This window comes from Homo sapiens, chromosome 3 (genome assembly GCF_000001405.40).
Source record: "Homo sapiens chromosome 3, GRCh38.p14 Primary Assembly".
Classification (NCBI taxonomy): Eukaryota; Metazoa; Chordata; class Mammalia; order Primates; family Hominidae; genus Homo; species Homo sapiens.
In genome coordinates, this window is record NC_000003.12 from 129,070,493 (window position 1) to 129,348,037 (window position 277,545).

Sequence of the window (277,545 nt, forward strand, 5' to 3'; positions counted from 1 at the left end):
CAGAAAGCCAATAAGACAACAAGTATCGCCTGGGAAGAAGGCTTTAATTGTGTGCTGTAGTCAGAGATGGGAGATCAGTCTCAAATCCATCTCCCTGACGGACTAAAACTAGGGGTAATATAACAGAGAAGAAACGTAACCATGTGTGGGAAAACAGGAATTAGGGAGGTCAACAGGAAGCAGGTGGTCAGTTAGGCACTCATGATGGGTGAGAGGTCTAGCCTCTCATTGTGCAGATGATGTGGTGAGTTTCAACTCCTTGACACTATCTGGGAGGCCTGATAGTTGCTTTCCTAAGAGAGGAACTCAAATAAGACAAATGTAACTTTCTCAAGTTTTAAGACTGGGAGGATCAATTTCTATGTTTATTCAAAGAAACCATGAACATCAGTTCTGTGGGGCAGTTGGGCCGGCTTCAGAGCTACCTCTTGGTGTGGGCAGTGAACACCCTTCTCACCTCACCTTCCTCCTCTCCATTTTACAGATGGGGAAACTGAGGCACAGAAAGGTAAATAGCAGAGGTGAGATTTGGAGCCAAGCAGTCTGGCCCCGATGCCACTCTTGTAAGTCCTCTTCTCATGGTTGCTCACAGGCACTCAACTTAGGAACTGCTGGTCAACCCAAAAAAATCTGTATTAAGCATGGAAACAAAATTCACAGAAAGGATGCCTGATGGCCGCGTGGCGTTCTCAGATGAATACAGCTGCTTTGAGGCCAAGTGCTCTGCCTCTGCCCCCTACCTTCCTCCTTATTCACCCACCTGGGGTCTTTGATTCTTAAACTTTAGGGATTCTTGGAAACAAGCTAGGATGACAAATAGGCTATGGATTTGACCTTCTTAGTGATTAAGACACCACCGCGTGGCGCCCGCTGGAGTGGACCAGAATGTGTCCTCCACCAGACACGGCTTCTCAAAAGCTATAGGCGCAGCGATTCTGGGCGCTCTGCCTGTGAGTTAGCCCTGCTCAACAAGGAGCAGTAAAAACCAAGCAAACAAACGGGAGGCAGCAGCTGGTGGGGGTTTATTTTTTGACAATACCCTCACCCCCCAACACAGACACTGACCTTTGGGAAGGGATCTTGGGGCAGACCCCTGCTGGCCTACTGCCCCTCGTCTGGGGTCTCAGGCAGGTGCAGGCTGAGCAGACTTGGGCTCTAGAAACCAACCTTTCTGGAATTTTACGCTAGACCAGGGGTGTCCAATCTTTTAGCTTCCCTGCGCCACATTGGAAGAAGAATTGTCTTGGGCCACACATAAAATACACCAACACTAATTAGTAGGGGATTTTGAAAATGTTACTTAATATTAGATCGATGCACAAAAATCTATTGCATTTTTAGACAATTAGAAATTATAATTTTAGCTGGGTGTGGTGGCTCATGCCTGTAATCCCACCACTTTGGGGAGCCAAAGAGGGAGGATCGCTTGAGCCCTGGAGTTTAAGGCCAGCCTGGGCAACATAGCAAGACCCCATCTCTACAAAAAATAAAAATAAGAAAATTAGCTGGGTATGGTGGCACACACTTGTAGTGCCAGTTACTTGAGAAGCTGAGATGGAAGGATCACTTGAGCCCAAAAGGTGGAGGCTGCAGTGAGCTATGATCACAGCACTGCACTCCAGCCTGAGTGATAGAATGATTGTCTCTAAAAAAGAAAAAAAGAAAGAAAGAAATTGTAATTTAAAAATAGGATACAATAAAAGGCAGGTATACAATTGACTTTCAAGTTGGAAAAAATAAAATTTAATTTATATCTCACACCATAAACAGAAAAAAAAAATACACTAGCACTAATGATGGCTGATGAGCTAAAAAAAAATTGCAAAAATCCTCATAATGTTTTAAGAACGTTTACAAATTTGTGTTGGGCAGCATTCAAAGCCATCCTGGGGCACATGTTGGACAAGCTTGCCCTAGACCGAAGGAAAAGAGAAGACCGATACAACGGTGGCAAAATAGAAAATCCCTGTGGATTTCCCATGTTATAATAACAGGGAAGGAAAATGATCATAAAATGTATGTATTTATTTATTTTTATTTTTTTTTTTTGAGTCGGAGTCTCGCTCTGTCGCTCAGGCTGGAGTGCAGTGGTTTGATCTCGGCTCACTGCAAGCTCCGCCTCCTGGGTTCACGCCATTCTTCTGCCTCAGCCTCCCGAGTAGCTGGGATTATAGGCATGTGCCACAACGCCCGTCTAATTTTTTGTATATTTAGTAGAGACGCGGTTTCACCATGTTAGCCAGGATGGTCTCGATCTCCTGACCTCGTGATCCACCTGCCTCGGCCTCCCAAAGTGCTGGGATTACAGGCGTGAGCCACCGCGCCCAACCTACAAAATGTATTTAGTTAAAATCTCCTGTCGTCTCCTAGGCAGGGGGCAAAGCCCTGCTTTCTTTCCTGGAGTCCCATGGACACTGGGTCAGCACTGCCTGGACCCCTACCCAGCTGTGCAGGTGCTGTTTTACCCCTGCAAGGCTCTCGGTCAGGACCGAGCCTCCTCCTTCAGCTCTTGCCCAACTTCGTTGCACCAAGACAGAAGTTTATGAGCATGCCCAGAAGAGGAACCAATATGGCCTGGGGGCCCTAGAGTGGTCACATTCCAAGACAGAAAGTGGGTGGTGGCCACCAAGGCTGGAGGAGAGGGCACACGGGGAGTTTGGTGGGGACAGAGTTTCAGTTTGGGAAGACGGAAGCATTCTGAGATGGATGGTGTTCATGGTGGCACAGCAGTGTGAATGTGCTTAAGGTCCCTGCACTCTCCACTTTACGGATTTTATGGATGCTTAAAATTAGGAAAATTAGGAGTCTTTTGTAGTTTAAAAGTGTGATGATTGGCTTTTCTTGCTCTTGTGTGAGTGAGGTGTGCTTCTCTCAAAATACTATGTTCTCTCATAAATACTATGCCATGTATGGTTTGTTTTGGGGGTTTATTCTTGAGACAGGGTTTCGCTTTGCCGCCCAGGCCGATCTTGGCTCACTGCAGCCTCTGCGTCCTGGGTTCAAGCGATTCTTCTGCCCCCTGAGTAGCTGGGATTACAGGCATGCGCCACCTTGCCCAGCTAATTTTTGGATTTTTTTAGTAGAGATGGGGTTTTGCCATATTGACGAGGCTGGTCTTGAACTCCTGACCTCAAGTGATCCACCCGCCTTTGTCTCCCAAAGTGCTGGGATTACAGGCTTGAGCCACCATGCCCAGCCCATGCCATGTATGTTTTACCACAATACATAGTAATAATTTTGTTTTAAGTAATACAGCAATCTCTGTAAGCTCCTTTAGCCAAAGACAGTCACTATTAACACACAGTTAGTCTAAGCATCCCAGCTTTTCTCTTTTCTACCTCTGGAAAAGATACATTCCTAGAAAGTAAACACACCAGCGTGAAGTCACGGAGGGAACAATGGGGCTCGCCATTGCGGTATTTCCTTCTGGTGTCCTTCTCCGAACAGTTGTATATAGTTGAGATCATAACCACACAAATTATCTAGCCCAACTTTTTCCCTTCTTTAAAAAATGGAAATAGCTTTATTGATTTTCCTGGCTATATATAACTAATTCATGATCATAACCAAAAATTTTTCTCTAAAACTGCAAAAAAATTAGGAGCCTTTTGTAGTTTATAAGTGTGATGATTGGCTTTTCTCATTCTTGTGTGAGTGAGAACTTCTTTTCTCAAACCTTGTTATGATGTCAGCACATTACCTACCAGACATGAAAAATAATAATAAAAGGCCTAGGCCATGCGCGGTGGCTCACTCATGTAATCCCAACACTTTGGGAGGCTGAGACAGGCAGATCACGAGGTCAGGAGATCGAGACCATCCTGGCTAACATGGTGAAACCCTGTCTCTACTAAAAATAAACAAAATTAGCCTGGCGTGGTGGCGGGCGCCTGTAGTCCTAGCTACTCGGGAGGCTGAGGCAGGAGAATGGCGTGAACCCGGGAGGCGGAGTTTGCAGTGAGCCGAGGTGGCGCCACTGCACTCCAGCCTGGGTGACAGAGAGAGACTCCGTCTCAAAAAAAAAAAAAAAAAAAATAATAATAATAATAAAAGGCCTGAAATTGAAATCCAGCCCCCTCCAGAGACAGATTTCTTCCTAACTTTGACTGAATATCCTTCCAGGCTTTCTCCCCAAAATGTGTGTGTATATATACATATGTGGGTGGGTACGTGTGTATATACACACCCATATATTTAAATATATATTTACGATTATTTTATTTATGAGAGTAATTGAGAACATATTTTCATGGTTCATCTGTTTCTACTTAGTCAATTTTTTTTTTTGAGACTGAGTCTCACTCTGTCTCCCAGGCTGAGAGGCAGTGGTGCGATCTCAGCTCACTGCAACCTCGACCTTCTGGGCTCAAGCTAACCTCCCATCTCAGCCTCCCTGAGAAGCTGGGACTACAGGAGCACGCTACCATACCTGGCTAATATATTTTTGTAGAGACAGGATTTTGCCATGTTGGCCAGGCTGGTCTCGGACTCCTGAGCTCAAGTGATCCACCCACCTTGGCTTCCCAAAGTGCTGTGATTACAAGCGTGAGCCACCATGCCTGGCCTACTTAGTCATTTTTAATTTTATTGTATTCATTCATTTTATTTTTATTAATTCATCTTTTATTGAGGAACATTTAAGTTTGGGTGTGAAATTGCAATGATAAACAGCTATTCAGCTTATTTCACTTACTGGCATTTTCCAATCAATAGTAGAATTCCAATCACTACTTCAATCAAATCCTTCATGAAGATCATTTCTATGTCACTCCTTTTCTGGGATATCTAGGTTGTTTCCAAGTCCCCCCTGCCCCCACAAATGGCATTATGTCTTAGTTTGTTTGTGTCTCTATAAAGGAATACCTGAGACTGGGTAATTTATAAAGAAAAGAGGTTTATTTGGCTCACAGTTCTGCAGGCTGTTCAGGAAGCCTGGCGCCAGCATCTGCTCCTAGTGAGACCTCAGGGAAGCTTTCACTCATGTTGGAGGTGAAGGGGAGCTGGTGGGTCACACGGTGAGAGAGGGAGCAGGAAAGAGGGGAGGGAGTTGCCAGGCAGCTCTTTTTGAAAATCAGGTCTCTTGGGAACTAACATAGTGAGCATTCACTCATTATCTCATTAGTGTGAGGACTGCACCAAGCCATGAGGGGTGCGCTCCCATGACCCACCTTCCACCAGGCCTCACCTTCAACATTGGGGATCACATTTTAACATGAGATTTGGAGGGGTCAAATAGCAAACCAGGCCAGGTGCAGTGGCTCACGCCTGTAATCCCAACACTTTGGGAGGCCGAGGTGGGCGGATCACCTGAGGTCAGAAGTTTGAGACCAGCCTAGCCTGGCCAACATGGTGAAACTCTCTATCTCTCCTAAAAATACAAAAATTAGCCAGGCATGGTGGTGGGCACCTGTAATCCCAGCTACTTGGGAGGTTGAGGCAGGAGAATCGCTTGAACTTGGGAGGCAGAGGTTGCAGTGAGCTAAGATCACACCATTCATTGCACTCCAGCCTGGATGACAAGACTGAAATTCCGTCAGAAAAAAAAAAAAAAGGAAACCATAGCACATTGTATTTGAATTCTTTGTACATAAAAATTTTTCCACATCTAGATGTGTTTTCTTGGGACAGAATCCCCAAAGTTGATTTGGGAAAAAGTAAAGTTTGGCCAAGTGCAGTGGCTCACACCTGTAATCCCAACACTTTGGGATGCCAAGGTGGGTGGATTGCTTGAGGCCAGGAGTTGGAAACCAGCCCGGCCAACATGGCATAACCCTGTCTCTACTAAAAATACAAAAACCAGCTGGGCGTGGTGGCACACACCTGAAATCCCAGCTACTCGAGAGGCTGAGGCACGAGGCGGAGGGAGGTTGCAGTGAATCAAGATTGCACCATTGCACTCCAGCCTGAATGACAGAGTGAGACCCTGTCTCAAAATAAATAAATAAATAAATAAATAAAATAAAGTAAGTTCATTTGGAGAGTCAAAGTTCAGATGCATTTTCTTTGTTTTTTGTTTGTTTGTTTTTCTGAGACAGAGTTTTGCTCTGTTGCCCAGGCTGGAGTGCAGTGGAGCAATCTCAGTTCACTGCAACCTCTGCCTCCCAAGTTCAAGCGATTCTCTTGCCTCAGCCTCCTCAGTAGCTGGGACTACAGGTATGCGCCACCACACCCAGCTAATTTTTGTATTTTTGGTAGAGATGGGGTTTCACCATGTTGGCCACGCTGGTCTCGAACTCCTGGGCTCAAGTGATCCACCCATGTTTGCCTCCCAAGGTGCTGGGATTACAGGCATGACCCAACATGCTCGGCCCCAGATGCATTTTCTTTTCTTTTTTTTTTTGAGATGGAGTCTTGCTCTGTTGCCCACGCTGAAGTGCAGTGAGTGATCTCAGCTCATTGCAACTTCCGCCTCCCGGGTTCAAGTGATTCTCCTGCCTCAGCCTCCCGAGTAGCTGGGATTACAGGCACTTGCCACCATGCCCGACTGATTTTTGTACTTTTGGTAGAGACAGGGTTTCACCAGGTTGGCCAGGCTGGTCTCGAACTCCTGACGTCGGGTGATCCACCTGCTTTGGTCTCCCAAAGTGCTGGATTACAGGTGTGAGCCACCTCACCTGGCCCCCAGATGCATTTTCAATAGCAAGAATTTTCCCTCTTCCTTCTCATTCCTCTCCCCACCCCACTTAAAATAAAGTTGGCCCTAAAGTGCTGGATGAAGAAAGGAAAAAAGTCAGCAGGGCAGAAATCATCATTACAAATACTCTGGAGTGCAAAGAATTGACCCTGTGTCTGAATGTCCCCTGGAAAATAAACATTGGCATCCGTGTATTAGTCAGCGTTCTCCAGAGAAATGACCAATAGGAAGCGTGTACAGAGAGAGTTGAAGGAATTCGTTCACATGATGATGAAGGTTGGCAAGTCGAAAACCTGCGTGCTGGACCAGCAGTCTGGAGAGCCAGGGACACAGAATCACAGGTCAAGTCCAAAGGCTGTTGCTGCAGATCCCCTCTTGCTCAGGGGAGGTCAGTCTTTTTGTTCTTTTCAGGCCTTCAACTGACTGGATGAGGCCCACCCGATTACAGAGGGCAATCTGCTTTTCTCAAAGTCCACTGTTGAAATGCTAATCTCATCCAAAACACCCTCACAGAAACACCCAGAATAATATTTGACCACATATCTCAATACTAGGGCCCAGCAAAGTTGGCACACAAAATAACCATCACAGTCTGTAATGTTTGTTTGCTTAATCATATACTTGGCATGGCCGGGTGCAGTGGCTCTCTCATGTAATCCCAGCTCTTTGGGAGGCTTGAGGGTCAGGAGTTCGAGACCAGCCTGGCCAAGAGGGTGAAACTCCATCTCTACTAAAAATACAAAAATTAGCTTGGTGTGGTGGTGCACGCCTGTGGTCCCAGCTACTTGGGAGGCTGAGACAGGAGAATCGTTTGAACCCAGGAGGCAGAGCTTGCTGTGAGCTGAGATCGCGCCACTGCACTCCAGCCTTGGTGAAAGAGCAAGACTTTGTCTAAAAAAAAAAAAAAAAAACATCATATACTTGGCAGTACTAATTACAGTGGAAACACCTCTTTGGTTTCCTTTTTTTTTTTTTTTTTTGAGACAAGTTCCTACTCTGTTGCCCAGGCTGGAGTGCAGTGCCACAATCATGGCTCACTGCAGCCTCTACCTCTCCTACTCAAGCAATCCTCCCACCTCAGCCTCCCGAGTAGCTGGAACCAGAGGCACGTGCCACCATGCCCAGCTAATTTTTTTTTTTTTTGGTAGAGATGGGATCTCACAGTGTTGCCCTGACTGGTCTTGAACTCCTGGGCTCAAGCAACCCTCCTTCCTCAGCCTCCCCAAGTGCTGGGATTACAGGCATGAGCCACCGCACTCAGCCATATATATAATTTCTAATCTTCAGAAAACCCTGCAAGATAGGAAGAATTATCCTCAATTTTTCAAATGAGAAAACTTATGGTCAGAGGAAGAAAGGCTCCAAAGGCAACACAGCTGCATTTGAGGGAGATGGAACTGAAAGGCATCTTTAGTTAACCCAAAGCACCAGGCCTTTTCCAGCCACCCCTTCAAGCTGGGCAGGGATCACTCAATGTGGCAAGGATTGCTTGCTTGGCCTCTGAATTGTACTCCCCTTCTTCCACAGGAATGGAATTTTAGCCAGGCACAGGGCCGTGCAGAATAGAGACATTTCCCAGATGCCCTCAGTGAGCTGCGCCCACGTGACCAAGTCCTAGCCAAGGCGATGCAGGCAGGTGCTTCGGGCCATGCCCTTAAGGAAAGGGGTGACTGGTCCTCCCTTTCCCCTTCCCGTGGGGTGGGAAGCAAAGACTGGAGCCAGGCAGCACCTCAGGGCGTCAGTGCAACCGCACAGATATCCTATCCTATTCTGTTTTTGTTCAGACTTTTATAGGGATATAGATAGAATTTTATGCTGCTATTTGGGGTCTTTGTATCCCTGCTAATTAGAAAACAACTTTGAGGCCTAGTGCAGTGACTCATGCCTGTAATCCCAGCACTTTGAGAGGCCAAGGCCGGTGGATCACTTGAGGTCAGGAGTTCAAGACCAGCCTGGGCAACAACACAAAACCTCATCTCTACAAAAAAATCCAAAAATTAGCTGGGCATGGTGGTGCACACTTGTAGTCCCACCTACTCAGGAGGCTGAGGCAGGAGAATCGCTTGAACCCGGGAGGCGAAGGTTGCTGAGAGCCAAGATTGCACCACTGCACTCCAGCCTGAGCAAGAGAGTGAGATCCTGTCTCAAAAAAAGAAAAGAAAAAGAAAAGAGAAGAGAAAAGAGAGAAGGGAAAGGAAGGGAGGGGAGGGCAGGGGAGGGGAGGGGACAGGAGGGGAGGGGATGGGAGGCAACTTTGAGGCTTTCTGTTTACAAAGATTCCATAATAAAAAGGGAAGGCAGGCTCTGCGGTTCACCCAGCCTGCTGGGTTTGTACCTACCTGTCAGTCAATACAACCAAGGCCAGAGCCTGGAATACACTCTTCACCTGATGTCCTCCACTTCGGAAAAGCTCCATGGACTCCCATCATAACCTGAAGAATCATTCCTTCCATTGAGTTTAGAAAGTTGAATTGGCCAGGTGCGGTGGCTCATGCCTGTAATCCCAGCACTTTGGGAGGCTGAGGCGGGAGGATCTCTTGAGGCCAGGAGTTTGAGAGCGGCCTGGGTGACACAGTGAGACTCCATCTCTAAAAGAAGTTTTTTAAATTTGGTTTGTTAAAAAACAATGATAGCAAAATATTGTTGAGAACAGAAAGAAGGTTTGAATAAACAAAAAATGTACCCATTCATGATAGCAAGATTCAAGTCTCCCAGATGAACTCTAAATTCAGTTCATCCTATGAATATCTTGGCAAATTTCTTTCTGAGGAACTTAACAAAGGAAGAGATGAGGCTGACACCACCTGAAAGGCCTCATGAGCGATTTCAGCAGAAGGCTGGGTATAGCCAGAAGAGCATCTTCCAGAGTGTAAAAATCAAGGATTAAAATATAGAGACAAATCTCTAAATTTAACATTTTATGTGGGAAGCGATTTGGGTCTTACACACAGACCAAGTAAGTGGTCTTCAATATGTCTGAAGAACAAAGAGGAGGTTGGAGGTGTTATAAAAAGGAGAAATGGTACATACTGTTTTTCAGAAAGTTCATTGGCACCAGTAAAATCTGGGGACGCTGGCCAGCTCTGACTGGTGAGTGACAGCCAGTGAAACTCATCTTAGAGTTGCAACGGGTGGTATCAGTACCTATCAGATAAGACTGGCTTTGGCTGAGTGTGGTGGCTCACGCCTGTAATCCCAGCACTTTGGGAGGCCAAGGCGGATGGATCACCTGAGGTCAGGAGTTCAAGACCAGCCTGACTAACATGGTGAAACCCCATCTCTACTAAATACAAAAAATTAGGCGGGCGTGGTGGCTCATGCCTGTAATCTCCCAGCTACTTAGGTGGCTGAGGCAGGAGAATTGCTTGAACCCAGGAGACGGAGGTTGCAGTGAGCTGAGGTCGCGCCGTTGCGCTCCAGCCTGGGCAACAAGAGCAAAAACTCCATCTCAAAAAAACAAAACAAAACAAAAAACTGGTTTCAGGTTGGAGCAGACAGCCTCAGCAGCCAGGCTGCAGAGAATGACATTCCTGGAGCTGTGTTATGTGCCACCCTCCTGCCCCCCACCTCTGGACTCTGTTTTATTTGGGTGTGACAAGAGTGACCCAATTCATATGGTCAACTGTCACAAGAGACAACCATCACAGACAACTTGTGCTGTGGGGACGCCTCTGGAGCCTGCCCCAGGCTTCCAGCTACACTTGGCATATTGACCACATGGGGGAGAGGGGGTCTCCTCTCCCTACCCACACCCCACCAGAATTCCTTGGCAGTTATTTTTATTTTTTAAATTTAATTCAATTTAATTTCTATTTATTTATTTATTTATTTTTGAGACACAGTCTCATTCTGTCACCCAGGCTAGAGTGCAGTGGCACGATCTGGGCTCACTGCAACCTCTGATTCCCAGGTTCAAGCGATTCTCCTGCCTTAGTCCCCCGAGTAGCTAGGATTACAGCTGTGCACCACCATGCCTGGCTAATTTCTGTATTTCTAGTAGAGTCAGGGTTTCACCGTGTTGGCCAGGCTGGTCTCGAACTCCTGACTTCAGGTGACCTGCCCACCTTGGCCTTCCAAAGTGCTGGGATTACAGGCATGAGCCATCGCATCTGGCCTATTTTTAAAAAGGGATAAATCCACAAGGACAAAGGGAATGAGGGGAGGTGACTGTGGGGAAGAGAGGCCAACATGCTTCTGTGGAGCGGAGAGTGGATGGAGGCAGTGGCCACTTCCACAGATCACAGTGTGGCTGGCAGGGGGAAACCTGAGGAGAAGCAGCCACTGTGCCCCCAGGATCCCCAGGGGTCAGCACTCAGATGCTGCGGATCGCCACAGATCACGAGAGAGGCCTGAAAATCAGGGCTTGCCTGGAAGTCTAGCTCCCAGCATTTGTAACCCTCAGGCCCCTCCCTGATTTCTGCATCTAGGGACCACCGCTTCACCCCGTCCAAATGGAAATTTGAGGGGCAGGGGTTCATTTTTTAAGAAATTGAAAAGAGAACCCCAGCCTTGGGAAAGCAGGCAGAGTGGAGGGCAAAAATTTGGTACAGGGCCAAAAATAGACGGGAACGTCCACAGTTCCTGCCGCAGGACCCTGGCTTCCTTCCTGACTGGCTACCCGGCGCACGCAATGGGGTTTCTCCCATCCCCACCACCCCCAGGAAGGAGATTAGAAGATCCTGTGCTAGAGAAATGGAAATGCTTCAGGGAAAAGATCTCTTCTCTCTGGCTACAGACATTAGGGGACCCCTCCCCAGTGGAAGAGCAGCTGGGCCCAAAATCACCCAACAGGGAGAAGTCCACCCATTGATAAGCCCTATCTGGGCACTCAGGCTTCCAGGAATCCCCAGACCTGAGGAACAGCCCTCACATGGAAGACAATGTTTAAAACAACAGGAGAAAGGAACGCCAGGCAAAGAACAGGAGAGAACTTAGAAGTTTGTTTTAAGAACAACACAACCCTCAAGGGCTCCTTGGAGTAATGACTGACTCCAGGTCTGCAGCGGAGAATGTATGACATGTGCCAGGAAGCAGAGGGGTGTGCGGGACTCGAGGGTCTCATCCAGGGACTCGGTGCCATCTGGAAAGGACTCAGCGGCCAGAGTCCAGCGGGCTCACTGGCATCACACAGGTAACAGCTTCAGTGGACATGTAGAAAGCCACGATGACCCACACCCCGCCCAGGAAGGAGGAAGGTGGGAGGAGGAGAAGAAAAGAGAGGAGGAAGAGGAAGAGGAGAGAAAGAAGAAAGGGAAGAAAGTTTCTGCCTGTTGGGGTTTAAATCCTCCTTACCTTAACCACATTAAGGGTCCTTTAACCACCTTAAGGGTCCCTTAACCGTCTCATATCCAGACTCTAGTTTTTTTTTTTTGTTTGTTTTTTGAAATGGAGTCTTACTCTGTTGCCCAGGCTGGAGTGCAGTGGCACGATTTAGGCTCACTGCAAAATCTGCCTCCTGGATTCAAGCAATTCTCCTGCCTCAGCCTCCCAAGTAGCGGGGATTATAGCCACCCGCCACCACACCAGCTAATTTTGTATTTTTAGTAGAGACGGGGTTTCACCATGTTGGTCAGACTGGTCTCGAACTCCTGACCTCAGGTGATCCACCTGCCTCGGCCTCCCAAAGTGCTGGGATTACAGGCATGAGCCACCACGCCAGGCCCAGACTCTAGTTTTTACATCAGTCATAACATTTCAAATTTCTATATTTTGGTGTTCTGAGTCGTTCAGTGAATACTGCATCATAAGCATTTTTAAATGTTATATTGTTTTCATGACTCTTTCAGAGTTTCTTTCAGAGCTAACATAATATATACTTCTTACAGAAAACTGTAAAGTTTAGACCAGGCCCAGTGGCTCATGGCTGGAACCCAGCACTGTGGGAGACTGAGGTGAAAGGATCACTCGAGCCCTGGAGTTCAAGACCAGCCTGGGCAACATAGCAAGACCCCATCTCTACAGAAAATATAAAAATTAGCCAGGTGTGGTGGCGCACACCTGTGGCCCCAGCTACTCGGGAGGCTGAGGTGGGAGGATGGCTTGATCCCGGGAGGCGGAGGTGGCAGTGAGCTGAGATGGTGCCACTGCACTCCAGTTTGGGTGACAGAGCTAGACCCTGTTTCAAAAAAAAAAAAATTTCCTTCAGGGAGATCCCTATAAGGGGTGTTATTTTCAGAAATGTTCATTTAGAATTATGTCCATGTTGTTGAATCTAATCCTGATTATGTGGTAGCTGTCGCTGCAGCCACCGTCTCACCCTCAAATACCCAATGTCCACTCTCAGGATTTCCAGGGTTAAGGCCCAGTCCCTGGAGCCCAGATGCACAGGGTTCTAATCTTACCTCTGCCACTGACTAGATGTGCAATTTGAGGCAAAGCACCTAAACTGTCTTATGAATTCTTGTACAATGCTGAGAACAATACAAGTTTACAGAAACCTCGCAATAAATACCAGCCCCCATCACCTTGGGTGGCTGTAGCCGCCGATCTGATAGAAGTTTGAAGATTCTAGACGTGGAAATTGAGCAGCCTTCAGCCGTACATCTACTCACACCTGACAATGCACCATATTTGGCATCTATATGTGAATTTATGTCTTTTCTGCCCAGAGAGTCTACAGCGTCAAGTTGGTCAAGGATCAAGAAGAGATCAAGGACCATATTAGGCCTTAGACAAGGTAACATGAAGAAAATCAACAACAACAACAAAAACATGATTAGGGATGACAAGCTTGCATGTTTCCAGGCAGAGTAGCGCTTCGATGATGAAAGTGCCCTGGGGAGAGTGTCTGGGTGTCAGGGTGATGCAGGGGTCCTGCTGACTCCATTCATGGCTGACTCCATTCATGGCGCTGTCTCTGGCTATGGGATGGAGTCTGAGCCTTGCTGAGGAGCAAGCCATGAGCCTTTTTTTTTTTTTTGAGACGGAGTCTCGCTCTGTCACCAAGGCTAAAGTGCAGTGGTACGATCTCGGCTCACTGCAAGCTCCGTCCCCCGGATTTATGCCATTCTCTTGCCTCAGCCTCCCAAGTAGCTGGGACTACAGGTGCCCGTCACCAGGCCTGGCTAATTTTTTTGTATTTTTTTTTTTAGTAGAGACGGGGTTTCACCATGTTAGCCAGGATGGTCTCGATCTCCTGACCTCGTGATCTGCCCGCCTCAGCCTTCCAAAGTGCTGGGATTACAGGCGTGAGCCACTGCGCCCAGCCGCTGTGAGCCCGTTGACCTTGAAGTCTGCAGATGAAGTTGGCACTTGTAGAAAGGAAGGAAAAGACACTTGACCAAGACATAAATGGATAACATCCTTCAGGCCAATGGAAGAAACCAAAAATTCTAGGATGTCAGGGCCTGACCCTGGGCCATGCTTGTGCAGTGAGCAGGCTGTGTTGACCAGAGTTCCTCGGTCATGTGCACACAATGAGGATCCCCCTGGGGATCTTCTTAAAATTCAGATTCTGACTCAGGAGGTCTGGGGTAGAGGCTGAGGTTCTGCATTTTTGTATAGGCTCCTAGGTGATACCCACGCTGCTGGCCCACGGACCACAAGTGGAGCAAGGCAGGAGCAGACAGGCCCTACTCACCCGGCTCCAGGGAGCTCCCTCGGGGCCACCTGGCCACACTCTTCCCTCTCCCGGCCTCCTCTGCCATGTGCTGGCTTCTCAATGGGCCACACCTCTCCTGCTTGCCACCAACCAGCACAGACTGTGGAGCTTCCTGGCAGAGTGAAGGGCCAGAATACAGCAGACCCAACTGTTGTGCTAAGAAACAAATCTTTTTTTTTTTTTTTTTTTTTGAGAGAGTCTCACTCTGTCGCCCGGGCTGGAGTGCAGTGGCGCCATCTTGGCTCACTGCAAGCTCCGCCTCCCGGGTTCACGCCATTCTCCTGCCTCAGCCTCCCGAGTAGCTGGGACTACAGGCGCCTGCCACCACGCCCAGCTAATTTTTTGTGTTTTTAGTAGAGACGGGGTTTCACCGTGTTAGCCAGGATGGTCTCAATCTCCTGACCTTGTGATCCGCCCACCTCGGCCTCCCAAAGTGCTGGGATTACAGGGGTGAGCCACCTCACCCAGCCGAAACAAATCTTTTAAAATCTGATATGAAAGGGAAACCTCCTTGCCCAAGTGTGGCAAGGACAGGACCAGATCCCAGGAGCCTAGGTGGGGATGAGCCCGACCCACCACGGCCTCCGTAGCCAGAGCTGTAGACAGGGTTGCTTGCAGTGGGCCGCACCGTGGCCCGCTGAAAGCACACAGTGGACACGAGCTGAGTCCACAGCTTTCTCTGAGCTGGGACTTAGCCCTCCAGTGGGGAACCATGGTCAGCGGCTGCAACCCCTGGGCAAGATGGGGCCTGGCCTCCTGCCCTCTGCAGGGTCATAGGAGTGTCTGGGAGCTCAGGGTCAGGGCCAGATGGCTGTTCCTGGGGCCTGGGGCTCCAGCTCAGGATGTTTGGGAACAGGAACTCTTGGCTTGGAGAAGCCCATTACACCACAGGAGGCCTGAGATGGTCGGTCTGCGGGGAGCAGCTCAGACTGGGGGTGGCAGAGCAGCGTGTGGCTGTGTGTGGCCAGGTCAGGGGAGAGTGGCCAATGCTGGGCCCTCTCTAAGGAGCCCGAGGGCCACAAGGACCGTGGAAGAGGTCTTGAGTGAGGGAGTCGGGACCTTGTGGCTAGGGGTCTTGCTTGAGGATGCTCTCTGCAGCCACAAGGAGATGCCCAGGCAGGACCAGGTCAGGAAGAGGCTGGGGCAGAGGCCCAGGCAGGAGGTGGGTGGGCTGGGTGGGGATGGGAGTAGCCAGGGTGAAGGTGAGGACAGGGAAGGGGCCCCCCTGCCTCCTGGCTTCCCTGAGGGCGGGGCTGGCCAATCCCAGCGGCAAATGTGTGCAGGGAGGAGTGGGGTCCAGGTTGGAGCTTTGGGAGCCCTTGGAGGCAGCAAGGCAGACTCACCTCTGGGACCCAGCACCCAGCTTGGGCGTGCAGGTGGGGGCTCAGAAGTGAACATCGTGGGGCTTTGAGCAAGACTCTCTGGGATCCAGTCTCAGCTTCCATACTTTGAAGTCAAGGAGTGGACCTGTGCTGTCTGTTTGCTCTGGGGTCTGGGCAGTCCTGTTGTTTGGGTAGAGGCCTCAGAGGGCCCTAGGGACAGACTGACCCAGGTCTGAGCCTCTTGGGAGCGTGCGGATGGCCGGGCTCAGACAGGCCTGGTTATGGGTTTGACTTACAAGGGGCACACGCGCACTCTGGTGCTTCCTGGCATTCAGAAGAGAAGAGGGAGTTCAGACATCAGGCCTTCCTTCTCCCTGGGAAGGATGGCAGGTGCCTGGAGCCAGGCCTGTCTTGAGAGCCAGGGCTCTGGGTCTTCCTCCTCCAGTGCCCTGTTCCAGGCCTTCAGTGCATAAAGCACTCCCCTCCTGGGGTCTCTTCAGGGCTCCCCGGGATGCAAATGGGACAGGGAATAGGATCCCAGGTTTGAGGAAACCAAGGCCCAGAGAGGAGAAGTGACCTGCCCAGAACCACAGGACAGTCAGGGCACACCTAGGTTTCAACGGCAGGCTGCTATGAGCCCCATCATGTCAGTTTGTCTCAGGCTTGGCAAGGTGGTGCAGCACTGCTAGGCCCCCCTCTTCTTCCTCAGGGTGACCAACCAGCAGCCCTGCTGTTTAAGAGTCCCTTTCGGCAGAAAACCCCTTATTTGAGTGACCAGGAATAGACCCCTGATTATATTGGTGGGCAGGCTATGGATTTCATGGGCTTCCCAGTGCCAGAGACCTGATTCAGGCACTTCTCTAAGCTGAGCATCTACTGTGTGCCTGGTAACATCTCTGTGCTGGTCACATCACAGAAGCAAGAGCCCCTCATGGTGTTCTTAAGTCCTAACTCGGAATAACAACAGGTCAGAGCCCCCCAAAGCCCAGGCACAGGCCCTGAGCCCCTGGACACTGGCGTTTGTGTCTGAGAGGGGGTGAGAACACTTCTCTGTAGGAAATGTCTTCAGCCCAGGATCCAGGGGTGGGGGGAACCTCGACCATGGGGTGGGTTGTTCCTGCCACTGTGGGATCAATGTGGCTACAAGACCCGGGCAAGGGATTCCTCATCCAGGCCTGTGTGCTCAGGAGAGTGACGCTTCCCTCATGGGGAGGTCGGGGTGAGGGTGCCCCTGCCAATCACCAAAGAGCCCTCTCCAACACAAACCCAATGGGAGGAACCTGGGGTGTCCCAGAGAAGGGACCCAGCCCAAGCTTCCTCTGCCCCTCAGGCACCAACTGCTTCTTGCTCAGGGGGGTCCCCCAAGGGTTTAGGGACAGAGGGAAGGTCTCACAGTGCTCTGGGTGGCAGACTGGCAGGGGGCAGCTTGTCTACCACCCCGGGCCTGGAGACTAGTTGAGGCACGTGGCCACCTGGGCCGCCTCTGGGCTCAAAGATCAGAGAACCAGTCCTGGGCGCAGTGGCTTGTTATAGAAATCTGTTTAATGGTTTAGGAATGTGTACACTCTGGCTCTGCCAAGTTTCCATAAAGGCAACTTTTCCATGTTTTAAAAAATAGATTTGGTATAAAGATTTATATATTCATAAATAGGTGGCATGAAAAATTACCAAATGCAAATGGAATACTTGCGCTGACTGAAGCCCTGTTCACCCCAAGTCCAGGCCCTGCAGGGGTCCGAGGGTCTCTGCTGGAGGAGGCCCCAACTCCGGCAGCCTCTTAGGGAAGAGAAACTGAATTAAATGTGTATTAGGAACCCCTCCAGCTCCTTAAGCCAGCGTCGCACTGGCCCCACCGAGGCCTCAGCCCACCTCCCTCTGCTTCCCCCCGCCACCTCCACCATTGCCCCCTCCCCTGCACTCTGGCCCCTGACCCCACCTGTTCCCACTCTTTGGCAATTTATCAACAAAGGAAGAGATGACACTGTTCTCCTTCCGCCCCAGAGCCCGGGCTGCCGGGAGAGCTTAGCCTGCCAAGGGGAGGAAACAAGCCGGCTTTGTTTTGTCTCACACACTTCCCCGTCTTCTCTCCCAGCCCAGTTTTAAGGGCCGGAAGGGCAGTGGGGCCCCCTCCTGGTGGGATACAGCAGGGCAGGAGCCCCTGCAACCCCAGGTACAGGTCTTGAGTCCCTGGACACCGGCTTTTGTGCCTGAGAGGGGGTGGGAACGCTTCTCTGTAGGAAATGGCTTCAGTCCAGGATCCAGGGGTAGGGGAACCTCGACCATGGGGTGGGTTGCTCCTGCCAGGGGGTACTAGGGGCAAGGCCCCAGGGTGGAGCCAGTTCTGGGAGCTGTGTCCAGCTAGGCATCTGTGACCCCAAATGGCATGAATAAAAGGGCAGGTTGCTAAGAGCCAGGGGAGGGCATGGGGCAGGGAGACCAGGTTGGCCCAGACAGGACAGAGGTGCTCCAGGGACAGGGTGCTGGAGTGAAGCCAGGTGGAGCGGTGGAGCTGTGGAGCCTTTGAAACATCCTGAGGGCCCAGGCCTGCCACAGGGTGACCTGGGCAGAGGAGAAGCCCAGAGGACAGCAAGGTGCCCAAATGAGGTCAGGGCTTCTGGGGTGGAGGGACGGGGGGCACAGTGGCGGCGGGGGAAGGAACGTTGAGTCCCAGGTGAGCCTGCCTTTCCAGGCCAAGCCCTTGGAGTGAGGGTGCTCCTGCCTGGGGGGCGAGAAGTGGAAGTGGCTCACAGTCCAAGGTGACAAATGAACCCATCACCGGTCAGCTACCATCCCTGTGAAGGAGCCAGGGTGGAAGGCCCTGTCCATGTCCTCCCTCCCTCCCTAAGCCCTGAGGAAGGTAACAGCCCCACCTGTGAGGCCCCAGCCTGGAAGCAGAGTAGGAGAGCCGGGCTTCTTAGAGGTGGGCAGTGGGTGGTGGTGGGCAGTACTGGTAAGTATGCTTGGGTGGCTGGGACTTGCCCTGGAACTGGGGCTGAAATTCAAACGGGGAGGCCCAGGCCTTTGTTCCCAAGACCCTGTGAATGCTCCCTGTTCCCCCAAAAACAGAGGGGCTCTGCAAGGACAGGCTTCATGGGATTTCTCTTTCAGAGTGGGCCTGCAGTGAAAGACCAGCTCAGCCCCTTCTGACCATGTGACCCCAGAAACTTCAGCCCCAGCAGAAAGGTTGTGAGGCTGGAGGAAGGCACTGCCCACGGCACATCCAGTCCCAGCGGGGTCTGGGGGCACCCCTCAGTGCCAGGCACTGTCTGCCCTGCAAGGGGAGCCCAGGCACTGCAGTGGAGGCGCAGGGGCAGAGCCCAGACCCCACTCAGCTCCACTCTCACCCCTGCCACAAGCAAAGCTGCTGAGAAAGGGAGCCAGGCAGCCTCGCCTCTGGCGCCCCCCAATCTGATGCACCCAGACTCCCCTCAATGCAGGTGCTAGCCCCTCAGCTCCTGGCAGCCTTCCTCCCCTGCAGAACCAGGCTCAGCCATTCCACAGGTAGCCTCCCTGCCCAAAAGGAAGCCTGGCAGGTGAGATGCTGGCTCCACCACCAGCATCAAGCCCTGCTTGTCTCAGTCTCAGCAGAGGAAACCCTGTCCAGGCCCCAACCCTGCCTCTTGGGTCACCGTGGCACTGCTGTAAGGCCTGCTCTTGCCCTATGGCCAGGCCTGCCTGGAAAGTGCTTAGTGCAGAGGGCAGGGAGGCATGGGGGAGGCCTCTCACTGGCCCAGGGACTGCACTGAGCCATGCCTGGCCTGCCCCTGGGAGCTAGACCACAAACCGACGCAGCCCTGCTCGTGGGTCCAAGAGCTGCTTACTTCTGGGGGCACCCATGCTGAGGGGGCTGCGAGGCAGAGCTGGGCTGACACAGACGGACTGGGATTGGCTAAGGAAGATCACCTGGCCCCTCCAGCCCTAGCCCTGGCTCTTTTGTCACTGTGATACCTCTGAGCCACATGCCCAGAGGACAATGCTGCTTCCCACATCCCCCTACCCCACTTTTGCCTTCTAACCTTGGTGCCCAGCTCAGGGTGAGGCAGTTAAGGGTCCAGGGAATAAAATGGGCCAGGCCAAGGACCGCCAGGGCCTCTCCTTTTTTGTCTGGGAGACTCGATTCCATAGACTGGGACCCACGCTCGGCTGGCAGGATTCCTGCTTGTGGGGTAAGGCTGGGTGCCTTGCGGTGCCCTCTCATCCCTGAGCCTCAAGGATGCAAGCTTCTACTTGGACCTTAAATGTCCACTTTCTCATCTCATTCCCCCACCTGCCAGACTTCTGAGTGCTGGCACTGAAGGATTAGCTAATTTTGCAACCTGAGTGGCAAAACACTGGGCCCTGAGCCAGCAGACAGTCCCCACCTAGCTGTGGGCCGTGACCCCACCTAGCTGTGGGCCGTGACCCCATGCTGTGCTGATGAAAATGAGAAGCTACACAGAAAGTCAGAAAACTCAGAGGTCCTGATAAGGCAGTGAGCCAGACCCCAGGGAGATGTCTGTGAGTGCTGCGGGGGCAGTGAAGGCAGGAAGCAGGTTCCCCGCCTGGAAGGGGCTGGGGCTTCCCTGGAGCTGCGCTCAGGCACCAAGTCTGTGGGTCTCATGGCTCTAGCTCTGCTGCTCTGTGCAGAGCCCCAGGATGACCGGGAAGAACCCAGGGCACTGGACACATCCCTGGAAAGCAGCAACCTGCTGCCACAGGTAAAGCAAACCCATGAGAGGAAACGGTCAGAGCCAGCAGGCATGGGACAGGGAGGACTGCTGGCCCCTCCTACTGTGGCCCACACCGGCGGGTTCAGGCCAGTCTTGGAATGTGAAGATGGTGGAGGGCCAGCTGCTGGCTGGCAGGGTGGCCCGCCAGGGTATCCTGCTTCCCCTTCCTCAAGGAGAGCCTCCATCCCGCAGCCAGGCCACAGGATGCAGAGCTCCAGAGCTTCACCCGGCTGCTGTAGTTGCCGGTACCCAGGAGGGCTGGCTCTGGAGGGCTGGGCTTGGCAGGCTGGGGAGAGCAAGGAGGTGGGGAACCCCCAGTCTGCCGGCCCGGCCCCTGGTCAGCACCCGCAGCCCCAGCCTTCTCCGATGTCCTTGCTGTTCAGCTGGATGTGGTCGGGGCTCTTCTCGCTGAACAAGGGGCCCCCGTGCCGCATGATGAGCTCCGTGGCCACCCTCAGGAAGGCCTCCTCCACGTTGCTCGAGTCCTTGGCAGACGTCTCAATGGCACACAGGATGTCATAGTGCTCAGCCAGGCTCTGTGCCTCAGCCAAGGAGACCTCCCGAAGCTCGCTGAGGTCTGACTTGTTCCCTGCGGAGGAAAGCCGGGGCAGCATGAGGCCATGGGGGCTGGGCAAGCCCAGTCCCACCTGGGAGGGTCACGCTGACAGCCCCATGCCACTCCCTTCCACCACTATAAATGGACACCCCTGGCATGGTCATCTGTCTTTCTTTAAAAAACCTTTTTTAGGCCGGGTGCAGTGGCTCACGCCTGTAATCCCAACACTTTGGGAAGCTAAGGCAGGAAGACTGCTTGAGCCCAGGAATTCAAGACCAGCCTGGGCAACACAGTGAGACCCCGTCTCAATTTACCCAGATCCTCCTAGATGGTATGAGATGACTTCATTACATTCCAAACAATCTGTTAAATTGCTCCTTGACCCAATTTCTAGAATAATTTTTTAAAAGTCTCTACATGGTTGACTTTTGTAATGTGGTTATAAGGAAGACAAAAAAAAAAAGAGTCTGGGCCAAGCGCAGTGGCTCATGCTTGTAATCCCAGCATTTGGGAAGGCCGAGGTGGGTGGATCACCTGAGGTTGGAAGTTCAAGACCAGCCTGGCCAACATGATGAAACCCCGTCTCTACTTAAAAAAAATACAAAAAATTAGCTAGGCGTGGTGGCGGGGGCCTGTAATCCCAGCTACTCGGGTGCCTGAGGCAGGAGTGGCAAGCGGAGGTTGCAGTGAGCCGAGATTGTGCCACTGTACTCCAGCCTGGGCAACAAGAGCGAAACTCCGTCATAAAAAAAAAAAAAAAAAAAAAGTCTGTAAAGATCTAAAATTTCCTTGGTAACCTTAATTGATGTAGCAACCAGTTTCAAAGTGTGAAACTTATTTGGATCCTGATCTCAACAAACTGGAAAAAATAAAACACATATGAATTTTATGGGCAATTATAAATCTGAATACAGACTGGCTATTTTATATTATTAAGGAAATGTCAGTATTTTTAGATGAGAAAATAATATTGCTGTTTTTAAGTGTTTAAATATTTTGTAGGTTCATGCTGGAATACTGCCAGGTGAAATGGTTTGATGTGAATTTGTCTCAATAATCCGAGGGAGGGGAGGTGACATGGTACAGATGAGAGGAGGTTGGACTTCAGTTGCTAATTGCTGAAGCAGGGTAATGGGTACCTGGGGGCTCATTATTATACTATTCTAAGCCAGATATAGTGGCTCACACCTGTAATTCCAACTACTTGGAGGTTGAGGCAGGAGGATTGCTTGAGGCCAGGAGTTCAAGATCAGCCTGGGCAACATAGCAGGACTGCATCTCTAAAAATATATGTATGTATATAAGTATGCATAAATAAATAGATAAAATACTATTTTCATAGCTGTATAAAATGTTCTATAGGCCGGGCGCGGTGGCTCACGCCTGTAATCCCAGCACTTTGGGAGGCTGAGGCGGGTGGATCACGAGGTCAGGAAATCGAGACCATCCTGGCTAACATGGTGAAACCCCGTCTCTACTAAAAATACAAAAAATTAGCCAGGCATGGTGGCGGGCGCCTGTGGTCCCAGCTACTCGGGAGGCTGAGGCAGGAGAATGGTGTGAACCCAGGAGGCAGAGCTTGCCATGAGCCGAGATCGCGCCACTGCACTCCAGTCTGGGCGACAGGGTGAGACTCTGTCTCAAAAAAAAAAAAAAGTTCTATAATAGAATGTTTTTTAATTAATTATTTTTTGGAAGACAGAGTCTTACTCTGTCGCATAGGCTGGAGGACAGTGGCACGATCTCGGCTCACTACAATCTCCGCCTCCCAGGTTCAAGCGATTCTCCTACCTTGGCCTCCGCAGTAGCTGGGATTACAGGTGTGTGCCACCATGCCTGGCTAATTTTTGTATTTTTAGTAGAGATGGGGTTTCACCATGTTGCCCAGGCTGGTCTTGAACTCCTGAACTCAGGCAATCCACCCACCTCAGCCTCTCAGTGTTAGGATTACAGGTGTGAGCCACCATGCCAGGCTGGAATGTTTTTCAGAAATGTCCTGGATAAATGGGAATTGGTGGCTGGGTGTGGTGGCTCACACCTGTAATCCCAGCACTTTTAGAGGTCGAGACGGGTGGATCACGAGGTCAGGAGATCGAGACCATCCTGGCCAACATGGTGAAACCCAGTCTCTACTAAAAATACAAAAGTTAGCCAGGTGTGGTGGTGCGTGCCTGTAGTCCCAGCTACTCAGGAGGCTGAGGCAGGAGAATTGCTTGAACCCGGGAGGCGGAGGTTGCAGTAAGCCAAGATCGTGCCACTGCACTCCAGCCTGGCGACAGAGCGAGACTCCGTCCCCCACCCCCAGCAAGAAAAGGTGGGGAAATGGTTAGGCTACGTGAGGAAAGCTCTGTTCATGCCAAGCACTCCATGTCCTAGTCTGAACAGGCTGTGGAAGGCAGGCCACATGGAACCAGGCACCACCCTCTTCCTGGCTGGAGTCAGGTCCAGGCCCTGTCTGTACATTTGAGTCAGAAGAATCAACCTGTTGGCCCAGCTACTCGGGAGGCTGAAGCAGGAGAATCGCTTGAACCAGGGAGACAGAGGTTGCAGTGGTTTTGCAGATCTTGCAGAACCAAGATCACGCCACGGCACTCCAGCCTGGGTGACTGAGTAAGACTCTGTCTCAAAAAAAAGAATCAACCTGTTGGGGTGAGGACCCCAGGGATAACATAAGAGCTAAAGAGCTTCTCCAGTCCAGGTCTGGGAAGGTTATATAGAAGGAAAACAAAGGTAAACAGCATCCTTCCACAGCAGCAGTTCTCAAAGTGGGATCCTTGGACCAGCAAGGTGGGTGTCACTTGGGAATTTGTTAGAAACGCACATTCATGGGCCCCACCCAGCCCGCCTGGATCAGATGCTCTGGAGGTTGAGGCCCTGCAGCTGCACTTGAAGAAGACTTCTGTGGGATTCTGAGGCACGGAAGCCATCAAGTGTCCCTGCTCTGTGTGCGGCACAACAGAGAAAGCCACAGACTTGAGGTCAGCAGAAGCAAACTCAAAGCCTACATGTGTATGCTCACAGGCCATGTGGACCCGGATAAATCACTGCACTTTTCTGAGCCTAGCCCCAGCCCCTGTCAAATGAGGAGAAGCCGGGGTACAAGAGCTAAATCTTGACACATGTGAAGAACAGCAGAGCAAACTTCAGCTCTCTTTCTTCTTTCCTCTAATTCCAATTTTGAATATAACTTTCTTTTTTTTTTTTTTTTTTTTTTTTTTTTGAGACGAATCTTGCTCTGTCACCCAGGTTGGAGTGCAGTGGCGTGATCTCAGCTCACTGCAAGCTCCGCCTCCCAGGTTCATGCCATTCTCCTGCCTCAGCCTCCCCAGCAGCTGGGACTACAGGCGCCTGCCACCACAACCGGCTAATTTTTTTTTATTTTTTTAGTAGAGACGAGGTTTCACTGTGTTAGCCAGGATGATCTCGATCTCCTGACCTTGTGATCCGCCCGCCTCAGCCTCCCAAAGTGCTGGGACTACAGGCGTGAGCCACCGTGCCCGGCCTTGAATGTAACTTTCTAAGTGATTAGCAGGATCAGGATTTGCAAAACCATGGCTCAAACTCTGGCTGGGACTCCCTCTGAACTCAGGGTTACACTGTGTTTAAAAAGCAGAGGGAGGCATGGACAGGCAGAGTGATGGGATTTGTGGTCCCGAGGAATCCCCAACTCACCGATCAGCAGCTGCACAATGTTGGAGCCCGCATACTTCCTCACATCCTCAATCCAGTGAGGCACCGACAGGAAGGAGCTCCTCTTGGTGATGTCGTAGGCAAGGATGGCCCCATTGGCACTGCGGTAGTAGCTCTGGGTGATGGTGCGGAACCGCTCCTGGCCGGCCGTGTCCCAGATCTGCAGCTAAAGAAATAAGGTTCCTCAGTGAACCCAGTGGCACAGGCTGAACATGGGGACAGGCAGAGTGACCCCACAGACCCACACCCAGAGCTGTGGTTCCACTGGGCTAGGAGGCCTTCTGAGTCCTTAGAAAGCAACTCAATGGCTCAACCTTGTTGGAAAAATGGGGAAGCAAAGGGAAGGTGAGCAGCCCCTGTCCTGGCCCTCTAGGGTCCCCAGGGAAAGATGGAGGAAGGGGTACACTCTGAGCTGACCCAGGTCCTCCGCGTGCCCCTCCGTGTGCCCCTCTCCCCTCAGGACTGGGCCCACTGCTGCGAAAACAGAACCACCAGTGCTCAAGCGGCCGGCGGCTGGAAAGCTGGCTCCAGGTGCACTGCACGGCCAGCAGTAGGCACGGCCAGGTACCCTCCCCTACAAGAGCATCACGTACCCAGCTGTGTGTGAGGCTCCTCCAGCATTAGGGTTCCCTCAGGACTCTACAGCTTGGTGATGAGGACTGTGGGAAGGGTGACTGGTGGTGGCAATGGGCAGAGTCCTCCCATGGGGCCTTTAAGTACAAGGCAGTTTCCACCAGCTGACCCAGCTTGGCCAAAGCAAGGAGCTTTGGCCACCCATGTCTTCATTTAACACCTACTCTGCCCCATCTCCCACCAGATGTGGGCTGTGGAGAAGAGGTGCCCATGGGTGGGAGGAGCTTCCCTAGTGTCTTTTAGAAGCAGAGTCTGGCAGGATGGATACCAGGCCAGGTAGGGGCAGAGGTCTGTGCGGGGCCAGGAGGCTGCCCACTCTGGGCAGAGATCACCAGCCAAGGGGCATATGCCAGGGATCTTGGTGACCAAACACCTTGGGGATCGGGTGTGCCTTCTCTGCCCCACCAATCACAGGTTCTCATGGCTCTCTGAAGACTGACACCCAGCTTGTGGCGTGTGCCAAGCTGCAGGTCCATCAGCCCCCTTTGCAGGCACAAACACTCGGGGTGTCTCTTTACCTAGTTCTCAAGGTATGTGAGAAAGGTCTTTCTCTCAAGGTCTGTCTGGGGTGGGGAAAAGCCACAGAGGCCCAGACAGTTCCTGAAGGCAGGGCCTCTGCCCCTGGCACTGTGGAGGTGACCACCATTGCCCCAGCCCCAACACAGAAGTCTGAGAGTGAAAGCTCTGGGCCACAATGTGCCAAATAAGACTCCTCTTTCCTGAGTTGTCCCATTTACTCCTCAGTGAGTGGCTCTAAGAAAACCAGGCCTATGTTCCATAGTTCATGCGTCTTGCAGCTCATGCATGGCAGCATGGGGTGAAGTGCAAGGTTTATGTGTGTACCACACAAGCCTGGGATCCAGATAACCTCTGGTGTGGAGATAACTCGTCTCCACACATAACACGAAAGACACCGGCCAAACAACAGCAAAAACACAACACAGAAGAAACAACACAGAGGCAAAGTACTCAAACAATCGTCAATGTTTCAGAAATAGGGAAAGATTCATGGAACAAGGAAAGAATAGTATCTTTTTTGGTGAGGCGCATTCAGAAAGAAAAAAGAGCTCAATTAAAAATATGATTAACATACATGAAAAATGCAACATCAGGGTTGGAAGATAAAGTTGAAGAAATCCCTCCAAAGTAGAGAAAAAATACAAAGAAATGGAAAAGAGAGAAAATAAAATTGAAAGCCAGGTGCGGTGGCTCAAGCCTGTAATTCCAGTACTTTGGGAGGCCAAGGCAGAAGGATCACCTGAGATCAAGAGTTCGAGACCAGGCTGGCCAACATGGTGAAACCCCATCTCTACTAAAAATACAAAAATTAACCAGGTGTGGTGGTGCACGCCTGTAATCCCAGCTACTGGGAAGGCTGAGGCAGGAGAATCGCTTGAACCTGGGAGGCAGAGGTTCCAGTGAGCCGAGATCACGCCACTGCACTCCAGCCTGGACGACAGAGTGAGTGAGACTGTCTCAAAAAAAAAGAAAAGAAAAGAAAAGAAAATTAAGAAGCAGCCTAGGAGAGCAGGATAATCAGAGTTTCAGAAAAAGAGAACAATACAATCAAGGAGAGGAAATCAAGTATTTCAAGAAAAGTATCCAGAATTGACTGAGGGGCCCACCAGGCACACACACAATGGAGCAGAGCAGACCACACTGCATCCATGGGCAGAAGTTCCAGAACAACAGGCAAGAAGAAAGAACACAAAAGACCCATGTGGCATTAGACAGCCAACAAAACAATGCCTTAAAATGAGGAGAAAAATTATTTCCAACCTAGAATTCTCTACCCAACCAACCAGTAGTCAAGTGTGAGGGTTTAATAAAGGCACTCCCAGACATACAGTCCTCGAAAAATTCACCTTCCTGCTACCCTTCCTCAGGGAGTGACTGAAAGTTCCTCTACCTAAAGAAATCAACAAAAAATAAGAAAATGTGGGATCCAGAAAACAGAGAGTTCAACTGAAAAGGGAGGCAAAGGGAGATGCCAGGATGATGGAAAGAGAGATAAATCCCAGGATAATACCTGAGCAGCAGCCTAGACATCAGCCAACTTGGAGCCGGTCAGAGGGCTCCTGGAGCAGCTTCCAGCCATGGCAGCATCGCTGGTGGCAGAGTAGCCCTCCCTCCACACACACCACAGGACTGGAGAAAATATATGAGGCTGTCGTTTTTGGAATGTAGATAACAAGCGGCCTGAGACCATAACCCCTAAAAAAGGAAAAACTCATGAAAGGCACCTCATGATCATTGTGACACTCTACCTGGGAGTTTCCTGACCATGGGGCTAGAATCCAAGCAGAGCACAGTGGTCCCACTGAGCTAAGGAGGCAGAGATCAGGGTCTGGAGCAGATGATGTGATGAAATGAGAAGACATAAGTAGGGGGAGCCCAAAAGTCTATGTGAGGTGTCCCAGTGAGCTCTTGACCAGAGAGTGCCCCTTCCAGAGTTGAGAACAGACCAGAGATAGAGGTTCAGGAGTGCTAGGGGATGCTGAAGTTCCAAGCCAGACACAGTGAACAGGCCTCATTAGTGTCTCATTAGCGACCCGTATATGAGCTATCAGAACGTCACTATGGGTGAGGACCATGCCTAAAGAATAGGCCTCCATAGACCTGCCCTCACCAACATAAGCCTTGGGTTTGGAGGTTGAGTTCTGCCACATTAGCGAGGCTCAGAAACACCTTAGTCTTTCCACATATCCACCCTAACAAAACATAAAAAACAAGCCTAAACGAATAACTTCAAGGTGATCAGCCAGTAACTGAATTGACTACTAGGACAAGAATCAACACTCTTCTAAAGAAGGTAACAGAATCCAGAGTCTCGTTAAGTTATCAACCACAATTTCCATATACTATTGAAAATTGCTAAACGTGCAAAGAAACAGGAAAATATGAACCACAGATAAGGGAAAAAGCAATCTATTGACACTGATGCCAAAATGGCCCAGATATTGTATTTAGTAGGGAGACTTTAAAGCAGCGATTTTAAATATGTTCAGAAAATTACAAGGAAAGTATGTTCAAAGAGTTAAAGAAAAACATCGCCATAATGAGTGGACGAATAGGGGATTTAAGGAAATAAATGAAAAATTATTTCTTAAAACATAAATGTTTTATTAAACTATTTATTATTATTAAAATTACGGGCTGGGTGCAGTGTTTCATGCCCATAATCCCAGCACTTTGGGAGGCCAAGGCAGGTGGATCACTTGAGGTCAGGAGTTGAAGACCAGCCTGGCCAACATGGTAAAACCCCATCTCTACCAAAAATACAAAAATTAGCCAGGCATCGTGGTATGCTCCTGTAATCCCAACTACTCGGGAGGCTGAGGCATGAGAATCCCTTGAACCTCAGAGGCAGAGGTTGCAGTGAGCCCAGATCACGCTACTGCACTCCAGCCTGGACAACAGAGCAAAACTGTCTCAAAAAATATATATATGTTAAACTTAATTTTTTTTTTTTTGAGACGGAGTCTCACTCTGTCACCCAGGCTGGAGTGCAGTGGCGCGGTCTCGGCTCACTGCAACCTCCGCCTCCCGGGTTCATGCCATTCTCCTGCCTCAGTCTCCCAAGCAGCTGGGACTATAGGCGTCCACCACCATGCCCAGCTAATTTGTTGTATTTTTAATAGAGACAGGGTTTCACTGTGTTAGCCAGGATGGTCTTGATCTCCTGACCTTGTGATCTGCCCACCTCAGCCTCCCAAAGTGCTGGGATTACAGGCGTGAGCCACCGCGCCTGGCCTTAATTTTTTTTTTGAGACGGAGTTTCGCTCTGTTGTCCAGGCTGGAGTGCAATGGCACGATCTTCGCTCACCGCAACCTCCGCCTCCTGAGTTCAAGTGATTCTCCTGCCTCAGTCTCCTGAGTAGCTGGAATTATGGGCACGTGCCATCACACCCGGCTAATTTTGTATTTTTGGTAGAGACAGGGTTTCTCCATGTTGGTCAGTCTGGTCTCGAACTCCCGACCTCAGGTGATCCACTCGCCTCGGCCTCCCAAAGTGCTGGGATTACAGGCGTGAGCCACTGCGCCCAGCCTAAACTTAATTTTTAAATTAGTGGAAATTCTAGAACTAAAAATTATAGTAAGTGGAAAATTCACTGGATGAACTTAATAGCAGATTATAGATGGCAGAAAAAAAAAATCAGTGAACCTGAAGAAAAATCAATAAAGAGTTAATATGAGGAAGGGGAAAAAAGATTGAAGAAAATGAATAAAATCGGAAGGATATGTGAGATAATACCAAACTGTCTCATACTCACATAATTGCAGTTCCAGGAAAAGATAGTGATAATGGGGGAAGAATACTCAAAGAACTAATGACTGAAAAATCTCCAAATCTGATGAAACATACCTGGCTTAAAGATCCAAGAAGCTCAGCAAACCCCAAGCAGAAAAAATACAAAATACACAAAAGCAGATCACAGTCAAAATGACAGAAAACAAGAATAAAGGGGAAATATGAAAAGCAGTCTGATAAAAGACATATTCCATACATGGGAACAACAATACAAATGACAACCACTTCTCAGAATAATGGAAGCCAGAAGACAATGCTGAGAAGTGCTAAAAAGAAAAAAACAAGTGCGGAAAGAAAAAACTCTCAATGCTGAAGTACTTGTCAAACAAAATTTTCCCTCATAAGACAGGGTGAAATCAAGACGTTTGCAGATAAATGGAAGTAGAGAGAAGCTCCTTGGAAAAAAGCTGCCCTGCAAGAAATGCCAGATGGTACCACTGCACTAAAGCCTGAGCAACAGACTGAGACCCTATTTCAAAAGAAGAGGTGGAAGTGGCTGCTCTAGGGCAGGGGGTTGGCAATATCCTAAGACCTTCTGCTACCAATCCTTGTAGAACCAAATGACTCCTCAAACCACACACAAGTTAAGTTTGCTTAAAATAAAAACTAAATGAAAAACCAACAAAATAACTACTGATTAAGGTATGTAGGCCAACCAGCTGGTGAACTGTGGGCAGTAATGGAGAAGATATTTTGGGAAAGTAGACCCTTCCCATGGCTGGTAGTATTCCCATCCTATTCCCCCAAATTAGAGGAAGGGAAGGATACAGGGTAGCGGTGGTACGCTGGGGCCAACAAGCCTGAGCTCATGACCTGATGCTCTGTCACCAGCTTTGTGTCTCTAGGCTAAAACTTCATTCTGTTTTTCTTTTTTTTTGAGACGAGTCTCGCTCTGTCGCCCAGGCTGGAGTGCAGTAGCGTGATCTCTGCTCACCGCAACCTCTGTCTCCCAGGTTGAAGCGATTCTCCTGCCTCAGCCTCCCGAGTAGCTGGGATTACAGGCGTGTGCCACCACACCCAGCTAATTTTGTATTTTTAGTAGAAACAGGGTTTCGCCATGTTGGCCTGGCTGGTCTCGAACTTCTGACCTCAGGTGATCCACCCGCCATGGCCTCCCAAAGTGCTGGGATTGCAGGTGTGAGCCACTGCGCCCGGCCATTCTGTTTTTCATCCGTACAAAAAGGTGCTGTCAGAGTCAAATGACCAAACCCATGTGCCCAAGTGCTAGCATGGAGAAGGTGCTGATAAATGCATCCGTTTAACAATATTTACTGAGCTATTATAATTTTGTGGCAAATGTTTTTAATATACACAAAGGAACTTAAATGCAAAAGAGAATACATATAGTACCAAAAGAAAAACATACTAGGCTGTGTACATGAGTCGTTCATTTTTCATTCAACATGCGCTGAGCTCCTGCCTTGTCCCAGCCTCTGCTCTGGTAACTGGGGATATAGCAGGGAACGGAGCAAAACCAGCTCCATCCTAGTAAGAGGAGACAGAATGTGCCACAGATCCTTTTAGAAGGTGATCATGAGCACGCTACAGAATGTGAAAGCCAGGCAGACAGCACAGGGGGTGGATGCCAGCCTATTTGATGATCTGAGCAAGTGTCTGAGCTGAGGCCTGAGTGATGAAGAGCCAACCACATGGACGGTGTTCAGGCAGGGGAACAGGACAAAGGCTCAGAGGCAGGAGAATGCTTACCGTGTTAGAGACATGGAAAGGGCAGTGTGGCCAGATGGCCGTGAAGAAGGAAACTGGGAGGAGACACGTTCAGAGACATGGGCCAGAGCCAGAGCATATAGGATCTTGCAGGCCAAAGTTAAGAGTGTGGATTTCATTTTTCTTGCAACGTAAAGCCACTGGAGATTGTCTCAGGCAGGGAAATATGAGCCAGTCTCCTCTTTTCTCCCACTCACATATCTTATCAGCGCACCCTGCACTCCAGCCACTGCTGCAGCAACCAGCTTTGCACACACACAAAGGCCTGCCCACACCGTGCCCCTCACTCCCTGCCTGGGAGCATCTCTGAGTCTGGCCAGGGAGGCCTGCCGGAAAGCACTGTGTGCTCATGCCTCCATGACCCAGAAGAGAGAGGCCTCCGCACCCTAGGGATCACCTGTGACCAACGGGGAACAGGGATAAAGCTCTTCTCTCCCACCTCTCAGAGGGACCACTGTGAGACACATTCCTCATGCACCTTGTAAAGTCCTCAGGGTCAAGACCACTGCCCATGGCAGCTAAATGAAAGATGCAGCTCTATCTAAGCCTTGCCTCCTTCTCCAGGTCAGTCTCCAAAACAAAAGCTAAGCATGTGAGCCCTTCTCTCTGGCTCTGTTTTCCACGGGAAGCCTGGGCTAAGACAAGATGTGCTCTGGTTTGTTTTTAAAATATCACAGCCAGGCATGGTGGCTCACACCTGTAATCCCAGCACTTTGGAAGGCCGAGGCGGGCAGATCACGAGGTCAGGAGATCGAGACCGTCCTGGCTAACATGGTGAAACCCCGTCTCTACTAAAAATACAAAAAATTAGCTGGGCGTGGTGGCGGTCGCCTGTAGTCCCAGCTACTCAGGAGGCTGAGGCAGGAGAATGGTGTGAACCCAGGAGGCAGAGCTTGCAGTGAGCCGAGATAGTGCCACTGCACTCCAGGCCTGGGTGACAGAGCGAGACTCCATCTCAAAAAAAAAAAAATCACTCAGGTCACTGGGTGGAGCAGTCTTGTCATGGGATCACAGAGAGGAATTAGTGTAACAGGCAGCTTGATCACTTCACCCATGCCTACTATATTCCAAAAGAGGAGGCGGAAGCCAAGCCAGGAGAGCCCCTTCCCCAGACCAGACCCCTCCCCACCCCAACCAAGCCAGCTGGCATTAGGCAGCACCCAAGGGAGGCTGGATGAGAGCTGAATGCCTCTGATCTGTCACTTTAACTACGTTACTTTTGAAACAGGCAGGTGACAAGACACAGCAACCAGAAACCATCTTACCATCTATTGGAGAGGCCAGGCCTAGGCTCAGTGTCTCAGAAGGCAAGTAGACCCACCCTGTGGACTCCTGGGGGTCCCGGCCATCTCACTCGTCCTTGCCACTGCCTGCAGGCAGAGACCAGGAGCCGACATTATAGAGAAAAGAGGGAGGCTCTGAGGGGCGCTGGGACTCGGCCAAGGCATCCCAACGCAGAGTCCTGGACTCCAGGCTGGCTGTCTCTCTGCCTTGGGAGAGGCTGGGACCAGCAGGGACACTTGGGCTCCAAGTCCCCACTGCATCTGCCCTAGCTGTGCCCTCCTCCTACCCACTTATCCCCACCTCCCTACCGCCACTCCAGCCTCTTACCAGGGTCTACACAAACGGCCTCAGGCCTGTCTCCACACCTCCAATTCACCCAGTCCATTTTCTGCACACAGAACAATGCAGCTTCTGAAACAGTGCTAGGATCTTGTAACTCCTCTGCCGTCAACCCTTAGGTGGCAACCCCAGGATCTGCCTCTAGCTGCCTGCTGGCCATTCCTGGAGTACTCCAAGGCCTCTGCACCGAGGCCCTTGTCCTTGGTGTTCCCTGCCTGAAAAGCTCTCCCAGACGCCCATGTGACTGGCCTCCTCATTCATTCCCATCTATGCTTTTTTTTTTTTTTAGATGAAGTCTCACTCTGTCACTCAGGCTGGAGTGCAGTGGCACGATCTCTGCTCGCTGCAACCTCCGCCTCCCAGCTTAAAGCAATTCTCCTGCCTCAGCCTCCCAAGTAGCTGGGATTACAGGTGTGTGCCACCACGCCCGGCTAATTCTTTTATTTTTAGTAGAGACAGGGTTTCACCATGTTTGTCAGGCTGGTCTCGAACTCCTGACCTCAGGTGATCTGCCCGCTTTGGCCTCCCAAAGTGCTGGGATTACAGGCACGAGCCACCGCACCTGGCCAAGAGGCCTTTCTTAAAAGAGCAGTCCCATCCTGTCCCAACCCCAATTTATTTTTCTTTAGTGCACGTCACTGCCTGACATGCACACACACACACATGCACACACACTTTTTAAAGGTTTACTTTCTCTGCCTCATGAGTTCCACAAGGGCACGGGCTGCATCAGGCTAGTTTTCTGCAATCTGCATAGCACCTAGCACAGTGCCTGGCATGTAGAAGGTGCCCGACAGAAACATAATCTGGAGGAGAGTACTGAGGACCATTTTGCCCCGTGAACCTTTTACACTGTCAGCTGAGCGAGCTGTACATTGTTATGGCTAAGGTGTTTTTCACTGCCCAGGGGACATAAACAACCTTAAACTGCTGAAAACATCTGCCAAGTTGAGAGCGGAAACCGCACTTTCTCTATCCCCCACCCCCAAGCTCTCCTCCTGCACACTCACCTGACCAGCCACTAACCTGACCAGCCAACAGGGACTGTAAACTGTGAATGAGCTCCAAGCCCTCTCACCTAGCATATCACCAGCTATTTGAACTTTTCCCAGCAGGCTTGTCTTATAATTGACTTTCGGGGAAAGGTGAAGTCCAGAAGCATCTACTGGACCCAGAGGGTATGGGTAAGGCCTAATTAGGGAGGAAAAGGGCTCCCAGAGTGTGTATGCTCAGAAAAGCAGCACTCCCCCTCCTCTCCCACTCAGCAAGGGTTGGCAGGTAAGTTTCATATGGGGTGGGGATTTCAAGGCTGCAAGGGTTTCAGTCCTGGGCTTCAGGCCCTTCTTTCACCTTGGTGACAGAAGGGCTCAGTCCTGCCCATCGCTGCCTCAGTCGGGAAGCACATGTTGGGTGAGGGATAAGGCTTCTTTCCTCTTCTAATCTCTAAACATAACTCCCAGCTTATACTACGCTCTGAGTCTCCACACTCATGACAAGGCAGTGCTGTTCTCGCCGTTATCTTTTCTGGGATAAACTGCATTCATCTTAACCTTTTGGTGCACTCCTACCTACCCTTCAGGACCCCAGTTCAAAAGTCTCTCATTTTCCCTGACACCATGGGCCTGTGGTCCAACCCTGAGCAGAATTAACTCTTCTTTCCTTCATGTTCCCATAGCTCTTTACTCTTGCCCCTACAACAACACACATCACAGAATGGGTTATCCATCTAAGTCAAAATGTCCCGCACTATTGGGCTTTGGGGCCAGACAAGTGACATAAAAGGCAGTAAGGAGACAGGACTTGTGGGACCCGCTGGCTATCAGAAAAGGATATGCTATCTAAAACAAGTTCAATAGTAACAAACCAGCCAACCACCCTTCTGCCGGCCAAACAAAACAGGCTTTAGGCCAGGGTGGGAGGCTGAGGTGGGCAGATTACCTCAGGCCAGCAGTTCAAGACCAGCCTGGCCAACGTGACGAAACCTTGTCTCTACTAAAAATACAAAAATTAGCTGGGCATGGTGGTACATGTCTGTCAGCCTGGTTACTCAGGAGGCTGAAGCACGAGAACTGCTTGAACCTGGGAGATGGAGGTTGCAGTGAGCCGAGATCGTGCCACTGCACTCCAGCCTGGGCAACAGAGTGAAACTTCATCTCAAAAAACAAACAACAACAACAAAACAAAACAAAACAAAAAAAACAGGGCCAGGCGCAGTGGCTCATGCCTGTAATCCCAGCACTTTGGGAGGCCAAGGCAGGCAAATCACCTAAGGTCAAGATTCGAGACCAGCCTGGCCAACATAGTGAAACGCTGTTTCTACTAAAAATACAAAAATTAGCCGTGCATGGTGGTGGATGCCTATAATCCCATCTACTCAGGAGGCTGAGGCAGGAGAATCACTTGAACCTGGGAGGTGGAGGTTGCAGTGAGCCGAGACCATGCCATTGCACTCTAGCCTGGGCAACAAGAGTGAAACTCCATCTCAAAAAAAAAAAAAAAAGTTAACATTAAAAAACAAACAAAAAGCGGGCTTTGTAGTGGAAATTGACCTCGGGCTACCACTTGGCTCCTGGTTCCTATGTCCCTCTCTTGCCATCAGGAATGGGTTCCCTGAGGAGAAAGACCCTGTCTTATTCCTCTTGGCACCATCAATACTTGCACAGTGCCTGCACAGAGAAGGGCCTCAACACATCAGCAGTCCACTGTGGGCAGGTCCCAGTAGTCAGGCCCGTGCAGCAGGGCTGAAAGCTGCTTTCCAGGGATTCCTAGTTCACGTTCCCACTGAGTGAGTTCAGATGTGCCCCAGTGGGAAATCAATCCTGCTTACTAGGTTAAAAGCACCACTGAAGTTCGGCTCTGGGACCTGTGTCCAGCATCTGTCCCTCCCAATGGAAACAGAGGAAGGTTTTACTTGACAAGACTTTCTCCTGAGTAACGAAGCAGGCAGTGGAAAGTTCCTTGCTTCTTCATATTAGAGAGGGACCTTGGAAAAGTTAGTTCTCAGGACAAACTCTGAAAACTGGTCAGACTGACCCAAATACAAGTTCCTGAGCTATTTTTCATTGTGTCTTGGGATGTGGTAAGTCAAACCAGGAGGTGGAGTTTGTGGGCCATGCGAGCTCCTGACTGCCGCTGTCCCTCCTCCCACCATGCTGTGGTCCTCCAGGGAAAGGTTTGGCCCTGGGCTCACAAGCAGGCCACAGGCCAGGGAGTGAAGCACTGTGAAGCACCATGGTAAGACAGCAAAACCTCTAGCATATTAACCAGCTAAGGACACAGCCTGCCACCATCTGGCCAGACAGGTGGAGAGAGACCAAAGCAAGGACAAGAAAGGTAAGACCAGGCTGGACCAGCGACACAGGCTGGCGGCAGGCAGAGCAGACTGCAATGCATGCAGTCTGGTGTCGGGGGCACAAATTCTCCTCTGCAATAGGGGAGTAGAGGACCAGGACAGACTCTCATGCCCAAAATTCCTCCCACCTCTTAAAAATGAGTGCCTGAAGGCCCAGCATGAGAAATGGCTTTCTTTGTCCCTTGTTACAATGCAGCTCTCCTTGGGAGGCTTGGTGGCGATGCAGAGTGAAGAAAAATCCAGGATGTGCGTTCCTGTTCCTGTACTCCACCAGCACGTGATGAGGGATGGCCCTGTCAGCTTCTCGCAGTTCAAGTTTCCTCCCCAGTCACCCAGGAAGCACAGTAACCCACGACGTTTTGCAGGCCTGGTGAAAGCAAGGGGCCAGAGGCCATGAAAGCCAGGAAGGCAGAGTTCTGTGGGCACCTGGCACTGTCTGTCAGTGCTCCCTGTGTGTCAGGCCACTTCATCCCGTGACAACCCTAGAAGGTGGGTCTCATTACTCCTTATGTCTGAGGGGTCACAGGAATGAAGCATCAGCAGAGGTCTGTCTGACTCCGAAGCCTGGTGTCCTTTACCATGGACGCGGCTCCTCCGCAAGCACATAGAAACTGCTTCCAAGAAATCTCACTGCCACTGGCACCTCCTGCAGGAATCAAACCCGTTCCTGAACAGCTTGGATGAGAAAAAGGTGCACTGTGGGAAACGACCCTGGCCTCTGGCCAACAAGTCCTGCCTCATCTGCTTGCCAAGTGCCACCTCTTCCGGGTATTCCTCTTCCTCGCAGGAAGCTAAGGGCATCCACGACCAGCCTGCTGCCACCCAAACACCTTGCTTGCTTGCAGGCTCCTTTCAGCACCAGGGAAACATTTGGGGTAATGAGGAAACCAAGGCAGCGTGCAGGAGCTCGCGGTGGGCACCGCTCAGCTGGGGGGCCCATCAGGAAGGGTTTTCAGCAAACATTGACAGCATCCTCAGAGTCAGGGCTGCAAGTGCCAGTGTCCCTGGTAGACAGCCTCTTGGAGCCCTCACAGCCTCCACAAGAATTCCCGTAAACCCCACACCTCTTTTCCCCAAATTCCTCCGCTGCAAGGGCCCAGGCACAAGGGATTCAGATGTCCTATGGCCCACACTGAACAACCCCAACCCTCAAACCATCCCTCCAGTTCCCTGCTACTTTGGTCATCAACGATGGCCCAGACTGGCCTCACGAGTCCCTCACCCTCACCCTCCAAGCCACTCGGTCACCTCTTCAACTCTCTAGAGCAAACCCTCCTCCCCGGGCTCCCAGGCACAGCTGGCTGTTTCGCTGCCTATGGCCCCCAGGCCCACAGCCTGCCAGTGCCACCAGGCTGGCCCTCGTATTTGCCATGCTCTCATCTGCCCCCATTCTCCAGCTGCATGCAGCTTAGACAAACATCACACTCCTCCCTCCCAGGGCCACAGCTCTGCACAGAGGCAGCCATGGCGTTCAAAGCCCTGCCCATCTCACTTCCCTAGGAATCTCTCATGAATCTTCCAGGGCCTCCCTCCCCTTCACGCCTCTGTGGCCCTGAGGAGTGTGGATTAAAGCCCCCCACCAAGCTCCACAGAACTCAGCACACCTCCCTAGGACAGCCACGGCAGCCACATGGCCCTGCCTTCCAGGAACAGCCCTGACTGTCCATGTTTGGCTGGCTGTTGCCACAATGTGTGGAGGTGAAAGATGAGTACTTGTCAGGCCATGCAGTCCAACTCTTGGTTCAGAAGCCTCAGTTACCACAGCCACAGCATTAATAGCATTGCATGCTAATTACCTGTCTACATATATTTTCTCCACCAGAGGTGAGTCCCCAGAGACTGCCTCTTACTTACCTTTCTCTCTCTGGTACCTAGAACAGTGCCTGGGAGAGAGCAGGTACCTAAGGAATCAATGAACAAATAAACCATGCACAAGTTGCCATGCTATGTAATTTACATACAGGGTGTCAGATGGGTAATTCTCAGCCAACAACCATAACTAAGCTCGACAGAGTACCACCTTCCAGGTTCCAAGGGTTCTTCCCTTTTAGCCCTATTTCAACTGGTCTGGTGCTCCAAATGGAAGGCCGTGGCTCTTAAGCGATCAAGAAATAAGTCCAAAGAACAAAGAGAAATCTTTAGAAATCAACAGAAATGGAGAAAGCTGGTAAACACCACCCTAACCAGGTGATCAAACAGGCCCCATTACTAGTATGGAACGTGGCACCGGGGGCTGCCTCCTGTGCTGCAGGATGAAGCCCACAACATCCCCTAGGACGCATTCTTGCCAGAATGGTTTAACTTTAGGCTCATCGAGTCCCCACATTTCTAGCTTACAGGAAATACAAGGAATAAAGAAACAAGTGAAAAGACAACATAAGGAAACCATGAGAAAAAACTACAAGGTGACTCCTACAAAAAAAAAAAAAAATCATGGCTTGTACTGATCTGTAAATTAATTTAAAAAATCAGTGTCATTTGGCTGGGTGCGGTGGCTCACACCTGTAATCCCAACACTTTGGGAGGCCAAGGCGGGCGGATCACGAGGTCAGGAGATCGAGACCATCCTGGCTAACATGGTGAAACCCCATCTCTACTAAAAATACAAAAAATTAGCCGGGCGTGGTGGCGGGTGCCTGTACTTCCAGCTACTCGGGAGGCTGAGGCAGGAGAATGGCGTGAACCTGGCAGGCGGAGCTTGCAGTGAGCCGAGGTTGCGCCACTACACTCCAGCCTGGGCGACAGAGCGAGACTCCGTCTCAAAAAAAAAAAAAAAATCAATGTCATTTAAAAAAAAAGGAGGTGTTGCCGGATGTAGTAGCTCATGCCTGTAATCCCAACACTTTGGGAGGCTGAGGCAGGTGGACCACCTGAAGTCAGGAGTTCAAGACCAGCCTGGCCAACAGAGTGAAACCCCGTCTCTACTAAAAATACAAAAAAAAATTAGCCAGGCATGGTGGCGGGCGCCTGTAATCCCAGCTCCTTGGGAGGCTGAGGCAAGGAAAAGTGCTTGAACCTGGGAGGTGGAGGTTGCAGTGAGCCGAGATCGCACCACTGCACTCCAGCCCAGGCGACAGTGAGAGACTCCATCTAAAATAATAATAATAATAATAATAATATTAAAAGTTAGAATTAAGTCTAAGTAACTTGGTACATAATGTAAAAAAAATTTTGGAATGGGCAATGAGGAGAAAGTAAAAGTGTGCTTGGTTTTGTCTTTTCCTTTTTTTTTGTGAGACAGGCTCTCACTCTGTCACTTAGGCTGGAGTGCAGTGGTGCGATCCTGGCTCACTGCAGCCTCGACCTCCTGGGCTCAAGTGATCCTCCCACCTCAGTCTCCTGAGTAGCTGGGACTACAGACAAGCAACACCATACCTGGCTAATTTTTTTATTTTTTGCAGAGACAGGTTCTCCCCATGTTGCCCAGGCTAATCTCAAATTCCTGGGCTGTAGCAATCCGCCCGCTTCTGCCTCCCAAAGTGTTGGGATTATGGTGGTTCTTGTCTTCTTTAGGTGAAAAAAACAGATCCTGGTAGATAAATTTAAACATGAATTTAAAACTTAATAAAATCAATAGAAACAGCACTATATTTCCAACTTACTAGAAGGCAACGTGGAAGAGAACTGATCAATTCAACAAAAGCAAGCCAAGAGGTAGCTGGATAAATGGGGAAAGAGTATGCTTCCTTCTTGCCTGCCTTCATTCATTCAATAACCAAAAGGTAAAGTACACTGTGCCAAGTGCTTTGATACCTAAGACAAAGTCCATGCCCAGCAGCGCTGAGTGCCTGAGGGTGGAAGGAAGCAAACAGTAACAAACAAGTGAAGTATGACTTGGGGCAATGCAAAGTACTAGGACAAAAAAACAAAACAAGGCAAGTAAGGGCATAATGTTGAAAACATTCTGTGGCTGGGCGCGGTGGCTCACGCCTGTAATCCCAGCACTTTGGGAGGCTGAGGCGGGCGGATCACGAGGTCAGAAGATCAAGACGATCCTGACTAACATGGTGAAACCCCGTCTCTATTAAAAATGCCAGGGGTTGGTGGGGATTGAGAAGTGAGAGTGGCTGCTTATGGTGATGAGGTTTCTTTTGCGGTGATGAAAATATCCTAAAATCAACTGTGGTGATGACTGCACAACTCTTTGAGTATATTAAAAAACAAAAAACAAAAAACAAAAAAAACACTGAATCACGCACTTTAAGTGGGGGAATTTTTATCATATGTGGATTATATCTCCATAAAGATTTTTTTTTTTTTTAAGGAACTTGGGAGAGTGCTACTTTAGACAGGATAGTAAGGTAAGATAATTCAGGGAAAGCAAAATATCAATCTGTTGATGTATGCACTTGTACCACAAATGCACAGCAAACTGGCCCCAAGCCTATCTGGTCACACCTCACCTTCCACCCATCACCATGCGCCTTCCCAAGGGTAGGGGACTCCTCGAATTCCTAGGTGGTCTCCTTTTTTCACTTCACATGCATTTCTCCCTCCGTGTGTTCTGTTAAAATGTGGAGGGTGCCCTCCAGCCCTTTCCTGAACTCTTCTAGTAGAGCTTCTAGTAGAGCTTCAAGAGTCCATGGCTGGGCGCAGTGGCTCATGCCTGTAATCCCAACACTTTGGGAGGCCGAGGTGGGCAGATCGCTTAAGGTCAGGAGTTTGAGACCAGCCTGGCCAACATGGTGAAACCTCATCTCTACTAAAAATATAAAAATTAGCCGGGCGTAGTGGTGTGCACCTGTGGTCCCAGCTACTCAGGAGGCTGAGGCAGAAGAATCACTTGAACCTGGGAGGCCGAAGTTGCAATGAGCTGAGATGGCACCACTGCACTCCGCCTGGGTGATAGAGACTCTGTCTCAAAAAAAAAAAAAAAAAAAAAAGAGACCTGTGCTGCCAGCCATGGGATCCAGCAGCACCCTCCCATCAGATGTTGATCCTGCTCCTCACTCTCCCACTCATGCAGCCAACACATGTTGAGGGCTTATTCTGGGAAAGAAACCCAAAGAAAACTGTAGCGTCAGAGTTTACACTGAAGTATTGGCCTTGAGATTTCAATAATAAAACTGATTTTTTTCTAAGAGATTTTTCTACATATTTCATAGAATTTTCATGTATTTCATAAAATTGATTCTGTTCTATATAAACATGAGAGTCCTATTCTTATTGGGAATATTGAAAAAAATATATAAACATGACAGATATTAACAATTCCTAACTAGCAAACTGAAGTTTACTCTGACACTAAGATCCATTTTTTTGGTCACGAAATCACCCACTATTTATGGACCTACACACAGTTAAAAGCCAAGAGTAAAGCCAGGCACGGCAGCTCACACCTGTAATCCTAGCACTCCTGGGAGGCTGAGGCAGGTGGATTTCTTGAGTCCAGGAGTTCAAGATCAGCCTGGGCAACAATGTGAAACCCCATCTATCTCTACTAAAAATACAAAAAATTAGCCGGGCGTGGTGGCGCATGCCCTGTAGTTCCAGCTACTCAGGAGGCTGAGGTGGGAGAATCACCTGAGCCCAAGGGGCAGAGGTTGCAGTAAGCTGAGATCATGCCACTGCACTCCATTCTGGGCAACCAGAGTGAGACCTTGAGACCCTGTTTAAAAAAAAAAAAAAAGTCAAGAATAAAAAACCCCCAAAATCAAAGTTTTTAATTGGAAATGGTAAACAGAATTTTTTAATTTTAAAAATATCCAATTTTTATACTCCATGGCCATAAAAATGGTGGGCATGGAGGTTATCTGGCTTGAAATGACAAGGGCCTTTTTTCAAAGAATAACAGAGCCTAGAGAGGCTTCTGAGATCACCCAGTCTCACTTCATCACGCAACAGTGAGGAAACTGATGCAAGGAGGGGAAATGACTCCCAGCCCTCATGCTGTTAGCTGAAGGCCAGGCTTTTAGGTCTCTCAAATCAAAATGCACCTTGCCCCCTTTAAGAGACGTCACCTCAGAAGGCAGTACACTTACTCCAACAGCTGCCAGTGCCCAGCACATACAGGAATTGCCTAACATGAACCAGAATTATTTTATAGCCAGACCTCATTTTGGACAGAAGAACTGCTAACATTATGGTAGGCAGGCTGGTTTTTGTTGCTTTTTTTTTTTTGAGACAGGGTCTCACTCTGTCACCCAGGCTGGAGTGCAGTGGTATGGTCATAGTTACCTGCAGACTTGATCTCTGGGACTTAAGCAATCCTCCCGCCTCAGCCTCCTCAGTAGCTGGGACTACAGACATGCATCACCACACCTGGCTAATTATTAATTTTTTTGTAGAGATGAGGTCTTCCTATGTTGTCCAGGCTTCTTTTGACTGTTTTTATTTATCAAACCCACCCCTGGAATACCCACCAAAGCAGGTGCAGGTTCTAGAGAAGTTTCTGAACACAGCATCACAGCGGATGAAACCTTCGGGAAATGCATATACAATTACTCAAAGAGATGACTCTGAAAGGGATAGCACTCATATACACGTTTGAGTTTTAGGTTATTTTTATTATTATTATTATTATTTTTTTTTTTTCGAGATGGAGTCTTGCTCTGTCGCCCAGGCTGGAGTGCAGTGGCACGATCTTGGCTCACTGCAACCTCCGCCTCCCAGGTTCAAGTGGTTCTCCTGCCTCAGCCTCCCGAGTAGCTAGGATTACAGGCATGCGCCACCATGCCCATCTAATTTTTGTATTCTTAGTAGAGATGGGGTTTCACCATGTTGGCCAGGCTGGTCTTGAACTCTTGACCACATGATCGGCCCGCCTCGGCCTCCCAAAGTGCTGGGATTACAGGCATGAGCCACTACACTCGGCCCTAGGCTATTTTTGAACACCAGTCACATTACTCTCTAGCCACACTCTGTTTTTGGGATTTCAGAGTGGTCATTCACGAGCACAGGTGAAAACCTCTAACAAGTAGTGCTCACACACCGCTTCTGGGATTAAGTTTGCCTTCTTCCAATCCAGAAAAGGGAGATTTGCGAGGCAAACTGGTGCAAGTAGAGGAGAGCTGATTTTAATGGTATCTGGATAGGAGCTATTAATGGCAAACGGTCCTTATTCATGAACCCAAAGCAGGTTAGAAAAATCTGATATGTGGCCAGGCGCAGTGGCTCACGCCTGTAATCCCAGCACTTTGGGAGGCTGAGGCAGGCAGATCACGAGGTCAAGGGATCGAGACCATCCTGGCTAACATGGTGACACCCCGTCTCTACTAAAAATACAAAAATTAGCTAGGCGTGGTGGTGTGTGCCTGTAGTCCCAGCTACTTGGGAGGCTGAGGCAGGAGAACTGCTTGAACCAGGGAGGTGGAGGTTGCAGTGAGCCGGGATCACGCCTCGCGCCACTGCACTCCACCTGGTGACAGAGCGAGACTCCGTCTCGAAAGAAAAAAAAAAGAAAGATCTGGTATGTAACAGCATTTGGTTAGCTTCTGCTGCCACATCAACAATAAAACAGCATTTCACAGGCCAGTCTAGAAAGTGGGATTTTTCTGTCATTCACACTGGCCATTCCGAACACTACCCCCAGTTCATCTGAATTAATAAACATTTATTTAATAAGTACTGGGCATTAAAATGTTGACATGACACTGCTAATCAATGTGTAAAATGCAAGCAATACAAGATGGCCTAGATTTTAAATCAGTCCCAACTTTTTTCATTTGTGGGTTTGTGTGTGTTTGCGGTAGTAGGAGAGGGCACAAGACAGCAATGAGGAGAAAAGTACCAGACTAGGAGCTGAAAAGCTTGGCTCTGGTTCAGACTTTGCCACAAATGGGCCTTCATTTCCTCTTCTGTAAGATGGGGATAGTCTCCCACAGGGTGGCTATGAGGATCAAATGCAACAACTCATGAGAAAAGCGATGGAAACTTATAAAACGCATGCACATTTGAGGGAGAGTTGCTCCTCTTATTACTGAACTCTGAGAATTCCTCATACCCAAAGCACCCAGGAAAACCGCCTAGCATGAGGTCTCAGCAAAGGCCAATCACAGCCCGAGCACTACACAAAGGCCAGTGCAAGGTAAAGAAACCTACAAGGGCTAAACAACGAACAAGAGGAAAGCAAGGAAAGCAGACATGTGGATATCCTGAGTCACAGCATGGAGACAAAAGGTGGTAAAGGCCTTGTGTGCCTCTACTTCCCACAATCCCTGATCAGTTTGGGGTCACTGTATAGCTCTATTTCTAGTACGAGCATAGCCACAGGGGCCAGTCTCTTGCCTTTATTGTCTTCACTTTACTGATAGGACAACAGGTCAATGAAGTGACTTGTTTACGGTCAGCTGGGCAACTAGGCTGAGAAACCAAGCTTCCTGACCCCCACCCCCCGCAATCCACTCTCTCTCATCAGGTGGTTACACACCAACATCAGTTCCCATCTGTGGATGATCCACTATGGGCCAGGTCCTTAAGGGTAGGGGTTTTGCAGGTAAGACAGATTTGAAGAGGTAAAGTCACATGCCTATGGTACAGTATCCCCCACTTATCCATGGTTTCACTTTCCAAGGTTTCAGCTACCTGCCATCAACTTTGCTCTAAATGTATTAAGTAGGGCCAGGCGTGGTGGCTCATGCCTGTAATTCCAGCACTTTGGGAGGCCGAGGTGGGTAGATCACCTGAGGTCGGGAGTTCGAAACCAGCCTGGCCAACATGGTGAAACGTTGTCTCTACTAAAAAAAAAACAAAAAACAAAAAACAAAATCAGCCAGGCACAGCGGTGCATGCCTGTAATCCCAGCTACTAAGGAGGCTGAGGCAGGAGAATCACTTGAGCCCAGGAGGCGGAGGTTGCAGTGAGCAGAGGTCATGCCATTGCACTCCAGCCTGGGCAACAAGAGCGAAACCCCGTCTCAAAAAATAAAATAAAAAATAAAAATATTAAGTAGGCCAGGCGCGGTGGCTCACACCTGTAATCACAGCACTTTGGGAGACCCAGGTGGGTGGATCACTTGAGGTCAGGAGTTTGAGACCAGCCTGGCCAACATGGTGAAACCCCATCTCTACCAAAAAATACAAAAATTAGCTGGGTGTGGTAGTGGGCACCTGTAATCCCAGCTACTTGGGAGGCTGAGGCAGGAGAATCGCTTGAACCTGGGAGGTGGAGGTTCCAGTGAGCCGAGATCACACCACTCCACTCCCTCCTGGACGACAGAGTGAGATTCTGTCTCAAAAAAACAAATAAAAATATTAAATGGTAGATTCTAGAAATAATGCATAAGTCGATTGCACATCATTCTGAGTAGCATGATGAAATCTCACGCCATCCTGCTCCGTCCCACCTGGGATGTGAATCATACCTTTGTCCAGCATGTACTGTATCACAGTGCTTGTGTTCAAAGAATCCTTATTTTACTTAATAATGGCCCCAAAGCGCAGGAATAGCGATGCTGGCATATTGTTATAACTGTTCTATTTTGTTATTAATTATTGTTGTTAATTTCGTACTGTGCCTAATTCATAAATTAAACTTTATCATGGGCATGTATGTATAAGACAAAACATAGTCTATATAGCGTTCAGTACCATCTGAAGTTTCAGGCATCCACTGGGGGTCTTAGAACATATCCATTGAGGATAAGATTTAACCTGGTGCTGTGCAGTTCTAAAGCTGGCCCTCTTTCCACTATCTCTCCACCAGACATGCTGTCTCAGGATTCTAAGAAACCTCGAGAGGCAAGGTTTATTTTGCAATTAGGATGGCTGTCCCTGGTATCAAGAACAGATTTCTTCAGAAAATCAGCACGACCTAGAACTTCTTTCTTATCTAACAGTCCTTTTGCTATTTCTAATGAAAACTGAAAAAGTCAAACAAACTTTATCCAAATAGGAAAAGAACAGATGAGCAGAACTAGACTCTTGATTGGAAGGACTGTGAATGCAAACTTTAACCAGAAACCATTTCCTCTTATCCCGCCCTGCCCCCTCTTTTTGAAGTGCCAGGAGCAGCTACAAAAACAAATTTGACTCCTAGGGCAAGGGGAAGCTTGAGAGTCAAGGCCAAAGGTCCTGAAATCTGGAGGTCCAGGCCCAAGGGCACAGACTTTACCTCTATGAAGGAGAGATCTGGCAGCATCCCTAGCGAGCAGACAGTGAGCCTGAGAGAGAGCTGAATAGAGGGGTACAGTTCCATAAGGCTGACCTCTGCGCTGGACTTGAGGCCGGTGTGCCTAGTGATCTGCAAAAACGAGTTTACATAACAGGCCTTTGTGTTGTCCCAGATAAGAGTGAGTAGAGGAGCTTCAGAATGTTTTAAGGATTTAGAGCCAGCTGAGATTTCCTGAGGACACTGAGGTGGGGAGGAGGGAGGGGTGGGGGAGGGGCAAATTCAGACCTAATCTGTCTCATCTAGGGAGGAAAACAGTAACTGCAGCAATAAAAAAATATATATTTATAAATCCTTGTTTTTAAATAAGAAATGAGTAACACTGATGGCTTCTTCTTAGAGGACACTGGGTGGCTTACGGGACAAACACGGAAGGGAGACTTTTCACTATATATACCCTTTGAAGTTTTTAAAATTTTGAAATTTGAACCATGTGAATGGTTTATCTATTCAAAAGTAAGTCATGGAAACTTTATTTTAAGCATGTTCAAAGTTTTCTGACAACCCTAAGAAAGAGGCAGAGCAAAGACCATTAGTCCCATTTCACAGATGAGGAAGCCTGAGGCTCCAAGGAGAAAAAAAATGAATTGCCCAAGTCTGTGGCAGGGTTGAAGCAAGACTCAGAACTTCAGACTCCTAGTCCAGTGCTCTCTGTCAGAGACTCCACAGTATGCAAGATAAGCAGCACTCAGATTCACTTTATAAGTCCAGTTCTCATAGCTACAGTCAAATGCATCCACAAGAACACTGGAAATGATCACCATATACAAAGCCTTACTGACTCGTACAGCAGTGTCTCTGAGCCGTTTGGGTATATCTACACGTTTTGGTTAATAATAAACCAAACACCCTAAAACTCTTTAACTGTCAACCCCAATCTTTCTAAAATGCCCCATTCCACATTCTTCTCTCAGTGAATGCAATGGCCACAACTGCATTTTTATTAGATCCATTCACTTTCAGAATCTCACGGTCATCTTTATGAACTCAGAGCAAATCAGAAGGGTGGTCAAGTAAAAATGAAGACTGGGCTTAGGAGCCAGCCAAACCCTTGGTTTTGCCACAGAGTTGTAAGTGACCTTGGCCTCAGCTTTCTCTCTATAAAGGAACCAATTAACAGGCACATATTGGACACCATGTGTTTGACACTGGCCCACTGGATCCCTGTGTCTTCAAGGAGCTTACCTTCTATAGGGGCAGACAGAAAAAAACAGTTAATTTGAAGCTGTGGTAAGTGTTATGACCAGATACAATAGAGTTACAGAATAGAGGACCTGGGAGATCAGGCAAGGCCTCTCTGAAGATGTGGCATTTGCGTTGGGACCTGAATGATGAAGTAGCAGTTACGTGGGGATCTAGAGGCAGAGTATGATGGGCACGGGAAGAGATGCAAAGGTCCTGAGGCAGGGGTAAGCCCACCATGTTGAAGGGCTAGTGAAGCTGGAGAGCAGGCAGTGAAGGGTAGAGATGGGCCTCTGTCTGCCTCTCCAACTTTGTCTCCTTCCAGAGGTCCATCTCTTTGGGGAAGGTGTTTGGAGGTTATTCTGGTTGTAATGGGAAGTGGCTACAGAAATAAAGTAATTTGATTAAATCTGTGATTCTCAAATGTTTCGGTTTTTTTAGCAGGAGAATTCTTTAGTCAAATAACAAGAATTTCAACCTACAACTAGATAAAGGTATTGCTCTGACTGGTTGGGAAGCTAGTTAAAGCCCTTCTGACCCTCTCTCTGACCTCTTGGCTTTTCTCCTTACCTTTCAGTACCTCCAAGCTCACAGGAGCTAGAAAACCACCAGGTGATCCATCTCTAAGCTTCCTGAAGCTCTAATAAAACCCAGCATCATTGTAAAGAATCACAGGGAAAGCTTTAGGATATAAGACTGGATGCTTGCTGGACAAGCATCTCGGGCTTCCCAAGACAGGCCCTGAGAAGGTTTATTTTATTTTATTCTAAATAGATACCACGTCTCACTATGCTGGCCAGGCTCATCTCGAACTCTTGACATCCAGCAATCTTCCTGCCTCGGCCTCCCAAAGTGCTGGGATTGCAGGCATGAGCCACTGCACCCGGCCCCTGGAAAGGTTTTACACTGAATCCCTGATGTGCACTTGCTTTCCACAGAAAAAACAACAATAAGCTCTGGTTCATCAAGGCTTTCAGTTAAAATCACACTGCTGAAACTACAGAGACAAAAAACAGATCGGGGGTTGCCACAGGATGAGGTGAAAGGAACTGACTACAGAAGAACAAAAGAACTTTCTGGGTTGGTGGAAAAATTCTCCATCTTGATAGTGATGTGGCTGCTTGTCTGTGTAAGTTTGAGAAGTTCATAGACCTGTAACACCTCAAGTGGTGAAGGTTTACCGTGTGTAAATTAGACCTCAAAAAACTTGACTTAAAATCACATTGCCAAAAGACTACTCAGAGGCACTTTACAGATGGAGGAGGGAAAATGGCTTGCTCCTGCTGCGGCAGCGGACCCCAGGAAGCCTGACTCGAAGGACAGTGTTCCCTCAAGTTCACGGCTGCCCAGCTTTAATTTGGAGCCTCTGCAGTGAGTTAGACTTCAGGTTTTCCTGCCGGCAAAATGAGGTGGTAAACAATTGCCAGAGGCTTCCCCACCACAGACAACGGGATTCTGAAAAGCTGTCCACTATGGGGGAGAAATCTGCTTTGGAGTCAGAAAAACTGGGAAAAATATTCCCACCTCTATCACTTCTTAGCTGTGTGCCCAGGCTCCATCCTGTGTGAGCGGGGGTAAGAATTCCCTCCAGTCAGCAGAGAATGCACCTGTAACCCAGCTGATTCCCAACAGCCTCTCAAGAAGGTCAGCGGCTATAACTTGGAGAGGTGTTTACCACAGCTACACAGCTCTTCTGCTCCCTGGGCCCCGGGCTGCTTCCTAGGAAGGACAATCTGGAGGCAACCATAAGGAAAGAAAATAACGAACTGCCTGGCCCTGCATTGCATAACCCGTGCGCAGTAAACCAGGAGCTCTGCTGGGACACAGTCTGTTATCTCAACAGGTAAACAGGAACCCTGCCCCCTCCCTGACCACCGTCAGCACTGGGCCACCACAGACACTCCAGACACAGACCGATAGCACATGAGGAGGACACCACTGCTCTTTAGCCTGTATTTTCACACTCCCATTTCCCTGCAGCTGCTGGCATCATCACTGGGCACACTCAATAACGGACACTCCACCCACTCCAGCCCTTCCCTGGCTACCTGCTCCAAAAGGGTGGTCCCGAGTGACTCAAAGCTGCCTTCTGCACCTTGCTCTTTTCCATCCACGGAGACCAAAACACAGACCCCAGAAGACGATTAAAATATAATAATAATAAAACCCCTCAGGCAGGAGTTTCTGCTTCCCCGTCACATCTACTGAGAGGCACTGTGGACACATAAAGACTGTTGACTTACTTTTTTCTCCACCTTGGGGCAGGAGGGAGGCAACACCCAGAAATTATCCCAATTTTATAGAAACAAAGACAAAGAGCTACATATCCTAGCCAAAGGCAACAAGGAGCAGGCCTAGAGCCACCCGGAGAGGCAGAGCCCAGCAGCAGCAAGGCTCCAGTGACTCCCATCTCCCTGGCAGAGATCGTCCCAGCCCTGTGCCCTGAGGGTGTCCTGAAGATCATGGGGGCTCGAAACCATGAAAGCAAGCAAAGATTTCTGTACAGTGCGGTTCAGAAAAGTTACTGAGTGCCTTCAGCCCAGGATCTCCTGGTTGATTAGGGAGTACTAACACCTAGGTTAAGAAACTCTGATTTCATTCATCACAAATATTTATCAAACCACTGCCAGGACATTGTGGCAACCACATCCTGCTGTTTTTATTCGGAGCCATTGCCAAAGCTTGGTTCTCTCCCCCACCTTCCGGTATCTGTGAAGTTTTCAGTTTCTATCAAACTCCAGCTGGGGGAGGGAACCGGGGCTGGCCCTAGTCGAGTAAAGTTCCACCACCAGGTCCACAAAGAGACTGCAGGGAGGCGTGGCCAGGCCGGAAATTCTGACAAAAAGTTTTGGCCCTCTGGTCCTAAAAGCAACTACTTCCTGATCGCTCCTAGTCCTGGGGTGGGGATGCAGTTCTCTGGCTGAGTGCCCCGCCGGTGGGCTGAGCTGGGGGCTGCCATCGCGGTGGATGGAGGTGGGGGGTCTGATCTCCGCACTCCAAGGCGCTCCGCTAGTACCTGGAACAGGGGAGTCTAACCCCCTGCCTTCCAATGGCTAAAGTTATTTTGGAGCACAGTCCCCTCCTAGGGTGTGAGCTCCGGAGGGCAGGGCCGCCTCCTCCACACTCCCTCGCCCCCCCCCCCCCCAGCAACCCACGGCCGGCGCTTTGAGGACTTGAACCCGGCCCAGACCCCGGGGCCCAGGCCTGCTCCGACCCGAGGAAGGAAAAAGGGGAAGCCAAAGGAAACTTCAGATGGACGCGGGGTGCGCTCGCCGCGGCCAGGGGCTCCGCTGCCCCCGCCCCACCCTCCGAGGGAGCGCCTTCCAGGGGCCCTGGCCGGCCTCCCACCTTGACCCGCTTGCCCTGGATCTCCAGCGTCTTCATGGTGAAGTCGACGCCGATGGTGCTTCCCTGGCGCTCCGAGAAGGCGCCGGTCTTGAAGCGCTGCACCACGCACGTCTTGCCCACGCTTGCGTCGCCCACCAGCACCAGCTTGAACAGGAAATCGTACTGCTCGTCCGGGTCCCCCGGGCCTGGGCCCGGCCCTGCCATGGCCTAGAAGAAGCCGAAGGGCCGGCGCTCTGGACGCTGGGACCGGCCTGAGCTCACGCAAGCCGCGGGCCGAGCTCCGCCCGCTCCAGCCCACGGGCCGCCTGGCTACGTGGAGCCGCCGCAACACCTGAACCCCCAGCACTGCCGACCGCCTGCCTCGGCCTCGGCCCCGCCCCACCCCGGCTGGCTCCCGCCCCGGCCCGGCTCGGCCCCGCCCGGACCCGGTGCCCCGCGGGTTCGGCTCCCCCCCGGACCCGCCAAGCCGGGCCCTCCGCAAAGCTCCGGCCGGTCCTCAGCTCCGTGCCACACCAGTCTGGCCTGTAGGCCCGCCCCAGCCCGCCCCCGCCCGCCCCCGGCTCCGCCCTCAGGCTGGCACCCACTCCGCCCCCAGCCCAACCCTCGGGCCCACCTCAGCCCGACCCGGGTTCCGCCTACGTCCCCGCCCCCGACTCCGCCCTCAGCTCCGACCTCGACTCCGCCCCCAGGCCCACCTCAGCGCGCCCCGACTCCGACCCGACTCTGCCCTCAGCCCGACCTCGACTCCGCCCACAGGACCACCTCAGCCCGCCCCGACTCCGCCCTCAGCCCGAACTCGACTCCGTCCCCAGCTCCGACCTCGACTCTGCCTTCAGGCCCACCTCAGCCCTCCCCGACTCCGCCTTCAGCCCGACCTCGACTCCGCCCTCAGGCCCACCTCAGCACACCGCCCCGACTCCGCCCACAGGCCCACCTCAGCCCGCCCCGACTCCGCCCTCAGGCTCACCTCAGCTCTGACTCCGCCCCACCCGACTCCGCCCTCAGCCCCGACCCCAGCCCGACCCCGCCCTCAGCACCTCGGCCCCTCCTCCATCAACACCCCGGCGCGCCCACACCGCGGATCCGTCTGGCCCCCAAACCGCTGCCCACCCCGACCCTTCATCAGCTGGGACCCCCAGGTGCTGTCCCGCGCCTCCTGCTCGCCCCCCACCCAGGCCTGGTCCGCCTGCCCGGGATCCCCTACCTGCTGCCTCCCAGACCGCCGGTCAGGGACAGGCGGAGACCATGGCTGGAGCTCCGGGCCTGCAGGCCTAGACTAAGAATGACCCCCTCCGGAATGGATCACGGAGGAAGGGGACGACCACAGCAGTGTCACCTGAGTGCCCACTCTGACAGGCGGGCAGTGCAGTCTCCGAGAGTGGTGGGGGTCGCTCTTCCCAGGGGCGGAAGGGAAGGGAGGGAGCAGGCTGCAGAAGGCCAGAATCCAGGCTGGCTACAAAACTGCGGAGGAGCCCAAAATCCTTGTGAGGAGAGGACCCAGGGCCCCATTTGATGGGAAGCTAGGCCAGAAGGAGGAGCTGGGAGCTCTTGTCTCCAAAAGGCAGCCTAGCAGTGGTTGAAGCAGCTGCTAAACGGCTGGATGACCCAGCTCAGAGCAGCTACAGGCCCATTTGGGAAACTGACCCAGCCAAAAAGCACCAGTCTAGGAAGAGGAACAGAAAAACTTGAAGGGATTTCTGAGGAAGGGCAGACCAACTCCTGAGTTGGCCCAGTGAACCAGGGCGCCTCAGAGAAAGGAGACCCAAACATCTGTAAGAAGCTTATACTAGATCCAACAGGACTGGGCTTCCCAGCTCCGAAGATGGGAAGGAATTGACAGCACCCCTTACCCCTCTAGACAGCTTCCTTGTGGCACTCCAATTCCAGGTATTCAACATATTTAATGAATGGCTACTACAGGCGGGCATTGTCCTGGGGCCTTGTAATGCACCTGTGGACAAAGCAGACAAAAATCCAGGAGAAAAGGGGAAAGTCTTCAAGCTGAAGGAGACTTCGCAGAGAGCAAGTCCCCCAGTGCCACTGTGAGGACCCCAGCCAACCTTTCAGGTCAAGATAGAAAGGGACTGAATGAGCAGTCTGCAAAGGCAGACCCCGTGGAGAAGGCAGAAGAGTTGTTTCTTCTGAAAGTTTGAACTCCACTCCCATGGGAAATACCCAACAGAATCAGACAGGAAACCCCAAAGTGCCACTGAAAAGCAATTGAGAGCCCCACTTTGGTACACCTGATGGGAGCGGAGAGTTAGAGAGGCAGGAAATAACCTCCACTCCAGGGTAGAAGTAGACAGGAGATGGGATGGAAGGTTTCTGCATGCTGGGACTAGCTCAGGTCAAAGTCCAGAACTCCAGAAAACAAGGCCTGCCCCCAGCTCAGAGCAGCTACCACAGCACAAAATGGTGTGGAATCCAGGAGCCAGGATGAAGCGTAGGGGTAGACGGTGGTTGGATAGCTAACTGGCCTTTCCACTGCTCTAGCCTGGAACTGGTTGGGCTGGGGCAGGGGACATGTTGGTCTGAGTATAGATTTTGTCAGAAAACCCAGGCACCACTCCCTTGCCTTTGCGGGGTGATTCTAAAATTGGACTGTGGTAAGGGTTGCACAACTCCTCAAGTTTATTAAAATCATTAAAATGTAAACTTACAACCTGTGGGTTTTATGGTATGTAAATTATACCTCAATAAAGCTGTCTAATATCTGCATTTCCTCTTTTGGTGGTAAATTCCTGAGTAGCACAGTGGCATTTTATTTGAAATGGAATCATGCTAATTTGAAATGCAGCAATTAAAAAATATTTATGTTTCATTTAATACACCAAATTTGAAAAAATGTATATTGCACTTTTTTTTTTTTTGAGACGGAGTCTCGCTCTGTCACCCAGGCTGGAGTACAGTGGCGCGATCTCGGCTCACTGCAAGCTCCGCCTCCCGGATTCACGCCATTCTCCCGCCTCAGCCTCCCGAGTAGCTGGGACTACAGGCGCCCGCCACCATGCCCAGCTAATTTTTTGTATTTTTAGTAGAGACGGGGTTTCACCGTGTTAGCCAGGATGGTCTCGATCTCCTGACCTCATGATCCACCCACCTCGGCCTCCCAAAGTGCTGAGATTACAGTCGTGAACCACCGCACCCGGCCTATATTGCAAAATTTTTAAAATAGGTCAAGAATTTAGTTGCCGGGCACGGTGGCTCACGCCTGTAATCCCAGCACTTTGGGAGGCTAAGATGGGCGGATCACGAGGTCAGGAGATCGTGACCACCCTGGCTAACATGGTGAAACTCCGTCTCTACTAAAAATACAAAAAATTAGCCGGGTGTGTTGGCCGGCGCCTGTAGTCCCAGCTACTCAGAGGCTGAGGCAGGAGAATGGCGTGAACCCAGGAGGTGGAGCTTGCAGTGAGCCAACATGATGCCACTGCACTCCAGCCTGGGCGACAGAGCGAGACTCTGTCTCAAAAAAAAAAAAAAAAAAGAAAGAAAGAAAAAAAAATTGGTCAAGAATTTAACTTTTTTTTTGAGACAGAGTTTCACTCTTGTTGCCCAGGATGGAGTGCAATGGCCTGATCTTGGCTCACTGCAACCTCAAGCAATTCTCCTGCCTCAGCCTCCCCAGTAACTGGGATTACAGGCGTGTGCCACCACACCCAACTAATTTTCGTATTTTTAGTAGAGACAGTGTTTTGCTGTGTTGGCCAGGCTGGTCTTGAACTCCTGACCTCAGGTGACCCGCCCACCTCGGCCTCCCAAAGTGCTGGGATTACAGGCATGAGCCACCATGCCCGGCCAAGAAACATATTTATTTTATTTTATTTTTGAGACACAGTCTCACTCTGTTGCCCAGGCTGGAGTGCAGTGGCGCGATCTCTGCACACTGCAACCTCCGCCTCCCGGGTTCACACCATTCTCCTGCCTCAGCCTCCTGAGTAGCTGGGACTACAGGCTCCAGCCACCATGCCTGGCTAATTTTTTATATTTTTAGTAGAGACGGGGTTTCACTGTGTTAGCCAGGATGGTCTCAATCTCCTGACTTTGTGATCCACCCACCTCAGCCTCCCAAACTGCTGGGATTACAGGCATGAGCCACCGCGCCCGGCCAAGAATTTAACATTCTTAAAGCTAGTGGTGGGTGAGCTGAATGCATTTTAACTGTTTGTGTCATTGCCATGCAGTGGCACCATCTCAGATGATAAAGAGGGTATCCCATACTGGCAATGTTCCCTGGATCAGACCTCCTCCAAGTGGCTAAAGGGACATTCGTACCTGGTTTTCTCCTTCCTTCTTTCTCCTTTCATCTTTTTCTTTCTACACTTGCCATTATTAAAATATAAACCTACAACACTATCAGACAAGTTTTCTTCTTTTTTTGGGGGGGTAGGGGTGTGGGGGAGACAGCGTCTTCCTCTGTTGCCCAGGCTGGAGTGCAGCGGTACAATCACGGCTCACTGCCACCTCAAATCTCCAGGGCTCAAGCCATACTCCCAACTCAGCCTCTTGTACTCGGCCACAGGCCTGGGACCACAGACGTGCGTTACTACATCCAGCTAATTTTTTTATTTTTTGTAGAGGTCTTATTATGTTGCCCAGGCTGGTCTTGAACTCCTGGGCTCAAGCAAATGATACTCCTGCCATGGCCTCCCAAAGTGCTGGGATTACAGGTGTGCGTCACCACGCTCGGCCCCAAATTTTCTTTATGTGGTGATGCCAAGGCTAGTGCTGAAAATGTGCCCCCAAGTGAAAAAACACCATGAAGGCCAGATGCCAACCACAATACCCTGTGTCTTTCATACAGAGGGGTGCTTGCTACAAAATATTACAAAATTAAAAGTAGGATTGTGAGATTCCGTGTTGTAATGGTGAGCACTCTGGACTCTGAAAATTAAAAGTAGGAATAAAGCACAATCGGCTACAGCAGTCATAAACTTCAGTGCTCTGGCTGGTGCTGACTGCTGGCTGGAAAGGCTCCTCCATAAACAGCCCTCTGCACTCACCTGGTGACCAGAGAAAACGCAGGCACCCACTCTCTCCTCCCAGAATCCCAAAATATCATAAACACGGGCAAATGAGCACCTCCACTCTCGCTGCTTCTGTTGATGGCACTGGTCTCACACTTGAGGATCTGACTCAAAATATAGGGGTCAGCACCCGAACTCACACCTCTACTGCTAGCCCCCGACCAGACCCAGCCATCCCCTAGAGGATCAGATTGGCTTCCTCCCTGGTCTGTTTCTAGTGCCCCCAGCACAACCCCTACCCTCACCCCATCTGCTGCTAGAAGGGACCTTACAAAGGCATCCCCTGCTCAAGCAAGTTCAGTGCGAAGTCCCAGACCCTCAGGAACACGCACACATTTAAGGTTCCTCTTCTCCCAACATCATCTCCCCTCAGCCCCTCATCTGACTTTCCAGCCCCTCAAACACACCAGTTTTTTACAGACTTCTACCCTGGCCCAGCTAGAGAACTGTAAACAACTCTGCCCTCTCCACGGCTCATTTTGTGGGAAAGAGAACCCAGGCTCAGGAACTGCATGACCTGCTAAAAGCCCCACGAGTTGCGGCAGAGAAGCAGGATTCAGAGTGCCAGGCCAGCCCTCCACGGACACTGCCTTCTGCATCCTTTCTGGTGGAGCAGGTGGGCAGCAAGTGAGATGCCAGAAGGAGCTGGGTGCCGCTGCCCGTCCCCCTGGATCCCTCTGCTTGCTAGTCAGCTGGGTGCTGGGCCAGGCCTGATGTCCATCCAGGCGGGTTCCTGCTTTCAGTGCTGCACAGTGAGCAGGGTGAGGAGCCCCAGCTAGGGTCCAGATCCTGCCAGTGTTTCAGGGAATGGGGTGTGCATGCGCAGCACTGCAGAGCAAGTGCAGGGCAAGAGGAGAAAGGTTTTCATTTCTTCCTTGTTTATAAACTGCCCAAGGGCAGATGGGGTCAGCCAGTTGGGGATGCAGCGGGAGGAGGTCCAGGAGGCCTGGGTGGGGATGCTGTGACCAGTCTTAAAGCAAAACAGGAGGGAGGTGGTGTGTTTTAGACGCTGGAGGACAGGCAGTGTGAGGGAAGAAGGAAGTTGATGGAAACATGACTATGAAAAAGTAGCTTTTCGGGAAACCACAGGCAGAGCCAAAGCTAAAATAAACCATTCAGTAGATTTTATTAACCAAACAAAGCCTCCTGAGATTGGTTCTGTCACCTCGGAGCCACAAGCTGGGAAAAGATAACCACACCCACCCAGCCAGCTTCCCCCACCCCCAGCTGTTTCCAGGCCTGGGACTGGAGCCCTGCTGAGACCTTGTCCCACATCTAGGACCCTCTAGGGCCTTTGGGCACAGACAAGTAGCAAGGGCCTCTGCCAGGAACACCTAGAGGATGTCCAGCTGGGTGCTTCTCCACTCTCAGTCTGTTTGCTCAAATGTGGAATTCTAATCCCTGGCCAGTTTGCATCCCGGGGATCCCTGAAGAGATCCCAGGAGGGGAGTGCTTTGTGCACTGAAGGCGTGGAACAGGGCACTGGAGGAGGAAGACCCAGAGCCCTGGCTCTCAAGACAGGCCTGGCTCCAAGCACCTGCCATCCTTCCCAGGGAGAAGGAAGGCCTGATGTCTGGATTCCCCATTCTCTTCTGAATGCCAGGAAGCACCAGAGTGCGCGTGTGCCCCTTGGAAGACAAACCCACAACCAGGCCTGTCTGAGGCCGGCCATCCGCACGCTCCCAAGAGGCTCAGACCTGGGTCAGTCTGTCCCTAGGGCCCTCTGAGGCCTCTGCCCAAACCACAGGACTGCCCAGACCCCAGAGCAAACTGAGACAGCACAGGTCCACTCCTTGACTTCAAAGTATGGAAGGTGAGGCTGGGCCCAGAGGGTCTTGCTCAAAGCCCCCACGATATTCACTCCTGAGTCCCCACCTGCAGGCCCAAGCTGGGTGCTGGGTCCCAGAGGCGAGTCTGCCTTGCTGCCTCCAAGGGCTCCCAAAGCTTCAACCTGGACACCTCTCCTCCCTGCACACATTTGCCTCCGGGCTTGACTGAGGGCTGGGATTGGCCAGCCCAGCCCTCAGGGAAGCCAGGAGGCAGGGGGGCCCCTTCCCCATCCTCACCTACACCCTGGCTACTCCCATCCCCACCAAGCCCACCCACCTCCTGCCAGGGCCTCTGCCCCAGCCTCCTCCTGACCTGGTCCTGCCTGGGCCTCTCCTTGTGGCCGCACGGAGCGTCCTCAAGCAAGTCCCTTAGCCACTAGCTCCCGACTCCCTCACTCAGACCTTTTCCACAGTCCTTGTGGCCCTCGGGCTCCTTAGAGAGGGCCCAGCACTGGCCACTCTCCCGACTTGGCCACACACAGCCACACACGGCTCTGCCACCCCCAGTCTGAGCTGCTCCCCGCAGACCAACCATCCCAGGCCTCCCGCTGTGTGATGGGCTTCTCCAAGCCAAGAGTTCCTCCTATTCCCAAACAGCCTGAGCTGGAGCCCCAGGCCCCAGGAACAGCCATCTGGCCCTGACCCTGAGTTCCCAGACACTCCCATGACCCTGCAGAGGGCAGGAAGCCAGGCACCATCTTGCCCAGGGGCTACAGCCGCTGACCATGGTTCCCCACTGGAGAGCTAAGCCCCAGTTCAGAGGAAGCTCTGGACTCAGCTCGTGTCCACTGTGTGCTTTCAGCAGGCCACGGTGCAGCCCACTGCAAGGAGCCCTGTCTACAGCTGTGGCCACGGACGCCATGGTGGGTCGGCTCACTCCCACCTAGACTCCTGGGATCTGGTCCTGTCTTTGCCACACTTGGGGCTGGGGCTTCAGGGACTCCCCTGCAGGAAGGCAGTGCCCCTTAGTGACTGGTCACATCCTAATGCCACTGTCACCTCAGAGCCGTTGGCCCAGGGAACAAGCTGAAGACATGGAGGTTTCCCTTTCTTATAAAAATCTTTAATAAAAATAGGTTTCTGCAGAACAGGTTATAAAACAGGAATAGCAAACTCAAATTCCTGCCACCCAGGCAGGAGCGAGTGGAGCAGGTGGAGGGGGGCTAACGGAGAGCCCAGAGCAGCAACCAACACAGAGGGACCTGGTCATTGACTTGTGGGTTGCGTGCATCTTTTTTTTTTTTTTTTTTTGGGACAGAGTCTCACTCTGTCGCCAGGCTGGAGTGCAATGGCACGATCTTGGCTCACTTCAACCTCCACCTCTCGGGTTCAAGTGATTCTCCTGCCTCAGCCTCCCAAGCAGCTGGGACTACAGGTGCATGCCAGTACGCCCAGCTAATTTTTTTGTATTTTTAGTAGACATGGGGTTTCACCATGTTGGCCAGGATGGTCTCCATCTCTTGACCTCGTGACCCGCCCGCCTCGGCCTCCCAAAGTGCTGGGGTTACAGGCGTGAGCCACTGCGCCTGGCCACATCATCTCATTTTTCAAGAGATGTGTCTTTTAGAAAATTTGCATTTTTTAAAATTATACTTTGGTCTGCAAAAAATTGCATTTTTAAATGTTTGCCACTAATTGATTCTTCTCCCCTCAAAATGGCAGTGCAAGTCAAAATAAGACACAGGCAGCCAGTTCGCAACCTGTTGTATACACTCCACAATAAAAATAAATGGATCCACACAGTAGCAAAATATGTGTACAAAACCTACCAGGAAGACCAGGGACAGACCCCTACCCTCCGGTCAACATGAGACAAGGAGAGGGAAGGAAGGCTGAGAATGGGGCAGGAGCCCTTGCAGCACCAGCCTGTGTCTGCAGCCCTGGGTCCTGAGGTACCACTGGGGGATGGAAGAACTCCAAGGAGAGCCCCAGCTGGGTCCTAATACCCCAGGAGCCTTCTGGCTTCTTCACTTTGGGCCTGCAGGGTCTCGCTTGCATACTTCTGGAGGAGTTCCATTTTCTTCCTTCGCACCAGTGCCTCCTCAATCTGTGGAAATTAAGAGTGCAGGGCTCACTCCTCAGCAAAGCCCCTCAACCCCTGCCAGACCCAGCCAGGAGGAAGTCCCCGTGGGAGAAGTCCATCAAGGAGTCTGATTTAAATACGCAGAATAGTCTCCAAGAGTCCTAACTCCCTCCCATTGGAAACATTTGAACGATAGAATGGCCTAGAGCAGAGGGTCCTGCCCTTTTTGGACCCCACACCCTGAACACAATGACAGGTGTCATGTGGTCAGGACCCTGAGCTGCCCTGATGGGTAGGAAGGACAACGAAAACCCACTACAGTGCTCTGTGAAGTCTGCTTTAGAGAAGCCCCCGGCGCCCAGGCAGCTCTTAGCTGTGGTCCTACCTCTTGCTGCGAGGGAACAGGGACGTGAGCAATGAACTTCTGCTGGCTGTCGTCCCCTCCTTTCTCCTGGCTGCCTTCCTCGTCCGACTACAAACAGAACAAACGAAAGTCCATCAGTAGGCGCCCAGCTAGATAAATGCTGGCAACTCTATAAAACACACTACTCTGCAACTATTTAAAAGAAAAAAAAACTAAGAAAGTTCTATACTTATAGAAAGACACTTGACCCACAAGATTAAGTAAAAAAAGCCATAGAACACGCTGTATATTATGCTACCTTTTGTCTAAGGAGGAAATAAGAATAGAAATTACTGACGGCAGTGAGACCAAGGTAGATGAGGGACAGGGTGAGGAAAGAGAATCTTTGTGGAATATCTTTATATTCTTTTTCACTTTTGAACCTTGTGAATGTATCACTATTTTAAAAAATTTAAATGTAAAAGAATGTACCATGCATAGAAAAATAATCAGCTCAGAGGTTGCCTATGAGTCAATACAAATTTCTAATAACAAAGAAAACACCACGGACTTGGAAAGAGAGAAGGGGTCTTGTGGCGAGTCAGGAGTCCACTGTTTGCTGGGCTCTGCCAGACACCGTGCACGACCCATTCCCTGACTGGCTCCCAGTGGGGATGGCTTCAAAAGCCTCTTGAGGAACCTCTCATCCACTGCTGGCACTTGGAGAAACTGGTTGTATCTAACACTAAACACATACCTACCCTGATCTGGTGGTTCCACTCCTCAGCATGTACTCAAGAGAAACACTGCACGGGAACAAGAAAATTCCCAGCAACCCTATCTGCCAAAACCCCAATCTGGACACAACACAAATACCCACAAACATTAGACACAAAAGAGTACACACGACTCACATATGTAAAGTTCAGACACAAGTGAAATATATGGGTCACAAGAGGTCAGGAGGGTGACCCCTGAGGCAGTAGTGAGCTTCTGGCGCTGTGGTCCTGTTCTGTTTCTTCACTGGTATTTGCTATGTGTGTGTGTGTTCACCCTGTGAAAATCCAGTGACCTACACATTTAGCAGGTGTGTACTTTTCTGTATATGGAACAACACTCAGCAGTGAAAAGGAATGAACTATTGAACTCAACAACCAGAGGGATGGCAAGGGCATCATGTTAAGTGTCAAGGCCATCGTGAAAGGTGACTCACAGCATGATCCCATTTATAAAACATTCTGAAATGACAAAATCAGAGATGGAGAACAGGTTAGGGTTCAGCTAGGAGAAGAGATGGTGAGGACAGGGAGGTGTGAACTGTGAAGGGGTGGCACCAGGGATCTTTGTAGTAAGGGGACAGTTCCCAGGCTGGAGTGCAGTGGTGCAATCACAGCTCACTGTAATCTGAACCCCCTGAGCTCAAGCAATTCTCACACCTCAGCCTCCTGAGTAGCTGGGACTATAGGCATGTCCAACCACACCTAGCTAATTGTTTTTATTTTTGGTAGAAACAGGGCCTCATTGTGTTGCCAGACTGGTCTTGAACTCCTGAGTTCAAGCAATCCTCCCACCTCAGCCTCCCAAAGTATTAGGATTACAGGTGTGACCACCACCCCCGGCCAGTTCTGTATCTGGATTGTCATGATGGCCACATGGATCTCCACACATGGAGACAAATGACACAGAACTCCACACACTCAATATGCCAATGTCAACCTCCCAGTTTTACTACTGTGCTAGAACTACATGAGATACAACCACTGGGGGGAACTGGGTGAAGCATACACAAGATCTCTCTGTACTCTTTGCAACTTCCTGTATCTCTATAATTATTTGAAAAGAAAAAAAAATTCTGCTGTGGGTTTCCACTGCTCTTCCCCACAACGCCAGCTCCCCATCAGCCTCCACTCACACCCAGCACCCACTCTCTGCACTCCAGCACACTGGGCTGTCCTTTGTCTCTCACACTCATCACAGGATCTCTCAGCACATGATGCGCCCCTGCTGGGAGCCCTCTCTCATCTCCTCCTTCCTTGGTTAAGTTCGCTGGATCATCCTAATCTCAGCTGAGGGTTTAGCTTCCCAGCAGAGTGTCTGCAGGCTGTCCCTGCACCAGGCTCTATTGAGGGACTGTTGCTCACTGTCTCTCTTACTGGACTGCCTCCCCCTGGACTATGAGCTACACTCCAAGCCTCTGTACCACCATGCCCCTGCACCTGGAATGCGGCTGGCTCACAGGAGCCATGAATTAAACACCTGCTGAGAGAGCAAATGAATATTTGTACCTAGAGGAAATCCTCCTAAGGCATGCTGCCATCCTGCTTCAGACCTGCACTGAACCCCAGTGCTGGCCCAGCTGGACATGAGCAGGAACGTCAGGCCTGTTATATCCCATGTGACATTAAGTCACTAAACCTGAGCCTGCTTCTTCACCAGTGATGTCTCAGCAAGCTCCTCATGTGGAACCTGAGCCATCATCCATGTGTGGGTGATCCCCTCCCTTCTCTCAGTCCAGCAAATCAGATCCACCTAGACCTGTGCAGGCAGCAAGGACTCCAAATATAGGGCCCCGCAGAAGAGCTCTGCCTGGGAGGCAGAGATTTCAAATGTTGAATTTTCCTTGTTTCAGAATACCTCCTTTAATGCAGTGAAGTTTTGGTAATGTTTCATAGAAAAAATAAAAGGTGTAGCACAGACAGATATGTCAAGATTACTTACATGGTGGCTATAATAAAAAGTAATAACTAAGATATATAATGAGTATTTCCTATAAATCAGAAAATATGCAAAAGATCAGAAAATATGCAAAAGGTCTGAAAATATGCAAAGATTCCCCAACCATGACCCTCTAAGAAAGTTTCTTCTCTGCTCTGCGTTTCTTTCCATGTGTAAGACAGGGGTGTTAGGGCTGGGAGCAATGGTTCACACCTGTCATCCCAGCACTTTGGGAGGCCAAGGCAGGTGGATCACAAGGTCAGGAGTTCGAGACCAGCCTGGCCAATATGGTGAAACCCCGTCTCTACTAAAAATACAAAAATTAGCCATGCGTGGTGGCACTCGCCTGTAGTCCCAGCTACTTGGGAGGTTGAGGCAGAAGAATTGCTTGAACCCGGAAGGCAGAGGTTGCAGTGAGCCAAGATTGTGCCACTGCACTCCAGCCTGGGCAACAGAGCCAGATTCCGTTTCAAAAAAAATAAAAAAGATGGGGGTGTTAGACTACAGAAGAGCAACTGCCACTGACACGTGAACAGAAGTGATGAGGTCATGGGCTAAAGCTCATGGCTTCCTCTGTGTTTATCAGTCTAATTCTAGTGTATGCAGAAGGGCCTGTCTTTAAGAAGGAAAGAAGGAAGCCCTGGTGTAAAGCACGGCCGGCAGGGCACTCTCATGGCTGCTGCCTCCTGAAACCCTCCTGTAATCTCGCAAGTGTTTTCACAGCCATCCTGCAGGTGAGCAAGCTGGGCTGTGAACCCTGACTCTGTATTTGGGAGCCAAGTTTCCTCCCTGCCACACTTCATGGCTTGGAACAGATGGCAGTGAGTGCCAGAGGGGGCCAACCCCAATACCTCCTCCTCGGTGACTGCATAGATGTTGATCTCTTCCTCCTCTTCCTCCTCCTCTTCCTTTTCTCCTCTTGCCAGCCGAGCCTCTCTCTCTGCTTTCCACTTTTCCACTAACTCGGCTCTGACTGAACACAAGAGAGGGTAGGTGCTATTTATTTGTCTCTAAATGAGCTTTCAACACTATGCAGGGAAAGGCCAACACTATGCAGGGAAAGTCTAGACATCCCCTCTAGAAAGGGACACCCTTCATTCTGCCCCCGTGGGTGGAAATGGATGTGAAGCATGGTAGTCCTACAACAGCTCTGGCCTTCAGTCACTACAAAGCAGCTTTTTAGGGAACATTCCCAAATCCTCCCCACTTCCACAACCTGAGTGGATTCCCAACATGTCCACATGAAAAGAGAGAAGGCAGGGGCAGAGCATGCTAGAAAGCAGCTCCAGCTCCAGACCACTTGCTTCCAAAGTCCTGGCCTGATGTGTCACATGGGCACTGGTATTAGCACGAATCCACATGGTGACCTCCTAGCAGACAGGGACCGGTCAGACGTGGCTCTCATGGCTTCCCCAACCTGTTACCTCTGGCCCACACAGCTTTGACTGCCTCACAGGGGTCAGGGAATTAGCAGACCATCACGCCTGAAGATCATTAGCAACAAAGAAAACTCCCTTCTGGCATAAAGCACTATTGAAAATCCTGTTTTCAAAGGACACAACAGAAAACAGATGCCATCTATTATGAAATAAAATGCCCAGAGACCTACGTTTCTTTTCATATTCCTGTTCCAAAGGCACAATAACACCATCATCTTCATCTAGGTAACCATAGTACTCAAAATCGATTGCCTTCATGAGCTCAGCACGTGTCTTTCTGGGAGGAGGAAGAGCTATAAGAAACAGAAATGGAGCTGAGTTTCCAAGTCATAATCACACTCCAGCGAAGCTGTCTCCTGATGCAACGCTATACACACACGTGGCACGTATGTTCATGAAAATACCAGGTGGGCGCAGTGGCTCATGCTTGTAATCCTAGCGCTTTGGGAGGCCCAGACAGGTGGCTCACAAGGTCAGGAGTTCGAGACCAGCCTGACCAACATGGTGAAACCTCGTCTCTACTAAAAATACAAAAATTAGCCGGGCGTGGTGGTGCGCACCTGTAATCCCAGCTACTCAGGCTGTGGCAGGAGAATCGCTTGAACCTAGGAGGCAGAGTTTGCAGTGAGCCGAGATCACGCCACTGCACTCCAGCCTGGGCGACAAAACAAGACTCCATCACACAGAAAAAGAAAATACCATGGATAGACACTTTTCTATACTATTCATGGAATTATTTAAGTGGTAGAGCCCTTTTTAAAATCAGTACTTGGACCCATTTGTCCGTTTAAAAGCAATCTACCTAAGTAAAAAACAAAACCAGGCCGGGTGCGGTGACTCATGCCTGTAATCCCAGCACTTTGGGAGGCCGAGGCGGGAGAATCACGAGGTCAGCAGTTCAAGACCAGCGTGGCCAATATGGTGAAACCCCATCTCTACTAAAAATACAAAAATTAGCCAGGCATGGTGGTGGGGGCCCCTGTAATCCCAGCTACTCCTGAGGCTGAGGCAGGAGAATCGCTTGAACCCAGGGGACAGAGGTTGCAGTGAGCGAAGACTGCACCACTGCACTGCAGCCTGGGCGACAGAGCGAGACTCCATCTCAAAAAAAAAAAAACAAAAACCAAACACGAGATAGCAAAAAGCTTCATGTACAGAAATATGCATCACAGTATTATTTATATAATAGAGAAAACTTGGGAATAACCTATGATTGTAAATTGCAGAATATGTATGGGATGGGATATCCTGCAGCCCCTGTAATGCTATTTCACAAAGTATTTTAATAACACAGGAACTGTCATAATGTTTAATGAAAAAGCATGACAGGAAACATAAGTAAATAAAAAAGACAAAAGAAGCTAGAAACAAACAAAAAAGATACATGAGAAAGCCCTAAAGAAGATATTTTCAGACTAGGACTACAATCCAGAATATTTAAGTAATTCTTTTTTTTTTTTGAGATGGAATTTCGCTCTTGTCCAGGCTGGAGTGCAATGGCATGATCTTGGCTCACTGCAACCTCTGCATCCCGGGTTCAAGCGATTCTCCTGCCTCAGCCTCCCGAGTAGCTGGGATTACAAGCACCCGCCACCACACCCAGCTAATTTTTGTATTTTTAGTAGAGATGGGGTTTCACCATGTTGGCCAGGCAAGTCTCGAACTCCTGACCTCAGGTGATCCACCCGCTTAGGCTTCCCAAAGTGCTAAGATTATAGGTGTGAGCCACTGCACCCGGCTAAGTAATTATTAAAAATGAAAAACAAAATGACAACCAACCAGATTGGTGAAAGAATAAAAGCTGGCCAGGTGCAGTGACTCATGCCTGTAATCCCAGCATGTTTTTTTCTTTTTTTTGTGGGACGGAGTCTCGCTCTTGTTGCTCAGGCTGGAGTGCAATGGCGCAATCTCAGCTCACCACAACCTCCGCCTCCTGGGTTCAAGCAATTCTCCTGCCTCAGCCTCCTGAGTAGCTGGAATTACAGGCACGCACCACCACGCCCGGCTAATTTTGTATTTTCTTCTTCTTCTTTTTTTTTTTTTTTAAAGACAGAGCCTCGCTCTGTCACCCAGGCTGGAGTGCAATGGCGTGATCTCAGCTCACTGCAAGCTCCGCCTCCTGGGTTCACGCCATTCTCCTGCCTTAGTCTCCCGAGTAGCTGGGATTATAGGCACCTGCCACCATGCCCAGCTAATTTTGTATTTTCTTCTTCTTTTTTTTTTTATTTTTTATTTTTTAATTTTATTTTTTTAGACAGAGCCTCACTCTGTTGCCCAGGCTGGAGTGCAATGGCGCGATCTCAGTTCACTGCAAGCTCCGCCTCCTGGGTTCACGCCATTCTCCTGCCTCAGCCTCCCAAGTAGCTGGGATTACAGGTGCCCGCCACCATGCCCAGCTAATTTTTTGTATTTTTTTTTAGCAGAGACGGGGTTTCACCATGTTAGCCAGGATGGTCTTGATCTCCTGACCTTGTGATCCGCCCGCCTCAGCCTCCCAAAGTGCTGGGATTACAGGCATGAGCCACCGCACCTGGCCTAAAAAAATAAAAAAATTTTTAAGGCCGGAAAGGAACATACCAAACAGATAATAATGGTTATCAGTTACCTCTAGGAGGGGCACTGGGATGAGTGTAGAGGTAAGAGGACTTTAACTCTATCTGTGCTATTTGAATTATAACCAGTAAAATTCACTTATGCATTTTCTTTCTAAAACAAAAATCTTTTCAATAGATGACAAAAAAGGAAAAATAAATTTAAAAACCCAAAACTCTATCACTGGAATAAGCAAAAATATATTTAGAAAAATGTAAATGCAAAAAACCTAACATATAGAGCATAATCACAATATAGGAGCCACCCCAACACAACCCTTTAGAAACTGGAAGGAACAGCCAGGCGAGGTGGCTCACTCCTGTAATCCTAGCGCTTTGGGAGGCCGAGGTGGGCAGATCATGACATCAAGCGTTTGAGACCGGCCGGGAGCAGTGGGATGTTATCCCAGCACTTTGGGAGGCCGAGGCGGGCGGATCACGAGGTCAGGAGATAGAGACCATCCTGGCTAACACGGTGAAACCCCGTCTCTACTAAAAAAATACAAAAACTTTGCCGGGCGTGGTGGCGGTCACCTATAGTCCCAGCTACTCGGGAGGCTGAGGCAGGAGAATGGCGTAAACCCGGGAGGCAGAGCTTACAGCAGTGTGCCGAGATCGCATCACTGCACTCCAGCCTGGGCAACACAGCAAGACTCCATGTCAAAAAAAAAAAAAAAAAAAAAACTCGAGACCACCCTGGCCAACATAGGGAAACCCTGTCTCCACTAAAAATACAAATTAGTACTGGGCACAGTGGCTCACGCCTGTAATCCCAGCATTTTGGGAGACCAAGGCGGGCGGATCACAAGGTCAGGAGATTGAGACCATCCTGGTTAACATGGTGAAACCCCGTCTCTACTAAAAAAACACAAAAACTTTGCCGGGCATGGTGGCGGGCGCCTATAGTACCAGCTACTCAGGAGCCTGAGGCAGGAGAATGGCGTGAACCTGGGAGGCAGAGCTTGCAGCAGTAAGCCGAGATTGCGTCACTGTACTCCAGCCTGGGCAACAGAGCAAAACTCCATCTCAAAAAAAAAAGAGCTCGAGACCACCCTGGCACCAACACAGTGAAACCCTGTCTCTACTAAAAATACAAATTAGTACTGGTCACGGTGGCTCACGCCTGTAATCCCAGCACTTTGGGAAGCTGAGGCAGGTGGATCACGAGGTCAGGAGATCGAGACCATCCTGGCTAACACGGTGAAACCCCGTCTCTACTAAAAATACAAAAAAAAAATAAAATTAGCTGGGCATGGTGGCAGATGCCTGTAGTCCCAGCTACTCAGGAGGCTGAGGCAGGAGAATGGTGTGAACCCAGGAGGTGGAGCTTGCAGTGAGCCAAGATTGGGCCACTGTACTCCAGCCTTGGTGACAGAGCGAGACTCCATCTCAAAAACAAAAAAAAGATACAAATTAGCTGGGCATGGTGGCATGCGCCTGTAGTCCCAGCTACTTGGGAGGCTGAGGCAGGAGAATTACTTGAACCCGGGAGGCAGAGGTTGCAGTGAGCCGAGATTGCACAACTACACTCCAGCCTGCGCAACAGAGCAAGACTCCATCTCAAAAAAAAAAAAAGAAAGAAAGAAAGAAAGAAACTGGAGGGAACAATGCCCTAATGTATTAACAATCATCACATATGAGGTGTGAAAATGTGAGTGGTTTTTTTCTGATTTTCTGTATTTTATAACTTTTTTTTGTTTGAGATGGAGTCCTGCTCTGCTGCCCAGGCTGGAGCGCAGTGGGACGATCTCGGCTCACTGCAACCTCTGCCTCCCAGGTTCAAGTGATTCTCCTGCCTCAGCCTCCTGAGTAGCTGGGATTACAGGTGCCTGCCATATGCCCAGCTAATTTTTTTTGTATTTTTAGTAGAGACAGGGTTTCACCATGTTGGCCAGGCTGGTCTCGAACTCCTGACCTTGTGATTCTCCCGCCTCAGGCTCCCAAAGTGCTGGGATTACAGGCATGAGCCACTGCGCCTGGCTATAACTCCTCTGTAGTAAAAAATATATTCCTTCATAATTAATGGCACAATATTTAAACTCTGAATTATTTTTAAGGGATGGTAGTGGCCTATGCAAAACTAGCTGTGGAATAATGAATTTTAAAATAAGCAGCATTTAATAAAAATAGAACTATATTTTTTTTAAAATAGAAAAGCCAACTAGAAGGAGATATAACAAAATGCTAATAATGGTGAAAATACTGGCATCATTCTTCTCTGCCTCTCATACTTTTTCCTATGAAGTGTTGACTACCTTTCTAAAACACAAAATCAAAACCGACTAAAACTCCAGACTAACAGTTTCAAATTATATTCAGGAGGTTTGGCTGAAAGAAGGAGGAAAGGTGGGTGTGCCCTATTTGGATTCACACAAAAGTAGCTCCACTTTTCTCCTTTTTTTTTTTTGAGATGGAGTTTCGCTCTTGCTGTCCAGGCTGGAGTGCAATGGCACGATCTCGGCTCACCGCAACCTCCACCCCTCAGATTCAAGCAATTCTCCTGTCTCAGTCTCCTGAGTAGCTGGGAGTACAGGCATGCACCACCATGCCCAGCTAATTTTGTATGTTTAGTGGAGACGGGGTTTCTCCATGTTGGTCAAGCTGGTCTCTAACTCCCTACCTCAGGTGATCCGCCCACCTCAGCCTCCCAAAGTGCTGGGATTACAGGCATGAGCCACAGTGCTGGGCCTCACTTTTCTCCATTTTTACATTTAGGGTTTGGCCCAAGATTGTATTTGTTCTTTGGTTATCATTTGTTCAACTAATAAGTAACTGAAACATGACCTGATTCAATGAACTTCAGAGCCTGCCCCAATCGTTCTGGGAAACTTCAAATAGGGAAACTCCTTGTCCAGACTGACAGATTAGCACCTGCCAAAGGCAGAATCCTGCACCAGCCAATCCTGGGCACACTTTCCAGCCCCAATTGTATGGCATGGGCCTATGATTCTATCCCAGTTCTTAAGAATTCTCAGTTAAAATCTGGGAACAATAATTCCTACACTATAAGGCTGTTATGCAACTAAGAAAAAAAAGTAAGAGCAGTTAGCATATAGCATATCTACTCTTATGATTATTACCAATGAAAGGCTAAAACTGTCACAAACTTACTTACGTTCTTTTTCAAACAGCTCTCTAACACCAGGCAAATCTTTTGCTGCTCCAAAGTACTTGTAACCTCGGTTTCCTGGGACTTCTTTTCCTTCATGATCCAGCATTTTAGGGCCAACTTTCTTATTGGGAAGAAAAAAAGAGAAAATGGATCTGTTAGTTAGTTAGTTAGTTATTATTTATTTATTTATTTGAGGCGGAGTCTCGCTCTGTTGCCCATTTATTTATTTGAGGTGGAGTCTCGCTCTGTTGCCCAGGCTGGAGTGCAGTAGCACAATCTCACTGCAACCTCCACCTCCTGGGTTCAAGTGATTCTCCTGCCTCAGCCTCCTGAGTAGCTGGGATTACAGGTGCGTGCCACCACGCCTGGCTAATTTTTGTATTTTTAGTAGAGACGGGGTTTCACCATGTTGGTCAGGATGGTCTTGAACTCCTGACCTCATGATCCACCCACCTCGGCCTCCCAAAGTGCTGGGATTACAGGCGTGAGCCACTGCGCCTGGCAGATCTGATCTTTAAACCCACTATTTCCATGTTTGCAAATATATTTTAAGATAATAGCTGGATGCAGTGGCTCACACCTGTAATCCTAGCACTTTGGGAGGCCAAGGTAGGCGATCACTTCAGCTTAGGAGTTCAAGACCAGCCTGGGCAACATGGCAAAACCCTGTCTCTACTAAATATACAAAAATTAGCTGGGTGTGGTGAGACATGCCTGTAATCCCAGCTACTCAGGAGACTGGGGCAGGAAGAATTGCTTGAACCTGGGAGGTGGAGATTGCAGCGAGCCAAGATCGTGCCACTGTACTCCAGCCAGGGCTGGAGTAAATTAAATAAATAAATAAATAAATAAATAAATAAATAAATAAAAAACACTTATGGGCTGGGCACGGTGGCTCACACCTGTAATCCCAGCACTCTGGGACACCAAGGTGGGAAGATCACTTGAGGCCAGGAGTTCACGACCAGCATGGGCAACATGGCAAAACCCTGTCTCTACAAAAAAATGCAAAAATCAGCCAGGCATGGTGACACACACCTATCGTGCCACTGCATTCCAGCCTGGGTGACAGAGCAAGACCCTGTCTCAAAAAAAATAAATAAAACTAGGCCGGGCGCAGTGGCTCACGCCTGTAATCTCAGCACTTTGGGAGGCCGAGGTGGGCGGATCACGAGGTCAGGAGACCGAGACCATCCTGGCTAACATGGTGAAACCCCGTCTCTACTATAAATACAAAAAATTAGCTAGGCATGGTGGTGGGCGCCTGTAGTCCCAGCTACTCAGGAGGCTAAGGCAGGAGAACGGCATGAACCTGGGAGGCGGAGCTTGCAGTGAGCTGATATCACACCACTGCACTCCAGCCTGGGTGACAGAGCAAGACTCCGTCTCAAAAAAATAAAATAAAATAATTAAAAAATAAATAAATAAATAAAGATAAAAAACACGATGCTAAGTGACAAAACCTTTAAAAAGATTACAAACAACCTATATGACAATTAGTGGAAAACAAATGAAATATATCCAGAAGATACAACTATATCTATTAAAACTGATGATTTGCTGGGTGCGGTGGCTCACATCTGTAATCCCAGCACTTTGTGAGACCAAGGCGGGAAGATCACCTGAGGTCAGGAGTTCAAGACCAGCCTGGCCAACATGGTAAAATCCCATCTCTACTAAAAATACAAAAATTAGCAGGGTACGGTGGTGCACATCTGTAATTCCAGCTACTTGGGAGGCTGGAGCACAAGAATCACTTGAACCTGGGAGGCGGAGGTTAGGGTGAGCTGAGATCGCACGCCACTGCACTCCAGCCTGGACGACAGAGCGAGACTCTGTCTCGAAAAAAAAAAAAAAAAAGACGATTTGACAACTACATGTAGTATGTGACCCCAGATCAGGTCCTGTACTGCAGGGGAAATGCTACCAAGGACATTATTGGGAAAACTGATGAAATGCCACATGGATTCAATTATTGTAGCCAAGTTAAATTTCTTAAACTTGATAGCTCTACCATGGTTACATAAGAGAATATTCTTCTTAGGAAATACACATATATTAAAGGGTAAAGAAGCATGATGTATTGTAACCTACCTTTCAAGTGGTTCACAAAAAATAAATCTCAAGGTACACAAAGAAAATAAAGCAAATACAAGCAAAATGTTAAATACTGGTAAATCTGTATAAAGGGTATATAAAAGTTCTCTGTATATTTTTGCAATGCTCTTTGAGTTAAAAAACATTTTTTTAAATCATACAATTTGGCTGAGCACAGCGGCTCATGCCTGTAATCCCAGTACTTTGGGAGGCTGAGGCAGGATGACTGATTGACTCCAGGAGCTCAAGACCAGCCTGGGCAACATAATGGGACACCATTTCTACAAAAAATTTAAAAATTAGCTGGGCATGGCCAGGCACGGTAGCTCACACCTATAATCCCAGCACTTTGGGGAGCCAAGGCAGGTGGATCACCTGAGGTAGGGAGTTCGAGACCAGCCTGGCCAACATGGTGAAACCCTGTCTCTACTAAAAATACAAAAATTAGCTGGGCGTGGTGGTGGGCACCTGTAATCCCAGCTACTCTGGAGGCTGAGGCATGAGAATCGCTTGAACCCAGGAGGGGGAGGTTGCAGTGAGTCGAAATCACACTCCTGCACTCCAGCCTGGGTGACAGAGCGAGACTCCGTCGCAAAAACAAAAATTAGCTGAGCATGGTGGCACACACCTGTCATCTCAGCTGCTCAGGAGGCTGAGGTAAAAGGATTACTTGCACCTGGAGTCAAGGCTGCAGTGAGCCATGATCGTGCCACTGCACTCCAGCCTGGGGTGACAGAGTAAAATCTTGTCACAAAAACTAAGAGGCTGGGTGCAGTGGCTCACATCTGTAATTCCAGCAGTTTGGGAGACCAAGGCGGACAGATCACCAGAGGTCAGGAGTTCGAGACCAGCCTGGCCAACATGGTCAAACCCCAACTCTACTAAAATATAAAAATTAGCCAGGTGTGGTGGCGCACACCTATAATCTCAGCTGCTCTGGAGGCTGGGGCACAAGAATTGCTTGAACCCAGGAGGCAGAGGTTGCAGTGAGCCAAGATCGCACCACTGCACTCCAGCCTGGGTGATGAAGCGAGACTCTGTCTCAAAAAAAAAAAAAAAACTAAACTAGAATAAAATAAAACAATATACATATCTATCATATGATTATTTATTGACACGAAACTGTATTCCTTGTACAGTTTAGAGAATAAAGCACATAGAATATTAATGAATTTCTATAATGTATATACTAATATGTATTTTTTATATCTTATAATTTTTATATTTATATTTTTTCTCTGCACAAAAATATGTACTGTTTATATAATGAAAGCTACCATTTTGAAAAGAAAAACAAAATCCAGAACCAAAATTGTACATACAGTGAGTATGGTTTCAATTATGACATTCATACAAAAACAACGGAAGGAGAAAAAAGATAAAGAGCATATTCAAGTGGCTGCACTTATGTAATGGGATTGTGACTGAGTGTTGTTCTGCTTCTTTGTACTTTTCTGAACTTAGTGGTAATATATTACTTTTATATGTAGAAAATAAAAATAAAATTATTAAGCATTAAAAATCTCTGGAAAAAATATATAAAAATATTAATAGTGTTGAATTTGGGTGGTGGAACTTAACATTTCACATACGAATTTTTTCATACCTGAGACCACTTTTCTAGGTGGATTAATGAGCTGCTTTTAAGCTGCCTCACAGGAAAAATAAAATCTCCACCACACAACTGCTGAAGAGATCAGGCAAGGGCTCACTCTGGCAGGACATATACTAAAATCGGAATGATACAGAGAAGATTGGCATATAAAAATAAAAAACAGCAAAAATAAAATAAATGAAAAGAAAAAAAGAAGTTAGGCAAGACACCCAAGAGAAGTCTCCTAGTGCAGTGCCCAGACACAAAAGGTGCTTCAGAAATGGGAGTGCCTTTCCTCTTCTGCAGTGGGAAGGCTGAATACTCCATTTGTATGTACTAGGGTAAGAATTATGGTTATGTGTTAGACTTTCACAAGGTGAAAAGATCAACACGTAGAAAAACTGCATGTGTTTCTTATATAACACATTATAGTCCATTGATTACATACTGTTTCCAGTGATCTGAGGTAGGTCTCATCACAAAAGTGTGAACGAATTAGGCTCTGGGGCAGGAGTTTTCAAAACCAAGACCCATTAGTGCATCATGAAATCAGTTAAGCAGGTCACAAACATCAAATTTTTAAAAACCAAAATAGAACAGAATAAAAAATATACCATACTTATTGTTTTTTTCAGCACCTTTGTGTGCTGGCTTGTGATTGTGTGTGTGTGTGTCTGTGTGTGTTTTACAATGAGCCATGTTCTTAAAAGTTTGAAAGCTATGGTTCTAGAGTATTGCATTTATAGAAGTCCAAAAAAAGGACAGAATGTAGTGTCTCTATGGCTCTCAGATAACAAAGCCAACAAATAGCTGTCTCCAGTTCCTAAGGCACTTAAAGAATGTGAGGAACCATGCTCATTTTATCTTTTTTTTGAGACAGCATCTTGCTCTGGCACCCAGGCTGAGGTGCAATGGCATGATGACAGCTCACTGCAGCCTCCACCTCCCAGGCTCAAGCCATCCTCCCACCTCATCCTTCTGAGCAGCTGGGACTATAAGCATGTGCTACTATGCCTAGCTGATTTTTAAATATTTTGTAGATTCAGGGTCCCACAACACTGCCCAGGCTGGTCTCAAACTTCTGTGCTCAAGGGCTTATCCTGTCTCAGCCTCCCAAAGTGCTAGGATTACAGGTGTGTGCCACTGCACCCAGTGAAGGACCATAGTCATTTTTTTTTTTTTTTTTGAAGACAGAATCTTACTCTGTCGCCCAGGCTGGAGTGCAGTGGCGATCTTGGCTCACTGCAACCTCCATCTTCCAGGTTCAAGTGATTCTCCTGCCTCAGCCTCCCAAGTAGCTGGGATTACAGGCGTGCACCACCACACACAGCTAATTTTTGTATTTTTAGAAAAGATGGGCTTTTGCCATACTGGCCAGGCTTGACTTGAACTCCTGACCTCAAGTGATCTGCCCGCCTCGGCCTCCCAAAGTGCTGGGATTATAGGAGTGAGCTACCATGCCCGGGCTCATGGTCATTTTAAACACGAGGCCGAGAGATGAAGCAGCTTCCACAAGGCCTTCTGGCTGGTACATACAGATGCCCCGTCTGCTGTGATGCATGTGCTGTGAGGTCTTCCAGCATCATCCTACCCATCCTGTTCATAGCTTTCCTGTATCAAGCGACTACTATGGCAAGAATGAGCTGGGAACTGCTGTGGGTGGAAAACTAGACAAGACCCGCCACTGGGGCTGCCATGTACTCACTCCATAATCAGGACCTCCCAGCTCCTTTATCCGGACCTCCCAGTGTCCTTTCTCCCTTAGCAGCTTGTTAATTTCATCATTCAGGTCACGAATTCGAAATTCACCTAAACCAGCTAGAAAACAAAAAGGTTAACAATATCATTCCATAAAAATGAATGTCAACACCTCTAACACGTACACTTAGTATCATATCCTTAAAATGAATGTCAACACCTACAAAGGTATACTACATAAAAACACTCATCTAAATTGATAAGAAAAACCACCCAAATAAATGAAAGGACAAGAATTATAAACAGAGTTCCCACTAGCGTAAGAAAAAAAAAATCCTTGAAAATAACTTCATTCTCATTAGCAACCAAAAAAATATAAACAACCCTGAAACAACCCAGCAGTTCCATTTATAAAACTACTGAAATAACAAGCTCTTAAGAGAGATGGGGAAACAGCAACTAAGGCCAGCAAAGACACAATGAGGCTGGGATACGCACCCAGGGATGGCAGCATTCTATGATGGTTTAGCGTTTTCAGGAAAGCAATGTATTGCTATATGGGAAAAATTTTTGGCAAGGACTATAGGGCTAAGAATTATGCCTAAGGGATTAATTGAAAGGGATGTACACAACAAATTTCACTGTGGTGCAGCTGGGGCATCACACCACAGAGAAGGTAGGAAAATGGTTAATGAACCCTAATATGTTGAAATGAAACATCATATAACTTTTGAAAGGGACAATTTGCACACAGTGGAGACACAGCAAGGCCTTCATGAGGTAATGCTGGATGACAACAGCAAGTCCAGAAGGGCTCTTACACCTGGGTTACAGCTAAGACTGATGCTCTAGAAGATGGGCATGAGAGGACTTCTAGGGGTGATGGATACTGCATGTGGAGGTGGTGGCTTTCACGGGTATAAAAATCTGCTGCAACTCATCCAACTCTACATTAAAAACGGGGGAATTTTATTACATGTAATTCTTGCCTGGATAGTCTATTTTTTTAAAAAAGTCAAACAGGCCAGGTGCAGTGGCTCACGCCTGTAATCCCAGCACTCTGGGAAGCAGAAGTGGGTGGACTGCTTGAGCTCAGGAGTTCAAGACTAGCCTGGGCAACATAGTGAAATCCCATCTCCACCAAAAATATGAAAAATTAACTGGGTGTGGTGGCACATGCCTGTGGTTCCAGCTACTTGGGAGACTTAGGTGGGAGAATCGCTTGAGCCCAGGAAGTGGAGACTGCAGTGAGCTGTAATAGCACCACTGCACTCCAGCCTGGGTGACAGAGTGAGACCGCCATTCAAAAAAAAAAAAAAGTCAAGTAAGAATATATTGTAACTGGGTGCGGTGGCTCACACCTGTAATCCCAGCCTTTCGGGAGGCAGAGGAGGGCAGATCACTTGAGGTCAGGAGTTCGAGACCAGCCTTGGCCAACATGGGGGAGTCCTTGTCTCTACTAAAAATACAAAAATCAGCCAGGAGTGATGGTGCACGCTTGTAATCCCAGCTACTCAGGAAGCTGAGGTAGCAGAATAGCTTGAGCCTGGGAGGCAGAGGTTGCACTGAGCCAAGATCACGCCAGGGCACTCCAGCCTGGGTGACAGGGCAAGACTGTCTCACAAAAAATAAAAAAATAAAAAAAATACATTTTAGAACCTCCCACTCCCACGTTCTGTTCTATTAAGAAAGAAAAAAGACCTGCCACCACCATGGTGAGACTTTCCAGTGCTAAAGACACAGAGAACTCAAGGCAGCCCAATCCTCTGAGGGCCTCAACCAAAGCAAAGGGAGAGGATTCCAGAAGCCTCTCCCAAAGCAAAGCCAAGGCATCTTGGAGAAAACAAGAATCACAAGTTTTATTTTTTTTATTGACTTTCCAAAATCTACATATAAAAACAATACTTTTTGGTACACAATTATGTGAGTTTTCACAAATGCATATAATCATGTAATCATCACCATAATTAAGACACAGAAAAGTTCCATCGCCCCAAAACATTCCCTTATGCATCACTATAGTCAACCCCTCCCCCTACCCAACTTTTGGCCACCAGTAAACACAATTTATTCTGTTCCTATAATTTTGCTTTTCCAGAACATCATATAAATGGATCAAAAATTATGCAGTATTTTGAGTTTTGTTTCTTTCACTCAGCATTAGGCTGAGTTGAAATGTTTTATTTATTTTTTTTATTTTTATTTATTCATCGATATGTTTTAATTTTATTTACTTTAATTATTATTATTATTTACAGAGATGAGGCCTTACTATGTTGCCCAAGCTGGTCTCCAACTCCTGGACTCAAAGCGATCCTCCCACCTTGGTCTCCCAAAGTGCTGGGGATTACAGGCATAAGCCACGGTGCCTAGCCTATATGTTTGTTTTTACTACTGAGTATTATTTTATTTTATAGACACACCTCAGTTTGTTTATCCATTCACCAGAAGGACCTTTGGGTTGCTTCCAGTTTTGGGGCTACTATAAACATTATGTATGAGTTTTTGTGTAACAGAAAAGTATTACATTTCTCTTGGAGAAATACCTAGGAGTGGAATTGATGGATCATAGGTTAAGTGTATGTTTAACTTTATAAGAAACCACCAAACCCCATTCTAAAGTAACTGTTCCATTTTGCCTCCTCACTAGCAGTGCATGAGAGTTCATTACTTCACATATTCACCAGCACTTGGCATGGTCACTATTTGTGTAAGTCATTCTATTAAGTGTGTAGTATCCCACTGTTGTTTTAATCTGCATTTCCTTTATGACTATTATGTTAAACACATGAAAAGATGCTCATTTGCATCTACATTTTATTTTATGTTTTGAGACAGTCTCACTCTGTTGCCCAGGCTGGAGTGCAGTGGTACAATCTCAGCTCACTGCGACCTCTGCCTCTCAGGTTCAAGCTATCCTCATGCCTCAGCCTCCCAAGTAGTTGGGATTACAGGCGTGAGCCACCACACCCAGCTAATTTTTGTATTTATTTTTAGTAGAGATGGGATTTTGCCATGTTGGCCAGGCTGGTCTCAAACTCCTGGCCTCAAGTGATCCACCCATCTCGGCCTCCCAAACTGCTAGGATTACAGGCGTGAGCCACCATGCCCACCCTACATATTTTCTTTGGTAAAGTATCTGTTCAAAATTTTGCCCACTTCTTAAAACAAATTATATTTTCTAATCGATGAATTTTTAAGAGTTATTTGTCATCCCCTTCTCCATTGAATTGTTTTCATAACTTTGTCAAAAGTCAACTGACCAAACCAGACATAGTGGCTTATGCCTGTAATCCCAATACTTTGGGAGACACAGACAGGAAGACTGCTCAAGTCCAGCCTGGGCAACATAACAAGAGCCCATCTTTACCAAAAACTTAAAAATTAGCCAGGCAGGGCTGGGCACAGTGGCTCACACCTGTAATCCCAGCACTTTGGGAGGCCGAGGCAGGCAGATCACTTGAGGTTGGGAGTTCGAGACCAGTTTGACAAACAAGGATAAACCCTATCTCTACTAAAAATACAATTAGCTGGGTATGGTGACACATGCATGTAATCCCAGCTACTTGGGAGGCTGAGGCAGGAGAATCACTTGTACCCGGGAGGTGGAGGTGTGGTGAGCTGAGATCACGCCACCACACTCCAGCCTGGCGACAAGAACAAAACTCTATCTCAAAAAAAAAAAAAAAAAAAAAAAAAAAATTAGCCAGGCATGCTGGGCACAGCAGCTCACGCCTGTAGTCCCAGCACTTTGGGAGGCCAAGGTGTGTGGATCAGGAGGTCAAGAGATGGAGACCATCCTGGCTAACACAGTGAAACCCCGTCTCTACTAAAAAAAAAAAAAAAAAAAAAAAAAAATATATATATATATATATATATATATACACAAAAAAAATCAGCTATGCATGGTGGCACACACTTGTAGTCCCAGCTACTTGGGAGGCTGAGGCAGGCGAATCGCTTAAACCCTGGAGGCAGTGAGCCAAGATCGTACCACTGCACTCCAGCCTGGGCGAAAGAGCAAGACTCCAACTCAAAAAAAAAAAAAAAAAAAAGAAAGAAAGAAAAAAATTAGCCAGGCATGGTGGCATGCGTCTGCAGTCTCAGCTACATGAGAGTTTGAGGCAAAAGGATCACTTGAGCCCAAGAGGTGGACGCTGCAGTGAGCTATGACTGCACCACTGTACTCCAGGCTGGGTGACAGAGAAAGGCTCTATCTCAAAAAAAAAAAAAAAAAAGAAAAAGTCAACTGACCATTTATGTGTGGCTCTATTTCTGGACTTCTAATTCTGTTTCTTTGGTCTATGTGCCCTGTCCTTTCACCAATACCACATTATCTGGAAGCTGGAGCTTTCTATTACATCTTGAAATCAGGTGGAATGAATGCTCCAATTTTGTTCCTTTTCAAAATTGTTTTGGCTATTCTAGTTCCTTTGCCTTTCCAATTAAATTTCAGACATAGAATGTCAATGTAAACAAAAAATCCTGTTAGAATTTTGATTGTGATATATTGGAAGAGAGAAAGAATTAACATCTGTACTGTGTTAAGTCTTCCCATACAACAGCACAGTGTATCTCCCCATTCATTCGGGTCTTCTTTGGTTTCTTTAGTCATCGCATCCTAGTTTTCAGCATACAGATCCTGACTGTATTTTGTTAGATTTATACCTAAGTATGGCCAGGCGCGGTGGCTCATGCCTGTAATCCCAGCACTTTGGGAGGCCAAGGCGGGTGGATCACGAGGTCAGGAGATCGAGACCATCCTGGCTAACATGGTGAAACCTCGTCTCTACTAAAAATACAAAAAAAATTAGCCAGACGTGGTGGTGGGCGCCTGTAGTCCCAGCTACTCGGGAGGCTGAGGCAGGAGAATGGCATGAACCTGGGGGGCGGAGCTTGCAGTGAGCTGCACTCCAGCCTGGACGCCAGAGCAAGACTCCATCTCAAAAAAATAAATAAATAAAATTAAAATTAAAAAGATTTATACCTAAGTTATTTCTTGTGTTTTGGTGCTTTTGTAAATAGCACTTTAAAAAAATGTTGTATTTCCAGCTGTTCAATGTTAGTATATAAAAATATAATTTTGAAGCTGAGCATGGTGGCTCACACCTGTAATCCCAGTACTTTGGGAGGCTGAAGCAGGCAGATATCACTTGAGCCCAGAAGTTCCAGACCAGCCTAGCCAACATGGTGAAACTCTGTCTCTACTAAAAATACAAAAATCAGCCAGGTGTGGTGGTGGATGCCTGTAGTCCCAGCTACTCGAGAGGCTGAGGCAGAATAGCTTGAACCTGGGAGGCAGAGGTTGCAGTGAGCCGAGACTGGGCCACTGCACTCCAGCGTGGGTGACAGAGGAAGACTCTGTCTCAAAAAAAAATATATATATATATAAATATATAAAATATATAAATATATAAAAATATATATAAATATATAAAAATATATATATGAATATATATGGGGTGTGTGTGTATATATATAATTCTGTATATTGAACTTCTTTTCTGTGATCTTGATAAATTCACTTATCCATTTTAGAAGTCTTTCTGTAGGTTCCTTGGGATTTTCTACATAGAAAATTATGTAGGATTTTAGGTGGGCATGGTGGCTCATGCCTGTAATCCCAGTACTTTGGGAGGCAGAGGCGGGTGGATCACCTGAGGTTGGGAGTTCGAGACCAGGCTGGCCAACATGGCGAAACTCTGTCTCTAGTAAAAATACAAAAATTGGCCGGGCATGGTGGCACATGCCTGTAGTCCCAGCTACTCAGGAGGCTGAGGCAGGAGAATCGCTTGAACCCAGGGGACAGAGGTTGCAGTGAGCCGAGACTGCACCACTGTACTTCAGCCTGGGTGACAGAGCGAGACTCCATCTCAAAAAAAAGAAAATTATATAGGATTTTCTATGTTACAATAAAGACAGTTTTACTTATTATTTTCTAATCTTTATGCCTTTTATTTCCTTTTTTTACTTTACCGCACTGGCTAGGATTTCCAGCATCACGCTGAATATAGTGGTGAGAGTGGATGTCTTTGCCTCGTTCCTGATCTTAAGAGGAAAGCATTCAATCCTTCACCATTAAATAGTTTATTGGCTATGGGTTTCTTATAAGTACTTTATCAGGGCCGGGTGTGGTGGCTCATGCCTGTAATCCCAGCTCTTAGGGAGGCCAAGGTGGGTGGATCACCTGAGGTTGGGAATTCGAGACCAGCCTTGCCAACATGGTAAAACCCTGTCTCTACTGAAAATACAAAAATTAGCTAGGCGTGGTGGCTGGCACCTGTAATCCCAGCTACTCGGGAGGCTGAGGCAGGAGAATCACTTGAACCTGAGAGGCGGAGGTTGCATTGAGCTGAAATTGCACCACTGCACTCCAGCATGGGTGACAAGAGCAAAACTCCGTCTCAGAAAAAAAAAAGAAGTGCTTTATCAGGGTAAAAAGTTCCCTTTTATTCCCAGTTTGCTGAGTTCTTATCATGAATAAACGTCTAATTTTGTCAAATACTTTTTCTGCATCTACTTAGATCATACAGTTTTTCTTCTTTGGAATGACACAGTGAATTAACTTATTTTTGAATGCTGAATCTACTATGTTTTTCCAGAATAAATCCTCCTTAGTTGTGATGTATTATCCTTTTTATACATTGCTAGGTTTTGTTTTTTTTTTTGAGACGGAGTCTCGCTCTGTCGCCCAGGCTGGAGTGCAGTGGTGCAATCTCGGCTCACTGCAAGCTCCGCCTCCCGGGTTCCAGCGATTCGCCTGCCTCAGCCTCCCAGGAAGCTGGGACTACAGGCACCTGCCACCACGCCCGGCTAATTTTTTTGTATTTTTAGTAGAGACGGGGTTTCACCGTGTGTTAGCCAGGATGGTTTCGATCTCCTGATCTCACGATCCACCCACCTTGGCCTCCCAAAGTGCTGGAATTACAGGCGTGAGCCACCGCGCCCGGCCATACATTGCTAGGTTTGATATGCTAATGTTTCATTAAAGATTTTTGTCTATATTCATAGGAAATATTGTCAGTAGTTATTTCTCATAATATCTTTTTCTGATTTTAGCATCAGGGTAATGCTGATACTAAAATTCACAAAATGAGTTACAAAGTGTTCCCTCTTCTTCCATTTTCTTGAGGAAACTATGTGGAGTTGGTATTATTTCTTCCTTAAATATTTAGTAGAACTGACCAGTGAAGCCATCTGGGTCTGGAATTTTCTTTTAGAAAGGTATTTAGAAATGAATTCAATTTCTTTCCATCTTTTTTTTTTTTTTTTTTGAGATGGACTGTCGCTCTGTCACCCAGGCTGGAGTGCAGTGGCCCAATCTTGGCTCACTGCAACCTCTGCCTCCTGGGTTAAAGTGATTCTCCTGCCTCAGCCTCCCAAGTAGCTAGGATTACACGCATGCGTCACCATGCCTGGCTAATTTTTGTATTTTTCATAGAGACAGGGTTTCACCATGTTGGCCAGCCTGGTCTTGAACTCCTAACCTCAGGTGATCCACCCACCTCCACTTCCCAAAGTGCTGCAGTTACAGGCGTGAGCCACGGTGCACAGCCCCAATTTCTTTAACAGATATAGGACTACTCAGGTTTACCATTTCTTTTTGAACTGTGTCTCTAAACAGTAGAATTATTGACACTGTAGTTTATTTAGGATAATTATTTGTAGGAGGCTTAGCACATCCCTGGCCTCTACCCACTATGTGCCAGTAGCACCCTTCCAGTTGTAACAATCAAAAATTTCTTCAGGGCTGGGCGCAGTGGCTCAAGCCTGTAATCCCAGCACTACGGGAGGGTGAGGTGGGCAGGTCATGAGGTCAGGAGATCGAGACCATCCTGGCTAACATGGTGAAACCCCGTCTCTACTAAAAATACAAAAAAAAATTAGCTGGGCATGGTGGTGGGCGCCTGTAGGCCCAGCTACTCAGGAGGCTGAGGCAGGAGATTCGCTTGAACCCGGGAGGCAGAGGCTGCGGTGAGCCAAGATCATGCCACTGCACTCCAGTGTGGGCAACAGAGCAAGACTCTGTCTCAAAACAAAACAAAACAAAACAAAATGAACTATTTCTCGGCCAGGCACTGTGGCTTACACCTGTAATCCTAGCACTTTGGAAGGCCGAGGAGGGTGGATCCCCTGAGGTCAGGAATTGAAGACCAGCCTGTTCAACATGGTGAAACCCTGTCTCTACTAAAAAATTACAAAAATTTGGCTGGGCGCCATGGCTCACGCCTGTAATCCCAGCACTTTGGGAGGCCGAGGCGGGCGGATCACGAGGTCAGGAGATCGAGACCATCCTGGCTAACACGGTGAAACCCCATCTCTACTAAAAATACAAAAGATCAGCCAGGCGAGGGGGTGGGCGCCTGTAGTCCCAGCTACGCGGGAGGCTGAGGCAGGAGAATGGCGTGAACCCCGGGGGGCGGAGCCTGCAGTGAGCTGAGATGGCGCCACTGCACTCCAGCCTGGGTGACAGAGCGAGACTCTGTCTCAAAAAAAAAAAAAAAAAAAAAAATTAGCCAGGTATGATGGAGGGTGCCTGTAATCCCAGCTACTCGGGAGGCTGAGGCAGGAGAAATTGCTTGAACCCAGGGAGGTGAACCCAGGGAGAAATTGCTTGAACCCAGTGCAGTGAGCCGAGAACTCGCCACTGCACTCTAGCCTGGGTGACAGAGCAAGACTCCATCTCAAAAAAAAAAAAAAAAAAAAAAAAGGACCACTTCTCTTAAGTGAGCTTTGGCAGTTTGTGTCTTGTAAGGAATTGACCTATTTCATCTAAGTTGTCAAATTTATGGGCATAACATTGTCTGTAATATTTCCTTATTATCCTTTTAATGTATATAGATTCTATAGTAATATTCCCAATTTGGTTCCTAATATTCTTAATTTGTGTATATTTTTTCTTGGTCAGTCTGACTAGAAGTTTATCAATTTTATTGATCTTTTTTTTTTTTTTGAGACAGAGTCTCGCTCTGTCTCCCAGGCTGGAGTGCAGTGGCGCGATCTCAGCTCACTGCAAGCTCCACCTCTTGGGTTCATGCCATTCTCCTGCCTCAGCCTCCCAAGTAGCTGGGATTACAGGCGCCTGCCACCACATCCAGCTAATTTTTTGTATTTTTAGTAAAGACGGGGTTTCACCGTGTTAGCCAGGATGGTCTCGATCTCCTGACCTCGTCATCCGCCCGCCTCGGCCTCCCAAAGTGCTGGGATTACAGGCGTGAGCCACCACGCCCAGCAATTTTATTGATCTTTTCAAAGAACCAGCTGTTGGTCTGTTTTCTCTATTCATCTTGTTTTCAATGCTATTGATTTCTTATCTTTACTATTTCCTTCCTTCTGCTTGCTTTGGGTTTAATTTGCTCTTCTTTTCTAATTTCACAGGGTAGAAGCTTAGATCACTGATTTGAAAACTTTCATAATTTTCTATTATTTCAGTGCTATATATGTATTTTTTGTTTGTTTGTTTGTTTGTTTGTTTTGAGATGGAGTCCTGGAGTGCAGTGGCACGATCTTGGCTCACTACAACCTCCGCCTCCCGGGTTCAAGCGATTCTCCTGCTTCAGCCTCCTGAGTAGCTGGGATTACAGGCACATGACACCACACCCAGCTAATATTTGTATTTTTAGTAGAGACAGGGTTTCACCATGTTGGCCAGGATAGTCTCTTATCTCCTAACCTCGTGATCCACCCGCCTCGGCCTCCCAAAGTGCTGGGATTACAGGTGTGAGCCACCGCACCAGGCCAGTGCTATACATTTTTATCTAAGCACTATATCCCATAAATTTTTTCATCCCCTAAATTTTGACATTACGTTTTCACTCTAATTAAATTCAAAATATCTTCTAATTTCTTTGCTGTTTCCTCTCAGACACATGAATTATTTACAAATATGTTGTTTAATTTCCAAATATTTAGGAATTTTTCAGATATGAATCTGTTGTTATAATCAGAGAAAATACTCTGTGTAATTTCAATTTTTTTTTTTTTTGAGATGGAGTTTCACTCTTGTTGCTGAAGCTGGAATGCAATAGTGTGATCTTGGCTCACTGTAACCTCCGCCCGTTAGGTTCAAGCGATTCTCCTGCCTCAGCCTCCCAAGTAGCTGGGATTACAAGCATGCGCTACCACGTCCAGCCAATTTTGTATTTTCAGTAGAGGTGGGGTTTCTCCATGTTGGTCAGGCTGGTCTCAAACCCCAGACCTTAGGTGATCCTCCCTCCTCGGCCTCCCAAAGTGCTGGGATTACAGGCGTGAGCTACTGCGCCCGGCCTCAAATATTTTAAATTTGCTAACATTTGTTCTGCAGCCCAGAATATGTTTTATTTTGGTGAATGTTCCACGTGCTCTTAAAAAAGACCATGTATTAGGCCGGGCATAGTGGCTCATACCTATAATCCCAGCACTTTGGGAGGCTGAGGCGGGCGAATTGCAAGGTCAGGAGATCAAGACCATCCTGGCTAACATGGTGAAACCCTGTCTCTACTGAAAGTACAAAAAAATTAGCCGGGCGTGGTTGTGGGCACCTGTAGTCCCAGCTATTCGGGAGGCTGAGGCAGGAGAATGGCGTGAACCCAGGAGGCTGAGCTTGCAGTGAGCCGAGATCGCACCACTGCACTCCAGCCTGGGTGACAGAGTGAGACTCTGTCTCAAAAAAAAAAAAAAAAAATGACGTATTCTTTATTGTTAGGTACAGTGTTGTGAGACAGAGTATTCTACAACTTTCAACTACATCAAACTGACTGATCGTATTGATTGGCTCTTCTATGTCCTTACTGATTTACTATCTACTTGCTCTATTGATTATTTTGAAAGGAGTATTGAAGTCCTCAAGTCTAATTGTGGATTTGAGAATCAAGCACTTTAAAGGAACAAGTTTGCTTACCATTCTGAATCTGAGCCACTTTTTTAGAGATCTCTCCAATGATCTATTAAAAAAAAGTAATACATTTTAATAATTTTTGAATATGTTAGAAAGCACAGAAAAACTATAATTCAAAATTAGTATTTAAAAATACTTAGACTTTTGGTCTAACAGTCATTTAGATAATAAGAAGAAATGAGAGACTTGTTACTTCTACTGAAATCAGATTTACCCAGAACATACCTGTCGTCTCCACTTCTCAGCTTTAGGCAGTTCAGTACATTCTGAGGCCAGAAAGGGTCTTCGTTCCTAAGGAGAAAAAAATAACACATTTCCATTATACTATTTACAAGTTTCAAACAACATTCAGAACTGATTCAGGCCTTAAGCCTAAATCATCTAATGGCCTAAAAACATTTGAAGTTTTCATTCCAGATGATCCTCATCAAGCCTTAAACCTCATTCTACAATCTCTCCTTAGGAAAAACATTGATTGCATTGTATTTAATATTGGAAAGAACTTAACTGTCCTGCAATAGAGAGACAGCCAAACTAGGTTATAGCTATTTCATGGCATATTTATAGTACCTTAAGAAACAATGTCTATCAGTGTTTAAAACAAACATACATAAATATGGGTGTATTCATATACATGTGCGTATATAAAATTAAAAAAAAAATCCAAAGAATGGTATATATTATCTCTAATTTGGGTGAGTCTCTAAGAAATGAAATAATTTACCGGTTTCAGCTTACAGCTGTTCTCCACATCATACTCCAGTCCCTATTCAATATTAGAGCTGGAGTAATAAAGGACCCAGTCATCAGGCTGGGCACGGCGGTTCATCTCTGTAATTCCCACTTTGGGAGGTCAAGGCAGGCAGATTGCCTGAGGCCTGGAGTTTGAGACCAGTCTGGCCAACATGGTGAAACCCCATCTCTACTAAAAATACAAAAAAATTAGCTGGGTGTGGTGATATGTGCCTGTAATTCCAGCTACTCAGGAGGCTGAGGCAGGGGAATTGCTTGAACCAGGGAGTTGGAGGTTACAGTGAGCCAAGATCACGCCACTGCACTCCAGCCTGAGCGACAGAGCGTCCATCTCAAAAAAAAAAAAAAAAAAAAAAGGGCCGGGCCCAGTCATCATAATACAGAAGAAACTGAAAAACAAGCAGCCAGATCCATCACCCTGCCTCAGCTATGGGGAGGTATTGGAATTCAAGTGTACAGACTCTCAAGAGCGTCAGCAGGTACAGATAAGAAATAGGAAATTCTGAAGTTTGAAGTCTGTTGACCTGGAGTGCAGCAGCGCGCTCTCGGTGCACTGCAACCTCCGTCTCCAGGGCTCAAGTGATTCTTCTGCCTCAGCCTCAAGTAGCTGGGATTACAGGTGCCTGCCACCATGCCCAGCTAATTTTTGTATTTTTAGTAGAGATGGGGTTTCACCATGTTAGCCAGGCTGGCCTCAAACTCCTGTCCTCAAGTGATCCACCCCCCTCAGCCTCTCAAAGTGCTGGGATTACAGGCGTGAGTCACTGCACCCTACTTTTTTTTTTTTTTTTGACAGGTTCTCACTGTGTCACCCAGGCTGGAGTGCAGTGGCATGATCATGGCTCCCTGCAGTGTAAGACTCCTGCATTCAAGTGATTCTCCTGCCTCAGCCTCCCCAGTAGCTGGGACTACAGGCAGGCGCCACCATGCCTGGCTAGGCTAATCTTTGTATTTTTTGTAAAGAAGGGATTTTGCCATGTTGCCCAGACTGGTCTCAAACTCCTAGACTCAAGTGATCCACCCACCTCAGCCTCCCCAAGTATTGGGATTACAGGCATGAGCCACTGCACCCAGCCTGCATTTATTCTTGATACTTTACAATTCATGAGGAAGATTTACACCAACCTTCACTTTTCCCTCTTCCAGCTGAGCCTGGCGAAATCTTGCTAAGGCCGTCCTACCAGCGATATAAAAGATAAAAGACTCCATTAGATCCTGCTCATACAGACTTCTCATTACCCATGTTCCTGTATGGGGTAGATCTGCTTATGACCATATTTAATGTCATTCATATACAAATATTGTAATTAAGAAACCACAGAATAGTTAGGGATTTCCATGTTCTCAGGAGTAGGAATTATGAGGCAATTTGTATTCCTGAACACCCAAGAATCTATTTTACTTACACTACACATAAGGACTGTGGGAAACTCTACTTATCAGACCACTGTGATAAGCAATACATCCAGGTGTTAAAAGACTAACATCATGGTGTGTTCCCTGGCTGTCACTCTCACAACCCCTGCACCAACCACAGGTGAACAAATGTTCATCCAGTGTTTAAGTTCTGGAAACTGTGAGAAAACACATAAATGGAGAAAACAAATGGGCAAAAACAGGAATGTTTTTGCATATGTAAGAACATAACATATGTAAAGAAAGAAACAGCTTCTCAAAAGGCTCAGATACCAAAAAGAGGAAATACACAAAGAGTTACATGGTGGTTTTTAAGTTACAAAAAATTTACAGCCAAAAACAAGTTGATACTTACATGGCCTTTTCTGCATTTCGGGCCTGGAAAGAGAGAAAAGAGAAGAAAAATGTCCATGTTTAAAATATATTTTTTTCTTGCCCTTTACTTTTTAGTGAAAAGTTTTACAAGAATACAATCACAAGCAAACCACTTGAAGTACTATATGAACAACAATAAACAAAAATCAAAAGATGTCCAAATCCTGTGACCAAGGCTGCTCCTCCCTCTACTTAAAATCTTTACTCCTCCACTGACCCTAACACCTTGTATCTGGCTAACTTGCATTATTCTTCCTTCAAATTTTACTTGTGTCATGACCACCCAGAACATTATTCTGTGACCCCTTCTTCCCAGTTAGGCTGGTGTCCTCTATCAAGGATTATACTTACCATGGCATTTAACACCCAGCATCACAATTGCCTGTTCCCTGCCAGTGGTATTTGGGGAAAATAAGTCTGAAGACTGCCTTTCGTAAAGTTTTATGTAAGTTCTGTCACACTAAATGTCAACTCAATTATCCCTGAAACACAGTGTCCAACAGAGAACGAGTTTTCTGGGTTGTAGTCTAGGTAGAAAGAGTCCTGGCTAAGTCAGGGACTTACATTCCCAGTTCTTCCACTTACCATCTGTGAGAAGTAGTCTCTCTATCACTCAGTTTCCCCATCTTTACAATAGAGATCATACCTCATCTTACAGAGCTGTCACGATATCTTCATGAGACAAATACACCAGGCATGCAATTTATAGACACTCAGCAAAATCGAGTTCAATTTAAATCTCTTTTGAGATTCTCCCCTTCAACTGACACAGAAACAAACTTGGCAAATGCTTGGTAGATAGGCAAACACCGCAGTAATTTGGGATATACCTTCTCACAGAAACGGCTACTACTTTTTTTTTTTTTCTTTGAGACGGAGTCTCGCTCTGTCGCCCAGGCTGGAGTGCAGTGGCGCGATCTCGGCTCACTGCAAACTCCGCCTCCCGGGTTCACGCCATTCTCCTGCCTCAGCCTCCCGCGAAACGGCTACTTCTATTCCACTGGTTTCTCTCTTTTTCTTGGGAGCTTGTGCTCATCAATCTACAATGGCTTCCAATATATCTCTTATAACCTAACCATGACGCCCAGTGTTTCTTATAGGGGCTTCACTTAATGAAAATAATACAGTAGCCAATATTACGTAGTGCCGGTACCAATCATCTTTGTACCGGCACTACGTGTATTCTTAAATTTACACGTCGTAAATGCTTCTTGAAGAAATGAAGAAACCAACAAATGACGCCAGACCACAGAGAGCACACCCTCATAGAACACTTTCTGTCTATGCCATTCATTTATTCAATAGTTATTGAACATCTGCAACGACTCTGTGTCAGACATTAAGGAAGCAATAAGGAAAAGACCCTACCCTCGTGATGTCTGTATATTATGGAGCAGACTGAGAACGGACATAAATGAAATAATCCCAGAAACATATAGTCACAACTGCTCTTAATCTTCTCTGTGGTATTTAGGGACAAACAGCCGGCCCACACTATGCACCGTAACTCGGAGCGGGACCTAGTGCTTCTCTGTGTCTTAATTTCCCTCAGGTTAACCTAAAGAGCTTCATCGGGATTAAGACACTGTCCAGGACAGTAACGCGGCTCCCGAGTTTCCAGTTTTCCAATTTGTGACAGCTAATGGAGGCAGGAAGAGAATCCCCTCGTTACACCAAGGAACTTGAAGCCCTCAGCACTGCACGTCTGAGCCTCTACCGAATGAGCGCCCCAGGTGGACTGGGCGCCCCCCCGCCCGCCCGCCCATCCACTCGCTCCCTCACCCGCCCACCCTACTCACCATGGTGTCGCTAAGGGCGCCGTCCTGGAGCCCCGCGGCCCCTGTCCAAGAAACTCCACAGGCCCAGAAGACGCCGACGCTCACAGGAACTGAAGATTCCAACTACCCACAGACACTGATGTTTTGCCGGAAACGTAAAAGACAGGGACCGGAACTGAATGGGAGTACCGGAAGTGCCCAGACGAAGCGGACGCTCACAGAAACTGAAGATTCTAACTGCCCACAGACACTGTTTTGTCGGAAACGTAAAAGAAAGGGACAGGAAGTGAATGAGAGTACTGGAAGTGCCCGGACGAAGCCGACGCTCGCAGGAACTGAGGATTCTAACTGCCCACAGAGCCTGATGTTTTGTCGGAAACGTAAAAGAAAGGGACCGGAAGTGAAAGGGAGGACCGGAAGTGAAAGGGAGATCCGGCCGGGGATTGGGAGAGAAAATTCTGGCGCTCCGTCAGGCGGTCTTCCGGTAGCGCCGGCACGCGGCGTCATCACACGCAGACGTGTGATGGGGCTTTCGCAGAGGGACTGGCGGTTTTCGGACTCAGCCCAGGCGGCGGGTCTTAGTTCTGGAAACAGGAGTACTAAATGTCTTGTGTTCACTATTGGTACTGCGGGAGCAGGCGGCGCTGGGCGCGGTTATGTGGAAGGCTGAGTGATTGCCGCTACTCTAATCCCACCGGCTTCCTTGGTTCCTCTGTGAGAGCAAATATCCCCTTTTGGAAATTACTCGACCTCATCTCTGCGACGAGGGATCTACGGCCCCGACAGCTCCCCTAGTGGGAGCTGGAGTGTGCGTCCTGCAGGAGTTGGAGCTGGCCGGGCTTCGTAAACTCCTTCACTTTTCCTTGTCACCTCTTAGGGCCATTTCTAGTTTTTCTGAGCTGGTCTGTTGGAATCGCGGGGCCTTTCAGAGCTGGACGATGCTTGAGGTCATCCTCTTTTAAAATAAAAATTTAAGTTCCAGGCAAAAAGTGCCACTTAGGGGAGGAGGGTGGTTGGAGAAGTGCGGTCACTGTCCTGAGCACATCGCTGGGACCAGAAGATCGTTAGACAAAGACCAGGAAGACAGGAGAGGTCCCTGGTAGGAGACGTTCTGATGGTTACTCCCGCATGGTGTCAGCAATGAGGGGAACTGTGGTGGGGAATTCAGGTGAGGGCCCGCAGCAAATTCGGTTACAGCCGCTTTCCCCTTTCAAGCATGGTGCCTCAGCTGCAGGGACTCCCTCCACCACGGGACCTAACTAGTGATGGGCACCCTAGCAGCAGCCAGGAGGCACAAGCCAAAGAGAGAAGCAGCTGACATGTGGTTGAGGATCAGACAGGACAGGAAAAGTACTTAGAATAGTCAGCACAATCTCATACCTGAAATGTGACAAGTTTTAAGTGGGCATATGACCACCCACTACAGACCCCATCCTCCCACCTGTCTGGTTTATGATTATGGCCAATAAGAATCGAGTCAAAGGAATGTGTGTCACTTAGATGAAGCCATGACAAAAATATAATCCCTTGCCCTTTTCCTTTCTCTGCTGAGAGGTGTCCATGGGATCAGCCAACCTGAATTCAGAAATGGAAGTATTGTGAAGATGCCAGAGTTCCCCCCCTCCCAGCTCTGGAAAACTGAGCTCTGCAAAATGAGAAAAATAAAAACATGTCTTGTTAAGGCCTCTGCATTTGGGGGTCTTTTGTTCAAGCAGCTTCACTTTTACCTTAAATAGCTGATCTGAAACAAGCAGGGTCATTCCTCACTCAAATGAGGCCTTCTCAACATGTCCATACCACCTTTATCCATTACGTCCCTGACTCTAGGATGCAGAGATCACATATTAGCAGGATTCAAGAGGTGTTAGCTATGTTGTCCTAGCATCTGCTCCCCCTACCCACTTATCTCAGTTCCATTTGGGGAGCCCTCTGGTTGTGGGGAAGGCAACTGCATCCCCAGCTTTAAGTATGGATCAAGCACTAGATTAAGCTAATCCATCCATCCAGTCTCCCTAGGCATAGTGACTGGTGGGTTTAAGACCCAAGCTGACCTAGTCAGAATGAGTCTTGAGATCTGCTTGCAATGCTGGAGAAAATAGATCCTGCTGGATGTCAGACAAAAGGCAATACCAACTGTCAGCCACTTTAGAGCTCAGGAGACAAGATTTAGTGTTTGGTGACATCATTGGGTGGATGAGAATAAGGCCTTGCCTCCGGCCCACTTAAATCTTTAGTTATGTGAAGATTTATGTAAAATTGTTTAGGGTTGCAACCAGTAAGAATCAGACCTATCTTGCCAGTCTGCTAAATGGCCTTCCTTTCTCTGCTCACACTGATCTTGCCTTTCTTCATGATGCTCCTTTTGCCTGCAGCACCCCGTCCTTTATCCCCCCTGCCACTTGACTAATCTGACTGGTTGATGCCTACTTACCCTTTGAGACAGTTTAAACATCCGGGATTCCAATCCCAACTATGATCTGTCATTGGATCACATCACTAATCCTAAAGCAGCAGTTGTAAACTGGCCAGCAGGCTGGATTTGGCCAACAAAGCTGCTGTGATTTACATCGGATTACAAAAATTAGAAAATCTCACATACAGATGCTAAAGTGAGACAACATTGAGCCTACATTCCTGAACAGCAACCACACAGGTGAAAAAAATCTGATTTTATTAGTTCATGTATTTTAAGTTGGATACAATAACACATCAAATTGGGTGAAAAAAACTAATATTAAAAAGGTATTTTCTGGCTTCAGGCAGCACTTTTGCCTAACATTCACATATATGTCCCCTAGCATCCATGTAAGTGCCTCAAATGTTGTCCTCCACTAAACATGGATTCACTGGAGAGCAGGTATTGCAGGCAGAAAAACAGCCCCCCAAAATGTCCACATCCTAATCTCTGAAACCGTTGGTACGTTACCTTACATGGCAAAAGGGATTTAGCAGGTGCAGTTAAGAAGCTTGAGATAGGGCCGGGTGCGGTGGCTCATGCCTGTAATCCCAGCACTTTGGGAAGCCAAGGTGGGTGGATCACCTGAGGTCAGGAGTTCAAGACCAGCCTGGCCAACACGGTGAAACCCTGCCTCCACTGAAAATACAAAAATCAGCTGGGCGTGGTGGTGCACACCTGTTAATCCCAGCTACTTGGGAGGCTAAGGTGGGAGAATCACTTGAACGCGGGAGGCGGAGGTTGCAGTGAGCCAAGATAGCACCACTACACTCCACCCTGGGCAACTGAGTGAGATTCCATCTCAAAAAAAAAAAAAAAAAAAAAAAAAAAAAAAAAAAATTAGCCAGGCTTGGTGGTGGGCACCTGTAATCCCAGCTACTAGGGGGGTTGAGGCAGGAGGATTGCATGAACCTGGGAGGCAGAGGTTGCAGTGAACAGAGATTGTGCCACTGCACTCCAGCCTGAGAAACAGGGCAAGACTCTGTCAAAAAAAAAAAAAAAAAAAAAAAAATGGAGGGAGGGAGGGAGGGACGGACGGACGGAAGGAAAAAAGAAAAGAATGAGCACACATTAATTCCTGGGAGTCTTGCATTTTAAATGATTTAGAATTCTTCCATTAATTGTTCCTTATAACTGAAGTCTTCCAGGGTATCTATCATCCATGGCTCTCAAACCGTAAAAACCACTTAGTACAAGATTAATGGGGAACTTCAAGATGAATGGACAAAACTGAAATCACCGAACCAACTGATTATGATCACCAAAACTAAAACCTGAGATTTTGCACCTCTTGATGATGCAACAGTAAGCACACTGCATCTCCTATGATATATTCTTGTCTAAAAGAAAGAAAAAGAGGTCAGGTGCAGTGGCTCACGCCTGTAATCCCAGCACTCTGGGAGGCCGAAGCAGGCGGATCATTTGAAGTCCGGGGTTCGAGACCAGCCTGGCCAACATGGGGAAACCCTACCTCTACTAAAAATACAAAAGTTAGCCAGGTATATTGCTTGAACCTGCGAGGTGGAGGTTGCAGTGAGCCAAGATCACGCTCCCACAGCACTCCAGCCTTGGCGACAGAGCAAGACTCCAACACAAAGGAAAAAAAAAAAACCAGGCTGCCATGGTGGCAAGGCACCTATAATCCCAGCTACTTGGGAGGCTGAGGCAGGAGAATCACCTGGGAATCAGAGGTAATGAGCCGAGATAGCGCCACTGCACTCCAACCTGGGCAACAGGGCAAGACTCTGTCTCAAAAAAGAAAGAAAAAAAAAAAAACAGAACCTATGTATATAGGTTTATATATATGTAAAATCAACCTTCTGAATCTACCATTTTACAAAAACCACGGGGGTTAAAAATCATGTGAAACAATATCACAATGATACCAATCAGCCAAATATAGGTCATAGAATCAACCTCAGGTTTTCTTCAGTAAAGACAGGAAACTATTAGAGACTTAAGACACTTAAGAGACATTATGAAACACATGTATAGAGAGCATTTGGATCTTGATTCAAAAAAACAAATTAGAAAAAATATTTTCATCAAGTGAAGAAAAAAAAATTTTTTTGAGACGGAGTCTTGCTCTGTGGCCCAGGCTGGAGTGCAGTGGCAGGACCTCGGCTCACTGCAAGCTCCACCTCCCGGGTTCATGCGATTCTCCTGCCTCAGCCTCCCCAGTAGCTGGGACTACAGGTGCCCGCCACCACACCCGGCTAATTTTAAGTGAATAAAATTAAACACAGAGTTATGCATGCCACTAAAGAATTACTAGGCTGGACACAGTGGCTCTTGCGTGTAATTCCTGTGCTTTAGGAGGCCAAGGCAGGAGGATCACTTCAGGCCAGTAGTTTGAGAGCAGCCCAGGCAACGTAGCAAGACCTCATTTTTTTGGAGGCAGTCTCGCGCTATCCCCCAAGCTAGAGTGCAGTGACACCATCTTGGCTCACTGCAACCTCCACCTCCCGGGTTCAAGTGATTCTTCTGCCTCAGCCTCCTGAGTAGCTGGGATTACAGGCAACTGCCACCATACCCCACTAATTTTTGTATTTTTGGTAGAGATGGGGTTTCGCCATGTTGGCCAGGCTGGTGTTGAACTCCTGACCTCAGGTGATCCGTCCGCCTCAGCCTCCCAGTGCTGGGATTACAAGCGTGAGCCACGGTGCCTGGCTGCAAGACCTCATCTCTACAAAAAATTAAAAAATTAGCCGGGCTTGGTGGCACACGCCCGTAGTCCCAGCTACTATGGAGGCTGAAAGTGGGAGGATCCCTTGAGCCCAGGAGTTGAAGGCTACAGGGAGCTATGGTTGAGCCACTGCACTCCAGCCTGGGTGCCCATAGCAAGACTCTGTCCAAAAAAAAAAGGCAAAAACTTTAAGCTGAACCTAATAATTTAGCCTCCAGACCAGGAAATACAGAGATATAGAAAAACAAGTTAAACGGTACCGTAAGAAAACCAGTAAATAGAGGACATTCAAAAAAACTGTTGTAGCCTCCTAACAGTTAAGTTAGGAGAGTAAGACAAACTAAAGAAACCGATTAACCTGGCCGGGCACAGTGGCTCACGCCTGTAATCCCAGCACTTTGGGGGGCTGAGGTGGGCGGATCACTTGAGGTCAGGAGTTAGAGACCAACCTGGCCAACAGTGTGAAACCCTGTCTCTACTAAAAAAAATTAGCTGGGCTTGGTGGCAGGCACCTGTAATCTCAGCTACTCAGGAGGCTGAGGCACGAGAATTGCTTGAACCCAGGAGGCGGACGTTGCAGTGGGCCAAGATCATGCCACTGAGCTCCAGAGCAAGACTCCTTCTCAAAGTAAGAAAAAGAAACAAATTAACCTAATGCAACTCATAAATGCTGACTGGATCCTGGTTTGGAAAACGTAGCTACATAACACTTCTTAGACACAATTATGCTATTTGAATATAGTATTAGATATCAGATACTAGGGAATGTTTAGATACATTAAGTATGATAATGGTACTGTGGTAATGAGAACATCTTATAAGATGCATGATAAAGTGATGTCACGTCTATAACTTACTTTCAAACTATTGTTAACTCTAGATCGAGAACACATGGGGGGTTCATTGTACTGTTTTTTTTTTTTTTTGAGACGGAGTCTGTCTGTTCCCCAGAATGGAGCGCAATGGCGCCAATCTTGGCTCACTGCAACCTCTGCCTCCTGGTTCGAGGTATTCTCCTGCCTCAGCCTCCTGAGTAGCTGAGAATCAAGGCGTGTGACACCACACCTGGCTAATTTTTGCATTTTCAGTAGAGACAAGGGTTTCCCCATGTCAGCCAGGCTGGTCTCGAACTCCTGACCTCATGATCCACCCGTCTTGGCTTCCCAAAGTGCTGGGATCACAGGAATAAGCCACCACGCCCAGTGTGACTCCTTTTAGTTAGCCGGATTTCTCTGTAAAATACACATTTTCATGTTGCATTTGCTTTCCAGTCATCAAGGTCAATGCAAATAAATTTTATCTTATAAAGGAACACTTTGTAGTCTCCTGTGAATAGGTCCTTAATTATGTTGTTTCAAAAGGTCTCACAAAGCAACTAAAGTACTACAAATTCAGCACAAGGAATGGGTGCATGAAGCAAAGGAGTTCTAAATTTTAACCAACCCACTTTACTTTTTCCCTTCCCAACACACAAAGCTGTGATTAACGCAGGAGAAAGTATTATTAATGAGAACTAAGCTGACCTGAAGAGCCATAACAACATATCCCATTTGCTATGTTTTAGGTTTTCCTACATGAGGCCCAGAATTTGGGGGGAAATAACTCCATGTGCACACCAGCCCCCAAACCTCATTTAACAGTGATGCCTTCAAAAATAAATCTTTCCCCCAACCTAACAGTGATGCCTTCGAAAAAAAGTCTTTCCTTATGCTGTTTCATACATATGGTAGAAAATAAAATTGTCAAGATATTTATTGTGTTAACATGTGAGACATACAATTTGCTCAGTAAAAATAGCACATGAAAAAATATTATAAGCTTATATTCATAAAGAAATGGGTATGTTATTACCTCTTTTTCTTGCTTGCTCAGGACTATTAATTTGACAAGGTTGGAATGTGCACAGCACAGCTGAGACACCACCATTTTAACACTGAATCACTATACCATGAACTGACAGAACCCTGCATGAAGGATGAAAAACTCATACCCAAAGTCAAGAATCACACAGCAGCATGGAGGGGGAAAATGAACTATATGATGCTAACCGCATTTAATTTCGAAGTGGGGGGAAACAGGGCATGGGGAGTGAATAATGGTTGAAGTTCCAGGCTCTAACTGTACATCCTTAAGTAAATTAAGTTTAACTCATCTATTAAAAAGTGAGTTAAAACAGATGAGTTTTAAGGTCCATCTCAACTCTAAATGAGACACTAGCAAAAACAAGGAATCCACCACTTCAGATCCTTATGAAACCCAGGAAAAGGTGGGGCACAGTGGCTCACCTGAGGGCAACAGTTGGAGACCAGCCTGACCAACACAGTGAAACCCCATCTCTACTAAAAATAACAAAAATTAGCTGGGTGTGGTGGCGGACACCTGTAATCCCAGCTATTTGGGAGGCTGAGGCAGGAGAATTACTTGAACGGGGTGTGGGGGTGGGGGGTGGAGGTTGCAGTGAGCTGAGATTGCACCATTGCACTCTAGCCTGGGCAACAGAGCGAGACTGTCTCAAAAAAAAAAAAAAAAAAAAAAAAGGCCCAGGAAAAACACAAAAATAGCAATGGTATTAAAACTGTTCAGAATCGGCCAGACACGGTGGCTCGCACCTGTAACACTAGCACTTTGGGGGGCGGGGCAGGTGGATCACCTGAGGTCAGGAGTTGGAGACCAGCCCGACCAACATGATGAAACCCAGTCTCTACTAAAAATACAAAAAATAGGCCGGGCGCGGTGGCTCACGCCTGTGATCCCAGCACTTTGGGAGGCCAAGGCGGGCGGATCACGAGGTCAGGAGATTGAGACCATCCTGGCTAACACCGTGAAACCCCGTCTTTACTAAAAATACAAAAAAAAAAAATTAGCTGGGCGCGGTGGCGGGTACCTGTAGCCCCAGCTACTCAGGAGGCTGAGGCAGGAGAATGGCACGAACCCAGGAGGCGGAGCTTGCAGTGAGCCGAGATCGCACCACTACACTCCAGCCTGGGCAACAGAGCGACACTCTGTCTCAAAAAAAAATAAAAAAATAAAATAAAAATAAAAATACAAAAAATTAGCGGGGGGTGGTGGCGGGTGCCTGTAATCCCAGCTACTCAGGAGGCTGAGGCAGGAGAATTGCTTGAACCCGGGAGGTGGAGGTTGCAGTGAGCCAAGCCTGCACTCCAGCCTGGGCGACAAGAGTGAGACTCCGTCTCCAAAACAAAACAAAACCACCACCACCAAAAAACCTGTTCAGACTGAACACAGAACTCAAGGGCATTATTATAACAGATTACAAAGTGAATTTTCTATAGCTTTGCAAAAGTATCTAAATCCCATACATCCTTTTAACAGCAATTTTCATTATTGAAGACATGACTTAAGTACAAAAAGAAAAGTCCAAACTGTCAGCTTTCAGTCCTCCACATTCCCCTCTTTAATATGGTATTTTGCACTATATACATTAATGAAAATTTGAAACAAACAAAAAGAACTTTAGTCAAACTCCCCTTCCTCCTCCAGCTTTATTGGAATAGTTTAAAATTACATTTCTATTTTCTAGGACTTCAGTTGCTCTTTCCATCTGACTTTTAAAAACTGATTACAGCAAATGAAACACAGTTGTCTAAGTGATATAGTATACAAAAATAACATCTTGATTTCTGTGAAAATGCATTTCTCTGCAATTCCTGAATAGCTCCAAATTATGCTAACTCTGAGCATTGATGTTTACTCTGGGTTTTAGATTTAGTCTTTGAAAATAATGTGTTCTAAACCTTTGCCATCACCATCTATGTGTCCAACATCAACACTGTGATGAAGTTGTTCCTGTTTAGGCTTTTATTCCGATTTCTCTCGAACAGCCATTAACACGCATGTTTATCTTTTTGTTTACTCCCACTCAACTGTATGTTCTATGTAGGGCCTGATACAGATGTTACTTGATGTTATTTAATAGCTACTGAGGTCAGACAATCCAAGACCATCATTATACTAAAATTAAAGTTATTTATGGAAGTTCATAGACACTTCCAGAATTGGTTTTACCTCCTACATGGGAACATGTTCAAGGAACCCAGGACGGGCTTACTGGTCTGACTCAACTCTTCCCATTCATCAATCCCTATTCACCAGTGGCACGGAAAGGGGGTTCTTTAACAAAGCATTATACATAACACCTCTACCAAACTAAACATAAACTTTTTTTGTAGTTAAATGCAGAAAGTCGGTTTTTTTCCACCCCTTTCCTCCTTTTACACGGCAAGTAAAGCTCACTGGCCTGGGAGTTGCCTCTATCTGCCAACCTTTGGCCAGTGAAGAGGATTCAGAGAAAATAATACAACCATCAATCAGAAAAAGGAGGGGCGACAAAGGAAAATAATTAGGCTGTAGCCTCAATTGTGCATTCCCGTGCAAGGTGCCCTGACTCGCCACAGCGGTAACAGTTGACTTCACTTGTCTTGCTGCAGTTGATGGCTACATGACCAGTTTCACCACACCTAAAAAAGAAATTAAAAGTTTTCACAATGGGCCTCAGAAAAAAACTGTCTACCAAAGCAACAGTCACCATGCAGAACAAAACGCCTGATCTTTGTTTTCATGCAATTAACCCCTAAGGTTTCACAGATATGTACACAACAACATTTATCAAATTATACACTTACATGTCACAAACAGGCAAAGATTTCTGGTTACATGATAAAAGATTTATGTATATTACAGAGCTTTCTATGAAGTCTCTGGAAGTTTCAAATTATAACACTCTTACTTTTATATATTAAAAAAGTCCAGTTGTGAAAACTGCCCAGGTACCATAAGCCACAGGATATCAGGGCAGAATACAGAATTATATACAGATAGACTGCCAGTTACATATGCTGAAAATTGGTCTTATCTGGTCACAGCTAAGTTTCACTGAATTTACTAAGGCCCTTCCATTTATAGCTAATTCATCTCTGGAAGAATCTCTGCAATGAGTTTTCTTCTAACAACATTCTGACACCTTACCTATAGCACTTCACTTTGGTGCAGTCTTTTTGAATGTGTCCGAATTCTCCACAAGAATAGCATTTCTGCTCATCTGCATGGTCGCAGTCACGAGCCAGATGGCCTGGTTTGCCACAGTTGTAGCAGCATTGCTCTCGCTCTCTCTTGGGCTCCTTGCAGTCCTTGGCAATGTGGCCACCTCTACCGCAGTTATAGCAGGCTTCAACAATAAGGAAAAGAAACAGGCCAAGACTATAAAACCTTTACAAAGTGTTACGTTTTAAATTATACAATACAAAACCTCAAAGGTGGAAATGCTATACACAGTTGCATGTGCTCACCTCTCCAAGCTCTAGAGGGGTATGAAAAGGAAGTGTTAAATACTTACCATCCTCCTGAAGATCACAATCCTTGGCAAGATGACCAGACTCACCACAGCGATAACAAATGTCTGGAAGAGACGAGGAAACAAACTGGAAACCTGTTTTGAGCAAAAACAAAGAATTCGGCTAGTCAGACCAGTCTTGATACTAACAAATACTGAAGTACTTCAAATTTTTCTATTCGACAAAATACCTCTATCCGAGGTAAAACCACCTCTGCCACGGCTTCTCATTCCACGACCACGGCCTCCACCAGTAGGACATTCCCGGGCCCAGTGGCCAGATCGTCCACACTTGAAGCACTCATTGCTGCTCATGGCTGCAGTCAGATCTTTGAAATATTAAAAGTAACAGCATTAAACCACTGAAAGTTCTTTTAACTTTTATTCTCTATTAAATGTATTTTTGGAAAATTATTCTGGGGAAAAAAGCTAGCTAATATATTGGTTAAAAAAATAGCTGGGCATGGTGGCTCACGCCAGTAATCCCATCACTTTGGGAGGCCGAGGTGGGTGGATCATGAGATCGAGACCATCTTGGCTAACATGGTGAAACCCCGTCTCTACGAAAAATACAAAAAATTAGCCCGGTGAAGTGGCAGGCGCCTGTAATCCCAGCTACTTGGGAGGCTGAGGCAGGAGAATGGTGTGAACCCAGGAGGCGGAGCTTACAGTGAGCTGAGATGGTGCCACTGTACTCCAGCCTGGGCAACATTGAGACTCTGTCTCAAAAAAATAAAATAATCACACAACTACATGATTGGGTATTATAGACTTATTATAATATACACCTTGATAAAAGTGATGGAATTTACAGGGTTAGGGTCAATGAAAATCCATTAAGAGAAATAATTGGTAGTGGCTGGGCACGGTGGCTCATGCCTGTAATCCTAGCACTTTGGGAGGCTGAAGCGGGTGGACCATCTGAGGTCAGGAGTTTGAGACCAGTCTGGCCAACATGGCGAAACCCCGTCTCTACTAAAAATACAAAAAACAGCCGGGCATGGCGGCATGCGCCTGTAATCCCAGCTACTCAGGAGGCTGAGGCAGAAGAATCGCTTGAACCCGGGGGGTGGAGGTTGCAGTGAGCCGAGATCATACCACTGCACTCCAGCCTAGGGGACAAAGTGAGACAGACAGGCAGGCAGGCAGGCAGGCAGGCAGGCAGACAGGCAGACAGGCAGCCAGGCAGGCAGGCAGGCAGGCAGGCAGGCAGGCAGACAGACAGACAGACAGACAGACAGACAGACAGACAGACACACACACACACACACACACACACACACACACACACTGGCAGTAATACTCATTCACTCATTCCAAGTCCAACTTAATGGACACATTTGCATGGTTATAAGGCCTATATAAGCTTTATTTTGGGCAAATAGAAGTCATTTATTTACTCACATCAAAAAATTGGAATAACCCAAACCAATGAAGCTGTAAAATGGATTCTCGGAGTGAGGAGTCAGTGAAGGAAAATACTCTCTTAACCTTAGCACCTGACGTAGTACCTAGTTATACTGCAGCACTTGCCTGGTGACTGAGATATTCCTTAGAACAGATATGTTAAAACAAATGCAAGATACAAATCTTATCTCTAGATGGTACAAGTACAGTAGGCCCTCTATATCCATGGGTTCTGCATCCATGGCTTCAACCAACCTTGGAATAAAAATATTCAGTGGAAAAGTTGCATCTGTATTGAACATGCAGACTTTTCTTGCCATTATTCCCTAAACAATACAATGTTAACAACTACTTATTCAGCATTTACATTGTGTTAGGTATTATAAGTAATCTAAAGATGATTTTAAAGTATATGGGAAGATGTGCAAAGGTTGTAATGCAAGTACTACACTATTTTATATTGGGAACTTGAGCATAGGAGGATTTTGGTATTTGAGGGAGTTTGTGGAACCACTTCACAGATACCAAGAGATGACTGTATAATAAAAATAGTAGGAAAACGACCATGAGTTACACCAAAGCGCTAATAATAGCACCTACAGCACTGGCAACATTTGTGTTTTGTTTTCTTTTATTCTCCCCTTTCCAAATGTTTCTGTAATGTAATTTTACATTTTAAACAATGCTACTTAGAATTTCATAATAAACTCCTTTAATTGGTTATCATTTTAAAATAAAAATAAAACTCCCACTAAAGCAAATGGATTTTGTACTTATGTAACAATCTAAAAATAAATTGAGGCTATTCTTAAAATAGAATGAAATGGAATAGAACATAATGAAAACAATGCAACTACATTTTCACACTTCCATATCTAAATATTTTTACCCTTAATTCCACTGTCAAACAATGGCACACAAAGTCGTATTTTAAATATCCTCTCAAACCTAAGCACAGGCACCATCATCTAGAAAAACATATTTCCAACTGAGTAAAACTTGAGTGGATAATCGAATTAGCTAACCTAACCACAGTGCCAAAGACCCAAAACGCAGTCCGAAAAATGGCAAGGTTCTCCACTTTCAGTAACTGTTTAATCATTAACTTGTGGACAAATTTAGTGACTTAAAATTACACTGAAGTTGAGTTTCAAAAAGTTCCCATTGTCAAATATACAAAAGAAAATAACACAATACTCACTTACCCCAACTCTGTGTAATCTGATTTAGGATAAATTCTTAGAGAAATCTTTCTACTAACTCTTGCCACTTGCCTATGAACATATTACCAAAAAAATTATATGGCTATGAGTTACTGGTGCTTTCAGATATACAAAACATTTCTAGTCAGAACAAACAGCCAGTGAAGGATATTAAAAACAGATTTTTACAGAATTTGAAATAGTATCTGCTTTGTAATCATTCTTTTAACTGTACTAGTATTAGCATCCTAAATTATGTGAAGTATTTGCTGGTTTCCACCACAGAAGAGTCAGAATTAAAAAAAAAAAAAAAAAAAAAAAAACGAATGGCGGGCAGGGCACGGTGGCTCACACCTGTAATCCCAGCACTTTGGGAGGCCGACGAGGATGGTTCACCTGAGGTTGGGAGTTCGAGACCAGCCTCACCAAGAAGGAGAAACCCCGTCTCTACTAAAAATGCAAAATTAGCCAGGCTTGGTGGCTCATGCCTATAATCCCAGCTACTCAGGAGGCGGAGGCAGGATAATCTCTTGAACCCGGGAGGTGGAGGTTGTTGCAAGCCAAGCAATTGCACTCCAACGTGGGTTACAAGAGTGAAACTCCATCTCAAAAAAAAAAAAAAAAAGGCATATAAAATGGTCAAAGAAAAAAGGCTGCTTATGGCACCACTTCCTCCCCATCTTCATTTTGTATCTTCTCCAATTTAGTCAGATCAGCTTGAGCTCATTTAACTATTGATCTCAAGGAATTATTTGCACATAAATGATTACTTTTACAGTGTAATCCAGACAATTTGCAAGGCCTGAATATCTTATAATTTAATATTTAAACAAGATACATCTCTTTTAGAAAATACAAAACAAGGATGGGCACAGTGGCTCACACCTGTAATCCCAGCACTTTGGGACGCCAAGGCAGGAGGATCACCTGAGGTCAGGAGTTGGACATCAGCCTGACCAACACAGTGAAACTCCATCTCTACTAAAAACACAAAATTAGGGCAGGCGTGGTGGCTCACGCCTGTAATCTCAGCACTTTGGGAGGCAGGCGGATCATGAGGTCAGGAAATCAAGACCATCCTGGCCAACATGGTGAAACCCCAAATCTACTAAAATAAAAAAATTACCCAGGCGTGGTGGTAACGCGCCTGTAGTCCTAGCTACTCGAGAGGCTGAGGCAGGAGAATCGCTTGAACCCGGGAGGTGGAGGTTGCAGTGAGCTGAGACTGGGCCACCACACTCCAACCTGGGTGACAGAGCAAGACTCCGTCTTCAAAGAAAGAAAGAAAGAAAAAAAACTATTCTGTAAAACAGATATGCATCTCAGTGGCAAAGGCAGAACTTTACACACTAGAATATAACAGAAGTTTTAGATGTTTTGCTTTTTTTTTTTTTTTTTTGAGACAGTCTCGCTCTGTCACCAGGCTGGAGTGCGGTGGCGCCATCTTGGCTCACTGCAACCTTCACCTCCTGGGTTCAAGCGATTCCCCTGCCTCAGCCTCCCACATAGCTGGGACTACAGGCGTGCACCACCACGCCCAGGTAATTTTTTGTATTTTAGTAGAGACGGGGTTTCACCATGTTGGCCAGGATGGTCTCGATCTCCTGACCTAGTGATCCACCCGCCTTGGCCTCCCAAAGTGTTAGGATTACAGGCGTGAGCCACTGCGCCCAGCCTGTTTTGCCATTTTTAGTCACACATAATTTTGTTTACTAGAGTAAATTAATGCTAATAAAGAAAACACTAAGTCTTAAAAGGGAAGAAAAACATTAATAGCCTCCAAATGTCATCAACATGACACGTGATTTTAAAAGAGGTCTTTGAGTGGCCTTAGGTACTATGTATGCAATCTGCCCTCTCCTCCCTTTGGCTAACCCTATCGCAGTGAATCAGGTGGTCTACAGTTTCACTGGTAACTGGTCCCTTGTGATAGACTTGTCTCTTTAATAACATTATTAAACTAACCACTTTCCACAATGTTTTAGACTCACACTACTTATATTAGGCAGCAGGTCCCCATCCTAGCACTCATCTCATATGAACATTATTTAGTTTAAAGGTCTTTACAGAATTCCATGATATTCCTTAGGAAAACTAAGGTAAGGTAAGACAGCTGAGAATCATGGCTCCATGAGTCTGTCTCATTGCCTGTGACTGCTCCTGGCTGGAATTTCACTGCACTGTCCTGGTCTCCCCTGCTCCTTTTCCACCTGTCACAACTTTTTCCAACCTTCACGGGCCAACTCAAATGCCAACTCTATAAAAGAATCTGACTACATCTCCCAGCCTGGAACTACCCTCCCTATTAAGTCCCAAGACACTTTGTTAATATCTGTCTAATGGCAGTACCATATTGCCTTGTATCATATTCCTTGAAGGTAGAGACCAAGTAATTCACCTTTGAATCATCGAACACCCCATATAGTTATCCTTTTAGTAGCCATTATGTAACTCAGTATTTTAATTCTAGGGGGACAGGTGTCTTTAGCAATTTGGTGAAACTAACTGACCCAATCCAATCTAATCAAGTACTAACAACAAAGCACCTAAATTATTGCTATCAGTCACAAGAGTTACTGCACCATTAATTTAAAGTAATGATGTATTCTCAATTTTGTACTCACTAAGGACTGACTACAGTCACTCTCTGAAACTCTCAGCTTTCTGAAATCATAGGTGAGATTCTGCCCAGATGAATTTAGGATCCACAACTTTCAGCTTCTGACAGGGATTAGGGCCAACCACTCAAAGGACATTCCCAATGTAATTTTTTTTTAAATCCACTAACAGAAGTATCTTCTACTTGTCAATGTTATTTTGAGGATTCCAATCTATAATAAAGCAAATACTAGAAAATATCAAAGGAAGAAAGCTGCTGAATCATAAAACCATGAAAATTAGATTTCAGATTATCTAACACAATCCCCACGTGTGGCTGAGAAATTTACACCCAAGACAACTAAAAAAGCCAGCAACCAGGCCAGAACCTCTAATTTGTCATCCAGGTTCTGTTAGTCCAAGAATTCATAATCAATTGGATTTCAGTACTATTTTATGCAAGCTACAAACATACATGCTAACTTCAATAAAAACCAAAATACTGTTTTTCACTTTTGTCAGGCAGCAGGAAAACACTTAAGTTTCTTCCTTTTGCTAAAAACCACTAATATAAGGCACCACTTACTGAAGGTTCCTTGGGTTTGTGTTTTCTCTGGAAAAAATTTTTCGTGAAACCTGATGTACGTATACTGCACTGATGTAGCCTGCCTGACACTGTAAGAGATTTTGGAACCATACTCAACCTGGGTTAATCACTTAACCCAGTTTAACTACTTGCTGTGTTACCTCAAAGACATCTGACTACCCATCTGTGTCTTATTTGTAAAAGGGAAATAATAAAACTGATGTGTGTGGTAAGAATTGTTACCTTGTGCTTAATAGATATTCAATTTAAAAACCAAAGTTTTGGTCTTCTGAGTACATATTCCTTCCACTTTCGCCAATTACCTTGGATTGCTTACAGAGAGTAGACAGAACTCAGTCCAATGTCTATTACATAGCAGGTTTAGAGTGAGGCTAACTGCTTATACTTGTTTCCCACCTTACAGTCTATTTCCTGAATGGAATGGAGAAGAGATTAAGAGGAGAAACACCGGTGATTTCCAAATCAGTTCACATTTTCAACCACCAGACATCAAGATATTTGTCCTAAGTTTCCATTTTTGTGTATCAAATGTTTATGACACAAACCACTTTAAAGGGTGGTAGGAGCACAGGGCATGTCAGGCAAGAGAAGAAATGACTAAGATAGTCAAGATAAGGTCTGGGCCGGGCGGGGTGGCCCACACCTCTAATCCCAGCATTTTGGGAGGCCGAGGCAGATGCATCACCTGAGGTCAGGAGTTCGAGACCAGCTAGCCAACATGGTGAAACCCTGTCTCTACTAAAAATACAAAAATTAGCTGGACATGGTGGTGCATGCCTGTAATCCCAGCTACTCAGGAGGCTGACGCACAAGAATTGCTTGAACCCAGGAGGCAGAGGTTGCAGTGAGCCAAGATCGCACCACTGCACTCCAGCCTGGGCAACAGAGCAAGACTCTGTCTCAAAAAAAAAAAAAAAAAAAAATAAGGTCTGACAAGACTTAAGATTTACTGTGAGGAGCCATGTATGCTAAACTAAGAGGTGTAACTATTTTACACATTTTGAACTTATCTTGGAATTAAAGAAACCACAAATGGTTAGTATACTAATTTGTCTTCCTTAATGTCAGTACTTGTACCATACTATTGATACTAAAAACAAATATAGTAAACTACTAAAATCTAACAGTATGTGGTCAAGACTAACAACTAGGGTTCTAATAAATAGAATGTTCATAACTCTGTCCTAGAAAATACATTTAAAATAAAGTAGCAACAGGCAAGTTGGAGATAAAAATGACACTAGCAAAGTAGGGTATGATTCTGGCTATCTTTATTATTTTATATGGTTTTCTAACACAGCTGTACACATTCACATTTGTATATATGCTTACTTTTCGCAAGCTCAGGGTTATCCCTGACTCATTCATGTTGTTCACTTAACTGCATTTAGACCATACTGGAGCTTTTGCCCTCTGAATGTATGTAAGTATGCACATTATTATGCTCCGTTAAGTCAGTTTACTGTCCCAACATGGTACTGAAACACTTCAGATTTTTTTTTTTTTTGAGACGGAGTCTTGCTTCGCCCAGGCTGGAGTGCAGTGGCACGATCTCGGCTCACTGCAAGCTCCACCTCCCAGGTTCACCCCATTCTCCTGCCTCAACCTCTCGAGTAGCTGGGACTACAGGTGCCCACCACGACGCCTGGCTACTTTTTTTTTGTATTTTTAGTAGAGACGGGGGTTTCACCGTGTTAGCCAGGATGGCCCAGATTCTTTTAATAAAAACGAACTATGGGGGCCGGGTGTGCTGGCTCACACCTGTAATCCCAGCACTTTGGGAGGCAGAGGTGGGTGGATCACCAAAGGTCGGGAGCTCAGGACCAGCCTGACCAACATGGAGAAATCCCGTCTCTACTAAAAACACAAAATTGGCCGGGTGTGGTGGCCCGTGCCTGTAGTTCCAAATACTCAGGAGGCTGAGGCAGGAGAATCGCTTGAACCCGGGAGGCAGAGGTTGCGGTGAGCCGAGATCATGCCATCGCACTCCAGCCTGGGCAACAAGAGCGAAACTCCACCTCAAAGGAAAAAAAGAAGAAAAAAAAAGCAATGAAAGGAAGCAATATACTTTCTGTATTACCTGCATTCCAGCCAGAATAATGGAAAACAGAGTACTTACTCGGGAGCAATTCTGTATTTTTATCCTGGTTCCTGAACTTACTGCTTGACCTTGGTTAATTACATCCATTTCCGCCTGCCCTGATTACTTCTTGAAGAGTTTTAACAGCTGGATATCTATGAGTCAGTCATTAGTAAACATATCTATAATCTTACAACCTCACGAGTTATGTATTCTTGCTCCATTTTAATGACAAACTAAACATCTGACACTGGCCAGGGGCAGTGGCTCATGCCTGTAATCCCAGCACTTTGGGAGGCTGAGGAGGGAAGATCACTTGAGGTCGGCAGCCTGGCCAACATAGTGACACCCCATCTCTACTAAATATACAAAAATTAACTGGGCGTGGTGGTGCATGAGGCAAGAGAATCGCTTGAACCCAGGAGGTGGAGGCTGCAGTGAGCCGAGATCATGCCATTTGCACTCCAGTGTGGGTGACAAAGCGAGACTCCGTCTCCAAAAAAAACTAAAAAAACAAAAATTAGCCGGGCGTGGTGGCACACGCCTATAGTCCCAGCTACTCAGGAGGCTGAGGCAGGAGAATGGCTTAAACCCAGGAGGCAGAGGTTGCAGTGAGCTGAGATCCTGCCATTGCACTCCCGCCTGGGCGACAGAGCAAGACTTTGTCTCCAAAAAAAAAAGAAAAGGAAAAAAAAAGTTAAGTGGTAAAGTACACAAAAATGCTATCGTAATATATGACAAAAATGCTATTGTGTAATATTTTTAAGGTAGGGAATTATACCAATTCAATCTCTACTTCAAAATATTACATAAAGGTATTACTACTATATATCTAGTAACTAAGAAAAAAAAAAGCCACGCACATTTGAATTGTAATGCTGTAAGTATTCATTCTGTATTTCTCTTTAGATAAAAATCAAAGTAAAACTAATACTGATAGCTTTTTAAAAGATCTACAGTCATAATAATTTTGAATTCATTCACACAGCTTTCTTGAATCTTAAAAAATATTTTCTTTAACTTCATGGCAGAACTTAGGAGTCTCACCAAACACACAAACACTGGCAACTTGCTTCACTAGTTAACACCTCATTTGTATTTATGGAGCCATTCCAGGTGATCACTGTAGCACTCTCATATTCCTAATTAACAAAATCCTTCTAATTACAACTTAAAATTTGGTGGCCTCAAGTTCTCACTTTATTATCTCAGTAGTTTTAAACATGAAAATGCTGCATAGCTTACTGCAATCACTCAATGGCATTCCCTTGCTGCTGCAGCATCTGACACTGCCAGAACAGGAGTTCTATTAAGTGAGACAGTAAGGAAAGAGCGTTCTCCACATAGCAGGCCAGGATGCCTTGGCATCATTCTTCTGGCTCTCTACTTACTGTCAGGAGGCTAGGAAGAGAAAAAGGAACCAATCTTTTTTTTTTTTTTTAATTTTTCATCCCTGCAAGGAAAAAAAAGCAGAATCTCTCTGTGGTCAAATCTTCAGCCAATAGACAAATCATTCCAATTAGTCCAATGGTGGTTTCACTGCTTTTAGGCACCAGTTTGGTACTATCCCATATACGTGCCACATATTTTTATTGAACTTTAAAAGACAAGTAGAATTGTTGGCAAGGCACGGTGGCTCAGGCCTGTAATCCCAGCACTTTGGGAGGCCGAGGCGGGTGAATTACCTGAGGTCAGGAGATCAAGACCAGCCTGGCCAACATGGTGAAACCCCGTCTCTACAAAAAATACAAAAATTAGCCGGGCGTGGTGGCACACGCCTGTAATCCCAGCTACTTGGGAGGCTGAGGCAGGAGAATTGCTTGAGCCCGGGAGATGGAGGCTGCTGTGAGCCGAGACTGTGCCACTGCATTCCAGCCTGGCCGACAGAGAAAGACTCTGTCTCAAAAAAAAAAAAAAAAAAAAAAAAAAAGACAAGTAGAATTGTCATAAATCATGTAACAAAACACATTTATACTTTAAAAAAGACATCTCCCTGCCTGTTCCAGATGTTCAAATGCCAGTTTAAGAAAAACCTGGCCAGGCGCGGTGGCTCCTGCCTGTAATCCTAGCACTTTGAGAGGCCGAGGGAGTCGGATCACAAGGTCAGGAGTTCGAGACCAGCCTGGCCAACATGGTGAAACCCCGTCTGTACTAAAATACAAAAACTAGCTGGGTGTGGCGGCGGGCGCCTGTAATCCCAGCTACTTCGGAGGCTGAGGCAGGAGAATCGCTTAATCCGGGAGGCGGAGGTCGCAGTGAGCCGAGATCGCGCCACTGCACTCCAGCTTGGGCGACAGAGTGAGACTCCGTCTCAGAAAAAAAAAAAGAAAAACCCCTGGTCTTCCACTGATTTGGTTCAAAATATTTTACAGACTGCACCATCTGAAATACATTACCTCTCCTGTTACCAATATGAAAAAAAAGAGGACCTTTGGTTCCTCAGAAAAACACAAACTGTTATTTTTTTAAAGAAAAACTTATCAAGAGATGAAATCGGAAAAACTTAAGTCTTTAATTCTGCCCTTGGGAATGTAATAAATTATTCCTTTTATATTCCAATACACAAAGAACTCTTGTAGACAAGAATCAGGCTCAACAAACTAAAAACAGCATGTACCTAGGATCCTGGCAGTTTACAGGTGTTTGATTATCCTTAACCAGAGTAACTCATTAGAAGCATTTAAAACTATTTAGGAGGGGGGAGGGGGAAGCCCAGGAGATAAGTACTATATCTCTTATCTTTTTGAAACCCTCAAAGCTCTACACTCCAGTTATACTGCTTGAACAAACAAATAACATAAAATTGCTAATTTAAATTCGAATGGAAATAGTAACTGGTTACGTTTCACTCCAAAATTGGGTCAAACAATAGGAAAGGGGGAAAAATCTACTTTTAAAAATGTAATTTAAAAGCAAGATGGGGATATTCATTAGACCTCCTTCACTTTGAGAAAGACAAAAAACAAATTCAGTTTTGGCTTATCTCACCTGAGTCCTTCTGAATAATGCCTGAAACACACTAGCTAAAATCACAGACGATTACTGAGCAATGTTCTCTTTTTACAAGACCCCCAAGACCAGAAACAGTCACTTCCTTTGGAAGTGCCCTGTGGCTGAGGCCATATGGTTAACATGTGGGAACAAGCACAAGCCTTACCCATAATAAAATCAACACCTAAACCCAAATGTGGACCATTATGCCATTCTAAAACAGGTTCTCACGATATGGAAAAATCTAGATGGAGGGGAGCTAGTTGAATTTCGTGTCTCGTTTGTAATTACATCTGTTTCATTAATCCAAGAAATGATGCAGACTACCGCCCGCTGCTGTGGTTTTGGAGGTTTGACAAATTCGTGTTTTTTCTGGTAATGGCGCTTTTAAAGGATCCCAGCAACTTAAATAGTGTTAACTCTTGGAATGTGAGCCCCATCAGCCCCTTTTGGAATGGTAATGTAACACAAGCAACTTAGTATTTAAATGACGATAAAAATTCAAGAATCGGAAAACTATCAAGGATAGGGAGTATAAACTCTAAAAGCTCCCAAGTCTTCCAGCAGTCTCGCCACTCCAAACACAAAGGCTTCTTCAGGAACCCTTTGTTGTTGTTTGTTTGTTTGTTTGTTTGTTTTTTTAAGACGGAGTCTCTCTCTGTTGCCCATGCTGGAGTGTAGTGGCGCGATCTCGGCTCACCACAACCTCGGCCTCCGGGGTTCACGCGATTCTCCTGTCCAGCCTCCCGAGCTGCTGGGACTACATGCGCCCGCCACCATGCCCGGCTAATTTTTTATTTTTAGTACAGACCAACTTTCACCATATTGGTCAGGCTGGTCTCGAACTCCTGACCTCGTGATCCGCCCGCCTGGGACTCTCAAAGTGCTGGGATTACAGGCGTGAGCCACCGCGCCCGGCCTAAGAACCCTTTTCTAAGGCCCCCAAAACCCTTGGCACATGGCCCGCCAGGCGCACGACCCCAGCACATGGCCTGCACGACTATACCCACCCCATCCCCCCTTCATCCGCAGCCGGGAGCCTTTCCCCACCACACGGACTCCTTCCAGTGAGTTCCCGCCAAATCCACCCTCGGTCCCTCATTCCGCGACCCTCGAAGCGTCAGGGCCTCGGCCCCAAGGGCGCACGGGCGGGCCTCCTCTGCCCTAAGCCTGCGGCCTGGGGTGCGGCCGTGGCGCCGAAAGACCCGCATGCTCGGCGACCCAGCTTTCCAGGACGAAGAAAGGACAGAAGTGTCGTCCGACAGCGGTGCGCCAGAAACCCGGGTCCGAGGCGGCGGCAGCAGCCGAGCTTCCCGCCTGACGCAGCAGAGGCGCAGGCCAAAGTGCGGCCGCCATCGCCACCTCGCCGCTCCCTACCCTCTCTGTCCGCCACAGACCCGACCCGCACTGCGGCTCCGTCAGCGCCGGGCCCCTCCCCCAGCCCTCACCTTCCGCGTCGGAGCGGGCCCGCAGCGGCGGAGACTCGGACGCAGGCCTGGGGAAGACGGCTCGCAAGGTAGAGGCTGTTTATTTTGAGGGTCCTTGCCTGCGCCACACGCGGGTCTGCACACGGCCCCACATACGCCGCTGCGCACGGCTCTCCTCCGCCTCGCCCACGCGGCCAATCAGCGCGCGGGGTTCGGCAGTCCAATCAGAGCCGCCCGCGGCAGGGCCGCCCACTAGAGCGCGGCGCGGGGCGGGTGTTTCTGCGCGCAGCGTCTTTTCCCGCCGTGCCCCGCGCGCGGCCTTTCACGCCGGGATCCGGGTCCCGGTGCTTCTCGGTTCATTCCCAGCTGGGTCCGGGCCCGGCCAGACTGGGTGGAAATCTGGCTGACCTTGGTGGTCTGTCTTGGCCAGCTGGAGCAAAGGGATGCCAGGGGACGGGTCTCGGTGCAGTGACTGCCATTAGCTTGGGGCCGCAGAAAGTTTCTCCCCTTTCTCGGGCTCCTGCCAGGCCCTTGGCTTTCAGAGCCAGGCCCGATTTCTAGATAACATTTAAGTTTGCAGAAAAGGGGATGCCAAGTCACGGTGGTCACGGCTGTGGGATGCAGCCTCTGAGATTTGTATTAATTTTTGTGAGCCGGGGAAAGGCCTTGCTGCTTTCTCCGCCAGGACTGATGTGTCTTCCCAAGATGAAAGTGCCTGGTAAGGGCGAGGGGCCTCCCTGGGAAGGTCATGAGCATGTAAGGTAATGGGGCCTAGACTGTGACTTTTGGCACGTTTATGAGTGACATCCCCCGGGAGGGCAAGGATAACCATTTGACCTGGTCTGTCATATTCAGGAATAGACTTCAGTTTAGTTGTGGTATTTTCTCCAAAAGAGATTTGTGTATATAGCCCTAGATAGTCTTGTCAAGATTAAACCCAATTTAAACTGTTAACTATAAAATATTTTAGAATTTTGTCTCATTCTAGAATGGCTTTATTCGAAACAAAAAAAAAGGAAGAGTCCCAAGTTTCGTCTCAGTGAAACCTGCCAGTTCAACACTATGATTTATTTTTCTTTTTTTCTTTAATTTTTTTTTTTTTTAAGAGTAGGGTCTTGCTCTGTCGCTGGGTTTACAGGCATAAGCCACCAATCCCAAATCCCGGGGCTATGATTTTTGAAATCATGTTCGTGAGAAGGCAGAGCACATGTGTTGAGAGTCAGACTTTAAACCTGGGTTCAAATCATTAGTGCTTAATCATTGTAAAGCAGTTAGGAGGTTGCGTTCAACATAGCAATTATCAAAGAATGAATGTATAACTTTAAAGACCAATGATATTTTAAACTTTTTTTTTTTTTTGAGAACGGAGTCTCACTCCGTTGCCCAGGCTGGAGTGCAATGGCACGATCTCAGCTCACTGCAACCTCCGCCTCCTGGATTCAAGTGATTCTCCTGCCTCAGCCTCCCCAGTAGCTGGGATTATAGGCATGCGCCACCACGCCCGGCTAATTTTGTATTTTTAGTATAGGCGGGGTTTCTCCATGTTGGTCAGGCTGGTCTCAAACTCCCGACCTCAGGTGATCCGCCCACCCAAAGTGGTGATCGTCCTCCCAAAGCACTGGGATTACAGGCATGAGCCACCGCGCCTGGCCGAACTTTTTAAATTTATTTATTACTATTTTTTGAGACAGGGTCTCCCTCTGTTGCCCAGGCTGGAGTGCTGTCTCAGCTCACTGCAACCTCCGCTTCCCATGTTTGACCAATTCTGCCTCAGCCTCCTGAGTAGCTGGGACTGCAGGCGCCCACCACCACGCCTGGCTAATTTTTGTATTTTTAGTAGAGATGGGGTTTCATCATGTTGGCCAGGCTGGTCTTGAACTCCTGGCCTCAAGCGGTGCTAGGCCAAAGTGCTAGGATTACAGGTGTGAGCCACTGCACCCAGTGCCCCCAAAGTGCTAGGATTACAGGTGTGAGCCACTGCACTCAGCCTTAAACATTTTTTTAATTAAAGCAACCTAAGGTAAAATTTTTTAACCAAATTTAACCCATTCCCAATCAGATTGAATAAATGCCTAGCAGCTTATGTGTTGTGCTAAAACACGATATATTATCTGCCAATAAAAAACAGTATTTTGTATTTATATAGTTTTATTACCAAGAAGCTTACTCAGCTTTATGATTTCCCCTTTGTAATCTGATTAACCTTCATAGTATCTTGAAGTAATGTATAGTGTAGCAATCAGACACTTAGGTAGTGACTTCGTGAGCTCTGACAATGAGTCAATATAATGCAAGAGGCTATGTATGAAGTCCAACCTGGGTGCGTCCACACCACACCAAGAGGACAAGTTAAAATTACCATATGGCCAAAAATTAATATTTTCTGACTTATTTTTGTTTACCATTCCAACCATAGTACTGTATAAAATGTTTGCTATTCATTATAGACCCAGGAATGGAATATTCCTAATATTAAAACAAAAATTTCAACAGCTATAGAAAATGAAAGTGAGTGTGAGATAGAGATACTGGACATAATGTTCTATAGGTTTTAAAAGACTTAAGTAGAAGAAATGGAAACAATGTCTTTACTTCTTGGCAGTGGAGTGGTAACAGCTAATGGCTCTTTCTACCTGGCATGCAGCTTCCTGTAACGACTATTATTAATAGAGCCAGGCTGATCGTGAGGCGCCAGAAAAGGTGTATGGTGGAATTTAACTACAATGGCTTGTATTGCCTGGATATACCCTTTGGTATGCCTATTTTACTAGAAATGTTTGAAAATAGGAAAAAGCTCACTCAAAAGATAAGCTGCCAGTGGGACTTGAAGAGGCTCCCATTACATTCCTCTTCCCTGGAGATGTTTTATTCCCCTCCTCTCCTCCAGTGTTCAGTCTCATGCTCAGCATTGCAAGGGTTACAAAGGTGACTACTTAAGACACAGAGTTTGCCCTTGAAGAACTTGCAGGATAACAAGGGCCATAAGAAAGTATTAAGTGTCGGCTGGGTTCGGTGGCTCACGCCTGTAATCCAGCACTTTGGGAGGCCGAGGCGGGCGGATCACGAGGTCAGCTGATCAAGACCATCCTGGCTAACACGGTGAAATCCTGTCTACTAAAAATACAAAAAATTAGCTGGTCGTGGTGGCGGGGACCTATAGTCCAAGCTACTCGAGAGGTTGAGGCAGGAGAATCGTTTGAACCTGAGAGGCAGAGCTTGCAGTGAGCCGAGATCACGCCACTGCACTCCAGCCTGGGTGACGGAGCAAGACTCAGTCTCAAAAAAAGAAAAGAAAAAAAAAACAACTTCCCAGCACTTGGGAGGCCGAGGTAGGTGGATCACCTGAGGTCAGGAGTTTGAGAGCAGCCTGGGCAACATAGTGAAAACTTGTCTCTACTAATAACACAAAAATTAGCCGAGTGTGGTGGTGGGCACCTGTAATCCCAGCTACTTGGGAAGCTGAGGCAGGAGAATCGCTTGCACCTGGGAGCAAGAGATTGGGCCACTGCACTCCAGCCTGCACAACAGAGGGAGACTCTGTCTCAAAAAAAAAAAAAAAAAAAAAGTCCGGGCACGGTGGATCACGCCTATAATCCCAGCACTTTGGGGGGCCGAGGCAGATGGGTCATGAGGTCAGGAGATCGAGACCATCCTGGCTAACAAGGTGAAATCCCGTCTCTACTAAAAATACAAAAAATTAGCATTAAGTATCCTGAGAGAAGACCAGATAAAATGCTATGATTCAGCATTATTCCTAAAATGGGTACCAGTTGAGCAATACCTGCCAACTCTTAATTTCTGCTTAAATGCCCAACTGCATAGTACATGCTGTTAAATTGAGGGGATAGGTGATATCATGTAAACCCATGTCTTGTCCCTGCCAGCAAGGAAATTGTGCTCTGTGACTTGACTTGGAAAGTATGTAACTAAGACTGAGGAGAATAAATTGATGTTTTCACCTCTCGTATTTGCTTCTGAAGCAGAAAGTTTACTAAGCTAAATCCTGAACTAGGAATTAGTAATACTAGTAATAGCTAATTGTTAATATATATACAGCTCTTATAACAGTTTCTGGCATAATTACTATACAAATATTATTTCTTATTCTTATTGGGTGCTTACTGTATGCCAGGCAATGTTTTTAACCTCTTTATGAGTTTTCACAAACCCCCTAGAAGTACTTGTATTATCCCCATGAAGAAACAGGTCGAGAGAGTTTAAGTAATCTGCTCAAGGTCAGAAAGTGAACAAATGACAGGTCAGGCTTCAAACACAGACAGCCCATGTGCTTGAACAGTGCTACTGGCCTCCCAGTACTTACTGAGGCCTACTCCTATAAAATTCTATTGACTCCCTAAAGTGATGGTGTAGGGAATGCTAACTGATGATAAAGAAAATATGAAACACTGACAAATCATTTAGTGAGCATTTCATTAGTTAGTTGGCTTCCTCTTCTGTGACCTTGAATTGAAACTCTACTGCAAACTAACTGGTTAGAGAAAAATTTTATTTGCAAATAGTTTTAAAAGTTTCAAAGTAGGCCGGGCGCAGTGGCTCACGCCTGTAATCCCAGCACTTTGGGAGGCTGAGGCGGGCGGATCACAAGGTCAGGAGATCGAGACCATCCTGGCTAACAAGGTGAAACCCCGTCTCTACTAAAAATACAAAAAATTACCCGCGTGGTGGCAGGTGCCTGTAGTCCCAGCTACTCAGGAGGCTGAGGCAGGAGAACGGTGTGAACCTGGGAGGTGGAGCTTGCAGCGAGCTGAGGCTGTGCAGCTGCACTCCAGCCTGGGCGACAGAGTGAGACTCCGTCTCAAAAAAAAGTTTGAAAGTAAAACCACCCATTTTTTTTCTTTTTCTTTGTATAAAGTAAAGGAATAAAGAAGGGCTACTCCATAAGCAGAGCAGCCTCTTTTTTTCCTTAAAAGAAAAATAGCTGGCCAGGTGCAGTGGCTCATGCCTGTAATTCCAACTCTTTGAGAGGCTGCGGCAGGTGGATTGCCTGAGCTCGGGAGTTTCAGACCAGCCTCGGCAACATAGTGAAACCCTGTCTCTACCAAAAATACAGAAAATTAGCCAGACGTAGTGGCACCTGCCTGCAGTCCCAGCTACTCAGGAAGCTGAGGTGGGAGAATCACCTGAGCCCAGGATGGAGGTTACAGTGAGCCCAGATAGCACCACTGAACTCCAAACTGGGTGACAGAGTGAGAGTCCATCTCAAAAAAAAAAAAGAAGCTGCATTAATTTTTTTTAAAAGTAATTTTATATTAAGTTTCTACGTAATTTAATTAAACTTGGAACTAAACAATGGATATCAAAATAATGAGGGTTTTTTTGGTATGGTTTATTTATTTATTTTTTTGAGATGTAGTCTTGTTCTGTTACCCAGGCTGGAGTGCACTGGTGCAACCTCGGCTCACTGCAACCTCTGCTGCCTGCTAAAGTGATTCTCCTGCCTTAGCCTCCTGAGTAGCTGGGATTACAGGCGCCCACCACCACGCCTGGCTAACTTTTTGTTTTTTTGAGACAAGGTCTCGCATTGTTGCCCAGGCTGGAGTGCAATGACACGATCTTGGCTCACTGCAACTTCCACCTCCCGGGTTCAAGCGATTCTCCTGCCTCAGCCTCCCGAGTATCTGGGATTACAGGCATGCGCCACCACCCCCATATAATTTTTTTCTTTTTCTATTTCTTTTTTTTTTTTCTTTTTTTTTGAGAAGGAGTCTCACTGTCTTGCCAGGCTGGAGTGCAGTGGCGCCATCTCGACTCACCGCAACCTCCGACTCCCTGATTCAAGCAGTTCTCCTGCCTCAGCCTCCCTCCCAAGTAGCTGGGATTATAGGCACGTGACATCACGCCCACCTAATTTTTGTATTTTTAGTAGAGATGGGGTTTTACCATGTAGGTTTTTGTATTTTAGTAGAGACAGGGTTTCACTATGTTGGCCAGGCTGGTCTCAAACTCCTGACCTCAGGTGATCTGCCCACCTCGGCCTCCCAAAGTGCTGGGATTACAGGCGTGAGCCACCGCATCTGGCCATAATTTTTGTATTTTTAGTAAAGACAGGGTTTCACCATGTTGGCCAGGCTGGTCTTAAACTCCTGACCTCAGGTGATCCATCCTCCTCCACCTTCCAAAGTGCTGGGATTATAGGCGTAAGACACTGCGCCCAGCCTCATTTAACTCCTAACAAAAGCCTCTGTGGCCTGGCGCTGATGACTCACACACACACAAAAAAGAAATCCTGATTCTAGTACTTTCTAGCCATTTGTCTAGAGTTGGAGACCAGCCTGGCCAACATGGGGAAACCCCGTCTCTATTAAAAATACAAAAATTAGCCGGGTGTGGCTGGCGCCTGTAATCCCAGCTACTCAGGAGGCTGAGGCAGGAGAATCAGAGCGGGAGGTTGCAGTGAGCTGAGATCGCTCCATTGCACTCCAGCCTGGGAGACAAGAGTGAGACTCCATCTCAAAAATAGTAATAATAATAATAATAATAATAATAACAAATTTGTAAAGATTAAGTTGAAAAAGAACTACTATATAATTGAGTGAATTAGAAGCTAAGATCCAGAAAAGTATTTAGTCTAATCTCAGATATTTAGCCTAATCCATTCATTTTAAATGAAAAAAGGAGACTTACAGAGTTGCAAAGAGTTCCTACAAATCCCAAAAAGAGCAAATGTTTTGAACGTGATCTAAACTAGGGTGCCAGCCACATCTCATAAGGGGCTTAATGCCTGATTAATGCAATTAATTGCAGTGATGATAAGAAAAGGAGAGCCTAGGTTTTAATACTACCCATTTGTTCATTGAGTCTCTAGCCCCTTTCTTTAAAAATTAACACAAATGGCCATTCTAGTTTATAAATTAGTCACTCGTGAGTTTGGCAAGGATGAATCAATAAATACGTCAGTAGTTTTCAATCTTGAGAAATGTGCTCAGACCTCAATTTATGAAATATTAACTTAGACTCTAAATTTTTATACTATAAAAATATCTTTCATGGCCGGGCACGGTGGCTCACGCCTGTAATCCCAGCACTTTGGGAGGCCGAGGTGGGCGGATCACGAGGTCAGGAGATTCAGACCATCCTGGCTAACACGGTGAAACCCCGTCTCTACTAAAAATACAAAAAATTAGCCGGGCGTGGTGGCGGGCGCCTGTAGTCCCAGCTACTCAGGAGGCTGAGGCAGGAGAATGGCGTGAACCCAGGAGGCGGAGTTTGCAGTGAGCCGAGATCGTGCCATTGCACTCCAGCCTGGGCGACAGAGTGAGACTCCATCTAAATATATATATATATATCTATATATATATATATATAGATATATCTTTCAATTATTAATTGTAACTACAAAAGAAAACATTTGTGTTTATACTTGGCCAAAGAATGGCTTTTAGATAATTAAAGTATTGCAGATACAGTTAACGTTCCCTTCAACCACCCTCACCCCAAGTCCTACTTATTTTCCTTCCTCCCAATAGCATAAAAATGGTATAAACTGGGCACAGGTATGTGCCTGTAGTCCCAGCTACTCAGAAGGCTGAGGTGGAAGGACCCTTGAACTCAGGAGTTTAAGAGCAGCTTGGGCAACATAGCAAGACCCTGTCTCAAAAAAATTAAGTATATCGTTCTAGTCCATTTTAAAATATTATTTTTAAGATTTTATTTATTTATTTATTTTGAGATGGAGTCCTGCTCTGTTGCCCAGGCTGGAGTGCAATGGTGCCATCTTGGCTCAATGCAACCTCCGCCTTCTGGGTTCAAGTGATTCTCCTGCCTCAGCCTCCCAAGTAGCTGGGATTACAGGTGCACACCACCACGCCCAGCTAATTTTTGTAGTTTTAGTAGAGATGGGGTTTCACCTTGTTGGTCAGGCTGGGCTTGAACTCCTGACCTCAGGTGATCCACCTGCCTTGGCCTCCCAAAGTGCTGTCATTACAGGCCTGACCCACCATGCCCAGCCTTAAATATTATTTTTTAAAAAGTATGGCTTCCCTAGGCACACTGCTTTTAGAGTACCCCTGCTCCACAAGGAGCAGTTAAAAAATGTGTGTATACATTAACATATGTATGTGTATGTGTATACATGTGATATATATTCCAAACCATACATGCACCCTTAACATTTTTACATAAATAGTATTGTGTCTATTTGCTTGTGTTCCTGTACAAGAATGTAAGATATGTGAAGCAGAGACTTTATCTTGCTTTGTCTGTTTTCTGCTGTACTGCTAGCTCCTAGAACAGCTCCTGACACATGGTAAGCACCCAAGTATTTGTTGAATAAGTAAATATCAATCCGTAACTTGCTTTTTAAATTTGATATTGTGTCTCTAAGATCTATCTGCGTGTGTGTGTGTGTGTATATATATATATGTTCATTCTCATCAAGTTCATTACTTTATGCTGCTTTATATTATAAATAAACTATGTTCTATTTGTTCATTCACCTATTAGAGGATATTTACATTATTTTCACTCCTTTGCTATCATAAACCCTTACATGCAAATTTGCAAATTTTTTCAGGCCCATGCAGAATCATTTCTCTAGAGTATATATGCCCCAGAAGGTGAATGTTGAGCAATGAAGGGTGATATTTTAAATTTCACTGGTTGCTTGTCATATTACTCTCAAAAGTGGCCATAGCTAATTATACTCTCAGTAGCAGTGGATGAAGGCTTCATGTTTCTTACACCCTTGCCAGAACTTTATACTGTGAGATTTTAAAATTTGTTTGCCAATCTCATGGGTGAAACATGGTGTCTCTTTTTATTTAAATTTTTATTCAGGCTGGGCGCAGTGGCTCATGCCTGTAATCCCACCACTTTGGGAGGCCAAAGCGAGTGGATCACGAAGTCAGGAGATTGAGACCATCCTGGCCAACGTGGCGAAACCCCATCTCTACTAAAAATACAAAAAATTAGCTGGGCATGGTGGGGAGCACCTGTAGTCCCAGCTACTCAGGAGGCTGAGGCAGGAGAATCGCTTGAACCTGGGAGCGGAGGTTGCAGTGAGCCAAGATTGTGCCACTGCACTCCACCCTGAGCGAGACTCTGTCTCAAAAAAAAAAAAAAAAAATTTTATTCAGATAACTGTAGATTTCATATGTAGTCGAAAGAAATAATACGGAGAACTTGCATACCGTTAACCCAGATCCTACTGATGATAATACTTTGCAAAAGTATAGTCACAACCAGAATATCAAAATTGGCACAGTCCACCAATTTTGTACAAGTTTCCCTAGTTTTACTCAGACTCATTTTATGTGTGTGTGAATGCATTTAATTATATATAATTTTATGTCATATGTAGGTCCATGTATCCACCTCCACACTCAAGATACAGAACAGTTAAAACACAAGGATCTTCCTGTCGTGCAAAATCTCAGCTCACTGCAACCTCCACCTGCTGGGTTCAAGCAATTCTTGTGCCTCAGCCTCCCAAGTAGCTGGGACTACAGGGATGCATCACCACACCTGGCTAATTTTTGTATTTTTAGTAAAGACGGGGTTTTACCATGTTGGCCAGGCTGGTCTGGAACTCCTGGCCTCAAGTGATCAGCCTGCCTCGACCTCCCAAAGTACTGGGATTACTGGTGTGAGCCACTGCACCTGGCCTCCCCCTTCTTTTTAACCTCTGTTCTTCATTTGCAAGATTTTATCCTTTCAGGCTGGGCAAGGTGGCTCATGCCTGTAATCCTAGCACTTTGGGAGGCTAAGGCAGGCAGATCACTTGAGGTCAGGAGTTCGAAACCAGCCTGGCCAACATGGTGAAACCGCGTCTCTACTAAAAAAAAAAAAAAAAAGAAATACAAAAAATTAGACCAGGCGCGGTGGCTCACGCCTATAATCCCAGCACTTTGGGAGGCCAAGGCAGGCAGATCACGAGGTCAGGAGTTCGAGACCAGCCTGGCCAATGTGGTGAAACCCCGTCTCAACTAAAAATACAAAAATTAGCCAGGTGCAGTGGCGCGTGCCTGTAGTCCCAGATACTAGGGAGGCTGAGGCAGGAGAATTGCTTGAACCCAGGAGGTAGAGGTTACAGTGAGCCGAGATTGCACCACTGCACTCCAGCCTGGATGACAGGGAGAGACTCCATCTAAAAAAAATTAGCCAGGCGTGGTGGTGGGCACCTGTAATCCCAGCTACTTGGGATGCTGAGGCAGGAGAATCGCTTGAACCCAGGAGGCAGAGGTTTCAGTGAGCTGATATCGCACCACTGCACCCCTGCCTGGGTGATAGAGCAAGACTTCATCTCAAAAAAAAAAAAAAAAAGATTTTATCCTTTCAAAAATGTTGTATTCAATATTGTGTGTGGAAACTTAAAAAGAAAAAAAATAAAAATTAAACAAAATGTTGTATAAAAGGAACCATGTAGTATGTAACCGTTAGAGATTGGCTTTTTTCACTCAGCATATTCAGCACCAAGTTGTTGCATGTATCAGTAATCCAAGGCCGGGCACAGTGGCTCACACCTTTAATCCTAGCACTTTGGGAGGCCGAGGCAGGCGGATCACTGAGGCCAGGAGTTTGAGACTAGCCTGGACAACATGGTGAAACCCTGTCTCTACTAAAAATACAAGAAGTAGGCCGGGCGCGGTGGCTCACGCCTATAATCCCAGCACTTTGGGAGGCAGAGGCAGGTGGATTACAGGGTCAGGAGTTCAAGACCAGGCTGGCCAAGATGGTGAAACCCCCGTCTCTACTAAAAATATAAAAATTAGCCGGGCGTGGTGGCACACTCCTATAATCCCAGCTACTTGGGAAGCTAAGGCAAAGAACTGCTTAAACCTGGGAGGCGGAGGTTTCAGTGAGCTGAGATTGCACTACTGCACTCCAGCCTGGGTGACAGAGCGAGACTCCATCTCAAAAAATATATATATACAAAAATTAGCTGGACGTGATGGTGCATGCCTATAGTCACAGCTACTTGGAAGGCTGAGGCAGGCACATTGCTTGAACCTAGGAGGCAGAGGTTGCAGTGAGCCAAGACTGCACCAGTGCACTCTAGCCTGGGTGATAGAACGAGACTCCATCTCAAAAAAAAAACCAAGAAAAACAAAAAAAAATCCCTTTTATTGTTGGTATTCTATGGTATGGATGGACCACAGTCTGTTCAACCATCACTCATTGAAGGACCTATGTTTATTTCCAAGTTTAGGCTATTACAAATAAAGCTGCTGTTAACATTTATGTATAGGTTTTTTGTGCGAACATTAATTTCCATTTGGTGTCTCATTTTTTTCAATTAGCGTTTCCCAGATTACCAGTGGGGTTGAATATCTCTTCATATATTTGTAGACTATTCAGGTTTCCTCTTTGCTATTTTGCTTATTTCTTCTGTTGGGTTGTCTTTTTCTTACTACTTTGTAAGGGTTCTTTTTTTTTTAAGACGGAGTTTTGTGCAATCTCGGCTCACTGCAACCTCCGCCTCCCGGGTTCAAGCGATTCTCCTGCCTCAGCCTCCTGAGTATCTGGGATTACAGGCATGCACTACCATGCCCGGCTAATTTTGTATTTTTAGTGGAGACGGGGTTTCTCTATGTTGGTCAGGCTGGTCTTGAACTCCTGACCTGAGGTGATCCACCTGCCTCAGCCTCCCAAAGTGTTGGGATTACAGGCATGAGCCACCGCGCCCAGCCTAAAAGTTCTTTATATGTTCTGCATAGCAATCTTTTGTCAGTTATGTGAAACTTTGTGTTGACATTTTGGTGGTCATTGTTTCTCAACGTGCTGTAAAGTTTAGGAATAGATGAATGATTTCTGAAACTTGAATTTGGATCACTGATGAAGTGACCAAGGGGTTTCATTTGGGGCTGCCCACCTTGTGGAGCTTTGGGCCTGCTGCACCTTACATGTAGCAGTGTTTTCTTTGCATCCTTGCATGCCAGCGATACACTTTAATTGGTGGCACGTTAGGTTCTAGGCACACCATATCAAAACATCTACCTGCTTGAGGGCAGATGTCATGAGCACAGATCCTTTGCCTCGTTTTTTTGGAACATTCAGATACATTTATTGCATTGTAAAACCAGCCGTGTTTTCTGGCATTTTGACCAGCCCTCGGAAACTGCTGACATCATGATGTACTCCTTGCCTGGTGTTTCCATTTTCCCCAGCACTGCAGCTAGAATTTAGAATCCTGACTCACCCTTCAGCCAGCCACAGAGCATGCTGATTATTCTGGTACAGTCAGTGCTCACGAAGTGACTTTGCAAGGGGAAATAGCTTTTGGACAAGTCAAAGCCAGTGCAATTTCAGATAATAGCCCAGCTTTTCTTTTCTAACGTTCTCATCTGCTCAGATGCTGCTGCTTTCTCCCCTGATGGGAAGTGGAAGCCATGATTCTGCAGTCCTGGCCATAAAGCTGTGAATTGTACTAGCTGGCACAGCCAGTACTGCCCTACTGAGTTCAGTGAACTGTCCTTCTGATCTACACTGAGAGAGCCTGGCTGTGGTGCAATGCTCACAGTGAAGCCGTCTGCATAGCTGAGCTAACAATTCAAACTTCAGCTCTCATTTCAATAAATTACCTTATAAAACACTCACTGACCAAGATTACCTTGAGTAGCTTATTTATATGAATTTTGCAGTTACCCCAAATTAGCCATGGAGAAACTGATATACAATGTTTCTTATAATTTCCCCTCAAACCATAGCAAAAACATGAAGGGAAGTACTAGGATTTCTGGGAATATGGAATTTATATCTATGCCCCACAAACAATGTTAAAGAAAACGGGCTTTGGATATTTTCAAAGGCCTGTGGTGAGGATTAAATAAGGCATAATATATGAAAATGTTTTGTGAATTCCAAAATGTTTTACCAAGATAAAAGATTTTTAAAATCAGTTTCTGTCAGTTTCATACATCCAATCCTGAAATCAAGTCTACACTGATTTATTACATATAAGGAAATATTTTTGACGTGAATAGGCAATCATAGAATTTCTATTGTATTCGAATAATGATTGAAAGTAATTTTCTTTTTGAGATTTTGACTTCCCCATTTGAGGTAATATTCTCAAGGGACTAAATGTTACTGATGTTGAAGATTTATCCCAAATGAGGTTTGCTTTGGGTGACAGAATTCAAAGCTAGCTCTGAACAAAACTGAAATGGTGGCTAATACGATCCTTTCTGTGCCTCCCTTTTCTTTCCTTTTGGATACTTCAAATACACAGCTAGTTTCCTTGGGACATCCTAGGGCAGTCAGGGTCATTTCCTTCTCTCTCCAAGACTGACCTGCCACAATCCATCAGGGACTATGATTTTGTTGTAAATATTTAGAAAGATGGTGCACAACAATAGATTTGGCAAAAACTGAGCTGATGGCATGCAAGTGTAGCCAAGTGTGGGAATCCATACTTGGAATAATCTAAAGGAATGTTTAACGGTGGTAAAAGAGAAGTGCAGGAGATGGGGCAGCATTTTCAGGGCCTCTCACCTAATGAAATATTGGCATCTTACAGGCTTGAGGGTCACTTGTCTGATGATTTGTGTGCTAATTCTGTTGGAAGAGAAGATTCTCAAGAAATACACTATTGCCATTAAAAGTAAAACACAAGATTGTTTCCTCCCTTGAATATAGCAAGAACTCTGTAGAGTAATCAATGCTTTGGCCAGATATCCTTGAGAATTAATGTTTTTTAGATTGCAGGGAGAAGAAAAGAGGACAGAAACAAGTTTCTGTTTCATATTCCTTCTGTGTGGTGTTAGAGCAGAAGAACCCTAGGGAGTGCAGGGCTGGGGCCTGGGACATGTGAATGTCTGCACATTGGCAGTTCAGCAAGCTTTTCCTGTTGGCCTGCTATTCCCAGGAGACTGTCTATAGGGCTGCTTGGCAGCAGGTGAGGAAGGTGTGTATGTCTGAAAAATTCAGGATAGACAGACAACATCCCAAGTTTTGAACAACAATCCAACTGTGTGTGTGTGTGTGTGTATGCACCCGCATGTTCACAGCTGCACACAGCACCTTGCACTTCCTTTATTAATAGAAAACTGGAAGAATGATGCAGCAGGATTAAGCCCCAGGGTATTGACTGGGACTCGGGGAGACCTAAGGCACAACTAAAGGGTGGAATTTTTCTTTAATTTCTGTCTCTTTTTTCACATCTCCCTTTCCCCTTCCTTCCTGTTATCTTTCCAGTACTCATAGGTTGTGGTCTCAGCTGAATAAGAACCAGTAAATAACTTCCCATTGAGAAGTTAGGGGACATTGGCCAAGGTCTTAGCATTTCCAGGGTTTCTTCCAAGGGTCTTTCTTGAAGGCCACATTAAATCTCTTGTGGTAGATTTTCTAGAGAAGCCAAGGAGCAGTCTCCTTGAGTTTCCTCACATCAGACCTATAGACCCTTACTCACTTTCTCCTAATACCTACTTTGATATATTTCTTTTTTTCTTTTTTCTTTTTGAGAAGGGTCTCACTTTATCACCCAGGCTGGAGTGGTGCAGTGGCACGATCTTGACTCACTGCAACCTCTACCTCCTGGGTTTAAGTAATTCTCCTGCCTCAGCCTCCCAAGTAGCTGGAATTACAGGCACCCACAACCATGCCCAGCTAATTTTGTTGTTGTTGTTGTTTTGAGACAGAGTTTCGCTCTGTCTCCCAGGCTGGAATGCAGTGGCGTGATCACAGCTCACTGCAACCTCTGCCTCCCAGGTTCAAGTGATTCTCCTGCCTCAGCCTCCTGAGTAGCTGGGACTACAGGTGCCCGCCACCATGCCTGGCTAATTTTTGTACTTTTAGTAGAGGCAGGGTTTCACCATGTTGGCCAGGCTGGTCTCGAACTCCTGACCTCAAGTGATCCGCCCGCCTCGGCCTCCCAAAGTGCTGGGATTACAGGAGTGAGCCCCTGTGCCAAGCAATCTATTTCTATGTGAAGGAGAATACACTGGGTTGTTACACAGGGGCATAAAAGGTGAAATTATATCTTAGGATTCACAGTAGAGAGGAAAAAAAGCTAACTCTGCCAACTAAAATTATAGAAGGTCTTGAAAACAAATCTCATCATTTCATGAAAACAAATCTCATCATTTCATTATATGTTTCTAAATTGCAGGCTGGGTGCAGTGGCTCACGCCTGTAATCCCAGCACTTTGGGAGGCTGAGGTAAGATCACTTGAGGCCAGGAGTTTTGAGACTAGACTGGGCAACAAAGTGAGACCCCTGTCTCTACAAAAAAATTAAAAAATAAAAATTAGCCGAGTGTGGTGGCACATACCTAGAGTACTCTAGCCTGGGTGACAGAGCAAGACTGTCCCTAAAATAAAATAAATTAAGAGCAGACTCTACAGGCTCAGAGTAGACAAGGTCCTGGTATCTAATAGCGTACTTGGCACATGGGCCTTCAATGAACTATTTTTTTTTTTTTTTAGATGGAGTCTCGCTCTGTTGCCCAGGCTGGAGCACAGTAGTGCAATCTCGGCTCACTAAAAGCTCCGCCTCCCGGGTTCATGCCATTCTCCTGCCTCAGCCTCCCGAGTAGCTGGGACTACAGGCACCCGCCACCACGCCTGGCTAATTTTTTTTTTCAGTGGAGACGGCATTTCACCGTGTTAGCCAGGATTGTTTCGATCTCCTGACCTCGTGATCCGCCCACCTTGGCCTCCCAAAGTGCTGGGATTACAGACGTGAGCCACCGCGCCCAGCCAATGAACTATTATTGAATGAATACCTCATTTTCCCTCTTGGCATCACACCTGAGATTGCCTGATTTGTACGTTGTCCTCAGAGCCAGCATTTATTACATTGCATTTGAGAGTCGCTAAGACAAGGCATTTTCCACACGCTTTTCCTGTTTTTTAAGTACCTTCCAACCTTGATTTGCTGATAACAGCAGTTGGCTTGTATTTTATGCTGGCCTTTGCAATGATACAGCAAATGGAATCTGGAATCTCCGGAATCGATGTCAATATGAATAGTTTCTAAGTGGAACTGCCATACAATGAGGAAGTTATCACTTACCCACAAGAGGTCTGTGACTTTGGAATCAAGTATATATAAGAAGTACTTTTTACACTGTAATGTGCTACTCAAATGTTTTGTTGTTATTATTATATCAGAAAACAACCCACAGGACCTTATAAATAATAATGATTCCAGTCATGTTCATCCTATGTGACAAAGCAATGGTTCTCAACATTTTTGGTCAGCTAATCACTTTGGCAAAATATCTCAAAACTTCGTATCTCAATTACCCATACTACTCAGTCCAAGAGTTTTGCCAGAATAAATAGGAAGAGTAGAGCTACTTTTAATTTCTGGTTTCCATTAGCCTTCTGCTGGGAAAGAGAAAAGAGATAGAGTAGAAAAGAGTTTCAAGTACAAGGGTCCATGACCTCCAAAGTCAACTACGTTGAGATTCTTGATGGTGAAGCAACAAGACAAGAAGCCAGGCTAAACATTGGCGACCCAGAAAAGGAGATAGAAAGGCCAGAGAATGCAAGACCTGCCACCCCGTGCCTGCTTTCACCTCCTCATCTGTACTTGCTGGTGTTTCTTTTTTTTTTTTTTTTTTGAGATGGAGTCTCGCATTGTCGCCCAGGCTGAAGTGCACTGGTGTGATCTCGGCTCACTGCAAGCTCCGCCTCCTGGGTTCACGCCATTCTCCTGCCTCAGCCTCCCGAGTAGCTGGGACTACAGGCATGAGCCACCACGCCTGGCTAATTTTTGTACTTTTAGTAGAGGCAGGGTTTCACCATGTTGGCCAGGCTGGTCTCGAACTCCTGACCTCAAGTGATCCGCCCGCCTCGGCCTCCCAAAGTGCTGGGATTACAGGCATGAGCCACCGTGCCCGGCCACTTGCTGGTGATTCTGAAGGATCTGTCCTTTGCGGTGTCCCTCCTTGCTCTCCAGAATCTTCGCTTCAACTCCCATCTAAGATGAAAGGAGCCAACTAAGCTCACTTCGGGGCAGCTGGTCATTGCCTTTAGGGAACACGAGATTAGCGTTGCCAGATATCTGACCTTTTGGCAGAAGTTAAAATTCTTGATATTTTTGAGAATCTTCTAATTTTCAACTGTTGGCAACTTATTTAAAAGATTGTTCTGGCCAAATGAAACCCATTAGCAGGATGGATTTTGCCCACAGACCACTGGTGACTGATGACACATTTTCAAGCTTTACCCCTCACGTCTTTCTCTCTCGTTTTTTTTTTTTTGTTTGTTTGTTTGTTTTAAGATGGAGTTTCACTCTTGTTGCTCAGGCTGGAGTGCAATGGCACAATCTCGGGTCACTGCAAACTCCGCCTCCCAGGATCAAGCAATTCTCCTGCCTCAGCCTCCCAAATAGCTGGGATTACAGGCATGTGCCACCACGCCCAGCTAATTTTGTATTTTTTTTTTTTAGTAGAGATGGGGTTTCACCATGTTGGCCAGGCTGGTTTCTAACTCCTGACCTCAGATAATCCACCCGCTTTGGCCTCCCAAAGTGCTGGGATTACAGGTGTGAGCCACCACACCCAGCCCTCACCTCCTTTTTGAATTTGGGACTTGTATCTTTACTTAAAATTTGGATAGATTAAACCGGGCATTTCCACACACTGTTCAAATACAACTCATTTAAACTACAATGTACTTTACCAAATATACAAACAAGCAAACAAAACCAGCTTATCATTTTAAAGTCTGTGTCAGCCACCACTCATCTGTTAGTCCAGATTAGAAGCCTTGGAGTCATCTGTGGTCCTTCTCTCTACTTTGTCTCTCACCTGCAATTCCTTCCTTAAGCACCAAATGCCAGGTATTAAGCTAAACACTGAGGATACAAAGCTTAGCCAGTGGTGGTGTGGGTGCTTGTACTCCCAGCTTACTTAGGAGGCCAAGGCAGGAGGATTGCTTGAGCCCAACAGGTCAAGTCTGCAGTGACCCATGATCGTGCCACTGCACTCCAGCCTGGACAACAGAGTGAAACCCTGTCTCTAAAAAGTAAAATATAAAAATAAAACTAAAGTTGAAAAGACAGCCCAGGCCAGGCTCTGCAGCTGTTAATGTCTATGGGTAGAAGGCAACAAGTATTTACAAAACAGTATTTACCAAGTATTATAACAGACATATACAAAATGCCACATGATCTTGTTTAATCCACACAATAATCTTGTGAAATAGTGTCTTTTTAATAACAGCTTTATTGAGATATAATTGACATACCATAAAAGCCACCCTTTTAAAATGTACAATTCAGTAGGTTTTAGTACATTCATAGTGCCATGACATCAAATTAGTTGTTATCACTAATTCCAGAACATTGGGTTTTTTAAAAATTTTGATAGAGATGAAGTTTCACTGTGTTGCTCAGGCTGGTCTCAAACTCCTGAGTAAAGTGATGCAAAGTGCCTTGGCCTCCCAAAGTGCTGAGATTACAGGTGTGAGCCATGGTGGCCAGCCCAGAACATTGTTTTGAGCAGTTTTAAGTTCATAGCAAAATTGAGCAGAAAGTACAGAGTTCCCATTCATTCCCTGCCCCCACACATGCATAAACAAGGATCAGCATCTCCACTAGAGTGATAGATTTGTTACAATCAATGAACTTTCACTGATTCATCATTACCCCCAAAAGTTCATAATTTACATTAGGGTTCACTCTTGGTGCCATACATTATATGGGTTTGGACAAAAGTATAACGATATGTATCCACTTTTGTAGTATCATACAGAGTGGTTGTCACTGCCCCCAAAATCTCTGTGCTCTGCCTATTCATCACTCTCTCCTAATCCTTGGCAACCTGGACTTCTCCGTATTTTTGCTTTTCCAGACTGTTATGTACAGTATTTGGAATCACACAGTATGTAGCCTTTTCAGATTGGCATCTTTCACTTAGTGATACGCGTTTATGGGTCCTCCATGTCTTTTCATGTCTTGATAGTTCATTTTTTAGTGCTGAATGCTATTCCATTGTCTGAATGTACTACAGTTTATCCATTCACCTGCTGAAGGACATCTTGGTGGCTTCCAAGTTTTGACAATCATGAATAAAGCTGGTATAAGCATCTGTGTGCAGGTTTTTTGTGGACATATTTTCAGTTCATTTGGTTAAATAACCACAAAGCAAATTGCTGGTTCATATGGTAGGAGTATATTTAATTTTTGTAAGAAACTGCCAAATTGTCTTCCAAAGTGTCTGTACCATTTGCCCTTCCCCTGAGCAATGAATGAGAGTTCCTGTTGCTCAACATCCTTGTCAGCATTTGATATTGTCAGTGTTTTAGATTTTGGCCATTCTAATAGATGTGTAATAGTATCTCATTTTTGTTTTAATTTGCAATTCCCTAAGGGCATATGATATATAGTTTGGATATTTGTCGCCACTCAAATCTCATGTTGAAATGTAATCCCTAATGTTGGAGGTGGGGCCTGGTGGAGGGGTTTGGGTCATGGGGCAGATCCCTCATGGCTTGGTGCTGTCCTTGCAATGGTGAGTGAGTTATCATAAGATTGGTTGTTTAAGCGTGTGGCACCTTCCCCCTACACTGTCTTGCTCCTGCCTTCACCATGTGATGATGTGCCTGCTCCTGCTTCACCTTCCATCATGAGTGAAAGCTCCCCGAGGCCTCCCCAGAAGCTGATAAGATAGATGCTGGTGCCATGCTTGTACAGCCTACAGAACTGTGAGAAATTAAACCTCTTTTCTCAATAAAATACCCAGTCTCAGGTATTTCTTTTCTTTCTTTTTTTTTTTTTTTTGAGATGGAGTCTCACTCTGTCGTCCAGGCTGGAGTGTGGTGGCGCAATGTTGGCTCACTGCAACCTTCACCTCCCAGGGTCAAGTGATTCTCCTGCCTCAGCCTCCCAAGTAGCTGGGATTACAAGTGCATGCCACCATGCCCAGCTAATTTTTGTATTATTAATAAAGATGGGGTTTCACCATGTTGGCCAGGCTGGTTTTGAACTTCTGGCCTCAAGTGATCCTCCTATGTTGACCTCCCAAACTGCTGGGATTATAGGTGTGAGCCACCATGCCCAGCCTGGCTACTTTTAAGTTTCCATTTCTCTCCAGCAATAACTAATCTTTTCATTCATTATGTCTGTTGTAACCTTTAACATATTGATAATAGTTGCTTTATATTTAAATTTTTGTTAATTTATTTAGAGATGGGATCTTGCTCTGTTGCCCAGGCTGGAATGCAGTGGTACAGTCATGGCTCACTACAGCCCTAAACTCCAGGAGTCAGGTAATCTTCCTGCCTCAGCCTCCTGAGTAGTTGGGACTACAGGCAGGAGCCACTGTGCCCAGAGTGTCCTCATACCTTAAATGCACAATTTCTGTTGCTTACAGTCCAATAACCATTACTGAGTGCTATAGAAATACCAAAAAAACATACATTTTGAAAACAGTCAGAACAGGGTTTGAATCAGGACTTTATCTTGGAGCAAGTTCTTCAACCTCTGTGAGCTCAGTTTTCTTGTCTCCAAAACATAGATCATCTTCACATGACTTTGTGAGGCTTAAATGAAATGAGATTGCATATGTAAAAGTGCCCAGCTCAAGCCTAGTATTTACTGGCCACTGAATAATTATTAGTTTCATTCCCCCTGTACCTATATTATACAAAAAACAAAAGAGGCATTAAAATAGACATCATATTTCTTCATGTGAAAAGCTGTTTTATACGGTTTTATACACAGTTTGAATAGGTAGGAATAATATACAAATTCTGATCAAAATCATAAAATAAAGCTAGGAAATTTTAATTAGTTGAAACTTTAGAAAAACTAAGTAAATAAACTAAATAACTGAATAAATTTAGAATTAAAAAGTAGATATTACCCGAATTTTGGTATGTAAATGAATGTAAAAAACATATAGCCAAAATCACATTAGCAAAAATTCTGTTTCTGCATCAGCCCTGAACCTGCATTTGCTTATAAGTAACATGGTAATTTAACAGGATTCATTTAATTCTTGGCTCCTACTAAAGAGACACTGTCCCTGCCCACGGGCTACACTCCAATAGAGAAGAATACAGAACCAAATGCAGTAGAACTCTGGCAAATGATTCAATAATTCATTCTTCAGTTAATAGGGTTGCAAAAAAAAAAAGTACACTCAGCAAACATTTATTGAGAACCTACTGTGTGACAGGCATGTTCCAGGCACTGCAGATGACACAGAGGATCATCTGGCTTATGGAGTTGTTGTTGTTGTTGTTGTTTTTGACACAGGGTCTCTCTCTGTTGCCCAGACTGGAGTGCAGTGGCATGATCTCGGCTCACTGCAACCTCTGCCTCCCAAGCTCAAATGATCCTCCCACCTCAGCCTCCCCAGTAGCTGGGACCACAGGTGTGAGTCCCAGCTAATTTCTGTATTTTTTGTAAAGATAGGGTCTCCCTATGTTGCCCAGGCTGGTCTCGAACTCCTGGCTTCAAGCAATCCACCCACCTTGGCCTCCCAAAATGCTGGGATGATAGGTGTGAGCCACTGTGCCCAGCCTTATGGAGTTTACTTTACCAGGGCTGTGTTTAGAGAGAGCTTTGCCAAAACATAAACACACAAACACTGCCAACGGGAGAATGCCACGTAGTGAGGTAAGCAAACAATGGCAACAACAAAGTTCTCCCGCTCTCAGCCAAGAAAAGCCCAACTCTATGCCTTAGCAGAATGACCAAGTAACACTGTCCTGGACCTTCAGGGTCACCAGAGAACAGGCCAAACTAAGACTGCTTCAGCCTACAAATGACAAGAGCCTACCATACAAGCAGAGTATTCTATGACACCAGGACACGCTAAAGCCATGTGGGCCTCTGTGGTCTAGGTTTGCCTCTCCCTGCAGCCACATGGGCTGTGGAGAGTTTTTGGGAGTTTCCTGCCTTCATGCCCTGCACATACTCTGCCTGGACCACTCTTGTGCTTGCCGTTCCTGCCAACTCCCAGGTGAACCACGCATCCTTGGGTCACAGTCTTTGCAGGCAGTGACCCACACACCCTCAGGAGGAGATGCCCTGGCAGAGCCCCGCCCCCACTCCATCAGGTATGCTATGTACTGGGCTGAAAGGTTCTACAGAAACACATGGGGGCTTCCCCACCAGGATGGCTGCTCCTAGGACAGGACTGGGTCACAAGTATTTTCTGTCTCCCTAGTGCTGGCCTAGAGTAGGTGCTTACAGCCATTTGTTAAATTGAAAGGGACAAGTGTACAAAGGCAGGCTGAGCCTGTCATCAGCCTGGCCACATTGTGTACGTGGCAGAATGATGGCCCTGGATACTGACCCCCTGCGCCCACTGCATCTGACACCGAGTCTGACTTAGAACTTTAATCTGGAAGGATTTTTTTTTTTTAATTTCTAAGTCTCCACCTCACCACTTTTTTTTTTTTTTTTTGAGACCAAGTCTCACTTTGTTGCCCAGGCTGGAGTGCAGTGGCATGATCTCAGCTCACTGCAACCTCCACCTCCTGGGTTCAAGCAATTCTCCTGCCTCAGCCTCCTGAGTAGCTGGGACTACAGGCATGTACCACCATGCCCAACTAATTTTTGTGTTTTTGTAAAGAAGGGGTTTCACCATGTTGGCCAGGCTTGTCTTAAACTCCTAACCTCAAGTGATCCCCCAGCCTGAGCCTCCCTAAGTGCTAGGATTACAGACGTGAGCCACTGTGCCCTGCCCACCTCACTACATTTTAAGTTGATTTTTTTAAAAGGGTCAGTGTTCATTAAAGGAAGACTAAACAGATTTCTGGTTGTTTTTGTTGTTGCTGTTTTAGAGACAGGGTCTCCCTCTGTTGCCCAGGCTGGAGTGCAGTGGCACAATCCTAGCTCACTGAAACCTTGAACTCTTGGGTTCAAGCGATTCTCCCATCTCAGCTTCCCAAGTGGCTAGGACTACAGGTATATACCACCATGCTTGGCTAGCAGATTTCTGTTTTACAAGCCAAGGCCTTCTGCAGCTTTGGAGTGGATTCTCTATCTGAATGTTTTATTGTGGTAAAATATACATAATGGCCGGGCGCGGTGGCTCACGCTTGTAATCCCAGCACTTTAGGAGGCTGAGGTGGGCGGATCACGAGGTCAGGAGATCGAGACCAAGGTGAAACCCCGTCTCTACTGAAAATACAAAAAAATTAGCCGGGCGTGGTGGCAGGCACCTGTAGTCCCAGCTACTCGGAGAGGCTGAGGCAGGAGAATGGCGTGAACCCGCGAGGCGGAGCTTGCAGTGAGCAGAGATGGCGCCAATGCACTCCAGCCTGGGCGACAGAGTGAGACTCCATCTCAAAAAAAAAAAAAAAAAATATATATATATATATATATATATATATACACACACACATACATATACATATATATACGTATATATATATATGTGTGTGTGTGTGTGTATATATATATACACATAACATAAAATTTACCACTTTAAGTGAAGAGTCCGGTGGCACTAAGTACATTCACATTGTTGGGCAACCGTCACCACCATCCATCTCAGAACTTTTTTGTCTTCCTCAACTGAAACTCTGTCCCCATGAAACACTAACTCCCCATTTTCCCTTCCCCCACCCCCTAGCAACTGTCATTCTGCCTTCTGTCTTTATGAATTTGACTACTCTAGGGCCCTCATGTAAGTAGAACCATACAGTATTTTCCTTTTGTGACTGGCTTATTCACTTAGCATGATGTCCTCAAGGTTCACCCATGTTGTAGCTCATGCTCAGAATTTATTTCCTTTTTAAGTCTCTAGTTGAATTCTTATCCCTTCATTTCGCTTCAAATTAAAACAACACAAGTCAGCCCTGATTTTGCAAACAAATGTGCCAAAGTGACATAAAGGCACGATGCAGCCTGAGAGGCCTGTCCACGCTGGCTGCCAGCCACTGTCTCCAGAGGCTGCCTTTGCAAGGATGGTCACTTGGATAAGGGGCTTGAAGCTCTCCCTATTGATGGTGGCTGAGAAGTAGCAGAACGTTAAGTTTTCTTTGCCAAAACAGAATCTAAATTGTGCTGAATCAGAGCAACTATAAACATTGTTTGCTTTTAAATATTTTACTTTATCCAGCAGGCTTTCAGATAATCAGCTTGTGTTCTGGAACTGTCTTTCTGAGAAATAAACACAAATGAGTTGGCAGAGTCCACGTACAAAATATCTCAGGCTGTCCCAGCCTAGGACAAGCCAAGTAAATATAAATCATGGATTTTATAGCATTATATAAATCTTTATAAAAGGAATGCATTAATTGATTCAAGGACATTTGTAGTCTATATGAAACTAGCAATACATAAAATATTTTATGTTTTTTTCTTATACTTTAATATTCTACTCTCTCTCTCTCTCTATATATATATATATATTTTTTTTTTTTTTTTTTGAGATGGAGTCTCGCTCTGTTGCCCAGGCTGGATGGAGTGCAGTGGCGTGATCTCGGCTCACTGCAACCTCCGCCTTCTGGGTTCAGGCAATTATCCTGCCTCAGCCTCCCAAGTAGTTGGGACTGCAGGCGTCTGTCACCACGCTTAGCTAATTTTTTTTTTTTTTTTTTTGAGACGGAGTCTCCCTCTGTCACCCAGGCTGGAGTGCAGTGGCGCGACCTCGGCTCACTGCAACCTCCACCTCCCGGGTCCAAGCGATTCTCCTGCCTCAGCCTCCTGAGTAGCTGGGACTACAGGCGCATGCCACCACGCCTGGCCAATTTTTGTATTTTTGGTAGAGACAGGGTTCCTCCATGTTGGCCAGGTTGGTCTCAAACTCCTGACCTCAGGTGATCTGCCCGCCTTGGCCCCCCAAAGTGTTGGGATTACAGGTGTGAGCCACCGTGCCTGGCCAGCTAATTTTTGTTTTTATTTTTATTTTATTTTATTTATTTATTTTTTTTTTTGAGACGGAGTCTCACTCTGTTGCCAGGCTGGAGTGCAGTGGCACGATCTCGGCTCACTGCAACCTCTGCCTCCTGGTTCAAGCAATTCTCCTGCCTCAGCCTCCCGAGTAGGTGGGACTACAGGCGCACGCCACCATGCCTGGCTAATTTTATTTTTTTATTTTTTTATTTTAGTAGAAACAGGGTTTCACCATGTTGCCCAGGCTGGTCTCGAACTCCTGAGATCAGGCAATCTGCCCGCCTCGGCCTCCCAAAATGTTAGGATTACAGGTGTAAGCCACTGTGCCCAGCCTATTTTATTTTCTTTGAGATGGAATTTCGCTCTTGTCACCCAGCCTGGAGTGCATTGGCGCGATCTCTGCTCACCGCAACCTCTGCCTCCCGGGTTCAGGCAATTCTCCTGCCTCAGCCTCCCAAATAGCTGGTACTACAGGCATCCGCCACCATGCCTAGCTAAGCTTTGTTTTTATTTTTATTTTATTTTATTTTGAGACAGAATTTCACTCTTGTCACCCAGGCTAGAGTGCAATGGCACGATCTCCGTTCACTGCAACCTCCGCTTCCTGGGTTCAAGCTATTCTCTTGCCTCAGCCTCCTGAGTAGCTGGGATTACAGGCTCCCGTCATCACGTCTGGCTAATTTTTGTATTTTTAGTAGAGATTTGAATTCCTGACCTCAAGTGATTGCCCACCTCAGCCTCCCAAAGTGCTGGGATTACAGGTGTGAACCACCGCACCCAGCCCTCCTATATAGATATATTTCATATAATATTTTCTAAGTACAGTAATTTTATCACCTCTTCTAGTCATCAGTTAATCAAACCGAAGTCAAAGAAATAACTGCTGGTGTCTCTAGAAAACAATCCAACCAGGCCAGGCGCAGTGGCTAATGCCTGTAATCCCAACACTTTGGGAGGCCGAGGCGGGTGGATCACTTGAGGTCAGGAGTTTGAGACCAGCCTGGCCAATATGGTGAAACCCCGTCTCTACTAAATTTACAAAAGTTAGCTGGGCGTGGTGGTGGGTGCCTGTAATCCCAGCTACTCGAGAGGCTGAAGCAGGAGAATCGCTTGAACCTGGGAGGCAGAGGTTGCAGTGAGCCGAGATCATACCACTGCACTCCAGCCTGGGCGACAGAGCGAGACTCTGTCTCAAAAACAAAACAGAACAAAACAAAAAGTTAAACATAGACTTACCATATGACCCAGCAATTCTACTCCTAGGTGTATACCCCAAAGAATTAAACACAGGGACACAAACACCAATGGTCATTGAAGCATTAGCATTGTTCACAACAGCCAAAAGGCAGAAACAACTCATGTTCATCAATAGATGAACAGGTACACAAAACACGGTATATACTCTTCAATGGAAGATTACTTGGCCTTAAAATGGAACGAAAATAGGAAATAACAAGTGGTGGCAAGAATGTGGACGAATTGGAACCCTCATGCATTGCTGGTGGGTCTCTCTGGAAAACAGTTTGATGAGTCCTTAAAAATTTAAACCAAACCGCCATATGATCCAGCAATTTCATTTCTACGTATATATTGCAAGGAATCAAAAGCAAGGATTTTAACGGTTTTGTGTATACCAGTCATCATACCAGCATCATTTACAATAGCTGAAAGGCACAAGTAACCCAAACATCCAACAATGGATTAATGGATAAACAAAATGCAGAATGGAGTATTATTGCACACACAATGAGATATTATCCAGCCTTGAAAAGGAATGAGATTCTGACACATGCTGCAACAGGGGTAAACTTTGAGAATTGTATGCTAAGTGAAATAAACCAACTACATATGGACAAATGAGATTTCACTTATATGAGGTATGCGGAATAGTCTAATTCCTTGAGACAGAAAGTACTGGTTGCCAGTGGCTGGGGTGAGAAAGAATGGGGAGTTAGTGTTTAATGAGTACAGAGTATCAGTTTGGGAAGATGAAAAATTCCGGAAATGGAGAGTTGTGATGGCTCACAACAATGTGAATGCACTTAATGCCACTGAATTTTACATGTAAAAATGGTTAAAATGATAAATTCTAAGTTATGTATGTTTTACCACAATAAAAACAAACAAAAGCATGATATTGGCTGGCTGTGGTGGCTCACACTTGTAATCCCAGCACTTTGGAAGGCCGAGGTGGGCGGATCAGGAGGTCAGGAGACCGAGACCATCCTGGCCAACATGGTGAAACCCCATCTGTACTAAAAATACAAAAATTAGCCGAGCGTGGTGGTGGGCGCCTGTAGTCCCAGCTACTCAGGAGGCTGAGGCAGGAGAATCACTTGAACCCGGGAGGCAGAGGCTGCAGTGAGCCAAGATTGCGCCACTGCACTCCAGCCTGGGCGACAGAGCTAGACTCTGTCTCAAAAAAAAAAAAAAAAAAAGCATGATATATTCAGCCCCACCAAAAACCAAAAGGAATGAAATTCTGATACATGGTAGGTACAACACGGATGAATCTTTTTTTTTTTTTTTTTTGGCTGGAGTGCAGTAGCACGATCTCGGCTCACTGCACGCTCCGCCTCCCGGGTTCACGCCATTCTCCTGCGTCAGCCTCCCGAGTAGCTGGGACTACAGGCGCCCACCACCACGCCTGGCTATTTTTTTTTTGTATTTTTAGTAGAGACAGGGTTTCACTGTGTTAGCCGGGATGGTCTCGATCTCCTGAGCTTGTGATCCGCCCGCCTCAGCCTCCCAAAGTGCTGGGATTACAGGCGTGAGCCACCGCGCCCAGCCAACACGGATGAATCTTAAAAACATTTCTAGGTTAAATGTGCCAGGCACAAAAGGACAAATATTGTATGATTCCAGTTATAAGAAACATCTGTAATAGGCAAAATCCAGGGAATTTGAGGCTGCAGTGAACTATGATGGCACCACTGCATTCCAGCCTGGGTAGTCGACTAAGCAAGACCCTGTCTTAAAAAAATAAATAAAAGGGGACAAATTCATAGAGACAGAAAGTGGGAGTTATTGCTTAATGGGTACAGAGTTTCTGTTTGTGGTGATGGAGAAGTTTTGGAAATAGTTATCAGTGATAGTTGCACAATAATATAATTAATGTCACTGAATTGCTGCCTAAAAATGATTAAAATGGCAAATTTTGTTATATACATTTGGCCACCAAAATAAGAAAGAAAACAAACCAACCAGCCCTTCAGTGGCTCTGTAGCTTTGCAGAATGAAAACTCCACAGCCCCATGACTGGCAGGGAGGCCCCATGCTGGCTCCACTCGGCCTCTGCAGCCCTCTCTTCCCACCAGTTGCCTCCTCGGATCCTTCCGGTGCAGCTTCTAGGCTGCTCTTGGCCTGAGTCCAAAGCCGACTGGCCCTGCTCCATGAAGTCTTCCCAGGTTCCCGTTCTAAGAGCCTTTCTCCCTCTTGTGAATAACCAGGCACTCCTGCACCACCCACTACCCCACCCTGACCCTCCTAACCCTCAGCTCTGAGTCACCTGGGCTTGCCCAGGGCTTTCTGCTCAGTCATCTTAAGGACCAGGAGAGGAAGCCAAGCAGGTGGAGGCAGGGCTGGCCATGACCAGGCCTTAGGACTAGAGTTGCATTAGTCAGGAAGGTGGCAGAACTTAGCGTCTCTGCCTCCAGTTCATTGGTGGCCCTGGAAGAGTCCCTGTCTCCCTCTGAGTCTGCTTTCTCTTCTGCAAAATGAGAGACTGGATTGGGATTGCAAGGGTGTTTTTCACTCCAGGTTTTTGTTTGTTTGTTTGTTTTTGAGACAGATTCTCTCTCTGTTGCCCAGGCTGGAGTGCAGTGGCACGATCTTGGCTCACTGCAACCTCCATCTCCCTGGTTCAAACAATTCCCCTGCCTCAGCCTCCTGAGTAGCTGGGATTACAGGCACATGCCACCACCCCTGGCTAATTTTTTTGTATTTTTGGTAGAGACGAGATTTCACCATGTTGGCCAAACTGGTCTCGAACTCCTGACCTCAGGCAATCCGCCCTCCTTGGCTCCCAAAGTGCTGGGATTACAGGTGTGAGCCACCGCGCCTGGCCCATTCCAGGGTTTTGTGACTAAAATTGGGTAGCAAAGAACTGCAGGGTAGAGGTAACCTTCTTCAGAGGAGAAAGCCTTCTTGAAATGTTCAGTTGATGATTTTATTCTTATTGGGGCAGTCTTTAAAGTTTCTTGAGAGAAAAATGGAAACAAAATCTTTTTTTTTTTTTTGAGACAGTCTCTTTGAGTCACCCAGGCTGGAGTGCAAATGGCATGATCATGGCTCATTGCTGCCTCAACCTCCCAGGAAGACCAGATCTTCCAGCTTCAGCTACCTGAGTAGCTGGGACCACAGGTGTGCACCACCACGCCTGGGTAATTTTTTTTTTCTTTTTGATAGGGGGCAGTCTCACTATGTTGCCCAGGCTAGTCTGAACTCCTGGATTCAAGAAATCCTCCTGCCTTCGCTTCCCAAAGTGCTGGGATTATAGACGTGAGCCACTGCATTCAGCTGAAAAAAATCTTTAACTCACCGAAATTAAGAGTTTCGATATTGACTTAGTCAAGAATTTTAGTGTTTGTTACGTTATTAGGATTTCCACAAAATAAATTACCCAAAGGAAAATGATGGTTATTCTTGTTGGCCTTAGCTCATCAATGTAAGTCTAGGACTTTTAGTAGAATCTGGATATTAGCAACACATAGTTAAATGCAGAAGCAACTGCTAGGCCTGGTGGCATGCACCTGTAGTCCCAGCTACTTGGAAGGCTGAGGCATGAGGACCACTTGAGACCAGGACTTTGAATCTGTCCTGGGCAATGTAGCGAAACTACATGTCAATTTTTAAAAATTTTATAAGCAACTAAAAGGAGGTGGTGAAACAGGTAGGATCATGGAATACTATACAGCAGGGAAAACAAACTAAGCACAACTGCCTGCAACAACATGAATGAGTCTCACAATCATACACGCTATATGACTCCTTTTATAAAACATTTAGAAATGGGTAAATATAATCAATGATGTTTTTCCTGATTTCAATTTGGGTTAACACTTTAGTTTTTTGTTTTGTTTTGTTTTTTGAGACAACGTCTCGCTCAGTCGCCCAGGCTGGAGTGCAGTGGTGCGATCTCGGCTCACTGCAACCTCTGCCTCCCAGGTTCAGGTGATTCTCCTGCCTCAGCCTCCTGAGTAGCTGGGATTACAGGCACATGCCACAATGCCCTGCTAATTTTTGTATTTTTAGTAGAGACAGGGTCTCACCATGTTGGCCAGGCTGGTCTCAAACTTCTGAGCTCAGGTGATCCACCCACCTTGGCCTCCCAAAGTGCTGGGATTACAGGCAGGAGCCACCACACCTGGCCAACACTTTGGTATTTAAAATACAATATGAAGCTGGGCACTGTGGCTCACACCTGTAATCTCAGCACTTTGGGAGGCCAAGGTGGAAAGATCATTTGAGCCCAGGAGGTGGAGGCTGCAATGAGCTATGATTGCACCATTATATTCCAGTCTGGATTACACAACTGACACCCTGTCTCTAAAAAAAATAATAAAATGAAATATAATATATAACTGGACAAATATTTAAGATATGATTTTATTTATTTATTTTGAGATGTGTTCTGGTTGTGTTGCCCAGGCTGGGGTATAGTGGTGTGATCATAGCACAATGCAGCCTCGAGCTCCTGGGGTCAAGCTATCTTCCCACCTAGGCCTCTTGAGTAGCTGGGACTACAGGTGCAAACCACTACACCCAGCTATTTTTTTTTTAATTTTATTGTTTTGTGGAGATGGGGGTCTCCATATGTTGCCCAGGCTGGCCTCAAATTCCTGGCCTCACGTGATCCACCTGCCTTGGCCTCCAAAAGTGTTGAGATTACAGGTGTGAGCCACTGTGCCTGGCCTGGATTTTTTAATAATCTTGAAAAAGAACAAACAACCTAAATGTTTAAAGGTAAGGAATTGGTTTGTGTGTGTGTGTGTGTGTGTGTATATATATAAACTATATAATGTATATGAAATCTTGATTAATACATATATCAGTATATAAATATATCAATACATGTCAGATATATCATATATAAGTAATATATAACATAAATAATAAACACATTTATAGTACGTAAATGTATGTTTATTTATACATATGCCAGTATATCAGAACAATGAAATGCTCTACAGCCATTTAAAATTTTGGAGAAAAATATTTAAAAATACTTAATTTACTAGACCTGTATTAAGCGCTTTATAGACATTATTTTATTTAATCCTGACAATACTCCTTGTGATTAAGATACTTGTATTTTTGGCTGGGCATGGTGGCTCACGCCTATAATCCCAGCACTTTGGGAGGCTGAGGCGGGCGGATTGCTGGAGGTCAGGAGTTTGAGACCAGTCTGGCCAACGTGGTAAAACCCCATCTCTACTAAAAAAAATACAAAAAAATTAGCTGGGCATGATGGAGTGCGCCTGTAATCCCAGCTACTCGGGAGGCAGGGGAATTGCTTGAACCAGGGAGGTGGAGGTTGCAATGAGCCGAGATCACGCCACTGCACTCAACCCTGGGAGACAGAGCGAAGACTCCGTCTCAAAAAAAGATACTTATATTTTTATCTTTGTAGATGACAACACTGAAGCATGGGGAAAGTAACCTACTCGAGAACACCTAATTAATCATTTCTGGGCAAACTCAGAAATATGTCCACTAGTATGTGTTTATGTGAAAAATAAGGTATGCGACAGTATGCATAGTATTATCTCAATTTTATTACTGTATTTTTTGTTTTAATTTTTTCTTTTTTCTTGAGATGGAGTCTCATTCTGTAGCCCAGGCTGGAGTGCAGTGGCATGATCTCAGCTCAATGCAATCTCCGCCTCTCAGGCTTAAGCGATTCTTCTGCCTCAGCCTCCTAAGCAGCTGGGATTACAGGCGCCTGCCACCATGCCCAGCTAATTTTTGTATCTTTAGTAGAGAAGGGATTTCACCATGTTGCCCAGGCTGGTCTCGAACTCCTGACCTCTTGTGATCCGCCTGCCTCAGCCTCCCAAAGTGCTGGGATCACAGGCGTAAACCACTGCGTCTGGCCTGTTGTGATGTTTTATATGCACAGATACATATTTTGAAAAAGTTAAAATAGGACGGGTGCGGTGGCTCACGCCTGTAATCCGAGCTCTTTGGGAGGCCAAGACGGGCAAATCACCTGAGGTCAGGAATTCGAGACCAGCCTGACCAACATAGAGAAACTTCGTCTCTACTAAAAATACAAAATTAGCTCGGTGTGGGGGCTCGTGCCTGTAATCCCAGCTACTCGGGTGGCTGAGGCAGAAGAATCGCTTGAACCTGGGAACCAGAGGTTGCGGTGAGCAGAGATCATGCCATTGCACTCCAGCCTGGGCAACAAGAGCAAAACCGTGTCTCAAAAAAACAAAAAAACAGACAAAAAAATCACAACAAATGCATGAATACATAGATGTGTCTAACCTCAAAAAACTGTTAGCTAGCGGAATTATGAGAAATTATGATTTTCTTCCTGTTCATTTATGCATGTAGAGTGGGTTGTTATATGAACTGTGACCTAGGTCTCAGTTCTGAGCACATTATCAATTCCAACATATGGGGGCTGCCCTACGTGACCCAGTGAGGGTCAACATATCTTTTATCACTATCAATATACTAGGACTGCCTACTTACATATTCATAAAATCTACATCAGAGCAAGGGGTGCACTTGTCATATCTGGGACTGGCATACTAGTCCCAGTATTTGCAGTATTAAAATACTGCAAATTTACTAATTTGCAGGCAGCCAATCAGAGCAACTTATGTGAGGCAACACCCCCAAGGAAATCAATCTTGGAAAGCCATTCCGCGCTCCAGAGTGCAAGACCCCTGAGCTGAGGGGCTGGGTGCGGTGGCTCACGCCTGTAATCCCTGCACTCTGGGAGGCCGAGGAGGGTGGATCACGAAGTCAGGAGATCGAGACAATCCTGGCTAACACGGTGAAACCCTGTCTCTACTAAAAATACAAAAAATTAGCTGGGCATGGTGACGGGTGCCTGCAGTCCTGGCTACTCAGGAGGCTGAGGTAGGAGAATGGCGTGAACCTGGGAGACGGAGCTTGCAGTGAGCTGAGATCATGCCACTGCACTCCAGCCTGGGTGACAGAGTGAGACTCCGTCTCAAAAAAAAAAAGAGCCCTGAGCTTGCGGAGCTTGGTGGCATTTGCGCCCACCACAGCAGGAGTGGCATGCAGTCTCTCCACTGTCCTAACCCTTGAAGGTGGAGAGTCTCTGGCTGAGGGTTCTGGCCCTCCCCGTGATGAGGGAGCTCTTGTTCTGGATCCACTCCACAGGAAGGGAGCACCTGGCAGCCGCAGGGAGGGAGCATCCCTAATGCAAAGTGAAGGGACCCACCTAGAAGTGAAGGGACTGTCTGGCCCTATCCTGCAGCGATATGCCTGTGTGTGCTGTTGTTTTCACAGGAAACTTGGCTAGATCAGATACTTTTATATTGAACAATGTTTTGTTATGTTGAATAATTTTATAAAAAGTATAAGTAGTTGTTAAAGTTGCCTCTGTTTCCACATCATTAGATCAAAGCCAGTGGAGTGACTGTAACTCACCACACCAAATAACTTTGACAATGTCTACCTTTTTTTTTCTTTCTTTTTTTTTTTTAATTAAGAGATGGGGGTCTTGGCCGGGCATAGTGGCCCACGCCTGTAATCCCAGCACTTTGGGAGGCCGAGGCAGGTGGATCACAAGGTCAGGAGATCGAGACCATCCTGACTAACGCAGTGAAACCCCGTCTCTACTAAAAATACAAAAAAATTATCCAGGCGTGGTGGCGGGTGCCTGTAGTCCCAGCTATTCGGGAGGTTGAGGCAGGAAGATGGTGTGAACCCAGGAGGCGGAGCTTGCAGTGAGCCGAGATGGCGCCACTGCATGCCAGCCTGGGTGGCAGAGCAAGACTCCGTCTCAAAAAAAAAAAAAAAAGAGAGAGAGAGATGGGGGTCTCAGCCAGGCCTGGTGGCTCATGCCCGTAATACCAGCACTTTGGGTTGCCAAGGTGGGCGGATTGCTTGAGGCCAGGAGTTTTGAGACCAGCCTAGTCAACATGGTGAAACCCTGTCTCTACTAAAAATACAAAAATTAGCTGGTGTGGTGGTGTGAACCTGTAGTCCCAGCTACTCTGGAGGCTGAGGCAGGAGAATTGCTTGAACCCAGGAGGCGACTGAACCCAGGTGGTTGCAGTGAGCCCAGATGCGCCACTGAACTCCAGCCTGGGTGACAAAGCCAGACTCTGTCTCAAAAATACAAAAAGACAGAGAGAGATGGGGGTCTCACCATATTGCCCAGGCTGGAATGGTTATCTATAGGCGCTATCATGGCTCACTGCAGCCTCAAACTCCTGGGCTCGAGCCATCCTCCTGCCTCAGCTTCCCAAGTAGCTGGGACTACAGGCATGTGCCACCACACCCAGGCATGACTTATAAAGTTCTTTTTTTTAAATCCAAAATATGTTCACTTAGTTTGTGTCCCATGCACCTCAACTTGGGGCTCTTCCAGTGCTGCTTCCATCTGAAGGAGCGTCCTTCCAGGAGCCTCACTTTCCCTCCTGTGGGCTGGCAGACAACAGTGGAGCAGCCAACACACAAAACTACAACTGGTGCATGGCCAGAGGCCGTAGTGGCTTTCCAGCATCCTGGCGTTTCACATCTATGAGGGAGGAATTGGGACTCTGCGCTAAGGACTTCTTGTGTTTCCTTACCTCTTTTTCTGCAGAAGGATGAGGGAGCTCCTCTTTGAGAGTCATTTTCTCCTGGGGAGGGCGTCAGTGCCAGAAAGTTTGACTTGTAAAGTTTTTGTTTGTTTGTTTTGTTTTATTTGAGACAGAATTTCGTTCTTGTTGCCCAGGCTGGAATGCAATGGCACAATCTCGGCTCACTGCAACCTCCGCCTCCCAGGTTCAAACGATTCTCCTGCCTCAGCCTCCCGAGTAGCTGAGATTACAGGCATGCGCCACCAAGCCTGGATAATTTTTGTATTTTTAGTAGAGACGGGATTTCTTGATGTTGGTCAGGCTGGTCTCGAACTCCCGATCTCAGGTGATCCATCCGCCTTGGCCTCGCGAAATGCTAGGATTACAGGCGTGAGCCACCGCGCCCGGCCCTGACTTGTAAAGTTTTTAAGGGACAAATCAGTCCTGAATAGCCGCAGACACCACAGTGGCCAAAAATTGTTTCAAAACCTGATGTTTCTCTGAGATCCAGAGACATCCTTTTCTTCCATCCCAGCTGCCTCTGCTAGGAACCCAGTTTCTTTTCTACCCTGAGCCAGGGGCAGCAGTGGGTTCATTCTTTCTCTTCCTTCCTTCCTTCCTTCCTTTCTTTCTTTCTTCCTTTCCCTTTCTTTCTTCCTTTCCCTTTCTTTCTTTCCCTTTCTTCCTTTCCTTTCCTTTCCTTTCTTTTTTTTTTTTGAGTCTCCTTCTGTCGCCCATGCTGGAGTGCAGTGGCATGATCTCCGCTCTCAGCAGCCTCCACCTCCTGGGTTCAAGCAATTCTCCCTGCCTCAGCCTCTGAGTAGCTGGGATTACAGGCACCCACCACCATGCCCTGCTGATTTTTGGGTCTTTGTTTGTTTGTTTGTTTGTTTTTGTTTGAAACGAAGTCTCGCTCTTGTATCCAGGTTGGAGTGCAATGGCACAATCTTGGCTCACTGCAACCTCCGCCTCCTGGATTCAAGCGATTCTCCTGCCTCAACCTCTCGAGTAGCTGGGATTACAGGTGCCTGCCACCACGCAGCTAATTTTTGTATTTTTAATAGAGACGGGGTTTTGTCAGGCCTCTGAGCCCTAGCTAAGCCATCATATCCCCAGTGACTTGCACATATACATCCAGATGGCCTGAAGCAACTGAAGATCCACAGAAGTGAAAATAGCTTAACCGATGACATTCCACCATTGTGATTTGTTTCTGCCCCACCCTAACTGATCAATGTTCTTTATAATCTCCTCCACCCTTAAGAAGTTTCTTTGTAATTCTCCCTACCTTTGAGAATGTACTTTGTGAGATCCACCCCCTGCCCCCAAAACATTGCTCCTAACTCTACAGCCTATCCCAAAACCTATAAGAACTAATGATAATCCCACCGCCCTGTGCTAACTCCTTTTTCGGACTCAACCCGCCTGCACCCAGGTGAAATAAACAGCCATGTTGCTCACACAGAGCCTGTTTGGTGGTCTCTTCACCCGGACACATGAGACAGGTTTCACCATGTTGGCCAGGCTGGTCTCGAACTCCTGACAGGTGATCCACCTGCCTTGGCCTCCCAAAGTGTTGAGATTACAGGTGTGAGCCACCGCACCTGCCCTAATTTTTGCGTTTTTTATTAGAGACGGGATTTCGCCATGTTGGCCAGGCGGGTCTTGAACTCCTGACCTCAGGCAATCCACCCGCCTTGGCCTCCCAAAGTGCTGGGATTACAGGCGTGAGCGACCGTGCCCAGCCAGCAGTGGGTTCCAAGCACACTTGGGGTTGATGTGGTCAACCCTTGAAACTCTAGGTCTATTATAAATGTCATTTTATACTGAACTATGAAATCTTTGCTGATGTTAGGCTGGTATTTCTTTACATTACTGTCTTTAAATTACACGTCTATTCAAAACCCAGGGCCTTACTCCTGGGAAATTATTGAAAGTAATTAATTGAATAAGTAGAAAAAGGCATGTGCACAAAGATGTTTCAATTAAAAATGAAAAATAGGCCAGGTGCGGTGGCTCACGCCTGTAATCCCAGCACTTGGGGAGGCCGAGGCGGGTGGATCACGAGGTCAGGAGATTGAGACCATCCTGGCTAACATGGTGGAAACCCGGCCTCCACCAAAAATACAAAAATTAGCTGGGCGTGGTGGCCCATGCCTGTAATCCTAGCTACTCGGGAGGCTGAGGCAGGAGAATCACTGGAACCCGGGAGGTGGAGGGTACAGTGAGCCGAGATTGCACCACTGCACTCCAGCCTGGGTGACAGAGCAAGACTCCATCTCAAAAAAAAAAAAAAAAAAAAGAACAACCTAAATATACAAGAGAAGACTACTATTAATTAATTTATGGGCCATCCACTGGATGGGATATTATGTAGCCATTAATACTTATAATTTTGGCCAGGCGCGGTGGCTCACGCCTGTAATCCCAGCACTTTGGGAGGCCGAGGTGGGCAGATCACAAGGTCAGGAGATCGAGACCATCCTGGCTAACATGGTGAAATCCCGTCTCTACTAAAAATGCAAACAAAATTAGCCGGGCGTGGTGGCAGTCGGCGCCTGTAGTCCCAGCTACTCGGGAGGCTGAGGCAGGAGAATGCCGTGAACCCGAAAGGCGGAGCTTGCAGTGAGCCGAGATCACGCCACTGCACTCCAGCCTGGGCGAGAGCGAGACTCCGTCTCAAGAAAAAAAAAAGTACTTATAATTTTGAGAATTGCAACAAATGGGAAATATTTACATCTTACTTTTTTTTGAGACAGGGTCTCACTCTGTCATCCAGACTGGAGTGTGGTGGTATGACCATAGCTTACTGCAACCTTGAAATCCTGGGCTCCCACGACCCTCTCACCTCAGCCTCCTGAGTATCTGGGATTATAGGTACAAGCCCCAAGCCTCAGCATTTTTTTTTTTTTTGAGACGGAGTCCCGCTCTGTCTCCCAGGCTTGAGTGCAGTGGCGCCATCTCAGCTCACTGCAACCTCTGCCTTACGGGTTCACGCCATTCTTCTGCCTCAGCCTCCTGAGCAGCTGGGACTACAGGCACCCACCACCATGCCCGGCTAATTTTTTTTGTATTTTTAGTAGAGATGGGGTTTCACCGTGTTGGCCAAGATGGTCTCGATCTCCTGACCTTGTGATCTGCCCGCCTTGGCCTCCCAAAGTGCTGGGATTACAGGCGTGAGCCACCGCGCCCGGCCTTTTTTTTTTTTTAGAGACAAGGTCTCACTTGAGCCCAAGCTGGTCTTGAAGTCCTGGGCTGAAGTGATCCTCTGGCCTTCAGCCTCCCAAAGCACTGGGATTACAGGCGTGAGCCACTGCATCTGGCCACTTATATCTTAAAAGAAAAAACAACACAAAAGAAATAAAATGCATGATGCTTATCAGGGAATCCAGAAGCTATGGAAGCAAGCAAAGATATTCATATTTGACTACTTAAAATGTTTAAAGTTTTGAGACAAAAGATACTATGAAGTCAAACGAACAAAGCATAGAGCAGAAAAAAAGTTGGCTGGGCGTGGTGGCTCACGCCTGTAATCCCAGCACTTTGGGAGGCCAACGCGGGCGGATCACGAGGTCAGGAGATCAAGACCATCCTGGCTAACAGGGTGAAACCCGGTCTCTACTAAAAATACAAAAAAATTAGTAGGGCGTCGTGGCGGGCACCTGTAGTCTCAGCTGCTCAGGAGACTGAGGCAGGAGAATGGCGTGAACCTGGAAGGTGGAGCTTGCAGTGAGCTGAGATCGAGCCACTGCACTCCAGCCTAGGTGCCAGGGCAAGACTCTGTCTCAAAAAAAAAAAAAAAGTTATAATACCTACAATAAATGTTAATATTGTTAGCATACCAAGAGTTTCTACAAATTAAAATCCAATAGAAAAATGGGTAAATAATATGTACAGATAATTCATAAAAGGAAATCCAAGAAACACAACCTTAGTCATCAAGGAAATGCAAATTCAGGTAATAATGAGATGGTAATATTCTTTTGTGAGATTGGCATAAACTTAAAAGCTAAATAAAATCCAGTACTTGCAAAGATTCAGGGAAAAAAACCCAGCACTTTGAGAGGCTTAGGCAGGCGGATTACCTGAGGTCAGGAGTTTGAGGCCAGCCTGGACAACATGGTGAAACCCCCTGTTTCTACTAAAAATACAAAAAAATTAGCCGGGCTTGGTGGCTTGTGCCTGTAATCCCATCTACTCAGGAGGCTTACTATGAGACTCCATCTCAAAAAAAAAGATTCAGAGAAAATGAAACTCCCATTCATTGCTGGTAGGAATGTGACTTGCTATAACCTTTTGTGTGTGTGTGCTGGAGTCGCCTGGCTAATTTTTTGTATTTTTAGTAGAGACAGGGTTTCACCATGTTGGCCAGGATGGTCTCGATCTCCTGACCTCGTGATCCGCCCACGTCAGCCTCCCAAAGTGCTGGGATTACAGGCGTGAGCCACTGCGCCCGGCCTTTTTTGTTGTTTTTTTTTTAAAGCAAGTTGCCAAGAAATGTACATAGTCCATAGTCTCCTTTTTTTTTTTTTTTTTGGAGACAGAGTGTTGCTCTGTCGCCTAGGCTGCAGTGCAGTGGCACAATCTTGACTCACTGCAACCTCTGCCTCCTGGGTTCAACCGATCTCCTGCCTAAGCCTCCCGAGTAGCTGGGATTACTGGCGCACACTACCATGCCCAGATAATTTTTGTATTTTTTAGTAGAGAGGGGGTTTCACTATGTTGGTCAGGCTAGTCTCAAACTCCTGACCTAGAGAAATCCACCTGCCTCAGCCTCCCGAAGTGCTGGGATTGCAGGCCTGAGCCACAGCTCCCAGCCCCAGTTTTGTTTTAAGAAAAGGGTTTGTAGGCCACATGTAGTGGCTCATGCCTGTGATTCCAACACTTGTGGAGGCCAAGGTGGGCAGATTACTTGAGCTCAGGAGCTTGAGACCACCTGGGCAACATGACGAAACACCGACTCTACAAAAAAATACAAAAAGTAGCCGGGTACGGTGGTGCAGATCTATAGTCCCAGCTACTTGGGAGCCTGAGGTTGGAGGATCTCTTGAGCCCAGGTAGAGGCTGCAATAAGCCAAGATCATGCCACTACACTTTAGCTTAGGCACCAGAGTGAGATCCTGTCTCAAAAAAATGGGGAAGTTTGGATATTGTTCATATAGGAAAGATGGAGAAAAAAAAGATTTGGGATTATACACTTCATGTTGTTAATATTTATTACTTTAGGGGATGAAATTAGGGTAAGGTGGGGCAGATATAATTTTTCTTTCACATAATGTTGGATTTTGTGTGTAACAAATAAACATAAATTACTTTTGTAATTCTTTCAATTCTTAAAGAAAATTTAAGGAAAAAAATGACAAAGACTATAAGGAAATACTAATTTTTTTATAATATAAAATGACAACAAAAATATTAAATTGAATTCCTGCTTTATTCACAACTGTAAAAATAAAATATCCATGTGAATAGGACTGGTAAAGAGAACTTAAAAGTTTTTTAGGGTTTTTTAGAGTGCTAGGAAGTACGTAATCTTTTTTATTTTAGTTTTTTTCTGTACCACTTACAAGCTAGGATATAGTCTTTTTAAAATAAATACTTGTGAATACTTGTGGGGAATAATCATAATAGTTCTATTATGTAAAAGATGCAAACTATGGATGCAGTGGACAAAGTGTAGATATAAAATGCAAAAATTAGGCCAGGCATGGTGGCTCACACCTGTAATCCCAGCATTTTGGGAGGCCAAAGTGGGCAGATCACAAGGTCTCTAAGAGACAGAGACCATCCTGGCCAACATGGTGAAATGCCGTCTCTACTAAAAATACAAAAATTAGCTGGGCGTGGTGGCACGCGCCTGTAGTCCCAGCTACTCAGGAGGCTGAGGCAGGAGAATCCAGGAAGCAGAGGTTGCAGTGAGCCAAGATCGTGCCATTGCCCTCCAGCCTGGTGACACAGCGAGACTCCGTCTCAAAAAAAAAAAAAAAAAAGAATAAAAGAAAATGCAAAAATTGGCTGAGCATGGTGGCTCACGCCTATAATCCCAGCACTTTGGAGACCGAGGGGGATGGATTGCTTGAGCTCATGAGTTGGAGACCAGCTTGGGCAACATGGCAAAACCCCATCTCTACAAAAAAAAAAAAAAATACAAAAAATTAGCTGGGCATGGTGGCAGGTGCCTGTAGTCCCAGCTACTCAGGAGGTTGAGGTGGGAGGATGACTTGAGGCCAGGAGGTGGAGGTTGCAGTGAGCCGAGATCACACCACTGCACTTCAGCCTGGGCAATAGATCCAAACCTTGTTTCAAAAAAAAAAAAAAAAGCTGTTAAGTAAGGATGACAGGCTTATGAATATTTTTTTTCAATTTCCTCAAACTTTATGTAATATTGCACTGCCTTTAGAATAAAAAGTAACTCCTACCCCATAAAAAGCTAGGTTTCCTTTTTTGGAATTTATTACAGAAGAGAAGACAGAACAGAAATTTGTATCCTGCTACAATTACAGTGTTATCAAACTATAGTCCTATATGGATGAGGACTGAAGGAGGAATGCTGAGACTGTTGAGGGTTTTAAAATTTTTATTTCCTTTCCTGTTATGTTCCAAAAAGATACACATCAAGAATGGGAGGAACGAACTTTTAATTTATTTTCTCAGTTTCCGGATGCTCTATCTTCTTTTTCAAATTATAAAAATTCTCTTTTTTAAATACAAGCTGACTGGGTTGTCCCTGAAACACATTAGCTCAAGCTTCTGACCTTTGGAAAGCAAATCAGAGACTATGTTGCGAAAGAATTGTAATCAGCCTCGGTGACTGTGAGAGTTATTTAGGACACAGCCTCTTGCTCAGTTACAGCTCCAGCCTAGGGCCAGCAGGGCACTGGGACATGCTGGCAGCCACTGCATACTGGGCACCGGAAGGAGGATCTGCAGCAAGCTGGGACGTGGAAGGAAGCCACAGGACTTCCTCTGCAAGCTCTGCCAAGCCAAACGAGTATTATCTGCCCTCGAGTTTGTTTTTGCCATGGCTAAACACGGACTGCAAGTTGAACGTAATCCAAGCAGATCATTTCCCTGCAATTTTAAAAAGCAACGTAAATCCTAGACTTGACATGGTTCAAATCAGCTGGAGCAGGGCATCTCAGGGAGTAAGAGAGACTTGGGCTACTTCTAATTTTGTTTATTGATATGAAGAAATAGTAAATACAACTTAAAAATTTTGGTATGCTGTATTTTATTTATGAATTGCTTTTAGAGACAGGGTCTCAGTCTGTCTCCTGGGCTGGAGTGCAGTGGCACAATCATAGCTCACTGCAGCCTTGAACTTCTGGGCTCAAGCAATCCTCCTTCAGCCTCCCAAAGTGCTGGGATTATAGGTGTGAGCCACCGTGCCTGGCCAGGTAAGCTTATTTTAAAATAGTAATATACATTTTTTAAACCTTTAGTCACCTTTTCAAGTAAAGCACCTCTACATTTAAAACAATGGAGTTAGCCAGTCATGGTGGCTCATGCCTATAATCCCAATTTTAGGTAGGCTGAGGCGGGAGGATCAGTTGAAGCCAGAAGTTCAAGACCAGCCTTGGCAACAAAGTGATACCCCATTTCTACAAAAATTGTTTTTTTAAAAAAGTTAGCTAGGCATGGTGTATGCCTGTAGTCCCAGCTACTGGGGAGGCTGAGGTAGGGGGATCACTTGAGCCTATGAGCAGAGATCATACTACTGCACTCCAGTCTAGGTGACAGAATGAGAACCTGTCTTTTTTTTTTTTTTGAGATGGGGTCTCGCTCTGTCGCCAGGCTGGAGTGCAGTGGCGCAGTCTTGGCTCACTGCAACCTCTGCCTCCTGGGTTCAAGCGATTCTCCTGCCTCAGCCTCCCAAGTAGCTGGGATTACAGGCACGTGCCACCATGCCCAGCTAATTTTTGTATTTTTAGTAGAGATGGGGTTTCACCATGTTGGCCAGGCTGGTCTTGAACTCCTGACCTCATGATCTGCCCGCCTCAGCCTCCCAAAGTGCTGGGATTACAGGCATGAGCCACCGTGCCCGGCCTGAGACCCTGTCTTAAAAACAACAACAACAAAAATCCCACAAAATACAATGGAGTCCATTGTTAATTTGAAAAAGTATAGTAAACACACAGAAACATTTTATATATATCCTATCACGCATAGTGTATTTCAGATGTTATGGTTGGATAAAGAAAGACAAATTCAAGGTAATATGATAAGCATCTTCTTTTAGTCCTGCCAGCGTGTCTCTGACTCATGCACACCCTTGTATGGAGAGGAAGCTCTTGGAGAGTGCGCAGGCTGGCCACCCGCCCATGACATGCCCTGCTGTGGGAAAGCCAGAGCAGGGAGTGGATAGAGCCTGTGACTTGGAATCAAAAGACTCAGGGCGGAATTGCAGCTCTGCCATTTCTTGTGTCAACTCTAAGCCTGTATCATCCACTGTAAGATGGAGATAGTAATAAAACCTTCTTCGCAGAGTTGTGGGGAAGATTCACCAAGATTAACACATAGGAAAGCCCACAGCACACTTTAGCATGTAGGTTGCCCAAATGTTTGCTCCCTTTGACTGTCTCTTCCTGGCTGGATGTGAGGATTATGTTGGATGGTGTACGTGAAAACAAATGTTAGTTATAATTAGAAATGGGTAACAGGGTCCTGAATCTAATTCAAGACACCACATCTGATTGTGTGTATGTTGTGTCAGAGTGTCTGCAACAGGTTGTTAGTCCTCCAATGCTACGATATTTTTTAACCTCCTTCTGAGCCCCTCCCTGTCTGGCAGTCCCTAGACCTAGCTAGCTTCTCAGAATAGGTTCTGGAAATGCAGAGAACATTCAGGAGGCAGGCTCACGGCCTGAAAAATAAGGGTCGCAGCTCCTGACTCAACTAATACTTCAAGGCAGCGTCCAAAGGTCCAACAAGACAACTCACTGCATGCTCCCTCACACGTTGTCGGCAGGCTGGAGTGCAGTGGCGCAATCTCCGCTCACTGCAAGCTCCGCCTCCTGGGTTCACGCCATTCTCCTGCCTCAGCCTCCCGAGTAGCTGGGACTACAGGCGCCCGCCACCACGCCCGGCTAATTTTTTGTATTTTTAGTAGAGAGGTTTCACCGTGTTAGCCAGGATGGTCTCGATCTCCTGACCTCATGATTCACCCACCTTACCTTCCCAAAGTGCTGGGATTACAGGCGTGAGCCACCGTGCCTGGCCTTCCCTCAAAGATTCGGAGGTAATTTCAATTCTCCTACATCACCACTGTAGCATTGTCACACTGAGGAAAATTAAGTATATTTAGACAGAATCTTTGAACAAGGGTTTTGGGAAAGGAGATAACTGATATCTGAAATCACAAGAAATTCAGCCAGGGTGCTAGGCCAAATGTAGGCTGTGGGAAGGAAAGGGCTTTGTGCTTCTTGAAGGCCAGGACAAATGCTTGAAGTTAGCATCATTCAAAGGTGTGCTTAAAGCCATCTGTGGGAGACCTCAGCTGCCTGGATCTTGAGTACGTGTGATTAACTGCCTTGTGTATTAGCAACCCCTGGGAAGATCCCACTGATGAACAGGGTGAAATGACATGAAAAACAGCCGTGAATAAGCCTTTGAGAAATGAAACAAACTAAACCCACAAGTCATCCTAGCAAGCAAGGGGAAAAAGAAAAGATTCAGTGCAGACAATTTCTGCTGTGAATGAACCCAGGTCTTCCCAGGGGGAGAAATGGGTGGGGGCGATTTGATTGAGGAAGGAAATGAGGCTTCAGGCAGGAGGAAATTCTTTTTTTTTTTTTTTTTTTTTTTTGAGACAGAGTCTTGCTCTCTGTCATCCAGGCTGAGTACAATGGCTCGATCTGGGCTCACTGCAACCTCCGCCTCCTGGGTTCAAGCAATTCTTCTGCCTCAGCCTCCCGAGTAGCTGGGACTACAGACATGCGCCACCACGCCCGGCGAATTTTTGTATTTTTAGTAGAGACAGAGTTTCACTATATTGGCCAGGCTGGTCTCAAACTCCTGACCTTGTGATCTGCCCACCTTGGCCTCCCAAAGTGCTGGGATTAGGCGTGAGCCACTGCGCCCGGCCTAATTTTTGTATTTTTAGTAGAGACAGCGTTTTCCCATGTTGGCCAGGCTGGTCTCGAACTCCTGACCTCAAGTGATCCACCCAGCTTGGTCTCCCAAAGTGCTGGGATTACAGGCGTGAGCCACCGTGCCGCTGGCAGGAGAAAATCCTTTACTGTGTTAAGTTAGTAAAGAATGTGCTTCATGAATACCCTACTCTTCCCACCTGTAGCTCTGGCTACAGGGGGTCCTTCCTGCCCTGGAAGGTTTTCACAGGACATTCTGTGCATTCTATGACCGAGTGAAGCCCACAGCTCTCCTTCTTTTCCTCCAGCCCTCTTGCTCCATTTCCATTCCCAACAGACTGTTTTTCTTTATCAGAGTCCCTAAATTTCCTCACCCATAAAACTGAGATGGTGGTGTCTGCTTGCAGGGCAGTTCTCATACAGGACTGTGTGGGATGGCAATGGTGGATGTGCCTGGCACGGTGTCAGGCACAGTGGAAAAGGCCCTAAGTGAATGTTGTGTGATAATTTCCTAGGAGTCCTCACTCTTGTGGACACTGCATTCCCAGGCTCCCTTGCCAATTGTCTTAGGCCGGGGCCAGCCGCTGGGAGATGCATGTGGGAGACTGGTGGCTTGGGGGAGGGAGAAACCAGGGTATTTCTCCCTTTCTCCCTCTGCCTGGGGTGGGACGGCAACTAATTCTCCTCTGAATACTGGTTCCCAGTAGGACAGCCCCTCTCTCTGTGGCTGCAGTGCCCACCAGGTGGCCCTCATCACGACCTTGGTTCCCACAGATGGCTCCAGCTGCTGGGCTCCACTTCCACCTCTACCCTAGAGGCAAGAGAGGCTTCCTGTCCTTCCTGTTGCTGATCTCCCAGTTCCCTCCCCACTTCCTGCTTGGTTTCCCAGCTCTTCCATTCCTGTGTAATAAGTCCTTGTACTGAATTCTGTCTGCTTCTGCCTGGGCTGTGGCTGATACACACGGTAATTGTTCAGACTAAGCTATGCAGTAAAGAGGTGACTCAGCAGGCTTGTGACGCTCAAACCCTGCACATCCCAAAGACCGGCTCCTGGAAGATAACCTATAAACAGTTGAAATATCCTGCCTGATGGAGTGGCTTTGCATACCTGGGGCCTTGGGCCCTGCCAGATACTTGTGCTAAAAATGTGCTTCGGGGTGAATGTCCGTTTCTGTTTGCTTCGGGTCTTGGGCCACACTGAGTTTGACGTGGTTGCAGGGTCATGCTGGAGACTAAGATCAAGCAGGTTGGTGCTCCATGGCCGTGTGACTGACCCTCAATAAAAAACCTGCACACTGAGGCTTGGGTGAGCTTCCCTGTTGTCAACACTCCCTGCAGGCTACCACGCATCCTTACGGGAGAATGAAGCACGGTCCCTACAACTCTTCCGGTAAGGCCACATGGAAACTCGCACCTGCTCTCTCCCAGATTCTGCCCTAAACACGTTTTCCTGTGCTGATTTTAATCTGTATCCTTTTGCTGTAATAAACTATAACCATGAGTATAGCAGCTTTTCTGAGTTCTATGAGTCCCCCTAGCAAATCACTGAACCTGGGACCCCCCCACACACCAGTTAAAAAGGACACTTTTTGGGCCTGGCGCGGTGGCTCACGCCTGTAATCCCGGCACTCTGGGAGGCCGAGGCGGGCGGATCACAAGGTCAGGAGATGGATACCATCCTGGCTAATACAGTAAAACCCCGTCTCTACTAAAAATACAAAAAATTAGCTGGGCGTGGTGGCGGGTGCCTGTAGTCCCAGCTACTCCGGAGGCTGAGGCAGGAGAGTGGCGTGAACCCGGGAGACGGAGCTTGCAGTGAGTCGAGATTGTGCCACTGCACTCCAGCCTGGGCAACAGAGCAAGACTCTGTCTCAAAAAAAAAAAAAAAAAAAAAGGACGCTTTTTCTTTTACAGACAAAATGTCGAGAGTCCCCAGAACTTAAGTAACTTTCCTGAACTGAATGCAGGTTCTTGAATTTAAAGCCCTGTCTCTTGCTGCCCTGCCCACTGACTCTCACAAGGATAGGGCAGGCAGTGAGAATGTGGAAGCAGAAAGACCACATGACTGACAGTTTAAAGTATAGTCATGTGTCACTTAACGGTGAGGATATGTTCCGAGAAATGCCTCCTTAGGCAATTCTGTTGTGTGCACATCACAGAGTACACTTACACAAACCTAGATGGAAGAGCCTACTGCACACCTAGGCTGAATGGGACCAGCCTGGCCAACATGTTGAAACCTCAACTCTACTAAAAATACAAAAATTAGCCAGGCTTGGTGGCATGTGCCTGTAATCTCAGCTACTTGGGAGGCTGAGGCAGGAGAATCACTTGAACCTGGGTGGTGGAGGTTGCAGTGAGCCGAGATCACCCCACTGCACTCCAGCCTGGGCGACAGAGCAAGACTGACTCAATTTAAAAAAAAAAAGATAAAAATGGTGCATCTCTATAGGGCGTTTACCATGCCTGGAGCTTGTGGGACTGGAAGTTGCTCTGGTGAGTCATTGAGTGAGTGGTGAGTGAATGTGAAGGTCGAGGGCATGACTATGCCCTATGGCAGACTTCATAAACGTTGTATACTTAGGCTGCACAAATTTATAAAATATATTTTTCTTTCTTCAATAGCAAATTATGCTTAGCTTATTATAACTTTTTTACTTTATAAACTTTTAAATGTTTTTAATTTTTTGACTCTTTAGACACTTAGCTTAAGACAAACACATTGTACAGCTGTACAAAATTATTTTCTTTTCCTTCTTTTTTTTTTGTAGACATGGGGTCTCCCTATGTTGCCCAATTTATTTATGTCCTTATTCTTTTTTTTTTTTTTTTGAGACAGAGTCTTGCTCTGTCACCCAGGCTGGAGTGCAGTGGCTCAATCTCGGCTCACTGCAATCTCCGCCTCCTGGGTTCACACCATTCTCCTGCCTCAGCCTCCCGAGTAGCTGGGACTACAGGCGACCGCCACCACGCCCAAGATTGAGCCACTTCATTCCAGCCTGGGCAACTCCATCTTAAAAACAACAAAAAAAGTAAATACATACACCAGTAACAATTGTTTATGGTCACTACCAAGTATTATGTACTGTGCTTTTCTATGACTGGCAGCACAGTAGGTGTGTTTACACTAGTATCACCACAAAAACATGAGTAATGCATTGCACTATGACTTTAAGACAGCTACAGCATCACTAGGTGGTGGGAATTTTTCAGCGCCATTGTAATCTTGTGGGCCACTGTTGCATATGCGATCCATCATTGATCAAAATGTTGTTACATGGCTCATGACTGTAGGTGGCTATTAAGGCTCCTTCTGGCTGCAACGGCCTATAAACCCGGCAGTCAATAAGCACTTGTTGAACTCTTAGACTGAGCAATTAATTGCTCACCAGGGGTGCCTGGAGGTTTGTGTGCACAAGGCCATCCAGGCTGCAGAGTGGAGGGAAGACTGGAGAGGGGTAGAGGGGGTGGAGGCTGCTTCAGGAGCCCAGGGAGGCAGACTGGGACCAGGGTGGCACAGGGTGGGAGGGTCAGGATGGATCCTAGTGACCGTGCAGGAAATGGGCTACGGAACACCTCTCCTGGGAAGCTTGTTCCCCCAACCTGGTGCTGTCCGAGGTTTATCCATTTCAATCAATGATGTTGGCTTATTAAAGCCAGGAACAGAGGTGTCACCTTGGATCCCTTCCACTGTCTTGCTTTACCCACCCATGTCAATTCTACTTCCAGATAGATCTGACAAGGGTCCTCTTTCCTCCCTCTCCACCCTGCTCCACCTTAGTCCAAACCATTTGCCACTTTTCGTCTTTGCACTGGTCGATCTCCCCGCCTTCTCATTCCTCAGGTTTCATCTGCTACGTGGCCTCCTAACAGAAGGCTTCTCTGCCCATCCCCATGACAGGAGGTCCTCTCTTGATCTCTGTCACAGCTTCCTCTTTTACCCCTTATGAGTTTGCTTACTTTCTCTAATAATAACTAGCATTTATTGAGCACCTACTGTGTGCCCGATGCAGTTCTAAGCACATTGCATTATAGTAACCCATTTAGTGCTTATTTACCCAACTCTGTTGTATAAATTTTTTTTTTTTGAGATGGAGACTTGCTCTGTTGCCCAGGCTGGAGTGCAGTGGTGCGATCTCGGCTCACTAAAACCTCTGCCTCCCAGGTTCACACCATTCTTTTGCCTCAGCCTCCCAAGTAGCTGGGACTACAGGCACCCACCAACATGCCTGGCTAATTTTTTTGTATTTTTAGTAGAGACAGTTTCACCGTGTTAGCCAGGATGGTCTTGATCTCCTGACCTCGTGATCCACCCACCTCGGCCTCCCAAAGTGCTGGGATTACAGGCTTGAGCCACCACGCCTGGCCTCCCTATTTAAAAATTTAAAAAATTTCTCTATTTAAAGTTAATTCCAAAGCTAAGGAAACTGGTTTAAAACTATCACCTCAGCTAGACTGTGGCCATTATGCGGGTAGAGATTTTGCCTGACTTGTTTATTTTTATTATATATATATATATTTTTTTTTTTTAGAAGGCGTCTTACTCTGTTGCTCAGGTTGGAGTGCAGTGGCACGATCTCGGCTCAACTGCAACCTCTGCCTGCTGGGTTCAAGCAATTTTCCTGTCTCAGCCTCCCGAGTAGCCGGGACTATAGGCGCACGCCACTATGCCTGGCTAATTTTTGTATTTTTAGTAGAGATGGGGTTTTGCCATGTTGGCCAGGCTGGTCTCGAACTCCTGACCTCAGGTGATCCACCCACCTCAACCTCCCAAAATGCTGGGATTACAGGCATGAGGCTCTGCACACAGGCTTGTTTCTGGTTTTATTTTTGTTTAATTTTTTTAAAGGAATCACTTCCTGGCTGGGAATTGAACCCAGACTGCTGCAGTGAAAGAGCATAATGTTAGCTACTGGCCCACAGCATGAGACTCCCGGTCCTGTTTGTTGCTCATCCCCAGATACGCAGCCTGGTCTACAGGAAGAATTCTATGTATATTTGCTGAAGAGACAAAGAAGGATGTGGATGAATTGGATGTGGAGAATGAGAGGAAAGAAAATGTCAAGGATGGCTCTAATTTCTGGCTTATGCAACTGAGTGGTGCCATTGAGAGAGGTGAGCTGGTCTGCAGGGACTTGGAACAGGTTGATGAGTCTGGTTAGGGAAACGTGGAGTTAGGAAATCAGTTCCTATGTTGTGCTGTGTTGGGAGCTCTGGGCTGGGTGGTGGATCTAGATTTAGGTGTCATCAGCACACCAGTGGTAGGTTGGTTGAAAGTGATTGAGATCACCCAGGGAAGCTTGCTGAGTGAGAAGAGGAAGTCTAGGGCTGAGCCGTAAGCAAATGCCAACATCCAATGGGCAGCAGGAAGGACCCTGCAAAACAGTGTGAGATGCAGCAGGCAAAAAAGGGAAGTGAGAAACCAGGGCAGGTGACCTCCGGAAGCCGAGGAAAAGAGAAGAGGGTACCATGTGGTACTTGTAAGCATCACAGGGCTGGAGCAAGCTTTTTTTTTTTTTTTTTTTTTTTCCTTCTCTTTGGTCTGCATCATCTTGGCATGCACAATTTCTTTTCTTTTTTTTTTTTTTTTGAGACGGAGTCTTGCGCTGTCGCCCAGGCTGGAGTGCAGTGGCATGATCTCAGCTCACTGCAACCTCCGCCTCCTGGCTTCAAGCAATTCTCCTGCCTCAGCCTCCTGAGTAGCTGGGATTGCAGGTGCATGCCACCACGCCTAGCTAATTTTTTTGTATTTTTAGTAGAGACAGGGTTTCACCGTGTTAGCCAGGATGTTCTCCATCTCCTGACCTTGTGATCTGCCTGCCTCGGCCTCCAAAGTGCTGGGATTACAGGCATGAGCCACCACACATGGCCGCAATTATTATTATTATTATTTTTGAGACAGAGTTTCGCTCTGTCGCCCAGGTTGGAGTACAGTAGAGCAGTCTTGGCTCACTGCAACCTCTGCCTGTCAGGTTCAAGCGATTCTCCTGCCTCAATCTCCCAAGTAGCTGGGACTACAGGCATGCGCCACCACGCCTGGCTAATTTTTGTATTTTGAGTGCAGACAAGGTTTCACCATGTTGGTCAGGCTGTTCTCTGAACTCCTGACCTCAAGTGATATGCCTGCCTTGGCCTCCCAAAGTGCTGGAATTATATGTGTGAGCCACCATGCCTGGCCTGCATGCACAATATTTTAAAACATGTTGAGTCTGTTGCCAAAAATTTAAAAATCAGAGTATTTCTTTTGAAATCTCCATTTCCAGTTTCTCTGGAAAAATCTCAAGATTGGCCATTCTGGGCCTGAATTCCTGCATACCAACAGCCAGGTGCAGTGACTCACAGCCGTCCCGTTACCTGAGGTGTGCACTCTCCTATTTGCCTCAGTCCCTACCTCTCTCTATCGTATCCCTGCCACCAGAGGCCTAACAGATATTATTCACCATCTCTCTTGCATTACTGCTTTTCTTCTAGTAAAGTTAAGAGAAGGGAGAGGACTTCTTAAGTTTATGTTACTGTTGAAAGTGAGAAAATGGTACACCCCTATAGTCCCAGCTACTACAGAGGAGGATCCTTGAGCCTGGGGGTTGGAGGCTGCTGTGCCCTATGATAGTGCCTGTTAATAGCACTCCAGCCTGGGCAACATAGCAAGATCTTGATTCTTACAAAAGAGACAGAAAAAAAAAAATAAAGTGGGAAAATGAAAGATAGACAGAGACAGTAAGTATCTCTTGAAAAATAGGAGGAAGCATATTTCTTTTTTTGTCATTGTTGTTGTTGTTGTTTGAGATAGGGTCTTTGTCACCCAGGCTGGAGTGCAGTGGGGTGATGACGGCTCACTGTACTCTTGACCTTCCAGGCTCAGATGATCGTCCTACCTCAGCCTCTTAAAAAGCGTATTTCTTAATGAATATGAATAATACTTCTATATTTTACTCACTTGCCTTCTCTGCTTAAGATAGTTCTTTTTTTTTTAAAAGCTTATAAATAACACAAATTTATTTCTCACAGTTCTAGAGGTTGGAAGTCCACAGATTCACTGTCTGGTGAGGGCCTGTTTCCTGGTTTGTAGATGGTATCTTCTTGCTGGGTCCTTACACTGTGGAAAGGCTGAGAGATTTCCAGTGATCTCTGCCTCCTGGGGTTTATGGCCTGTGTCAACTCCTCCCTTTGAAAGTGGGCTGGACCTAGTGACTTTATTCTACCCAATAGACTATGACTAAAGGTGATGGGATGCTCCTTTGTAATAAGGTTACCAAAAATTATTACTTCCCTCTGCCAGCAGACTCTCTCTCTTGCCTTCTTGGTTGGCACACTGGGGAGAAGCGAGCTGCAGCGTTGGAGAGGCCCATGTGGCAAGGGACTGAGAGCAGCCTCTGGCCAACAGCCGGTAAGCAACCAGTGAGCAACCGAGGCCCTCAGTCCCACAGCATGTGAGGAACTGAGTCCTGCCAATGATCATGTGATACTGAAGGAGGGTCTTTCTTTAGCTGATCCTACAGATGAGAATCTAGCCCTTGTGCTGCCTCATGAGAGACCCTGGAGCAGAGGCCCCAGCTGAGCTATGCCTGGATTCCTACCCACAGAAACTGGAAGACAATAAAAGTGTCGTTTATGTTTTTTTATTCTGGTAAAAATCATATAACATGAAATTTTTCCATTCTAACCATTAAAAACATGTCTTTTTGTGTGTGTGAGACAGGGTTTCGTTCTGTCACCCAGGCTAGAGTGCAGTGGTGCAATCTCGACTCACTGCAACCTCTGCCTTTCAGGCTCTAGTGATCTTCCCACCTGGTCAGCCTCCCAAGTAGCTGGGACTACAGGTGCGCACCACCATGCCCAGCTAGTTTTTGTTTGTATTTGTAGTAGATATGGGGTTTTGCCATTTTGCCTAGGCTGGTCTCGAACTCCTGGGCTCAAGCGATCCACCCTCAAAGTGCTGGGATTACAGGCATGAGCCACTGTGCCCAGCCTTATTTTTAAAATTTTTTAAAATTTTTTTATAGAGAGGGGTCTCAATATGTTGCCCAAGCTGGTCTCAAACTCCTGGCCTCAAGCCATGTTCTCAAGCTTCCTAAAGTGCTGGGATTACAGGTGTGAGCCACCATTTCTTTCTTTTTTTTTTTTTTTTGAGACGGAGTCTCACTCTGTCGCCCAGGCTGGAGTGCAGTAGCACCATCTCGGCTCACTGCAAGCTCCGCCTCCCAGGTTCATGTCGTTCTCCTGCCTCAGCCTCCTGAGTAGCTGGGACTACAGGTGCCTGCCACCATGCCCGGCTAATTTTTTGTATTTTTAGTAGAGACGGAGTTTCACCGTGTTAGCCAGGATGGTCTCAATCTCCTGACCTCGTGATCTGCCCGCCTCAGCCTCCCGAAGTGCTGAGATTACAGGCGTGAGCCACCACGCCTGGCCCATGCCTGGCCATTTCTAACCATTTCTTTTTGTTTATTTGAGACAGCATTTCACTCTGTCGCCCAGGCTGGAGTGCAATGGCAATATATCGGCTCACTGCAACCTCCACCTCCCGGGTTCAAGCAATTCTCCTGCCTCAGCCGCCTGAGTAGCTGGGACTACAAGCGCATGCCACCACGCCTGGCTAATTTTTTGTATTTTTAGTAGAGACGGCGTTTCACCGTGTTAGCCAGGATGGTCTTGATCTCCTGACCTCGTGATCTGCCGCCTTGGCCTCCCCAAGTGCTGGGATTACAGGTGTAAGCAACTGTGCCTGGCCCATTTCTAACCATTTCTAAGAGTACACTTAGGCCACACATGGGGACTCATGCCTGTAATCCCAGCACTTTGGGAGGCGAAAGCAGACGGATTGCTTGAGCCCAGGAGTTCAAGACCAGACTGGGCAATATAGCAAAACCTTGTTTCTACAAAAAAAAAAAAAAACGAAAATGAAAATTAGCTTCACATGGCGACCCACACCTATAGTCCCAGCTACTTGGGAGGCTGAGGTGGAAGGATCACTTAGGCCCAGAGGCAGAGGTTGCAGTGAGCCGAGATCATGCCACTGCACTCCAACCTGGGTGACCAGAGTGAACTTTGTCTCAAAAAAAAGTACACTTCAGCAGCATTAGCTATGTTCACATTGTGGTATAAGAGATCTTAGAACTTTTTCATCTTGCAAACTGAAAGTATATACTCATCAACAATTTCCATTTCCCTCCCTAAGCCCCTGGCAACTACCATTCTGCTGTTTCTTTGAGTGTGACTACTTTAGGTACTCAAATAAATGGAATCATACAGTATTTGTCTTTTTTTTTTTTTTTTGAAATGGAGTCTCGCTCTGTCGCCCAGGCTGGAGTGCAGTGGCACGGTTTTGGCTCACTGCACTCCGCCTCCTGGGTTCACGGCATTCTCCTGCCTCAGCCTCCCAAGTAGCTGGGACTACAGGCGCCCACCACCACGCATGGCTAATTTTTGTATTTTTTTTTTTAGTAGAGATGGGGTTTCACCGTGTTAGCCAGGATGGTCTCTATCTCCTGACCTTGTGATCCGCCCACCTCGGCCTCCCAAAGTGCTGGGATTACAGGCATGAGCTACTGCGCCCGCCCGTATTTGTCTTTTTATGGCTGGCTTATTTACTTAACATAACATCCTCAAGTTTCATCCATATTGTAGTAAGTGAATGATTTCCTTCTTTTTAAGGCTAAATAATATTCCATCATATGCCATATTTTTCTTATCCATGTATCCTTCAATGGACACTTGTGTTGCTTCCACATTTTGGCTATTGTGAATAATGTGGCAATGAATGTGAGTATGCAAATATTCTCACTGACATCCTGCTTTCCATTCTTTTGGGTATATATCCACAAGTGGGATTGCTGAATTACATTATAATCCAATGTTTATTTTTTTTAGGAGCTGCCCTACAATTTTCCACAGCAGTTGTACCATTTTATATACCCTTCAACAGTGTAAAGGGAAGGCCAGGTATGGTGGCTCACGCCTGTAATCCCAGCACTTTGGGAGGCCGAGGCGGGTGGATCACCTGAGGTCAGGAGTTCAAGACCAGCTTGGCCAACATGGTGAAACACCGTCTCTACTAAAATACAAAAATTAGCCAGGCATGGTGGTGGGCACCTGTAATCCCAGCTACTCGGGAGGCTGAGGCATGAGAATCGCTTGAACCCAGGAGGTGGAGGTTGCAGTAAGCTGAGATTGCGCCATTGCACTCCAGCCTGGACAACAGAGTGAGACTGTCTCAAACAAAACAAAACAAAACAAAACAAAACAAAACAAAACAGTGTAAAGGGTTCCAATGTCTCTACATCCTCACTAACAATTGCTATCTTCTGTTTTTTTGGTAGTGGCCATCCTAATGGGCACAAGGTAGCATCTCGTTAAATGTGCAGGGATTTTTGTAGGGTTTATTTGTGTGTGTTTTTTTTTGAGGCAGGGTCTGTCTGTCTCCCAGGCTGGAGTGCAGTTGTACAATCATAGCTCACTGCAGTCTCTACCTTCTGGGCTCAAGCAGTCCTCCTGCCTCAGCTTCTCAAGTAGTTGGGACCACAGGCGTGCACCACCCTGCTCAGTAATTTTTTACATTTTTTGTGTATAGATGGGGTCTCACTATGTTGCCCTTCCTGCTCTCAAACTCCTGGTGTCAAGCGATTCTCCCTCTCATCTTGTCCCCACAAGCGCTGGGATTACAGGCGTGAGCAACCACACCCAGCCCCAGCTTTCTCTTTGTGATGACTCTGGGGGAACTTTGTTTCACTTCTCTTGCTCAACCTTTCAGCAACATTTGAAACCAATGACCACTCCCTTCTTGGAATTCACCAAAGGAAATGGTATGTTACTTATCTATTGCTACTTAAAAATGATCTCAAAACTTAGCTGCTTAAAACAACACATGGTTGGGCACAGTGGCTCATGTCTGTAATCCCAGCATTTTCAGGGGCCAAGGTGGGAGGATTAATTGAGCCCAGGAATTTGTGACCAGCCTGGGCAACATAGCAAGACCCCATCTCTACAAAAAATACAAAAATTAGCCGGGTATGGTGGTGTGCGCCTGTGGTCCCAGCTACTCGGAAGGCTGGGGTGGGAGGGTCGCTTGAGCCTAGGAGTTCGAGGTTGCAGTGAAACATGATTGAGTCACTGCACTCCAGCCTGGGTGACAGATCCAGACCTTGTCTCAGTAAATAAATAAATAAGATAAAATATAAAAGAGAAGGCTAGGGACATTGGGTAGAGCAGATCCTAGTGGAGAAGTGGGGGTAGTGGCTGGCCTAGAAGAGAAGAGGCAAAGACAGGGAGTGAGTAAGGGCCACTCTTTTTAAGGAGCCATCTCTAGATTTTTATGGGTTGTCTATATTCTTTCCTGCGAAGGAGAGAGAAATGAGGAGTAGGAGATGGTGAGAGAGAGGGTTTTGTTTTCTTTTTATTTTTACGTTGGGAAAGAAACACCTCTGGCAGGGCACGGACCACAGCCCAGGCTGGATGGCTCCGGAGCTTGCACGTTACCCAGGATGCACTGCTGGCTTGCCTAGTTCTGAAGTAAAATAATGACTAATATAAACCAGCAATATCCTGATATTTTTTCCTGATGACTACTTTGAGTCTTTTTTGGGGAGTAAATATCAAATATTTAATTATTTCAGGTATTCTCCCTCCCTTCCTTGCTCTCTCGCCTTGGTGCCCCTGCTTGACTGGGGTGCAAATACTTGTTTACTGTGTCTCTTGGGCAATCCAGCTCTGTGCTCTTCCTCCCCTACCCACCAACTCCTGTTTAGGGCTCTTCCAGCCAAGCTCACATATAGTAGGTCCCCAGTGACATGTTTTGCATGAGAAAACAGTCATCCAATGGCTGCACTTCCTGGGGACTTCTAAGCTCAAGGCCCTTCCCAAATTGCTCCATAAACACCCTTCAGGGAGCTGATGGAATGGGATCGGGGCAAGGCGTAGCGAAGTGGGCAGTCCTTGCACAACAAATGCACGTTGCTTTATTCACACGAAGTGATTTGTGTACACTCCATGATCAGGGAGATTTTAGCTATTATGGAAAGGCAGACTTGTTCCAGGAGATTTTGACTACAAAATGTTATGGACCCAGGTACAACCCAATGTTTACTGTGCCCACGTTATGATGGTTTGAACAAGGAAGTGCCACTGAGGGGTTGGGGTGGGGGGCATAGGCCTGGAAGACCTCATCATAGACACTCCCTTTTGGTTTTTTGGACTGTCATTATTCTCAGTCTGCTGGTGGGTGGAGATGTTCCAAACCCTTCCTATTAATTGTCACCAGCTCCTGGTGAGTCACTAATAGCTATTCCACCACACCAGCCCTCCGGTCCTCCTGGAGGGTGGGGAGAGCTTGCAGACGGCTGCTTTTCCTACTCTACAGTGGCAGGAAAGCTGGCTCTTAGGAACCTAGAGGCTTTGCTGCAGGCCTCTTCAGCTTACAGTCACACACTCAGAAGAGCAGGATGGTGTTAATTTGCTTCAGAACTTAGGATCCATAAGAAGCTGGGTAGGTAGAGTGCCCTCAGATCCCCAGACCAGGGCTCTTTCAACTTTATCACATGAAAAGAAACTCAACCATTTGCACACAGATATTGATTAGGCTTTAGATGTTACATTATGTTTTTCTTCTTAGTAAACCCTTAAGTGATCAATGTAAAGTGATCTGGAGTGCAGCAGCAGGATCACAGTTTACTGCAGCCTTGAATTACTGTGCTCAAGTGGTCCTCCCACCTCAGCCTCCCAAGTAGGTGGACTACAGGCACATGCCACCACACTTGGCTAATTTTTAAAATTTTTGTATGAATGGGTTCTTGCCATCTTGCCTAGGCTGGTCTTGAACTCCTGGGCTCAAGCGATCCTCCTGCCTTGGCCCCCCAAAGTGCTGGGATTATAGGCATGAGCCACTGCAACCAGCCTGGAATTTCTTTCTTTTTTTTTTTTTTTTTGAGATTGAGTCTCGCTCTGTTGCCCAGGCTGGAGTGCAGTGGTGCGATCTCGGCTCACTGCAAGCTCTGCCTCCCGGGTTCACGCCATTCTCCTGCCTCAGTCTCCTGAGTAGCTGGGACTACAGGCGCCCGCCACCATGCCCAGCTAATTTTTTTGTATTTTTAGTAGAAACAGGGTTTCACCGTGTTCGCCAGGATGGTCTCCATCTCCTGACCTCGTGATCTGCCCGCCTTGGCCTCCCAAAGTGCTGGGATTACAGGCGTGAGCCACCGTGCCCGGCCCCAGCCTGGAATTTCTTATTGCAGAAAAAGAGCAAACCTGGAGTTGCTCAGACCAGGGGGCTGGAATCTTGGTTCTGGTATTCATTCATTTAACTGATATGTACTGAGTACCTATTTTGTGCCATGCCCTGTGGATATGGCAGACAAGGAACTTACATTCCAAAGGTAAACAGAAGATGATAAAAAACAAATGCTGACTTTGGGAGGACAAGGCGGGTGGATCGCCTGAGGTCGGGAGTTTGAGACCAGCCTGACCAACATGGAGAAACCCCGTCTCTACTAAAATTAGCTGGGCATGGTGGTGGTGCATGCCTGTAATCCCAGCTACTTGGGAAGCTGAGGCAGAATTGCTTCAACCTGGGAGGCGGAGGTTGTGGTGAGCTGAGATCGCACCATTGCACTCCAGCCTGGGCAACAAGAGAGAAACTCTGACTCAAAATAATAATAATAATAATAATTATTATTATTATTATTAGCGGAGCATGATGGAGCATGCCTGTAATCCTGGGGAGGCTGAGGCATGAGACTCTCTTGAACCCGGGAGGTAGAGGTTGCAGTGAGCCGAGACTGGGCCACTGCTCTCCAGCCTGGGCAACAGAATGAGACACCATCTCAAAAACAAACAAACAAACAAAAAACAAGTGCAGTTAATTTTATGTGTCCACTTGACTGGGAGTCAGATGCCTAGATATTTGATCAAACATTATTCAGGGCAGGGCATGGTGGCTCATGCCTGCAATCTCAGTGTTTTGGGATGCCAAGGCAGGAGGATGGCTTGAGGCCAGGAGTTCAAGACTATCCTGGGCAACATAACAAAATCCTATCTTTACAAAAAAATGGAAGAAAAAAACATTAGCCAGGTATGGTGGCATGCAACTGTGGTCCTAGCTACTTTGGAGGCTGAGGTGTGAGGATTGCCTGAGCCCAGGAAGTTGAAGTTGCAGTGAGCCGTGATACTGCCACATGGACGGCACTTTAGCCTGGGTGACAGAACTAGACCCTGTCTCTAAACACACACACACACACACATGCACACACACACGCGCGTGCACAATGACAACAACAAAACCACACACACATTATTCTAGATATTTGTGTGAGGGTGTTTTTGGATGAGACAAACATTGAAATCAGTGGACTGAGTAAAGCAAACTGGACTTCTGTAACATGGGTGGGCTTCATCCAGTCAGTTTCAGAGAAGTATCATGGTTGTCCAATAAACAGATAAAAGATTTTCAGCTTCTGGAAAAGCAAATTAGGCCCTAGTGAGATACCATTTAGATCCACTAGATCGGCAAAAAGTGAGTTTAATCATACCAAATTGGAGTGGATGTGGATCCATGGTGGGAGTATGATTGGTGGAAACGCTTTGGAAAACAATTGTTCATCCTGTAAAGTTGAACAGCCTAGGCATTTCCCCTCCTTGGTGTGTATCCAAGAGGCAATCCTGCATATATGCATGAGAACACAGGCACAAGAACATTTATAACAGCATTTTTTTAGTAATAAAAAAACTAGAAACCATGTAAATGCTCAGCAAGAAGAAAATTGGTAAGAACATTGTGGTATATTCACCCTAGAATATTATATAGTAGTGAAAAAGATAATGGTGATTACATCAAGTCCTAGAATACTACCTATGGTATGATACCATTTTTATAAAGCTCAAAAACTACTAAACTCATTGTTTAAGCGTGTCTATATATGTATTTTTTTTTTCAAAAGGGAGGGAGACAATATGTTAAAATTTCAAGATGGTAGAGTTACTCTGGGGTGGGCAGGGCATGATGGCATAGGGGAGAAGCTCTGGTTATTGGTAACGTTCCGGATTGGCATTTGGGAGGTGAGTTCGTGGGTGTTCATGGCATCATTATGGTCTAAAACTTACACATGTTGACATATATTCCTTCGTTTGAATGAAGCATAAATAAAAAATGTACAAAGGAAAAAAGAAATGGCTGATTTTCTGCTTGTTACTTTGCTGCATGTTCCTAAAGCTCCCTCCCTCCAAAATATATGTTTTTTTCCTGATAAGAGAAAAATGAAATATATTAAGTAATCTCTTTTTTTTTTTTGAGACGGAGTCTCGCTATGTCACCTAGGCTGGAGTGCAATGGCGTGATCTTGGCTTACTGCAACTTCCGCCTCCCAGGTTCTAGCAATTCTCCTGCCTCAGCCTCCTGAGTAGCTGAGACTATAGGCGTGCACCACCATGGCCAGTTAATTTTTGTATTTTTAGTAGAGACAGGGTTTCACTATGTTGGCCAGGCTGGTCTCGAACTCCTGACTGCAGGTGACTTCTTGCCTCGGCCTCTCAAAGTGCTGGGATGACAGGCGTGAGCCACTGCACCTGGCCTATATTAAGTAATCTTGGAAATGCCTCTTGCTAAATTCAGGAATCATTACCAGTAGAATTGTGTTAGCATGCTCAGAGAAATGGTGTAATAGGTTGGGCTTGGTGGCTCATGCCTGTAATCCCAACACTTTGGGAGGCTGAGGGGGGAGGATCACGTGAGCCCAGGAGTTTGATACCAGCCTGGGCAACATGGTGAGACCCTGTCTCTATTTTATTATTTTTATTTATTTATTTATTTATTTTTTTGAGACGGAGTTTCTCTCTCGTCACCCAGGCTGGAGTGCAATGGCACAATCTCCACTCACTGCAACCTCTACCACCCGGGTTCAAGCGATTCTCCTGCCTCAGCCTCCCGAGTAGCTGAGATCACAGACGCTCACCACCATGCCTGGCTAATTTTTGTATTTTTAGTAGAGACAGGGTTTTACCATGTTGGCCAGGCTGGTCTCAAACTCCTGACCTCATGTGATCCACCTGCCTCAGCTCCCCAAAGTGCTGGGATACAGGTGTGAGCCACCGTGCCCGGCCCGTCTCCATTGTTTTTTTTTTTTTTTTTGAGACAGAGTCTCACTCTGTCGCCCAGGTTGGAGTGCAGTGGTGCGATCTCCACTCACTGCAACCTCCGCCTCCTGGGTTGAAGTGATTCTCCGGTCTCAGCCTCCCGAGTAGCTGGGATTATAGGCGTGCACCACCATGCCTAGCTAATTTTTGTATTTTTAGTAGAGATGGGGTTTCACCATGTTGGTCAGCCTGGTCTCGAACTCCTAACCTCAGGTGATCCGTCTGCCCTGGTCTCCCGAAGTGCTGGGATTACAGGCATGAGCCACTGCACCCAGGCCCCTGTCTCTATTTTTAAAAATAAATAAATAAGGCTGGGAGTGGTGGCTGACGCCTGTAATCCCAGCACTATCCGAGTCAGAGGTGGGCAGATCACAAGGTCAAGAGGTCAAGACCCCTGGCCAACCAACATGGTGAAACCCTGTCTCTACTAAAAATACAAAAATTAGCTGGGTGTAGTGGTGCACGCCTGTAGTCCCAGCTACTCAGGAGGCTGAGGCAGGAGAATCGCTTGAACCCAGGAAGGCACGGGTTGCAGTGAACTGAGATCGTGGCACTGCACTCCAGCCCGGGCGACAGAGCGAGACTCCGTCTCAAAAATAAATAAATAAAACATAATAAAAATAAATAAATACATACATACATAAAAAGGGTAAAAAGAAAAATGGCATAAGGAAAACATGTTTATGAAGCTGATGGGACACCCCGGGTTGTCTAATAACCGTGTGTCCAGGTCAAACCTTGATTTTACCCCGAGCTCTCCTTTTAGTTGATGGCTTGTGATTCAGGGTAAGTAGCAGTCTGTGGAAACCCAGGAAACTGGTTTGATTCCCAGCTGTGTCATTCAGTTGGCATGTGTCCTTCATCAATGTACATAATGTCTGAGATTCAGGTTTGTGCCAGTGAAGTCAGCATGATGTTTACTTTGAACTTTCATTAGGTGGGCTCAGGATAAAATACATGAAGTGCTTCTCGCCTGGTGAGTCCTTGATAAACGCTAGCACTTGTATTGTGGTCCTCCTGCCCCAATAATGATCACACCTTAGCACAATGTTGCCCTTCACAGTTTGCAAAGGCGGGGGCGCTTATATTCATGATCTCATCCTAAAAAAGTCTAATTTTTGTTAACAACAGCTCATATGTATAGAGTACTTGCTATTTTTACAAGTATTATGTAACAGTGGGTGCTCAACAAATGCCGAATGAGTGAGGGCATAGTTTCAAAAGTGGGCGTGGGTGGACAAGAAAACAGGTGACTTACTGGAAAACTCATTTTATGAGGCTGGAAGCTGCCTCTAAAGCAAGGGTAGTCCTGAGTCTCCCTGTTATATTGAAGGGAGTTAGTCCCCGGACTCTGAAACTGCCCTGGGTCACCCTAGTGGACAGACAGGGCCTGGCATGGGGGCTTCAAGCCTCTTCCAGCTGTGCCGTCGCTAAAAAACTAGAGGTAAAATTAAAGAGTTGGTGCCACCTAGAGGGCAAGAGAGTGCATCTCAGAAGAGGGCTGCGGAAATCCTTAGAATATGGAAGGTGGTGGTGGTTATAAAGAATCATAAAAATAATCTCTATTGGCCTGGCATGGTGGCTCATGCCTGTAATCCCAACACTTTGGGAGGCCGAGGCGGGAGGATCACTTGAGGTCAGGAGTTCAAGACCAGCCTGGCCAACATGGTGAAACCCCGTCTCCACCAAAAATACAAAAATTAGCTGAGTCTGGTGGCACACGCCTGTAGTCCCAGCTACTAGGGAGGCTGAGGCATGAGAATCGCTTGAACCTGGGAGGCAGAGGTTGCAGTGAGCTGAGATTGCACCACTGCACTCCAGCCTGGGTGACAGAGCTACACTCTGTCTAAAAAAAAAAAAAAAAAGAAGAAGGGGTCTAGACTTAAATAACTCATACAACTCTAAATAAAAAGATAAAATAATTTTAAAACGAGCAAGGGATATGAACAGCTATTTTTTCAAAGAAGATGTACAAATGACCAATAAGCACATGAAAAGATGCTCAACATCAGTAGCCATCAGGAAAGTGCAAATTGAAACCTCTTCACACCCACTAGCATGGCTATAATCAAAAAGACAGTAACAAGTGTTGACAAGGATATGAAGAAATTGAAACCCCCATACACTGCTGGTGGGAATGTAAAATGGTGCAGCTGCTTTGGAAAAGCAGTTAGACAGTTCTCAAAAAGTTAAACATAGTTACCATATGACCTAGTAATACCACTCTTAGGTATAGACCCAAGAGAAGTTAAAACATAGGGTTGCACAAAAGCTTGTACATTAATGTTCACAGCATTCACAGCTTTGTTCACAAGAGCTAGACTGGAAACAAGCCAAATGTCCATCAACTGATTAACAAACAAAATATAGTAAATCCATAAAATGGAATATTATCCAGCTACAAAAGGAATGAAGTACTGATTCATGCTATAACATGTCTTGAAAACATGCTAAATGAAAGAAGCAAAACACACAAAAGACTACATAGCATATGATTCTGTTTATATGAAATATCCAGAACATGCAAATCTATAGACAGAAAGTAGATTAGTGGTTGCCAGGGGCTGGGCAGATGGGCAAATGGAAAGTGACTGCTAATGAATAGCTTTCTTTTTGGGATGATGAAAATGTTCTCCAATTAGTGCGGACAGGTACATAAACTTTTTTTAATATACTAAAACCCACTGAATTGTACACCTATTTATATATGCATGTGTGTGTGTGTGTGTGTGTGTGTGTATATATATATATATGTATATACACTTTTTTTTTTTGAGACAGAGTCTCGCCCGTCACCCAGGCTGGAGTGCAATGGCACGATCTTGGCTCAGGGCAACCTCCACCTCCTGAGCAATTCTCCTGCCTCAGCCTCCCGAGTAGCTGGGATTACAGGCATCTGCCACCATGCCCAGTGAATTTTTATATTTTTAGTAGAGACGGGGTTTCACCATGTTGGTCAGGTTGGTCTCAAACTCTTGACCTCAGGTGATTCACCCTCCTCAGCCTCCCAAGTGCTGGAGGCGTGAGCCACCTCGCCTGGCCACCCCTATGTATTTTTTGAGACAGGGTCTTGCTCTGTTGCCCACGCTGGAAGTACAGAGGCATGATCATGGCTCACTGCAGCCTTGACCTCCCAGGCTTAAGCAATCCTCCCATCTCAGACTCCTGGAGTAGCTGAGACAAGATAAAAATCAGTTTAGTCCTCAGATGTACCATAACTTCCTTAATCATCCCTTTATTGATAGACATTTAGGGTGTTTACAATTATTTTGCTGCAAACTGCTGCAGCAGGCAACTTCATTTTCTTTTTTCTTTTTTTTGAGACAGTTTCGCTTTTGTTGCCCAGACTCCAGGCTGGAGTGCAACGGCGTGATCTCAGCTCACTGCAGCCTCCGCCTCCCAGGTTCAAACGATTCTCCTGCCTCAGCCTCCCGAGTAGCTGGGATTACAGGTATGCACCACCACGCCAGGCTAATTTTTTTTTTTTTTGTATTTAGTAGAGATGGGGTTTCACCATGTTGGTCAGGCTGCTCTCAAACTCCTGACCTCAGGTGATCCACCTGCCTCAGCCTTCCAAAGTGCTGGGATTACAGGCTTGAGACACTGCGCCCGGCCTCATTTTCTTCTTTTGAACAATTTCCTCCTGATTAGGGGTGGGGTTACCGATCAGACATTTTGAACATCTTTCTGACTCTTGACAATTTTGCATGTCACAAGATCTGTTGTCCTTGGCCCTAGCCTCTGCAAAGCCAGACCCTAAGGGCTGGCCCCTCTGACATCTCCCTTCCTCCAGCTTTGCGGTCACCCTTTTCACCTGGGGCCTCTGCCTCAGCCTCCTGCCTCTCCTCTCCACAGCCCACTCCTTCTCCTGCCCACAGGCCTGCGGGCTTCCCCTCCCCAGGCAAGCTGGGGCCGTGTCGCAGCGCTTGGCCATCACGACTTTGCCATTGCCAATGCAATCTGGCTCACTGGCATGCACTGTGCTTACCTTAGCCTCAGGGTGTCCTGCATAGGTCCCCAGGAAGATAAACCCTGGGTGATGTGTCATTTTCCCCTTTCCGTTCCTTCCCACGCCCTTCCCCCCACCTCCCCGCGTAGGCAGCGCATCTAGTTGGCACTCCATAAATATCCAAAGTATTTACAAAATAACGTAGAAGTTCTATGCTGTTTAGTTAGATCTCTTAAGGTTGATAATGTACAAGGCAATTTGCATCAGGAGCAGACGAGATAGGGCCCGGCAGATATAAATTAAAAATGCAATTGCACGCATTCATTCAACGAGAACTCACTGAGCAACTACTATGTGCCAACATTATCCACTGCAGTGAATAAAAGACAAACAAACAAGCAAATAACAAAAAAAAAAACAAAAGAGCAAGAAAGTGGCCGGGTGCAGTGGCTCACCGCTGTAATCCCAGCACTTTGGAAGGTCGAGAAAGGAGGATCGCTTGAGGCCACGAGTTCAAGACCAGACTGGGCAACATCATAGTGAGACCTCGTCTCTACAAAAATTAAAAAATTAGTCGGGGGTGGTGCGCCCAGCTCTACTCGGGAGGCTGAGGTGGGAGGATCGCTTGAGCCCAGGAACTGTAGGCTGCAGTGAGCCAGGATCGCACAACTGCACCACAGCCTGGGCAGCAGAACGAGAAATAAATAAACAAATAAAAGCCAGAAAGTAAAAATAAAGTGTTAGATGGCGATTCGAGCTGAGGAGGAAATCAGGCAGGGGAAAGAATCTGAAAGCGAGGAGTGAGTGGCTGGCAAGGCTCCTTCGGAAGGTGGCAATAACAGTCATAGACCGGTCACATCAATTGGGTGTTTACTGCGGGCCAGTGTGTGCCACCAACCTCACACCCGAAAGCCACAAAGACTCACGCCACAACGCAACGAGGCAGGGGCTCCTCCTCCTCCCTTGGTATACGGAAAGAAGCGTAGGGAGCAGAGTTGGGATGCTAGTCAGTACCCCCCTGCACCTAGCCCTTGCCCCTCCGTCTGGCTTTCCCCACTCCCGCTCCGGCGGAGCTAAGGTTAACATTAGACGAGGCTGTGGCTACCGGAAAGAGCGCAGGCGCAGAGCGCGGAATGCGCCTGCGCAGAGCGCTGGGCGACGTGGCCAGTCGGGGCCCGGAAGTGGTCCCTGTAGAACCACTGTGGCACCGCTACTCCGTGCCGCGCCCGTCGAGCATTGCGTTGCTGCATTGCGCCCCACCGACTCCACTATGTTGAAGAAATTCGACAAGAAGGATGAGGAGTCAGGTGAGGGGGCCAGGCCTGGGTCTGAGGGAGGCCGGACCCCCACCCGCCGAGCTTTCCTTCTGGTTCTCTGTCCTGACCCGGAGGCTGAGGCCCAGTGAGGGGCAGGGGCTTGTGCCAGGGTCCACAGCTAGTCAGTGGCAGGCCTCGGAGAGCCCGAGCATGCGCGGCTGTCTCACTCTTGTAAGCTCGGACTGCAATTTTCTGGGTGACCTTGGGCGCGACAAACACCCCCCCCCCCAGGCCTCAATTTACCCATCTGTCAAAGGAGGGGACCATGCCGAATGTTCTCTTGTTACTTTCTTCGTCCAACCTCTTGGGATTCGCTGGGGCTACGTTGGTGCTGGCCAAACTGGGGTGTAACCTGCGGAGCCAGCGTCCTGTGACTGGGAACTCTGACCCCATCATTCATTTATTCAGCAAAGTATATTGAGCAGTTACTGTATGCCAGGTACTGTACGGTGTCCTGGATACTGCAACAGAGCAAGTGGGACACTCAGTGCCTGAGCTAGGAATATTAGAATGGTTGCACCCACGATGGAGGAGGCAGACATCAACCAGATAATCACACGTGTAATTATTTGCAAATGTGTCATCTGCTATGAAGGAACTAGTTACAACGAGATGGTGGTCCCTGGCACATAGGGACTTAGTTAATTACAAGTTATATAAATGAACACAAGACATGGCACCATGAGAAGCACAGGACTGTACCAGGGCTGCTGGGAGATTGTGAGTGGTTTGGGGTAGAGTGGAGCCCACCTGCTTGCAGGAGACTAGTAGGATCCCTAGACAGATTGTAGAGGCTTGATTGCCATTCCTGAGGAGTTTGAACTTTACTAGATTTCCTAGGAAGGGACATCTTCCCTTTACCTATGTCTGGGAGAGTTTTGAAGTTCAGAGTCACAACCTACCTTCTCCATTGTCCTTGACCGTAGGTGGAGGCTCCAACCCATTCCAGCACCTTGAGAAGAGTGCGGTACTCCAGGAGGCAAGTGACATTTGCTCCCCTCTAGCTTCCATCATAAATATTCACCACCAATGCAACTGAAATACCAACACATTCAAAGTGTTGTTTTAAAGAGCAACACGGGAGAAAACTTGTGCCTGGAAGTTTTCTGGAAGACAGGAAAACTTTGTTTCTGGAGAGAGTTAGTTATGCTTACTTCTTTTTTTTTTTTTTTTTTTTTTTTTTTCTGAGACAGAGTCTTGCTCTGTCGCTCAGGCTGGAGTGCAGTGGCGTGATCTCGGCTCACTGCAAGCTCCGCCTTCCAGGTTCACGCCATTCTCCTGCCTCAGCCTCCCAAGTAGCTGGGACTACAGACGCCCGCCACCACACCCGGCTAATTTTTTGTATTTTTAGTAGAGACGGGGTTTCACCGCGTTAGCCAGGACGGTCTTGATCTCCTGACCTCGTGATCCACCCGCCTCGGCCTCCCAAAGTGCTGGGATTACAGGCTTGAGCCACCGCGCCTGGCCTCTCTATTTAAACATTTAAAAAATTTCTCTATTTAAAGTTAATTCCAAAGCTAAGGAAACTGGTTTAAAACTATCACCTAAGCTAGACTGTGGCCATTATGCAGGTAGAGATTTTGCATGACTTGTTTATTTTTATTATATATATTTTTTATATATATATATATATGTATTTTTTTTTAGAAGGCGTCTCACTCTGTTGCTCAGGCTGGAGTGCAGTGGCACGATCTCGGCTCAACTGCAACCTCTGCCTCCTGGGTTCAAGCAATTTTTCTGTCTCAGCCTCCCAAGTAGCCGGGACTACAGGCGCACGCCACTATGCCTGGCTGATTTTTATATTTTTAGTAGAGATGAGGTTTCACGATGTTGGCCAGGCAGGAGAATGGTGTGAATCCTGACCTCTTGATCCTCCCGCCTCGGCCTCCCAAAGTGCTGGGATTATAAGCGTGAGCCACCGCGCCCGGCCACTTCTCTTTTTTTTTTTGAGATGGAGACTTGCTGGTGTCAGCCTGGGGTGGAGTGCAATGGCATGATCTTGGCTTGCTGCAACCTCCGCCTCCTGGGTTCCAGCAATTCTCCTGCCTCGGCCTCCCGAGTAGCTGAGATTACAGGTGCCCACCACCATGCCTGGCTAAGTTTTGTATTTTTAGTACAGACGGGGTTTCACCATGTTGGCCAGGCTGGTCTCGAACTGACCTCAGGTGATCCACCCGCCTCGGCCTCCCAAAGTGCTAGGATTACAGGTGTGAGCTACTGCGTCCAGCCGCTTCTTTCTTTATTGTTGTCGTTCATTGTTTCTGTTTCCAGTTAGCAGATGGTTGCTAAGTATCTGCTAGTCAATAGGTTAGCACATCCCTAACTAATATTTACACGAGAGTCTAAGAATAATTAGTAGTTGATTAAAGAAAAACAAACCCTTTCCTTATGAAAATAAGCTTGTTGCATACCCAGAAAGCCCTGTTTAGACAAGTCAGTTTACCCTGAGACTTCTCAGACATTGAATATACTTGAAGGGAAATGAACTAGGCTAGAAGGTAACATCTTTGGTCATTTCTTCTTAGGCCCGTGTATTTAATGAAACTCCCATCAACCCTCGGAAATGTGCCCACATCCTCACCAAGATTCTTTATCTCATAAACCAGGTAACAGGGTGAAGCTTGCGGGTAGGGAGAATGGTGCTGGGGGATTGGAGGGGAGTGGACAAATCATGATCACTCTTAGGCTATTGGACAGCCTCTGTGTGGCTGTAGACAACAGCTCAGCTCTGGGTCCCCTCAGCATCCAAGTCTCATATGTTGCCCTTGAGCCTCTTTAGGGTCTGGGGATCTGGTGTGGGCTGATCCTGAAAGAACTGCTGTCTGACCCTCTGTCCCAAGCTGAGACTTCTTTCTTGATTAACACAGGGGGAGCACCTGGGGACCACGGAAGCGACCGAGGCCTTCTTTGCCATGACCAAGCTCTTTCAGTCCAATGATGTAAGTGCCTCAACCCAGCTTTCCTTGAGAGGTGGCAGCTGTAACAAGGTGGTGGGAGGGCCAAAGAGAGCTGGCCCCACCAGTCAGTGTGGGCTGCCTTTGTGGAGACAGGAGGTATCTTCTCCCAACTCTGGCCCTTGGTGAGCCCGGGCTGATAGGGCTTTTCCCACCTATCTCCCAGCCCACACTCCGTCGGATGTGCTACTTGACCATCAAGGAGATGTCTTGCATTGCAGAGGATGTCATCATTGTCACCAGCAGGCAAGTCATGGGGTTGTGGGTGGCTCTTCTGATGGGTTCCATTGACAGACCATTTTTTTCTTGTGTGTACCAGACAGTGAGACTTGGTTGCATATTGCCAGCTGCCCACCCCGTGGCAGCTTCCCTGTTACCACTGCCCACCCCATGGCAGCCTCCAGGTGTGCTGTTTCTATTTTAATTCTCTGACCTTGACTTGGACACAAATGCTTCCTTTTCTTGATTTCTCTTAGTCAACCAAACCAGCTTAGAACTTTCCCAAAGACTTTCTTGAGTATAAAGAGAGAACACAAGAAAAATAAACAAGAGAGTACAAGCGGTATACTGCTTACTAAGTGACTGGTGTCTGCTTTAAGCTAAGCAATTCAGGGACAGATGTGACTAAAGTGTAATCACTGCCCTTAAGAACTGGGGCTCAGTTCTCTTATTTCTTCCTGCCACAGTTTAAGGTTGTGGGGGTCATACATTGATTTGTAGGTTCAGTTAGAAAATATTGTCTGTCAGTCCCTGTGTGTAGCTCTGGGGATATAGCAACAAAAAAGATAGACATGGCCTCTGTAGCCCCAGAATTTACAGAGAAATAACCAGGCATCAGGCCATTAAGGTAGGGTGTAATATAGTTTATCACGGAAGTATTATGGGCTATGAGAGCAGACCAGAAGAGCATCCAGCTTGATTAGAATTACGAAAGTCCTCCCAGAGGAATGATCTAAGTGGAGTCCTGAAGGATGAGTAAGAAATAGTAGGACAGGACAGGCGCAGTGGCTCATGCCTGTAATCCCAGCACTGTATCCACAATGTAATCCACAGACTGCGATGGGTGGATCACTTGAGGTCAGGAGTTTGAGACCATCCTGGCCAACATGGTGAAACCCCGTTTCTACTAAAAATACAAAAATTAGCCAGGTGTGGTGGCGCACACCTATAATCCCAGCTACTGGGGAGGCTGAGGCAGGAGAATTGCTTGAACTGGGGAGGTGGAGGTTGCAGTGAGCTGAGATCATGCCACTTACACTCCAGCCTGGGTGACAGAACGAGACTGCGTCTCAAAAAAAAAAAAAAAAAGCCAGGAGTGATGGCTCATGCCTGTAATCCCAGCAGTTTGGGAGGCCGAGGCGGGTGGATCACAAGGTCGGGAGTTCAAGACCAGCCTGGCCAACATAGTGAAACCCCCTCTCTACTAAAAATACAAAAATTAGCCGGGTATGGTGGCATGTGCCTGTAGTCCCAGCTGCTGGGGAGGCTGAGGCAGTAGAGCTTGAGCTCGGGATGTAGAGGTTGCAATGAGCCAAGATCGCACCCCATTGCGCTCCAGCCTGGGCGACAAAGCGAGACTCTGTCTCAAAAAAAAAAAGAGTAGGACAGAGTGGAGGTGAGGGGTGAGGAATGCTACAGGCTGAGGAAACAGCACATGCAAAGGCTGGAGAGGAGTGAGCATAGCCAGTTAGGGAAGTTCAAGGAGTTACATTCAGGTCACTGGCAGTAGGAAGCTATGGAAACTTTTTAGCAAAAGCAGGGGGATGACCTGTTTGGTTTTGAGTCTTATGAAACTCCCTCCAGCAGCTGTGTGGAGTTAGGCTTGGAGGGGCAGGAATAGAGGGAGAGCACTGGTTAGGAGGCTCGTGTAGTAATCTGGGCAAGGGTGGTGTTGGGAGCTGGAGAGGAGTAAACAGGCCCAGGCTCTCTGCATGCTGACAATGCCTTCTTCCCTGCAGCCTAACAAAAGACATGACTGGGAAAGAAGACAACTACCGGGGCCCGGCCGTGCGAGCCCTCTGCCAGATCACTGATGTGAGTCGTGCCGGTTCCTCCCTGCTTCCTGGCCTCTTGATTGAGGCCTCGGCATCATCTTTTGCATTCTTTGGGGTGTCCCCTATCACTGAGCCAGGTGATGTGGGGTGGAGGCAGTGTGCAGGAGCACATGAGAAACGCTTACTTCCTCCTCATACTCATCTCTGCCCCCATTCCTGCACTCCTGAGAGCTGCCAAGGACTGACTGGATCTCCTTCCACCCTGCTCCTTTTGCCCACAGAGCACCATGCTGCAGGCTATTGAGCGCTACATGAAACAAGCCATTGTGGACAAGGTGCCCAGTGTCTCCAGCTCTGCCCTCGTGTCTTCCTTGGTGTGTAGTTGCTGCTGGAGCCCTGCTGGGGGTGGGGTAGAAAATTGAAGAAAATTTAAGAGTCACATTCCAGTAGGAAAAAAGAAAGTGTTTCTTTCTTTCTTTTTTTTTTTTTGATTGAGACGGAGTCTCACTCTGTCACCCAGGCTAGAGTGCAGCGCCACGATCTCGGCTCACTGCAACCTCTGCCGCCGGGGTTCAAGTGATTTTCTTGCCTCAGCCTCTTGAGTAGCTGGGATTACAGGCGTCTGCCACTGTGCCCAGCTAATTTTTGTGTTTTTAGTAGAGACAGGGTTTCATCATCTTGGCCAGGCTGGTCTTGAACTACAGACCTCATGATCTACCCGCCTCGGCCTCCCAAAGTGCTGGGATTGCAGGCGTGAGCCACTGTGCCTGGCCTCTCTTTCTTCTTTTTTTTTTTTTGAGACAGAGTCTCACTCTGTTGCCCAGGCTGGAGTGCAATGGCTCGATTTCAGCTCACTGCAACCTCTGCCTCCCTGGCTCAAGCGATTCACATGCCTCAGCCACCTGAGTAGCTGAGATTGCAGGTGTGCACCACCACGCCCAACTGATTTTTGTATTTTTGGTAGAGACGTAGTTTCACCATGTTGGTCAGGCTGGTCTTGAGCTCCTGACTTCAAGTGATCCACCCGCCTCGGCCTCCCAAAGTGCTGGGATTACAAAGCGTGAGCCACCGCACCTGGCCAAAATAAAGTATTTCTGTATCTGTAAGCCTGAGAGTCCCACCCTTCTCAGTGAAGACAGCCAAGAAACTCTGGGGTGATTGAAGAGAGTCGTGGGTGGATGGTGTTGACCCATGCCTTGGGGAGGGACATTGAGGGTGGGAGCATCCTGAGTTTGTCCATGGTCTCTGAGGACCAGGACAGTGGCGAGCCCCTGAGCTGTGTCTGAGGGAAGACCAGAACTGGGCCCAGAATGTGTGATGGGGACACTTCCTACCTGCCCCTTAATGTGTCCTGTTGCCCACAGCACCTGCTGAAGTGCAGCTTTGACGTGGTCAAGCGCTGGGTGAATGAGGCTCAGGAGGCAGCATCCAGTGATAACATCATGGTCCAGGTGAGATGTGAGCAAGGGAGTGATATTTAAAACACTCAGGCAGGTGGTAAGGCACTGGCCAGTTGGCATGGACACTTGCCACCGAGATCCTTGTGACCCCTGGCCATAGCAGGCTTTAATCCTTTCGTCATTGGATCATGGGAGGAATTAGGAGGTCCTGGGTTAGAGAATCCAGGGTACCACTTGGGGCGCTTGGGTTACAGACTGCTTACCAGCTGGTGCTGAAATATTCAAGTATTTTGATAACCAGCTGAGTATTGTTTTGGAGCATATGATGTGGCAAACTTGGCCAAGGCAGGCAGAGGGCCGCCTAAATTTAGGCCTTTGCCAGCCTGGCTTTGTTATGATGTGTGGAATTATCTTGATGAGGCTTTCATCCACTTTACTCTTCCTCAGTGACCTAGGACAGCCGTTCCTTTTATCTCTCTGGCTCTTGGTTTCCTTGTCTGTAAAATACGAATGAAGGTTACTGCCTCACAAAGCAGCAAGGACGAGCTGAGATCATGCATGTAACATGTGACCCATCTGGGTCATGAGTGCCTATCGGCGCTCCCTGTGTGTTTATGTATTCCCTTTATCTCTCATCTGTCTTCTCATCCTTTGCACGATTCTTGTCTTCAGGGCCAGCTGTGGCCCCTCAAAACACTTATGAGGGCCAGATAAGCTTCCCACATAGAAGGCTTCCACAGCTGCCATATCTTTGCCCCCAAATGTCGCTCCTTTAGGAAACAAAAGAGAGTATCGAGGACAGGAAATAACTATGAGACCTCACATCTTTAGAAAGGGAGTCTCTGGGCTTCTGGCCCTCCAGGCCTAGCTTTGTCAGTACCAGCCAGGAGTCTTTGGGCAAGTCAGCAAAGATTAAACTGTCTACCTTCAGGGTTGTTGTGGGTAATGCAAGATTTCATGGCTAAGGTGTCCCACACAGTGACTTACAAAACATGACAATGCTCAGGGTCTGGCTCCCACCTTCTCTCTCTCATTGTCTGATTGAAAGCACCAGGTCTCCCACATTGCTTTCATCTTTGTGCTGTTTGTTGTCCCTTTCCATATCTGTATTTATGCTACCTGTTAGGGCTCTTGCCGAAGCAGGGGTGGGAACAAGAACCACAGATATACTTCTGTGGTTTGTGAAGCATTGTGTGGAGGGCTGTGTACACAGAGTACCTGGGGCAGTTGTCACAGCCACTCTGTGTGGTAGCTGCTACTGTGCCCATCTTAGAAATGAGAAGGCTGAAGGACCCACCCAGGGCCACACAGCCAGTATACCCAAAAGTCATACATTTGTACTCTGTTGCTGTCTCCTGTCCTATAGTACCACGCACTAGGGCTCCTGTACCATGTGCGTAAGAATGACCGCCTAGCCGTCAATAAGATGATCAGCAAGGTCACACGGCATGGCCTTAAGTCTCCCTTTGCCTACTGCATGATGATCCGGGTGGCCAGCAAGCAGCTGGAAGAGGAGGATGGCAGGTAACGGCTCTCATCTCTCACCAGCTAGATGATGCCTCACTCATCCTACCATGCTGGGCCACCCCCAACGTTTTCTTGCCACCCTATGTTCTTTTGTAGCCGTGACAGCCCACTGTTTGACTTCATCGAGAGCTGCTTGCGCAACAAGCACGAGATGGTGGTGTATGAAGCCGCCTCGGCCATCGTCAATCTGCCAGGCTGCAGTGCCAAAGAGCTGGCCCCGGCTGTGTCAGGTCACTGGGCATTCCTTCACCCAGCCTCACATGTTTATGCTTGCTGGGAACTAGGCCTGGGTTCCCGGGCTAGGAGAAAGAAAGAAAATGCTCTTAACAAGTGTTAAGGAGTCTGTACCTAGGAAGCACCTGCCCCAGACACTATGCTGAGTCCCCACTTGTATCACGTTTTGGTGGTGGGCTGCTGTTAGTTCCATCTGACTGCTGAAGAGGCTGAGGTAAGGCTCGGGTCCACTCTGGAGCCTGTCAGGTTGGCTGGCCACAGGAGGAGGCCTGGTGGAGGAACCCAGGATCTGTGAAACTGGTGCATGTGAAGTGGGGCTGCACTTTTCCAGGTGAAGGAGAGAACAGTATAGAGGGTCGTTCTGAGCCTCCAGCTCCAGCACTGGAGCAGGGCAGCCTGGGTTAGAGCCCTGGCTCTGCCCCTTACCAACTGGGCAAGCCTGGCAAGGCCGCCCATCCTCTCCATGCCTTCCTTTTCTTTTCTCAGATGTGGATGATAGATCATGCCTATTACATAGGGTTATATAGCCAGAAAATGTGTGATCTAGACAAATTGCTTAGAAGGCAACATGTTTGTTGTTTGCCGTTTGCTGTTTTTTGTTTTTGCTTTTTGAGACGGAGTCTCACTATGTCGCCCAGGCTGGAGTGCAGTGGTGCGATCTCAGCTCACTGCAACCTCTGCCTCCCAGGTTCAAGCGATTCTCCTGCCTGAGCCTCCCGAGTAGCTGGGACTACAGGCGCCCACCACCACGCCTGGCTAATTTTTGTATTTTTAGTTGAGATGGGGTTTCACCATATTGGCCAGGCTGTTCTCGAACTCCTGACCTCATGATCCGCCCGCCTCGGCCTCCCAAAGTGCTGGGATTACAGGCGTGAGCCACTGCGCCCAGCCGTTGTTTGCTGTTATTAAGGGGAATCCAGCAGCCTTGAGTCCTGGAGTCTTTGGTGTCTCCTCTGTGCAGGGCCCTGCTCTGGGTGTGGGAATACCCTGTCAGGGAGGAGAAAGCCTATGAAGAGGTGCAAAGTGGTTGGTACTGGAAAGTGGATATGTTGAGAGGCTAGAAAAGGAGAGGTGCTTAGGGTGAGAAACCTGGATTCAAAGTGGAAGAGAAGAGGGGAGTGTTTTAGAACAGGCCCATGGAAAGCAAAGATGTTGTGGCAGGAGAGTTAGATTTGCAGGTTTTGAGAAATGATTGGGCCTCTTGTTTTTCTATTATTCTCTACTATAACAGTGTAAACTTGGTCAGGCAAACAGATGGAGTTCATGTTTGGAGAGAGAAGTCTCCTTTCCTCCTTAGAAATGAAGAAAGAATGAACTGCTGGGCACGGTGGCTCACGCCTGTAATCCCAGCGCTTTGGGAGGCCGAGGCAGGGGGATCACCAGGTCAGGAGTCCGAGGCCAGCCTGACCAACATGGTGAAACCCCATCTCTACTAAAAATACAAAAATTAGCCGGGCGTGGTGGTGCGCATCTGTAATCGCAGCTACTCATGAGGCTGAGGCAGGAGAATCACTTGAACCTGGGAGGTGGAGGTTGCAGTGAGCCGAGATCGCGCCACTGCCCTCCAGCCTGGGCGACAGAGGGAGACTCTATCTCAAAAAAAAAAAAAAAAAAAAGAAATGGAAAAAGAACTAATGAATTCAGTCACTGATTTGGGTATTCATTCATTCTTATTATATCCCCCATATTTCCAGAATAATGAAAGATGTAAATAAAGTAGGGTCTTCAAAATAAGCATTAAGAAAAATTTTTTTTGAGTATTAGAGAATAAAAGCCAAGTTATGAAGAAAGGAACATAGATATTCCAGAAAACAGTAGTCATCTTCGCTCCTATGATTGAGTGCCAAATTTAGCTCTGAGCTTCCGGGCAGCCAGGGCAAGGGAGGGATATGGTACCCGAATGGCTCTCATCTAGTTAAAGGAAATAAACCATTTGTTTAAGAGAGGACTTTGTTCTTCAGCACTTGGTGCCAAGGGGGAAGTTCTGTTGGATCCTGTAGACACAGTAGGAGAGAGGAGTGGAATATTACTTCACAGAGGTTAAGGGCTTAGGCTGCAGGTGCAGGCAGTCTTGGAATTTAATCTTGGTTCTGCCACTTACTGGCTGCCAACCTAAAGTTTGTTTGCTTTCCCCTTTGTGCCTCAGTCTCCTTATCTGTAAAGTGGGCTAGTGGTGGCTGCAAGCTATAGAAGTGAGGCATGTCCACTGTATAGCACAGCACCTGGCACACAGCAGATGCCCAGTGAATAACAGCCCTCACTGGAACCCCTGGGTGCTCACAGACATTATGGCCTCTGTCCATGGCTCAGGTGCGCAGGGTGAGGGGAGCTCTGTGTCTTGGGTTGGGATGGGGGTGTCAGCAGGGAAATGAGCTGAGCAGAGGGTTTGAGTCAGAACAGTAGCCCCCGGTTTTCCCAGCTGCCCAGCAGTGAAGGCAACCTGACATGTGGCATCCATCTCCCCACAGTGCTCCAGCTTTTCTGCAGCTCACCCAAGGCTGCTCTCCGCTATGCTGCTGTTCGTACCCTCAATAAGGTAAGAGTCCAGCTTGGGGGTTGGAGGAAGCTGTCTGATCCAACTGGAGGTGTGTCCTAGCCTCTGACCTGGCTGGGAAGGATAATAGCCCTGGTCACAGTTAGTTTCTTCTAGATGGTGAGATGATCTCATCCAAAGGACTTCTGACTGGGCCAAACCATCAAATGTAGTGACAGCATTGGGTTCCTGCCCTCTCTGTCACTGTCCTCCCAAAACAGGTTGCCATGAAGCATCCGTCAGCTGTGACAGCTTGTAATCTGGATCTGGAGAACCTGGTCACAGATTCAAACCGCAGCATTGCCACGCTGGCCATCACCACCCTCCTTAAGACGGGCAGCGAGAGCAGCATCGACCGCCTCATGAAGCAGATCTCCTCCTTCATGTCAGAAATCTCGGATGAATTCAAGGTACCTGCTACCCCCAGGACACCCACGGCCCCCAGAGGAAGGAGCTCTGTCCCTGCTCTCTGTGGCCACAGCCTTCCTGCCAGGACTGACCTGAGGGGCTGGTCAGCCTTGAGGACTCAGAGGAGGCCAGCAGTTTGCTCTGCAGAGACTTGGCCTTCCGAGAAATGTGCGTAGTCCTGCCTCCAGGCCTCCATCCATATCGTCCCCTTGTACTGAAAGAACAGTAGTTTCCAGGCCAGTTAAGGGTTCATTGATTTGTTGTCCAAGTATTTCTTGAGCACTTGCTGTCTGCTATGTAGAGTGACAAAAGGGGAACATAGCAGTGAACAAAGCAGGTGACTGCCCTCCTGGAGCTTCCTTTCTAGGGATGGGAGAGGAACAGTAAACAGGTAAAGAAAGGAGTAGACGAGATCATCTCAGGCATGGGTACTGCAGTCAAGAGTGTAGAAATACAGCAGGGATGATCCTAGGAAGAGCACAGTCTGGGAAGGCCCTTCTGGAGGGTGACATTTGAGCTCAAACCTGAATCAGTGCAAAGAACCAGGAGGAAAGGCAGGAGCAAGTCAAGGAGAGAGAAGGCCAGTGGGTGGAAGAGCTGTGGGGCCAGTGCAGGTGACAAAGTCAGAATAGACAGGGCTCAATCATGTAAGGCCCATGGTCAGGTAAAGAGTTTTAATTGCAAGGAAGACATTGGAAAGGTGTTCTTTTGGGGCAGGAGGAAGGATGTGAATATTTTTTGAGCTTATATTTTGAAATAATTCATAGGAAGTTACAAAGAAATATACTGAGAAGTCCTATGCACCCCTCCATCAACCCTCTCCTACAGTGCCAGCATCCTACACTAGCACAGGACAATGTCAACCAGGAAAGTGACACTGGCATGACCCATAGAGCTCATTCAGATTTCACCAGCTACACAGGCAACTCCTGTGTGTATATATGTGAAGTTCTATGCAAGATGTCATGTGGAGACTTTCAAAATTGCCACCACAGTGAAGACACTCAACTATCCATCTCCACAAGACTCTTGTTACCTCTTCATAGTCAGGCCCATTCCTACCTCTCTATTCCCTAACCCCTGGCAGCCATTAATTTGTTCTCAATTTCTGTAATTCTGTTATTTCACAATTGTTAATTGATAGAACAATGAAGTATGTCACCGGAGAGTTTTAATCAGAGCAAACAATAATATGAATAATATATTGTGGTAAATTCTATAGTGTGGATTATGCAAAGTAGGCAGCAGTCTACTCTGCCTGTGGGTTACAAGAATGCTTTGCAGGCTGAAATGACACAGTGAGATTTGCATATTAGATCCTTCTGGGTCTGGGCACGGTGGCTCATGCTTGTAGTCTCAGTGCTTTGGGAGGCCAAGGAGGGAGGATCACTTGAGGCCTGAATTTTGAGACCAGTCTGGGCAATGTAGCAAGACCTCATCTCTACAAATTTTTTTTTTTTTTTTTGAGTTGGAGTCTCGCTCTGTTGCTCAGGCTGGAGTGCAGTGGTGTGACCTCAGCTCACTGCAAGCTCCGCCTCCTGGGTTCACGCCATTCTTCTGCCTCAGCCTCCTGAGTAGCTGAGACTAGAGGCACCCGCCACCATGCCCAGCTAATTTTTTGTATTTTTTAGTAGAGACGGTGTTTCACCATGTTAGCCAGGATGGTCTCGATCTCCTGACCTCATGATCAACCCGCCTTGGCCTCCCAAAGTGCTGGGATTACAGACGTGAGCCACCGCACTCGGCCTACAGAAAATTTTTTTAAAAATTAGCCATGTGTGGTGATGCGCACCTGTAGTCCCAGCTACTCTGGAGGCTGAGGTGTGAGGATCACTTGAACCCAGGAGTTCGAGGCTGCAGTGAGCCATGATCATGCCACTGCACTCCAGCCTGGGTGACAGAGTGAGACCTTGTCTGAAAAAAAAAAAAATTGGCTGGGCGCGGTGGCTTATGCCTGTAATCACAGCACTTGGGAGGCTGAGGTCGGCAGATCACTTGAGATCAGCAGTTTGAGATCAGCCTGGCCAACATGGTGAAACCCTGTCTCTACTAAAAAAATTAAAAAATTAGCTGGTGTAGTGGCTCACACCTGTAGTCCCAGCCACTCCGGAGGCTGAGGTAGGAGAGTCGCTTGACCTGGCCTGGAGGTGGAGGTTGCAGTAAGCCGAGATCGTGCCACTGCACTCCAGACAGAGCGAGACTCCGTCTCAAAAAAAAAAAAAAAAAAAAAGAGTCCTTCTGGAGCAGAGTGGAGGGGTGACTGGGTAAAGAGACTGTTGGAGTAATTCAGAAGGAGAGGATGGTGCCTGAACCGGCGGGAGTAGGAGAGGTGGGACAGTGCAAGAGCTTTTTGAGGGATAATGCCTGTTGGCAGGGTTGGTGTGAGGGTTGAGGGGTGGATGTCAACAGAGATGATGCCATTTTCTACTTTGAGCTGACAGTGGTGCTCTTGACTAGTTTGCAGGGGAGGAAAAGATGGGGTATTGGATGAGGGAGGGGGAAGGAGATGGAGATGTTTGTGGTTGCAGACATGTGGAGTTTGAAGTGCTGTGGGCGCCAGGTGGAGTTGTCTGACAGGCAGTTGGAAAAGGCAGGTCTTAAGCTCAGACAGGAGATAAATATTGGGAGTCAGTGGCATATAAGAGGCGGTTAAAGCCATGGGAGGGGATAAGATTGCTGAAGAGACTGTGAGAAGAGAAGCGGCCAAGGACAGAATACCCCAGAGACAGGCTTAACCAAAAAGGAGCCAGAGGAGATGATGGGTGGGAACCATCAGTGGGAGCCAGTGGTAGGGAGAGAAGCAGGACAGGTTGGGTGGAGGGGACTCGGAGACTTAAGAAGCCTGAGTAGAAGAGCAGAGTTTGGGGAACCCAGAGTCTGAGAGTCTGACACTGGGGCTGTTGGCACTGCCTTGGGTGGGCTCAGGGATTGTGCCCTTCAAGCTTCAAGCGTGGAGTTGAGTTCCTCTGGTCTCCTTGCCCTTGTGTCATGCCCAAGGCCTGGCCTTACCTAAGGAAGGACTCAGTGGGCACTCAGGGAACTGAGTCACCCCATCTTGGTGGCAGGGCCTGCTGCTCATGCACGTCTATTTCATTTAGGTGGTGGTTGTCCAGGCCATCAGTGCCCTGTGTCAGAAATATCCTCGCAAACACGCCGTCCTTATGAACTTCCTGTTCACCATGCTGCGGGAAGAGGTAAGAGTCAGGGGCATTCGGGGGATGCCAGGTCTCCTGGTGCAGGGAGTGACCTGACCACTGGCTCCATGCTCAGCTTTGTGCGTGTGCTTATGTTAGCCTGTTAACCAACTGGTTTTCATGGTGCCTGCAACCCTTTAAACTCCTTGTGGACATGTAAACACGTACCAATTGCTAGTAATTACAGTAATAACTATGACTCACCAGCCTGACTTTAAAAACTGGATGTCCTGAGGTGATGCTTGTGCAGAAGATGGGAAAATGCATGTTCTTTTCTGGTGGACTCTAGTGCAGAAATATTCTAGACCATTCCAGGAGCTCTAGGAGTGGTTTCTTGTGAAACCGGTGCTAATAATACGACATTGGTTCTATTTCTGTTCCCGACGTGAATTACTGATTCACTTATGCCACCTTTCTTGGACGTCTCAACAAAATGGGTTAATTCTTAGGAGCAATAGCAGATGTTCATGGAGTAGATTTGTTCCTCAGATACATGGTACCCCTTTCACCCAGCCCCAGAGTGGCCCATGGACTAGGCAGTAGAGGAGCCATTGCCTTGAGTGTCTTTGCGTTTCCCAAGAATGTTGTTGTAGAAGGGCACTAATGTTTAGTGAGTTGTCAGCTAATGGGCCCAGCACTTTGGTGATTGTGTTTGTTTTTTTTAAGTAGAGATGGGGTCTTGCTGGGTTGCCCAGGCTGGTCTCAAACTCCTGGCTATAAGTGATCTTCCCACCTTAGCCACCCAAGTTCTGGGATTACAGGTGTGAGCCATCATGCCTGGCCAGGCCTAGCACTTTGGAGACACTGTATGCATGATAGCAGTTTTTTTTTTTTTCTGTTGAGTAGGAGTCTCGTTCTGCTGCCCAGGCTGGAGTGCAGTGGTGAGGTCTTGGCTCACTGCAACCTCCACCTCCTGGGTTCAAGTGATTCTCCTGCCTCAGCCTCCCGAGTACCTAGGACTACAGGTGCCCCCCACCACGCCCGGCTAATTTTTTATATTTAGTAGAGACAGGGTTTTACCATGTTGGTCAGGCTGGTCTCAAACTCTTGACCTCAGGTGATCCACCCACCTTGGCCTCCCAAAGTGCTGGGATTACAGACGTGAGCCACTGCGCCCGGCCTCCATCTGTCACCCAGGCTGGAGTGTGGTGGTGTGATCACGGCTCACTGCAGCCTCAACCTCCTGGGATCAAGCAATCGTCTCACCTCAGACCCCCAAGCAGCTGGAATTATAGGCATGCACCACCATGCCCAACTAATTTTTCTATTTTTTGTAGTGATGGGGTCTCTCCATGATGCCCAGGCTGATTTCGAATTCCTGAGCTCAAGTGGTCCACCCACCTCAGCCTCTCAAAGTGCTGGGATTATAGGTGTGAGCCACTGCACCTGACCAGCCTTTTGTTTGACAGGAAAGAGTGATAGAGGCCCAGAGAACCAAGTGCCCTGTCTCCAAGTTCTGTGTTTGGACAACTGTCCTTGGTCCAGCTCAGGTCTTCAACTCTTTTCTGGAGAGAGCAGGCTCCTTGCTTAGCTCAGCTTCTCTCTGCAGGGTGGCTTTGAGTATAAGCGCGCTATCGTGGACTGCATCATCAGCATCATTGAAGAGAACTCAGAGAGCAAGGAGACAGGGCTGTCACATCTGTGCGAGTTCATCGAGGACTGCGAGTTCACAGTGCTGGCCACCCGTATTCTACATCTCCTGGGCCAGGAGGGGCCCAAGACCACCAATCCCTCAAAGTACATCCGCTTCATCTATAACCGAGTGGTCTTGGAGCATGAGGAGGTCCGGGCAGGTAGGTCTGAGCCAGGGCTGAACTTGGAAACTTAGCTTACCCTTGAATAAATGTCCCAGCAAAGGGACCTGAGCCTCCAGTGGGGATTTGTGCACTCAGTGTTCTTGCTGCACAAGCTGTTTTTCATAATATTGTAGGCAGGACCTTACATGTCATCTAGTTGAACAGTTCTTTGTTTTTTGTTTTGTTTTTTTTTTTGAGATGGAATCTCGCTCTGTCACCAGGCTGGAATGCAGTGGCGCAATCTCAGCTCACTGCAACCTCCGCCTCCCGGGTTCAAGCGATTCTCCTGCCTCAGCCTCCCGAGTAGGTGGGACTACAGGTGTGTGCCATCATGCCCAGCTAATTTTTGTATTTTTAGTAGAGATGGGATTTCACCATGTAGGCCAGGATTGTCTCGATCTCTTGACCTCATCATCTGCCCGCCTCGGCCTCCCAAAAGTGCTGGGATTACAGGCGTGAGCCACCGTGCTCGGCCATGGTTCTTAACCCCTATAATTTTTTAAGTATTTTTTTAATTGAGACGGGGTCTTGCTATGTTGTCCAGGCTGGTCACGAACTCCTGGGCTCAAGCTATCCTCCTGCCTCAGTCTCTGAAAGTGCTGGGATTACAGAGCCACTGTGCCTTGCCTTAAGTGATTTTTTTTTTAACTTTCACTGTATGTTGATGTTTAGCTAAAAAACAAAAAGCTTTGTTGAGATATAATTCACATGCCATAAAATTCACCCATTTATATAAAGTTTACAATTCAGTGAGCAACCTTCCTATTCTTTATTTTTAATTTCTTTTCATGCCCCCACTGGACAGATTTTCTTCTTTCAGCAATAAATGATCTTTAAGTAATTGTTCCCTTTCTCATTTTTATTATTCTGAGCCTTAACTGCAAATTGACGCCATTTGGATATGGAAGGTGAGGAGCTTTACATTATAGCCAGCTTCTGTGACCTCATCATGGTTAATTTGAAATTAGCTCCTGGAACCTTAGAATGGGAGCTACTAATCCCATCTGGCGCCCTTCTCCATTAAATAGATAAGGAAGTTGAGGCCTGGGATGGTGCCAAGATCCACCCAAAGCCACTCACTCTGTTGGTAGTGACTTTGGGCCTCCTGGCTTGAGACTTCTTGCCTCTGGGGCTCTTCTGCCTGAAGACCCATTCTGAGTGCTGGAAGTGCCCAAACAGTGAGTTGTCAGGGTGCATTGGGTAAATCACATTCGCTTCCTAAACACAGGTGCTGTGAGTGCTCTGGCGAAGTTTGGAGCCCAGAATGAAGAGATGTTACCCAGTATCTTGGTGTTGCTGAAGAGGTGAGTCTAGGCCCAGGGGCCCTAATGGGGACAGTGTTCCCTTGGACCCAAGCAGCTTTCCTTTGTCTTTATTTTTTTTTAACTGAAAAGGGAGAGAAAAGTTATACAGCTACTGATTGTAGAAAAAAAAGAGAAAGCATAGAAAAGCATGAAAAACAATGCTGTGCAAATTGCACCAACCAGATGTGACAATTGGTAACTTGAATTATTTTGTCCATTTTTTAAAAATAGCTCTATTGAAGCCGGGCATAGTGGCTCCCGCCTGTAATCCCAGCACTTTGGGAGGCCAAGGCGGGCGGATCACAAGGTCAGGAGATTGAGACCGTCCTGGCTAACACGCTGAAACCCCGTCTCTACTACAAATATAAAAAATTAGCCAGGTGTGGTGGCGGGTGCCTGTAGTCCCAGCTACTTGGGAGGCTGAGGCAGGAGAATGGTGTGAACCTGGGAGATGGAGCTTGCAGTGAGCCGAGATCATGCCCCGCATTCCAGCCTGGGTGACAGAGCGAGACTCCAGCTCAAAAAAAAAATAGCTCTATTGAGATATAATTCACATACCATACAATTTACCCATTTAAGATGTGTAGTTTGATGGGTTTTAGCATATTCACAGAGTGATGGAACCATCACCACAACCTGAGTTTAAAACATTTCATCACCCCAAAGGGAACTCAGTGTTCATGAGTGTGGCCTCTCCTCACTCCCTCCACCCTCCGCCTGGGGCCACCACTAGTCTACTTGTTATCCCTATGGACTTACCTCTAATGAAGCCATGCAGGATCCCTCCTGCCATCCCTGCTGGGTCCCAGTCAGGACCACCTTGTGTCCTGGCTGCAGGTGTGTGATGGATGATGACAATGAAGTAAGGGACCGAGCCACCTTCTACCTAAATGTCCTGGAGCAGAAGCAGAAGGCCCTTAATGCAGGCTATATCCTAAATGGTGAGTCATTCCCTGGCTATCTTGGACTCAGCACCTTACTGGAGCTGTGGTTCTCATCACTCCCTGGGCAGGGGAAATCAGAGGCAAGATGCTCTTGGCTGGACTTGCCTGGCAACCTCATGGCATCATGGTGACCTCAGGAGGTCCCGGGTCATTCAGGTCACACCTGAATTGGGTGGAAATTGTCCAGTGAATTGAAACGCTCATCATTAATAAAAACTTTATTTTTACAGTACTTTACCCTTTACAAGTCACTTTGTATATATGTTTATTCCCCACACCTACCCTGTAAGGGAGGATGTGTCTGAGAATGCAGAGGCTTAGAGAATAAAGTGATTTTCTCAGGGTCATACTACTTAGGACTTGTAACTTCGGGACCCCAGGGCCTCCATGGTGGTCCCTGGTGCACATTTTGCTCTATCTGCCAGGCATGGTGACCTCTCTTCACCTCCAGGTCTGACTGTGTCCATCCCTGGTCTGGAGAGGGCTCTGCAGCAGTACACTCTAGAACCATCAGAAAAACCTTTTGACCTCAAGTCTGTGCCCCTGGCCACGGCGCCCATGGCAGAGCAGAGAACAGGTAACACTTATACTCCTCCCAGAGGCCATCAAGGCCAGGCCTCTGTTGGAGGGTCTGCATTGGCTGCAAAGCCACTAACCTAACTAGGGTGGGTGGCAGTTATGCTGGGAGGAGGAAATGATCTTTTCCACCTCTGGCTCCAGAAAATAGAGACACACATACACACAGACGTGGGCTCTCTCACATGTCTTCTGCTTCCCACTCTCAGGAGGGTTAGTATTTATAATCCCTGAGTAATAGCACTGGGGTCACCACCACACTGCCCCGTGACTCCAGCTGTTGGTCATCACGTGTATAATTTGCTCCTGCAGAAAGTACCCCCATCACAGCAGTCAAACAGCCTGAGAAAGTGGCAGCTACCAGGCAGGAGATCTTCCAGGGTGAGTCACAGTGGTTGGGGGATGCTTGGGACCTGGGCTTAGTTTCCTCAGGGGGTTCAAGAGTAAGAACTGTCATATATTGGTCTCTCCTGAGTGCTAGGCCCTTGAGATGCTTTAGACCTACTATCACATTTGACCCTCAGGTGGTGGTTGTTGGGTTCCTTCAATATCTGAGGAATTGGAAGTTCAGAGAGAGAAAGTAGTAGGAGGGGCTGGAATTAAGGTCCCGATCAAACTGGCTCAGTGCTGTTACTGGGCCTCAATTTGGAGGGCTCGGGTCCCTGGAGCCCAGGCCAGTTCAGAATGTCTGAGAGAGCAGTGCTGGGATTCAAAGACACTGGTACTTTTTGTCGGGTTCCACGTGTGTTCTGTCCACATTGTCTTGTAAGGTTTTCTTCAGGTATCCATCTGTCCTCTGGTGTTGCATTTTTAAGGGGAGAGGCTGTGTGTCTAATTGCAGATTGTTTTATCCACTGAATTCAGTAGATAAAAGCATAGACCCCTCTTCCTTCATGGGCCCTCACTTCCATCCTAGCTCTTCTGTCTTCTCTTAAACAGCCCTCTGTGCTAAATAGTTCTTCACATGTTCTGTCTTTTATTTTCTGCGTCTATCACAGCACTGAGCCCAGTGCCTTCCTTCCTCACAGTAGGCTCCCAATTAATGTTGAATTAAATGAAATCCCCCCTTCCCCATTACACTCAGAATCATGTCTTATATCAATATAGCATGGATCCTGAGCTAATTGGGATCGCTATAACATGAAACTTTCCATTTATATCAGTTTTCTATTGCTGCTGTAACACGTTACCACAAACTTAGTGGCTTAACACATTTATAACCTTATAGCTCTGCGGTCAGAAGTCCAAAGTGGGTTTCATTTGTTAGCAGTGCTGAGTTCTTTCAGGAGGCTCCAGGTATTGCCCCCTTGCCTTTTCCAGCTACTAGAGGTGGCCCGTATCCTTGGCTCGTGGCCCCTTCCACCGTCTTTAAGGGCCCTTCTAGGGCAGAAGGTCAGAGTAGAGTGATTTGAAGAGGCCACACTCCTGGCCTTTTCAAATCTCTCTACTCTGACCTTCTGCCCTAGAAGGGCCCTTATGATTACACTGGCCCCCCCTGGATAATCCAGGATAACCCCTAGCTCAAGATCCTTAATTTAATCACATCTACAAAGTCCCTTTTACCATGCAAGGTAACATAGCTGCAGGTTCTGGGAATTAGCATGTGGGCATCTTGGAGTCATTATTCTGCCACACCTTCCAAGGAAGTCTCCTAAGCCGCTTAAAGGGTAACAATTCCATTTTTAAACAATCATCCAAAAGCCTCACATTTACTAATCACATACATGTTCAGTTCCAAGAACTTTCCTAGATCTTGAATTTATTGCCTCATTTGTCTTTACAACAACGCTGTGATCAAGATAATGATATCAGTTTTATTGATGAAGAGTCTGAAACCCTACCAACAGAATCCCCCAGGGAGTAAGTATCAGGCCCAAAACTCTGAGTCCCAAGAAAATAAATATCAATAGAAAAGCACTCTAGTGGTTGATGGTCATGGTGGCCCAAAAGTTCCTCCTAATATCTAGCCTGGATTGTTCTGGGCTTTTTATTGCCTGCATATTCATTAGATTCAGTCTTCAGGCTGCAGAGGGCTGAAGTGGTCACATAGGCTGACTTTTTGTGGAGGAAAAAAGCAAAATAATAAAAATAAGGCCTACCTTTCTCTATGTCTGAAACGTGAATTGAGTACCTTCTAAGTAAAGGGAAAAATATCAGATCCATGGCCTCAAAGCACAATCCCTGTTCTCATGGAGTTCAATTAATTGGGAAGACAAGTTGAAAATCTTAGAGCAGTGGTCTTTAAATATCAGTATATATTGGAATAATCTGAGGAAACATGTTAGAAATGCAAATTCCTTGATCCTGAAACCAGAGATTCTGATGTAGTAGATTTGGGATGGAGTCTGAGTTTTTAGCAAGCTCTGCCGCCAACCCCTAGTAATTCTGATACAGTTGATCCATGGTCATAGTGCGAGGAATCCTGCCATAGAATAGGTACAAGAGTGGCAGCTGTAGCCATTATAGGTGGACACCATGTGCACACATCTGCCAGATGCCTCATTCACTTGGGTTATTCCCTTTAGTTTGCAAGGAATGCCAGGACCAGCCAGGGTGGGGTCCCATGGGCCTGTGCTTGAATCCAGTGCTTGAACCTGGGCATAGGGTGTAGGGATAGGTCTTACCAGACACAAACAATTCTAAGTTAGGTTTTCTGCAACACTCTCATTCTGAAATATCTCTTTATTGGCCATTTGTCTTAACTGATAAATATATAGGACCAGTTTGTTATTTTGTCTGATTTTGTAGCTATAGCAGTATCGATCTTATTTTCCTAATTGTCACCTTCTTTTAAGAATCCTTGCTGCGGTAGGGGGCGGAAATCCTTGCTAAGCTTCTATAGCTGGGGGATTCTCCAATTAGGTCTAGGATTTTGTGGTCTCATATCAGTTTTTTGCTTCTGAGGTCTTTCATGGTACAGAGATGGGGAGAGTATTTGTGGGGGGTTGTGCCACATGAGCGAAGTCAGGGAGATGAGAAAATGCATGGATATATTCAGGAAATAATGAGTAGCCAGTTGGGTAAACATATCTATCCATCTAAGGTAGGGTGGAACACCTTGAGAATGGTCATGGGAATTTATTAGAAACCATCAACAAGTTGGTCTGGGGATCGAGAAGCTGAGTGAATGTGGCCTGTGGATTTCAGAGCAGTTGGCAGCAGTGCCAGAGTTCCGCGGTCTTGGGCCCCTCTTCAAGTCCTCGCCTGAGCCCGTGGCCCTCACCGAGTCAGAGACGGAGTATGTCATCCGCTGCACCAAACACACCTTCACCAACCACATGGTTTTTCAGGTGAGCAAGGTGGGCTGAGGCCCTGCTGGGGCATGCGCCCAGGGAGTTGTCCCAGGTCTGGCAGGTCCTGTAGGGTCATGGGTCCCCACACTGCATTGGTTGGGAGCCCAACTTGATGACAGAATCTGTCCCCAACAGGTCGGTCTCTCATATCTCTTGACTCGGGACATCCATGGCTCCCGATTGTCAGCATGAAGACAGGGAACCTGGGGCAGGGGGACTGGGATGGGAATCACCTTGGTCAATAGGAAAGAGGTGGGACCTCCTGGCTTTTCCTCTGCAGCATGGCTCGGACCTAGTGCAATGTTTAAGCTCCCCTCTCTTTCCTGTTCAGTTTGACTGCACAAACACACTCAATGACCAGACCTTGGAGAATGTCACAGTGCAGATGGAGCCCACTGAGGCCTATGAGGTGCTCTGTTACGTGCCTGCCCGGAGCCTGCCCTACAACCAGCCCGGGACCTGCTACACACTGGTGGCACTGCCCAAAGAAGACCCCACAGCTGGTGAGCCCCTCTCCAGATACCACCCTATCCTCCTGGGAGCTCATGGGGTCAGGAGGAGGTGGGCGGCTGGGCACCAGCTGTTTGCCTTCTATTAGAGCTTCAGCTCCTTGATTTCAGTCCCAAGAAGAAGAATAGCTGAGTCCCAAGTGCTCTTCTTTAAAAATTTTTTTTTTTAAAGAGACAGGATCTCACTAGAACTCATGACTTTCCTGTCCTACAAGGTGGCACCCTCTGTCCAGCTTTGTGGGATTGGATGGCTTGTTGCTGCTACTAATAACATAGCAGGGGCCTAGAAAGCAGGCTGTGACCCCTGCCTGCTTGTCCCCTGCAGGAGGAGCCCATCCCCTGCAGGCTGGGGACATCCTAACTACCCAGCCTCTCTTCCCCACAGTGGCCTGCACATTCAGCTGCATGATGAAGTTCACTGTCAAGGACTGTGATCCCACCACTGGGGAGACTGATGACGAAGGCTATGAGGATGAGTATGTGGTAAGATCCTGGTGTCAGGAAGCTCAGTTTTGTGCTGAGGCTGCAAAGCAACTCCCTTCAGGAACTGACAGTGAGACTGGAGCTGTTTTTGGCTTTTTAGCTCTTTAAAATTTTATTTTTTTATTTTTATTTTTTGAGATGAAGTTTCTCTTTTGTTACCCAGGCTGGAGTGCAGTGGCGCGATCTCGGCTCACTGCAACCTCTGTCTCCCTGGTCCAAGCGATTCTCTTGCCTCAGCCTCCCAAGTAGCTGGGATTACAGGCGCCCACCACCATGCCTGCCAAATTTTTTGTATTTTTGGTAGAGATAGGGTTTCACCATGTTGGCTAGGCTGGTCGCGATCTCCTCACCTCAGGTGATCCACCTACCTTGGCCTCCCAAAGTGTTGGGATTACAGGCGTGAGCCACCGCGCCCGGCCTAAAATAACTTTTTAAACTTATGGAAATACATGTTCATGTGTAAAAAGAAAACTTGGGAAATACAAAAACAAAATTCAAAACAAAGTATGAACAACAGGAAAACATTACTCATAATCCTTAGAGTTATTTTTGGGGGGAAGTGGTATAATTGAAATCATTCTTACAGTGTAGACCTTGCTATTTTAAAACCATAGTGTATTTTCCAGTATCATTACAAATACTTCATAAACACAATTTTTTTAGTGGATTTAAAATACTGTTATATACTATGTCAAAACTTGATTGACTTTTCACTCCTTTAATGTTGGGCATTTGGGTTTCCATATTTTCACTATTTATATTGCTGCATTAAATATCCCTTTAGATACAAATTTTTATCTGCATTTTAGATTATTTCTTTAGGATAGATTCCTAGAAGGAGAATAGTTGGGTCAAAGGGTAAGCATGATTTTAAGACATTTTGATTCCTCTTGTCAAATGCTTTCTGGATAAATTTGACCTGTTTGCTGTGCTGGGCAGTCCTTTCATGCACTGGAATAGCCCTTCTAAATTCTCCTATCTTAGCTCGGTGGAACTAAGTACAGGATCCTTCTGAGGTCTGACTTTGGGGCAGTGGCTCAGGGCCATCTGAGTGCAGACCATTATGCTCAGCCTGTGGATGGGGACTGTTAGAACTCCTCCTGACTAGAGGGACAGTCACAGTGGAATACAACTGACATTCGCCATTGTGTCATCCTAGAGTCACAGTTGAGGATGGATGGACCTTCCTTGAGCTGGAAATGACCCCGAGGCAGGAGCTGCTCTAAGACCAAGTGAGCTCCTTGAGAGAGCTGGGTCTGTTTGAGCCCATCCAGAGATGAAGAAAAAAAAAAAAGAGAGAGAGAGCTGGGTCTAAGTTGTATTTATATACACTGTAAACATCCACAGGAGTAGGGCCTCAGTGAAAATCTGATGGGAGAATGAATGGGGAACCTTCATGTAGACTCAGTGGGAGTATTATGTGTCAAGTTCAGGGAAGACACAGCTGAAATGGAGATAGAGATTCAGGATCTGTCAAATCCAGAGGACACAGCTGGGGTAGGAGGTTTCTGCTAGTTTCTGCTGAACTAGAAACAGCTGCTGGTCCTGAAGAGCTCATCATCCCCTAGGAGGGACAGGCATAGGAAGCAGACCTCTGAGAATGCTATGTAATTCCCTGCATGCCAGGTCCTGGAAGCACTGACACTAGGCAGGCTTAGAAGAGATGTGATCTCACAGCAGGCGGCTCTAGGCTGAATTAGTAGATTGGTACTTGGGATTAGGGCGTTTTCTGTTGAAGGGATACCATTTGCCTTTGGGCACCTCAAGGATAGGTACCTGGTCAAGTTGCTCTATGTCCCCAGAGTCTAGCACAGTCCTCAGTGCCGAGCAAGCACCTGTGGAAAGAGTTGCAGGAAGGGATGTGTGGATGAGTTCAGAGCAGAGGCCCGTAGGTGTGTAGATGGGTGCCTGATTTCTACCTCCATCTCTCCAGCTGGAAGATCTGGAAGTTACTGTAGCTGATCACATTCAAAAGGTCATGAAACTGAACTTCGAAGCAGCCTGGGATGAGGTAGGGGATGAATTTGAGAAGGAGGAAACGTTCACCTTGTCTACCATCAAGACACTTGAAGGTAAAATCCTGGGAATGCCATCTCTGGCCTAATTACTGTTCAAGATCTTTGGCTACTATTGAAGTGCTCATCCCTTTTCTCTCCAAGGATCCAGGGCCATGTCTGGAGCACATATGTCAAATGCCACTTCATTAAAAGCCCTTCAGAACATGGGGGAGTGGTGGTGGCACAAAGGGCAGATAAGATGGCTTAACAATATTGGGATTTCTCATTACAGAGGCTGTGGGTAATATTGTGAAGTTCTTGGGAATGCACCCTTGTGAGAGGTCAGACAAAGTGCCGGATAACAAGAACACCCACACGTTGCTCCTGGCTGGTAAGTGGCATTTCTAGATGGGGAGGGCCTGGATAGCTTACAGCCTGGATGCCACTGGATCCTGGGCTAAGGACTCCACTGTAAATATGGGGAGTCAAAATTCACAGCATTTAAAATTCACAAAGTATAAAATAATCTGCAGCGAAATGTTTCCTCCCTACCTTGGCTGCCAGCCATTCAGATTCCCTTCCGAGAAGCGACCAGTGTTACTATTACAAACAATACTTGTATAACCTTGCGGTTATTTTATGGCTATAAAAGCTAATAGGAACGCATTTCCTTTTTTTAACTCAAATGTTTATGTACAAATGGTATATATATTGTCCTCCGATTTGCTTTTCACTTTACATTGCATCTTAGAGATCTTCCCCGTCAATATGTAGAGCTTCCTCATTCTTTTTCTTTTAATTGTGGTAAAATATACATAAAATTCACCATTTCGACCATTTTCAAGTGTATGGTTCAGCGGCATTAAGTACATTCACACTATTGTAAAACTATGACCACCATCCATCTCCAGAACTTTTTTCATCCCAAACTGAATCCTCATTTTTTTTATAGTTGCTTAGTATTCCATTGTGTGGATGCACCACATATTCTATGGAACAGCCACTACTGATGAACATTTAGTTTGATTTCAATCTCTTGCTATTACAGATGTTACAGTAAATAATCGTGTACACACACACACACACACACACACACAGTTTACTTTGCATGTGTACACTGAGAATATCTGTAGGATAAATTTTCCAAGGCATCACCAGTTCAAAGTGATTTGTGTTTCTCATCTTGATAAATAACTCCAAGTTGCCTTCCATAGAATTGTATACCTTTCTTCCTACACTGTGGACAACATAATATGTTACCACACTTTATGATCTTTTCCAGTCTGTGTGGACAATGATATCTTAGTGTAGTTTTTGTATTTTCAATGAAGTTAAGTATCTTCTTAAATGTTGAGGCATTTGTATTTCCTTTTCTGATCATTGTCTTCATATCCTTTGTCTTATTTTCTACAGGGTTGGCTGAGTGTACCCACACTCATTCTCCTTCCCAGATTATTTACTAGCAAACTCCAGAAATAGCATTTTATATGTAAATCCTGTATCTGTATGTTTCTCTAAGAGAGAATGACCCCTTCCCTTTTTTAAAGGACAATACAATTATCATACCTAAAACAGTTAACAAAAGGAAATGGGATGATTTTTTTTGGCTGAGTGTTTATAAACAGGGTTGAAAGGAGGCTCTGCTTCAGTACCCTGCCTACAGCTGACAGTTTGTAGCCACATTGAAACAACCTAGTCCCCTGGGTCTTGCAGACACCTGCCCTGTGGTTTTCTCGTGGTGGGGCTGTCCCCTTCATTTGTGCTCTCAGATTCAGTCAACGTGCAAGAGCCTCTGTGACATGAGATATAAGCCTTTTATGTCCATCAGTTCATTTGAACTTAGCAGAAGCCTGAAATATGGTATTATCATCCCTGCCACTTTGTAGTTGAGGATACTGAAGTCCTGAGAGACAGTGACTTTCTTTTTTTTTTTTTTTTTTGAGACGGAGTCTAGCTCTGTCACCCAGGCTGGCATGCAGTGGCACAATCTCTGCTCGCTGCAACCTCCGCCTCCCGGGTTCAAGCGATTCTCCTGCTTCAGCCTCCCGAGTAGCTGGGATTACAGGCGTCCACCACCATGCCCAGCTAATTTTCGTATTTTTAGTAGAGATGGGGTTTCACTGTGTTGGCCAGGCTGGTCTCGAATTCCTGACCTCATGATCTGCCCACCTCAGCCTCCCAAAGTGCTGGAATTACAAGCGTGAGCCACCGCGCCTGGCTGAGAGACAGTGACTTTCACAGTGAAATCCCTCACTCAGGGATTTCAGCCCAGCTCTCCTGCCCGTTTCACTACACCAGAGCTGCCTTCATGGGTTGCTGCAAATGCCATCCTTAGCCTGCCCTGTACAGTCCCTTCTGCTGTATATATCTGTACTTCTCTCTTCCCTTCTAGGTGTGTTCCGGGGTGGTCATGACATCCTGGTGCGCTCCCGGCTGCTGCTTTTGGACACAGTGACAATGCAGGTGACAGCCAGAAGTTTGGAGGAGCTGCCAGTAGACATCATCTTGGCATCTGTGGGATAAGAGGCCAGCCTGCATAGGACCTCATACCCTTCCCCAACACTACCTGGAAGTTGTGCCTTCCTCATGAAACTGGCAGAAACCCCTTCCCAAGCTTCTGTATTGAAAAACAATTAGGAATCATTGCAGATTTTTTTTTATTCTGCTCCCACCTCCCACCCGGGACTACTTGCTGGTGACTTTTTTTTTTTTTTTTTTTAAATAGGGGATGATTTTAGCTTGTCCTAAATCTTGCTGTCCACCCTTCCAGGAAAGGGACATTGTAAATGAATAAAACATTCTCAACTCCTCTTGAATCTATCCCCCAAGAAACCATCTTATCCCTGTAATAAATCAGCATGTATTTATTGAATGATTGCTACTTCTGCAGACTCATGCTTCAGGGCTCCACCTTCCCCTTCAAGGCCTCCCCTAAAGAGGCAGAACACCTGCCCTGTCCCCCTTGCACCCACAGCCCTTTGGCTGTTGTAGTCCTGTGAGGCAGGACCCTCTCCCCGTCATCGCTGTCCCAGCACCAAGCCCAGGGGTGGGAGCGGTAGAGGGTGGTTGAGTGAATCAGCTAACAGGCAGAGTTCACACTCCCTCCCGTTCGTGCTTCTTCACAACGCATCCTCCTTTGATAGTCGATAAATGGAGGCTCCAAAGGGCTTGGGTCCTGTGTCTGATCGTTCCAGCATCTGGTCTTACATGGAGTGTGCCCTGGGGTTTCTGCTCCCTGTTCAGTTCAGCGAATCAGCATAGGCGAACAGCCCTCTAGAGCATTCTCTGTTGGTTGCAGATGAAGAATCTCCGGTTTAGGTCCCAAGGGGAGCAGGCTTTTAAACTCAAGCCAGGCTATTTTACCAACTTTGAGGCCAAAGTACACCCGAAAGGGCTGTTTTAAAAATCTGGGCCTCACCCTTAGAGATTCAGCTGAGGGGCTGGGGCAGGAAAGGCTTATTCTAGTGCCCACCAATGTTTGAGGGCGAAGTGCGCGATTCCTGGAAGTTCTTCTGACTTTCATTTCTTCAGTGTTCCTCCATTTTTGCCTCGCACTGTGAGGCAGCTGGCAGGACTGTGAAGTAAGGAGTGGAGTTTCCTGGTTTCCCGCCTTCCATGACCCTGTGCCCTAGACTCAGCGCGGCGGGAACCTTCCCTGCCAGCCCTGAAACACGCTGGGGGCGGGGAGGAAGGTTAACCCCGCCAGGGAACGGCCAATATGGAGGAAAGTGGAGTCCCGAGAAGCTTGGGATCGATATGTCTCCCAAGGCAGTCACTGTCTCCTGGGGAAACGGGAGAAAATTCATCCCAAACCGGAGGGGAGAAGACGCCGCCTCCGGGGCCCGAGGGCACCGCGGGAACCAAGGGCCCTTGGGGGCGGGGCCTGGCGCCGGGAGCGCGGGCTGAGGCGGGGCTGACGTGAGGGGCGGTGACGCGGGTGGCCAAAGCGGAGCGGAGCGGGGGTGAGGAGAGTCGAGGGAGGTGACGCGCGCTGCCGGGGCGAGGTGAGGGGAGGGGAGGCGACGCGGGCGGTCGGGGTATGGCGAGGGGAGGGGAGGGGAAAGGAAGCGACGCGAGCTGACAGAGGGGAGCAGAGGCCCGAGCGGACGCGAGGCGACGCGGAGAGGGCGGCCTGGGCCGAAGTGAGGCGACGCGGGGCGGCGGAGTCTGAGGGCCGGAGCGGAGCGGAGGCGACGCGGGGAGGGGCGAGGGATCGCGGCCGGTGGCTGGGGGCCACCTGCTCCCCGAGCACCGGCCCCCGCTCCGGGGAGCAGAGTCCGGAGCGGGATCCGCGGCCCACAGGTTCGCAGGTCGGGCCCGGGGACGCTGCGGACTAGCGGGCGGGAGGCGGGGATTCTGCACCCCGGCCCCGGGCCGTCCAGTGGCCGCCCTCGAGGTGACCGGTTGCTGGCCGGCGTGGGTCGCTGACCCCAGCGGGGACTGGGGGGAAGGACGGGGAGTTGGGGGCACCAAGTCACCCGGAGGAGGCGACCCCAGCTAGCTGCGCTTGCCCTGCTTCGCTGGACTGTGAAGCCCCCTCCGCTGCGGCTCTTCCTGCGCTCAGGCAGGCATTTGCAGAGCTCCTCTCGGGACTTGCCTCAGTGCCCTGCACGGAGCTGGGCAGTGGGCTCAGGGAGCGAAGCAAACGGGCACATCCTTGTCTTTGTGGGACTTTTTGGGGAAGACTTTAGACGGTGGTCACGGAGGGGCACGGCCCTGTGGGAACGGAAAGAGAAGGCGGGGACTCAAGGAATAAGACCTAATATTTGAGATACGTAAGCCTTTTCCTTACGTTTTGTAATTTAAAGGTTGCGAGGGGCGGTGTTGAAGAATGTGTGGGCGAACATCCTGTCACTTACCTAGAGATGTTCTCACGAGAGCTTGCGCCTACCAGGATCGGCGGGGCCAGCAGCGGCTCCCGGAGTGGAGGGACCCTGATAAGTACTGCCCCTCTTACAACAAGAGTCCTCAATCCAACAGCCCAGTGCTTCTGTCTCGACTGCACTTTGAGAAGGTAACCAGCATTGCACTATGCTAGCCCCTCGCCCAGCCTCGTGATGGTCATCTCCTATTTGGTTTGGTGTGTGCTCAGCCTCTTGGGATGACATTAAAAACCAGCCTTTACTGATATATTCTGACTTCCAGTTGAGAACCTCTCTTGGCCTCATGAAAGAAGTTTTATCAGTGGCTTCTAACACTGATAAAGACGTATTTTTCAGGCTCAATTTAAATGCCTTTGCTATACATGGCATACTAGCCTTAATATATGCCAAATTTATATGAGCTTTGTGTTTTAAAATAGCAGCTTTCACTGATCATCAGGGTCATTGGAGTATCTTAAAAATATAATAAAAAAATTTAAGGCCAGGTGCCATGGCTCATGCCTGTAACCCCAGCACTTTGGGAAGCCGAGGTGGGAGGATCACTTGAGCCTAGGAGTTGGAGACCAGCCTGGGCAACATAGGGAGACCCCATCTCTACAAAAAATAAAAAAATGAGGTGGGAAGATCACTTGAGCTGGGGAGGTCGAGGCTTCATGAGCCATGGTTGTACCACTGCACTCCCACCTGGGTGACAGATCAAGACCCTGCCTAAAGAAAAAATTTAAAAAAATAAAAAATTTAAGAATATTTCTATGCCCTTTACCAGGCCAGCTTAATCAGACTTCTCTAGGCCTAGGACAGGCTTAAGATCAGTTAATTTAAAACACTTCTGATGTTTCTTGAGCATTGAAAAGTTTTATTCTTTCTGCTTGTGTTTTCAATCTTTTTGTGTTTGTCTTTTACTAAGGCTAGAAACACGTATTTGGTTTGGTTATCTGAAGTTTAATTGCATTCATTGTGTTTATAGTATTTATCCCTGTAGTGTTGGAATTACCAGTCACTTACATTCATATTTTAGTTTTTTGCCTTATCTCCTGAAAGTGTGTGTGTCTTTGTATGTGTGTGTAATAAAAATGCTTCGTTCTAGAAAGTAATAGTTTCTCCATGTCTTAAATATTTTAAATGACCTTGACATGTTTTTAAAAATCGTGATTGTTGGCTGGGCACGGTGGCCCACGCCTGTAATCCTAGCACTTTGGGAGGTGGAGGCGGGCGGATCACGAGGTCAAGAGATCGAGACCATCCTGGCCAACATGGTGAAACCCTATCTCTACTAAAAATACAAAAATTAGCTGAGTATGGTGGCACGCACCTGTAGTCCCAGTTACTTGGGAGGCTGAGGCAGGAGAATCACTTGAACCTGGGAGGTGGAGGTTGCAGTGAGCTGAGATTGCACCACTGCACTCCAGCCTGGCGGCAGAGCGAGACTCCATCTCAAAAAAAAAAAATTGTGATTGTTTCCTTCCTGAATTTTGACTGTATTTGATTCATAATGCTGAAATCACTTTATAAAGTTGATTATACCTCTGGTACATACTCTTTAAACTTTTGTGATAATATGATAGTCAAAAAGGACTCATTTCTGCATTATAGGGAATCACATCATTTTGAAATAAAGATAACAGGCTGGGCATGGTGGCTCACACCTGTAATCCTAGCACTTTGGGAGGCCAAGACGGCTGGACCACCTGAGGTCAGGAGTTCGAGACCAGCCTGGCCAACATGGTGAAACCCCGTCTCTACTGCAAATACAAAAATTAGCTGGGTGTGATGGCGGGCGCCTGTAATCTCAGCTACTTGGGAGGCTGAGGCAGGAGAATCGCTTGAACCCGGGAGGCGAAGGTTGGGGTGAGCCAAGATTGTGCCACTGTACTCTGGCCTGGGCAACAGAGTGAGACTCCATCTCAAAAAGAAATAAAGATAACAAATAATGGCTGGGCACGGTGGCTCACGCCTGTAATCTCAGCACTTTGGGAGGCTGAGGCGGGGCAGTGGGATCTCTTGAGGTCACGAGTTTGAGATCAGTCTGGCCAACATGATGAAACTCTGTCTGTACTATAAAAAAAAAAAATGTGGAGGTTGCAGTGAGTCGAGAATGTGCCACTGCACTCCAGCCTGGGTGACAGAGCAAGACTCAGTCTCAAAAAAAAAAAAAAAAAAAAAATCAAATAATGTTCTTGGTTGAATGAAGCCATTTATATGACATAGTTATTTTTGTGTCATTTTTAGAGGATGCATACTTCCCTATTGAAACTTTTTGTTTTAAATGAGAGGGGAATCAAAATAAAATATTCTGGAGAACCTTGAAGGGGAAAAGAGAGCATAAAACATATTTCAAAGGAAAGCATAACTTAGAGTGAGAATAGAGAGCAGGATTAAGTGTATGAGCCTGGCCAGGCCTGGTGGCTCACGCCTGTAATTCTAGCACTTTGGGGGAGGCTGAGGCCAGAGAATTGCTTCAGGCCAGGATTTCAGGACACCAGCCTGAGCAAATGAGACCCTGTTTTTAACAAAAAAAAAAAAAAAAAGCCTTAGTCATTTATATGACCTCCTTAGAATTATAGAAAGTTAGCTGGAAGAAAAATTTGTCTAACAGATGTAAAGATAGAAGTATACATAGATTATGACTTGTCCTAGGTTACCTAATCAGTGAGGGACAGAACTAGAACTGAGATCCAGACCACCGTCCCCACTCCAGTGGATGCATCCTGGAACCAGGAATGGGGAAGGTGGAGCCACTAGCAAATACAGCCCTCATTTGGGCCAGTGGTATGAATTTGCTGATATAGTATTTGATTTCACATCTCTAACAAGTTTTATTAAGATTGCTATGGTTTCTTAATTTTGATAATATTTGATATCTCATTTTTCTCAGACCTATAAATTATAAAGCAAAATTAGAACCATTTTAGCAGTTCATTCAAATCATTAACAGCCTGCATATGTATATAGATAGCAACATTTTCATTTGAAACCACAGATTTGCAAATTACTTCCTGTTTCATTTATCCACCCCAGTGCTACCAGGTGTTCTGTTCAGAAGTCCAAAAGGGTAGAGGAAAGATGACTAATATTGAGCAATGGTCTTAGTATTTTGGCTTTTCAACTACTTTCTATTCGTCATTCTCACATTTGGATTTGGTTTACAGTTGTCAAGGGTACACTCTCAGCGCTGATCAGTGGAATTTGTGAGAGCAGAATTCTCAACCTTGACACTGTTGACAGTTTTGGCCAGGATAATTTTTTGTCATAGGGAGCTATTCTGGGCGTTGTAGAGCGTTTAGCAACATCCTCTACCAGCTAGATGTCAGTAGCATCCTCCACAATAGCATCCCCCAGATCAGAGCAACCAAAGGTATCTCCAGATACTGCCAGAAGTCTCTGGATGGTGGGGAGGGGTGTGTCAGAATTGTCCCGTACTGAGAACCACAGATTTTTTCAGTATTGTTGTCTTGCAAATTTCTGATGAAAGATCATTTAGTTGACCATTGCGTAATGTTGTCTCATTCTCATTTATGCACTGAGCTGGGGGTCCTTCTGCTTGGAAGACTTTTTTTTTTTTTTGGAGACAGGGACTTGCTGTGTTGCCCAGGCTGGAGTGCAGTGGCGCAATCATGGCTCACTACAACCTTGACCTCCCAGGCTCAAGCGATCCTGCTGCCTCAACCTCCCCAGCAGCTGGGATCACAGGCTTTTCCTTTTGACATTTTGAGGGGGAAGTTCTCACTGTGTTGCTCAAACTGGTCTCAAGACTCTTGAGCTCAGGCCAGGTGCAGAGGCTCACACCTGTAATCTCATTACTTTGGGAGGCTGAGGCAGGTGGATCGCTTGCAGTCGGGAGTTGTAGACCAGCCTGACCAACATGGTGAAACCCTGTCTCTACTAAAAATACAAAATTAGTCGGGTGTGGTGGTGCATGCCTGTAATCCCAGCTACCTGGGAGGCTGAGGCAGGAGAATCGCTTGAACGTGGGAGGCGGAGGTTGCAGTGAGCCAAGATCGCGCCATTGCACTCCAGCCTGGGCAACAAGAGCGAAACTCTGTCTCAAAAAAGAAAAATCAACCTTGAGCTCAAGGGATCCTCCCCACTTGGCCTACCAGAGTGCCAGGATTATAGGCTTGAGCTGCCAGAAGGCAAATTTGATTCTGGAAGAGAAAGAGGATTTATGAAATCTCTGTTTTCAACTGTTCTTTCTCACAAACACACACAAACAGTCCTCATTATTCTTAGATTCCATATTTCCAAATTCACCTACTCACTAAAATTTATTTGTAACCCCTAAATTCATACTCACTTTGCTTTTGCAATCATTGGTGCACATACAGAGAGCTGACAAATTTGAGTACCTTGATGTTTCCAGCTGAGGTTGATCGAGGCAGAGCTCTGCCTTCTTGTTTCATCTCTTACGTTATAAACAAGTATCTTTTTTGCAGCCAGTTTAGTGCCATGTGTGATTTCACTGTTTAAAATGATCCCAAGCATAGCACTAAAGTGCTGGCTGGTATTCCCAAGCTAAAGAAGGCTGTGATATGTCTTAAAAAGAAGATATATACATTGGATAAGCTTTAGTCAGGCATGAGTTATAGTGCTCTTGGTCTTGAATTTAGTGTAAATGAATTAAGAGTAAGTTTAAATTAGATGTCTTTAAACAGAAACACACATAAAACAAGGTCATATATTGATCAGTTGATGAAAGTGTCGTCACCAGATGCTGTTAGAAACATAACCTTGCATTTCCCTAAGAGCAGCAGTTCAGTACTCAAAGCAACTTTATGAAATCTAACTACTGCAAATAAAGGGAATCAACTGTTTGTGTGTATATATATGAAAAGAGAATTGGCCGGGCGCAGTGGCTCACACCTGTAGTCCCAGCACTTTGGGAGGCTGGGAGGCTGAGGCAGGCGGATCACTTGAGGTCAGGAGTTCGAGACCAGCGTAACCAACATAGTGAAACCCTGTCTCTACTAAAAATACAAAATTAGCTGGGCGTAGTGGCACATGCCTATAATCCCAGCTACTTGGGAGGCGGAGGCAGGAGAATCGCTTGAACCTGGGAGGCAGAGGTTGCATTGAGCTGAGATCGTGCCACTGCACTCCAGCCTGGGCAACAGAGCGAGACTCCATCTCAAGAAAAAGAGAATTAATGGATACAGCAGGCAGGATTCTGGAAGAAGCAGGACTGGATTTTATCAGCAGCACTATGGAGGGATTAGCTTTTAAACAAAAGGAAGCCCTTCTCCTGAGACTGCGACTACTGATGATTCCTTTCTTCAGATTCCATTCTCTCCTGACTTTCTTCGTTCTACTTTTATCTTAGTAGGTACTTCTACTTGGAACTCTGCTTTTACCCTAATTTCTTCTTTTAACAAAATTTTTTGTACCCTCAGGTTAAATCCTGTACATGATATACTCTCTAAGAAACTTTACCTTCATGGCATTAATAGTCATCTTTTTATAGACAATTTTATGATTTGTTTTTAATCCTTACCTTAGAAAAATACTATACTACAATTTGAGTGCCTACTCCATGCCACACATTTTAACTATATTATCTTTCATTCTTGAAAATTATCCCACAGGGTAATTATTGTTTGTTCTAATTTTTGGATAAGGAAAGTTGAAGGCCCAAGAAGTTGAGACTAGTCCAACCTCATAAGTAGCAGAGAAAGGATTTTTTTTTTTTTTGAGATGGAGTCTTGCTCTGTTGCCCAGGCTGCAGTGCAGTGGCACAAACTCGGCTCACTGCAAGCTCTTCCTCCCGGGTTCACGCCATTCTCCTGCCTCAGCCTTCTGAGTAGCTGGGACTACAGGCACTCGCCACCACGCCCGGCTAATTTTTTTTGTATTTTTAGTAGAGACGGGGTTTCACCGTGTTAGCCAGGATGGTCTCGATCTCCTGACCTCATGAGCCACCTGCCTCCCAAAGTGCTAGGATTACAGGCATGAGCCACCGCGCCCGGCCCAGGATTTTTTTTTTTTTCCATCAGAGTCATAGAGTGCAGTGGCACAATCTCAGTTCAATGCAACCTGCACCTCCCGAGCTCAAGCAATTCTCATGCCTCAGCCTCCCGAGTAACTGGGGTTACAGGCACACGCCACCACACCCAGCTAATTTTTGTATTTTTAGGAAAGATGGGGTTTTGCCACGTTGGCCAGGCTGGTCTCAAACTCCTGACCTGAGGTGATCCGCTCGCCTCAGCCTCCCAAAGTGCTGGGATTACAGGCGTGAGCCACCATGCCTGGCTCAGAGAAAGGATTTTTGAACCAGGATCTCCTTACAAAGACCTTGATCTTTCCTCTATACCAGGGATTGGCAAACTACGGTCCTCAGACCAAATCTGGCCTACTGCCTGTTTGTATAAAGTCTTATTAGACCACAGCTGCTATGGTTTGAATGTTTGTGTCCTTGAAAAATGCATATGTTGAAATCCTAACCCCCAAGATGATGGTATTAGGAGATAGGACCTTTGGGAATCAAAGCCCTCATGACTGGGATTAGTGTCCTTATAAAAGACACCCCAGAGATACCATGTGACAACATAGTGAGAAGGCACCATCTGTGAACCAGAAAGTGGGCCCTCACCAGACACCAAATCTGCTGGCACCTTAATCCCAGCTTTCAGAACTATGAGATAAATCATATAGTATCACTCATGCCACATTCTGTTGGTTACAAGCCCGTCCAGATTCAAGGGGAACGAACATAGATTCCCAATTCTCAATGGGAGGAGTGTCAGATTTTGCAACCATTTTTTGAAAACTGCCACAGACTTCTCACTAGTATCAGAAATTCAACATATGATCTTCATAAAACATTTCATCAGCATTTTTTCTTCTCTGTTCAGTAGTACCATCATTATTTCACTCTTCTGGGCTTGAAAACTTAATCATCCTTGCTTTTTTTCATCCAAATCCATTTGTACTACAATTTCTTTTTATTTTTTTTTAAATCTTTTGGATGTCACTGTTTTTCTCACTGCCATCACCAGACCCCTGAACCATTGTAGTAACACCCCAAAATGCACTCTCTGCTCACTGGTCTCTCCCAACCCAGAGTGTACTGTGCCATGCAGAATAATGTGTATGTGCTGCTTAATCTGTAGATTTCATCAAATTATCAAGGGGCCCATTACTTAAAAAAAGTTTGACAACCATGCGTTGGGAGTCCCCAAGACTGCCCCCATATTTAGAGATTCATTAGAAGGGCTAAGCATATAAGGCATAGTGTGTCTAAGGTTTATTAGTAAAAGGACGCAGAATAGAATCAGCAAAGGAAAAAGACACTAGTAGAAATCTGGAAAAAGTCATGCACAGGTTTCCTTATGTTTTCCTTCCTGTGGGAGGATACTGCAAGCATGTTACTTTCTCCAGCAACGAAAAATGTAGTAATGTATATGTACAGTGTTTTTGTTTTTTTTTGTGGGGTTTTTTTGTTTTGTTTTGTTTTGTTTTTTTTGAGAGAAGGTCCTGCTCCGTGGTCCAGGTTGGAGTGCAGTGGCTCAGTCACAGCTCACTAGCAGCCTCAACTTCCCAGGCTCAAGTGGTCCTCCTACCTCTGCCTTCTAAGTAGCTGGAACTACAGGTGCATGCCACCACACCAGAATAATTTTTTTTTTTTTTGGTAGAAACTGGAGTTTGCCATGTTGCCCAGGTTAGTATGTACAACGTTTATGCCCAGAGAAACCCATTAGAGACTCAGGGTCCGAGGTTTTTATTGGAGGCTGATCATGTAGGCACTCTACCAGATACCTAGCAGGTACCAAAATTTCAGACTCCCAGAAGGAAAACAGGTGTTGGCATAAACTTTATTGTTTACACAGACTAGGCGGAATAAACCACCCTTATGAGTTGGGGAAAAGTGGGAATACTCTCAAAATCTAGTTCTGAGTTGTTGAGGGCCAACCTTGTATATAGGTTTTCCTAAAAATAGCATCCTCCAGTGCTTTGAGAGACCGAGGCAGGAAAATCACTTGAGCCTAAGAGTTCGAGACCAGGCCAGGCACAGGGGCTCATGCCTGTAATCACAGCACTTTGGGAGGCTGAGGCGGGTGGATCACAAGGTCAGGAGTTCAACACCAGCCTGGCCAGAATGGTGAAACCCCGTCTTTAGTAAAAATACAAAAATTAGCTGGCGTGGTGGTGGAAGCCTGTAGTCCCGGCTACTCGGGAGGCTGAGGTAGGAGAATCGCTTAAACCCAGGAGGCAGAGGTTGCAATGAGCCAAGATCGTGCCACTGCACTCCAGCTTGGGCAACAGAGCGAGACTCCGTCTCAAAAAAAAATAAAAATAAAAAAATTCGAGACCTGCCTGAGGAACATAGTAAAACCTCATCTCTACAAAATTAGCTGGACATGATGGTGTGCACCTGTAGTCCCAGCTACTTGGGAGGCTGAAGCAGGAGGATCACCTGAGCCCAGGAATTCAACGTTGCAGTGAGCTATGATTGTGCCACTGCACTCCAGCCTGGGCAACAGAGCGAAACTGTCTCTAAAAAACAAAAAAGTTTAAAGAAACTAAACCTCTTTGCATCCCTCTACCTTATTCAAGCAGAATGTCTTACATTCTAGTAAATATGATTGCTAAAGAACTCAAGTTACCTACATCATGATAAGTCATTAAATTGTTTTTGGCTGGTTGTGGTGGCTCACACCCACAATCCCAACACTTTGGGAGGCTAAGGTGGGCAAATCACTTGAGCCCAGGAGTTCAAGACCAGCCTGGGCAACATAGCGAAACCCCATCTCTATAAACAATACAAAAATTAGCTGGGTATGGGGGGGCGTGTGTCTATAGTCCCAGCTACTTGGGAGGCTGAGGTGGGAGGATGGCTTGAGCCAGGAGGTAGAGGTGGCATTGAGCCAAAATAGCGCCACTGCACTCCAGCCTGGATGACAGAGCCAGACCTTATCTCAAAAAAAATAAAAAAATTGTTTTCAAGTAGATTCCCTGTTTAAAAATAATCTTGAATTCTTTATATTTCAATACTCCTAAATAATGTAATAAATACATATGTTAAATTAGGTTAGAATTTCATTATGATCTCCTCACTAGATCTTCTCTCCGTGGCAGGATGCAGACTCATCTGAGCGTATCATTGCTCCCATGCGCTGGGGCTTGGTCCCTTCTTGGTTCAAAGAAAGTGATCCTTCCAAGCTGCAGTTCAATACTACCAACTGTCGTAGTGATACCGTAATGGAGAAACGGTCATTTAAGGTAGGTGGCTGGTAGCTATTAGTGCCCCGTATACCTCAGAAATAAGGTTCCAAAGGGTGTTTCCATCCTAGCCTACAGAGGACAACCAAAAATAAATAAATAACACAAAAAAGAATGTTCCCAGTTGTTAATGTGGAATGCTATTTTGTTACTACATAACAAACCACACCAGACTTAGTAGTGTGAAACAAAATGATAAACATTATCTCTCATATTCTCTGGGTTGACTGGGCTCATCTGGGCAGTTTTCACTTGGAAGTTCTCATGTTGCAGTTAGATGGCAGCTGAGGCTGGATGTCCAAGATGACTTCTTCACCCACATCTGACCCTTCAGCTGGGATGACTAGAACAACTAGAAGGCTTTCCATATGCCTAGCTCGAGGGTGTCAGGGTAGCCAGGCTTCTGTTACGGTGACTCATTTACCCCAGAGCTCATGATCCAACAGAGCAGGACAGAAGATATAAGCCTTTGTCTTACAGCATCACTTAATCTTGGCAGTCATACAGCATTACTTATGCTGTATTCTTTTATTGTTATTGTTTAATTTTTTTTTTTAAATAGAGACAAGGTCTGGCTATGTTGCCCAGGCTGGTCTCAAACTCCTGGGCTCAAGTGATCCACCTGTCTGGGCCTCCCAAAGTACTGGGATTACAGGTGTGAGCTATCACGCCCGGCCTACTTCTGTTGCATTCTATGGGTTACACAGAGCCAGCCCAAATTCAGTGTGGGAGGTGTCTACATAGGGTGTGAATACTGGGAAGCATGCTTCATTGGGGAGGCACCTTTGAAGACTAGCTATGACAAGTACCTATTTGTTAGAAAAGAGGTGATTGCTTTTATGTACATTATTTAATCTTTTCAACATCTATGTGAGTTGTGACTTTCTTTATACATAAGAAAAGAGAGTGGCCGGGCACGGTGGCTCACACCTATAATCCCAGCACTTTGGGAGGCCAAGATGGGCGGATCACGAGGTCAGGAGATCGAGACCATCCTGGCTAACACGGTGAAACCCCGTCTCTACTAAAAATACAAAAAATTAGCCGGGCGTGGTGGCGGACGCCTGTAGTCCCAGCTACTCGGGAAGCTGAGGCAGGAGAATGGCTTAAGTAAACCCAGGAGGTGGAGCTTGCAGTGAGCCGAGATCACGCCACTGCACTCCAGCCTGGGCGACAGAGCAAGACTCCGTCTCAAAAAAAAAAAAAAAAAGAAAAGAGAGGTACAGAGAAATTAAATAACTGTTTTAAGGTCATACATTGGCAGACCTCAGATTTTATGTATTTATTTGTTTGTTTATTTATTTTGAGATGGAGTCTCATACTTTTGCCCAGGCTGGAGTGCAGTGGCATGATCTTGGCTCACTGCCACCTCTGCCTCCAAGTTCAAGTGATTCTCGTGCTTTAGCCTCCCAGGTAGCAGGGACTACAGGTGTGCACTACCACGCCCAGCTGATTTTTATATTTTTAGTAGAGATGGGCTTTCACCTTGTTAGCCAGGCTGGTCTCGAACTCCTGACCTCAAGTGATCCTCCCATCTCGGCCGCCCAAAGTGTTGGGATTACAGCCGTGAGCCACCCGCCTGGCCCAAACCTCAGATTTTAATTCAAGTTCTCCAAGTAATGGCAGCCTGTGAAACATGATTGTATCACTAAGACCATATCTTGCTCACATTTTCCCTCAGGTGCCTCTGGGAAAGGGAAGACGCTGTGTCGTTTTAGCAGATGGATTCTATGAGTGGCAGCGATGTCAGGGAACAAACCAGAGGCAGCCATACTTCATCTATTTTCCTCAAATCAAGACAGAGAAGGTATCATTATCAGCATTCACAATATATATTTGGAAAGGCACAGGGAAACAAATTAATCCAAAGGACATTTTTTTCTTCCCCATAGTTTTATTTATTTATTTTAAAATAACAGCTTTGGCCCAGTGCGGTGGCTCACGCCTGTGATCCCAGCACTTTGGGAGCCCAAGACGGGAAGATTGCTTGAGCCTAGGAGTTTGAGACCAGCCTGGGCAACATGGTGAAACCCCGTCTCTACAAACAATACAAAACTAGCTGGGCATGGTGGTGTGTGCCTGTAGTCCCAGCTACTCGGAAGGCTGAGGTGGGAGGATCACTTGAACCCACGAGATAGAGGCTGCAATGAGCTATGATCACACCACTGCACTGGGCGACAGAGCAAGACTCTGTCAAAATAAAATAAAATAAAGTGAAATGAAATGAAATGAGCTCATTGAGAGATAATTCACCTTAAAATTCACCTTTTTAAAATGTGCAATTCAGGAATGTTTTAGTATGTTCAAAGTATGCAATTATTACCTCTATTTTTAGAATATTTTTATCACTCTAGAAGGAAACTACATATCCATTAGCAATCACTCTTTATTCTCCACTATGCCCAGCCCCTGTCAAACACGAATCTACTTTCCATCTCTGGATTTGCCTATTTTGGACATTTCATAAAAACAGAATCATAGAATATGTGGTCTTTTGTGACTGGCTTCTTTGATTTAGCATAATGTTTTCAAGATTCATCCATGTTTGGCATGGATCAGCACTTCATTCCTTTTTGTAAGAACAGACCACATTTTGTTAATTCATTCATCAGTTGATAGACACTTGGATTGTTTCCACTTCTTGGTTATTATGAATAATGCTGCTATGAACATTCATGTACAAGTTTTGCATGGATTTGTTTTCATCTCTCTTGGATAGATGCCTAGGAGTGGAATTGCTAGGTCATATTACAACTCTACGTTTAACATTTCCTTCATAAAACTTTCACTGTGGCTGGGCGCAGTGGTTCAGGCCAGGCACGGTTGCTCATGCCTGTAATCCCAGCACTTTGGGAGGCCAGAGCAGGTGGATTACTTGAGCTCAGGAGTTCAAGACCAATCTGGGCAACATGGCGAAAACCCATCTCTACCAAAAATACAAAAAATTAGCTGGGCGTGGTCCCAGCTACTTGGGAGGCTGAGGTGGGAAGATGACTTGAGCCCAGGAGGTGGAGGTTGCAGTGAGCTGAGGTCGTGCTACTGTACTCCAGCCTGAGTGACAGAGTGAGACCCCATCTCAAAAATGAAACAAAAACCCTTTCACTGTAAGACATAATTTGAACTGTTCATGTTAAAACATTATCAGGAGATTGAAAACAAATCTGACATGCCAACATCATGTTTTATTTTTAATTAGATTATTTAGTCTGACACTGCTAAAGCACCTGAGTTCTTAGCAGTTTGCTTGTTAAAATTGGGAATTGTTTGTTCACCTGTCATCTCATTTTGGGGACTGGAAATAGTGTTACCGAGTAAAAGGGACTTGCTACCCAATGTGCTAGAAGCCAATACCATGATACTGAGTAGCTGGTCCCAGCTACTTGGCAGGCTGAGGTGGAATGATAGCTTGAGCCTGGGGTGGGGAGTGGAGGGTGCAGTGAGCCGAGATTGCACCACTGCACTCCAGCCTGGGTAACAGAGAAAAGTTTTTTTTTTTCTTCTTTTTTTTTTTTTGAGACAGAGTCTCTCTCTGTTGCCCAGGCTGGAGTGCAGTGGCGTGATCTCGGCTCACTGCAGCCTCTGCCTCTCGGGTTCAAGCGATTCTCCTGCCTCAGCCTCCCAAGTAGCTGGGACTACAGGCGTGTGCCACCAGGCCCGGCTAATTTTTTGTATTTTTAGTAGAGACGCGGTGTTAGCCAGAATGGTCTCAATCTCCTGACCTTGTGATCCACCCGCCTCGGCCTCCCAAAGTGCTGGGATTACAGGCGTGAGCCACTGCGCCTGGCCGAGAAAAGTTTTTTATTTCAAGTCGACTAACAAGAAGACAGGAGTCCAGCTCAACTCTGTCTCCCTAGCTGGCTTTAAGGAGTACTTTTATTAAAAAAATGTTTAGGGAGTGGATTCTGGGATTAGTAGGTGATTGGTGGAAGGAAAGGGGAGGCCTGGAAAGTCTTCAGGTATGTGCAGTTATCTCTTCCTGCCTCCATATAGGTCTCATGTGCAAATTCAGGGGGAGTTAGTGTGAAATGTGGTGGAAATTCAGGCTGTGATATAAGCAAGCTTGTTTTGCATATACTCTAGTCAGTTATTGGTTCCAACCAATTCAGCCAGTTTTGTTATCTTACAAGCGGAGGGAGTTTCACTGTTTCAGCAAGTTATTTTCTTATGTGCTATCCTGTAAGCCCAAGAATTTAGTCATTGGTGTTTTTGTTTGTTTGTTTGTTTTTTAACTCTTTGGGGCAGTTTCAGTAGTCAAGAGAGTTTGCCTCACCCTCAGATAATTCCCTATCAGTGATGGGTGCACCAAAATCTCAGAAATCACCACTAAAGAATTTATTCATGTAACCAGACACCACCTGTTCCCCAGAAACCTATTGAAATAAAACATAAATTAAAAAAGAAAATTCCCAGTCTAGCCAGTCTAGTAACACACAAATGATTTGGTACAAGACAAGATTAATTTATAAAACATCTATCAATTATAATAGCAAATATTAAGCACTTACTACTAGTCAGTTACTCTTTCTAGGAACTTAATGTGTATTAGCTTAATATACATTAATTCTTTTTTTTTTTTTTTTTTTTTTTTTTGAGACAGAGTTTCACTCTTGTTGCCCAGGATGGAGTGCAATGGTGTGGTCTTAGCTCACTGCAACCTCCACCTCCTGGGTTCAAGCAATTCTGCCTCGGCCGCCTGAATAGCCGGGATTACAGGTGCGTGCCACCATGTCTGGCTAATTTTTGTATTTTTAGTAGAGACAGGGTTTCACCATGTTAGCCAGGCTGGTCTCTAACTCCTGACCTCAGGTGATCCGCCTGCCTCAGCACCCCCTAAGTGCTGGGATTACAGGCATGAGCTACTGCGCCTGGACTTGAACTTAATTTTTACACTACAGATAGTTGGATTTTCCTTTTTGATTCAGTCTGACAATCATTCTTTTAATTTGTGTTTAGAACATTTAATTTAATGTAATTATTGATGTGATTGGGTTAAAATCCATTGTTTTGCTAGTTTTCTATTTGTTCCATCAACTCTTTGTTCCTTTTCTCCTGATCTTTCTGTTTTGGGAATAATCTTTTATAATTGCATTTCATCTCTATTATTGGCTTATTATTTTTGCCTCTCAAAAAATGTCTTTAGGCCGGGCGCAGTGGCTTACAACTCTAATCCCAGCACTTTGGGAGGCTAAGGCGGGCGGATCATGAGGTCAGGAGATCAAGACCATCGTGGCTAACAGTAGAGAAACCCTGTCTCTACTAAAAATACAAAAAAAAAATTAGCCTGGTGCAGTGGTGGGTGCCTGTAGTCCCAGCTACTTGGGAGGCTGAGGCAGGAGAATGGTATGAACCCGGGAGGCGGAGCTTGCAGTGAGCCAAGATTGCGCCACTGTGCTCCAGCCTGGGCAACAGAGTGAGACTCCGTCTCAAAAAAAATAATAAATAAATAAATGTTTTTAGTAGTTGCCCTACAGCTTACAGCATACATTTTAAGTTAATAACATTCTGTCTTTATACACTACATTACTATTGAAAATACCTTACAACAGTATTCTCCCAGTTCCTCCTGTCTTTTGGGCTACTGTTATGCATTTTATTTTTACATATACTATAAACTTACAATACATTGCTATTTTACTGTAGATGGTCAATTATGTTTTAGAGTGGTAAAAAATAAGAAAAGTCTTTGTACACGTACCTTCATTTTAGCCATTTCCATGGATCTTCACTTATTTGTATAGATCCAGTTTTCTCTCTGGTATTACAGCCCTTCTGCCTGAAGGACTTTAATTTTTCTTGTAGTGTGGGTCTGCTGGTAATAAATTCTGATTTTTTTTTTGTCTGAAAAAGTATCTATTTCTTTATTTTAAAAAATCATCAGGGCCGGGCACAGTGGCTCATGCCTGTAATCCCAGCACTTCGGGAGGCCGAGGTGGGCGGATCACCAGGTCAGGAAATCGAGACCATCTTGGCTAACACGGTGAAACCCCATCTCTACTAAAAACACACAAAAAATTAGCCGGGCGTGGTGGCGGGCACCTGTAGTCCCAGCTACTTGGGAGGCTGAGGCAGGAGAATGGCATGAACCCAGGAGGCAGAGCTTGCAGTGAACCGAGATGGCGCCACTGCACTCCAGCCTGGGCGACAGAGTGAGACTCCATCTCAAAAAAAAAAAAAAAAAAATTCATGCTTTTTATTGATATATAATTCACATATAATAAAATTCACCCTTTTAAAATGTACAGTGGTTTTTAGTATATTCAAAACCTTGGCCAGGCACAGTGGCTCTAAAATTAACCATGCATGGTGGCTCGTGCCTGTGGTCCCAGCTACTTGGGAGTCTGACGTGGGAAGATCACTTGAGCTTAGGAGGTCGAAGTTGCAGTGAGCCGAGATCACACCACTACACTCCAGCCTAGGTGACACAGTGAGACTCTATCAAAAAAAAAAACAAAAAAAACCCCACAAAATGTTGTGCAGCCATCATCACTAATTCCAGAATGCTGTTATCAACCCCAAATAAAACCACACCCATTAGTAGTCACTTTCCATACCTCCCTGTCTTTAACCCCTGGCAACCACTGTCTGGTATTTTTCACCGTATATAAGATTCTGGGTCAGTGGTGTTTTGTTTTCTTTCAGTACTTTAAAAAAATACACTTCATTGTCTCTGGCTCTCATAGTTTTTTTGAGAAGTCTAGTGTATAACTGTCTTTTTTCTTTTGTATGTAATGCATAAATGTGTGCTGCTCTCACCACCTTCCCCTCCACCTCCCTCCACCCCTGCTTTTAAGATTTTCTCTTAGGGCAGCTGTTTGAATACATTGTGTGTATGTGTTTTAGCCTATTCTCTTTGCTGCTTGGATCTGCAGTTTGATATCTTTCATAATTTATGGAAATTTCTTGGCTTTTTCCTCTTCAAATATTTCTTCTGCCCCATTTTCTCTTTCTGGGATTCTAATGACACATGTGTTAGATGATTTAATTGTACCATCGTTCTTGGATATTCTCTCCATTTTTCTTTCTTTTTTTCTTCTCTGTTTCAGTTTAGATACTTTTCACTGACCGTTTTTTTTCTTTTTTTGAGATGAAGTCTCGCTCTGTCACCCAAGCTGGAGTACAGTGGTGCAATCTTGGCTCACTGCAACCCCTACTTCCCAGGTTCAAACAATTCTGCCTCAGCCTCCCAAATAGCTGGGATTACAGGCATGCACCACCATGCCCAGCTAATTTTTTTTGTATTTTTAGTAGAGACGGGGTTTGATAAGGTTGGCCAGGTGGGTCTTGAACGCCTGACCTCAAGTGATCTGCCTGCCTTGGCCTCCCAGAGTATTGGGATTACAGGCATGAGCCTCTGCGCCTGGCCATTATTGACCTATCTTTAAGTTCACTGAGTCTTTCTTATAGTTTCTGTCTCTCTGCTAACGTTCCTTATCTGTTCATATATGTTGTCCACATTTTCCACAAGAGTCTTTGACATTAATTTTACTTACTTCAAGTTCTCTGATAATTTCAGCATCTGGGAAATATAATCTCTTGAATCTGGTTCTGTTAATTTCTATATCTCTTGGTGGTTGATTGCTTTAGCTTTTTTTGTGTGTCTTGTAATTTTTTATTGTTGCCAGAGATGATATGTAGGACAGAGACTGAGATTAATAATATTTATGTCTGGAAATTCTTCTATTAGGCCATTAATATATGGGGTTAAGTCAGTCTTGTCAGGAATTGAACTGGGTTTGGGCTTTGTTCTCATTACAGTGCCTTTGTTTTGTTTTTGTTTTTGTTTTTGAGACAGAGTCTCCCTCTGTTGCCCAGGCTGGAGTGCAGTGGTGCGATCTCGGCTCACTGCAAGCTCCGCCTCAGCCTCCCGAGTAGCTGGGACTACAGGCGCCCGTCACCAGGCCCAGCTAATTTTTTGTATTTTTAGTAGAGACGGGGTTTCACCGTGTTAGCCAGGATGGTCTCGATCTCCTGACCTCGTGATCCGCCTGCCTCGGCCTCCCAAAGTGCTGGGATGACAGGCATGAGCCACCACGACCAGGCTACAGTGCCTTTGTTTGACACAGGCTTTCAAGTGCTCTGGTGTTATCCAGTGTTTAGGGTAAGGATTGACTTTCCAGAGGGTTTCTCAGCAGCCCTCCTCTCTTCAGTTGTTGGATTTTCCTGTGAGCCTGTGCCTTAGACATGGTCTTTCTTGTGCCCTTTTCCCTCTTCCAGAAGTAGACTGCTTCTGCTTGTCACTTAATGTTTGTCGGCTAAACGGGTGGAGGCAGTTCTCCGTTCAGTCTATCTTAAGCAGATGTGGCTCTCTGACTCAGTCTTCCCCAGGGCGTAGGGGGCTTTTTCTTTTTCTCCTTCCCCAGCCTCTGTGGGTCTTTACCTGATTCCTAGGCGTGACAGGGATTATTATTATTACCGTTTCCCTGGCAGCTTAAGACTTTTGCTCCTTAGGGGAAAAGTGATTAGGTGAGGCAGAGGAGCTTGCCTTTAAGGTATTCAACAGTGAGGATGGCTTCCTCCAGGCTCCTGCCCTGTGCCGTCTTTTTCGAGCACTGGCAAAGTCCAAGGAGAAAAGCCTGTGAGCTGGTGCAAACTCCTCTGAGGTTTGCAGCTCCTAGGGATTCTGTACTATCCTGCTAGCCTGTACGCTGCTTGTAGAAATGTGATAATAACATTATCTGAATTCTTAACCTGGTTGTATGAAGGCTTGTGTCTCCCTCCTGATGCTGCCAATAAGCCAGTACTTGTGTCCCATTGCCCCTTGGAGGACCTTGTCTTTTCTTAAATTTCAGGGAAATTGATCGACTTACCTCTCTGATGAGTTTAAGAAAAGTTATAATTTTGCATATTATCCAGCTTTTTTCTTATTGTTAGAATAGAAGTGACGTTCTTTCCAGCTTTCTACATTTTAGTCCTTGAATTGAATTTTGAATGGCAATTAGGAATTGGCATGAAATTCAATTCAATTAAGAAAGGGTGGGAAGGACATTTTGGGCAGAGGAAGGTTGCTTCAGCAAGACACAGGAGCATGAAATTGCATGAGAGCTTCATTTACCAACAGCTGGTTTGGGTTCAAATTAACAATGTAAGTAATAGCTAGAATGGTGGGCCAGTTCACGGAAGGCCTAAATGTCCAGTGAAGGTGTTAAATTCTGAAAGTATTAAGGAGCCATGAATCTATAGCTTCAGTTGGCATTTGCCACCAACCTTCTTTCCTTTGGTGACAGAGGGGTTAATAAGACGTGGGCTGAATTACTTTTAAAATGATTTCCGTGCTCTCGAGTCTGAAGTAGTACCTAACCTGCATGTAGAAGAAGTCTGCTGAGTGCATCTAATCTGCCCATATATTTTGCTTCCAGTCAGGTAGCATTGGTGCTGCAGATAGTCCTGAGAACTGGGAGAAAGTCTGGGACAACTGGAGGCTGCTGACAATGGCCGGGATCTTTGACTGCTGGGAGCCCCCAGAGGGAGGAGATGTCCTGTATTCCTATACCATCATCACAGTGGATTCCTGCAAAGGCTTGAGTGACATCCACCACAGGCAAGTCATACTTCTTAGCCCTGGATCCAAAAGGATCCAAAAGATGATTTGTCCTCTGCTTTTAGGTAGCTTTAGAGAGTAGGAAACCAAGTCATTTTACAACGTAAAGTTACAATCAGTTTGACTCTAACATGACATACATTCCTAAAAATCACTGTACTATGCAAAACGATAGAATAAAAACCAAATAACTTAGGGGAAAAGTGGGGTTAAGGAGACAACACTTAAAATGTTGTCAGTGACACATTAAAAAAATAATGGAAACCTAATAAAACAGTAGCACTGTTTTATACATGTTAGGTGGTTAAGAAATAAATAAATACTACAGGCTGAGCACGGTGGCTCACGCCTGTAATCCCAGCACTTTGGGATGCTGAGGTGGGTGGATCACGAGGTCAGGAGATCGAGACCATCCTGGCTAACACGGTGAAACCCCGTCTCTACTAAAAATACAACAACTAAATTAGCCGGGCATGGTGGCGGGCTCCTGTAGTCCCAGCTACATGGGAGGCTGAGGCAAGAGAATGGTGTGACCCCGGGAGGTGGAGCTTGCAGTGAGCCAAGATCGTGCCACTGCACCCCAGCCTGGGTGACAGAGTGAGATTCCATCTCAATAAATACATACATACATACATACTACAATAAATATGGCACTTTACCTCGACAAGACCTGAAGTTTGCTTGTTGCTTGTGGAAGTGAGTGTTGGAAGAAATGCATCTCATGAGTTATTGTGAAGTTGTGGAAGGAAGGTTATGTAAAATTTTTTATCTTTTGCAGTCTTAAATCCTGGGGCACAGTTTTCCTCCTATGAACGTATTTCCTTTGAGGCATGCATTTGTAATAGATGCTATTTAATTAAAATTGAATATTTGATTCAATGTATAGCCTTCTCCTCCAATTAACTTCTGTATCACTGCTAGAAATTCTTTAGCGCATTTTCATCTGTACTTGTGGCTTCTCCCAATAGCAGAAAGCTTTGAAAATTGTCGCCATGTTCGAAACCAGTAAACTAACCACTACTAGCACTAAAAGGAGCCACTTGTGGTATTTAAGATTTTATTTATATATAGGCCTTATTTATATATTTTTTGTATGAACCTTATAGGTGCTTCTTTTTTTTTTTTTTTTTTTTTGAGACAGAGTCTCACTCTGTCGCCCAGGCTGGAGTGCAGTGGTGCGATCTCGGCTCACTGCAAGCTCTGCCTCCTGGGTTCACACCATTCTCCTGCCTCAGCCTCCCGAGTAGCTGGGACTACAGGCACACGCCGCCACGCCTGGCTAACAGGGTTTCGCCATGTTACCCAGGATGGTCTAGATCTCCTGACCTTGTGATCCACCTGCCTCGGCCTCCCAAAGTGCTGGGATTACAGGTGTGAGCCACCGCGCCTGGCTGGAGTACTTCTTGAAGTTGTTCCAGCCATGGTCATTTTTTTTTTGTAGCATCATCACTGATGTGGACTCCTTGATATCCTTTGCTCAGGAAATAATCACATGTTCTCATTTTTCTTCCAGGATCTTTTACTATTTCAAGCTTCTTTTCAATATTTAAAATGTCTCCATTCACATGCATTGCCTACCATGTTTTGAGCCAGGAAGCTTAGACATGTTTGAGATGTTAAATGTGCATCTTTATATATATATATATATATATATATAGAAAAGTTCAGAAAGGCAAAAGAAGAGCAAAACACAATTTTGTAAAATAGTATGCAGTGAGCCAAAGTAGCAGTCAGTGTTTGAGATGGGTGCATTTTGTGGCTCAGTTCATCTGGGTGCAGTTTTCTGTGTTCACCTTGTGTTTCTCACAGATGAAACTGTGCATAAGCAAACACAAAATTTGCATTGTGCTCCAATTGCTCTCTACTGTATCAGTGGCATTGGAACAGATTTGCATTTTAAACATAAGCATTGGCAGAACTGACTATACTTGTATTCTACCTTTATACTTTCTGCCAGAGCTGAGTACTCCCTGAAGTGATTTTTTGGAGTTCTCCTGAAAAGAATGCAGTGTGACACCTGTCAGGATTACCTGCTTTAGCCTTGTCCTAGGCTATATCTGTGAAAATATGCTTTCATGTGGCCAGGCGCAGTGGCTCACACCTGTAATCCCAGCACTTTGGGACGCCGAGGTGGGTGGATCACGAGTTCAGGAGATCAAGACCATCCTGGCGAACACTGTGAAACCCCATCTCTACTAAAAATACAAAAAAATGGCCAGGCGCGGTGGCTCACACCTGTAATCCCAGCACTTTGGGAGGCTGAGGCGGGTGGATCATGAGGTCAGGAGATCGAGACCATCCTGGCTAACACGGTGAAACTCTGTCTCTACTAAAAAATACAAAAAATTAGCCAGACGTGGTGGCGGCTGCCTGTAGTCCCAGCTACTTGGGAGGCTGAGGCAGGAGAATGGCGTGAACCCGGGAGGTGGAGCTTGCAATGAGCCGAGATCATGCCATTGAACTCCAGCCTGGGCAACACAGTGAGACTCCATCTCAAAAAAAAAAAATTAGCCGGGCATGGTGGTGGGTGCCTGTAGTCCCAGCTACTCAGGAGGCTGAGGCAGAAGAATGGCATGAACCCGGGGGGTGGAGCTTGCAGTGAGTGGAGATCACGCCACTGCACTCCAGCCTGGGCAACACAGCAAGACTCTGTCTCAAAAAAAAAAAAAAAGAAGAAAAAAAAAAAAATATGCTTTCATGTGATGTAGTTCTCTTTTAGTAATTAACCTTTAAAAATTATATTTCATTTAATCTAAATCACCATTCATTTAAAAATGTACCATTATTTTATACATTACAGTATTTAACATTATTTTATATGTTATGTATATATTTAGGAGACAAATGAACATTTGTCTGTATCTGAATCAACTGTACCACCCAAAAAGTGTGTGCCACACTGCATTGGCCTGGGACATAAAACTGGAAGCTAAACCTAGTATATTTTCCTTACATCCTCTGGGTACCAGGAGTCATGTTTGACAGCTTCTCTGCTTTTCTGACGCATGGCTTCCTTTTGTTCACAATTTTCTTACTGTAAGTCTTTCAGAGGTGGTGAGGCTTGAGATTGCTGTTGATAGACAAGTTTTCAAGATCTATTTTCCCTTCATTCTAGGCTGGGGTGTCATAGAAAGTTTACCAATTTACTAGAGTGGACACTGGAGTACACTAGACCAGTTAGTACTCTTCACTGTCTTTGCCATGAAACTTTATAACATGGCTCTCCAGGTGTTGAATCTGGTGCCCTGTCACCCTGTGCTCAGGGAACACATGGCAGCAATCAGCATGTGAGGCGCAGAGGGAGGGCAAGCTCCCCTTGTGATATTTGAGGTATCAGCTGACTCAAGTCTCTCTCCCTTCTCTCCTTATTCTCATGCTACCTCTCCCAACCATTGTCTTAACTTCCCTGGCCAGGATGCCTGCCATATTAGATGGAGAGGAGGCAGTTTCTAAATGGCTTGACTTTGGTGAAGTCTCAACTCAGGAAGCTCTGAAATTAATCCACCCAACAGAGAACATCACCTTCCATGCAGTCTCTTCTGTGGTGAACAACTCGCGAAACAACACTCCTGAGTGTCTGGCTCCTGTCGACTTGGTGGTCAAAAAGGTAGGGGCCTGTGACTGGTACAGTCCTTTTTGAGCTTTCTGTCTTCTGTCAGTGTTCTCTTTCTTTCAGGATGTGGCCTTTTATGATCAGCCCTTTAATTTGGACCATCAAAAGCTCTCATACTCCTTGTACACAGCAAGGTAGTGTAGAGCAGCAATTCTCAAACCTGGCTGTGACTCAGAGTCCCCAGGAGAAGAACTCTTTCAAAATGTAAATGCTAGACCCTATCTAGACATCCTGAATCAACATTTAGAGCTAGGCTTGGACTTTTGTATAATTAAGAAGCTTCAGGCTGGGCGCAGTGGCTCACGCCTGTAATCCCAGCACTTTGGGAGGCCGAGGCAAGTGGATCACGAGGTCAACAGATCGAGACCATCCTGGCCAATATGGTGAAACCCCGTCTCTACTAAAAATACAAAAATTAGCTGGGTGTGGTGGCCCGTCCCAAGTAGTGATCCCAGCTACTTGGGAGGCTGAGGCAGGAGAATCACTTGAACCTGGGAGGTGGAGGTTGCAGTGAGCCTAGATTGGGCCACTGCACTCCAGCTTGGTGACAGGGCGAGACTGCGTTTCAAAAAAAAGAAGCTTCAGCTGGGTGCAGTGGCTCATGCCTGTAATGCCAGCACTTAGAAGGCAGAGGTGGGAGGGTAGCTTTACCTGAGGAGTTCCAGACCTGCCTGGGCAATATAGTGAGACCCCGTTCTCCACAAAAAGGAAAAAAAAAAAAGCTTCTTTGATGAGTCTGATAAACCACATTTGAGGACTCCTAATCTAGACAGTGATGGTGAAAAAGACAAAGGAGCCCTTGACCATATTGTTTCTCCGTCCCCAACCATGATTTTTGGTGTCTCTTTTCTGTATCTTTGCTTTCCGAACTACAAGTTGCAGGAGCTCCAGTCCTTAGTCTCCTTCAGGAGGATTTGAGAGCATTCCTACCATGAACCTTAACTTCTTAGAATCAGCAAGGATCCAGAGGGTGTATTTTAGGAAGGGAAGGCAAACAAACAGAAGGCCTGCAGTGGGGAGAGAAGTTCCAGAGCAAAAAGCTGGCCCCCACTGACATTTGGGGGTAAGGATTTAGGAGTAGTGATTGTTTTTAGGTGGCATGGAGGGACTTAAAATAGGACATACTTGGAATGTTCCAAGAATAGACATTTTAGAATGCCGTGTTAAGGATGATTGTAAGAACAGCTGTCCCCCTCTCTATTTTTCTTAAAGTTTTTTCCATACCCACAGTGTCATCTTTTTTTCTTTTGTTTTGATTCTGATAAACTCCTGCAACCGTGGCACTTTTTAAAAATTAGATAACTCTAAAACTAATTCTATATACAGGTTGAATATCCCTATCCAAAATGCTTGGGAACAGAAGTGTTTTAGATTTTGAATTTTTTCAAATTTTGGAATATTTGCATTATATACTTCCTAGCCGAATATCCTAAATCTGAAATGTACCAACAAGCATTTCCTTTCAAAGTCATGTAAGCACTTAAAAAGTTTAGGATTTTGGAGCATTTTGGATCTTGGATTTTCAGGGTTAGGATGCTCAACCTGTATTCATTTTGGACTAGACGCTGCCCATTTCTGCCATGGTCTTTTTTTTTTTCCTTTTTCTTTTTTAGAGACAGGGTCATGCTCTGTTGCCCAGGTTAGACTGCAGTGGCATGATCATAGTTCACTGCAGCCTCGAACTCCTGGGCTCAAATGATCCTCCCACCTCAGCCTCCCAGGTAGCTGGGACTACAAGCGTACACCACCATGCCTGGCTCATTTTTTTAAATTTTTTATAGAGATGGGGTCTTCCTATGTTTCCTAGGCTGGTCTCAAACTCCTGGGCTCAAGCGATCTTCCCACCTCAGCCTCCCAAAGTGCTGGGATTACAGGCATGCACCACTGTACCTAGCCCTGCCATGGTGTTTACTCCAAAAGATGTCACATTCTGGAGAGGTGGCATTGTGCTAATTCAGAACCTTTCAGTTCAGGATTGGGGTGTGATGTAAAGGAAGCAGAAGGGAGTAGTGACAGTCAAGAAGAGGTTGTACAGATTGTCTGCACAAAGAGGAAACAATTTAGCCTTATCACAGTGGCTGTTAGAAATTCTTCTGTATCTCTCCAGTCTCGTTTTCCAACACTCCCCCTGGGTCATGCTGAATTACATTCTTTTCCCTGAGAATGCTTCATTCTCTGCACATTTGGAATGCCTTTCAGCTCTCTTCTCTGGCTGGTCCCACACAATCCTCTGTGAAACCTTCTCTAAGATCTACTTTCCTGCCCCTTAGAGCACACTCCTCTCTTTCCACTCTTGACTGGTGGGCCCCAGCTGGCCCTTAGTAACATTTTCCAAGCCTGGGTAAGTACCTAATGCCTCTTCCCCTGTTTCTTCCCTTGGACTTGGCCTTTTCCCAAAAGCTTGAGCTGTATGGTTTGAGCTTTTTCCTCTTTCTTGTAGGAGCTCAGGGCAAGTGGCAGTAGCCAGAGGATGTTGCAGTGGTTGGCCACAAAGTCACCCAAAAAGGAAGACTCAAAAACACCTCAAAAGGAAGAGTCAGATGTTCCCCAGTGGTCCAGTCAGTTCCTGCAGAAGAGTCCACTCCCCACCAAGAGAGGCACTGCAGGACTCCTAGAGCAATGGCTGAAGCGGGAGAAGGAGGAGGAACCTGTGGCCAAGCGTCCTTACAGCCAGTGACACAGGACTTTCAGAGACCAAGGCCAGGGTCTGCTGCACTGCTGTTCTGATAATAGGTTCTTAACATTGTATGTATATGTGTTTGCTTTGGGAGGAGGTGGCACTGTGTTAGTTGACAGTTGTGGGCTCATGTAGTCTTTTTTGCCATGAGTAGGAGCCCCTAGTGGGGCTGGTGGACAGCTTTGGAAGAGGTGTCCTGCTGCTGTTACCAGCCATGTGGGCCCCATAGGGGCACTGCGCCTGCTGCCCTTTCCTGGCAGGGCTGGTGGAGTCTTCCCTCAAAGCATGCCTTACCCAGCTGGGAAGTCTCTGCCCTGATCTGGTACTCCTTGTAGTAAGCTGTTTTCTGCTCAGCCACTGGGCTCTTTCACTTTTTTAGTTCTTAAAAATTTATTTTTAAGTTCTAAAATAAAATAAAAATAAGTTCTTAAAATTTATTTTTTTCCTGAATAAATTGTATTTGGTAAACTTCTGCCTACATTTTGGAAAGTGATGCTGGTGGGGAAAGTTCTAGATCTTACTTGGTTTCTTCTAGAATCAGTCTTCAGGAATGGATTTTGTCACAAATGGGGCATGGGGGCTTTCTGAGGAAATAACTACAAGTCTTGGTGGTGGGCTCCTTATTATGTTTCTTTTTCTTTCATTCTTGATACTTGGAAGTCGTCTGAATCCTTTAGCTTCAAACCAGCCTGAGTTTGAGTGCTTGCCGTAGCAGAAACTATCCTTACCACAGGTGGGAAGGAAAGGACCAGTTTCTAGCAGTGTCGGGCCACTCCTCTTTCGAACATCCCTAAGGGAGGCATTCACAAAAGCTGTCCCAAGCAGCTGGAAGAAAACAGCTTCCGAGATGACCAGGAGGACTGGGCGGCGCCGAGCCCAGAACGCTCCTGGCGCAGCACCGTTGGCGTTGGCCGATTGCTGCTGGTGGGGGGCGGGGGTGCAGGCCCCAGTCTCTATGCAAATCAGGGATCAGAAGATCGGAATTTCCACCAATCAGCGGGAAGCCTCGGCCCTGTAACTGCTAATGGGAGACAGCAGCGCCACGCCACAGGCTTTTCCCCTGGTTTCGGGAGGGGTGGGGAGCCAGGTGGGGCTCCCGCCCAGACCCTTTCCCGAGGTCCGCCCTCTCCGCCTTTTCTCTAAATTCCTCTTTTGAGTGCCCTCCCTTCCGGTTGAGAGGCGGGGGTTGGCCCGTAGTTGTACACTCAGTCACCCTGCACTGTGGAGGCGGGGGCCTCCCTTGTGGACTGATTTGCGTGGGATTTGGTTGTTTTATTAAGAGATTTAAAAAATTCAGATGACTTACTAGTATGACTGTTTTGTCATATTTGCTTCCAGGTTAATAAATGACAAAAATGAAATTCCCTTTGTTTTTCATTATCATCTCCCCACTGTTTCTCATGGTTGCAAATTAGTTTGGTGAGGTCTTTTCATTTTAACATGAAAGAATATAATGCCTGCAGGGGCTTGTTTCCTTTTCATTCAAGTTTTTATACTTTCATATAAACGTGATGTTAGAAGCAAATCCTGGCCGGGCGAGGTGGCTCACTCCTGTAATCCTAGCACTTTGGGAGGCCAAGGCAGGTGGATCACCTGAGGCCAGGAGTTCAGGACCAGCCTGGCCAACATGGTGAAACCCTGTCTCTACTAAAATACAAAAATTAGCCGGGCATGACGTTGGGTGCCTGTAATTCCAGCTACTTGGGAGACTGAGATAAGAGAATCGCTTGAACCCGGGAGACGGTGGTTGTAGTGAGCCAAGATCACGCCACTGCACTCCAGCCTGGGCAGCTGAGTGAGACTCTGTCTCAGAAAAAAAAAAAAAAAAAAGCAAATCCTTATGTCTGAGAGCATACAGTATCATTTTATGAGTTTCAGGTTTACATAAATGGTATCATCTTGGGCATTCTGCAACTTCTTTTTCTCTAAGTCATCAGCTTTACTAGGTATTGCCAAATTGCTCTCCAAATTTTCACATATTTCAGGGGCATAAGAATCTTCATTTTCCCACCTTGCCAACATTTAATCCTGCTTACTAGAGCAATGGAACATCTTCCCGTCTTTTGTTCTTAGTCAAATCTGGACCAAACAGGGTAGCTCCCACCTGCCTGTCTAGGTGTGGCCAGGTGGAGCCAGGCCCTCTACCAATCTCTGGCGCAGGTGGGGGCAGGCCTAGGATGTGGCCATCTGGCCCCTCTGCTTGGCTCCCAGATAGCAGTCCTTCCCACCTCCCTCCCTTTCACCCTCTAGCAGTGACCAGGCTTGGCTCTAAGTCTTAAGGGTATGCTTCCCTGCACTGTAGCCTTAGAGGAGGCAGAGGGTCCCTGGGATTTCTGGTCCTGATGGATACAGGTGCCTGCCCCTCAGTCCTGTCTGCAAGTCCATCTTGATCCATTGTCTCATGCAAGGCTTGTATGCCTAAAGCCAAACCTGCTTTGTATAGAGGTGGAAACAGACCCAGGCAAGCGCATATGGCTTGACATAGGTAAGTTAAGGACAAGTCCACGGGACTCCTGGCTTGGGAGTAGTGTATCAGCTTGGGGAAGTTGGATGAGATCTTGCTTGTAGCCAAGAAGAGTCTGGAGGGTGGGTGTCGTGGGGGGAACCAGAGGCAGTAAGGGAGGTCTCAGACTCCTAGATTCCTACCTGGGCCTGTAGGAGCTCCCCATTCTTACCTGGGCCTCTTTCTTCTCAACCAGAGTGAGGAACAAGTGATGGGAAGGGTTGAACCTCATTCCCTGGGGATAGGAGCTTTGGCTCAGGCTCCTCTGAGTACTGTCTGCCTGAGAGGGTCCTCAGTACATACAGAACTTTTTTTTTTTTCCGAAACAAGGTCTTGCTCTGTCACCCAGGTTGGAGTGCAGTGGCACGATCTTGGCTCACTGCAACCTCTGCCTCCTGGGCTCAAGTGATTCTCCCATCTCAGCCTCCCAAGTAGCTGGGACTACAGACGCATGCCACCACACCCGGCTAATTTTCATATTTTTTGTAGAGATGGGAGTCTCACTATGTTGTCCAGGCTGATCTCAGACTCCTGGGCTCAAGCAATCCTCCCACCTTGGCTTCCCAAAGTGCTGGGATTAAAGGTGTGAACCACCGCACCATCCAAACCCCTGTCCTACCACAGAAAGTTGTAAAAGGCAGAGTCTTTCACAGTCCCTAACCAAGGCAGCCAGAAGAAGGATAGGGGTTGGGAGAGCCAAGAAGAGGCGAGCAAGAAAAGGAGCCTCTGGGAGGGCATATTTATAAGGTGCACTGGGCAAGGCTCTGGGGTCCTAATGACAACCCTCTATGGAGAGGTTGTTACCCAGGTGTAGACACTCAGCACTGGCAGATAGGTCTCTGGCTTTCACTAGTGTATGGCTACCTTTGGTTGAGTCCCCTTCAGGACATCATCATTTGGGGCTTCTTGTCTTGTGAAGTGGCCAGAAGTGTCCTCATAGAAGATCCAGTTGTGAAATCTCAAAGCTGGGGGACTTCAGGCCACATTTAGCTCACACAGTGATTTTGTTTGGCCCATACAATATATATTTATTTTTTAATTCTGGTAAAATGCATGTGACATAAAATCTGCCATCTTAGCCTTTTTTTTTTTTTTTTTTTTTTTTTTTTTTTGAGACAGAGGTCTTGCTCTGCCCCCAAGGCTGGAGTGCAGTGGCAAGATCTCAGCTCACTGCAACCTCCACCTCCCGAGTTCAAGTGATTCTTCTGCCTCAGCCTCCCGAGTAGCTGGGGCTACAGGTGCCCACCACTATGCTCAGATAATTTTTGTATTTTTAGTAGAGATGGGGTTTGTTGGCCCCATGTTGGCCAGGCTGGTCTCAAACTCCTGAGCTCAGGTGATCTGCCCGCCTCGGCCTCCCAAAGTACTGGGATTACAGGCGTGAGCCACTGTGCCTGGCCAAACATTTTAAAATATACATTCAATACTGTTAATTGTATTCACATTGTTGTGCAACCAATCTCTGAACCTTTTTCATCTTGCAAAACTGAAAGTTAAACAACTCCCCATATTTCCCTCCCCTCAGCCCTTGATAACCACCATTCTACTTTCTATCTCTGAATTTGACTACTCTAGATACCTCATTTAAGTGGAATCATGCAGTGTTTGTCTTTTTGTCACTGGCTATTTTCACTCAGCATAATGTTCTCAAGATTCATCCATGTTGTAGCATGGGTCAGAATTTCCTTCCTTTTTAAGGCCAAATAATATTCCATTGTATGGGTAGATCACATATTTAAAAATCTACTTATCTGTCAATGGACCCTTGGGCTGCTTCCACCTCTTGGCTATTGTGAATAGTGCTACTATGAACATGGATGTGCTCTTCTCATCACTGCTTTCCAGTCTTTGGGGCATTTACCCATGAGTGGAATTGCTGGATTGCATAGTAATTATATTTAATTTTTTGAGAAACTGCCATGCTGTTTTCCATAGCGGTTGGACCATTTTACATTCCTTCCAACAGTGCAAAAGTGTTCCAGTTTCCCCACATCCTTGCCAACACTTTCTATGTTCTGTGTTTTTTTTTGTTTGTTTGTTTGCTTGTTTTTTGTTTTTTGAGACAGGGTCTGGCTCTGTTGCCCAGGCTGGAGTGCAGTGGCTCGATCTTGGCTCACTGCAGTCTCCATCTCCTGGGCTCAAGCGATTCTCCCACCTCAGCCTCCTGAGTAGCTGGGATTAAAGGCACACACCACCATGCCCAGCTAATTTTTGTATTTTTTGTAGAGATGGGAGTCTCGTTATATTACCTAGGCTGGTCTTGAACTCCTGGGCTCTAGTGATCCTCCCACCTTGGCCTCCCAAAGTGCTGGGATTATAGGTGTAAGTCACAATGCCCAGCCCTGTTTTTTCATAGTAGCCATTCTAATGGGTATGGGGTGTTTTTTAAGTCCATATTTTAAAATAATGGGAAATTTCAGAAAATAGTTTAGTTTCCACTTTCAAAAATTTTGAGGAGGTGCCTCCGACAACCAGGCCCCATGTAGGACCACTGCTGCACTGAGGTACCCTACCCCATTCCTCCCTGCATGGCCAGACCACTCCCAGCCTCCAGAGAGGGACTTGGAAACTTTCAGGAGGTGCTTCTTCTAACATTATTTGGAAAACTGGGAAGCTCTGAAAACAATCAGTAAGAGCTGGGTAGTCACTGCCCCTCTTCAGGTGGAGTCTGTGTCTTCCAGTTGGCTAGAATGCTCTACCTGGTCTGGAAGCCCTCCTCACCACCCCCCACACCCATTTTTAACTGTGGAATTGGGAGGGCTTTGTAACATGCCAACTTGGCCTGGCTGAACCATATTTTCCAGAACTCCCTGACTAGTATATTTTCCATCAGGGTGGGCCAGGAGGCAGATTCTCATCAGATTTGGAAGGAAGCAACCATTTGGACTGCTGATCTGCTGACTCACCTGATTGGCATGAAGCAGCACCTGGACCTGCAATTGCTGTGCTTTTCCCGGACTCTCCTTCAGTTTTTTCTGACTCCTGGGGCAGGTGTGTGCACGTCTAGCTCTGTGGCTAAGGGTTCCAGCTTCTACCTTCATCAGTGAGGTCAGAGACAAAAAGAATAGACACAGGTTTCAGTCTGTTGTCACGGGTCCTCCCTGTGCTAGTGGGGTTTCAGTATGCTCATGTGCTCATGGTGTTCCCCTCCTGACCACCTGCCTGTGGACTTCAAGCTCCGTCAGTCTTGGAGATACAGCCTTACAGAAACTGCTTAATCAGCCCCTACAATTGTGCAAGCCAGTTCCCTGGTTTTCCTTCTCCATTGAGTTGACATGGGAACCTGAAGCCCTGCTGACTTCTCCGGCCTCATGCCCTGTCACATTGCCCCCACTGCTTTTACCACTACACCTTTCACCATTCCCCAAACCCAGCAGCCTGTGCTACTGTGGGGCTTCCAGTCTGGAATGTCCCTACCAGGAACTTTCTGGTTTATCTGTCCTTCTCCTGCAAGTGACTGAGTCCCATCGCTGCCTCTGCTCCCATTCACCCCTAGCTTGGCACAGTCCAAGAGAAGGGGCCCAATCCAGTAGGTGTTGAATGAATGACTGTGGACTAACCCCTTGGCATATGAGATGTTTTGTTCTCCCATACCTCTGCAAGTATCACCGCCCCCAGCTTGCAAGTGTGAGTAGCCCTAACAGCAGTTGCTGTGGGGAGAGCCAGGACTTCTTTGCCTCCTCATAACTGGTGGAGCTGCTGGAAGAGCTAATATGCCCTGGGCCACATCACCCAAGATCTGATGACTGGGACAGTGAGATAGCAGTACCCCTTGTGCTAAGAGCTCAGACCCTTCCCAACAGTCCCTGTGCTCAGCTCCAAGCCCTGCCCTGGCAGACAGACAGCTTTAGACCAGGTTGGTCTAGGGACATTGACTGAGTGGAGATCCCTTTCTACCAGTCACTAAGGCTACACACCCTGGGATGGGGCCTTTGCAGTGTCTGCAGAGCTGTCCTGGGGCCAGGGAGAAGGCAGATTGGGGGACCCAGAAGGCAGAGGTGAGATGTTGAGGCTCACAGGGAGGAGGCAACATCGCAAGCAGAGTAGCCCTGGCGACAGATAGGGTGCTAACCCCAGGGGGATTCAAGGGATTGGGGGTGCAGAGGCTGGAGGTCTTGGCCAGAGACAGTGTGATCAGACTCTGCCTAGTTAGCAGATGAATGATTTTTAAGTCTTTCTTAGCACCATTTACGTATGAGGAAACTGAGACTTGGGGAGAACAATCTTGCTTGCCCCAGACCCAAAGATCATAGTGGAGATAGGCCCACTATGGTAGCTTCTAGCAGGGGCCTGCTCCCACCTGCCCCCTCCTAATATTTAATACTAATCCACACTGGGCTGCAGAGGAGAGCTCAAGCCTGGGCTGTCTTGCACACAAGTCCTTTGCCTCCTTGCTGTACCAGGGTCACCTCCTCTAGAAAGCCCTTCTCCTTAGCCTCACAGTGTTAAGTGCCTTCAATGTTCAACTGGAATTGAGGCTTCTTGAAGCCAAGTCCAGGAGACACAGTAAATAAATGGTGGATCCTGGACTCCCCAGCCCACTGTAGGAGCTGAGCATCAGGGCAGAAAAATACAGGCTTTGGAGCTACATAGAGCAGGTTTGAATCTTGACCTGGCTGTTGGCCTCCCAGAGTCTCAGCAACTGCATCAGTAAATCTGGCTCTTGAACACCCTTTTTCAAGATTGGGGTTGTTTTGAGGTTGAGATCAGGCCTGTGAGTCCTCAGAGCACCAGGCACAGTGAGTACTCAGGTGTGGTTGGTTGTGGTCATATGGCATCAACTTAGGGTCACCTCTCAGGGATGTGGTGACCTACTCTGTGAACCCCACAGTAGCACAGGTCGCATAAAGTCAGAAAGCCACCCAGCTGAAGGGGCCAAGTGAGCAAGCTGGGAAAAAGGGAGGGGAAGGGCCTATGGGCAGAGAATGGGACACTAGAAGGGTGGTTCAGAGGAAGAGCAATTTGAAAGGACGACAAGGTCCAGGATGGGCATGTGGGGAGGGTTAGGTGAGTCACTCCTTTGAGTGAGAGACCAGGATGCAAGCAACAGAAACCCCAAACTAATGTATGCAAAAAGCAATGTATAGGCTCATAGGATAGTCAGGGCTATCCAAGCTGCAGGCATGGCTTGATCCAGAAGCTCCATTAATGTCATTAAGCATCTGTCCATTTCCTGGCTCCAATTTTCTCTATCTTGGCTCCTTATTCAGGGGGGCTTTCCCTATATGTTGACAAAGATAGTCACTGGCAACTCTGGACCCATGTCCCTAAAATTTAGTGATCCTAGCAAAAGAGCACCTCTTTCTCAGCAGTTCCAGGGAATTCTGTCCCAGGATTGACTTTCATTGAACTCACTGGATCAACAACCCATTTCTGACCTAATCAGTGTGGCCAAGTGAATAACAGACTGAACACTTATTGGCCAGGTCTTGAGTCATGTGACCACCCTGGGGCTGGGTTCCCAAGGGAAGCTCACAATATTATCAGCAAAGTGGATGGCCTGTCTCACTGAGGGCTGGTCTACTGGGTGCCTTTTAAGTGCTCTTGGAGGGTGCAAGCCTCAGGGTGGGGAAGACAGCAAGCTGGGGCCCATGCCAAGGAATGAAGAGTGGGTGACAAGAGGCAGGGGTGGGAGGTAGCACCAGAGGAGGCAGCCACTAGTGGAGGCAGGTGGTGTGAACAGCAAAGGATAGATTTTGGTGAGAAATATGGAAAGGCAATGAGGAATAAGGACAGCCCAAAGCACACTTTGGGGCACTGGATTTAGCTGGCCAGCAGCACCATCTCTTTAGAATCCTGGGTATGCCAAGGCCTCTCCTGGACCCTAGCTCCTGGTGGCCTATTGGCTGGCCCTGCAAGGAGTATGGGACAGGCCTGGGCTGGCACTTGGACATGATGAGATGGCCTCAAAGGACAGATGGTCAGCAAGGTGGAGGCCTTGGTTAGGGAGAAAGGTTCAAGGAGGGATGAAACTCAGTGTTCATGGAGCACTTGAACAGGCAGGCAGGAAGGAGCAGTGTCCACAGAGGACAAATGTCTGAGGCCTTGGTGCCCATGGCCCCTGCTGCAGCCCTCCTCAGCCCTCTCTGAACCCCAGAACCACCTGGGGATCTGGTCAGAAGGCTGATTCCCAGGCCTAGCCCCAGAGATTCAGATTTGGACAACTGGGACATGATCTGGCAGCAGGTGTGGAGCTGCCAGCCTAGGCCTACCTGCCTCCTAGGTGCCCACAGGCCCCCAGACCCCAAACAGCCACAGCCATGTGTGTCCTGATGATAGTACCTCTGCCCTCATCATTCACCATCTCCACACTAGCCAGGGAGCTTGGGCAGGGCAGGCACCTGGACTGGTTTTGTCTACTGCTGTGTCCTCAGAGCTTGGCCCAGGACAGGGCAGGTAGGACTCCCACTGGCACCTGGCTCTGCAGTTCAGTGAGGCAGGAAGCAGCAGGGAGGAAGCCACAATGGGTTATGAAGATTTGCAGAGGGAATGGAGTGGCAACTCACCCAGGCGGCAGAGAGGTCTGCCAGGCCCAGATCAGGGGTAGCAGCAGGCCTGGGCTCCTCTCCAGCAATGCTCCCTCCTCTCCAGTCTATGGCCAGGAGGTCCTGCCTCCACCTGTAGTTTCTGCAATTTCTTACACAGAGGGTAAAACGAGCTCTCCTGCATTCTCACCTAACTCCAGTCACTCACGCTGGTATGAGTATATATCCACTGTTTCAGAAGCTTCCCTGTTTCCACTGCCCTTGGGGGCCTGTTTTGCAGTTGTCCATTTTTAGGGACATCTGTTAGAATAGACCTTGACCTATTGCCCAACTGGACAGACAACTATCCCACATGCTGGATACCAGAATGTCCCAGGGCTGGAGATCCTTCTGCTCCTACTAATTTTCCCAGCAATCCTTTGGGTCCCGTTTGCACTCTAGCTTAACCAATAGGCTCAGAGACAGCAAATACCCTTCTGAGACCACACGTTGGATTGTGGTCAGGAACTCCACTCTCTGGCCACCACACTTCGTCCTGGTCACATCTCACTCTAACCCTCGCTGGAGTCAGAATGACTAAGTTTACAGGCCAGTCTGGTGTGACTTTGTAAGAACTACCTCTCTGGAGGCCAAGTTTAGGTCCCTGACCATTAACTCTGAAAACCCATTAATCCCCCCTCCTCTCCCCTCCCCCATCCCGCTCCCCGCAATGGCCGATGGACCCCCTGTGGGGGCAGATAGATCCATCCCTCCTAAGGGACCGATCCTGTCTATCTCCCTGTCCCAGGTACTTTAAGTTCGTCCCAAGCCAGCAATTCCCACCCCTTGCTGAAGGCCCCTGGCTCCAGGCCTACCCTGGCCAACAGATCTGGGGTATAAGGACCCGAGGGGCCCGCCATCCAACCCCGCGTGCCGAAGGCGCCCATCCCTATTCCACTCAGATTAAACGAGAGAGGCTGAAAGGTTTAAACGCTTTATTGTGCCCAAAAAAAGGCCCATGGAATGAAGGGAAGAGCCGCGCAGCCCTGAGCCCGGAGCGATTGTTTGTCGCGCACCCAAAGGCAAGGAGGGTGGGGAGCTGGGAAAGGATGCGCGGCCTCCGCGTCCCCGCGCGCCTGGGCCCGGCCAACCAGCGACCCCGCCCGGTGGGCAGGCGCGGCCTCGGCCATCGGCGCCTAGGGGCCAGTAACCATGACGACGGCCGTTGCCAAGGCCGAGAGCCAATAGAGGCGTCGCCGGGGCTGTTTCAAAAACCTAAAGCAAACAACGAAAAACGCTACATCGTTGGGGGAGGGGAAAGACTGAGAGGACCCGGGGCCCCTCCCTGAGGCTCAGACCAGGCCTCGCGGCCCCGGCCGGCGTGAGCCGTACAAAATCTACGTCACTTGGGGTAGAAAAACAAAAACACCGAAAAGCCCACGCCGGCCGCTCTGACCGGCCGACACGCTCACTTGCGGCCCTTGGGCACTTTGGGGACGCTGGGCTTGGCCGCCTTCTTCACCTTCTTGCCCCCGGCGGCCGCCGTCTTCTTGGCCTTGCCGCCTTTGTCCTTCTTGGCGCCAGCGCCCTTCTTGTGCGAGCGCTGCTCCGGCTTCTGGCCCCTGGCGGGCTTCTTGTCCGCGCGCCGGGAGCCGGCCGCGCCCGGGGCTGCCTTCTTCGCTTTGTGCGCGGTGGGGGCCGGGGCGGTGGCGGCCGCCGGGGCTCCGCGCCGCTCCCCGCCGCCCTCCAGCTTCTTGCGGTTGAGCTTGAAGGAACCGTTGGCGCCGGTGCCCTTCACCTGCAGAAGCGTGTCGTTCTGCACCAGCGCCTTGATCGAGTACTTGAGGTAGGTGCGCCCATTCTGCTGGTCGAACCACGGAACCTTCTTGGCCTCGGTGTAGATCTTGGCCAGCGACGAGCCGTTGCGCTCGCCCAGCCTACGGATGGTCTCCACCACCAGCTGGCTGTACTTGCCCGGCTGGTTCTTCTTCTTGCTATTCTTCCTCTTCTTAGATGGGGACAACGCCGCCGAGCCGCCAGCCTTGGTCACCTTCTTGGCCATTCCCTCGGCGGTCGTCACTGGCAGGGCCTCCTCGAGCTCCACGGACATGGTAGCAAGAGGATTGGTGGCGGGCGGCGCGCGGAAGCCGGGGGGCCGCGCCGGGAAGAGGAAGGCGAGGGGCCGAGGGGGTGCAGGGGGGCTGGGGGCGCGCGGCGGCTCCAGGCGGGAGCGGCCGCGGCCGGGCCTGGGGCCGGGCGGCAGGGCTGGGGTGGGGGCCGGGCCGGGCCGGAGCGAGGGTTGGGGGGCCCGGAGCCGGGGCCGGACTAGGGGACCGAGTTGGGGGTCAGAGACCGAGTCCGAGCCGGCGGCTGGAGCTGGGGACGTAGACCTAGGCCGAGCCGGAGCGAAGAGAAATCCCGCCGAACGCGAGACACCGCCGCCGCAGCTTCCACTGGCGCCTCTGGAACTCGCTGGGCGTGCGCGCTGCGCTCTGGCGGGAGGGCGCTTCTCTCGGCTTTTTATAGCTTCATGGCGGACCACGTTGAGAACAACAACAGCCTGGTCCGGGGCCAGCGCCAACTTGTGCTTCTTGGAGCCCCTTCTCCGGCCGCTGGCTTCTCGGACCGCGCCTCTCCAGCGCCGCCGCGCCCGCAGCGGGGCGCCCCGGACAGGGCCTGAGCTCCCGGCGCAGTGGAGAGGCGACTTGCGTCCTGGAAGGGCTCAGCAAAGGCGAACGGAGAGGTGCACCCTAGGCTGCGGGAGCGCGAGAGGAGGGGGGCACCTCGTTTGGAGGCCAATAGCGCGGGCCCCAGAGGAGGCCCCACGGCCGGGAGCTTGGCGGCCGGCAACCCAGAGAACGCCACGGGCACCCGAGCCTTGTCCCGGCCCGGGGGGCTCCAGGCCTGCCCGCAAGAGGAGCTTTAATTTGTCCAAACTAACACAGGGCGCGCCCTCACGTGGTCGGCTGGGGCAACGTGAACTGCGCTAGGACATCCTCGGGGGTTTTCCGCCCCATCCAAAGGGGATGGCGGATGGGAGGCACTCTCCAGCTGCACCCCGGGTTCTGGTTGTGCCTCTGGGAGCCTAGGCACAACCCGGGGAATGGAGGACTACGGCAGGACCTCTCTAGGGACACTGCCTCGCCGCTCCCCCCACCCTGTTGCCGCTGATGTTCCCAGGGCCTCATTTTGTAATCCACAAGTAGCTGCCGCCGGTCCCCCCAAAGCCAAATGGGGGCTCCAGGGTGGGACAGGGTGGGCGGGGGTGAGGCTGTGACACCCAGAGGAATTCCTGTGAGAGGATGGGGAAGGGATTCGCTCTTAGTTCCTGGGTGCACCCCTCCCCCTCTCCCGTGCACAGGGAAATGATGGCGGGAACACAGCAAAGGAGACCATGTCCTGGAGAGGGTCCCGGGCCCCACCCTCCCCGGGGGGGCTTGTGCAAGGCTGGCGGCCCGATCTCTGCTGATTCCAGTATTGGGGGTGCAGAGAAGGCACAGGACAGTTTTTGTTGAAGCCGTTGCAGCCTCCACTTGGGGAAGCTGAGGCCAGGGTAAGATGCTCGGGTAGGAGAGGGGATCCCTTTGGGGGTAGGTGATGTAGGGCACAGGAGTGGGGCTGGGGCTGGGGGGTGGCAGGGTTGCAGGCAGGAGACAGTCTCCAGAGGCCCAGCATAGAAAAGCGATGGAGGGGTGAGGGGGGACAGGACGCTGGCGAATTGGGGTTCCCAGAGTGAGAGACAGGAACATTTACAGGTGGACAGAGTAAAAGGCCCTGAAAAGGGGGTGGGTTGGTGCATTTGTGGCCTTGGGCCCAAGCAGGCTTCTCTGGGTGAGGGCTAGCAGCACCTCCCCTCTTCTCCAGCTCACCCCTTTCACACACACACACGCCCCCCATTTTGTCACCCTGTCAAGGGAATAAACCCCAGAGAGGAAGAAATTATGTCTAGGAGGAAACGGTGAGCCTGGATGGGTTTTTTAGGGGGGAGGCTGGCAGGGGCATGGAGCCAGGAAACAGCCTTCGCCCCCCAGAGCACCAGGTACCCTGAGAAAAGTGAGAAGAGAGATTGCAGCCCAGGTCCCTGCAGAGGAGGATGGGCTCCTTTCCCAGGAAGGACTGGCTGAGTGGACTGTCTCCAGGGCACAGGACAACGTTGAGGGCCTGAGGCCTCCACCTTCTTGAAGAAGGACCATGTGAATTTCCTGACAGAGAACGGGGATGGGTTTCTGAAAGCACCACCCAGCTGAGCCTGCCGAAACTGCACAGCTGTTTCCAGGCCAGGCTGGCTGCATGGAGGACGTGAGAGGAACAGCCAGCTGTGTGTGCTGGGCCCACTGATCAGGGTGCTCAGGACCAGGAGCCTTCTGAGGATGTGCAGAGGGGACTCTGGGGAGAGGAACATGGTGGCCACAGCTGGAGTGACCGCAGTGTACAGAGATGGGATGGGAGCAGGAAACCCAAAAGAGCCGGCCCTGGAACCAGGTGGAGGGGAGGCAGCCCGGCCATGACCCAGAGCAGGTGATATGATTTGGATCTGTGTTCCCACCCAAATTTTAGGTTCAGTTTTAATCCTCAGTGTTGGAGGTGGGTCCTGGTGGGAGGTGATCAGATCATGGGAGTGGATTCTAATGGTTTAGCACCATTCCCTCGGTGATGTCCTCATGATGGTGAGCTATCATGAGATCTGGTTGTTTGAAAGCGTGTTGCACCTCCCCTGACTCCCTCTCTTGGTCCCGCCCCTGCCATGTAGGACACCTGCTCCACTTCACCTTTTGCCATGAGTAAAAGCTCCCTGAGGCCTCCCAAGAAGTTGATGCCCTGTGCTTCCTGTACAGCTGCGGAACCGTGAGCCAATTAAACCTCTTATCTTTGTAAATTACCCAGTCTCAGGTAGTTCTTTATAGCTTTGTGAGAATGGACTAATACAAGGGGCTTGAGCTTGGGTCTTTTGAAAAGTTAAAGGGTGAGCAGAAGCGATACCCCTGAAGGAGTCCCAGCCATGGGCAACAGGGCCATCGCTTGGCCTTTTGTGCAGCCACCGCAGGGGGGAGGAGTGGCATGCTGGACATGCCACTCTGGAGCTGGCTGCAGCCACAGGCTGGGCCAGGGACACTCCTGGGTCATCTGTGCTGGAGGAAGGGGATGCTCTAGTGGAGACAAAGGGACAGGGTCACGGAGGAAGGCGGGACCCAGGTGTGGCCTCCTTCATGACATCTGAGGAGAGGAGATTCGAGAGAGGAGGGCTGGGCACCGCAGCCAGTACAGCCACTCACAAAGTAGAGCCGCAGTCCGGGCACTGAGGAGAGCGGCCAGGCTCGCAGCCACGGTGCCCCGGGGGACCTGGCTGGGACTGCAGGGGAGAAGCAGTCAACACAGGGCTGGAGCCCTGTGGGCAGGGCAGTGCTGTCCAGTCCCGGGGGGAGGACACGGAGGATGCAGCTCAGACCCCACACCAGCCTTGGTGGGCACACGGGCTGGGGGCCGGCTCCTCAGCCTGTGAGGGGAGCGGGGCTTTTGTCAAGAGGGAGGCTGCCTGTGGCGCAGGGCTCAGAAGACTAATTCTAGACTTTGGGAGCTGGCATAGACTAAGTGGGATCTTCCACTTGCCCTCATGATATGGTAGAGGCAACTGAGGCTTGAGGAGGGGGTTAGCCAGGAGACCAGGACTCAGGCTGGGGTCTTGCAGCCTTCAGGGTGCCTCTTACCCCCACACTGCTGGTCATCCCTTCTGCATTACCCCACCAAGGAAACTGTAGGTGGGGAAGGTCCCAGGTCCTCAACCAAAAAAAATGGCCAAATATGAGAAAAGGAGCTTCTGGAAGTGGCCAGGGCCTAGCAGAGACCAGGGCAAGACCATGTGCCCAGCACCTGAGTCGCGCCCTTCCCTGGGCCTGGCCAGTCTGGAGGAGGCTCTGGCTTGTGAGCAGTGGGGTTTCTGGGGTCGGAATCTGGAAGGGGCTCTGTGGCTGCTGGGCTCTCTCTCTCCTCCTTATCTAGGGGATTGTTCAGTCCTGGGGCTGCAAACACCACCAGTACCCTGATGATGCAGTTCATTTCCCTAGCCCGAGGTCAGCCTCTCTCCCGTGCAGACCCCAGCATCCCGCTCCTCTTGCCACCCTCACCTGGAGCCTGGGTGTGGCCAACACAGACCCTGCTCCTCCCAAACTTTTGCCAGTGATTCTGCCCAGAGACAGGGACTGCTCCCTGATTTCCCTACTCTCTTCCAACCCATGGCTTCCTCCCCATCTACCCCAGAACTGGTCCCACAGCTGCCGAGCCCCCACCCTCTCTACCCTTTCCACCCAGCCTCCTGTTCTGTCCGCACAGCCCCAACACAGAAGTCTGAGTGGTGGGTCCTGGCTCTGCCAGAAGGTCTCTAATGGCTTCTCACCAGACGTAGGGTAAAGTCTCCCAATGCCTTTGCCACTGGCCCCTACCAAGGCTCTGACCGCAGCTCCCCAGCTGAGCACTCAGCCTCATAGCCTTTTTTGCTGCCCACACATACCCAGAGGGTTCTCAGGACCTGGGACTTGCTGGGGTGGCCCCATGGCTGGCTCCTTCCCTGGCCGGCCTCCCTAGACCCCTCCCTAGGGCTCCTACCAGAGCACCCTCCCTGCCTGGCTCACAGCCCCTGCCATCTAGTATGTCCGTTGAGTTGTGGGCTGTGAGCTAAGTGCAGGGTGGGGGAGGTCATGCTCCTAGCTGTACCAAGGCGGGGTGGACACAGTGCGCTCCCGACACAGACACACCTGCAGCAGCAGCGGATGGGAGGATGGGGGTCAGGAGCTCCTGGCTGGGCTCTGACCCGGGCTGTCCTTCAAACGCTGGGTGTGATCCCTTCCCCACCACCACTGCCCAGCCTCAGTCTCCCAGTTTGTATAAAGGGGCTGGATGTATGGAGTCTGAATGATCCAGCTCGACAGTCTGATTCTGGGCTTCCAGACACACACTCACCATTCACACCTACAGTTCACACACACAGACACCTACTCACTCACACTCAGATTTACCTTCACACACGCTCACCATTCACAGCCACAGTTCACACCCACAGACACCTACTCACACATATTTACCCTCACACATGCTCACCATTCACACCCACACTTCACACTCACACTGATACCTACTCAGTCATGCTCACACACACTCACACCATTTACACTTACAGTTGACACACGTACACATCACCTACTCACACACAATTTACCCTCCTACTCACATGCTCACACACCATTCACATAGTTCACATTCATACACACACCTACGCATCCATTCACACATATATGCACACACACTCATACCCACACATTTATCCTCACACATACCATTCACACCCACAGGTTCACACACATTCACCTACTCACACCTGTCATCCTCTCATTCACATGCTCACAAAATGGTCACACAGTTTACCCCTCACACCCACACACTAACCCATTCACACTCACAGATTCGTACACATACACCTACTCAGACACATCATCCACCCATTCACGTGCTCACACACACATGTTCACACAGGCATGTGCCCTTCACACTCATAAGCTCACCATCACATACCCTTCACACCCACAGGTTCACACACGCATTCACATGCTCCCACTCACTTCCCTCACACACATATGCTCACTGATTTACACAGCCACTCGCACTTATACATACTCGCTCACATTCACACAGGCTCACCCATTCACACACACTCGACACATTTACCCTCACATTCACCCACTCACCATTCCCACTCACCAGTTCACATGCACTCACCCAAGCTCACACTTGACCACGGACACACCCTCAAACATAGGTGCTTACACACAAGCCAACACACACTCACCTAGCCATTCATACTCACGTGCACCTATACCTTCACACACATCCTCACATACCCACACAGCTCTACACATACCCACTTTCTTACACATTCACACACATACCTATAGACACATTCAAACACACCCATTCTCACATCCTCAAAAACACCTGTGGCCACTTACTCACTCACACACAAGGTCGATGCCAACTGCAGGGAAAAACGTGGTGTCAGCCAGGGTCTGGCTGGAGGCTCCCCCTGCCCTCGCCCTCTCTGTCCTGTCTTGTTTCTGCCCTCATGTTCTGGGGACCTCGAGACTGACACACACAAACACACATGCCCATGACAGAGGCCCCAGAATCTGGTGGCACCTCGCAAAGCTCAGGCTGCAGTGGGCAGAACCCCTGGCCACCGAGCCAGCTGCAGGGCGCTGCCTCCCTGACCAGACACAAGCTCCCAGCACACACCCCTGCCCACTCCTCATCATCTGCTGGGAGGTCAGCGACCGCACCTCTGCTCCCAGACCAGAGGAAACAACCCTAGAACCCAAGGGGCCAGGACGGTGACACATCTGAGCAGAGAGCCAGTGCCAGTGCATAGAAAGGACACCTGTCACCACTCCATGGGACAGCAGGACTGATGTGCCCTGCACTGACCACGAGGACTCGAGCCCTGTCTAACGCGAGTCCTGCTGGCTAATGCCACGTGCAGGCAGGAAGATCAAAGCAGTGACACGTCCCATGTGATGGGGTTGGAGATACTTATGCCTTGAATTTGAATGTTTTCTCTAAGAGCATATATCTATATATCTATATCTATATACAGATATATATAGCTTTCAAAACATAACTTTTAGAAAAAGAAATGTTAATGAAATTCAAATCTGTATTCCAGAATATTCCAGAATTTATTGTATTTTCTTTTCTCTATTTTTTCACTATTGGTTTTTGTTGGGCTTTTTCCTGATTACAAAAAATGCATTGCTATGATGGAAACCTCAGGAAATAACAGAAATCATAAAGACTGTGATTTAAAGTAGGCCACTAGAGAGTAACGTTAAAAGTAACAGAATGAGGCCGGGCGTGGTGGCTCATGCCAGCACTTCGAGAGGCCATGGTGGGAGGATCACTTGAGGTCAAGAGTTCGAGACCAGCCTGGCCAACATGTGAAACCCTGTCTCTACTAAAAATGCAAAAATTAGCTGGACATGGTGGTGTACACCTGTAGTCCCAGCTACTTGAGAGGCTGAGGCAGGAGAATCACCTGAACCCAGTAGGCAGAGGTTGCAGTGAGCCGAGATTGTGCCATTGCACTCCAGCCTGGGTGACAGAACAAGACTCTGTCTCAAAAAAAAAAAAAAAAGTAATAGAATGGACGAAAAGCCACAATCCTATGGAAACACCAGAGGAATGCACCCAGAAGTGGGGGTCTCATGTAGCTTTATTGTGTACTGATAAGTACTTGTCTTTGGTTGCCATGGAAACGTCAAGATGTTGGGATACAGGGTGATGGGGATGTGAATTTCCACCTCCTGCTGGTTCCACACAGGCACCCATAGTGTGTGGACCCCTCTATCCTACAAGGGGTGAGGGTGCCACACATCACTATGACAACCATGTCATCAGCAGTCTTTCCCAGTCACTGGACCCCCACCCCTCCCTGGGGATCAGGCCACAAAGGTGGATTTTGTGGGAGAGTGGAGAGGAAGTTTCCAGACACCCTGCCACCCTCTCGTTCTCCACAGGGATGGCTTTCCGTGGCTTTGCTACAGCCACTCCTGGAAGTGCTGCCTGACTGAATCCTCAGGGCACCCCGGCAGGATGGACGTGGTGTACCCCCTACTTTACAGATGGGGAAACTGAGGCTTGAGAGCTAAAGCAGCCCACCCAGCTCCCAGAGATGAGGAGGCCGACTCTGGCAGGAGTCACTGTCGGTGCATGGGCATTTCTTCCTGTTACAGCCTGCGGCCCCTTCCAGGCCGGGAGGCCTTCTGCGCAGGGTAGGAAAATGGGAACACCCAGGCCGATTTTCCGATCAGCAAAGCTCTGCTCCCTAAGGCTGATGGGCTTCTTAAAGACAAAGGAAAAAAGAACCCAGGATGTAAGTAGCCCAAACAGGCAAAGGGACACTGGTGGCCCAACTCGACCCATGGCCCTCCTGGGCTGACATTTCTGCCTACAGAGGAGGGCTTCATAGGCCAAGGCACGACGCAGGGGAGACACCAACTTGCCTGGTCCACCACAGAGGTGAGGGCCGCGTCAATGGCCATCTGTCCCCTCTTTAGTGCCCTGACGTGATGGTATGACCCATTCTGGGAGGCCGAGAGCACCTCAAAGAACTCAGCAGGAAGCACAGTTTCAATTCAGAAGTTCTGGAAGGCGAGGCAGGACAGGTGAGAGGTGCTTCTGGGGTGACTCCAGAAAGTCAGAGTTTGGGCAAGAAGCTACAGAACTGAAACCAGCAGCCGGGCCAGGCCAAGGGGCCCCCTGGTGTTCAGCAGCCTCCACTAGCAGCAGACGGGCAGGTCAGGCCCTGGAACAGAGCTCTAACCACTATGGCCTTTGTCCCCACCCAGGGCACCCTCCCTGCATGGCCCGATGACCTGCACTCCTGTTTCATCTCCCCGTGTGGCACCTGGGGCAGCTTGGAGCCTACCAAGGTCTCAACAAGGAACCAGTAAATACCAAAAAAAGGACATCACGTCCCCTACAGCTAACTGCAAATGGTGACCATCCCAGCCCTTGTTTGATAACACAAGCAAAGCAATGGCTTCTTCAAGGACACCGAGAGGAACCTCACCTCTTTCTAAAACCTCCAACACAGGGCCAGGCGCGGTGGCTCATGCGTGTAATCCCAGCACTTTGGGAGGCCGAGGCAGGTGGATCACGAGGTCAGGAGATCGAGACCATCCTGGCTAACACGGTGAAACCCCGTCTCTACTAAAAATAAAAAAAATTAGCCGGGCGTGGTGGTGTGCGCCTGTAGTCCCAGCTGCTCGGGGAGGCTGAGGTAGGAGAATAGCGTGAACCCAGAAGGTGGAGGTAGCAGTGAGCCGAGATCACTCCACTGCACTCCAGCCTGGGCAACAGAGCAAGACTCCATCTCAAAAAACAAACAAACCTCCAACACCACCTGGAAGGGCCTGGAGGCACTCACTGATGAGCCTGGAATTTCTCACAGGGGACAGAGAGGTGGCCAAGGCTCCTGCACATTTCCCCATCTGTCTGACACCCCTTTCCAGAACCAGAAAGCGTGCTGAGCTCGGCCTCTGTCACGCAGGGTTCCAGGTATTTCTGGGGCTCAGCAGGGAGAAGGCCAGGACGTGCTCCCTGACTCTCGGCAGGGCGGGAGAAGAATGAATCCTCTGAGGTCCCCAGCTTGGGGAAAAGGGGGTGGGAGAGTGGCGGGCAGAGACCTCCTCCGTATCCCCCTCTCCTGAAGCCCTGCCGCTGTGGCAGCCCTACAGGGACTACAGGGCTCCAGCCCTACAGGGACTCTGCGGTGGGGCGGGTGTGCAGGCTCACAGGCTCTGGAAATGCCCCAGGATGCCTTGGCAGTGTCTCCCACAGACCCAGGAGCGCCACTAGAAACAGGACCCTTCCTCAGTCATCCTGCATGGGGGCTCCTGTTGCTTTGGGGGCTGCTTTCCAGCAGCTGCGTCAGACAACGACCCACCTCATCCCCCCAGCCAGGACCTGAACAGGCACTGACGTCAGATACGTAGACCTTGTTGCTGAACTTGTCAAAAACTTCAATGGTGATTTCATACAGGCGGCCGGTCTCCAGCACCCACCTATCACCAGGGTGAATGGTGAACCCTAAAACAGGCAGGGGGAGCCTGAGCACTCAGGCCTCAGGGGCAGCAGGGTGGAGGAGGATGGGACCACCACCCTCAGCACAGGGGCCCTCAGCATCCACATGGGAAGCCCCACTCCACCCACCTGTAGGCCCCACACCACCCACCTGCAGGCCCCACACCACTTACCTGGAGGCCCCACACCACCCACCTAGGGGCCCCACAATTATGGCGCTGGCCTCCTCCACAGAGAGGGACCTGTTGCTGAGGAACAGATGCCTGATGCCGCCTTCAGCCCTGAGTCCTGAGCTGACCTCCCGAGGACCAAACCTGGACTCATCCCATTCTATCTGAACAAGGCTCCTTCAAACTTGTTCCTGTTCCTCAGTGGGTCTACACTCAGAATCCTAGCAGCTCTGTCCTTAACACACAGCAGGTCTATGCTCTGAAGTGATAATAGATCTATAGTGTTCACAGTAGAACTAGTCTGAACCTTCAGGGGGTCTGTGCTCTGAGGAGGGATGGACATAGACTCCAAGAAAGTGATGATTCTGGAAAAGGAACGCGTTGTTAAAGTTTGTTGATCAAACCCAGACACAAGGTCTGTCAGAATCTACCACAGCATTCCCTATCAGCCCCTCCCACTGGGGCCAACACTGAAGAAATAAGGGGTGTCCCGTTAGTCAGGGCTGGGGCTACCTAGAGACATGTCCCTGCAGCTTCCTACATCAGATCTGCCCATGTCCTTGTGAAAAATGCAGATGCTTGGCCCCTGGCCCAGGCTGTGTCTGCAAGAAGCCTGGGAAACTCCATTTTATCCACCTGCATACGTGATGGAAACACTGACATGCAAGACCAGCCGCTGAGTCCACACAGGAACAATGAGGCCTGAGAGATGAGGCAACAGGCCCAAGAACACAGCCCAGCCGAGGCCGGACCAGCAGCGCCCTCGCCTCCCTGAGGCTGCCTGCTCCTGTCCCACCTCCCTGGCCTACCACCCAGCTCTGGGGAACGATTCTCCATGACTGGTCCCTTAGCCCTGGGGACCGGACGGCACCACGTCTCACTCTCCCCAGATCCCAGCTTGGGGAGATGTCGGGGACGTGGTGTAGCATGGAGTGTGGGCTGCTGGGCAGGCTGACTTCAGGGATCCTTCCCACGCAGCCTCCCACTTCAGCCTGCATTTACAAACGAGCCCACTGTTCCCCTGCACAAGAGCAATCTGCCGCCATGCTTCCATCTCCCCAGCATCTGCCGGTGCCGGGCCACGCCGTAATTTATTTCCTCGCCTGGTTACTCTAGGTGTCACATGTCAAATTGACCACAAATCCAGGACAATCCAGCTCCAACCTGCCTTGGTGTCTGGGATTTCTGTTATCATTCGGCTCAGGTGCAGAGCTGCCTGGAAGCTTGGGGGGCCTGACATGGCAGGGGACGGGGCTGTCAGAAGGGGACAGGGAACCAGCATCCCCTCAACATCCAACATGCGCCAGGCCCAGAGAGGGGCCCTGAGCGGATCAATCTGCCGAGCTGGGCATGGGATCCCCTCCAGCTCTGTTTCCCAGGGCAGGAGGCTGAGGCTCAGGTGGGTAACGTTCCCTGGCTAAGGCCACAGGCAGGAAGTGACAAGGCCAGGACTGGAATCCAGGTCTCTGACTCTCCGGCTCGTGGTCATAGTTTTACAAAACACCAGAAACTGCAGAGCTGGTCCAGAAAGCTCTGCCTCCAGGAGGGCGACTCAGCTCTCAAAGGCATCAGGACGTGAGGACGTCTGCCTGGAGTCACCGTGAGCTGAGTTCTGGAGAAGGTTGTGATGGAGGAACCACCACGTCCCCATCATCCCCTACGGCCCAGAGCTGGACTTTAATGGCGTAATTGTGGGCGGATCACGAGGTTAGGAGATCGAGACCATCCTGGCCAACATGGTGAAACCCCATCTCTACTAAAAATACAAAAATTAGCTGAACGTGGTGGGTGCCTGTAATCTCAGTACTCAGGAGACTGAGGCAGGAGAATTGCTTGAACCCGGGAGGCAGAGGTTGCAGTGAGCCGAGATTGCGCCACTGCACTCCAGCCTGGTGACAGAGTGAGACTCCATCTCAAAAAAAAAAAAAAAAAAAAAAAAACCAGAAGATGGTAAACTCCCCAACAAAGGACTTATAATTACAAAGGGGTGAGAAGGTGACTTCCCCAGATCAGAAGCAAGTGGAAGAATGGAGTCTCACTTCGGTGATATTCCTGCCAAAGACGCAGTGCTCAGAGCCTGGCCATGAGGGAACAGCAGATAAACCCAAAATGAGAGCTGCTCTACAGATAACCAGACTGTCCTCTTCACAAGTGTCACGGTGTCCAAAGTCAAAGCCCAGGAGGCTGTCCCGGGCTGACAGAGACTAAGAGAAACAGGACACATGCGGCAGGTGACTCAGGGCTGGGGTTTTTCTTTTTGCTGAAAGGGATAAAACTGGGACAAATGGCTGGGCACGGTGGCTCATGCCTGTAATCCCAGCACTTTGGGAGGCTGAGGTGGGCAGATCATGAGGTCAAGAGATCGAGACCATCCTGGCCAACATGGTGAAACCCCATGTGTACTAAAAATACAAAAAGTAGTTGGGCGTGGTGGTGCACACCTGTAGTCCTAGCTACTCGGGAGGCTGAGGCAGGAAATTTACTTGAACCCTGGAGGCAGAGGTTGAAGTGAGCCGAGACTGCACCACTGCACTCCAGCCTAGTGACAGAGGGAGACTGTCTAAAAAAAAAAAAAAGGGCTGGGCCAGATGTGGTGGCTCATGCCTTTAATCCCAGCACTTTGGGAGGCCCAGGCGGGCAGATCACGAGGTCAGGAGATTGAGACCATCCTGACTAACACAGTGAAACCCCGTCTTTACTAAAAATACAAAAAAAAATTAGCTGTGTATGGTGGCGCGCGCCTGTAGTCCCAGCTACTCGGGAGGCTGAGGGCAGAAGAATCGCTTGAACCCGGGAGGTGGAGGTTGCAGTGAGCCAAGATTGTGCCACTGCACTCCAGCCTGGGCGACAGAGTAAGACTCTGTCTCAATTTAAAAAAAAAAAAAAACCGAGACAAATGAGCAAACTCGAATGAGGTCTGAAGATGGTCGGCATCAGTGTTCGTTTCCTAGCACCATAACTGCACGGTGGCCATGCAGGACAACGTCACTAATGGTCGTAAAGCACTTGAAAATCATCAGGGTGATGGGACATGAGGCTGGCAACCGGCTTTCAGGTGAGTGAGGGAAACCTCTTTTTGGACTGCGCTGGCAGATTTTCTACAGGCCTGAAGTTTCTGCAAAAGGAGACTCAAACATGAAAATGAAACTTTAAAAAAAGGCATCGTGCTCTTTAAAAATCACATAGCAAAACTAGAGGCAAGCAGCACAGTCAGACCTGGGGCCTGCACCAGCGCCGGCCAAGGACCGGTGTAGCTCTGCTCCTGCCCTGTCCCACAGGTGGCAGCACTCGCCGTGCAGCCAGTGAACCCTGGACTGGAGGCTTATGCATCTCAGGAACTGAACTGCTCAATTTCTTTTCTTTTCTTTTCTTTTTCTTTTTTCGAGACAACGGAGTCTTGTTCTGTCGCCCAGGCTGGAGTGCAGTGCTATGATCTCGGCTCACTGCAAGCTCCGCCTTCAGGGTTCACGCCATTCTCCTGCCTCAGCCTCCTGAGTAGCTGGGACTACAGGTGCCTGCCACCATGCCCGGCAATTTTTTTTTTTTTGTATTTTTAGTAGAGACGGGGTTTCACTGTGTCAGCCAGGATGGTCTTGATCTGACCTCGTGATCCGCCTGCCTCAGCCTCCCAAAGAGTTGGGATTACAGGCATGAGCCACTGCACCCGGCCAAACTGCTCATTTTCTAACTACACGTAAATAGCCCTGGGGCCCGTGGCTCCCACATGAGAGTGCAGATCCACATGGATCTGAGTTCAGACTCCAGCTCTGCCCTCCCCGAGCTCAGACAAGCGGCTTGGCCTCTTCAGGTCTCAGCCTCTACGACTACTCAATGGAGAGCACAGTGGTGTGCAAGCTCACGTGGCTGCTGGGAGGATAACACAGGTCAAGAAGTTTAAGGCATCCATCTCACAATGGGTCTGTCTACACCACTGTGGGCGACTTAGCCTGTTACACCTGAGACCGGCGGGCACAGCTGGCCCATGCCCCAGCAGAAACCTGGCTGCCCTTTAACTGGTCCCCCAGTTACGAGGACAGAACATGAAGGTTCTGCTCCAAGTCCTGAAAGTACAGAGGGAGGGGCCGGGTGCGGTGGCTCACGCCTATTATCCCAGCATTTTTGGAGGCCGAGGCAGGCGGATCACGAGGTCAGATCCAGACCATCCTGGCTAACACAATGAAACCCCGTCTGTACTAAAAATACAAAAAATTAGCCAGGCATGGTGGCATGCGCCTGTAATCCTAGCTACTCAGGAGGCTGAGGCAGGAGTATCGCTTGAACCCAGGAGGCGGAGGTTGTAGTGAGCCGAGATCGTGCCATTGCACTCCAGTCTGGGCAACAGAGAGAGACTCCATCTCAAAAAAAAAAAAAGAAAAGAAAGTACAGAGGGAGAGGGCCGACTTCTCACCCAGCACCCCGCACTCACTAGATGGACTTTGCCTCCAAGATCAGGTATCTGCCTATGAGAGAGTTGTGTCTCACCAGATTCCTTCCCCTGGAGGTCAACACCCAAAAGTCAAACCAAAATCTTTTGTGTATCATTCCCAAGAGGTGAAACATAATCAAAGGCTCTGAAGTTTGCTGTGGCAAAGGCAGGAAAGATCTGGTGCTTTGAGAAAGACCATCTTTAAATACTATGATGGCAAACACAGCACACTCAGAGCCCAGAGGCACCATCTCTGTATGCCGTTAAAATACAAAAAGAACAAATCAGATTTTACACATTTATTTCTGATTTCACAGCTCCCTTCCAAGGCTTCATAGCCTCAAGTGTAACCCTCGTGCTCCCCAGCAGCCTCTCCCATTGGGTCCTACCTGGAGTGGAGTCCCCTACCTCCCGTCTTCATCCTCACTGCTGCGTGCACCACATGGTGTCCAGGGGCCACAAACATCAGCAAGAAGGGTATTCCAGAGAGTGACTCACCCATCCCTCCTACTCCATTGAGGTCACATTAGATGACACAAGATCATGCTTCTCTGTCCTCTGGGCTCTCTTACCCTCCCTGGGCTCTATGGAGTTCGAGACCATCAATGAGGCGTTGCTGACAATTGTAAACCATCAAGTGAGAAGGTCTCCTTTCCTCCTCTCACTTCCCCATTTTTGCTGCAATGTTACAGCTCTCGCTACAGACTTACCTACCTGGAATTCTAACCGTGATGGAAACATTGTGAGGTAGATGAGCTCATTCAACAGACCTGGGCTGGGCTCAGAACAGCTACCCAAGTGTTCTGTGCAGAGGGAAATGCTCTCTGTGCTGTTGAGTGCTATGGTCAGTGGCAAATAACTCCTAGGGACACATGAAATGTGGCTGTTGAACACAGTGTTTTCTTGCACTCTAATTAATTGAATGGATTAATTAAGTTAGTAATAAGGAGCACCTCCCGGTAGTGACTGCCACACAGAAGAGCGCAGCTTCAGAGATATAAAGATGAAGAAGACATGATTCTTCTACCCTGGTGTTTCCTTGCAGAGTAGGTGTCTGCTCTGATCCAATCATCCATTTATGGGAGCTTCCTGGGCACAGGTACAGGGGCCAGGCCCTCTGTGAGGCCTGGGGATGCTGCAACGGGGAGGACAGCATCCAGGTCGAGGGTTCCCAGCAGGGGCTGCACTTGTACACAGAGGTGAAAAGCACGGACCAGCAAACCCTGTCCAGACAGGATCAGAGCAGCAGGGACAGAGGGGATGGGGACAACTTACTGTCTTCAGGAGCCCACGCTCATCTCCTCTGACCCTGGATCAGAGCCCGAGAAAGCACCTGGATTAGTGTGGGGCCCAACAGGCTAGACAGGGTGAGGATGAAACCCTTCCATGCCTGAGCTAGATCTCAGCCCAGCGATGTGCTTATCAGAACCTCTGGGAGGACTAAGTTGGGCTGCCCAGGGCTGAGCTCTGGGATGACAAGGAATGAGGAGGCCTCAGTTCTTGCCCTGGCAGTGACCAGCCATGGCTAGGATTCACTCTTGCTTAGATGGAGCACAGAAATCACTGTGCAAATGGCTGTGGCTGGATTCAGGTGATGATGGCGTGCTGACTCTTCTGAACTTTAAAACCCTGGAATCCATCCTCCCCCTCCCATCCACACATGGCCTGGACACTCTTGTGACTTCCCTCAGCCCCTCTGTACTCCTCCCTCTTCAGGTCCAGCCCAGGGCCCTGAGCCCTGCCTTCTCCCATGGAGTCCATGGGTGGCTGTCTCGGAACTCCTAGAGCTCTTGGTCTTGGTGTCACTCATTTGAACATTTAATCCCTCACAGCAGATGTCTCTTCAGGCACCACTGGGAAACTGTTCTAGACAGTGAAGGTTCTTGGAGAATCTTAGTATGAGAAACATGTTCCTTCTGGGGAAAGTGATATTTTTTCTAAATTGAGCAGTCTCACTTATTTTTGTTTTGTGGAGAAAAATTTTGACACCCACAGAGCAAGCAGATTCTATTAAAACAAACTGTGTCACACAGTATTCATCATCAAAGGGATTCTGAAGCCATGATTTTGCCTCATGTGATATTTTATGCTTACTTCAACAAACACCTTGACTTGTTTCCTTGAAAAGGAGTTCAGAAGCAACAAGAACCTATTTCAATTAGTGGGTCCTACCAGGCCGAGTGGGGATCGCCCTGCAACCCCCGTGGCTGAGTTTATCTTTCTCCACCTTGCAATGCACACCCTACTGTGTCCTCCTCCTAGGAAGGAAGCCACGTCTCCACCCTGAGGCTGGGTCCCTGAAGAAGCCCCTTGTTTCTCCTTCATTCTATAGTGTGTGTTGCTCCACCACCCAGAAGCCATGATTGGTGTAAGTAACGGGAGAGATTATGCACATGGAAATGGAATTACCTATTTTCGGCCACATTATCTGAAGTGGAATAGTAGACCTCAGTTGAGAAAGCTGGAGGGAAATTGCCCCAGTTTGTCTAGAGTCTCCTCGTTTCTCGGAGTCCTCCCAGAACTAAGTGAGGGGCTTACTGTAGAAAGAGGCCCAGCCTGGCAGTCCTTGTGTTTACGATGGGGAGGGTTAATTCTGAGGCTTCCTGTAATAAAAAGGCTTGGGGAATGTGGAGACGTATAAGGATGAAGCATCAATGGGGAGACTCCTCCTCCTTGAAATCCTAAAGTGTTTGAGGAGCAAGGACTCTGGGGTTCCTGCAGTTTCTGTCTTGGCAAGTGTTCCACACAGAGGGGCTCAGGAACAGGATTAAAATCCCAATTGATGCCAAACTCATAGTAGAAGCTTAGAGTCTCTCCCAGGAAGTAGATAGAGGTGGGAAGAAAGTGCATGGGATTCGGAATCAAAGGGTTAATCTAAACCTGTCACCTAATGGTAGTATATTTTATTCTATAGATCAAATAATTATTTGAATTTTATAACAATACTCAAGACATGCAATTCTTGTTTAATGTATTAAAAACATTTAAATGTTTGGGAGATCGAGCTGGGAGGATCGCTTGAGCCCAGGAGTTTGAGACCGGCCTGGGCAACATAGCAAGATTCTTGTCTCTTTAAAAAAAAAAAAAAAAAAGCAGGCCGGGTGTGGTGGCTCACGCCTGTAATCCCAGCACTTTGGGAGGCCGAGGTGGGCAGATCACGAGGTCAGGAGATCGAGACCATCCTGGCTAACATCATGAAACCCTGTCTGTACTAAAAATACAAAAAATTAGCCGGGCATGGTGGTGGGCTCCTGTAGTCCCAGCTACTCAGGAGGCTGAGGCAGGAGAATGGCGCGAACCCAGGAGGCGGAGCTTGCAGTGAGTGGAGATTGCTCCACTGCACTCCAACCTGGACTGCCTCAGTGAAGGTGGCAGAAGTCATGAAATACACAGCCATTGAAAATCTCTGGGATGATGAGGTCCAGAGATCTCATTTGAGATCAGGAGTTCGAGACCAGCCTGGCCAACATGGTGAAACCCCATCTCTACTAAAAATATAAAAATTAGCTGAACGTGGTGGTGGGTGCCTGTAATCTCAGTACTCAGGAGACTGAGGCAGGAGAATTGCTTGAAACCGGGAGACAGAGGTTGCAGTGAGCCAAGGTCGTGCCGTTGCATTCCAGCCTGGGTGTCAAGAGCAAAATTCCGTCTTAAATAAATAAATAAATAAATAAAAACTAAAATAAAATCTCTGGGATGATTCCAAGGGCACACAGCAAATGAAGAAGCGTTTATTAAGAAAACCTACTAACACCTGGGAAGAACACCAAGGGCCTGCAGTGTGTGAAATAAGATGCCCGTCCTCCCTGACTCCCCACCCCAGTGAGGGGGGCTCCACTCCAGACTGCTTTCTCCAAGATCACAGGACTCCCTCACCCCCTAGCTCCTGCCTGGGAGATTTGCTTGCTAAGAGGGGCAGAATGTTATCTTTTCTTATCATGCCACCAGCTACCGCTTGCTGAGACCGCTTGCTCAGCCCAGGAAAGTGGGTTGAGAGGTGGAGGCTCTTGTCTTCCACACAGGCCCCACTCATGGGATGGAGGCTCTGCCTTGAGTGCAGCACCCATGAGAATACTGGGGCCCGGCCGCCCTTCCCTGGCTCATGGGGTGGGGTTCCCTGCTAAGAGAGGACAGCCGATGAACACTGGGGCTACTGCCCCATTCACCAAGCACCCAGCTCCTGATGTGCAGGTGTCACCAGAGAGAGATGCACCACTGTGTCCAGCACCATAGCTCTGGCTCAGAGAGTTTGCCTGGGAAAGCAGCAGGCAGAAAACAGAAGGTGTGAGTAGCTTTTGAAGAAACTGACTTCATGTGCAATGGAGCTCGGAGAAGTCCAAGCCTAAGCGCACTCTCCAGAACAGTGGAGGTTGTGCTGAAAGGCAACTGGGAGGCGACGGAGAGTCCAGGAGGTGTGGGCTACACTGGAGGCCGGCAAGTCTGCAAGAGAGAAATGGAAAAAGAGACAGCTGGGAAGAGCTCTCCTGGGGTTAGAACAAACCTTAATATCTTTTTTGACAAAGAACGTAACATCAAAATAGCCGACTTTGGGTTTAGTTCAACATTTGCAAAGAGAGACTGAGAACGTTTAATGGGACTCGCCCTTACGCAGGCCCAGAACTCTTCCTGGGCCATGGATGGGTACCAATGACCTGCCATCAATGTTTGGAGCCTTGGCATCATCGTATGCAAAATGGTGGCTGGGGACCTGCCATTTTATGAGCAGAACTGTAAGGATATACAGAAAAAAAAAAAAACAAAACTTAAAATAGTACTGCTACTTTTTTTTTTATTTTAATGGAAAAAAATATTTAAAAATTCTTCACACTCAACCCCAGGGAGCAGCTTCCACTGGACCAGCTGTTGAGGGACTCCTGAGTCAATAGCGACCAGAAGACATGGTTCAAGCCATACAGAGAGCCACTCCTGGACCTCCCAGGCCCCACAACAACCCAGCTCATAGTGGCCAGGGGATTCTAGGCAGAGCATATCGAGGAAGCGATATTAAAAAAAAAAAAAAGAAGTCATCCCATGGCCACCTACCTAATCAGGGAGTTCAGAAAAGTGCAGAGGAGAAAGGGTTCCAACATCGGAGCACAATCCCTCCTTCCTGGGGGCCCCACCTGTCCTTCCCCATCTGCCACATTTAAGTCAACCTTCCCTGTCCAACCGAGAGGAGGACTCAAAACCAGCCGACCTTTCCCACTTTCTAATTCACAGAAGCACGAACAGGAGCATCCCTGGGAGTCAGGGCAAACCCTACCTGGCCTGGAGATGAAGCCAGCCATTCCCAGCAAAGCCCCCAGCATAAGCCTGTGACTTCACCCTCCCCAGAGCACCAGCAGCTATGGGGGAACCCCCAAGGAGACTTGTCTCAGGGAACCCACTGGGAAGTTGGCTCACTCCATGTGGAAGACCCAGAAGAGGTGACTTGGTCGGAGGGAACCCCCGGGAAGCCAGATGGTGTAACCTCAATCTCTGTGACCAAAAGGAGCCACGGATGCCATTGGCAAAAGATGTTTCAGTTTCATGCTGCAATTATGTTGTTTCTGACTAGCACAAAAAAGTCAAAGGGAGAAATAAGGCAGCACCAGTGAACCCAATGGACAGCTGGGCCGAGACAAAAACCAAGTGGGTGGGGCAGTCGAGCTACACTTCCTGTGTTTTATTACATTTATTATGTTCTTCTTAATATTATTTTAATTGGCAAATCATGCTTGCATTCATTTATGAGATACAGTGTGAGGATTAGATGGATGTGTGCACATTGGAATGACAAAATCACACTACTTAGCATCTCCATCACCTCAGAAAGACAAATTCCGTGTGATGTCCCTGAAGTGTTCATCTAAAAAAGCTGACCTCATAGAAGTAGCGAGTAGATTGATGGTGAACAGGGGCTGAGGAGCAGATGTGTAGAGGGGTGGCAGAGGGAAGAAATGGGGGGGTTGTTGGTCAAAGGACCAAAGTCTCAGTTGGAAAGGATGAAGAGGTTTTGACATCTAGTGCACCGTAGGGTAACCAGAGTCAATGGGAATGTATTGCCTATGGCAAAACACCTGAGAGAGTCCATGTCGAATCCTGGCATTCAGAATGGAGAAAACAAAGGCCCTGAGGTTCAAGAACATTAAAAACCTTGGGACAAATTGACCATGTGTAGACTCCAACAGCTGTGGGTGAGAACCGGGCAAGATGACGACGCTGCCATGTGCCCAATACACCTGGCCCAGAGGCATTCAGCAGAGGACGGAGGTGTCCAAGCTGCTACCAGGGTCAATGAACAGGATTCAAAAGTCAAGAGGGCATCTGGCAGCCCTGTAGCCTTCAAAGGCCTATCCAAAGCTACAAGTGAGCTGAAGGACAGCCTGGAGCCTCCTGAAGAACAGAGGGCCCCTCCACCCCACCTGGCCCAGGGCACCATCTCTTCCTCCTGTCTGTCCCCTGCTTCCTCTGTGCTGCCGCCTCCCCCTTCCTCCCCACTCAGCTCCCTGCAGTCCTCTCTCCACCCTTCCAAGGTAAACACAGCTTGCTGCTCTCCTGAGGCCCTGCTAAGACTGTGGTTTCTGGTCCCCGCTGAACTCTGGGACTTGATTTCCCTGGCCTTTTCCCCCACCTCCTTTCTGTTTGTCCCAGCCCCACCTCCAACTCCCTCCTCCCCAATTCCCCCTCTGCCATTCCTAATCCCCTCATCCTGATTCCTTTTTGCTACATTTTCTCTAGCTAAATCATCTTTTATTCACTTGCTAATAATCTATCCCTCGGTCTCCTGGATGTCTGTCTTGTGCAACATAGAATTATGAAAATCTAGAAATTGGAATCTAACTCCTGGCCCTAGATAGGACTCAGGTTTTGTGAAAGGGAGAAAACAGCAACAACAACAACAAAAACCAAAAGCAAGCCCCACCAAATCAACACCTAGTCTAGAGCCTGATATAAGTGCCACTCAAAATGTGTTTCCTTCCTTTATTCTTTTTTTTTTTTTTTTTGAGACAGTGTCTTGCTCTATCACACAGGCTGGAGTGCAGTGCCGCAACCTTGGCTCACTGCAACCTCTGCCTCCCGAGTTCAAGAAATTCTCCCTCAGCCTCCCAGTAGCTGGAATTACAGGTGCCCACCACCATGCCTGGCTAATTTTGTTTTTTTGAATTTTTGGTAGAGATGGGGTTTCACCATGTTGGCCAGGCTGGTCTCGAACTTCCAACCTCAAGAGAGCTGCCCGCATCAGCCTCCCAAAGTGCTGGGATTACAGGCGTGAGCCATTGTGCCTGGTCTCCTTCCTTTATTCAATAACCAGAGAATTCTTCCTGAAAAAGGTGGCCCCTGAGACCATTTGGAAGCATCACAGGGTGGAGGGGCAAGGGTCCTGCGAGCTGGTCTTGCCATCCCTTGTCCCCCAGTTTACATGAAGCCGAGCTCCAGAGAAGAGACAGGGCCCGTGGGGCATTTGGATTACACTCCAAGTCTAATTCCCAGTCCAACAATCCTTCCCGCAGAGGCTTCCTTCATCTGTCCACTTGGCCAAGGAAGGAGCAGGTCAGCTCATGCCCCCTGCCTGGATGCAGACAACAACCATCAGAAGGCCATCCATGTAGCCGGGGCCCCAGAACAATGTCTGCTTGGAAAGGGCCCAAGGAGCTGGAGCCCTTTAGCCTCAAGAAGAGCATGAGGGACCCAGCACCCTTCTGAAACCTAAACCACATTCTGGCCTGAGCCATTTTGCACTGTCTGTGCCCTAGAAAGTTGTGAAGGCCTGTAAGTGGGTCTTCCTGTTTCCTTGTCTTCTGAGGCCCAGGCCTTTCTCAGAGCCTCCGTGGGTCCCACCCCTGCACCCATCACACGGTGTCTGGGCCCTGCCTGCCTGGCTCACACCCCCCACCCCCACTCACTGTCCTATTTCCATCCCTGTGGATGGACATAGGGGACACCGTGCTAGGCACTGCTGTTCTCTCTCTTAGAAGACTTTCATAGGCCCTGCCCGTCCCTTTTGCCAATTGATATCATTTGGCTGTGTCCCCACCCAAATCTCAACTTGGATTGTATCTCCCAGAATTCCCACATGTTGTGGGAGGGACTCAGGGGGAGGTAATTGAATCATGGGGCCAGTCTTCCCTGTGCTATTCTCATGATAGTCTCATGAGATCTGATGGGTTTATCAGGGGTTTCCGCTTTTGCTTCTTTCTCATTTTCTCCTATTGCTGCCACGTAAGAAGTACCTTTTACCTCCTGCCATGATTCTGAGGCCTCCCCAGCCATGTGGAATTATAAGTCCAATTAAACCTCTTTTTCTTCCCAGTCTCAGATATATTTTTAACAGCTGCGTGAAACAGACTAATACACCAATCAAGTGAATGTCACCTCCTCAGAGAAACCCTCCCTGAGCACCCCATCTGCAGTAGGGTCACCTCCATCTTCCACCTTCACTTTTCCTGGTGTTTCCTTCTTTTTTTATTTTATTTTATTTTATTTTATTTTTTTATTGATCATTCTTGGGTGTTTCTCGCAGAGGGGGATTTGGCAGGGTCATAGGACAATAGTGGAGGGAAGGTCAGCAGATAAACAAGTGAACAAAGGTCTCTGGTTTTCCTAGGCAGAGGACCCTGCGGCCTTCCACAGTGTTTGTGTCCCTGGGTACTTGAGATTAGGGAGTGGTGATGACTCTTAACGAGCATGCTGCCTTCAAGCATCTGTTTAACAAAGCACATCTTGCACCGCCCTTAATCCATTTAACCCTGAGTGGACACAGCACATGTTTCAGAGAGCACGGGGTTGGGGGTAAGGTCACAGATCAACAGGATAATAATTTTTCTTAGTACAGAACAAAATGAAAAGTCTCCCATGTCTACCTCTTTCTACACAGACACGGCAAACATCCGATTTCTCAATCTTTTCCCCACCTTTCCCCCCTTTCTATTCCACAAAACCGCCATTGTCATCATGGCCCGTTCTCAATGAGCTGTTGGGTACACCTCCCAGACGGGGTGGTGGCCGGGCAGAGGGGCTCCTCACTTCCCAGTAGGGGCGGCCGGGCAGAGGCGCCCCTCACCTCCCGGGCGGGGCGGCTGGCTGGGCGGGGGGCTGACCCCTCCCACCTCCCTCCCGGACGGGGCGGCTGGCCGGGCGGGGGGCTGACCCCCCCACCTCCCTCCCGGACGGGGCGGCTGGCCGGGCGGGGGGCTGATCCCCCCACCTCCCTCCCGGACGGGGCGGCTGGCCGGGTGGGGGGCTGACCCCCCCACCTCCCTCCCGGACGGGCGGCTGGCCGGGCAGAGGGGCTCCTCACTTCCCAGTAGGGACGGCCGGGCAGAGGCACCCCTCACCTCCCGGACGGGGTGGCTGGCCGGGCGGGGGGCTGACCCCCCCACCTCCGTCCCGGACGGGGCGGCTGGCCAGGCAGAGGGGCTCCTCACTTCCCAGTAGGGGCGGTCGGGCAGAGGCGCCCCTCACGTCCCGGACGGGGCGGCTGGCCGGGCGGGGGGCTGACCCCCCCACCTCCCTCCCGGACGGGGCGGCTGGCCGGGCGGGGGGCTGATCCCCCCACCTCCCTCCCGGACGGGGCGGCTGGCCGGGTGGGGGGCTGACCCCCCCACCTCCCTCCCGGACGGGCGGCTGGCCGGGCAGAGGGGCTCCTCACTTCCCAGTAGGGACGGCCGGGCAGAGGCACCCCTCACCTCCCGGACAGGGTGGCTGGCCGGGCGGGGGGCTGACCCCCCCCACCTCCGTCCCGGACGGGGCGGCTGGCCAGGCAGAGGGGCTCCTCACTTCCCAGTAGGGGCGGTCGGGCAGAGGCGCCCCTCACCTCCCGGACAGGGCGGCTGGCCGGGCGGGGGGCTGTTCCCCCCACCTCCCTCCCGGACGGGGCGGCTGGCAGGGCGGGGGGCTGACCCCCTCCACCTCCCTCCCGGATGGGGCGGCTGGCCTGGCGGGGGCTGACCCCCACCTCCCTCCCGGACGGGTGGCTGCTGGGCGGAGACGCTCCTCACTTCCCAGACGGGGTGGCTGCCGGGCGGAGGGGCTCCTCACTTCTCAGATGGGGCGGCTGCCGGGCAGAGGGGCTCCTCACTTCTCAGACGGGGCCGCCGGGCAGAGACGCTCCTCACCTCCCAGACGGGGTCGCGGCCGGGTAGAGGCACTCCTCACATCCCAGACGGGGCGGCGGGGCAGAGGCGCTCCCCACATCTCAGAGATGGGCGGCTGGGCAGAGAGGCTCCTCACTTTCTAGATGTGATGGCGGCTGGGAAGAGGCGCTCCTCACTGCCTAGATGGGATGGCGGCCGGGCAGAGACGCTCCTCACTTTCCAGACTGGGCAGCCAGGGAGAGGGGCTCCTCACATCCCAGACGATGGGCGGCCAGGTAGAGACGCTCCTCACTTCCCAGACGGGGTGGCGGCCGGGCAGAGGCTGCAATCTCGGCACTTTGGGAGGCCAAGGCAGGTAGCTGGGAGGTGGAGGTTGTAGCGAGCTGAGATCACGCCACTGCACTCCAGCCTGGGCACCATTGAGCACTGAGTGAACCAGACTCCGTCTGCAATCCCGGCACCTCAGGAGGCCGAGGCTGGCGGATCACTCGCGGTTAGGAGCTGGAGACCAGCCCGGCCAACACAGCGAAACCCCGTCTCCACCAAAAAAATACGAAAACCAGTCAGGCATGGCGGCGCGCGCCTGCAATTGCAGGCACTCTGCAGGCTGAGGCAGGAGAATCAGGCAGGGAGGTTGCAGTGAGCCGAGATGGCAGCAGTACAGTCCAGCTTCTGCTCGGCATCAGAGGGAGACCGTGGAAAGAGAGGGAGAGGGAGACCGTGGGAGAGGGAGACCGTGGGAGAGGGAGAGGGAGAGGGAGAGGGAGAGGGAGAGGGCTGGTGTTTCCTTCTTAGCCCCTATCTCCATGGGGAGTTTTCACTCTGATAGACTAGTCTCCTTCACCCACCCAGGGCCAACGTGTCTGTCTTCTCTGTCCCTGCACACGGGAGATGGTCAATGTTCTTTTGTTGGCATCAGTAAAACAGGAAGACCCCTGAGGTGCAAGGATTGGGAGCCCTTCACCCCAGGTGAGGAAAGAGCCTTGAGGCAGGTAGACGACCTGAGTTAGTGCCCTCTCCCTACCCCGAGGGGTCAGCCCTGGGCAGGACAGGCCACGGCCCCTTGGGGGCACCTGTCACCTGTGCCCTTGATGGGTGGCCTGCAGGGGACGTGGCCGCATTTGGTCAGCGGTGGTCCTGGGGCAGCTGCGTTCAGGTGGGCAGCACTTTAGGAAGGACAAACTCCAAAACCCAGGCTCCAAAGGACCCATGAGAAGGTCGGGAGGCTCAAAGGAGTGTCCTGGTGGTGGGGCCAGCGCTTTGAGGCCCCTGGGTACCCAGCAGAGAGGGCCTGCATGAGGCATCTGGATACACTGAGCACCACTGGAAAATGAGAGGCCCGCAGAGGTCACCTGTCCCTGTGGGGGCAGCACTGCCTGAAGGGAGGTGGCCACAGCAGCCCACAGGGGCCCAGGGCTGACGAGCTCTGCCTTGGGTGCCAAGGCTGGGCAGGGCCTGTGCCCTTGGGAGTCCTGTTTGAGACCCACCTCCACCACATGGCCCTGCCCTCGTCTTATTTGCCTGGACAGCAAGGCCTGCAGAAGCTTATTTGCTCATCCAATTTAGGGATCCTGAGCTCCCTACTGGGCAAGGCTGGTGGGTTCACAGCTGCCCCTGATGGTTTCCTCGGCAACCTCAAATCAGATTCTGCTCCTTAGTTGCCAGCATCTATTACTAAAGAAGGTGGGGGCAGAAAGCATGGGGGTGTCATGGTGACAGAGGTAAGGAGAACACAGAGTTTTCTACTTCTGGTGATGGTAGCGGTGGCCGCCACCTGACCCAGGGCACCATCTCTTCCTCCTGTCTGTCCGCTGCTTCCTCTGCCCTGCTACCTCCCATTTCCTCCCCGCTGAGGTCACTGCAGTCCTCTCTCCACTTTTCCAAGATAGACGCAGCTTGCTGCTCTCCTGAGGCCCCCACTAAGCCTGTGGCTTCTGATCCCTGCTGACCTCTTGGACTTTATTTCCCTGGTCCCCTCCCCCACCTCCTTTCTGTTTGTTCCAGCCCCTTCCCTAACTTCCTCTCCCCCAGCTCTTACTCTGCCATTCCTAATCCCCCCATCCTGATTCCTCTTTTAGGTTTTCTCTGGCTAAATTATCTTTTTTTTTTTTTTTTTTTTTGAGATGGAATCTCATTCTGTCCCCCAGGCTGAAGTGCAGTGGTGCAATATCAGCTCACTGCAAACTCCACCTCCTGGGCTCAAGCCATTCTCTTGCCTCAGCCTCCCAAGTAGCTGGGAATACAGGCATGCACCACCATGCCGGGCTAATTTTTGTATTTTTGGTAGAGACAGGATTTCACCATACGGGCCAGGCTGGACTCAAACTCCTGACCTCAGGTGATTCGCCCGCCTCTGACCTCAGGTGATTTGCCCGCCTCTGCCTCCCAAAGTGTTGGGATTACAGGCGTGAGCCACCATGCCCAGCCAATTATCTTTTATATACTTGCTAATATCTGTCTCCTTTCCCCCCCGACCTTGTTTTGTGCTACACAGAATGATGAAAATCTAGAAACAGGAATCTCACTCCCAGCCTAGCCAGGACTCAGGTTTTGTGAAGCGGGCTGGGGCAGGAGGAAAAGCAAGCCCCACCAAACCAACACCTAGTCTAGAGCCTGACTTAAGTGCCACTCAAAACACGTTTCCTCCCTTTACTTTCCTGTAGCCCGATTCTTCCTGAAAAAGGTGGCCCCTGAGAACCATCTGAAAGTATCATGGGGTGGAGGGGCAAGGGTCCTGAGAGCTAGTCTTGCCATCTCTTGTCCCCAGTTTTCTTGAAGAAGCTGAGCTCCAGAAAAGAGGCAGGGCCCGTGGGGCATTTGGATTACGCTCCAAGTCTAATTCCCAATCCAGCGATCCTGCTCCTAGAGGCTCCCTTCATCTGTCCACTTGGACAAGTGAGGGGCGGGTCGCCCCACAACCCCTGCCTGGCCACAGAAGAAAACCGTCAGAAGGCTGTCTGTGGGGCCCCAGAACCATGTGGAAATGGCCTAAGGAGCTGGAGCCCTTTAGCCTCAAGAAGAGCGTGGGGGACCCAGCACCCTTCTGAAACCTAAACCACATTCTGGCCTAAGCCATTTTGCACTGTCTGTACCCTAGAAGGTTGTGAAGGCCTCTAAGTGGGTCCTCCTGTTTCCCCGTGTTCTGAGGCCCAGGGCTTTCTCAGAGCCTCTGTGGGTCCCACCCCTGCACCCATCACATGGTGTCTGGGTCCCGCCTGCCAGGCTCACATCCCCCCCCCACCACCTTGCTGTCCTATTTCCTTCCCTAGGACAGCCCACTGGGCATTGCCGTTCCCTCTCTTAGAAGACTTTCACAGGCCCTGCCCGTCCCTTTTGTCAGTCTAGTTAATGTCACCTCCTCAGAGAAACCCTCCCTGAGCACCCCATCTGCAGTAGGGTCACCCCCGTCTTCCACCCTCACTTTTCCTGGTGTTTCCTTCCTAGCCCCTGTCCCTATTGGGAATTTTCTGTGCTGATAGACTAGTCTCTCTCGCCCACTGGGGGCCAGCGTGTCTGTCTTGTCTGTCCCAGAACATCAAATGATTATTTGTTGGTATAAATGAAACAGGAAGGTCCCTGAGGTACTGGGATTGGGAGCCCTTCACCCCAGGTGAGAAAGGAGCCTTGAGGAAGGGGAGAGGACCCGAGTTCGTGGCCTCTCCCATTCTGAGGGTCAGCCCCGAGCAGGGCGGGCCGCTGCGTCTTGGAGTTCCTGTTGCCTGTGCCCTTGATGGGTGGCCTGCAGGGGAGGCAGCCGCACTGGGTTGGCTGTGATCCTGGGACAGCCGCAGTCCTGGGGCAGCCGCGTTCGGGCAGGCGGCACTTAGGAAAGACAAACTCTAAAACCCAGGGGTCCAAAGGACCCATGGGAAGGACAGGTGGCTCAGGGGAGTGACCTCGCTGCTTGGCCAGCGCTTTGAGGCCCCGGGGACCCAACGGAGAGGGCCCGGGTGAGGCATCTGGAGGCGCTGAGCGGGACCAGGAGCTGCGGGACCTGCAGAGGGCGCCCGCCCGTGTGGGCGCAGCAGCGCCTGGAGGGAGACGGCCCCGGCCGCCCGCAGGGGTCAGGCTCTGCTGCAGGTGGGGGTGGGGGGTCCCTGTCTCGGCCTCCCAGCCCAGGCTGGGTCTCTTTGCCCAGGTTGGGCGGGGCCGATGGCCGTTGGAAGCCCCGTCTCCACGGAGACCCGAGGCCGCCAGACCGCCTGTCAGGGGCTGCCCTGGAGCCTGGCACCTTACCCTTGCACCCTGTCTGCCCCTCGGGGGCCATGCTGTCCACGCTGACCCTGACTCGAGACATTGGGATGCCTGTCCACGCCTCCACTCCTGGGCCACTTCCCCGTGGGGTGAGCAGAAGGGCAGGGCGGGGTGGGAATCTGTTGTACCCAGGGAAAGGAATTGCCCCCAGGCCCGGAGAGTTTGAAGCCTGGGGTACTGTCACCAACAGCCCAGGACCCTCGCAGCTGGGCCTGCCCTAGAGTCTTCCTGCAGCAGGGCTGTCCTCCGGAGGGGCTGTGAATGTTTCCCGGGGGTGGGGCTGAAGCCAGAGCCCAGAGGTTTGCCCCTGGGGCAGGGATCCTCCAGGTCACTCGCCCCCGCCCCCTACGGGCTGCAGTGAAGGAGGCTCTGAGGGGAGGATGGCCGGCTCCTCCCCTGCAAGGACAGGGGCTCCTGGGAAGGCATTCCTGCTCTGGGGACTGCCTCCCTCCCCCACATCACAGCCAGCCACCACAGAATCTTGGCCAAGCTGACCACTCTTATCTGTGATCTCTGCCAGGGAGGCTGAAAGAACATCCAGCCCTACCCGTGGTCCCTTCCCACCTCAGGCTATATGACTCCCCACCTATTTCTTCACTTCCACTGGAAACACTGGTAAAACAATTCCTCACCCTCGACTCCAGGGAGCGGCCCCCACTAAACCAGCTGATGTGGGACCCCTGGGTCAATTGCTGGCCAGGAGACGCTGCTGACACCAGAGACCCTGGGCACCTGGGCCCCCTACAACCCTGGTCATGGTGGCCATGGGATGCCAGGCAGCACACATCTCGGAATCAGTATTTCCCCCACCCTACAAAAAATAAGTATCTGATTATCCCATGGCCACCTACGTAATCCTGGGGTACAGGAAAAGTGCAGAGGAGGAAGGGCTCCGTCATTTAAGCACAGTTCCTTCCTTCTGGGTGTCCCTCCTGCTCTTCCCCATCCGACAAAGTCCATCTTCCTTGTGGAACCAAAGACAGCTCAAAGGGAGCCGGCTGTTCACACTTTTAAGTTTTGGCTGCCCAAGGAGAGTCAGAAGTCAGGGCAGAAAGCCACAATTCCTGCCCCAGAACTCTCCCTGGGCCAGGTGTATCAGTGCCCTGTGATGGACGTATGGAACCTCCATGTCATTCTCTATTCCATGGTGGCCGGGGCCCTGACCTTCTACTCAGGGAACCTGGTGGACCTGAGGAAAAAAATTATCACAGGACAATACTATTCCCCACCATTTTTTCCCTCTTCAAATTGAAAGATTTATTAAAAAGTACTTAATGCTAAACGTTAGGGAGCGATCCCTACTGGAACAACTGATGAGGGGCCCGTGGGTGAACAGTGGCCAGAGATCTCATTGATATCGTACAAAGAGCCACTCCTGGACCACCCGAACTCCAACAACTCAGCTCACGGTGGCCATGGGATTCAAGGCTGAGAACATCTCAGTGCCAAAAAAAAAAAAAAACATTCAACTATCCCATGGCCACCTACCTCATTTTAGAGCACACAAAACAAAAAGGAAGCACTCTACCATCAGAAAACTGTCTCTTCTTCCTGGAGTTCCCACCTCTCCTTCTCCATCTGCTGAAGTTTCCACCTTCCCTCTCCCACTGGAGCAGGCTCACAGCGAGCCAATTTGTCCCATATTCAATATTCAGCTGTCGGAGAACGGCCAGAAGTCAGGGCAGAAGACCACCATTCCTGCCAGTGCACTTGCCATCCTGTAGAGGAAGCCAGACAGTTTTAGTGAAAACCCCAGCATGACCCTGTGGGCTCCTCCTCTACCCAGAGCACCAGCAGTAGTGGAAGAGACCCAGAAAAAACCCTGGCCCAGCGACAACCACTGCAGGAAGCCAGATTCCTCCAAACTGGGCAGCCAGAGGCTGTGAAGTCAGCCTCATCCACAAGAACCTGGGGCTGCCACAGGGCTGCCAGAATATGCCTTTCATTTCTTCTACAAATGTGTTGCTTGTGCCCAGCACAGAAAACTCTTACAAATAAGATCACCCCAACAAAGTAGTTGAATGGCTGTGGTGAAGACAAAAATCAAGTAGGTAGGGTGGTCAAGCCGCACTTCCTGCATTTTATTTATTATGTTTTTATTAGTATTGTTTTAATTGGCAAATCATGCTCGTATTCATTTATGGGGTAGAATGTGATGATTAGATAGATGTGTGCACCGTGGAATGAGGAAATCATGCTACTTAGCATCTCCACCACCTCAGAAAGACCAGTTCCACATGATGTCACAGAAATGTTGATCAGAAAAAGTTGACCTCACAGAAGTCGTGAGTAGATCGATGGTGACAGGAGCCGGGGAGTGGCACGGGGAGGAAATGGGGGGTTGTCCATCAAAGGACCAAAATCTCAGATGGACAGGAGGAGGAGGTTTTGACATCCCGTGCACAGCAGGGTGACCAGAGTCAATGGGAATGTACTGCATTGCAAAACACCTGAGAGAGTCCATGTCAAATGTCTTTTTGCATTTACATTAGAGAGGACGAAGGCCCTGAGGTCCAAGAACATTGAAACCTGACAGGTCAGTCATGCGTGTACTCCAACAGCTGCAGGTAGGGGCCAGGCAAGATGTCCACACTGCCGTGGCTTCAAAGGCATCCTATCCCAAGGGGTGAACTGAAGGACAGCCTGGAGCTTCCTGGAGACCAGAGGGCCCCTCCACCCTACCTGGAGCAACGCCAGAGCCTGGACTATTTCCTGCAGCACTTCTCCCCTGCCCTGCTCTATTTTATCTTTTTTAATAAAGATGACTCCTGATAAACGACTGTTTCTTCCAAATCTTGTAGTAGCATTGGAAAGGTGGCAGATGGGTCACAGACACTCTGCTGCTTTGCGCCCTCCCTGCACAGAACGGGGGCTGTGCACACTCTAATTTAGGCGGCATGCAGTCATGTGATCCTCTCAGTTACTCAGAAAAACTGAAAGGAAAAGAGACCTCAGAGAAGAATCTGAGTGACCCCACCCGCAGCAAATCTTTAGCAGTGGCTCTGAAGGGCTGAGGCTCTGAGCAGGTGCAGGGGCAGAGTCCTACGCATTGTGCATGGCCTCCCCACACTCACACTGCCCGGTGAGCATTTTCAGAAGGACAAGTGGCCCCTTCAGGTCCCATTTGCCTATGTTAATCATGCTGAGAGGTCCCCAGGAAGGTCCCGAAGTCCTAGGAACCAGGCTGTGCTGGGGTCAGAGTGACGGGGGTGTGGTCCTCAAAGCGCCTTAGGGGGCTACTTGTGCTGCTGGGCTCCTGGCTGTCTAGTGCGGCACTGGCCTTTCTGCTGCGATGGTTTCCCCTTTTGATAACAGCGGCACAAAGCGGTCCCCCTCAGAGGCCTGACAGAGGAGTGAGCCTTCATCCAGGCCCATGTTGAAGGGGTGCTTCTGGGCAAGGCAGGTGTCCTGGGGGTCAGGGGAGGGTTGACGGCAAAACACAGCCCTGAGGGATGGAGGGGGTGATGGGAATGGGAGCTTTCATAAGGCAGGTTCCAGTTTCCCAGGAACCTGGTGTTTCTGTGTCAGGCAGTGAATCTATGGGTGCAGATGCCCCATCAACACCCCTCAGGGAGCTTCCTTGTGGGTTCCTAAGGAGCCTGAGGAAGGTCCAGAAGGCCTCACCCTCATGCATGGCCAGGGCTCTGTGTGCACAGCCTTGAACATGCGATGACCCTGCCCATTACTGATGGTG

The 277,545-nt window shown here is 47.9% G+C and overlaps 7 protein-coding genes, 3 long non-coding RNA genes, 2 other non-coding genes and 4 pseudogenes across 31 annotated transcripts, besides 35 other annotated features; 9 read left to right on the plus strand and 7 right to left on the minus strand.

The window, feature by feature from the left end:
* The first annotated feature begins 3,602 nt into the window (after positions 1-3,602).
* LOC124906368 (small nucleolar RNA U13) lies at positions 3,603-3,710 on the plus strand. Its single transcript, XR_007096335.1, has one exon. It is a non-coding gene; the product is annotated as a small nucleolar RNA U13 (small nucleolar RNA).
* A 13,366-nt stretch (positions 3,711-17,076) lies between these two features.
* RAB43 (RAB43, member RAS oncogene family) lies at positions 17,077-51,658 on the minus strand. Of its 7 annotated transcripts, none has more exons than NM_001204885.1 (4): positions 51,407-51,430; positions 50,794-51,000; positions 24,494-24,677; positions 17,077-20,854 (listed from the first exon to the last, which is right to left on the minus strand). In NM_001204885.1, the coding sequence occupies exons 2-4, from the start codon at positions 50,995-50,997 to the stop codon at positions 20,604-20,606; spliced, it is 639 nt and encodes a 212-aa protein (NP_001191814.1). In that variant the 5' UTR covers positions 50,998-51,000; positions 51,407-51,430; the 3' UTR covers positions 17,077-20,603. The 7 variants fall into 7 exon arrangements, with proteins under 7 accessions (NP_001191814.1, NP_001191812.1, NP_001191813.1 ...); NM_001204883.2 differs by lacking the exon at positions 51,407-51,430 and adding an exon at positions 51,613-51,658 and having other exon boundaries at positions 17,080-20,854; NM_001204884.2 differs by lacking the exon at positions 51,407-51,430 and adding an exon at positions 51,489-51,522 and having other exon boundaries at positions 17,080-20,854.
* Positions 17,080-90,571, minus strand: ISY1-RAB43 (ISY1-RAB43 readthrough). The gene is made up of 13 exons (NM_001204890.2): positions 90,481-90,571; positions 88,662-88,684; positions 88,016-88,067; positions 86,363-86,428; positions 86,141-86,183; positions 75,269-75,381; positions 69,876-69,993; positions 64,340-64,462; positions 63,582-63,703; positions 60,058-60,144; positions 59,596-59,696; positions 24,494-24,677; positions 17,080-20,854 (listed from the first exon to the last, which is right to left on the minus strand). Exons 1-12 carry the CDS (start codon positions 90,481-90,483, stop codon positions 24,533-24,535), a joined length of 996 nt encoding a protein of 331 aa, NP_001191819.1. The 5' UTR covers positions 90,484-90,571; the 3' UTR covers positions 17,080-20,854; positions 24,494-24,532.
* Positions 17,958-18,502: an enhancer, noted in NCBI's record as "H3K27ac-H3K4me1 hESC enhancer chr3:128807293-128807837 (GRCh37/hg19 assembly coordinates)". NCBI's record gives its function as "activates a minimal SCP1, AML or CMV promoter by ChIP-STARR-seq in primed H9 embryonic stem cells {active_cell/tissue: H9 hESC(primed)}" and the evidence as "EXISTENCE:reporter gene assay evidence [ECO:0000049][PMID:30033119]".
* Positions 41,827-42,327: an enhancer, noted in NCBI's record as "H3K27ac hESC enhancer chr3:128831162-128831662 (GRCh37/hg19 assembly coordinates)". NCBI's record gives its function as "activates a minimal SCP1, AML or CMV promoter by ChIP-STARR-seq in naive H9 embryonic stem cells {active_cell/tissue: H9 hESC(naive)}" and the evidence as "EXISTENCE:reporter gene assay evidence [ECO:0000049][PMID:30033119]".
* Positions 49,396-50,341: an enhancer, noted in NCBI's record as "H3K27ac hESC enhancer chr3:128838731-128839676 (GRCh37/hg19 assembly coordinates)". NCBI's record gives its function as "activates a minimal SCP1, AML or CMV promoter by ChIP-STARR-seq in primed H9 embryonic stem cells {active_cell/tissue: H9 hESC(primed)}" and the evidence as "EXISTENCE:reporter gene assay evidence [ECO:0000049][PMID:30033119]".
* Positions 51,122-51,301: a silencer, noted in NCBI's record as "silent region_14717". NCBI's record gives its function as "represses an Ori minimal core promoter by ATAC-STARR-seq in GM12878 lymphoblastoid cells {active_cell/tissue: GM12878}" and the evidence as "EXISTENCE:reporter gene assay evidence [ECO:0000049][PMID:35858748]".
* Positions 51,322-51,541: a silencer, noted in NCBI's record as "silent region_14718". NCBI's record gives its function as "represses an Ori minimal core promoter by ATAC-STARR-seq in GM12878 lymphoblastoid cells {active_cell/tissue: GM12878}" and the evidence as "EXISTENCE:reporter gene assay evidence [ECO:0000049][PMID:35858748]".
* On the minus strand, positions 56,923-90,571 carry ISY1 (ISY1 spliceosome associated protein). 2 transcript variants are annotated; one of them, NM_001199469.2, is made up of 12 exons: positions 90,481-90,571; positions 88,662-88,684; positions 88,016-88,067; positions 86,363-86,428; positions 86,141-86,183; positions 75,269-75,381; positions 69,876-69,993; positions 66,639-66,704; positions 64,340-64,462; positions 63,582-63,703; positions 60,058-60,144; positions 56,923-59,696 (listed from the first exon to the last, which is right to left on the minus strand). In NM_001199469.2, exons 1-12 carry the CDS (start codon positions 90,481-90,483, stop codon positions 59,589-59,591), a joined length of 924 nt encoding a protein of 307 aa, NP_001186398.1. In that variant the 5' UTR covers positions 90,484-90,571; the 3' UTR covers positions 56,923-59,588. The 2 variants fall into 2 exon arrangements, with proteins under 2 accessions (NP_001186398.1, NP_065752.1); NM_020701.4 differs by lacking the exon at positions 66,639-66,704.
* Positions 90,539-90,608: an enhancer, noted in NCBI's record as "active region_20503". NCBI's record gives its function as "activates an Ori minimal core promoter by ATAC-STARR-seq in GM12878 lymphoblastoid cells {active_cell/tissue: GM12878}" and the evidence as "EXISTENCE:reporter gene assay evidence [ECO:0000049][PMID:35858748]".
* Positions 90,769-91,108: an enhancer, noted in NCBI's record as "active region_20504". NCBI's record gives its function as "activates an Ori minimal core promoter by ATAC-STARR-seq in GM12878 lymphoblastoid cells {active_cell/tissue: GM12878}" and the evidence as "EXISTENCE:reporter gene assay evidence [ECO:0000049][PMID:35858748]".
* Positions 91,359-91,418: an enhancer, noted in NCBI's record as "active region_20505". NCBI's record gives its function as "activates an Ori minimal core promoter by ATAC-STARR-seq in GM12878 lymphoblastoid cells {active_cell/tissue: GM12878}" and the evidence as "EXISTENCE:reporter gene assay evidence [ECO:0000049][PMID:35858748]".
* On the minus strand, positions 97,335-113,404 carry CNBP (CCHC-type zinc finger nucleic acid binding protein). Of its 6 annotated transcripts, none has more exons than NM_001127196.2 (5): positions 113,284-113,404; positions 101,163-101,279; positions 100,954-101,046; positions 100,587-100,785; positions 97,335-100,078 (listed from the first exon to the last, which is right to left on the minus strand). In NM_001127196.2, exons 2-5 carry the CDS (start codon positions 101,263-101,265, stop codon positions 99,961-99,963), a joined length of 513 nt encoding a protein of 170 aa, NP_001120668.1. In that variant the 5' UTR covers positions 101,266-101,279; positions 113,284-113,404; the 3' UTR covers positions 97,335-99,960. The 6 variants fall into 6 exon arrangements, with proteins under 6 accessions (NP_001120668.1, NP_001120667.1, NP_001120666.1 ...); NM_001127195.2 differs by having other exon boundaries at positions 100,587-100,788; NM_001127194.2 differs by having other exon boundaries at positions 100,587-100,791.
* Positions 102,081-102,240: a nucleotide motif, noted in NCBI's record as "nucleotide_motif; DM2 repeat, (TG)18(TCTG)10(CCTG)8GCTG(CCTG)TCTG(CCTG)TCTG(CCTG)7TCTG region found on the minus strand relative to the reference genome". NCBI's record gives the evidence for it as "COORDINATES:manual assertion [ECO:0000218][PMID:22723857]".
* Positions 102,081-102,241: a biological region, named in NCBI's record as "myotonic dystrophy type 2 repeat instability region".
* Positions 102,085-102,167: a tandem repeat.
* Positions 102,133-102,164: a repeat instability region, noted in NCBI's record as "repeat instability region; expansion of the (CCTG)n tetrancucleotide repeat (CAGG on the opposite strand) is associated with myotonic dystrophy type 2". NCBI's record gives the evidence for it as "EXISTENCE:Southern hybridization evidence [ECO:0000078][PMID:11486088]".
* Positions 102,168-102,203: a tandem repeat.
* Positions 102,204-102,241: a tandem repeat.
* On the plus strand, positions 113,582-125,812 carry LOC105374101 (uncharacterized). The gene is made up of 2 exons (XR_924469.3): positions 113,582-113,980; positions 125,573-125,812. It is a non-coding gene; the product is annotated as an uncharacterized LOC105374101 (long non-coding RNA).
* Positions 113,738-113,827: an enhancer, noted in NCBI's record as "active region_20506". NCBI's record gives its function as "activates an Ori minimal core promoter by ATAC-STARR-seq in GM12878 lymphoblastoid cells {active_cell/tissue: GM12878}" and the evidence as "EXISTENCE:reporter gene assay evidence [ECO:0000049][PMID:35858748]".
* Positions 141,487-141,631: an enhancer, noted in NCBI's record as "145 bp enhancer 136 fragment used in the MPRA reporter construct; PK_construct_3873". NCBI's record gives its function as "activates an SV40 promoter by MPRA in K562 cells {active_cell/tissue: K562}" and the evidence as "EXISTENCE:reporter gene assay evidence [ECO:0000049][PMID:23512712]".
* Positions 141,554-141,564: a transcriptional cis regulatory region, noted in NCBI's record as "NFE2L2 motif; enhancer activity is reduced when this motif is scrambled". NCBI's record gives its function as "necessary for full MPRA enhancer 136 activity {active_cell/tissue: K562}" and the evidence as "EXISTENCE:site-directed mutagenesis evidence [ECO:0005528][PMID:23512712]".
* Positions 142,063-142,266: a silencer, noted in NCBI's record as "fragment chr3:128931398-128931601 (GRCh37/hg19 assembly coordinates)". NCBI's record gives its function as "represses an EF-1alpha promoter that drives an FKBP-Casp9 reporter gene in an ReSE screen in K562 erythroleukemia cells {active_cell/tissue: K562}" and the evidence as "EXISTENCE:reporter gene assay evidence [ECO:0000049][PMID:32094911]".
* Positions 147,544-147,880, minus strand: RPS27P12 (ribosomal protein S27 pseudogene 12; annotated as a pseudogene).
* Positions 148,020-148,975: an enhancer, noted in NCBI's record as "H3K27ac-H3K4me1 hESC enhancer chr3:128937355-128938310 (GRCh37/hg19 assembly coordinates)". NCBI's record gives its function as "activates a minimal SCP1, AML or CMV promoter by ChIP-STARR-seq in primed H9 embryonic stem cells {active_cell/tissue: H9 hESC(primed)}" and the evidence as "EXISTENCE:reporter gene assay evidence [ECO:0000049][PMID:30033119]".
* Positions 158,474-158,768: a silencer, noted in NCBI's record as "tiled region #8233; K562 Repressive non-DNase unmatched - State 5:Enh". NCBI's record gives its function as "represses a minimal TATA promoter and a strong SV40 promoter by Sharpr-MPRA in K562 cells {active_cell/tissue: K562}" and the evidence as "EXISTENCE:reporter gene assay evidence [ECO:0000049][PMID:27701403]".
* LOC105374102 (uncharacterized) lies at positions 160,250-165,519 on the plus strand. 3 transcript variants are annotated; one of them, XR_924472.3, is made up of 4 exons: positions 160,250-160,378; positions 162,732-162,997; positions 165,165-165,269; positions 165,370-165,519. It is a non-coding gene; the product is annotated as an uncharacterized LOC105374102 (long non-coding RNA). The 3 variants fall into 3 exon arrangements; XR_924470.3 differs by having other exon boundaries at positions 165,165-165,519; XR_924473.3 differs by having other exon boundaries at positions 162,843-162,997; positions 165,165-165,519.
* Positions 160,916-161,417: an enhancer, noted in NCBI's record as "NANOG hESC enhancer chr3:128950251-128950752 (GRCh37/hg19 assembly coordinates)". NCBI's record gives its function as "activates a minimal SCP1, AML or CMV promoter by ChIP-STARR-seq in naive H9 embryonic stem cells {active_cell/tissue: H9 hESC(naive)}" and the evidence as "EXISTENCE:reporter gene assay evidence [ECO:0000049][PMID:30033119]".
* Positions 163,283-163,402: an enhancer, noted in NCBI's record as "active region_20507". NCBI's record gives its function as "activates an Ori minimal core promoter by ATAC-STARR-seq in GM12878 lymphoblastoid cells {active_cell/tissue: GM12878}" and the evidence as "EXISTENCE:reporter gene assay evidence [ECO:0000049][PMID:35858748]".
* Positions 175,130-175,670: a transcriptional cis regulatory region, noted in NCBI's record as "intergenic|chr3:128964465-128965005 region (GRCh37/hg19 assembly coordinates) targeted for CRISPR interference". NCBI's record gives its function as "positively regulates H1.10 gene expression in K562 cells {active_cell/tissue: K562}" and the evidence as "EXISTENCE:mutant phenotype evidence [ECO:0000015][PMID:31784727]".
* On the plus strand, positions 179,114-207,281 carry COPG1 (coat protein complex I subunit gamma 1). The gene is made up of 24 exons (NM_016128.4): positions 179,114-179,254; positions 180,190-180,242; positions 181,789-181,869; positions 182,131-182,202; positions 182,384-182,463; positions 184,176-184,251; positions 184,493-184,585; positions 185,576-185,662; positions 186,978-187,135; positions 187,235-187,368; positions 189,841-189,908; positions 190,127-190,315; positions 193,412-193,507; positions 195,057-195,300; positions 196,532-196,607; positions 197,445-197,548; positions 198,003-198,128; positions 198,440-198,508; positions 201,275-201,417; positions 201,752-201,923; positions 202,315-202,412; positions 204,346-204,484; positions 204,702-204,800; positions 206,802-207,281. Exons 1-24 carry the CDS (start codon positions 179,218-179,220, stop codon positions 206,930-206,932), a joined length of 2,625 nt encoding a protein of 874 aa, NP_057212.1. The 5' UTR covers positions 179,114-179,217; the 3' UTR covers positions 206,933-207,281.
* Positions 201,654-201,751, plus strand: MIR6826 (microRNA 6826). Its single transcript, NR_106884.1, has one exon. It is a non-coding gene; the product is annotated as a microRNA 6826 (primary transcript).
* Positions 208,233-208,582: a silencer, noted in NCBI's record as "silent region_14719". NCBI's record gives its function as "represses an Ori minimal core promoter by ATAC-STARR-seq in GM12878 lymphoblastoid cells {active_cell/tissue: GM12878}" and the evidence as "EXISTENCE:reporter gene assay evidence [ECO:0000049][PMID:35858748]".
* On the plus strand, positions 208,340-235,694 carry HMCES (5-hydroxymethylcytosine binding, ES cell specific). Of its 6 annotated transcripts, none has more exons than NM_020187.3 (7): positions 208,378-208,413; positions 209,218-209,423; positions 218,362-218,505; positions 220,187-220,312; positions 227,862-228,043; positions 231,458-231,650; positions 234,097-235,694. In NM_020187.3, exons 2-7 carry the CDS (start codon positions 209,241-209,243, stop codon positions 234,331-234,333), a joined length of 1,065 nt encoding a protein of 354 aa, NP_064572.2. In that variant the 5' UTR covers positions 208,378-208,413; positions 209,218-209,240; the 3' UTR covers positions 234,334-235,694. The 6 variants fall into 6 exon arrangements, with proteins under 6 accessions (NP_001357274.1, NP_001350810.1, NP_064572.2 ...); NM_001006109.1 differs by lacking the exon at positions 208,378-208,413 and adding an exon at positions 208,482-208,719 and having other exon boundaries at positions 234,097-234,801; NM_001370343.1 differs by lacking the exon at positions 208,378-208,413 and adding an exon at positions 208,502-208,711.
* Positions 208,593-208,982: a silencer, noted in NCBI's record as "silent region_14720". NCBI's record gives its function as "represses an Ori minimal core promoter by ATAC-STARR-seq in GM12878 lymphoblastoid cells {active_cell/tissue: GM12878}" and the evidence as "EXISTENCE:reporter gene assay evidence [ECO:0000049][PMID:35858748]".
* Positions 209,403-209,532: an enhancer, noted in NCBI's record as "active region_20508". NCBI's record gives its function as "activates an Ori minimal core promoter by ATAC-STARR-seq in GM12878 lymphoblastoid cells {active_cell/tissue: GM12878}" and the evidence as "EXISTENCE:reporter gene assay evidence [ECO:0000049][PMID:35858748]".
* Positions 235,066-235,650: an enhancer, noted in NCBI's record as "OCT4-NANOG hESC enhancer chr3:129024401-129024985 (GRCh37/hg19 assembly coordinates)". NCBI's record gives its function as "activates a minimal SCP1, AML or CMV promoter by ChIP-STARR-seq in primed H9 embryonic stem cells {active_cell/tissue: H9 hESC(primed)}" and the evidence as "EXISTENCE:reporter gene assay evidence [ECO:0000049][PMID:30033119]".
* Positions 235,130-235,630: a transcriptional cis regulatory region, noted in NCBI's record as "intergenic|chr3:129024465-129024965 region (GRCh37/hg19 assembly coordinates) targeted for CRISPR interference". NCBI's record gives its function as "positively regulates H1.10 gene expression in K562 cells {active_cell/tissue: K562}" and the evidence as "EXISTENCE:mutant phenotype evidence [ECO:0000015][PMID:31784727]".
* Positions 239,771-239,830: an enhancer, noted in NCBI's record as "active region_20509". NCBI's record gives its function as "activates an Ori minimal core promoter by ATAC-STARR-seq in GM12878 lymphoblastoid cells {active_cell/tissue: GM12878}" and the evidence as "EXISTENCE:reporter gene assay evidence [ECO:0000049][PMID:35858748]".
* Positions 244,279-245,794, minus strand: H1-10 (H1.10 linker histone). Its single transcript, NM_006026.4, has one exon. It carries the CDS (start codon positions 245,408-245,410, stop codon positions 244,769-244,771), a length of 642 nt encoding a protein of 213 aa, NP_006017.1. The 5' UTR covers positions 245,411-245,794; the 3' UTR covers positions 244,279-244,768.
* Positions 244,333-244,622: a silencer, noted in NCBI's record as "silent region_14721". NCBI's record gives its function as "represses an Ori minimal core promoter by ATAC-STARR-seq in GM12878 lymphoblastoid cells {active_cell/tissue: GM12878}" and the evidence as "EXISTENCE:reporter gene assay evidence [ECO:0000049][PMID:35858748]".
* Positions 245,003-245,132: a silencer, noted in NCBI's record as "silent region_14722". NCBI's record gives its function as "represses an Ori minimal core promoter by ATAC-STARR-seq in GM12878 lymphoblastoid cells {active_cell/tissue: GM12878}" and the evidence as "EXISTENCE:reporter gene assay evidence [ECO:0000049][PMID:35858748]".
* On the plus strand, positions 245,779-254,077 carry H1-10-AS1 (H1-10 antisense RNA 1). The gene is made up of 5 exons (NR_026991.1): positions 245,779-246,853; positions 247,440-247,818; positions 248,051-248,145; positions 252,858-253,112; positions 253,689-254,077. It is a non-coding gene; the product is annotated as a H1-10 antisense RNA 1 (long non-coding RNA).
* Positions 245,933-246,272: a silencer, noted in NCBI's record as "silent region_14723". NCBI's record gives its function as "represses an Ori minimal core promoter by ATAC-STARR-seq in GM12878 lymphoblastoid cells {active_cell/tissue: GM12878}" and the evidence as "EXISTENCE:reporter gene assay evidence [ECO:0000049][PMID:35858748]".
* Positions 252,552-253,484, minus strand: NUP210P3 (nucleoporin 210 pseudogene 3; annotated as a pseudogene).
* Positions 258,212-258,271: an enhancer, noted in NCBI's record as "active region_20510". NCBI's record gives its function as "activates an Ori minimal core promoter by ATAC-STARR-seq in GM12878 lymphoblastoid cells {active_cell/tissue: GM12878}" and the evidence as "EXISTENCE:reporter gene assay evidence [ECO:0000049][PMID:35858748]".
* On the plus strand, positions 264,038-264,813 carry MARK2P3 (MARK2 pseudogene 3; annotated as a pseudogene).
* Positions 273,906-274,733: an enhancer, noted in NCBI's record as "H3K27ac-H3K4me1 hESC enhancer chr3:129063241-129064068 (GRCh37/hg19 assembly coordinates)". NCBI's record gives its function as "activates a minimal SCP1, AML or CMV promoter by ChIP-STARR-seq in naive H9 embryonic stem cells {active_cell/tissue: H9 hESC(naive)}" and the evidence as "EXISTENCE:reporter gene assay evidence [ECO:0000049][PMID:30033119]".
* On the plus strand, positions 274,918-275,637 carry MARK2P19 (MARK2 pseudogene 19; annotated as a pseudogene).
* Positions 277,050-277,545: part of an enhancer, noted in NCBI's record as "H3K4me1 hESC enhancer chr3:129066385-129066884 (GRCh37/hg19 assembly coordinates)", that runs on past the window's edge. NCBI's record gives its function as "activates a minimal SCP1, AML or CMV promoter by ChIP-STARR-seq in naive H9 embryonic stem cells {active_cell/tissue: H9 hESC(naive)}" and the evidence as "EXISTENCE:reporter gene assay evidence [ECO:0000049][PMID:30033119]".

What these genes read in the sequence shown, in the direction of transcription:
- RAB43 (NM_001204885.1), bottom strand. Translation starts at nt 50,997, where the DNA reads ATGGCAGGGCCGGGCCCAGGCCCGGGGGACCCGGACGAGCAGTACGAT. An exon ending in TCCAGGGCAAGCGGGTCAAG is followed by an intron (nt 24,678 to 50,793) that starts GTGGGAGGCCGG and finishes TTATTTCTTTAG; the next exon opens with CTGCAGATCTGGGACACGGC. An exon ending in CATTGTGCAGCTGCTGATCG is followed by an intron (nt 20,855 to 24,493) that starts GTGAGTTGGGGA and finishes TTTCCTCCGCAG; the next exon opens with GGAACAAGTCAGACCTCAGC.
- ISY1 (NM_001199469.2), bottom strand. An exon ending in CGAAATGCAGAAAAGGCCAT is followed by an intron (nt 88,068 to 88,661) that starts GTAAGTATCAAC and finishes TATCGCTGGTAG; the next exon opens with GACGGCCTTAGCAAGATTTC. An exon ending in ACAGGAATATGAAAAGAAAC is followed by an intron (nt 63,704 to 64,339) that starts GTAGGTCTCTGG and finishes TCTTGTGTTCAG; the next exon opens with TCAGAGCCGAGTTAGTGGAA.
- ISY1-RAB43 (NM_001204890.2), bottom strand. An exon ending in AGTGGCTCAGATTCAGAATG is followed by an intron (nt 75,382 to 86,140) that starts GTAAGCAAACTT and finishes TTTGTTTTCTAG; the next exon opens with CTGGTTTAGGTGAATTTCGA. An exon ending in ACAGGAATATGAAAAGAAAC is followed by an intron (nt 63,704 to 64,339) that starts GTAGGTCTCTGG and finishes TCTTGTGTTCAG; the next exon opens with TCAGAGCCGAGTTAGTGGAA.
- CNBP (NM_001127192.2), bottom strand. Translation starts at nt 101,265, where the DNA reads ATGAGCAGCAATGAGTGCTTCAAGTGTGGACGATCTGGCCACTGGGCC. An exon ending in TGGTTTTACCTCGGATAGAG is followed by an intron (nt 101,047 to 101,141) that starts GTATTTTGTCGA and finishes TGCTCAAAACAG; the next exon opens with GTTTCCAGTTTGTTTCCTCG. An exon ending in ACCAAAGTGAAGTGCTATAG is followed by an intron (nt 100,079 to 100,586) that starts GTAAGGTGTCAG and finishes TTTCTTTTTTAG; the next exon opens with GTGTGGTGAAACTGGTCATG.
- COPG1 (NM_016128.4), top strand. Translation starts at nt 179,218, where the DNA reads ATGTTGAAGAAATTCGACAAGAAGGATGAGGAGTCAG. An exon ending in CAGGCAGGAGATCTTCCAGG is followed by an intron (nt 198,509 to 201,274) that starts GTGAGTCACAGT and finishes TGTGGATTTCAG; the next exon opens with AGCAGTTGGCAGCAGTGCCA. An exon ending in CCACACGTTGCTCCTGGCTG is followed by an intron (nt 204,801 to 206,801) that starts GTAAGTGGCATT and finishes CTTCCCTTCTAG; the next exon opens with GTGTGTTCCGGGGTGGTCAT.
- HMCES (NM_020187.3), top strand. Translation starts at nt 209,241, where the DNA reads ATGTGTGGGCGAACATCCTGTCACTTACCTAGAGATGTTCTCACGAGA. An exon ending in CTCGACTGCACTTTGAGAAG is followed by an intron (nt 209,424 to 218,361) that starts GTAACCAGCATT and finishes TCTCCGTGGCAG; the next exon opens with GATGCAGACTCATCTGAGCG. An exon ending in CTCAAATCAAGACAGAGAAG is followed by an intron (nt 220,313 to 227,861) that starts GTATCATTATCA and finishes TTTTGCTTCCAG; the next exon opens with TCAGGTAGCATTGGTGCTGC.
- H1-10 (NM_006026.4), bottom strand. Translation starts at nt 245,410, where the DNA reads ATGTCCGTGGAGCTCGAGGAGGCCCTGCCAGTGACGACCGCCGAGGGA.